General features: G+C 45.1%; 9 protein-coding genes and 1 non-coding gene across 14 annotated transcripts in view; 4 read left to right on the top strand and 6 right to left on the bottom strand.

Annotated features, from left to right (window-relative positions):
* Window positions 1-15711: 15711 nt before the first annotated feature.
* On the top strand, window positions 15712-40868 carry LOC135914576 (zinc finger protein 26-like). 2 transcript variants are annotated; one of them, XM_065447502.1, is made up of 2 exons: window positions 15712-15975; window positions 37642-40868. In XM_065447502.1, the coding sequence occupies exon 2, from the start codon at window positions 37939-37941 to the stop codon at window positions 39778-39780; it is 1842 nt and encodes a 613-aa protein (XP_065303574.1). In that variant the 5' UTR covers window positions 15712-15975; window positions 37642-37938; the 3' UTR covers window positions 39781-40868. The 2 variants fall into 2 exon arrangements, with proteins under 2 accessions (XP_065303574.1, XP_065303565.1); XM_065447493.1 differs by lacking the exon at window positions 15712-15975 and adding an exon at window positions 18350-18489.
* Window positions 40869-77155: 36287 nt separating this feature from the next.
* On the bottom strand, window positions 77156-127953 carry Nhe3 (Na[+]/H[+] hydrogen exchanger 3). Its single transcript, XM_065447481.1, has 16 exons — window positions 127467-127953; window positions 122236-122465; window positions 120058-120135; window positions 119649-119725; window positions 117732-117829; window positions 117170-117275; window positions 116699-116840; window positions 115941-116046; window positions 113214-113302; window positions 109709-109822; window positions 105439-105550; window positions 104521-104674; window positions 100262-100313; window positions 89220-89332; window positions 87422-87530; window positions 77156-78901 (listed from the first exon to the last, which is right to left on the bottom strand). The coding sequence occupies exons 1-16, from the start codon at window positions 127711-127713 to the stop codon at window positions 78653-78655; spliced, it is 2076 nt and encodes a 691-aa protein (XP_065303553.1). The 5' UTR covers window positions 127714-127953; the 3' UTR covers window positions 77156-78652.
* A 143-nt stretch (window positions 127954-128096) lies between these two features.
* On the top strand, window positions 128097-159327 carry stck (LIM zinc finger domain containing stck). Of its 2 annotated transcripts, none has more exons than XM_065447468.1 (10): window positions 128097-128235; window positions 141207-141332; window positions 143813-143858; window positions 145254-145441; window positions 147271-147342; window positions 148109-148186; window positions 149937-150087; window positions 151503-151644; window positions 152230-152305; window positions 155268-159327. In XM_065447468.1, the coding sequence occupies exons 2-10, from the start codon at window positions 141229-141231 to the stop codon at window positions 155401-155403; spliced, it is 993 nt and encodes a 330-aa protein (XP_065303540.1). In that variant the 5' UTR covers window positions 128097-128235; window positions 141207-141228; the 3' UTR covers window positions 155404-159327. The 2 variants fall into 2 exon arrangements, with proteins under 2 accessions (XP_065303540.1, XP_065303537.1); XM_065447465.1 differs by lacking the exon at window positions 128097-128235 and adding an exon at window positions 137717-139318.
* Window positions 130563-130635, top strand: TRNAP-CGG (transfer RNA proline (anticodon CGG)). The gene has a single exon. It is a non-coding gene; the product is annotated as a tRNA-Pro (tRNA).
* Window positions 159328-159389: 62 nt separating the features above from the next.
* LOC135914535 (LIM and senescent cell antigen-like-containing domain protein 1) lies at window positions 159390-189140 on the top strand. 2 transcript variants are annotated; one of them, XM_065447456.1, is made up of 10 exons: window positions 159390-159492; window positions 175978-176109; window positions 178396-178441; window positions 179230-179417; window positions 180573-180644; window positions 180788-180865; window positions 182118-182271; window positions 184522-184660; window positions 187333-187408; window positions 188167-189140. In XM_065447456.1, the coding sequence occupies exons 1-10, from the start codon at window positions 159449-159451 to the stop codon at window positions 188285-188287; spliced, it is 1050 nt and encodes a 349-aa protein (XP_065303528.1). In that variant the 5' UTR covers window positions 159390-159448; the 3' UTR covers window positions 188288-189140. The 2 variants fall into 2 exon arrangements, with proteins under 2 accessions (XP_065303528.1, XP_065303520.1); XM_065447448.1 differs by lacking the exon at window positions 159390-159492 and adding an exon at window positions 168075-168473 and having other exon boundaries at window positions 188167-189136.
* Window positions 189141-200559: 11419 nt separating this feature from the next.
* On the bottom strand, window positions 200560-203202 carry LOC135914528 (neprilysin-2-like). The gene has a single exon (XM_065447437.2). It carries the CDS (start codon window positions 203200-203202, stop codon window positions 200560-200562), a length of 2643 nt encoding a protein of 880 aa, XP_065303509.2.
* Window positions 203203-208602: 5400 nt separating this feature from the next.
* On the bottom strand, window positions 208603-214120 carry LOC139054659 (mucin-22-like). Its single transcript, XM_070532043.1, has 2 exons — window positions 209930-214120; window positions 208603-209778 (listed from the first exon to the last, which is right to left on the bottom strand). Exon 1 carries the CDS (start codon window positions 213723-213725, stop codon window positions 209955-209957), a length of 3771 nt encoding a protein of 1256 aa, XP_070388144.1. The 5' UTR covers window positions 213726-214120; the 3' UTR covers window positions 208603-209778; window positions 209930-209954.
* Window positions 208745-209599, bottom strand: LOC135914516 (anti-sigma-I factor RsgI2-like). The gene has a single exon (XM_065447424.2). It carries the CDS (start codon window positions 209597-209599, stop codon window positions 208745-208747), a length of 855 nt encoding a protein of 284 aa, XP_065303496.2.
* A 21455-nt stretch (window positions 214121-235575) lies between the features above and the next one.
* On the bottom strand, window positions 235576-240442 carry LOC135914511 (uncharacterized). The gene has a single exon (XM_065447402.2). It carries the CDS (start codon window positions 240420-240422, stop codon window positions 239208-239210), a length of 1215 nt encoding a protein of 404 aa, XP_065303474.1. The 5' UTR covers window positions 240423-240442; the 3' UTR covers window positions 235576-239207.
* A 13750-nt stretch (window positions 240443-254192) lies between these two features.
* The window catches only part of yki (Transcriptional coactivator yki), a 179192-nt gene continuing 145026 nt past the window's right edge, over window positions 254193-288358 (bottom strand). The window contains exons 2-8 of one of the 2 annotated variants that reach the window (XM_065447392.1): window positions 275713-275939; window positions 273138-273205; window positions 271688-271873; window positions 269902-269931; window positions 263973-264210; window positions 262875-262981; window positions 254193-257958 (exon numbers count right to left, since the gene is read on the bottom strand). In XM_065447392.1, the coding sequence (XP_065303464.1) occupies window positions 257920-257958; window positions 262875-262981; window positions 263973-264210; window positions 269902-269931; window positions 271688-271873; window positions 273138-273205; window positions 275713-275939 (895 nt within the window). In that variant the 3' untranslated portion in view covers window positions 254193-257919. Of the gene's footprint in view, window positions 258089-262874; window positions 262982-263972; window positions 264211-269901; window positions 269932-271687; window positions 271874-273137; window positions 273206-275712; window positions 275940-288358 lie in introns of both variants that reach the window. The other variant, XM_065447386.1, reaches the window with a different exon arrangement.

The raw sequence follows: 288358 nt of genomic DNA, 5'->3' as shown, positions 1-288358 counted from the left end.
GAAAGGAAACTGAGGAGAGGCCCTACCGCCCCTCCCCCCGCGCGCTAGGAGAAAAGTGAGGAGGAAATGACGTAGTAGGTTCTCCTTTGTTTTGCTGTTTTTTTTATTTCTTTGCTGTAGTGGCCCCGCCTTTCGGGCCACAATGGCGGCTTTGTTATTGTTCTGTGCGCTCACACGTGTTTCTCCGTAGGTTTCGTACCGTGGCAAAGGCGCCGTGCGGGCAGGTTTGCGTTGGTCTCCATGTTTTGTTGCGCTGCGTTATCTGGACCGTGCTCTACCGGATATTGCTGTGGCCAGGTGAGACAGGAGGAACTAAAGTTCGTGAAATGAACTCGTATGCAACGCTGTACGCAGCGTACCGCGCCACGGCAATGGCAACGGACGAAGGAATATCCGCGGGAAATTTTTCCCTCTTTGGCGGAATCATGCTGACGTGCTAACGATTGTTTAGTATTGCTGCGGAGCGCGCGGGTCAGAGCAACATGGTTGCGCGCAGCGCGGCGTGGTTTCGTGAGAGATGTAAACAAGAGAGGAGAGCTGGCCCGATAGGCGGAGCAACGCCATGAACAACGCCAACTTCCGGCTTCACTTTAGCTTCGCAAAGAGTGACGTCAGGGTTTCTCCCCAGTTTCCTTCCTCCGCGGTGCTAATTATGATGTGCTCATCAACATTTAGACGCATGCCCGCATGGCGGCTGCATGGCCGCCATTATCCGCCATGTTTACTCTCTGCTCAGCTGTCGAAAGTTCACGTGCTTTGAAATTTGTGCCGGGAAGCGGGAGTTTTGCAAAATTCAATTTCGCGTTTTCATCAAGATGACGAAACGTTACGTGGAGCTGCAAATTTTATGGACTAATACAATTTTTTGGTCCTTGGCAGCTATATTGCGACGTTAGCGCCTCATAAAGAATGTGAGCGGTAGCGTACAGAAGCCAGTGCAATGCATCTGCAATTTCGCGAATATGTGGTGGTGATCCAAGATATGCGCTATGGGGAACCAGCGCTGGATAGGCGGCGCGTCAAAAAGAGTGCGTTGCACGCCGCCCTGGCGACGAAACGCGGCATATTCCAGCCTCTCGACCAGACGACACAGACGTGCGTGGCCGTATTATAGTTCCTATGTTTTCGTTTTCGCGCCGCCTCAAGTGGACAGTTTTCGTAAAGAAGCTAGCGCGATCAAGTGAAGAAATAACGAAAGAAGCTTTTTAAGCTCTATATATTTTTTACAGTGTGTCGCAGCGAGCACGTGTGTTTCTTTAATTGTTGCACCGTGGTCCGTTGCCATGCTTGCGTAGCAGCCTGCCTCGCAAATCTAGCAGCTATGACTCCGGTCATGCTGCGCTGTGGTTTCGGAAGTATTAGTTGGCCTAAAGACATTCCATATTTCTCTGGCTAGACATAAAAAATTCTGATGTTACTTCGCCATGCAGTCAATGGAGAATAAAGCTTTATCGCATCAGCTGACTCGCGCAAACAAAGGTTTGAGTGCTCCGCTGCTGGATCCGTAATAACGCTGGCTACATTTAGCACTAATTACATAAATTTACCGGATGCATGTCAGCGCCTAGTCCTCATCCGCATGCGCATTTTTAAAAACACATAGGCGGCTTAGTCGCGCGTGCGCCGGCAGTATGCGCACACAACTCGTATTACAAGGCAGCTTCCCTCCCACATAATTCTTGGCAATGAATGGATAATGTTTACCTTTCGTATCGTTCGCTTGGTGCGCTGACGTTGGAAGGGGCTTGGCGGTGGTATTGCGAAGGAAAAATGGTTGTTACATATGCCGGATGGTGCATGCTATTGCTCATTTTGTTTCCGAAGAAATGCCGACTGCAGATTCTGCTGTTTGGTACTGTCTGCCATGGCTGACCGTCTTCACTATCGAATAAACCAAGCAGACACGCGAATATCGATTTGGAAACCAGCCCGACACCGCCTGACAGGGCGACAAGACCGGAACTTACTCCGCTCGCCTGACTGCGTGGATCCAACGCCGCCTCCGTTCTTGTTCTTAGGGTTCAGATGGAAAGACGCAGAAGGATACATCCTCCCTCATCCCGACGTAGTTGTGGCACTGGTATACGCAACAGCATCGTCGGCGTCCTTTTGTTTTCCTTCGACTTTCGGGGCACGCAACGCCACCACCAGTAGCAATTTTCGTCCGATGGAGCGGCTGCATTGTGCAAGTTCTGACCGCCAGGGCGGCGCTGCAGGCGTCGTGAAAATAAAACCCCTGAAACTTCGTAAAGTAGTGCCACTCTCCTCCTCCGCCTTCACTCCTCCTCGTTTCTCCTCTCTTTCACGGTCCCTCCTCGACCATGGCGCCGCCTACGATGCTCGAGCGCAGCAGACGACCTTTCGCAGAGTGAATGCACGCATAGCAAGGCAGTGCTCTTTAGGCTTTCACGTTGGCTTTCCAGCTCCGCGTAACTTCGTGTACAGCATAGAATTTCTAGTCGGATGCTTATACAAATTCGCTAACGGCAGCTTTTGTTTCATTTTTTGATAACTATTTCTTAAAAAAGTACCTAAAGGAGTGTTAACGCTGTGCGTTGACGACTGCGAATGTATCGCGTGCCCTACAATTAGGTACGCAGCATTTGTCAAGGGCATGTCGCAAGATCTTGTTGCGAATGGTTGTAAATAACACGTTTACCATCGAATGACAACCTCTTGGCTTCCAGCAAGCCCTCAGCCTAAAGAATCCGCGCCGCCCTTACCATGTGAATTCGCGGCGCGTATCAGCTATGACGTACAAAGGCTGACAGAGATCACTGCTCTGGAGGTTCGAAAGTGTATTACAAGCTATAGTGCCGCCAACGTGCGTGATTGCCAATCTAAGCGCGCGCAAAGCCTCAGAGGTGGGCGCTGGTGCTATTATGCTTCTCGTGTCTCAACGCCGACAGAAATGCCGCGTGCCGATCATCGAGTCGGGACTGTGCGTACACAAGAAAATAAAATGAGTTTTTAACATTCGTGCGCGAAGCGGGAGCGCGATAACAATGCTTGGCTAAATCTCAAACAAGACCACTGTGGCCTTCAGTAATTTTTCCAGGTTAATGACTTATCACGAATAACACTTCATCGTGCGTTGGTTCGTCCGTTTATTAAGTGACGTACGTGTCGCGAACCGAGTTGCACTGAGGTGCATGCATTGAGAACGGTTGCACTCCCTTCGAAGTAACATTTGCGAGACATGACTTTATTAGTGAAGTCATCATCGCGCAAAAAATCCTCCCGCCATGACGCGGCCGAAATTGCAACAAGTGAAATGATGTTTTATCCATAGGTTAAAATGATATAAAACGGCATTCGAGTTGCAAGTTAACAGTTTATTTTCAGCATAGATGCATTACAGATTTGCCTTTGCAGTCACAAGTCCGTGTGCACCATTTATTGTCTCATTGCGTAAATAAACGCACCAGCCTAAGTCCTACAGCAAGCGCGTCTCAATTAGGCATAGTGACTGTAGAAACTAATAGTGGCATAGACGACCAAGCGAACGACTATATGAGCGCTGTTAGATATGGAGCTGTTTCCTGCGATTACTTCGAGTTCCCCAGACCACATCGGATTGCAGCACAGCTAATTGAGGAATGCAGAAGCAGGAAAGCGCATTCCAGAGGAGCGGCCGAGCAAACAAGTTTAAGGCAACAAGTTCACGTGCCAACAAGTTCGTGCGCCGCCGGGATTAGCAGGTGGGCATCCGACAATGGAGCATGAGCAGCCCTCCCCTTCTCCTCGTTAGAAGTGCATTGCCAGTCTGCGAGGCAAGACCACAGAGGGCCGCCAGGTGTGACACCGCGACACGGGAGCATACCATTGGCTGAAAGTGGCGTCATCGGAGCGGACTCTCCCATTGGTCAAACATGACGTGACTTACAGTGCTCGAAGGGTTTATAAGAAGCCTTCCAGAGAGACCTGAGCATTCTGGGACATTCCCTGATTCCCTGAATGACCTCTCTCGAACTTCTTGCCGCGGGCCGCAGCGTCCGAGTTGCTGCCGGCCCGTAATGACTGTACGAATGTTACTTGTCGCTCACCTCTCTGTAAATAATGTAGAATAAATCCTCCCAAGTTTTGTTTTCATCCCGACGTTCGTCCTCCAACCCCTACATCTGGTTGGCAGCGGTAGGATCGCCTCCGAATGCATCAGCTGGTGGCAGCGCTACGGATGAACCTTCGTCAAGAGAGATCCTAAGGAACCGGGAAGAGCGAAGAAGAGAGAGCCTTCGTCGAAAGAGTTCCGAAGAAACTGGGAGTAGCGAAGAAGGAGCGAGCCTTCGACCCAGCGAGTCCGGAGGAACCGGGAACAGCGGACGAATGAACCGGATGGCAGGGTGCTGCAACCGTAAGTGAGCGCGTGGTTTTTTTCCTTATGATTCGCCAGACTCAAAGGTTGTGTGTTCAATTTTGATAGTTCTGGGAATCGGGAGTTTGATGCATTGTGTGTTTGCACAAATTAATTAAGGAAAACAGTTTTAACCAACTGTCGGGGCAGCTGCCATGGATCTTAGAAGGTTGACGAGGTTGGACTTGTTGTTGGTGTGCGACGATTTGGGAGTTGAGGCGGACGAACGGATGGAAACGCCAGCTATCATAAAGGCGATTGAAGATAGTGGCAATGATGGCAAAAGCATTGAGCTTGCTTGGGAGGTGATACAGGAACCACGAGAGCGTGTGCGTCGTGTACGTTTGCGAGAGCGCCGTGAACTTAGGAGTAAGCGTCAGCGTGAAGAACGCGAGAATGAACGGAAGCAGGAGCTTCAAGAACTTACTCTTAGGTGTCAGCGTCACGAACGTGAGAAGGAACGCGAACGTGTGTATCAGGAACGTAAGCTTGAGCGTGAGCAAAAGTATGAGAGAGAGAAGGCAGCACTGATCAAAGAGATACGGTATTGTGATCAGTTATTGGCACAGAGACAACGGCTGTCTGAGAATTCTGTAGGTAGCACAGAGCGAAAGAATGAGGAAGTGTCTAGCGGACTTTCGCCAGAAGCCGACGAGAAGAGCAGTGCCTGTGAGATTGGCTGCCGATTCATAAGCGAAGGGAAAAGGCTAGCTGCTAACGATGCCTTAGTGGCAATAGAGGCCGTTAAAGGCCAGAGTGAGAGCGACGAGGTGCTGTGCCAACAGATGACTGTGGAGACAGCTAGGCCAGCTGCGAACAAATTGGCACAGTTACCGCGTGTGTGCGTCGCTAGTAAGGTTAGCGAGGTTGCTAGCGAAGGAAAGGGTACTGCTAACCCGAGGGACGCGAGCACCCATGTAGAGCCAGATGTGCGTGCAGAAGTGAAGTGCGAGCTGAGCGGTGCAGTTGAGGGTAATTCTCAGGATTGCGAGCTGCGTAGCTCAAGAGAATACAACTGCATTGTTCAGGGATCGGTGCGGCTCTCCGCCAGTCTAGATGGCCTAGATAGGGATGATTCAGTTGTTAATCATTCGGACTGTGCGCGTGAGACAGCGATCGATACCGACGGGCTGTGTGCCGATGCACAGCGTGAGCTGGGCAATGTAGTAGAGGGCAGTTCGCAAGAGTGCGAGTTGTCTTACTCGAGTAAAGCCTGCTGCATTGTGCCAGAGTCGGTTGAGCTGTCCGCCAGTCGAGGCAGAGAGAGAGTAGATTTAAGTGAGAATCACTCAGACTGTGCGGGTAAGAGACCGATCCGGGCCGACGAAATGTGTACCGGCCAGCACGAGGCACGAGGCGACATGAAAGCGAGTGCAAAGAGAAAGCGCCGTAAAAAGAAGCGCGGTAAAGACCGAAAGTCGGTAAATAATGTAGCGCCGCCAAAAATGGCGAGAAACCCAAATGGGCAGGGCGCGAGGAGAAGAAAGGTGCGGTCGTCACTGACGATGTTGACGCATCCTAAACGTTCGAGCCACAGGTCAAAGGGGGACCGCGAAGAATGTTCTGCACGGACGCGGACAAAGGGCACGAGGCAGTTAAGCTCTTCGTCGTTCCGTAGTTCTTTTCACAGCTCAGCGTGCAGTTCGAAGAAACGCAAGGTGGCAGGACGGGACCAGGTGGGGAGTAGCGACGCGGTCAATCGAGTTCGTGTTGAAAGCGGGGCGCCAGGACGCAAATTGGCAGGAGACCGTAACGTCTTGGGGGAGCTGATAGTGAATCAGCCCTTTTGTTGTCTCTCGGCAGCCAGAGTAGCTTTGAAACTTCGCCCACCGCGGGTCAGGCTGAAAGTATGAGTCAGTCGTAAGCAATCGGGAACGGGAGGCCAAGAGCGCTTCCGTAGAAATGAAGTGTTTTGTTTGTTATTTTGAGCATCGGAATGTTTTCGCGATTTGAGACTAGGATTTCTTTCAATATGTAAGGTTTGAGCTTTGTTTATGTTTTCGTTCGAGAAGCTCGAGATTTGAAAGATGCGTTTTAAGTAAACATATAGTCTCGCGAGATGTTCATTAATAAGTAGATAGGCTTTTTTGTGTGTGTGAGTAACCTGAAGGTCAAGGTTATCGTCGAAAGGCCTATGGTAAAGCGCGTGTGTTATTTAACCTTCTTTCTTTTTAAGCGTTTTTGAATTTTGTAAGGTTAAGCGCGTAGATTTGAGTGAGTGCATGATTTGCGCTGAGAAGCGTTTTTAGTTCCATTAGCGCGTGTCCTGTGTGGACAGAAGGAAGCAGATTTATGACTGGGTTGCTAGTGTGTGTGGAGGGCAGCCGTATTCTGACTTCTATTATAAGTACGCATGGAACGAGTTATTAAAAGACGCATTAGTTTAAGGGTTCTGCGGAGTGTGTAAGTCCCGCAATTTTAATTGTTCGTTTACGTCACGTGTCCTGTAGGACTTTCAGGGAAGAAACGTGAGTAAGCGTAAATGAAAAGTTTGCCTACAACGCAAGTACGCGTTCTGTTTAGTGACCACAAGGCTAGTGCGCTTGTGATTACGTACTTGTGAGGTTGACCAGATTGTTCAGTGGCACCAATACGTGCGATAAGTACGCCACTGCGATAGATTGGAAACATGCTGTTCGTGTAGTTAGGCCACTTAAGTTATGTTCGGCTGTTTTCATTTGTTGTTTGCATCGTCAACGACCCTTTTGTTTTGCAACAACAATAGTACTCTGGTCTTGTCGGCAATCGAGGAGAAATGGATAGCTGTTTGGAGGGGTGGTTACAACTGTTTTGTCGAAATTGGGGAACTAAAAGATCAGGGTTGATTTTGACTCAGTAATAGCCTGGCGAGTCAGGGGTGAAGAGCCTGCGCTTACGCGTGGTGCAGCGCTGTGTTGTTTGGTTTGTTTGACGTATGTTCTCCAGGGCCCAGGATCCCGAGGGTTGTCAAACGAGGCTCGACCCCAGTACCCTGCAGCTTCTTTCAGCGTTCCTCATGGCCAGCGAATTGAGTTCACCGGCCATTCAGAACAACCGGGGCGAGGACGAGCTGTTAGATATGGAGCTGTTTCCTGCGATTACTTCGAGTTCCCCAGACCACATCGGATTGCAGCACAGCTAATTGAGGAATGCAGAAGCAGGAAAGCGCATTCCAGAGGAGCGGCCGAGCAAACAAGTTTAAGGCAACAAGTTCACGTGCCAACAAGTTCGTGCGCCGCCGGGATTAGCAGGTGGGCATCCGACAATGGAGCATGAGCAGCCCTCCCCTTCTCCTCGTTAGAAGTGCATTGCCAGTCTGCGAGGCAAGACCACAGAGGGCCGCCAGGTGTGACACCGCGACACGGGCGCCTACCATTGGCTGAAAGTGGCGTCATCGGAGCGGACTCTCCCATTGGTCAAACATGACGTGACTTACAGTGCTCGAAGGGTTTATAAGAAGCCTTCCAGAGAGACCTGAGCATTCTGGGACATTCCCTGATTCCCTGATTCACCTCTCTCGAACTTCTTGCCGCGGGCCGCAGCGTCCGAGTTGCTGCCGGCCCGTAATGTCTGTACGACTGTTAAATGACTCTCACCTCCTTGTAAATAATGTAGAATAAATCCCTCCCAAGTTTGGTTTTCATCCCGGAGTCCGTCCCCCAACCCCTACAGCGCGCGAACTAAACGAACGCGCGAACGAACGAGCAAACGACTAAGCACGAACGGCAACTAATCCAGCCAGCGAACGGGCGGGCGACCGCACGTTTTCTTTGCGAGTGCTCCACCGCCGCATCTTAAGCTTCGCGCACTTTAAAGCTCCCGCGAATTAGCACATACGTCTCAATTACCTATGATGCGGTCGCTCGACGACGAACGCACCGAGTAACACTGTTTCGGGAAAGCACGCACGCTTTTCATCGGTGCCTCTGTATCGCAAATCCACCGGGCGACCGCCAACGAGGAACACGAACAAATGTGGCAAACAAAGCTAGTCTATCTAAAGAAGGCTAGTAAGTAACCACAAAAGGCAGAGAGTTGTTTTCCTGAGGCACTTTCATGATCGAGACTGAAATTTTATCAAAAGGACTGCGCTGAATCTTAAAAATTTCGTAATCCGTTATCGCACGCAACCTCGCGTCCCCGCGAACTCACGCCGGTTGGCGTTCAAAACGATTAAGCGCACCAAATATGACTAACACGGCCACGTAGTGCGCATATAAGCAAAGCAGACGTTGCATAAAAATCATGTTAAAGCATGCGTACAAATGACAACATGCACAGTGAACTGTGCAACATCTACTACGTTATTGCCCGCAGCACAATACACAAGCCTGGCACATACAATATTCTGAGAGAGCCACAACTTACATCACATATATAGTCGCGCGGAGGAAGTTGGTCGGAAATTCTCCCTCCCGATTTGGTGATGCCATGTCTTTTTTCTTAACCCGTTGCGCTTACCGGACGGTATCGCGAACATATTCTTGCCTTTGCTAAAACTATATTGGCATCCGAATGCGCAGCAGGTCATGGTAACAGAAAATTACGTGAAGCGACGTCGCACTTGCCACAAAACATCCTTCAAGGCGTTCGCAAGATCAAAACAACACAGAATAGGAACGGAAGGAATGCCGCCAACAAGCGCCGCTTCTCGAGCAAAGATGGCACTGAAGCGCGACTGTAAACAAACGAAGCCGGCGCAAGGGGCCACGTGATGCCATTAGGCCAATAGCGACGCGGCGTCGGCTTCGGCCAGAGCGCTGGAGGAGGAGGCGGCATTCTTCAAAGCGTGGCACTACTTTACGAAGTTTAAGGGGTTTTACGTGAAAACTCCAGCGCTGGTTCCCCATGCCAGCTTGCTGATTGGCTGAAGGGATATCCCGTGAGGGGCGTCCCAGGAAGGGCTGTTTCGTAAACGTCATTTTGACGATGCGTGACGTTGCGCTGGGCCGCCATTGCTGAGATTTTCCGCTTTGAGGTGCGACGAGCCGCGCGAATTATACTAATAAGCAGCCATACGCAATGACAGCCGAGAGTAATGCGTATCGTCACATTTTCCCCGTCATTTGGCGTAATGAAAATATTTCGTTCATAACGCGTGCTCATAATATTTGCATCGCTCTCGGGTGGTTTTGGAATTTGTGTTTGGGGCCATAATAAAACGCGTTTATACGAAATAGTATTGCTCGAACATAGCAAACATTCGGCAATGTTGTCTGCTTTTCACTGCTGCATTTGTATTGTAATCAAGATTAATGCCTTTTTGCGCACTCAAAAGTTATGACAACGGCGTCTTTCTAATGTATAAAAAGAAACGTACGCAAGGCGGCGCCTTGAAGTTTCCTCCCGCGGTGCGAGTGAACAGAGATGACAGCGCCGGCGCTTGCCTCACGCTAGTGGTTATCTGTGGCGCGCGCAACGCTATTGGTGATATTCGGCCGTCTCTCAGTCAGCCGAGTCGGGCTGAGTCACTTGCGTTTCACGGGATAGCGATAACGTGGCCTAGGACGTGCGCACATCACCACTGTTACGTCGCTTATGTTGTCTCAAGCAAGAAAACAAGCGCGTTGGCGCCAACATACAATGACTCATTCCATTTCCCGAGAACACGCATCCTAGCTATTGAAGCAGACGACGGAAGCAAGAAGCGTTTTCGACGGAATAATCATGCGCTTTGAGCCAGCTGCTTTATTTCTACAGGGAGGAAAACTGTTTTGCTTTACCGAGAACCTTACGTTTAGCGCCTTTATTTCAGTTCCTTAGGCAAAACGTCAATATGGCGTCACGTTACGAAAGCAAAATGCACGGAGGAAGGAAACTAAGGAGAAGCCCTACCCCCTCCGCGCGCTAGGAGAAAAGTGTGGCGGAAATGACGTATAGGTTCTCTTTTCTTTTGCTGCTTTTTTATTTTTTTGCTGCATGGCCACGCCTTTTGGGCCACAATGGCGGCGTTGTTCTGATTTTTTGAGCGCTCACACGTGTTGCTCTGGTAGGTTTCGTGCCGTGGCAAAGGCGCTGTGTGGGCGGGTTTGCGTTAGTCACCGTGTCTTGTCGCGCTGTGTTACCTGCACCGTGTTCTGCCGGATGTTGCGCGAGCGCGCGCGCTCCGCGCGCGAAACCACGCGCAGCGCGGCGTGGTTTCGCGAAAGATGTAAACAAGAGAGGAGGGTGGCACAAAAGGCGGAGCATCGCCATGAGCAACGCCAACTTCCGGCTTCACTTTTGCTTCACAAAGAGTGACGTCAGGGCCTCTCCTTAGTTTCCTTCCTCCGTGCTCCGTGGCAAAATGGGTCCATCGGCGCCATTTTATTCGCGTCGCGTCTACGTCACGCATCGAAGAAAGTGGCGGTAAGTGCAGAATAGCACCCCGGAAAGCTAGCACCATGGCTACCACTAACAAAAACAGGAGATAAAGAGAGCTCTTATTTGATAACTCGCGGGGCAGCTCACTATTATTCGAAGCTAGGACGGGGGTTTTGAGAACCAAAACATACAGGGCTAAATTTGAAGACGGACCTTTTATGCACTGCTTGCGGAGCCAAAATTGAGACCAGAGAGCACACAGTGCTCAGATGCACAGAACTTCGTCCTACCATGGCTGAGGGAACAGTGACAGATATGGAAGGGGCATTAGGTTTTCCCAACGTTAATAGACTAGGTTCAGTTGTCAAACTCTCCGTAGGCGCCGTACATCGCGGGTGGCCCCTCGTCTTGGTTTGCCGCCAGAGGGCGGGAGCACCGCAAGTAGCTCTACCAGGGCGCAGCTCTGCGTTGGCGAAGGGGCTTGAGTCCTCAGACTTAGCAACTTACGTACTCAGCAAGTGTTTTCACCGATGCGTCTTTAAATGTTTGTATAGTCTCGCGTTTAGGAGATTGATTAAAAAACTTTACGTAGCTGTGAAAATGCTGCTGCACTGCCCCAGAGTGCGCTGTGGAGTCCTTAGTACAGGGCCGCAGCAGCCCCGGCCGTCCACTGCGCTCTATAGGCGGGAATAAGCATAGGTACATTTAAATAGGTTTTCTAATGGCTGAGCCAACGGGCGCCGAAATACGTTTGTTCTAAATCTTCCTTGTCTTTGAGACTGGAGCCCAAGTCCTCTTCTTATAACATTACACGCCGTAGATTATGCTGTAAGTAGCTGATTAGTAGTTGTAATCAGCTGTTGCTGCTTAGTGCTAATTAAATATTGGTGCGAACGCATGAGGCGATGTTAGCGCGACCACACGATGGTCCAAGAAAGTCACGGGAGCCCAAGCGAACCAATCGAGGCAGTTCACGAGGCCAGTCAAGGCACAGTGAATTAGGCGAAGTTAATTAAGGCACACTTAATTAAAATAGAGTTATCTAAATACACGTAAAAGGAGAATTCGTTTTTCTCGGCAACCACTGCACTAAATTTGACTGGGTTTGCTGCATTTAAAGGAAAAACTTAAAATCTAGTGACTGTTGGTTTCGAATTTTTGAGTTAGGCCGTCAATATTTTATAAAAAATTGAAAAAAATTGCAAATTTTCAGAAAACGACACTATCAAGTTTACAACTCTGTAACTCAACAAGAAAAAATGATATCGCAATTCTGTGAATTGTATCTGATAGCACATCTAAAACGGACAAAATTGATATGTTACACATGAACCTCATAAAATGTAATAATATGTAATTACAACTTTTGCAGAACCCTCGTAAACAATGTAACAAATTCACGTAAGATGTAAAATGACATATAATATTTGTCCGCTTTGAATGATCTAATGGATGCCGTTTACAGAACCGCGATATCTCTTCTTGATGCAGAGCTATTAGTTTGTAAACTTCATGCTTCTATTTTTTTCGAACTTCTGAATTTTTGAAAATCTTTCTAACAAAATTCAAGCCCTAAATCAAAATTCTGCTTCCAACAGTCACTAGAATTTATCTTACTCTCTCAAATGCAACAAATGTCATGGAAATCGGTCCGGGGGTTGTCTCAGAAAAACGTTCTTGCGTTTTTACATGTATTTGAATAGGCCGCGTCGGAGTTGGGCCCGAGCTAAAGCTTCCTCTTAAGGCCTGGACCTTTGGTGGTGGCAACGAATTACATAAATAGATGAACTAATTTATTAATTAATGAATTAAGAAGTACACTAACAATTATTGGATAATTTTTAATTAATAATGAATTAACTACGCATTACCTAACTGGGCGGATTTATAATAATTTGAATATCTCAAAGCTACGGCAAACATTACCTTGGTTGTGCCCAGCTACGCGGCATTCGCATATTTTAAAACTCTGGCTGAAGTTAGCTGGGACACACGGTATATACACACTCTCAGCACTTCATTTCGGGATAAAAAAAAATTAAGCTAGCACTATTTCTTTCATCAGAGCACCGCATTCACAAGTGCAATGTTGAAACCTACGTGAGCTTTGCTCCCTTGCGAGCAGACTTGCACATGCAAAGTAAGTTATCGCTGCAGGAACGGAGTATATATATGCATTCGCGTCACTAAATAAAATTGGATGATACGGCCCGTAAACTCTTCAAAACGCACGCGGCATTTAAAACGCATAAGAGTGTCGCAAAAATGCACCGAGACTGCAGCAAAACACGCATATATACAACGCGCCAAAACACATAAACAACGGACAGTGCTTCGTCGCCCTGTCCGCGCGGTGCTGACCGAGCAAAGTTAAAGCCCCTTAACCCTTTCGCTGTCACGGACGTACCGGTACGTCATCGCGCTTCCCCCCCACGGTGTCACTGACGTACCGGTACGTTCTCTATCGTGCGTTCAAAATTTCGCGCCAGAGCGGAAAGCTGGCGCTCCTGGATTGGCCACGCTATCTGTTGACTCTTTCTACAAGTTCGTATATTCGCCCCGACCTGTGTTACTCCATGTACTGAAGAGTACGGCGCGACTGCCACACCCCACTTTCTCTTTGCTGAGTGGCGCGGTGGCTCCGTGTTCGCTGTATCATTAAAACCCCTCAATTTTCCAAAAGTAGCGCCATTCTTAGATCTTTCCGCCACCCCGCTCACCCAGGCGCTTCCTCCTCCACTCCTCCTGTCGCCCCAGCCTCCTCCGCTCCCCCATTGGCCAATCTGTGTCACGTGAAAGCGGGCCCCGCGCTTTTGTATATTTTTTTCTTTCCGGCGCAGAGCAGGCGCCGCGCTTTTGTATATCTTTTCTTTCCAGCGCGCTGCGACCCCCAATCTTGGGCCTGCGACCCCCATTTTTGGGCCTCCGCGACGAAGTACGGCAGGCGGTTTGAAGGAGCGCGGTAGTTTTATACAATGTGTTAGGGCCGAGTGCTTAATTGCGATGCCGTGCTGCTGCGCCTACGGTTGCCACAACAGACCCAGTGACGGCAAAAAGCTTTTTGTTTTACCATCCGCCGGGCGCAACGCAAAACGAAGAAAAGTGTGGATTCACAAGATCGGGCGGGCTGACTTCGAGCAAGTGGCAAAGAACGCGCGGCTTTGTTAAGTGACACGGCTCCTCCAACCTCTTCTTTTGACGCCCGTGTCAAAACGGGCCCGTGTCCAGTGCATTGGGGGTGCGTTAAAGAACCCCAGCTGCAAAAAAAATTAATCCAGAGCCCCCATTATGGCGTGCCTTATGAGATCGTGGTGTTGGGATGTAAAACCCAAGAATCAACTTTTCTTCTGTCTTGTGTGCCTTGACTGTTCCAGTTAACGCAACACTGCTTCCTTGTGAAAACTTACAACGCAAAAGAATACAGACGCACGTAGTATACAAAGATAAAATTAGCACTTCAACAAAAGTGTTGCTGGTGCCAATGAGGGAGGGGGATAATTATTTTCTGAACCTCTTTCCAGTTGTCCCATCAAGTTCCTTCTTTCTTTTCTATCAAATTCTAACCATTTGCACTGTAATAAATAAATAACGATTTCATATGCTGGTAAGTTGTTAAAATTATCTATACCGCCTATGTGTGAAAACGTTGCTCATGGCCACCACAACCTGTGCATGAGCTACGTACATCTGTAAAAGGCGCGGAACAGAAACGGCCCTGCTGCCAGGCATTGCTGACCGCAGACAGTCGGAATCTCTCACGCGCCGGCCGAACAAAAGCATCCTGCAGGTACGTAAATTAACCTACGAAACCACGTGCACATACTTTCGCGCTGTCAAAACCTGAAACTCTGGTAATTACTCGCGTGTCTGAGCACACCGCGTGCTTGTGTCGTGTTTCAGCAACACGAACTTTCAACGTGCGCGCGCTTTACGCCTTAAATACGCCTTGAATAATGGTGCTTTTCTCTATTTCTTCCGCAAATCCGACACGACATTCTTAAGGCCAGTTACCGACTGACAAAGCAAGATCTAGATTGAAAAAACTGCTCCGCAGGACTCGAACGAACTTTTCCGCAGATTTCCTCCCGTAGCGTGTTAGCCGTCGTCTGCTACGGCAGGCCCACTGCCGGCGGCGCCACCGTCGAGGCCGCGCCGAGCGGAGGAGGAGAGAAGTGAATGGCGCTACTTTGGGAGATTGAGGGGCTTTATGTATCATGCGTCGCGCGCGTGTGGTTATGGGTTCAAGGGTTGTTCTGCCATCTCCGTTGGTTTGAAGGTTTTTATTTTTTCTTCTGTTGGTGTGCCTGCTACGGCGCGTCAAGTTCAGGCGCACGTGCCGTTGCCTCTCCGAAAAGAGTGACTCGTTGCTGCTTTCGCTCTCTCGTCTCACCCTCGCTTCCGGCTTGCAGCAGTAAACGTAAAGCCCTTCGAACTTTGTTTAGCCTTTTTCCATCTCCCTCTGTCTTCTTATCACGCAACGTCCCATTGCTCTCCGTTGTGCGGGCGACTGAAAGCGCATCCTCCCTGCCCGCGGTTACTTTCGGATGGCTCAGCGCGCGGGACCTTCGTGTGCTCATTGGAGCGGTGGCTCAATTCCGATTCACAATATGAGCCGAGCTCGGATTCGGACTCTGACAGAGTCGCATGCCAGGAAGAGGGTTCCGCATCGTCAGATTCGGATGTTGAACGGATTTTATAGTCAGGCTGATGATGATGATGATGATGTTTACTAACAACAGCTGCAGAACACTGAAATGTGCATATTTCATTGACTATGTTATTTGTATACCAATCATAATCAAAAATAAATTGCTACGTTCATTCCCTGTTATGCTCGTTCCCTGAAACCAAGCCGACACTGGGGGTGCGTCACGGCCAGAAACGTCCGACAGCGAAAGGGTTAAACTTCGTAAAGTAGTGCCACGCTTTGAAGAATGCCGCCTCCTCCTCCAGCGCTCTGGCCGAAGCCGACACCGCGTCGCTATTGGCCTAATGGCATCACGTGGCCCGTTGCGCCGGCTTTGTTTGTTTACAGTCGCGCTTCAGTACCATCTTTGCTCGAGAAGCGGCGCTTGTTGGCGGCATTCTTTCCGTTCCTATTCTGTGTTGTTTTGATCTTGTGAGCGCCTTGAAGGATGTTTTGTGGCAACTGCGACGTCGCTTCACGTCATTTTCTGTTACCATGACCTGCTGCGCGTTTGGATGCCAATATAGTTTTAGCAAAGGCAAGAATATGTTCGCGATACCGTCCGGTAAGCGCAACGGGTTAAGAAGAAAGACGGCTTCACCGAATCGGGAGGGAGAACTTCCGACCAACTTCCTCCGCGCGACTATGCGATGTAAGTTGTGACTCTCTCAGAGTATTGTATGTGCCAGGCTTGCGTATTGTGCTGCGGGCAATAACGTAGTAGATATTGCACAGTTCACTGTGCATGTTGTCATTTGTACGCACGCTTTAACATGATTTTTACGCAACATCTGCTTTGCTTATATGCGCACTACGTAGTCGTGTTAGTCATATTTGGTGCGCTTGATCGTTTTGAACGCCAACCGGCTTGAGTTCGCGGGCACGCGAGGTTGCGTGCGATAACGTGATTACGAAATTTGTAAGATTCAGCGCAGTCCTTTTGATAAAATTTCAGTCTCGATCATGAAAGCGCCTCAGGAGAGCAACTCTCTGCCTTTTGTGGTTACTTACTAGCCTTCTTTAGACAGACTAGCTTTGTTTGCCACATTTGTTCGTGTTCCTCGTTGGCGGTCGCCCGGTGGATTTGCGATACAGAGGCACCGATGAAAAGCGTGCGTGCTTTCCCGAAACAGTGTTACTCGGTGCGTTCGTCGTCGAGCGACCGCATCATAGGTAATTGAGACGTATGTGCTAATTCGCGTGAGCTTTAAAGTGTGCGAAGCTGAAGATGCGGCGGTGCAGCACTCGCAAAGAAAACGTGCGGTCGCCCGCCCGTTCCCTGGCTGATTTAGTCGTCGTTCGTGCTTAGTTGTTTGCTCGTTCGTTCGCACGCTCGTTTAGTCGTTTGCTCGCTCGTTAGTTCGCGCGCTCATATAGTCGTTCGCTTGCTCGTCTATTCTACTATTAGTTTCTACAGTCACTATGCCTTATTGAGACGCGCTTGCTGTAGGACTCTTAGGCTGGTGCGTTTATTTACGCAATGAGACAATAAATGGTGCACACGGACTTTTGTGACTGCAAAGGCAAATCTGTAATGCATCTATGTGAAAATAAACTGTTAACTTGCAACTCGAATGCCGTTTCATATCATTTTAACCTATGGATAAAACCATTTCACTTGCCGCAATTTCGGCCGCGTCATGGCGGGGGGATTCTTTGCGCGATCATGACTTCACTAATAAAGTCATATCTCGCAAATGTTACTTCGAAGGGAGTTCAACCGTCCTCAATGCATGCACCTCAGTGCAACTCGGTTCGCGACAAGTACGTCACTTAGTAAACGGACGAACCAACGCACGATGAAGTGTTATTCGTGATAAGTCATTAACCTCAAAAAATTACTGAAGGCCACAGTAGTCTTGTTTGAGAATGGGTCAAGCATTGTTATCGCGCTCCCGCTTCGCGCACGAATGCTAAAAACTCATTTTATTTTCGCACAGTCCGCACAGTCGCACAGTTAGTACGCACAGTCCCGACTCGATGATCGGCCGCGGTATTTCTGTCGGCGTTGAGACACAAGAAACATAATAGCACCAGCGCCCACCTCTGAGGCTTTGCGCGCGCTTATAATTGGCAAGCACGCACGTTGGCGGCACTGTCCTTGTAATACACTTTCGAGCCTCCAGAGCAGTGATCTCCGGCAGCCTTTGTACGTCATAGCTGATACGCGCCGCGAATTCACATGGTAAGGGCGGCGCGGATTCTTTAGGCTGAGGGCTTGCTGGAAGCCAAGAGGTTGTCATTCGATGGTAACCGTGTTATTTACAACCATTCGCAACAAGATCTTGCTACACGCCCTTGACAAATGTTGCGTACCTAACTGTAGGGCACGCGATACATTCGCAATCGTCAACGCACAGCGTTAACACTCCGTCAGATAATTTTTAAAGAAATAGTTATCAAAAATAAAACAAAAGCTGCCGTTACCGAATTTGTATAAGCATCCGACTAAAGATTCTATGCTGTACACGAAGTTACGCGGAGCTGGAAAGCCAACGTGAACGCCTAAAGAGCACTACCTTGCTATGCGTGCATTCACTCTGCGAAAGGTCGTCTGCTGCGCTCGAGCAAGTAGGCGGTGCCATGGTCGAGGAGGGAGCGTGAAAGAGAGGAGAAACGAGGAGGAGTGAAGGCGGAGGAGGAGAGTGGCACTACTTTACGAAGTTTCAGGGGCTTTAAGCAAAGTGCGGCAGCAGCGCCACGAGATGCGAGGATCGGTGGTGGGTCCACGCAGTCACGGGAGTTTGAAAACTGAACCTAGTCTAGTAACGTTGAGGTTTTCCCGGGTAACGAGGGCAAATAGACAAGAAAAGCGTGACAGTAACGAAGGGGAGGCTAGAGGATTGATGGAAGAAGTCAAGGGAGAAATGAGATAATACCATAAATCAGAGAGCTAATGTTTTCTATATCACTTTAGCTATTTATTTTGAGGGGAGGGGGAGTGAAAACTAAACTTTAGGGGAAGGGGGATATAAGTAGGGGAATATAAGGGAGAAAATGAGGGGGGAGTGAAAGGCTAGATGGCGCCAGCCGCCGCCCATTACCGCCATCCATCTATCCATCCATCCTCCCGCGCTTGTTTCGACGCTGGATTTCGTGTGTGCTGCTAGTTGTTTCTGCTGTTTCGAAGACCAATGCTCCCTACCTCGTGTGCAAAATGACAAGCGTGAGTATCGGTAGAGGCGGTAGTACTAAACGCTTTGACTAAATGCAACACCCTCTCGCCTGTGAGCAAGGCCAGTTAGCATCGTGCAAGCGATCTCGGTCGGCGCGACATAAAGGACTTCGCCGCTCGTTTCGGGATACTACACAGAGATCGCTCTCCATGACTGAAGTTCAGAGAAGCTGCTCTCGACACGCTGAAGAAAACGACAAATTCCCAGAGAAATAATGTGAAACCTATCAGACGATTTTACTGCAAATATAATGTAACGGGGAAAAGAACTTTCTTAGGCAAGTTGATGGCACGCTGATGTGTTAGGGAAAAGGGGAAACGTGGTCAAATTTAATCGTTACGCCCCTTCCGAGTAAAAAAGATTCGGTTGGTGACAGTACTTAGCGAAAACGTTGAATTTCAATTTAGCTAAATTTTGATCTATCGAAGTGCCGATCTTGCCGACCTTTCTTTATCGAGGTTTGACTATTGTCATCCAATGGCACCTGTTGCGACACCTACTCATCAGCTACTTAAGTTTTGAAGGAAGTGCTAAAAATTATTTTCTGATTTCGTGCGTTCATTGCGGAAACTACGGTGCCAGCAGTTCTGCAGCTTGCAGTGGAGTTTATTTCTCTAGTGACGTGTGCGAAAATTCATCTTAAGCAGGCTGCCCTGTACAAAATGTGAACATGCAAGGAGATATAGAACACTCCTGCTTGTTTTGATCTATAGTGGTGCCTCCGCCTGCCCATCACTATTATCCCAAAATCATTTGCAAGAAAACTACAAAGAGCGAAATGTTCTCATTCTGCTGGAAGGACATTAACTCACAGTCAATAGCTTGGCAGTCTAGAATTGTGCCTCTCAGCCAGTCTGCTCATACATCAGTGGAGAATACTTAGAGAGCAGCTGGGATGGTGCCAGCAGCTGCCATGACTGTCCAACGCCCGCTCAGCACCTGTGGTTTGGATAGAGCTAGCGTCTGTACCTTCATAGTCAAGCATGTAGCATTCCCAGTTGTGGAAGTGGTCCTAAATTATTTTCATCAGCATGTAATGACAATGATTGTAGAGCTCTGCTTGTCCTCATTTCGACTGTATGGTGCTGATATCCTTTTGATTCAAGGTTAGCGTAAGGCCTATAATGGGGCAGCCATAATATAAGTTTTAGAATAGCTGTACGAAGAAGCTGAAGTCTTGTTTTAGTAAAAAGCAGTGGCTCATTCTATCTGCATGTTGTCTACACTGATTTCAGGTACACTTTTAGGCAGGCTTTTTGTAGCTTGAGTAGCATCCATGACACCTTTTGTGCAATTAGTTGTGCAGACTTGCTGTATGGTATGGTATGGTATGGTATGGTAATTCTTTAATTCAATCAGATATTCTGTCATTCTTGAAGAGGGAGAGGGTACAAAATATGATCATGGCCATTGCAAGAACAAATGTTCAAAGAGAGCTCATGGCGGACATTGTCCCTGTTCTTAGTTTTATAGAGCTGATGGTTATGCTTGTGCAAGAAGCAGCAAAACTATTCACTATCCTCTGCCCCTGAAAGGTGTGTAGTTTGAGTCTGCTGAGTCAATAAAAGCTCAATGAAAGTAAAGTCAAAACAAAATACACTATACTGATGGGCGACTTCAATGCCAAGGTAGGCAAGAAGCAGGCTGGAGATAAGTCAGTGGGGGAATATGGCATAGGCACTAGGAATAGCAGGGGAGAGTTATTAGTAGACTTTACAGAACAGAATAATATGCGGATAATGAATACCTTCTTCCGCAAGTGGCATAGTTGAAACTGGATGTGGAGGAGCCCGAATGGTGAGACTAGAAATGAAATAAACCTTATACTCTGCGCTAACCCTGGCATAATACAAGATGTGGACATGCTCGGCAAGGTGCGCTGCAGTGACCATAGGATGGTAAGAACTCGAATTAGCCTAGACTTGAGGAGGGAACAGAAAAAGCTGGTACATAAGAAGCCGATCAATGAGTTAGCGGTAAGAGGGAAAATAGAAGAATTCCAGATCAAGCTACAGAATAGGTCTTCGGCTTTAACACAGGAAGAGGACCTTAGTGTTGAACCAATGAACGACAATCTCATGGGCATCTTTAAGGAGTGTGCAATAGAAGTCGGTGGCAACTCCGTTAGACAGGATACCAGTAAGCTATCGCAGGAGACGAAAGATCTGATCAAGAAATGCCAATGTATGAAAGCCTCTAACCATACAGCTAGAATAGAACTGGCAGAACTTTCCAAGTTAATCAACAAGCGTCAGACAACTGACATAAGGAAGTATAATATGGATAGAATTGAACATGCTATCAGGAACGGAGGTAGCCTAAAAGGAGTGAAGAACAAACTAGAAATAGGCAAGAATCAGATGTATGCGTTAAAAGACAAAGCCGGCAATATCATTACTAATATGGATGAGATCGTTCAAGTGGCTGAGGAGTTCTATACAGATGTATACAGTACCAGTGGCACCCACGACAATAATGGAAGACAGAATAGTCTAGAGGAAGTTGAAATCACACAAGTAACACTGGAAGATGTAAAGAAAGCTTTGGGAGATGTGCAAAGTGGGAAGGCAGCTGGGGAGGATCAGGTAACAGCTGATTTGTTGAAGGATGGTGGGCAAATTATTCTAGGAAAACTGGCCACCCTGTATACGCAATGCCTCATGACTTCGAGTGTACCGGAAATTGGAGAAATGCTAACATAATTCTAATCCATAAGAAAGGGGACGCCAAAGACTTGAAAAATTATAGACCGATCAGCTTACTGTCCGTTGCCTACAAGGTATTTACTAAGGTAATTGCAAATAGAATCAGGAACACCTTAGGCTTCCGTCAACCAAAGGACCAGGCAGGATTCCGTAAAGGCTACTCAACAATAGACCATATTCACACTATCAATCAGGTGATAGAGAAATGTGCGGAATATAACCAACCCTTATATATAGCTTTCATTGATTACAAGAAAGCGTTTGATTCAGTCAAAACCTCAGCAGTCATGGAAACATTGCGGAACCAGGGTGTAGACGAGCCATATGTAAAAATACTGAAAGATATCTATAGCGGCTCCACAGCCACCGTAGTCCTCCATAAAGAAAGCAACAAAATCCCAATAAAGAAAGGCATCAGGCAGGGAGATACGATCTCTCCAATGCTATTCACAGCATGTTTACAAGAGGTATTCAGAGACCTGGATTGGGAAGAATTGGGGAGAAGAGTTAATGGAGAATACCTTAGCAACTTACGATTCGCTGATGATATTGCCTTGCTTAGTAATCCAGGGGACCGACTGCAATGCATGCTCACTGGGTCTAAAAATTAATCTGCAGAAAACTAAAGTAATGTTTAACAGTCTCGGAAGAGAACCGCAGTTTACGATAGGTAGCGAGGCACTGGAAGTGGTAAGTGAATACATTTACTTAGGACAGGTAGCGACTGCGGATCCGGATCATGAGACTGAAATAATCAGAAGAATAAGAATGGGCTGGGGTGCGTTTGGCAGGCATTGTCAGATCATGAACAGCAGGTTGCCATTATCCCTCAAGAGAAAAGTATACAGCAGCTGTGTCTTACCAGTACTCACGTATGGGGCAGAAACCTGGAGGCTTACGAAAAAGGTTCTACTTAAATTAAGGACGACGCAACGAGCTATGGAAAGAAGAATGATAGGTGTAATGTTAAGGGATAAGAAAATAGCAGATTGGGTGAGGGAACAAACGCGAGTTAATGACATCTTAGTTGAAATAAAAAAAAAAGAAATGGGCATGGGCCGGACATGTAATGAGGAGGGAAGATAGCCGATGGTCATTAAGGGTTACGGACTGGATTCCAAGGGAAGGGAAGCGTAGCAGGGGGCGGCAGAAAGTTAGGTGGGCGGATGAGATTAAGGAGTTTGCAGGGACAACATGGCCACAATTAGTACATGACCGTGGTCATTGGAGAAGTATGGGAAAGGCCTTCGCCCTGCAGTGGGCATAACCATGGTGATGATGATGATGAAAGGAAATGCTGGACAGGTCTGTGTGTTACCGAGTTGTATGAAAGCTTAATTCAACAGATTTTTATGTTCTGATCTTGTCCTCAATGTACCTCTGCGATCTGCGCAGTGTCCAATAGCAGTCATGATGCTTAATCTTGATAAACAAGCAGAAGCTCCATCATTTAGATTGTTCAAAGCTTGAGCTTGAACACTTGCATGGTGTGAAGAATGGAGCTCAATCAGGGCTCTCTCTGCCATGTTTTCCGATATTGCTCAACAAACTGTGCCATGACAGCATCTTCTCGTCACTGTGGATTTTGGAACTGAAATGTCTGTCTCATCATTGTGATAGAGAAAGCCTTTTGAGTCGTTTACCATTAGAGGAATGGGCTGGTGTAACTACTTCCATTTTCTCTGGTGATAAGGACATTTAAGTGAGAGGCCTGCATTTCATTACTGCCTCTACTGTATAGAGCACTATCCTAAATTCTTGAGGCATAGGCTTCACCTTGCTGAGAACCTTCTGGAGGCTGGAACTGCAGTTCTTAACATCCTCTCCCAAAAGCCTCCCTACCATGCTGCCTTTTCTGCGATAAGCTTCCACTCAAACCTCCTCCGAGAGCAGTACTGTTGAACAATGCGCTTGTTTTGTGAGAGTACCATTGAATTTCCGACACCCTGCTGGCCAACGAAATGCTACCATTGGAATGGTGATCCTCTGATGCAATGCAGCATGACTGTAGAATTGGTTCAAAAAGGTTAAACCTATTTTATGCATTGAGGGAGCTAATCATGAACTTCACCAACCGGCTCCTAGCAAGAAAGTTGCAGTCTCGGTGGCAGGATCTTCATTATATTTGGTACTCTTGATTTGGCCATTACACAAGCTGCGGACATGCGCTCATGTTCAAAATACCTGAAAAAATGTGCAGGCTCCTTAAGCTTTTTAGTTGGTATTACAAAACATGTGCACTTGAACGGTCTGATTTCCTTGCTCAGCACTCACCCAACAAGGGACAGCATGGGCACGAATACAGTGGAGCTCTGAGCACCAGTTTCCCCACTTTATACAGTTCTCGCGGCTCGCTGTTTCAACCAATCTTTCGTTGTCACGGCTCTTAAAACAGTAGCTTCGCTTAAATACTGAAATGTGCAGTCATTCCAAGGGGGTGAAATATTCTTGATACCGTCTACAGAACACACCTCTTGCATGGTTTGCGTTCTGTCTGGAGAAACCTAAGTGCAGATCTTGAGGCAACTGACAAAACTTGTGTCACAGGGTCCCATATTATTTCGAGCAGGAATGGCGATTACATTGGCTGCAGCAATTAACTCATGGTGAGACTGCGATGACCATTTCCTCAGCCGCACACCCTTCGACTCAATTGGGGCGTTAACTTCTCTGTAGAGTTGTCGTGCTTCTTTCTCTGTTGCAAGTCTAATACGGAGGCCAAGTACATGCAAAGATTGAGCTAATAGCCTGGCTATCGCTTATAGTAGGGCCTTACACTGATACGTACGTGTTCATAAGTGTCTGGATGGGGGGGGCAAGAGGGGGCAGCTGCACCCCCCTGGAAATTTGGACAATAATTTTTTTTCGCTTCAGCTAAAAAGTTGATTAGTACACTGAGAATCCTCATATCCGTAAGAGCGCCATTCAGGATTGTGAGCAAATTTTGCACCCTGCACACTATGACGAAATCTTGCTGGTGATGGCACGGCAGGGAAAGAATGACAGGCTGAAGATAGCGAACAATTCTGAGAGGAACGATTGAGGTTTTCTAGCTTGAACTTCGAGATCTATGCAGTATTATCGCGAGAACTTCCGCTTCTTTATAATTTGCCGGCTACATTTAGGAAAAAGTCTAGACCGCCACATTTAGTAAGAAAAATGTGACACCTTCCCATGGTGTCGCACTTACTTGAAAATACTTCTTGCGGAAATGACGAAATTTTGACCACCGCGCGCCACCCAAACCAAGCCTATATAAATTCGCCCCTCAGAAAGCTTGTACGCTTGTAGTCACTGAAATCCGAGGCCAGTAGTGTCATTATGCGATCCATTTTAGCGAATTAAGATAGGACTACATAACTATTTTGGTCCCAGATAAATGCAACCGGAACTAAATTTTGTGCATGGCTATCTATCAAAATAGGATAGTTAATTAAATAAGCTTTTTTTATTAATGGAAGAGTGTAATTCGTAGGAGTCAATGCTTTGCTTCATTTTCTGGTTATGAAACCGATTGTCAAGCGCTTCGGACGAATTTATACAGTGTAAACACCCAGAGAGCCACACTGCCATGAAAACGGCTGCAGTGCGTCTGCGGTATGATTTGCCAGGGAAAAGGAAAGGAGGCAACGCTTTTTCTCATTTATAAAACATGTTCGAGAGAAACACCAAAAATGGAGGCCCACGTGCTTTTTCCATGCTGTAATAAAAACAGGTATAAAGGAACGCCGCAGCTAGGCTTCGGAGAGAACGGGTAAAAGCATATGAAACGGCAAAATAAGGGCAATGACGGCCATAAAACAGCCGGCACTCTTCGAGAACGGGCACTGGCAAACACCAAGACGCTCTTAATGACCAGTGAGTCAGCTACTTAACAGGGAGCCGAGGGGACCGACAATGAGCAGATCCTGCGACGCGCCTCCTCACTTGAACCGTGAGTGATGGCTATGTCAATGGCGAAAACGTAAGGGAAAGCACTGCACGCCAGGGGCGACGGTGCACTCAAACAAAAGGGTAAAAGCAGCCCTGCTTCTACGCCTTGGGTCACACCTGCAAAGTGCCACGTCCGGGCACGCATCGTTCCGCCGTTTTCAAACGACGCCATCTCTGCTGAAGGGCGACCTGTTGCAGACATACCCCTAAAGTGCGCACTCGGGGACATTGCGACAAGTAAGCCCTTGTGCGTGTGTGCGCCTCCGTGTTTGTGCTTCGGCATTTTTAAGTGGCTGATTGTCAAAGGAGCTGAGAACAACCGAGACAGCGGACGAGAGAGCGGCGAGCAGTGTGTGTGCGGTTGCTCGACTGTGCGGATGCACGAACAAGATCGAGCGAGGTGTATGGAGCTGCAAGCGTGCATTTATCCTGTAAATAAGTTTTTGTTGTATATATAGTCATTTTTCGTTTTCAACATACGCGTTCAATTTTTGACAAGAAGAAGACAATTTATTCTCTTTTTCAATGTTATGTACAGCATCCAAACATACATCGCCACGTCAGGAGGGAGGCTGAAGGCTGTATATGCCTGACGAGGCCTATCCTCCTCGTGGTGACAAACCATGCATTTGAGACAACAAGCTTTCTTCTAAAGTAACATTAAAATTGTATAAAAAAAGAACATCCACAATTCTGTACAGTATATAAATGTTTCGAGATAGTACTTTTTGAAGTTACAGCTGTGAAAAGAAATGGGAAAGAGAGCACACAAAAATCAACAAATAAGTAAACCACCGTTATGTTGTAAATAATTTGCCACGTTAAGACTACAGTAGGTATAAGTTGTGTGTTATGACCTAAGTAACAGATCCATAACTCATTTTTTGTAAAGTATTTTACTTGGGAACTCGTGTATTAGCATTTCGATATCTTTGTTGTCATTCAAGAAAGTTATAATGGTATGTTCAAAGGTCTGAAGCCCACAGTTAGTTCTAACCTCAGGAGCTTTGCGAGAGACATATCGGAGTTCATAAACAGCATCAGCCCGTGTAACTGAACAAAAGCTAAGGTTAGGTTTCCTGTGGATCAGGCGATGAGCCTCTATTGCCTGTCGAAGTGTTATTAACTTATTGACGCCAGTACTCTCGTGTACTCGAAGTGTAGGGAACATTAAGGATTGCTCTAATTGCTTTTTTTTTTATAATATAAATAAGGAATTTGGGTTTGTAGACGTTGTTCTACCCCGTACAAATAAGCATTAGTGGAGAAGTGACTGGATAAGGGTAAAATAGTTGTTTTTTTAGCCAGGTTGGTAGAAAAAGCCTTAATTTATGCATTAGCACGACTGAGCGTGATATCTTGGAACGCAAGTAATTAATATGCTCAGTCCAGGTTAACTGCTCACTGAAGACCACACCAAGAAAACGTGTAGATCTCACACGTTCAATGTTTTCTCCTCTGAAACTGAGGACAGGTTCAAAGGTTAGGATTTTATTTTTAGGTTTAAACACTATACATTTTTTTTTCACATTTAGCTGAAGCTCATTGGCATGTATCCATAATGATAGTTCAGACAAATATTTGTTTGCATTTGCTAAAGTGTTCAAGAAGTCATTACCGGGGAAAAATATGTTAGTGTCATCTGCATACAGAACTATATCAGCTGAACTAGGTACATTGATAATATCCTTAATGTAAAAAAGCAAAAGCAGATGGAACACCATTTACAACTGTGCACTGTATTCTTGACGATAAATAGCTATTAACGAGTTCCTGAGCAATACCTCTTATTCCATAGAATAGTAATTTACGTAATAATATTTCATGTTTAATAGAATTGAACGCTTTTTTGAAGTCTAGGAATAACCCAAGTGTAATAAACTTATTTTCAATATTACTAATAATTTTGTCTTTTATTTTGAAAGCGCCATTTCAGTGCATTTTCCTTTCTGGAAACCATACTGTTCATTTATTATTGCTGATGTTTTAGTGAGGTAAGATGTTAATCGGCTCTTGATATCATTTTCTGCAATTTTGGAAAAAACAGATAGAACTGAGATTGGGCGGTAATAAGATCATCATGACTCCTGCCTTTGTGAATGACACACACCCTTGCCGTTTTTAACTGCTTCGGAAATATCTTTTTTCTAGCATTAGGTTACATATGTGCACCAGAACGGGTGCAACTATATTAGTTATAGTTTTCACTGCTTCCGCTTTAATATCGTTAGTTCCAGTAGAGTTGTGACACGTACTTCTGTATCTCATATGGCGTCACTGGCTCGAGATAGAGTGAACTTGCCGAACAGTTGAGCAGATAGTGAGTAAGGTCTGGACCGGTAGAGGTGACATTGTTATTAGCACATACAGTGAGAAAGTAATCATTAAATTTATTTGATAGAGAGGCACAGCTATAAACTGTTCCGTCGATCTTGACCTCGTTTGGTATCGATGGGTTGCCTTTCGAACACAATTTATTGAAAACTTTCCATATTTGCTCCGGGGTGTTTCTCAAAGAACATCTTGCTATAATATTCTTGCTTAGCTTTCTTCAAATCGGAACTTAGTTTATTTCTCATTACTTTGAAAGTGTGAAGTAAGTTTAAATCTCAACATTGTAAAAACTTGGCAAAAAGTTTGTTTTTGTGAACAATTCTTTTGTATAGCTCCATATTTATCCAGGGCTTTCTCAACCTTTTGTGTTTAGTACGACGAGTCAGTGGAAAAGCAATTTCTTATATCGCTAAAAGTTTTTTCAAGAATATATAACAAATGCTAAGGTTTGTTTCCTTGTATAGGTCAGACCAGTCCAACTGAAGGGCTAATTCGTAAAAACGGCTCAATGTTTTCTCATTATATTTTCTGTAACAAGAATGCTGTATTGAATTATTTGACTCATATTTATGAATAGGTTGGATAGCAAATAGGTTGGTTGGATAGCACCGAGTTCAGAAGCCAGTACACCAGAAATAACATCAGAGCATAGAAAATCCGTAGAACACAAGTCAATACTAGTTTCACTATTTTCAGTTATTCTTGTCGGTGCGGAAATTACATTCTCACAATTATAACTTGACAAAATATAAGATAGGTCTCTAGACGCCACACTATCTGATTTTATGTCAATATTAAAATCACCGAGTACAACAAGCGATTTGTTAGTGTTAGCAATCCACTGGAGTGTATCCCCTAAATACGACAAAAAGTTGCTTATCTTTCCGGAGGGAGGCCTGTAAATTAAAACTACAATTATACCATTTGATTTAACAACCAAAACTTCATAGTCAACATGTACCGTAGAGAACTCAAGATAAGTATAGCCTATACCATTACGAAAGTAAAGTGAATGCCTCCTCCTTTACGATTTTTTCTGCAAAGTGATACGTAGGAATAGCCATCTAGTGATGCAGCGTCGCAGCAATCCGTGAACCACGTCTCTGTAAACGACAGAACATCAAATTTGTAGTCTAAGTTGCTGAGAAAAACACTAATATCATCAGCTTTATTAGTTAAACTTCTTGTATTCAGACAGAATATCCAGAATTTATTGCTCTGTTCACTAAAAGGATATGCTAGTTTTCTTAAATTGTTCAGCACTGTGGTATACATAGGTGTGCGGGTTGTGTTCTTTGTCCATATTTGCATTAGAAACATAGGGACAATTCTTATGCATTGCTCAAAAACCTAGTTTCTGCATGCGTTTCCATTTGTTACAGGGAGAAAGCTATGTGATGAGGGGGCTCTGTGCTTAATTTTTTCAAGGTCAGATTAATTTCTGATATGCAATGCTGCTTCCCTGCTTACTCTACGAACCATAATCTTTCCGTCTTTCTGCCACGTGAATTCGTAGCCCCTCTCCTTACGGTGGTACGTACCAGCCAGAGCAAATGCTTATTGCGAGGTGTCAGGTTGTCATAGAAACGCACATCTGCTTCAGCGTCTCTTAATTGCTGGTCCTTTTCTTGCCACTTTGCCTTTGTTTTACGCGAGAGAAATCGCACTATGATCGGTGGCGTTCCATCATCTTTGGTGGGCAAGCGGTGAATAGCTTCCACATCATCAGTCAGCGGGGCCAATCCAAGGTGCTCAGCGATATTGTTTACCTTAGACTGAATATCCTCTTTCGCTTCATAGGTGACTCCATGGATTTCTAGATTGAGCCTTCTTCCATATTGTTCTAAATCATTTATTTGATCTTTCAATTCTTCAACTTTGCTTCATGCCGCAGAATTCTCTACATGCTCCATGCGATTTTTAATTCCTGTGATTTCACTGTCGTAATCTGACCTAGCAGTTTTTCCAATCAATGTGTATATATATTCTAACACTATCAACCACGAAGAACTCCATAGCCAGCTTTGTCTCGCGCGGTCCCGAATGATGGACATCCGACGCTTTTTCAAGCCTGAATGGTTGTCTGACGAAGCATTATCCAACTGCGCCCCTGAAGATTCTCGTGTGACATGTGACAATGGTGTAGCATATGAACAGAGTGATGCTAGCTTTCATCACCAGACAGTAGCTGATGTCGTCGACTCCATGGAAGGGATACCGCCAACAGTGACCTCCGGTGACGCAGCAGGCCGAGATGATTCCCATTCTCCTTTCTTAGGATTGAAGCCCAGATTTGACCAGAGTGATGCAAGTTTTCATCACCGGACAATAGTCGATGCCGTCGACTCCGTGGAAGGAACTCAACCAACAGCGAGCTCCAGTCACGCAGAAAGCTGAGACGATTCCCTTTCTCCTTGCTTGAAATTGAAGTCTGGAGACAACAACAAGAAAACAACTAACTTGCCTCAAGAATATGACTTAGAAGAGTTTCTAATCAAAGTTAAATTCACTGGCATCCCTGGCTTCTTGAAGTTACGTCTTCTTGCTAAGCCATGGTTGCCAATGAGGATAGCAATAGGGGCTTGTTGGTACGGCATATCTTATTTTGTTATAGCGCAAGCTTGACAAGGACAACAGAAGGCACATCTGACACACACAGCGCTACATTCAACAACAGATTTATTTCTCGTTCTCGTCGCTATATATACACCCTTGACCCGTCATACACCACATGTAACATTTTTGGAAAAATAAACAAAAGATATAATCTGGTAACCACACATAGGCAGTTTCTTGACTCACATATTCAAAGACGCGTACACGTTCAACGCGAACAAAGATAATTCAGACACATAGACACATATCAACATTCGGCGATGCATGCGTCAGTAAACCTTCCATTTCATTATCTTCAAAAGAGCTGAATTATCTTTGTTCACGTTGAACGTGTACATGTCTTTGAATATGTGAGTCAAGAAACTGCCTACGTGTGGTTACCAGTTCATATCTTTTGTTTATTTTTCCAAAAATGTTACACGTGGTGTATGACAGGTCGAGGGTGTATATATAACGACGAGAACGAGAAATAAATCTGTTGTTGAAAGTAACGCTGTGTGTGTCAGATGTGCCTTCTGTTGTCCTTGTCAAGCTTGCACTATAACAAAATAAGACATGGTTGCCAAATGTTACACATGACTTTAAGAAGGATGTAACACCTGGAAAGAAGCCTTTTTGCCACCAATAGCTGGGAGATTACGCCCCTTGGCTTGTGTACTCAGCGACAGCGAGAGGTGCCCTTTGTCGTTTTTGTGTCACTTTTCCTCTGCGTGTTCACCGGGGTACTCAAGGTAGTTTTATCGTGCACGCTTTCAGTAACTACAGAAAAATGCACGAGGCGTGCAGGGATCACGTAAAGTCCCAATGGCACCAGGAAGCAATGACGGCCACACGGAACTTTATGGATGTGATTAAAAACAAGCAGCTACCCGTTGTACAGCAGCTGAATAGAGCACTGCATGAGCAAGCTGAAAGGAATCGTGAGAAACTATTTCCAATAGTTTCCACCATTGTCTTTTGCGCGACGCATGACTTGCCAATTCGCGGCAAGCTGTGCGATAGTGTATTCTTCAATGATCTCCTTGACTTTCGGGTAGAAGCTGGAGATACTCGACTTCAGGAGCACTTCGCTTCTTCTGCTGGCAGTGCTAAGTACACTTCTGTCTGCGTCCAGAATGAGATCATCACAGTTTGTGGCGCCATCCTGAGAGAGCAGATAGTTGTCGAAGCTAACAGAGCGTCTGCTTTTTCCATTCTTGCTGACGAAACTGCAGATATTTCAGGAAAAGAGCAGATTTCTATAGGCATTCGCTTTACTGAGAAGACGGGAGCCGAAGTGTGCGTTCGAGAGCAGTTTTTGGGATTTGTAGAGCTGGAGCAATTAAACTCCGCTTGCATCGTCTCTGCAATCTTGAAGCTTTTGACGAATGCCGGGCTGATTCTTTCGAACCTCGTTGGACAGGGGTACGTAGATGCTCTACAATGGCTGGAAAAGAAGCTGGAGTGAACAAAATAATACAGAAACAGTTCCCGAAGGTACTATTTTTCCACTGTGCAAGTCACAAACTAAATCTCGTCATCAACGATTTGAACGACGTCTCTGAAATTCATAACACAATTGGGATAATCAAATAAATCATAAACTTCTTCCACGAAAGCATGCTCCAGAGAAAATTGGTGCCCAACATTCCGATGCTGTGTGAGACAAGATGGTCTGCAAAATACAAGTCTATTAGGATTTTCTCTCAGCATTATGCGGCCATAGTCGAAGCACTCGAGGAGCTCGCGTCAGCGGAATCATGCCTGAGCACCTCAACTAGACAACAAGCTCATCTTTCGTCTGCTTGCACATTGTAGCGAAGTGCAGCACTCGGCTTGAACCAGTTACGAACATTCTACAAGGTGTATCCATAGACTTCCATTCTGTACATGACCACATCACTGAGCTGCAACATATTTTTTGCGGCCACCAGACAAATGCTGTAGAGGAGTTCTCTGAAATCATGAATGCAGCAAAGGAGGCAGCCAATCACTTAAATGTGGTGATATATGTACCACGAAAAGTCTCTCGTCAGGCCCACCGAAACAACTACGGGACTCAGTCGCCGGACAAATACTACCGTGTGGCAATATATGTGCCGTACTTGAACTCTCTCGCTGCTTCTTTAGCTCGCTGCTTTGATGAAAGCAATGAGAGGAGCTTCAAACTTCTCCAGCTGCATCCATCAAAAATGAAGCACTTGAGCCGTGTTGAGTTCGCTGCCCTTGCCGAAGAACTCCAATGCTTTTACAGCATCGACAACTTCAAAGAAGAGACCATGTCTTGCTACGAGATGTGGTGCAATAGAACTGGGGACTCATCAGAAATAACTTATTGTGAGCTTCTACATCAGGCCAAGACATTCTTCCCCGCTGTTGCAAAAGCCATGGAGGTGGCTCTGGCTTTGCCAGTTACTAACTGTACGGTCAAACGCTCCTTCAGTACAATGAGGAGAGTGAAAACCTGGCTACGCTCAACGGTGACAAACAACAAGCTGGACGGCCTTTGTATGATGAGTGTGCCCCGCGAGCGTATAATGAAGCACAGAAATGGCTTTATCACCCATGTCATCACACGATTTGCCCGGAAAAATCCGAAGCGTCTGCAGTTGCTTTTCAAGGAAGACTGACTGAGTGACTGTAGTTGCGTGTTTGTGAACATATTATGCTGTGTGCTGGTCATCAATTCGGGCGAGTCGAGAGCCCGCATGCAGCAAGACTGAGCACTCTTCTCCACGAAGTGATAGTATCTTTTTGCATTTCTTTATTAATTTTAATTGTTTGTTCGTTAATAAACTCAAATGTATCTCTCCAAGCCTCGCATTAATTTGCTGTTTGTAATTTTTCTTTTGTGTGTGTGTATTTTATTTATTTATAGATAAATAAATAAATTTACTCTGCAAATCGTGCCTTTTTGCTGCGAACATACCGCTGTGCCTCCCCCCCCATCTCCGGCGCCAACAACCAACGGGGCCCCCCCTCCTGCAAGAAATTCTGCGGACGCCCTTGCATGTGTTGCCGCAGAATGACATTTAGCATGAATAAGCTTTTTGCAGTCCCAAAGAGCTGTCCGATTATTCTCAACTCACTGCACAGTATCTCTTTCTTCTTGATATTCAATTGTAGCAAGGCTTTTAAAGTGATAGTTTTCTTTGCCCCTTCCCCCCACTTTGCAGTTTGTCAGTTTCTGGCCATCTATGGTCAGCTTGGCTCACTGGATGTCTTGCTGTCGCTTAAAATAAAATAAACAAAAACGTTTGTTGGTCAAATTAAAACTGTGCCCCCATCCACAGAAGCTCGATGCTCTACCCATTAAATCATGGACGCATGCTTGAAAAGGGGGAAATAAACTCATGCAAGTCAGCATTTGCGTACCACATAGCAACACTTTATAAAACATCAGTGCACATATCTTCCTGGTGGCGATGAAGGAACAAGTTACGAGGTGCAGTCGTGCCTGAAATTACGCTCTAATGTGGCAAGTTAATTTTTTGTATAAATAGTCCTAATAACACTTGTAAACCTGCGTACTTGCTGGCCAATATCCCGTAGTGGGTATAAGCCATTCTTGGGGCAACAAGAAATTTGCTGCACGTCTCTCATTATACTGTTATGCTTTGGCACGTTTCTGCAAAGTCAAGGTTAAGCACTTTGTGTCTTATGATTGAGGAAGCCTTTATGCTGTATAAGTGTACCGCTTTCTGTGTAAGGTCTATTATGGTGGTTGAGGAGTACTTTCGTCACTGAAATTTGCTATCTCTTGTAATGCACAAGCTATCACATTCAAAGATATCAAGCTATGGTTCGATATGCCAAGATCTTTTTTTAAATATCAGCAGTCAAAGCAGTTTGAATAATCCGAAAACGTATGAGAGGAGCAACAAAGTCAGTCGTAAGATTAGGTCCTTTTTCTAAGCATTTGTTCGGTGACCCAAGTGAGGTCTATATGCTGACTCTTCGAAGATCATCCATACTCTTGTAGTTGTTGACTCACTACGTACGACAGCGTGATATGGAATGTAATGAATACAAGACATGGCGCACCACTTCTTTCCGGTCTACATTCAGCAAGGCATGTCCTCATATAAATTTTAATGGTTGAGCAATATTCCGCAGCGAAATCTCTATTAAACTCGCTTTAAAGCTCCTCTTTGATTGCTGTCTGGCTACTCACAATCTTCTTTTCATGAGAAGGCTACCTCATAGCGACTACCATCAAATCCAACTTTGCTTTGAAACAGTTCAAGGACTGATAAAAGCATTGAGTTTTTCTAAACTGCCCTCTTCTGTAAAAATTCCCATGCTCTCAAATTCTCAGAACTTTTTCCATGCCTGGCGTCAGCACCCGGCGCACCCAGGCCATCAGCATCCGTGACACTGCAACCGTCAGTCGTCTTGACCCATCCGCACGACCCCGGCACCTTCTCTAGTAACGGCACCGACAAAGTCAACATCGAAGAATGGCTTGGCATATACGAACATGTTGCTGCACTCAACCGATGGGACCCGACCATGATGCTTGCAAGGCCTGGTCGCCTGTCAGCATGGTAGGACGGCTGAGGACAAGCCCACTGCAGAGTTCCGTCTTTTGCAGTACTCAGCACCTCCACCGAAAATGAAACGGGCAGAGATATAAGGTTAAATGGTACCGTGATTACTCTGCAGAAGATAAGGCCGGTAAAACCAGTATGGCCAAACGTTAGGTTAGCCCCACTACATCGTCTTTACGTCTTGTTGGTGATCGTCGTCTTTGTCCCTCTTGTGGCACCAGGACATAATGTTCCATCGTTTTACAGCATATACACGTCAACAATATCGGTTGGTAGTTTTCAGTCATGTTTTCGTTGACGTCTTTGAAGACTGGTATGACTGGCGGTTTCCAATCTTGTGGTATCTGACCAGTCATTAAAGATTGATGAAAAATATAGAATAAAAACCTGCTCAGAGACAATATTCTTTAGTAATTTAGAGTTAATATTGTCAGTACCTGCTGACAACAAAACTTTCCAATTATTATTAAGTGCTGATCAATACCATCAGTAAACAGCCTTATACTGTGATGTATGCAAAGGGTTGACCATTATTTTGAAAGTTGGGTTCTTTTTATCCCAAACGCCTTATTTATGCACAAAGAGGTGTCAGCTATATTAATTGCCTATTTCAGTTAAAAACACACATATGGTTTTGTGCCGAATTTGCGTTGAATAATCTAAATGAAAGAAAAAAAGATTGACCTAGGTTCAACACTGTGCCACAAGTGCTAGTTGCTGTGCAAAATCAGCTTCTTGCTGGTGCTAAGATCTGCACCAGAAGGTCTAATGGCTGTTTCATCACTGCAAAAGGTACTTTACGTTTTCTTGTCAACGCAGCATAAATTGTGCTCCACTGCCTCGACTATACTCTAGCCCAACTATACCCAAATCTCGACTATACCCTATACTATACCGACTATACCCGACTATACCGGTATAGCTCGACTATACCCAAATGGTGCCCTAAAGGACTGCTTCATGATTTCAATTAAAAGTTGTAGTGAACGGGTGGGTTTCGCAAGCGATAAATGACTCATCGTAAGAACAGTCGGTGCCATTGCGAGAGATGTGTGCCGTATCATCGAATGAATGCTGCTGCAGGCCACTGTGGAGCATTTATTGGCTTGGCCCCTGGTCTTGATTAAGAACATATCCTCCGTGAAACTGCCGGTCAAGTAGTATTCGCAAAGTATATGCTATTGTTGGCCATATAGCATATTGTGTGTCCACCCATTCATTACCAAATACACCTGCTTCCCACACTGTGGGTGCATCTCCTAAACGTGCAAAATCATCGTCCTGTCTCACTCACCCAAATTTGGCACCGTGAACAATACCTAGATCAAAGCAACATGCTGTTTGGAGTCCAGCATGGTTTTATGGAAGGCTTTTTCTGTCACTCAGCTTATTGCCTCATATAACGACTTAGCAGTTAATAACAGGGAACAAATAGAGGTAGTATTTCTTAGATTTTGCCAACGCCTTGATTAAGTGCTTGAACGTAAAGCTCCATGTAAGCTTTACACAGTTGAATAGACACCAAGTCCGTGCATCTTATCATAGCCTATATTGAAAACCGTGCTCAGTACGTCAAAGTAGGCAATCGTAGTTGAGGCATTTTATTTCACGTCAGGTGTAGCATAGGATAGGGGTCATTCTTGGGACCTTTTCTGTTCCTAATAGTCAATGACAGCAAATATGGTTGGATGCATTGTACACAGTAGTTAAATCACAAGCTGATGAAACTAAGATCAGCAATAATCTTGATATGATTTGCCACTGGTGTGAAGGGTAGGAAATGAGCTTGAACATTAATTAGTGCTGTGTTATGAAGATAAGGAGCAAGGAGACACCTTTACACTTTCCCTATTTTATTGGCAACAACACCTAACAATGTTTCTACCTACTAGTACCATGAAGTAATTCTAACAGAACATATAAGGTGGGACGAGCATATTGAAAACATTTGCATGATCGCTCTCAGAAATTTATGGACCTTTGTCGCAATTTCAAAAGAGCCCCTATACATGTAAATGTATAGGGGCGTTTGCTATGCTGTCAGACTTAGCTATGAATATGCATGAACTTTGTGGGATCCATATGCCAATAAAATATGGTTAAATTAGAATTATTACAGCAAATAGAAGTTAGGTTCATCTGCAATTTCTGCAGAAAAACTGATAGTGTGTTGCAGATGCTGAATACTCTCCATCTTGAATAGCCATAGGGAAGACGCACTAGACAGGCTACAACTCTTGCATTTAGTGTACAACAGAGTCCAGCATTATGAAATAATTTTACTTGTGTCCTGCTTCTGGTGCTAGCACTTGTCATTACCACAGTAGAATGATACAGGACCTATGTGCTGTGAATAATGCTTATAGATAGTAATTTTTTTCTAAGACAAAGAATGGAATGAATAGCTTAAGAGCGTTGTTGAAATTAGATATGTTGTCATATTTGGGATTTGTATTGTTTGGCTATAATATTGTTTTCCAGTGTTCGTGTTTTTTGTCCCTTGATTACATTTTCTGTATATTCATTCCTCCTTGAACTCAAGTGAGTCGGCAGCATTTATAAATAAATTTCAGAAATGTAACTATCTACCACAACAGACAATACTGTGAAACCTAGTTCGAGATGAAGTGCTGCTATTCGTAATTTGGTCATCAGGCCCACGATGGTATTACTGAATATTGAAGCTGTCTCACTTGACTGCAGTGGCAGCTTGCACTAATACCATGCTCCTAGTCTTTTCACTATATCTTACAGTTAAAAAATGTTTTAAGCAAAAATTTGTGCAAATTTCATAAACGTGGCCATTGATCAATGATAAAAAAATATTTATATTTTCCAAATCAACGTGGTTGACTTGCTGTGCTCTGATTTGATCTGAAATCACTACTAAGACATTGAATGAAGAAAAGGCTGATCTTTACTACTACTATCTATGTAATTTCATTTCTTCAGTATTTTATAATTACATTCTTATTTTTAAGTGAGGAGCATTACTTCAGTAACCTGCCTTGTTTTCTTGGTGCAGCATTGAAGCACTCCAGCAGTCCAGCAAATGCAGATGGTGCAGTTTCATGAAGGATACCGCTACTGCTGTAACTCCTGTGTCTGGATGGATACACTGTGATTTGAAGTGCTCACCAGGATCCACGCAGGCCATGTGTTTGAATTCCATTTGTGCCCTCGGAGCTTCTCGCAAACCTTCAAGCTGAAGCAACACCTGCACACTAACACAGCCAAAAGGCCATTTCAGTGCCCTTCACGCTCTCAGAGCTTCTCACAAAAAGTTATTCTAAAGCAACGCCTGTGCATCCACAGAGGTGAGATGCGATTTCATTGCCATTTATGCGCTAGGAGCTTCACGGTGAAGTCTACATTGAGGGAACACCTGCGCATTCACACAGGAGAGAAGTCATTTCAGTGCCCTTCGTCTCCTCGAAGATTCCCACGAAAGAGTAATCTCGATCGACACCTGTGCACCCACACAGGTGAGAAGCCATTTCAATGCCCATCATGCCCTCAGAGCTTCTCACAGAAAAGTAATCTGAACCAGCATCTGTGCACCCACACAGGCGAGAAGCCATTTCAATGCCCTTCGTGCCCTCAGAGCTTCTCACGAAAGAGTCATCTGAATCAGCACCTTTGCACCCACACAGGCGAGCGGCCATTTCAATGCCCTGCATGCCCTCGGAGCTTCTCACAGAAAAATACTCTGAACCAACACCTGTACACCCATACAGGCGAGAAGCCATTTCAATGCCCTTTGTGCCCTCAGAGCTTCTCACGAAAGAGTACTCTGAACCAGCATCTCTGCATCCACACAGGCGAGAGGCCATTTCAATGCCCTGCATGCCCTCAGAGCTTCTCACAGAAAAATACTCTGAACCAACACTTGCACACCCATACAGGCGAGAAGCCATTTCAGTGCCCATCGTGCCCTCGGAGCTTCTCACGAAAGAGTAATCTCAATCGACACCTGCACACCCATACAGGCGAGAAGCCATTTCAGTGCCCATCGTGCCCTCGGAGCTTCTCACGAAAGAGTAATCTCAATCGACACCTGTGCACCCACACATGTGAGAAGCTATTTCAATGCCCTGCGTGCCCTCAGAGCTTCTCACAGAAAAGTAATCTGAACCAGCATCTGTGCACCCACACAGGTGAGAAGCCATTTCAATGCCCTTCATGCCCTCAGAGCTTCTCACGAAAGAGTCATCTAAACCAGCACCTGCGCAAACACACAGGCGAGAAGCCATTTCATTGCCCTGTGTGCCCTCAGAGCTTCTCACAAAAGACTCACCTGAACCAGCACCTGTGCACCCACACAGGTGACAAGCCATTTCAATGCCCTTCGTGCCCTCAAAGATTCCCACAAAAGAGAAATCTCAATCGACACCTGCGCACCCACACAGGTGAGAAGCCATTTCAGTGCCCATCATGCCCTCGGAGCTTCTCCGTGAAAAATACTCTGAACCGACACCTGTGTACCCATACAGGCGAGAAGCCATTTCAGTGCCCTTTGTGCCCTCGGAGCTTCTCACAGAAAAATACTCTGAACCAACACCTGCACACTCATACAGGCAAGAAGCCATTTCAGTGCCCTTCGTGCCCTCAGAGCTTCTCACGAAAGAGTCAACTGAATCAGCACCTTTGCACCCACACAGGCGAGAGGCCATTTCAGTGCCCTGCGTGCCCTCAGAGCTTCTCTCAGAAAAGTACCCTGAACCAACACCTGCACACTCATACAGGCGAGAAGCCATTTCAGTGCCCTTCGTGCCCTCAGAGCTTCTCACGAAAGAGTAATCTCAATCGACACCTGTGCACCCACACAGGTGAGAAGCTATTTCAATGCCCTGCGTGCCCTCAGAGCTTCTCACAGAAAAGTACTCTGAACCAACACCTGCACACTCATACAGGCGAGAAGCCATTTCAGTGCCCTTCGTGCCCTCAGAGCTTCTCACGAAAGAGTAATCTCAATCGACACCTGTGCACCCACACAGGTGAGAAGCTATTTCAATGCCCATCGTGCCCTCAGAGATTCTCACAGAAGAATGCTCTGAACCAACACCTGTGCACCCACACTGGAGAGAAGCCATTTCAGTGCCCTTTATGCCCTCAAAGCTTCTCACAAAAATCGACATGGAAAGTTCACCTGCGCTTCCACTAATGTGAGAGGCTGTTTCAGAGCCATTCATGTCCCGAGAACTGAAGTTGCATTAAACCAACAGACATCCACACAGGCGGGTGGCCATTTCAGTGCCCTGCACGCCTTCAGCAATCCTCAAGTCTTTACTGAAGGACCACATGTGCACCCACTCAACGAGAGGCCATGTCAGTGCTCTTCATGTACTCGGATTTACTCATGGGAGATCGCACTGAACGTCACTTCCACTAATGTGAGAGGCTGTTTCAGGGTCCTTCATGTCCTGAGAACTTGTGGAAGTCTGCACTGTACCGACACCCGCTCGTCCACACAAAGTCCGTATCACCTGTGTATCCACTCAGGGAGACGCCATGTCAGGGCTCTTCATGTCCTCAGAGTTACTTGCAGAAGTTCGCACTGAACTGACATATGCACAACCCACATAAGTGAGAGGCCGTTTCAGTGCCATTTCTACTGTCAAACCTTTGGACATAAAAGCCACCTCAATAGGCACCTTGCCACCACAAGTGCACCTGACACATGCGGTGCAGCAGCGCCGAGTTGTGTGTACTCCTCATTGTTCCTTTTGCTTTTCATGTTTTCCTCAGTTTTTTCATGGAAGCTCAGCATATGTGTAGGCCTGTAGCTCTATACTAGAAGGAAACATTGTAAGTGTTCACTTTTCGTTATGATGTTTAAGCTCTTTGTTGCAGACAAGCACTTCTTTCTGCATTGAGGCGTTTAACTGCTCTTTATTAAATCAGTAGTGCGAGTTCGTTTCAGCGCACTAAATAAAATTTGGGATTGGGTTGTTAATGATTGATATTGCAATACTTGCATTAATAGCACGTAATGCTTCAATTCATTTGCATTTGTGCTGAACCCTTCAAGAGAATTTGAGTGGCTATTTACTATTTCTGTGTAATGCAGTTAAAACAACCTTTTCTCAGGAATTGAAATTATGCAGTTATGTGCTTTTGTGATTCCTACTATGATTCAGCTGGTTTCAGTGATACTAAATGCACTGGTATGATTTTTTTTTTTTGCTCGTAAGGATCTGTGCAGACATTGAGACCCTTGAAAATTTCTTCATAATAAAGCATTCCCCTGGATTGAAGGCTCTTTAATTTTTATGCATCCTTAACCCTTTCAATGTCGTTTCTTCCCCCCAGATAATATAAAAGAAACAATGACTTATTTTCGATTATTTCAAAGGGAAGAAATGACATAGATAATGGCACATGCAGTCTTAGTATGGTCCTCACACTTTTGTTTTCGTTTCCTATAACCTACTTAAAAGGGATATCATAAGGAGACAACAAACAAGGGATATGTTAAATGAGAAAGACAGTCATTCTAGATGCACTGATTGACCAAGTGGTCGCTACAATTGGGTGCATAACAATAAAAAAGGCAAGCAATGGAGATAAACAACGGTTTAGTCCTCACCTTAACCGAATGTGTTTGCATGAAAGAGTTAGCTTAACTTTTCTCACCTGTCCAGTCAGACTATTCATTCTGAACTCAAGTAGATGCTTCAAAAGCCAGCGATATGAGCATAGCTCACATTCCTGTCATGGGAAACTTAATGTGCAAAGTGCTGATAACATCAATATAAATTGGAAAACTGTGCGAATGCATTCACAAACTGCCATGACTGTAAAGAAAGGGACAAGGAAATCTAGGTAGAACCTAAAAAAATATTGTGCATAGTTTTCAGTGTAAACTAGGGCGATGCAATTCACTGGTGCTGGTATGCACTATCTCTGGTTGACGGGAGATGTTACTATGGCCTTGCAGTCCCGTCCTCCACCTCCTAGAGCCCTGCTGCAAATGTATGGCTTGGTACAAGGAATATTTCACAAAACCTGACTCTTCCAGTGCTCCACCTGAGCTCATGGAAGTAGGCTTTCTTGACACTGGAGAGCAGTGCCAGCTAAATCCCAAGGCTTTCCTGACCGGTAAGGTCAGGAAAGCCTTGGGATTTAGCTGGCACTGCTAGCATAAGTTCAAAAGTGTCTTGATGGAATCCTCTTCTGAACCAATCTGCCAGCCCCTCCAGCCTGCTTGGCCTTATGGAGGTAGCGGCTAGCCTATCAGCTTTAGTGCCGAGAGCGCAGCATGCTGCTGAGAATGCCAAAAAAGTCTGTCTGTGTGTAACAGCCCCACACAATCCTGCCACTTACTTAGAGTACCACCCAGACTTAAGGAAGGGGGGGGGGCTTTGAAAACCGAAAAATCGTGAAAAAGGCGATTTTTCGAAAACCCCATATTCGGGCAGTATGTCTTATAGGCTACCTTTTCTGTAAATCATCATCAGCCTGGTTACGCCCACTGCAGGGCAAAGGCCTCTTCCATACTTCTCCAGCAACCCCGGTCATGTACTAATTGTGGCCATGTCGTCCCTGCAAACTTCTTAATCTCATCCTCCCACCTAACTTTCTGCCGCCCCCTGCTATGCTTTCCTTCCCTTGGAATCCAGTCCGTAACCCTTAAAGACCATCGGTTATTTTCCCTCCTCATTACATATTCTGCCCACGCCCATTTCTTTTTCTTAATTTCAACTAAGACGTCATTAACTAGCGTTTGTTCCCTCACCCAATCTGCTCTTATCCCTTAACGTTACACCCATCATTCTTCTTTCCATAGCTCGTGTCGTCCTCAATTTAAGTAGAACCCTTTTCGTAAGCCTCCAGGTTTCTGTCCCGTACGTGAGTACTGGTAAGACACAGCTGTTATACACTTTTCTCTTGAGGGATAATGGCAAGCTGCTGTTCATGATCTCAGAATGCCTGCCAAACGCACCCCAGCCCATTCTTATTTCAGTCTCGTGATCCGGATCCGCGGTCACTACCTGCCCTAAGTAGATGTATTCCCTTACCACTTCTAGTTCTTCGCTACCTATCGTAAACTGCTGTTCTCTTCTGAGACTGTTAAACATTACTTTAGTTTTCTGCAGGTTAATTTTTAGACTCACCCTTCTGCTTTGCCTTTCCAGATCAGTGTGCATGCATTGCAAATGGTCCCCTGAGTTACTAAGCAAGGCAATATCATCAGCGAATCGCAAGTTACTAAGGTATTCTCCATTAACTCTTATCAACGTGTAATTCTCGTCTAAATATCAACGTCTAATTCATCGCGAAACTATTTCAAATAAAGTTTATAACGAGCGCGGCAGCCCTCGAGCGGCGAGCGAGTGCTCAAAATACCCCTACTTGGCGCGAACGCCATTTCTCCACCGTTACCCCAAACGCTGCCACTTTGGTGTTCGTGCATTCTTGTACTGTTTCCTGCCACCCGCGGCGGCGGCAGCGCGGGCTTAAAGTCCCTTACTAATTTTAAAGCACAGAAAGGCTTTGACCCAGCCGACGACGCCAGCGATAGGCTGATCAGTGACATGTGACCTTGCTCCGCCCCTTGGCCGCCACGAAAGTCCCTGGCTAGCCGGGCGGAAGGCGCATTGCGTCTAAGCGGACACGCGGATTTTCAAAGCGGCGAGCGCCCGCGCCTGTTCAGACCAGCCGCGTTGTCTGGCTGTCCGCGCCACCGGGAAGGCGGGGCATCTCGCAATATCTTTAGCAATTTCAGCCCGCTGCATGTGTTTCGATCCAAATGGGGTGGTGGCGCACTTCAGAGAACTGCGGATAACCGGCAGCCACGCAGCGAGGGGTCAGCTCAGGGGAGTTCTCGAGGGGAGGTAATTGGCGGAACCTCCCCATGCACTTTTCGAGACACCAGACAATGTGCAGCGGCGGAGGCTGCTGTGCAAGGTCCGCTCTGGAATTTAGAGGTGCCAGCTGAGTTCGGGCGTGACCACCTGACTACGGGGACGCGGGATAATGGATACCACAACGACTGCGCTGCAAAGATCGTCGGCCCTCGGAGAGAGCACCGAAACCTGTGCGCCATGTGTGTGTGCAAAACCCCTTCCCTCTTCTCACAAAGGCGACCATGAGGACTTTCTATGGTGACGTCGAACGATGACGTCGAACGGAGTGGTTATAAGCGGCTGTTGTCGGATGCTAGGGTGTGCTCGTCGTCGTGCTCTGTGATCGTCAATGTACTCGTGAGCTGTGTGCTCGTTTGCTGTATGCGTCGTCTTGCGTGCTCCATTTGGGAGCCACGCTAGACTGCAAATGTATCCTCATGTTCAAATGTGAATAAATCCTGCTCGCCTAGTCCTGTCGCCCCAAGTTCCTCCGATCGTCCTACAAGCCCGAATCCAAATCTTACAAATGGTGGCAGCAGCGCGATCGTCTGCCAAATCTAATAATGCGCACTTTCGATATTTTTTTTCGCCGTGGGTTGGCGCACTCCCATTCGCTATCTACCTCTGCAAAATGATGAGCTCAGACGAAGAAGACGAGATCATTGGCATTTTACTCGCCACTTGTATAGTCGCTTTTCAAGATTTGTTACAGCGCAACACAAGACAAGGACAAAAGAAGTTATAAAGCGACGACACGGCACTGTGTCGTCGTTTTATACCTTCTTTTGTCCTTGTCTTGCGCTGTAACAAACCTTACTATAAATCCCAACCAACTGCCCATTTCGACGCTTTTCAAGAACAGAAGCGAAAAGCCCAGAGAAAGACATTCGTTCACCAGCACTTCCGCTGTGTGGGGTTCCGATTGGCTGCGGCCAAAGCGACCAACTTGTCCACGCGGAAAAAATCAGTCCGTGCGCGATCCGACCAAGCGGCCGCGTATATTTTGCAAAGCGGAAAATCCGCGGCCGCTTGGCCGGATCCACTTGTTCGCTTTGCCTTCGGTGTGAACGTGCCTGAAGAGCGCGCGCAGAAAAAGCCGAATTTGACGATCGGTTTTGCTGTAGATATGGGGGAGTGTGAATATTCAAAAATATCTAATAATAAGAACAGTATCCTTAAATTCGTATTGATCCTGCGGCTGTTGCGTTTTCGATAGTACAGCTGCTCTATTTCATATCTTGATTAATTCAACATAGCATGGACATGATTGACAAATTAGGCGTTATTTCTCTGACGACTCGTGAACCGGTCGACCTCAAAGCCTAATCTAAAGGTTATTGTTCGACACTATTCGAAAACTGATCAATTCAGTGTCATCGCTATTTGATTCGGTTTCAAAAACCACGGGAAAGAGCTCAGGAATGTTATAGCGCAGGCTTCTGGTACATGCTGCTGCAACTACCTCTTCAAGAGTTGAGTAGCTCATTGTTCGTTGCTTGCTTGCTCATTTGTTCGTTCATGCTATCGCTTGTGTTGCAATCATCGTCGACAGTTTCAGTGACAGTGACAAGTACTTTATTGGAGTGTCCTGAAGAACTTGACTGGGGCGAGCCAAAGGCTCCCCAATCAAGTTGGTGGCTCCGCCCACGACGGGATCAGGAGATGGTGACTCTCTGCGACGTCGCGGGCCCTCTGGGCGGCCTGTAGTTGGTGCGTGAATCCCGAGCTCTTCAGCAAGGCGTCCCATTTGGACTTATATTGAAGGTCGGAGCCCACGTTGTGCGGGCACAGCCAGAGCATGTGGTCAAAGGAGCAGCATGCGTGACCGCATTTGGAGCAAGACTGCGGGAAGCTTTCTGGGGGTGAGGTCAAATGGTGAGGTAGGATTTCGTCTGTAGGAGCCTGAATGTAGCGGCCTGAGCCCTGTTCAATTTCGGGCTGGAAGAAGAGAATTTCCTCCTGCAGTGTCTGTAATGCGCCATAATTTTGTGATTGGTGATAAGAGGATCTTTGAAGGGGCAACCCTGTGGTAGAGCTGGACCGTTAGCTCGGGCGCAGTTCGTGAATTCATGCGGCCGGCAGTTCGCCCACTCACTAGGGTTGCAACCCGCTTGGGTAGTTATATCTTTCACGTGGGCCAGAAACCGCGTTATGCTATGACCTCTAGTTTCTTCGCCTGTAATACGAAAGAATCTTGACGATGCCGGCTGCGTACATGTTTAGAAACTAGAGCGGACAAGGAAGCCCTGACTGCCGTGCATGAGTCGTTCGCGAGTTGTTCGCACTGCACACACGCAACGTGTGACGTCATGTGTGCTAGCGGTGAGAATCGCTTCTCCGAGAAAGTCGTGCATGCTTTAGTTTGAATTGTCAGTTATTTTTGCGGCGTACATCGTCAGCGCGATGAGGGGAGGGATTGTAACTTGTTTGCCCACTCATTCGTGCCAGGCACGTAGGTGAGGAAATGCACCAAGGGAAAGGGCGCGTGTTTTCGGGCAATGGGGAGAAGGAGCCTGGGGGGCTGTCGCTCGCTCGGGCTATTCGGTTACATTGACTATCATCGTCGATGGTTTCTACACAATTTTTGATGTGGGTACAATTTTCTTCAGCAAATTGGTCTGGCACTCCAGCCTCACGAAGCCACTCGAACGAAAAAGATTGGCGGCGCATCCATCCTCGGGAGGTGATTTGCGACGTTATGATGCAATTAGCAATCATTCTGGTGATGGGTGGTGGTACATCTTATATGTCAGGATCACTATTGTAATTAGTGATCCTCATGCCACCCATGAATCATGAAACCTTATGGGCATGTCACCAGACACACAAGGTGTCAATATCTCTGGCAAACACAATGCTGAATGTTGCCATGACAGAGTATACCTTGTTGTAGCCACTGCACCCCCAGTTTAAGCTTCATAGCAATCCCCACTGTATCTTGACGGCAACTTCATTGAAATGGCTATCCATAAAGCGGCTGAGCTTGACATGGAGTTGTCTATTAAGGAGGATGGGGCGCTATCGCTTCATTATATTCAAAGCTACATACCCCTTGTGTCACCATGGCAGATCTGTTCTGGGCAATTGGCCAAAAATGGGAATATATCAATATCGAACATGCAGCATCAAAGTTCTCTGCTCGGGCACATACCCATAGACCCAAGTAGTTCACCAGGCCAGACAGCACCAAGTTGCCTATTCGGGCACATACTTAGTGGTACGTCTGCTCGGCGAGGCAGCAGTGGGTACATGCACGGTGGCCCAAGCTAGCAAACAACTTCGGCCACGGGTCACGGATATGCACCACAAACTGGACGATTTTCAAAGAGTGCTTATCGCATTAATAATTGCACACCCATCCTCCGCAAGTTTCACATGTTCAGTGAAATGTTCAAACAATTCTTTTTCCAAATGAATTACTGCAGTAAAATTTGTAAAATAGAGAAGACACCGAAAGTATTATGTAGGATTGTGATTATTCCAGAAAAATTTTGTTCTGTACACGTTTGACAGGATGGCTGCATCTTTTGTTTTATGACTGTCAAAGAACTCACACAACCTAAACTGTACTTCCACGAATTGAAGTCACAGACATGGAAACAATAGTTCTTCACGCAGAGAAATACTTTAATTTGTTTTCACTTCCTGAACGTCACACATAGTATGCCAAAAAGAAAAAAAGAAAAGGGGGAATGAAAATGCCAATGCATTTCATACACTGATACATTATGGCAAGGAATGCAACAAGCTACATAAGCAGTGAAAACAGTCATCCAAGTCGCTGTCTTCTATTTACATCAAAAACGGAGATGAATGAGTCGCCTCATTCGTACATCAATCAGTGGGCCAAGCAGTTAATGCCATATTGAATGTATGATTGCAGCACTCATATTTTACATGTCTGTCGAAGCCAATTCCCCTCCGAGGTACGAACAGTTAGCGTCAATTACAGCTGTAGTTGAAACGTGGCCTAGCACACATAACACACATTTATGCCTCGGCATTGAATTCTGTATTATGCACCACATTACACACTTGAGCAACATTACTTTGCATGTATGTGATTGCACATTTCCGACTAAATAAAGCACACATAAAAAAAAGGCGCAAATGTAGAGACAGATACACTTGGGGAAAGAGAGAAACACTTTCCAATTGTAAAGGTATCGCTCATCAACAACAAAAAAAATGACTGAATGTCCAAGATGGTCCATTGAGAAAAAAAAAAAAGAAAAGAAAGGCTAAATTGATGACTAGACACATTACAAGCTCTCTGAAACTCCATGTAGCTATGACGGCTCTGGAGTTACAAAAATCAGACAAATTTACACTCCAATTATTAAACATAATGGGAATGAATGCCCAAGTGCTATAAGCACCAACTATAAACGTAAGTGTGCACATAAAACAATGGCACACAGAAAACATGGCCACCTATTCTGCCATTGAATATAGAATTAAACTAAAACAGAAGTTCCTGGGACAACCCCGGATCACCTCAGTATACCAAACAATCCTATCCATAAGCACCAGACAAAGCCCTGGAGTACAAAAACAAAACACAGTAAGCACACAGGAGTATATAATATCAATCTACAGGTAAACACTGGGAAATATAATAAAACCATGGAACTGTGCAGACAACCACAAACTGCACAAGAACGAAGGGGCATTTACAACAGTTTCCAGTCGCTTCAGCAAGGCAGACCTAAAGGTAAGCTATATTTTAACAGCTAATCAGACAATGAAATAAGTTGCAACCGAGCATGTAAAAGAGAGGATACTGGACTGACTACATGGATATTTAGACTTGAGACTGGAGAAATGACAACAGGCCAACTGTGAGTACTCTATTGCAGTGTCAAAAAAGCCTCTCATGCTTGCTTCCCCCACCCCATACGGGGTCTGTAAAAGAACACTTGTCCCGCAATACCCATAAGCAAACTTTCAATGACAGCTCTTTTGAGAGATGTCATCATGTTGCATCCAGTAAGAAAGCAAGCGATAAAATAAATGAAATGTTGGATATAGCTGAAGTGAGAAAAACAACTGTGGAATACAGACCGCATTTTACTGGCACTGGCAGAAATATGCCTCAGGCCTTCTTTCTTTCTTTCTTTTTTTTTTTTCAAAGAAACATCAAGCATGAAAGGCAATGTCCATAAATGAGAATTCAGCTTGCACTGACATTACAGTCGAGGTCAGAAAGTGTGGAGAGTGCTTGGCACAGTCTAGAAGCTATTGCAATGCAAAATCCTCTGCATAATCACCCACAAAGCCACAACACTAAGGGAGATCTCATGCCAGCGGTGCCACAAGAGAGTCCTACGCTGGTACAAACAATGCTTTAAAACTAATACAAGCGCCATAAAAGTTCTTGCTATAAACACAAGCTCAATCACACACAGACACCTGCAACCAACACAAGCAGCACTATGGTGCCGAATGAGGAAACACACACCAGAAAAAAAAAAAACTCAAGTGAAGCCCGAGCTCTATATATGAATTACTTTTGGGGGCACCACTTTCAACGGATGATGATTGGCTAAGCCAGAAAGCAGAAGACTTATCTCTAAAGGGAGGCATCGCACTAGGCACAACGTCATGCAAAAGCGAGGGTACCCCCGAAAGCAGAATGGCAGTCCCTGGCTTCGGAATCATATGTCAGTATTCAAAGTGGAATGCACAACAAGTAGCTTTGGAATAGGGGACCCACTAGCTTTGGGCGAGCAAAGAAAAAGCCCCTTGCCACTGCATTTTCCATATGGAAAACTTCTAGGGTTCATGTATGCACCTGATCAAAGATTAAGCACGTAACTCCAATTGACATCTACATAATGCAAACCAAGCTTTTTTTGGCAGAAATTGGTTGTTATGAATCATATAAGTGTTCTGCAGCGAATGGTTACTGTTCTTGCAATGCATGTAATCTATGGGTCTGTCTGCCTATGTATATATACCCTACATATATGTATGCATGAGCACATATCCAGTTGCACATAACCAGTCACACTGGGCATGTGCGTGGCCACGGACAGCCAGATGCCGAGGGCAGACCACACTCGAGCAATTATACATGCTCTTCACAGTATTGTAATTGCAATTTCAGATCTAGAGCAAGGATTGCCCAGCCTTTGATGCAAAGGAACTTCTCAAGAGATGCAATGATATCATGGTTAATAATGCACTTCTATGCACTTTCTTTCTAGACATAAAAATTTTAATTTAATTCGGGCAGAAGTCGTGTACAATGACTATCTATACTGTGGTTTCTTTCTTTTTACTGGCTGACTTTGGACTGCACTATCTTCAGATACACGACAAAATCTGGGTTGGCTCAGAGAAGAATGCTTGGCGTTGGAACTCTAATGTGCAAAAACAACACGCATCAAAAGACAGCCTGGAATGCAAGGCTCTTCCACATTCTTAAATCCAAAGCTGATATCACCAGTGAACATGGCTGTGCCTATAAAAGCCAGGAGCTGCAAGCTTCATTACACGTTTTCTGCTGTTTACGTAACAATAAATGCCACTCTGGGCCTTTGCTCCGTCTTGCAAGTCAATTGTAAGCTTTCAAATGTGTCAACCTTTCTTACTTCTCTCTTGGTCCAGAATAGCTGGAAGTGGACCAGTGCAGTATTGTGTAGTGAGTTATCGCCTGCTGCTGCTTTCTGTCATCGCTTGTTTCTTTTCCTAGCGATTCCTTTCACCTAATTTTCACCTGTTCCAATGTTAAGTCAATGTACATAATGCAACATACACATTTCTTTTAATACTTTGCTTTTTATCTGTTGTCGAACTGCAAGTGGCAAATGTAAAGCCAGATAATTTGCTACATTTTGAAACCCTTCCACCATGGCCCACGCAAAGCTAATTCAGCTAAACCATCAAGTACACCCTGGGTTCCGTGCCCGACAATAAATTGAATTAAGTGCCTCTTGCACTAAGAGGACATCTGTGGTATAAAAAAATTGCTGGTCTATCCAGTAAAAGAACGTAGATGCAAGCATAAAGTGTTTCTTTAAATGTCATCAGTATATAAATCTCCTGCTACGTGATAACACCTGTAATGTGTGCATATGTGCAACATTGCGATTATGCCAAAAACACCTGAAGCATGTTGCATTTCAACAGGTTAGATAACTTACACAATTACGAAAAAGTAATGTTTGTTAGAGGCATTATGACATTTTAAAAAGACATTGGGCTCTGATGGTTACACATGTCTTGTAGTGCTTATTGCCCTTTTTGTAGAACCTGCAGCTTATGTTGTGGCAATTGCATGGTCAATTGTTTTCTTCTTCCTGAACTCTAAACCTTGCATGATTACTTCACTTGTGTGTGTGCAGTGCAGATTTCTGCAGAACTATTATGTCAAACTTGTACACATAGCGCATAAAATTAAAAAAAAATATGTTATCAGCTCCAAATCTCTATGCTAAACAAATCATGCCAATCACATTAGAGAGATTGTTTTACCTTACATCTCACAGCCTAAAATTAGGCAATATCCACTGGCTCATGTGAACCTCCCTTTACCATACCGCTATCAGTCGCTATATAAGCCCATTTAAAATGACTGGTCTAGAAGAAAAAAGGCACAAAAGAGATAATTATATGATGTTAATGCAAAAACTGTAAAAAATTAATACTGTTCTACCAGCTATCACAAACATGAGGAATCATCCCAAATAATGTGACTGAAGAGGACACCAGGGTGTACATAAACAACATTTTGAGCACACTCATGCATTGTTACTAGCACAAAACCTGTGCATGTGCTTGAGCCTTGCAAGTGGTTTTGTTTATGCATCACAAACATACACACCAAGTTGGCAACATAAAGAATAGTTTTTTTTTTTTTTTATCAGCCGAGAAAAACTGGATTGCCAGCTCATATGCCCATGTTTAGGGCATTTCTAAGCTTGCTTGAATCAATGGAGATCGAGCCATGCTGTGCTGTTTTTTATGAAAGCTTGACCTTTATACTTAGTCATGTTTTGTGCTTCAATAGTGCTCAAAAATTTAATACATATTGACTTCAGTGAGGATCAAAACAGTTGGAGTGATATTGGAGATATAGAAATGCAGATTTTTACTTTTAATACACTTTGTGAAATGTTATTTTCCAATGATCTTTTTGCTTTACTTTTTTTATATTCTAGGCAGCGCTTGGCCTCAACCAATCTAGCATCATAGAAATCAGGAACGCAACATTAGGTACGGTGAATCTTTTCGTTTCTTATACAGCACGTTTGGGAGTGCAATATTCTTTATTCAAGGTAGGCTCTGTGTTGACATTATCTTGCTTTTCATGTGCTTGGAGCATTTCATGGCTCATATCATGACTCATATCATGGCTTGCATTTGGTTGCTTTAACCACAGTGGTATCAGTGAACCCTAAATAAATTTATTTTCCTGTCTAACCGTCCTTCCAGCAATACACCTGCGTTAAGACAAAAGGCTGCTGTTATAAACTTAATCCAATTTCTTATCTGAAAGAAATAGCAACAATTTTAATTTCCTTCAAACATTAAACTGGCAGAATGCAGATTCGGTGTGGAAAATGGAGAATGATGGGCTGCGCTAGCACATTCGTAGTCTCAGTACGACCAATATAAATTGATAGCTATGTCGTGTTCTTATTTTTACCAATATTTCCCTCTCAAAATTGTACAAAAAGAAAGGACAAGGCAATGCTCAACCCAAATCAGTACATTATTGTTACGAACAGCATGACAGGCAGGGTCCAAACAAAGAAAGGGAACAAATGAGTCTAGTGTGCTGTCTTTCATGCATTGCATAGCAATAAGTTCATACCAACTCGCTCAGCTGTAAGCTTGTTATGTCAACCCTGTGGAAGACTCTATCAGCAAGAAATTAGAGTTGGGAAGGGCTAACATTTAAGCCAGGCAACAACATGAATTAGTTGCCGATGTGTGGGCTCACATCCATGTTAAACGTAGGTCTAACCGTCTTACTTTCCAAATGAGTATGCTCATGATGAGCAAGAGGAGTTTGCTAGAAGAAACACTGTAAGCCATTGAAGATTGCGCAAAAGTCTAACAAGACAACCAGCAAGTTTGGTAGTCCAGCAGGCTATGTTAAATAAGCTTCCTCCATGACCTCGATTGTAATTCAAGAGCAACTCCAATTTATTGGTGAAAAAAAAAAATCCACCCTACCACATTAACAAAAGTGAGGCATACATGAAATAAAAATGTTAGTTCTTGTAATTGTTCAAAGCTATACCAAAATTCAATAAATACAATTTTTCAAGATTTACTGCACAGTACAAAAAGTGTTATTATCAAAGAAAATTTTGGCCAAACTTCTATTGAAACTTTACACCAAAAACACAATTTATGAAGTCATTGTACAAGGCTGCAGATTTCCTAATATATTTATAAATTTGGGTCCTTTCTTTTGGTGTGCAAGCATGAAAAAGACACAAACATTGCCAGTTTATGCCTCGTTTTGTTTCTGAATGCAGTATAAATTTTAAAAGGATGATAATGACGCTGTTATAAACTACTTTCAGATGAACACTCACATAATTCATAGCATGAGAAAGAGATGCTTTGAGAAACTGCAGGTAGTGTTCCAAACTGTCTTTCACTTTTATGTCTCTTTTGGACACACCAAGCATCTTCCTTTAGCAAAAGATACCATATATGCTTGTTCATAAATGTCATATACCCAATTAAGCTTAGTCATATTACCTCCTTTTTTCTATGTTTAGCATTTACACATTTCACCTTAAACTTCTTATGATATGTTTGCTTGCTTTCCACTAGCCTTATGTAAAACATATCTCGCCATGGAATCAACTGTGGTGTTAGAGCAGAGAAAAAGCACGCAGTACAGCCACTGCCAAAAAAATAAGGACCGTTGGGACAACCACTTAGTACCACAATCGTAAACACTGCAAACCCTAACGTGCAGAGTGCAAAAGTGCCTGAGCCACGCACACACAAACGAGGCTTAAGTCATCAGCCATCTCCCTCAACGACTTTCCTAGCAGGGCCACTGACCATGGTGGGGGTGAGCTCCACAGCTATGCCCACTGTGCGACTTGTAGAACACAAGTACTGAGTAAAATGAAGCCCCTGTGGCCTTAACTTTGCAAATAGACAACACTGCTTTTGCATGGACACTGACTTGCGTGTGCAAAACACTAGGTCGAAGAAAACAGGTATTTGCCAGACTGTGGCCCAATGTGGCTCCACAACAGTAAAAGGTTCTGTGCAGAAAAACCACAGTAGAGTTATGCGACCTCTCGATGCAAGTGCCTCTAGCCTTTCTTAGTAGTGCGGTGATGATTCTCGAATTTACGCGACATTCACCGTAGCTGCTTTTTCTGTGAACTGTGAGGACCACATGCACGCTTCAATAGGCACTAGCACCCTTGCACCAAAGCCTCCAGGAGGCATAACAGCACCCTTAGCAAACGGCACATTCAGACAGCATCTCCCTGCATGCCAACGAGCCGTACTCTCGTTGCCGTTAGTGCAGTCAGGCTGCTTCCAAGTCCGAGGTCCCCTTCCTCGATAGAGTCACACTAAAAGAGTAAAGGGAAAGCAAAACAAGCCATTGTCATCATCGTATTCATCTACCTATTTCAATTCCACTAAAGATCGCAGCTCTCCCCCAGAAATCTACAATATGCTATGTTCTATGAACAAACTCCATCATATGTCTGAAAATTCACTAATTTTATCACTCCACCAAATTCTCTGGCACTATTATATACACTTCTCTTCCTTTGGCACCCCCCAATTACGTTACTCTAACACACCAGTTCTAAGTGCTATACAACCTGCTTACCTTCCTGTTTTCTCTTAATGTCAACTAGAATATAATCTAACTAGGTTTGATCTCTAATTTATGTTGGCATCCTTCTATTATTTAACATTTATTTTATCACTAAACAGGTCCCAGAGAGTTAAGATGTTAAGATTTTGAGTATGCCATTTGTTCTCATTTCATTGATTTTGTGAAACCAATGGCGTTCCATGAATGAGCACACAATCCATCCAATAATAACGATTCCTCTTTCCATTTTTAAATTTGAGCACAAGAAGCAACACTGATATCCATTTGGCTCACTTCCCGATGGCTGCAGCAGTAGCTTCCACAGCAAAACTTGATTCTCAACAAAATTTTCTTTTTGTCAGCATAGTTCATTTAAGGGCTGTTAGCAGGTAGACAATGCTCCAGCCTGTTTTCATAACGAGCATCAATGAGTCCATTCCACAAAATGTACTTATGCTTTCAGTCATCAATAACATGCATGCAGCAATTTCTAGAACTGAGATGGTGCTATGCACCAAACTTCATTGTGCAAAAAATAATAGAAAAAATGTGTGATTTATTTACCAGTGGAACTCATCGAAATAAATTGGACTGAACCTTTGTTTTTAAAGGAAGTCAAAAATGAAAGGTTTGTCAATAGCTTCGGCAGAAATTCCAGAACAATGAGTACTTTATAGCTCCTTGAAAAATTACATCTCAACTGCACAAAGATTCCGTGGAATTCTATAAATCAGCAATTTTAGGTCGAAGAGTTGTGGTAAAGACATGCTGTCGACATTGTCTTGTCTATGTACCTGTCAGCCTTAGGGAATGGTATAGGCACAACTAATGTGCCACAAGTTGTGTCCACATCAAGATCTTGAAATATCTGATGGTAGATTTTACTTGGCTCCATGAACACAGTTGTTCACTGTGTGGTTGTACAGCGATGAGGTGACCTTAATGCATGATAATTCATAATATCCAGTTATAAAGTATCTAACGACGTGAGTCTGACGTTACCACAGAATCACTTGAGTTATTTGATAAGAACAGCTGCTAGCTTTGATAACTTCCCCCTTTTTTCAAGCAGTCTTCTCTAGCAGGTTTTACATATTTACTTAGATGATGATGGTCTAATTGAAGTGCAGTATTAATGCTTCAATTTCAAAGATCACTTGCAGAAGACAAAGGGCTTGCAGAGGCCCTGCCTTTCATAGACTTACTCTGACAGTGTCTATTCTAATGCAGTGCAACAGATCAGCAGAGTACACAGCCTCACAATAAAACAAGCATCTTTGCTTCTATGACAGTCTCAATGTCAATACTACAAAAATGCTCAAGTTGATGTGTAGCCATACAAAGGTAGGAGTTATTACAATATAAAGAAAAAGAGTTCAGATGCTGTAATTACAATTAAACAAGCTGGAACTTTCCCAGCCAAACAAGGTGCCACAAAATAGAGAAACGAAAGAGGCATTAGCTAAGTTAGCGAGAACCTACCTAAGCCAATAGGAAGGCCAGCAAAAAACGTGCTGCTTTTGTCTCACACCAGTCTTGATACACTATTATTATTATACCAGGTGTGGCCAAACTTTTTTGCAATTTGCATGTGGTTATTTGTGAGCATTTGGTGGGCCAGAATGAAATGGAAAGGCTTACTTACACTATGGGCTGCAACATGTTTCTTTTTGCTTTGAAATAAAAAGGGAACACATGACAGTTTCCCTGAACAAAACTACTTGGCATGCAAGAGCCAAGCATGTTCCAACTTATATTTCCCCTGTAATTATTATCAGTTTTATTCCTTCTTCATAATGGCATGCCTTGTGCATTGTACAAATGTAGCTTGCAATAGGCTACTTCATCTACTTGTTAGGAGGCAAGTTTCCGCTTCAATCTTGTGCCCAAACCATGTGTAGCAGCTCACGCTTGATTAGAGACCTTTCATTGCATTTGGTGCACGTGATGCCCAGAAAAAACAGTCTCTCTCAGAAAAAGAAAAAAAAAGAGAAAGAAGGAATAGTCGCGAAGCTCCTCGGTTAAATTTTTAGACGTTCAGCACCTTTCTCTCAAAGGAACTGAAGAGCAGCAGTTCATTTGAGAGAACAAAATAAAAGCCAGCTAAAACTAAATCTAGTATTACAAGCAGATAAACATCTAGAATGTTTTGACTAGAATGTATATGTTTTAAGGTTACAATTTTAGCTTACTAAACCATGACAAACACAAGCAGAAGTCCTGGGAGTAGCATGCGTGACACGTTTTTCACACAAATGTGCAGTGAAAAATGCGGTCTAATCAGTCTTGTATATTGCTTATTCCATATTATAAGTGTAAATAAAGAAACTAAGAGCATGCAGCCATAGAAAGCAATAAGAGGCCTACACAGCTTCGCTGAGCACAGTGTCACAAGATATCACCGTACAAATTTCAGTTCACAGCTGCAGCCTGGTATTCTGGCAAAATGGTAATGCCAAGATGTACATCCAGCATGTAAAACTCGATTAAAACTCAAAGCAATCAATTTATGGTGCAACAATTAGGCAATCTTCTTTTCTATTTTCCGAATAAATCTGGGTGCCCCTGGTAGCCTGGACCTAGACTGCAAACGAGCTCTGACACTACTGCATGACCACACGAAGATATCAGCACAAGAATGCGGTAGTTATCGGGAAAACAAAACAAAACTATAAATAAACTAAAATAAATGGTTCAGCCACTAGAACTGATATCATGCAAACCAATGTTACATGTGTGTGACAACAATGATGTGCACCACACCGAGAGTGCACTGGTCACCTACTTAGTGAAAAGCAATGAGCAAAAGAAACAGAAAAAAAAGATTACACAAACCATGCTTCGATATGTCCATTGCCCTACACTGGCTTTTGCTTTCAGGCTGCCGCCGTCTTGCTTCACATAAAATTAGTCTGCAGCTGTCCAGAATCTCCCGCAACATTGAAATGCGCACTTCCCTTCAGGGAGAAGAAAAAAAAAGGGAAAAAACAAAAGACACGCTCATGCATAGTCAGTGATAAAGTTCACATTCGCAACTTCAATAGATTACGTCACAAAAACAGCACTTGCAAGAAAATTATCCCAGAAGTTCGCATGGCCACAGGAAAGGTGATGCTCGCTGAACAAAAGGGGTAAACAGACGTGCATGCAACATGGAACACAAAGAGGCTGCAGATGTAGCTAAAACTATACATAACGGCCTGGCAGAACAAGTTACTGATTTGGGCGAGCTGGAATTGTGAATCCCTAGCAGGCTTTCCACCCAGAATTACATACAAATCACAGGAACGCAAACACTGAGCGCCGTCTTCCAACTAACGTTCATTTGCAAACACCCGCACACACTAACATTCATGGTATCATCAAGATGATACAAGCATGTACTAATCAGTTACCAATCAACCATGTATTTAATTTTTGATTGGTGGTTTTGAATCAACTTGATGCCATGAATGCATATATGTACACACGCTTGCAAATAAAAATGAGTTGCTATACAGCACTATGTCAATGTTTTTGGTTCCATATTTCTGTCTAATTCTGTGCCGAGAGTCTGTTTGAAACTTGGTAAAACAACTTATTGGTCAAGTCGCAGAACAGACACAGAAATTATGGAAGAAAGCCAAATGGGAACAGTGACTGAATTTTATCTCGTAAGGATACTTGGTACAGAAGGAAGGATGAATGTGTCATACATGATAAATAATGGAAGGCTGTAGAACAGATGCCCCGATTGAAAAAAACTATTTCAGCAGCATACAAGGAAAGCCGAGTGTCACTGATACAATTCTGAACAGGCGCTTAGGGGCTTTCTCTTGAGCCTGTTACTGAATTTCTCTTACTACAGTATGTCTCATTGCACACCACTGAAATTGCACTTTTAGAATTAGTATTATATCACATGGCATCTGTTCCAGTGCCTTCCATCTCTACAATGAACATGTCTCCCACAGCACAAAGTGTATTTCTTTATGAAATGACATTCAGTATGTAATAAACGCTATTCCCACTCAAATGTTATTTGTGCATTTGCATATTTTTGCACTTGTTATTCTATGGCTATACGATGGCCTCACAGTTGCAACAATTGATGAAACCAAATGAGAAAGGACAAAACAGACCCACAGGCACATTCTATATTATCTGGTCGCTGCTATCTACACAGTGAAGTCAGCAGAGCCAATGCTTAGGCAATCGAACTTTTCTACTCTATCTTTCTATTGTTTTTAAAAAATAATTTAAAGCAAACAAAAATTTAAGCAAGGTGGAAAGACCTAAAGACTTGAAGTACTTCTAAATATAAAAGAGAGAGCATGCAATGATCAACACTACATAAGAGATGTAAAACAATGCCAAAAAATTCACGCAGAAACTCCTCTGACAGTTCTCTAAGTATGCGTAAACATTGTGCCACTTGCTCATCTCCATGCAGCCCGGTGCCATTATCAATGTTATGAAACTTGATCCAGCCAGTACAAACAACAGTGCTGTGGCGATATGAAACGGCGCAAGGTGCATAGATGACAAGCAAAGTACTGCAGGCGGTAGATACAGCCAGGTGCGATGATGGTGTTCCAATCACTATAAGCCATTATTGCTCTTTAGTGCCTTATCCATCGCCTTCGAACCATTATGAAACGTGAGCAAACATACTCCAGCGGCAGCTGTGTATAGCATGCCTGCAAGGACCGTATCTTGAAAGCCATCAGCGATGTGTACAGAGTGTGCCAACCACTGATAGCTCCATGCTGTGTTTACCGCTTCGTGTTGAAGAGAGACACGTGGGCCCATATATTGAAAGCGATCAGTGAAAGAGGCATGGTGGGGCATGCCCCAAGAGCTTCGCGAGTACTGTTTTCTCGCCACTTTGATCACACTGAAGCGACAGGTAGCAGGATGATAAAGTTGCTTGCTGCTCTATCTTGAAAGCGATCATCTTACATGATGGACAGAGGATCGGTTTTTCTAGTTGGGTAAGCATAGAAATGCTTACACATTTAATATAACTCAAACAGTGCAACAGCAAGAAAGCTAGCTATATGTGATCATTACTGAACAAACTATTTCACAGCAAGAATTTTTCATCTTGTTAACTTCCAGGGTGCTTAAAAAAACAATACACGCAAGCATTAATGCTTGCGTGTAGCATTAATTGTGCATTAATGCATTACTTGTGCTCCCAAAAATCTCTGCTTGTTCCTACAGAGAGCTGAAACCACTAACGAAAAGTTGCATTTGAAGATGACAAAACCTCATTAATTTTTAATGCCTGCAAGCAGAGAAGTGAGCACATCGTCTATATATTGTGACTTGCTCTTCCCTCAAAAACTTTACAAAAAGACATTGTGCTTACCAGTGCTTTGTTGTTTTTGAAATTTCATATGAAGATTACATTTTGTAGTCATTATTGGTCAACACAACACTTAGCACTGTTACTTGCCTGGTTTGCCAAGAAAAAAAAAATGCAGCTGCCTTTGTCTGTGCCTCTCGTGATTTCCGCACCCCCATGCTTTGCTGTACAGCAGACTACAAAAGCAACCAGCTGACATCATAGCCGCAATGTTTCGTACACCAATTGCAGCAAAAGGATTAGATGAAAGCCAATGAGATTTTTTCTTTATTGCAATTAGATTTTTGGGAACTTCACGCACCTTTAGCAGACTATTTTTCTACCTGTCTTCCTGGGTCTCTAACCGTTTTACCGCCAACTTGGGACACTGAGTAGTAGTAGGTCTGATGGGGACAACATCAGGCTGCTGCACTGAAGGAACATGATTCAAAACCAATTGTTGCACGAACTTGGGTCACTGCGTATGTGCCACTGGGCATGCGCTCCTCAATGAAGTTTTTTCATGCCAACTTGGATAACTGTTATGCGCCACTGAAAATATGCCGATCTTCAATGACAAAAAATAATTTAAAATTTCTCCGGTGCTGGGTGGAGTCAAACCTGGGACATATATAAAGGGCCCTTTATTTTGCGGGTAAAAACCAATATTTCCAGATTTTTGAACCCCAAACAAAATTGAGAAAAATTAGGTTAAACACAATTTCTCCTTGAACTTTGCCCTTTCATAAGGGATAACAAGTGCAGGTGTTGCAAAACTAATGAATGCTGCTCACCTTCTGCAAGCAAGTGTTCACGGATATAACATATTAATAATATCACTAATATATTGTCACGAAAAGACAATTGAAGATGTACCTGGCATCAGCGAGACAGACAGTTATACAAGATGGCGTGCAAATACTCAAGCCAGCGTCCTCAGCCTCCACTTCTTCAGCACCTGCCTCTTGCCGAGCGTGCATTCCAGTCACTTCATTCTCAGTGCTGGCTTGTGACACCTAGCGGCATTATTCCCCCGCCAAAAGAAAAGCATCGACCCGATGCTAACTAACTAGAAAGTGGAAGTGTGGACATCGTATGAGATCGGGTTGGCGCCAGCTTAATGCGCGAAATATGGTTTGAGGCGAATAACATGCACTATCTCTGAGTGGTGCTGTCGACGCTGAGGCGACGCAGCACCATCGGAAATGACCTCACAGTTCACTTCACTAACGTGGCGTATCACTTTGTAGGGTCCAAAGTATCTACTAAGCAGCTTCTCAGACAACCCCTGGCGATGGATTGGAGTCCACACCCAGATTTGGTCACCTGGCTGGTACTCGACTTGCCGATGTCGAAGGTTGTAGCGTCGCATGTCTGTATTCTGCTGCTTTGTGATGTGTATGCACACGAGTTGACGAGCTTCCTCTGTGTGTTGAGCAAGTTGCTCGGCATCGCAAGTAAGTGATGTGTCGGTATCGTGCGGGAGCATAGCGTCTAGCGTGGTCTGGACCTCGCGCCCGTAAACAAGACGGAACGGTGTGAATCGTGTAGTTTCCTGAATGGTGGTGTTGTAAACGAATGTAACGTACGTCAGGACTTGATCCCCTGTTTTAAGCTGGACGTCTACATACATAGACAGCATGTCAGCAATGGTTTTGTTTAGCCTTGCCGTCAGTCTGTTGGTCTGTGGATGATAGGCAGTCGCCTTGCAATGCTGCGTGAAGCTCAGCTCGAATATGTCCTCTATCAGTTGGGCTGTAAAAGCAGTCTTTCTGTCAGTGTCAGTGATGACGTGTGATGGGGCACCATATCTGAGGACTATGAGATCGATAAAGAACTGGACAAATTCGTAGGCCGTGGCACGTTGTACAGCTTTCGTCTCGGCGTATTGTGTTAAACAGTCCATGGTGATTATAATCCACTTGTTTCCGCTGGCTGACAAGGGAAAGGGTCCCAGAAGATCCATGCCGATTCGATCAAACGGCGCGCTAGGCGGTGTGATGGGTTGGAGTAACCCCCCGGGCTTCAAAGACGGCGATTTCCTGCGTTGACACTCCCAGCAGCTTTGCACGAAACGCTTCACCGTGGTTGAAAGTCTAGGCCAGTAGTACGTGAAAATCCCATGTCCAGACGTGGGCTCATCATGGTAGGCTAGGAGAATGTCATCACGGAGGGCGGCAGGTATGACCAATGGATACTCTTTGTCGCTGGCACTCGAGTTTTTCTTGTAGAGGACACCCTTTCGGAGGCAGAAGGTTGAGAGACTGCGAGAAATGTGTTGTTGGATTGTAACATTTTTGCCTTCTAGGTGATCGATGAGAGGGCGTATTTCGGCGTCCTCACACTGCCATATGATCAAGTCAGATGTGGTGAAGGCCCCAAGGAATGTGCTGTCTTCGTCCATGTCCTTATCGCAAGTTTTGACGGAAGCGCACGACAACGTGTCCGCATCTTCGTGTTTGCGGCCCGATTTGTAGACGATGGTAACATCGATCTCCTGCAGACGGAGACTCCATCGAGCAAGTCGCCCGGATTGGTCTCGTAAGTTGGCTAACCAACACAAGGAGTGGTGGTCTGTCACCACATTGAAAGGGCGACCATAGAGATAAGGTCGAAGTTTCATGATGGCCCACACAACCGCTAGACACTCTTTCTCGGAGGTGCAGTAGTTGATTTTGGCGCGTGAAAGGGTGCGACTGGTGTAAGCGATCACTCCCTCAACACCTTTCTGGTGTTGAACAAGTACAGCGCCAAGACCGATGTTACTTGTGTCGGTATGCACCTTGGTGTCAGCGTCCCTGTCAAGGTGAGCGAGGACGGGCGATTCCTGCAGACACTGCCGTAACTTGGTGAAAGCTGCATCCTGTTCATCCGTGCAAACGAAGTGTGTGTCTTCTTGCGTGAGGTGTATGAGTGGTTCGGCGATCCGGGAGAAATTAGCGATGAAGTGACGATAGTACGCACACAGACCAAGAAAGCGGCGTACTGCTTTCTTGTCACGAGAAGTCGGAAAAGCAGCAATAGCAGATGTTTTGTCTGGGTCCAGCTGGACGCCATCGGCGGTCACATGCCCGAGAAACTTCAGCTCTTCGTAACTGAAGTCACACTTTTCTGGCTTCAGTGTTAGATTAGTGGAGCAGAGCGCCTCATGTACCGTCTCTAAACACTTCAGATGTTCTTCGAAGGTCGCAGCAAACACGACAACGTCATTTATGTTTACTAAACAACTGTGCCACTTCAGACCTGTCAGAACAGTGTCCATAATTCTCCGGAATATGGCTGGTGCAGAACACAGGCCGAATGGAAGTATTTTGATTCGTACAGTCCATCCGGGGTAACAAACAGTTTTTTCACGATCCCATTCGTCAACTTCGATTTGCCAATATCCACTCTTCAGATCTATGGATGAAAAATACCTGGTTTGCTGTAGTCAATCTAAAGAATCATCAATCCGCGGAAGCGGATAAACGTTTTTTTTTTGTGACGTTATTCAACCTTCTATAGCACATGCAGAACCGAACCGTTCCGTCTTTCTTTTTGATGAGGACCACCGGCGAAGACCAAGGGCTTTGGGATGGTTGTATGACATCGTCGTCAAGCATTTCTTTCACTTGTGCATTAATCACGTTGCACTCTTTCGCCGATATGCGATAAGGCAGTTGTCTTATGGGGCGAGAATCGTCATACGTGATTATTCAGTGTCTCGTGATGGGCGGCTAGCGTACCTTAGAAGATGCGAAGCACTCCTTGAATCGAAGTAGCAATTCGCGCAGCGCTATCTGCTTTTCCTCCAAAAGGCTTGAAGTGATGTCGATATTGCGGAGTGTCTCAGCTGGGCTGTCCTTTGTCATAGGCGCAAAGCATTCAGCAACGTCTGCTATGGACTTAGCAAAAGCGATAGTAGCACGACGAAATAGGTGCCGATGTTCCTGGCTGAAATTCGTCACGAGGAGTGCAGAACATTCCACCTCGAAGCATAATGAGACTGCGGGCTGCACATACACCATGAGTCAGCATAAGAGAGGAATTGCCCACTGCAACAACTTCGCCGTCACGCAGATCGTCGCATAAGACCGCTACCAGGGCACTTGCATATGGTGGTAAGGCTACACTATTGGCGGAAACCTGAGCACATTACGTCTGCAATTGTCGTGGCTGTTCGCTGCTCTTTCTGTCGAAAAAGTCTCTGTATGCTCCCAGAGGTCTATAATGGCACCATACTCTTGCAGAAAGTCGACGCCCAAGATGAGGTCCTGAGAACAATCGCAGAGTATAAGGCAGCTGGCTGGAAATGTAGACCAAGAATTTGTACTCTGACCAAGCAGATGCCCAACGGTGTTACAATATGCCCGCCAGCAGTACGAATTTGCGTTCCAAACCAAGGCGTGATAACTTTTCTAAGTTCCGTCACTAATTTTCCGCACAAGATTGAGTGGTCAGAACCCGTGTCCAATAACACACTAACGTGGCGGCCGTCGAGCACAACAAGTATGTCTAGCGAGATTCTGTCGCTGAGTTCGGTTGCTGTCGTTGAATCGTGCTGAATAGACCGTGCTTGCGTCGATAGGAGGTCTTCGGAAGGGCAATTATCAGCGGCCTTGCCCCCAAAGGTCGCTGTTCTTAGTTTTCCCGGCGAGGGCTTGGCGATCGTCCTTACGCTGCCACTGGAGGGCTTCTAGGAGCTGGGAAAGATTGCAGACGGTGAGCGTGACTGCCGCCGTGGAAACAGTGGTATACTCCGCTTGTTCAGGTATTCTTCAATCACCCTAGGCCTTTCGCCATATCTAGGTCTTGGTGAATCCACAGCAAAACCGTGTAGTCCGAGGCGGCGGTATGGGCACTTGTGGTATACGTGACCGGCTTCTTCACAGTGATAGCACAGAGGCCTTCTGTCCAGAGTATGCCAGACGTCAGATTTCCTTTGGAGCGGGTGCCGGTCCTCCATACGTTGCACTGATGGAGCGGCGGGACGTATGACGCGGCATAAGACGTGGTGGGGACGAAATCGGTCAGAGCAGGGACAGGGACTCGCCCCAAAACTTCCGCATACGACAGCCGCTGCAACTGCGCTGTCACAGGCGATGCATTGCTGCTTGGAACGGGATCTTGGATCGCTTGCTGCACTCCATTTCGCACAAGGGCAGAAATGGAACCCAGTGTGGGCTGAGGCGGGCATCTGAGCCGTTGAAGCTCATCACACACCACAGAGTGGATAAGGTCTCAGAGAACGTCCACGTTTCCAAAAACAATCGCGTCTGTAAGTGAAGCAGCGTTCGCATGCCTGTAATACGGAGATGAGCGCTGGTCTGAAGGTGAAGTAGTGTTCAGTTGCCTTTCATAGAAAGCGGAGTGCTGGTGTAGCATCTTTTCCATCGTGGTGGCTTCGGTCAAGCATACAGCCATGGTCTTTGGCAGGCTTCAAACAAGGCCAGCAAATAGCTGTTCTTTTAACTCCCCGTATTAGATGGCACAGCTTCTTTTCCTCCGACACGGTTGGGTCCACCCGACGAAAGATACGCGCCATATCCTCGATGTACGACGTCACGCTCTCATTCAGTAGGTGAATGCAGGTTTGGAGTGCCCGTTCGGCTCATTCGCGGTGATCAGAGTTGGTGTATGTCTCCAGCAAGGCACAGCGGAACTCGAGCCACGATTTGATGAGCCCTTCTCAGTTCTCGTACCAAGTGCAAGCACCATCCTCCAAGCTGAAGTAGACATTTCTCAACTTCGCCGCGTCGCTCCATTCATTTATCTCGGCAACGCACTCAAACTGGGCTAACCACTCTTCTACATCCTCGAAGATATCGCCGTGGAACACTTTCGGCGCTCGGAGATTCTGCAGCAGGTACTGAGTTGCCGTTGTGGCCGTACCTTGCATAATGGTCGATAGAGACGTCGACGTTCCTTCCATACCGGTCCACGGGGGCGTCGAGGTTGTTGCGGAGAGGTGTTCAAGCACCGAAGGCAATCCTTGGATTCTCCTGCTGGCCCAGTGAACAGGTGTTCACTAGTATAGGACTAGTACTCCTGCTACCAGGAGGGGTTCGTGGCATCGGATGAACCGTACCCCGCACCTCCACCAGTTTTGTCATGAAAAGACAATTGAAGATGTACCCGGCGTCGGCGAGACAGACAGTTGTACAATATGGCGTGTAAAAACTCAAGCCGGCGTCCTCAGCCTCCACTTCTGCTTCAGCACCCGCCTCTTGCTGAGCGCACGTTCCAGTCAATTCTTTCTCAGCGCTGGCTCGTGACACCTAATGGTAATATGAATATGGTAAATGCCTTGTTTTCACATATTGAGTGAAAACTAGCATGGGCAATATTATAATATGTTCAGCAGCTGCCGGCCTTTCCGAATAAAAGCTTGTTGCTTTTTTAGTAGTTGGATTTACAAGAATACAGCAATGGCACATTGCATTGCATTTCCAACACGCCCCATACATGTAAACAGTAGTAACGCACTGAGAAGCAAATAAACACAGTGCTTACGTTGCTCTACATTGCGGGTGGTAGCTGTGACACTGAGAGGATGTTTACCCAAACACGTTACGTTCAAATAGTGGCAGCTGATTCATTTAGTTGGTATTGAATTATTTTGTTGAAAGTATGTATACTGGGAACCAGCCAAACAGGACAACAGGCAAGGACTGAAGGCCCGAGAGATCTAGGATGGACATAGAAATGTTTCTAATTGCACATAACATATGTCAACAATTTTAAGGCCTTGCAATGGAAAGCACCACACCACTTCCAAAGCATGCCCACGTGCACTTTTTCCCTTCGTTAACAAAATAAAGAGAACAAAAGAAAGAATGGATCACAGGACTAGCTTCTTTTTAACGTTGCTTCTTCTAAACATACTGATAATACCCAACGAGGATTTCTGGACATGAGTTCATCACATGGTTTGTGAGCAGTTCTATATGACATTACATGTTCCTGTGAGTGATTTTGCTTGTTTAAGCAGAACGTTTGTGTCCAAGGGAGACTACTGCTTGTGTTAATTGTTTGTAAAGATCACAAAGAAAAATCACAAACATTGGGCCACCAAACAACAAAACCCCCGATGTTTCTGCGTTTTCCTACCAGACAACAAAGAAAACCCGATTCCTCCATGGTGGTTTTACTCTTTCATAATATCACCCATTTTTACCCACCCCTCTAAATTTCGAAACATATAAAACCCAATAACTATAGACCCTACAGATATACTGAGACAATCTTGTGTGAGCACAGGTGCTATGCATGGATATCGCACCAGCACCTCTAGATGGTGCTGCAAGAGAGGAGCTTGGCTGCATACACACCTCATAACAACAAGTTTCGGTGGCAATGCAGTGTCGCTACATCGCTTCAACCGCATTAACACTGACATTCATTGCGAAATGGGTTCTGCCGGAATTTTTGCTTCATAAACCAGGCAAGTAACCATGCTGAATTATCAGAAGCATAAAATGCGACCTTGTTGCAAGATCTGAGCAAACACAAGGCAGCTACAAGAAGAAATTAAAAGAAAAAAAAAGCTTTTAAGGGAAAAATGCACATCACTGTATGGCAGTGCAGCGAAGGGATAATGCATCACGTTGCTGTTCTTTGAAGTCATGCCCCACTATACTCGGCCATTCTCAGTAAGCCAGAGGATGGCAGAGAGAAAGAGGGGGCTACAGCCATGTGAGCAGGAGGGGGGGGGGGGCAAGGAAAGTGAAAGCTATAACTACTTCCACCAAACCCCGAACCCATTCATCCCATTGAAGAGCCAAAAATTTGCCTCACTATGTGTGATCTTTCGTAGAGCCCACAGACGAGCATGAAAAGACACAATTTGGAACAGTACCACATGCACTGGTGAAGTTAAGGTGTTTGAATAATGAAAGGAAAAGACTGTCCACTCGAGTGGATAACAAAAGAGTTCATTTTCACAAAACTTCCTCCACCTTGGCAGATTTCTGCAGAACTGATCTGCCACATTCAGTTCCCTACACTTCTAAGTTCTCAACTCTGCCTTACTTTACTACCTAAGCCTCTCAGTTAGACCAGATGGTAGAGAAACAGCTCCAGAAAGCATCGGTTCCAGGGTTCAATCTATAGACCAAGACAAATTTTTTAACTGCAAAGCTTTCTTCGAGAGAAATCTATATGGGCTGTTTCCCTTTGTAGTCTCACGCTACTTTTGGATGGATAAGAATTTTTTCGATTCATAAATCTTCGTCCACCTTGGGGATTGCAAGTTAATAATGAGAGCAAGTTTCCTAAGGCTATGGCTTCATTACTGGTGAAGCATTCAACCACTCCATTTGAAACACTTGGAAACTTGGCAGCTAGCTATTGTCCAGCTGTAGCTGTATTCACACGACAGAGAAAAATTGAGATTTGAGCTTGCGAACTGCGTATCACGAAAGTCGGGCATTTCTGCTTCGCAAACTCGGTACTCGTGAACCAGTAAACAAAACGGCCGAAAGTCAGGTCACCATCAGGATATTCATCAAGAAATACTCGGATACTGTGAATGCCTGGCAGCCACTATCTTCACTCCAGTCCCACTCCGTCGAATTGAAATGCATGCAAAGAATGCATAGCTTCCACCACTGGCTTGGCGGTCGTGAGTGAACATGCACAGCGTTCCAGTGAGTTTGCACCATCACCAATGCAATGAAATGGAAGAGTAGGGTTAGGACATACACATTGTCTGCTTTTCTCTGCTGCCATGACTGATTCGTTCATGATCATGTCCCTTACGTTTCTCCAGCTTTGCATGCACTGGTGAAGGCACTAAGAGATGGGATTAGGCTCCGAACTTGACAGGTGTGTCTGTGCACACGTACAATGCAATGATGCAAAGGCGTGTGGTCAAGTTTGACCGATAAACTCTTGCGCAGAAAAATTTAATAAAATGGCAAAAGCAGCATTACCTCCTACATACACCTGTAATGTAATTTCCTTTTAATTATCAGTCACAAACTACTCTTCACAAGTTACCATTGGTATGATGAATGTCAGTGGAAGCAGGCTGCAAACGTTTAAAGCGGTGTGTCGTCTCTCTCTCTCTACATCATTTTCTCACTTACAGAAGATGAACACTAAAAAGCACATAAATCCATCAACAAAACTTAGACCACACTCTGCGCAAATAAATATGATTTTATGCATTAATGTTACATCTATCATAAACAGGCTAATTTCTGAAAACTGGAAACGATTATCCCAAATGTAAATGAAATTTTGTTAGCATTTATCTTGAATTTCAGTGACCAAGCTAAAGGTGCCAGCCACCAGCGGCCTGTATTAACACGAGGTGCAAGTACTAACATGTGGTGCAAGTATTAACACGAGAGATGTGTTAATGTGCAGCCAATCCCTGAGAACTTGAAGCCATCTGTTCTCTATAACTAACATTTTGTTTTAGTTACTGCCAGAGGCAGATAGGAAAGTTTTACTTCTCCTGGTAAATTACTCGAAGAGGCACACATTACTTGCAGAAGCCACAATATTCCATCACATAATTAATGAAAATCTATTATCTTTATAATCAATTACTCTATGGCACATATCGCAAAAGCTAAAGTGAAGATTGTCAAAGTTAAAGGCATGTGCAATTAAACAGAAACAAGAAATTAGCAGCAATGAAGTATAAGCAGTCCCCTACATGTTCTGTGAAAATCACTGGCATTTCACCCTACAATACAGTAAAAAGATAGGGGCCAGGTCATCGACCAAAAAAACTTGAAAGTGTTAACGTTTCGGCTACTCGACGGGAGACAACAAGGCTCCTGTCTAGAGCCAACAAGACTTCAGTCACACGCTAGACTTCACCTTACAATATATATATATATATATATATATATATATATATATATATATATATATATATGACGCTTTTTCAGAAAATTGTATGCAGAAGAAAAATATACTTTGGCACATATTTTGGTGACATATTTCAATTGTAGTGCTAGTCTTAAGAGCAAGAAAATGTACCTGCCTTCAGCATGGATTGGATTAAATTGTGCAATTGCAACAAATGCCCGGAATAAATGAATAATATTGAAGTAATATCAGAAATTAGATTGTGCTTTGCCATGCATGTAATATGTACCTCTTCAATTAATGATGTTTAATACAAAAACTGCGCTATCTGCCTGAGGCACTTTTTTTTTCATAATCTGTGCAAATTGTAATAAAGAATGTATATGCATATTTTATAGAGGCTTGATACTAATGACAGCAATTAATACCTTTACACAGACACACAGGAGCTATGTAAAGCATCAAACCTTCACAGCAGCCAACAATCCCAGCTTCCCTTGAACCGAAGAGGTTCAGATTGTGTAGTATAAGCTAATGATAATTACAAGGCAAATTGTACCTGAGCCAGAAAAGCGTGAACCATCATAGCAAGTTTTTTTTTTTTTTTTGCGTAATGTCGAATGCTGGGCCTTAAAATGTTTTTGAAAGCGCCAACAATATCTCTGTCTGAGCCTTAGCCATGACCTAAAGCAGGCACACAGATGGACAAGAACAAAACAGAAAAGGCAACAACACAGAGCATCACCTGAAAGAAAATTTATTAATACACACACCCCATATGCAAGGGCACATTGTTGCCTAGGGTTGCACAAATGTTCTTATTTTTCAGGAAATAAACATGGTTGTAGGTCACCCTAGAAAAAGCATACAAAGAAAGAAATTAGACACAAATTTACTCATGCACTGAACACTGAAAATACTACGCATTAGGAGCAGACGCCTGCTCTGCCAAATGACCTGAAATATAAACAAAATAGTGAAATGAACAAATGTTTTGTGATGAACATAAACAGTGTCTTGCAGACTGAATGCAGTAATACTACGAGGGTGAATGAGAAGGACTTTGCCCCCTTTTTTTTTATAGCCAAAGTAAGGTACATACAGGTAGTTACAAATATACGTAATATTTTACACATCTTACACTATTTTTCCATGTAGTCCTCACACTGGTTCAGACATTTGTCTCATTGCAGCCCTAAGTTTGAGATGCCCCTGTGGTATACTTTGTACAGCTGACTGTGGAACCACCATCATACTGCTTCACCGGTGCACGAGAATCACTGTCCTGCCAGGAACTTTTTCAATGAACAGAAACACCTTTCCCCATACATGTGCTGCATTTCCCTGTAGCTTCCGATGGGTGTTCGTCCCTTGCTCCGTAGAAAACTAATTACACTTCATTGCTTGTACGCCGCAGACATGTAAAGCACAACTGCCATCTTCAACAAGTGACAGCAGTGCCGCGTTGCAGAGCTACTGGCAGATATTGCCAGGCCAGTTCAAGAAAGATCCACCGCTAGGAATGGATATGTTGACTTCACATTTACAGCCGTAATTTGGCTGAAAAAGAATAGGGGCAAAGATTTTCTAATTCGCCCTCGTACTAAGACCTAACAAACACTTATATATGTTTTTTTCTTTCTTGGCAACAAAGCAAAACAAAAACGCAGTAGTTTGGCATCAACATGAATGCCACTTAGAAAAAAAACATTCCCGCTTGGGCTGGATTACAGTGAAGCAGTCTATGTACAGCCGAGCCCATTTATAGTGAATCTGGTCACAACACAAGATCAGCTCATTTTACACATTGTTCTTAATATGCTAACTTCCAAAAGTAAGCTGAAGATGTGACAAACTGTGGTCTTTAAATGCAAGTAATGCAAGTGGTCTTTTTTCAATAATGGAATCACTTTTCATGGAAGTCGATGCTTAGCTATGCGATACCAAAAATACACTAGAGCCCTGCCCAATGTGCAACGTCCTAATCAATGACCAAATGACAAGAATTGAGGAGGAAATTTGGCAACTGGACAAGCACATCATTGTTGGATGATGACAAGAGGTAGCATCTTCCAACTTAATCATCAGTTAAAACATGCTCACTATATCCAAGATGCCGCATCATAGCAGTTATAAAAATTCAAATCATGATAAGAATTCAGGAACAGCATAAGTGAGCTTAACTGTAGCTGAACATAGAGACTGAGTAAAGCTTCCTACAGCAGACAAGCATTCCAAGAAACTATCTGCAGTATGAAAGTACACCAACACACTAAAAAGTAATAATCAAAAGTACAAGCAAGAGTTGGCACAATACACAGCAGAAAAGGGAATTCCAACCAGTATGCAACACGAATGCTTACCATGTAGTGCACTCAATAGAATGCAAAAATTAGATTTATCAGCAGTCTTAAGCACCATAGCAGTTATAAAGAATACAAAAGATCATCTACTGCAAAAAGTCATTTTCCTCTTAGCAATATAAAATATCTCGCAAGCATCATTGTTACTTTGTAGGCATTTCGCAAAGTTTGGGTACTAAGCGAGTAAAAAACAAATTAAAATGTTGCAGTACTCAAATAAAATGCTGACACGCTTACCACAAGAAAGATGTGTGAGCATTCAAAGGATAGCATGAATATACACTTAGGTATGGGTTTTATACTGCTTCTACAGTCAAAAACATTAGTCATAACATCATGCAACATCCAAGAAAGAAAAACAAGAAACAGAAGACTAGAATAAAAGGTACACAAGAAAATGCAGGTAAAATAAATAAATAAAGGCAATTGTACATATCAAAAGGTAGTATTCGTGACCAGGTATTAGGATTTTTGGGGCAGATAAAATGAACAAAGGGAGGAATTTAACACTGACAACATGGACACCTAATCATGCTTGTCTCTTTGGAATGATTAACATCCCTGTACAAAAAAAAAAAAGAAGTTTGACAGCAAGTTTGACTGCAAAGGCATGCGCACACTTAGAAGGGTGATGGTTTGGGCTAGTTAGTTTTACATTTTAGACTGTGTGGTACAGCATCAAGCGGGACAGGAAACAGTACAAAACTAGGACAAGCACTTACTGCCGACTGCAATTTTACTGCCTGATACAAGGTGTTATATAAAAAAAACAGAGGGCAGATAAAGGTCAGAGGACAGATAAAGCGCTTGTCCTCGTTTTTTCCTGCATCCCATGTCCTGCTTCGCGCTTTACCGCACAGTGTAGCATGCACACATTAAGTGCATACAACAGCGCAAAGAAAATAAGGTCAAAAGGAAAAGGTAAGAGTCAATTATAAGATACATTCTGACCTGCAATACAGAACAGACACCCAAGCTTACCAATCCATAGTGTCCTCATGTACAATCCTCATTTCAGAAATTGTTAACTTGCAAGGTCAGTAAAGAGCAACTAGTGATTAGAGCAAGTTACTCATAAAGTGAGACACTATTGGGGCCCTGCAAAGCATCTTGCTGACTTTGCTGTTTTCTTGCTTCCCTCCAATGCCACCCTTTTTTCACGTTTACAAATGTATTCATGCAAACCACGTGCAGCACATGCAGCGCTCATAATACTTGACCCACTCATGAGCAACCAAACTTTGGCTTTCTTACTTTCTTTTTAATTTCCCCAACAGCAAGCGAGCAAGCTCCACCGAAGCGTTCAAACAAACCAAACGATTGGGGCTTTCATGTTAGATGACAGTGTAGAACCCACAGCAATATCTCGTGACACATGGGATATGTACCAGGAAGTACTGAGACGCCGGCAAGAATGAGGAGGTTTGTTGCAGAGCGTTTTTAAAGAAATTTGCAAATGCATGCAAGAGAAGTATGGTGGCAGAGATGTGCTCCTACCAATACCAAGCACAGATGCTGATCTTTCAACAAATGCTTTCTAGTTTGCTCGAAGGCAGAGATATACAGTGCATTAGACGGCCAGAGATACTATCATTAACAGAGGTCTATGGGCAATTTAAGCCCTTCAGGTGCTGTGCCTGCCTGCCCATGCGCACTCATGGCTGTATCCAAGATAATTCAGGGGCATGAAACATCCATAACTCACTGCACCATCTACTCAGAATTTGGTCAAACTAAAATTTTATAGTGTGTTTTGCTTTTATACGACAAATGGTGTAACAAAGCTTATTGACTGACAGCACTGCTTGCATCTCTCATTTTCCAACACAGCAAACCAGAGCAAAAAGGCCACATATATGTTTGAGCAATGCAGCAGAACTTCTAATGAATGATTCAGAGGACTTGGGTGTTGGTTACGAGGTGTGCGTTCAAGGGTCAATGGAAGCAACGGAGAGGCCATTTTGCTTAAGGAACATTGAACTGAAATATAATTAATTACTATGTCTTAATTTGTGTTTTAATTCCCAGATTAAAATTTGTAAAACATTCAGCAACATACTGTCAATAATTAGCATTTGAATTTAAAGCCTGCGAATGTGTTACATACACTGAAATTGAATTGGTTGCACTTCGGAAAAACACCCAGCACCCTTAATGCAGTCAACAGTTGAGAGGTGAACACTAATGGTTTTACAAAAATGCCAATTGCATTTTTAAATTCCACTGTGCTTAGTTTACAGGCAATGTAGTTTTAATTGCAGTGCTTGGCTAATTATATTTTATAAGTTTTGGGTAGCAATAGTATGACACCACAAAATGCTCAATTAGCTTGTATAAAAGGCCTAAAAAGCATAAAAATGCCATTACAAAGGAAAATTGGTTGCACAAGGATTACACTCCACCAGAAAATTTTTTTTCTTTTTAAAACTGTTTCTTCAAAAACAGTACACAAAACTTGGCTGTTTATTACCCCGTCAGATGAAAATCAAAGGCTTTGGTATCCACTCCCTGTTTCAAAGAAATGCTAACATGGGGGGCTATAACTTTTACAGTGTATCACAAGACAACTTGAGCACCACTATGTTTCATATTTTCACAGATAAGGAAAACTAAAAAAGCCTCCACGATAAGTTTAACACACTACACCACATCTGGAACTCTTAAGTGTAAGCATTACATTAATTTTGGCACCTTCACGGCACAGTTTTTAAAAAATTCAATGTATGTTACATCACAGCTACCACACCATTTCATGACAAGATGTCAAAACCAGGTAATGGTTATGGCAGAAACGGTCAACACTAGCTGTACACATTGGTCTCAAAATTCTTGAGAAAAGGTCTTCATTTATGCTGGTCACCATGTTGCCACAAGTACGTGCAGTGCTGCTAACTATACAGAAGTTTCCATAAATCTAGGCATTTTAGGCACTGTTTAAAAGAATTGTCAAATTTCTCGAAATCTAGGGAAATTTCACACTAAGGCATTGAAACAGTGAAACTGCTGATGTGACAGCGTGTTTTGATTTCAGTCAATTGCAAATTACATTCGCATTAGCATGCACACTACGACTTGATCTTACAGCAGCGCAGTGAATGCATTTCGTCCAGCAAATGACAGTGTATGAATGTGGTGGGCCATTCAATGAAGTGCAGCTGCAGCAATCTTGCTGATTGTGCCTTAAGCTGAGCAGTCAATGTGTGCACTCTAAATGAAATATGTATCTGCAACCACAAAAACAAACATATGCTGGAACACAAAAAAAAGCAGCACGAGCCAATCTTGGCATAAGAGGACACTTATACCCAGTACTGAGCATGACAATGTGGTCATTGCGCTAAGCAGCAGGCTATGCAGACGTATACTATAATTTACCAGGAATCACCCACAGGCAGCGCAAGCATGGACAGAGTCTTAGTGGTCATATGCTTAGGAGAGTTTTGCTTTGGAAGAAAGATTTAAAAATTAGCTGTATATCTTCATGCTTTGCTGCAAATGACACGTGAGCGCATAAGTGTGGTGGCGCTACGTCAGCACACGGCATTACAAAAAGTTATTCACATCTTTCGAGTTCGAGTGGTGAAGTAGCTTATATGTGCAGATGTCTTTTTCTGTGAATTCTGTAAATATGGCTTCAAGCTGGAGGCTGTGTTAGCAGAACAACTGTGACATGTGTTCCACTTGAGTCTAGCGACTTCATTATGTGAACATCTCAAAACAAGCTTAGAAATAAATTTTAGACTAAATTTTCCAGTTTGCTTGCTTAACACAAACTCTATTGACAAACTGAGTTATCACATTTTGCAAGAATGTAGGGAAATCTAGTTAATGTGTTTTTATCTAAGTTAGGGGAAAGCTGGCTTTGGAAGTCGGCAGCACTGAGAATGTGGAACATCATGCTGACCATGCTCGTGTTGCGATAACCTTCACTCACTGCCCTTACTCCACAGCATCACAGTTCTTGCTAGTTCTTCAGTACGAAGAGCACATGCCCATAAGGTAGGGAATTCTTGTCCTGATCAAGTCAAGCTTTGACAATTTTTGTTTTGTATAAACTTATCAACACAGGCAACATTTTCTTTTGATCCCTCAGTTTCTTGATTATTTGCAGCTTCCATTACATGATGTACAAAGTCCTGGCACTTTTGAATACAAAAGCTCAGCATTTAATGTGGCTTCCAAGATTGATGGACGTCTGATGCGGATGTCCGAGGATATGCACCACACACATTACACACTATGCACGAGGTATCACTGCATCTTTTTTGCTTTGGGCAAGCTCAGTGGAATTGTGAACTGCATCTTGGAACCGTTATTGGTGCATTCAAATGAAGATGCCTCCAAAGAATAAAGCTATTCCGCTGCTCGTGTACAGATTGCTTGTGTTGGCTTGTAATGGATACTTTTAGACTTTCAGCAGCAGAGTCTAAATTACCTTCAGTTGTAGGAGAACAAAATCTTTATTTTGTCTGTTGTTTGGTAAATGATTTAGTTCTGTTGAGTTCTAAATAGCCTTCCTTATGTCCCAAGTTGTTTTCTTTGAATTGTAGGTTTACCCCCTAAAAGTGCTTACAAAAGGACAAAAATGCACTTACTGGTTAAATAATATGTTCCCTAAGGCTATACTATACAAGTATCTCGGTAAAAATGGTAATCAAAGCATGCTCAGAAAGCTTACATAAGAGAAATTGTACTGTCCCAGCTATGCAGTATGACCCGAGAGCTAGCCCTTAAGTCTTATCACAGCACAAAGAGCAGAAAATGAGATGCAAATTAGGTTTTAGCACGACTACTAATGTAGCCAGAATGAACACTCTGGGCTTAGAACTCCTTAAAATACCCTGGAATAGAGAAAAATTAGCTGCAGAATCCAAAAACCAATTTTCATAAAATCCATCGCATAGAAAAAAGTGAGTGGTCCAACAAAAGCAATGTTCTGACTTAGCTGTCAAATTTAATTAAAGATTGACGAAAATTGTGAGCTTTCAAAATATTGAGGTATTGCTCTTGCAACTCACTAGCTCACTAATAAGAATTAATTCTTTATAAAGAGCAACAACACTTTCAATTGCAGAGGCTCCATGAATGCAGTTTCTGCGAAACTGACATATGACTAATGACTCGAGAAGATTGCAATTGAAAATTTGAACTTCGTTCTACCTGGAACATTGAAACAGGTTTAGTTCATACACCTTAAATATCTGCTCCAACCATGATCATTTTCCAGCAATCTATCACATGTGTTTGTTGCACTTCTATCAACAGCTCAAGCAACATCACAAAACATCAAAGATTTTATGTATGGCCGCCATGTTGTATGGCCACAATGCAACTCTCACATAGTTGCAATGTTCCCTGCCCACATTTGTGCTCGCTACTGATACAAAATAGCAAGGCTTTATTGCTGCAATACGAAAAATAAAGATGACAAAACATGCACACTTCAAGGCACCAACAACGGCTGACTGAGAGACCTAGATACAATAACACAAAAAACATCTTTAAAATCCTGCTAAGATCAAGCCGGTTAAGACTTGTTTCAAGCATTTCAAATGCAAGCTTCAGGCTCAGTACATACAATCTTAGTCACCTACCTCAAGGTACACAATTTAATGCAATTCGCACTCTTTCGACAACCACAGCATATTAAAAAAAAAGAAAGCTGGGCATAATAAGGACAAACTTCTTGTGTCTGAGAACATGTTGGTTTCTATGGCTTCAGAATTAACATCCCAGGTTGAAATATTGTGCCTACATAATTAATGTAAGTTGCGCCTTTGAAATCTATTGTACTTTAGATGTTCTGTAGACGTCACACGTATAAGGATAGCCGATATTGAATGCACTATGCAAAGTAATGCTAAATGGTGTATACCGATACAAGGTCAGCTAAACCGTATTTGTCTCATTTTGTGCTAGTTGTACTTAGTGAACACTAGAAAAGGCTGCGATATATAGCACAATGGTTCAATAGTGTGCGCAACACAGTACGCTTTATTGAATCTCCATGATAACGCCCCTAACTTTATCACATCACTACCCCAAACAAGTTTTGCACAGGTTCAGATGCATTAACAAGGAGGAATGGTTCAACTGTTTTGATAACTCCTTTCAGGCTCAATTAAAAATGAACACTTTTGTCTGAAACCGAGTCCACAACCCATCATTCGAGAGAAAAATGCAGCTCTGCTTCCTGCAACAAGATGTGCTTACGATGCAAGAAAAAATTGAGGTATGCAATAATTATCACAGTTTCATGAAAGGACAGGCAGGGACTATTAGTCAAACAACCTCATCATAAGTGGAAACTAGATCTTCTAAATACCAGTATTTCAACATTCACTACAGAAAACTATCACTTAGATGAATGTAATCGAAATTCAGCTGTACTTTAATACTGTTGTGAAAGTTCTAAATTACCAGGTGAATAAGGTTCTCTTTCGTTGTGTCTAGATAAAAAGCCTCCTCAAAGCCAAAATAGGGCTCGTTTGCAGATTTTAAATGAGCAGCTACACTTTGAACTTTTAATTAAGAAACATGGTAGTATGTCTCAGAAGGAAGGTAAAAAGAGATCGTAAGAAAAAAAAGTGCTCAAAGCAACAGGCCCCCAAGCCAGGATGTAAAATGAGCCAACAGCAACACAGTGATCTAGTTGCAACAGCATTGGCTGGAAATAGGGCTGCTGTATGGGAAGGCAAGCAAACACATGACTGAGCACACAGTCTATTCTAAGAGCTGCCAAAACTTTGCAGCAGGAACTTCTGCGCCTGCGGATGCATTGAGACCTGCGATGACGTCGACTGGTACAACACAGGGTGTGCTTTGTGGAGGGGGTAGGGCATCAGCAAGAAGCATCACATCAAGACACTTTTCTATCACAGAGACCCAAGCGACAGAGATGAGAAAAACTGGGGAGCAGTGGGAGGGTCGGCCCTACAGGCTTCAGCTGGGATGGGCTGCTGTGAGGGTTGTTTCTCAATGACAAACACTTGGGGAGCAAGAGCTGAGTTTACCCGGGACAGGGATCCCCGAAAGGAGGCGCTGTTGCGTTCGGGCAAGTGAAAGTCGCTCTCGTCCAGGCACAGGTCTGTGTCTGAGTCGTCGTCTCGGGGTCGAATGTCCTCCTAAGGAGGAGTGAAGGGGTGAGGGATGAAAGCGCCTCAACATAAGCTGGCAATGCTCGCCAAGCACACAAAGGCTCAATGCAGCTAATGACGAAAGGTCAAAGGGAAAGCAGTGGGAGTGGGATAAGACTGCAACTTTGCAATATTGCAACACTCTCTTGAGCACCACATATCCTGGCATAAGGTGGCATAATGTGTTGAGCTATATTGTGTTGAATGCATGAATATCTATGCCATGAGTGTGGCACTGCTGGGAAAACTGATGGAGATGCAAGGTGTATGTGCGTGGAAATAATGAATAGGCCAAATATTCGATTGGTTAATTGACTGAGTTGTGTAGATGCCCTGAAGGAATGCCATGGCTATGAGAGACACTGCAGTGGGAGGCTCTGGATTAATTCTGACTACCTTAATTTTTTTTATTGTGCACCCAATCTAAGCAATCTAAGCACACAAGCATGTTGCATTTCCCCCCCGTTAAAGAGTTGTGCCATAGTTTGGAATTAAACCAACAAGCAAATGAGCACCAAAGCTACCAAACCACAACAACAGGTTAAAAAAAGGCTTTACTATAATCACGTTTTGAATTGGACGACTAAAACACAAGCTGTATATACCCCCTTATGTGCTGGCCATGTTTTACACTAGCAATGTTACTGACAAGTCTAAAATTTCATATTCAGCTTAACACAGAAAATGAAATTTGTGAACAATCAATATAAAGATGGAGAACCAATATAACTCCTTGATATGGAGCTACAGACGCAGCCTCAAGATGAGATTATGGCCGAATTTCCTGGTCCTCAAGTTCAAAGTGCTCTTGTTCATTTCCCGATTGATAAGATTCTTCCATAACCGCCATGGTGAGCAAAATGCACTGATGTTTCGTTTCATGTCCACAGTGTTTTCATGCTCAGGTGCACTGACTGGTAATGTCAGAGGGTAGGCACATCCTGCAATAGTGAAGTGGCTATTCTCTTCAGTGATTTAATGCTTTACAAGTAGGATGAATGAATTAAAGAGCAATAAGTGCTTGTTAAATGGTGGTTGAGCTGACTGTAGATGAATTACCTTGAATAATTAGGCCCAATTGTTGAATCTAAATGCAGAAACTGGACTTGTACTCAACCAGCTCCCTACATTAAATAACTGTGGGAAGAAAATGAAAAAAAAAAAAAAATTGGAAGTTGTTGGCTAACTTTAGTGTATTAGATTTAGCTAAGCCTAACTAAGCCTCCAGTGCATGGAGGAAGGAAAAAACTGAGGAGAGGTCCCAACGTCACTCTTGAAGCCTCCGTGACACCGAAAGTTGGCTTTACTCTGCCATCTTTTAAATGGTAGATTCTTTGTTTACATTTCTTACCTCCGACAAACAACGACGAGCATACCTGCCAGGCTGCACAAACGCGTATGCGCCATAGCGATCCGATGAACTAATCTAATCGCGATAGTACTGAAAGAAGTTCATAGTGAACTCTGCAAATTAGACTATGAGGCTGGTCCCCGCTACTTTTGCCTGCTTTTGTTAAAACAAATCTGCATATCCTCATTGTACTGCAAGAATACACAGGCAATGACTGGCAGCATACTTTACACATCACAGACATCAACTTATAGTAGCTCATCTACAGTTTACGAGCAAAAATATGTATGCTGGGCATGGCTTGAGGTATTGCTTTGGTTTAGTAAACAAGTTTCGGATGTGACAAGTCACAACGCACCGACGAGGAAGTCAGCAGAATAGAACATGTTTAGATACCCGACCGCGGCTTACGGTGCATTCTTCTCGCGGTAAGCTAACCTTCATGAAAAAGTTCTGTGGTAGTTGCTGCGCAGTGCTGAACAGCTCATATATATGCATGCGGCTAGCACGTTGACTGGGCCCTCTACATGTGACCATCAGCCATTTGATGGGCGCACAGGTGCACATTCGTCTGTCAAGCCTTGTTCACTCACGCACCACGACCGCCAAGCTTCCCTTCCCTGCGCCCCTTGAGTGCACAGATAAGACGTGTGTGGTAAGCAGGGTTCATCCCTTAATTACTCACAGCAGCCACTCCTTTCTCAGCCTTTCGCATGGCTATTTTGTGCGACACAAATGCATCGTCCGCTACCAAAAGCAGGAACACTGCACAACTTTAACTGACATGCAGGGCATTTATCATACAGATTCTGAAGCATAGTGGTTTCAGTCTGATGGCCCGTTAGGATGAATCCACTGAAGACAGCACAAATACTCTCCGACCAACCTTCGTCCGCGCCATGGTACTTGTGTATGGCGATGTGTGTGTGCTTGTTTCACACTTTTTACTCCTTCCGGTACTGACTGGCCACAACAGCCAGGAGAGCATGGCCTAGCTAACATGATGGCACGAAACATGGAGACTAATGCAAACCTGCACACATGACGCTTTTGCCATGGTATGAGACTAAAGGAGTAGAAGACATAAGTACACATCTTCGTAACAATACTGCCATTGCGCCAAACAACATGGCCCTTACAGGGGAAAATGCCACGCGACTTCCTACAAACTTTTAGCACACAGACTGGGTAGGGCCTCCCCTCAGTTTTTTCCATCCTCCATGCCCTAGTGTCAAATAGCTTGTTGCATAATGGAGAACAAATAAGAATCAGCTAGAAATTAATTGGTTTACAAATATAAGTTATGCTTTGTCTTTGAACTTTATTGTCAGCATTGGCGGTATATTCCCAAACTATGTAAGCTTGTGCTGCCTAATAGGAAACAATCACTCATGGAAATGGCTCTTCTTTTAAGCGTACTATATACAAGCTGTGCAACAGCAACATGCCATCTCTCTTGCACTTGAGTGCACTGCTGCACTTACAGCATGCCTGTAGGTAGAGTATACATATTATGCCAAAACTTAGCTCAAGCACTGAAGAATGCAAATTATGTGCCATCACCTAATCTTGGAAGCAGGAAAGATGATAGAGAAATGGCAATAAACTGAATGAAATTACCACTGCACAATATGTTTAGGGAAAATACACTGCAAAATACCGTAGTTGACAGTTCTGTCTCAATAGGCCTCTACATGTGAAACACAACACGAGTGCTCAGATATGTTGTGGTTCACGGGGCATCGCAATATAAGAAGAGCAATGTGGCAAAACCACCTCAAAATGCATCAGTTTAGCTTGTACATACCACGATGCAAAAATTCCCAGTGCAAACATACCTGTGCATACTGCGTGCCAAATCAGTCACTCTACTATCAGTCGCTCTATACCCATGGAATTAAGAGAGGCAACTTCAGAAAACAGGCAAACTACACTGAAAAACACTGAAATTTTAATATTGTTGCACTTTGGGCAATTTTACCTAATGAACTGTGATCAGTGGTTATGTAAGCAGTATTGTAAAATAAGGTGACAAAATTTTGAATTCTCCGTTTTTTTAAGTGCTGCTTTCATGGCTTCATCCACAACTACATGCATGTGATTTTCGAGCGATGGTGACAAGCAACCTGTTTGGCTGTCGCGGAGAGCACTCTGCCAACGTCGCTTGTCAGGTCGCTGGCTTCTGGCCAGCCAGAAAATTTCGCTTGTAGCGACAAGTAGCAATATGGCAGCACCCATCACTCACTTCCATCTGAATTTGCTCTTGCTGCTTGCACTCCAATGTGACAGAAAGAAATACAGTGGAACCTTTTTGATACAATTCTGAATAATACTTTTTTTTTTCTTTTCCCGGCTAGTGTGCCACAGGAGCAATGTATTTTCATATAGTTATTGCACTTGCGTTTTAACCTGAAACTGAATACGACTGCAGAAATGGGCTTTTACTAGTGTTTCTAGAACACGTAGCTCTGTATTCCAGTGTACTAGCCTAAATAACATTCCAACAGCTAAAATAACAATGTGTTAAAGGGCCACTAAAGCCACATACTAAGTCGACATGGACTGTTTAAATACCTTTCCAGAAACTTCGCAACGCTTGTTTCGTGCCAAGAAAAGACTTAGTTTTCAAGAAAATTGTACCTGAAGGGTCTGAATACTTTTTTCAAAATTTAAATCTACCGCCACCCAACCGGGGGAGTGGTGATGCCGCATGCGCCATCAACGCCCTTTGCTGCCGTCCATGCTGCTGTTGGTGAGTAAAACGGCACCCGACAGATGGCGGCATTGAGCCAAGACAGAGCGGCGGATTCACCGCTGCAGCTGCTTTTTGGTCAAGTGGAGTACTGTTCGGGCTTCCCGCGACATCATGTGGAAGTTCAATTCTCTGCTACTTGTAGTTTTAGCGAGTTTCACAAGCCAGCAAAACCAGCGCAGCACTATGCGATCAGGAAAGCACTCAAACGTGAAAGCGTGGGCGGCACAGAGTCGAGTGAAAACGAAACCTTTCGACCACCCGCATCATTGTCAACGATAATTTCAATGAGTTCTTTTTTCTAAACATCAAATGGAACTGAACAAGTAGCATTTTGTTTCATCTTATAATACGAGGATGTTTTTTGTAACGAGTACTTGAGTACTAGTGTCAGAATTTGACTGAGGAGTGCTTTCGTCATCGGACAACTGCTTGAATGGCCCGGGGGAGTCTCTAATCATGTCGTGCATTTAGCTTGATTCCTCGTTTACTATAAGGCTTTGTTCGTGATAATATTGACGCCTTAGAGATTCTCGGGCACTAATTTATCACTTTAGCTTGACTTAGTATTTTTCTTTAGTGTCCCTTTCAGCCACACTGGAGAAAAAATGCATGCTTTGCATAACGCGTTATGCAGAGCAGTATCACTAGGCACCACACAGACATTTGCTATTGAGTTTGTCACCGTGTACACCTGTTTTCATACTTTTTGGAGCTTGCTTTGTATAATACAATTTTCAGATGATGCATTTCATATTGCGGTTCCCGTGAAGATTGTATCAATGAGATTACACAGTAAATGGTAAAAGCAGCCTTTGCTTAGTCTCACCTCCCGCTTAGTACAAAAGATCTGCAATTTCTGGGTTAGTTTTTCTTTTCTTTTTTTTTTTTATTAGAACAGATGTTTCAAGTCAAGAGTATGACGGAAGCTTGTCTGGTCGTGATGATGCGTACTTAAAAGGAAGAGGTGTGGACACCGACCAAAATGGTTTAAAATAGTTATATACATTTTGCCTCTTTCATTGTGAACAAGGCTCCCGTGGGGGAGCCGAAACGTCAATAACTATTTTAAACCATTTTGGTCGGTGTCCTGACCTCTTCCTTTTAAGTAAGAACAGATGTACGTTTCGAAGCTGTAGGCCTAAGACGACAAGGAAAGCCACCCAAATGTTTTGATTCCTACCTACCAGATGGTGCCACAGAACCTAGCACTGGCGACGTGGAACATTTTTTTACTCGCAATGATGGCATATTCAAATAGGTATACAGTACTAGTACACTCTGGTTAAAATGTCTGCGCTGCGGTACATTTGAAATCTTTAATGGGTGCACGATTGCATTTGACTCGGTAACAATGAAAATTTGTCGCTACTTATTTTCACAAAGTTGTGTCCGTGTGGTTGCACCACATTTTGACATGACACACTACAGGGTCTTCCTGTCATGTCACATGTTGCTGTCGCTTAAAAATTGCATGCCTGTGGCTGCCTCTTAGAAGTTTCATGACAGTGCAAGAAGTTACCTTTCCCATATCAGCAGAAGACTGACAACAGAGTTACGTGGCAGCAGCACCATTGCTAAGAAACAGCATGCTGCCTTCTTCACACCAATCAATATCGCACGAATCTTCAAACAAGTCACGCCCTTCACACCAATCACACCAATCAATCCTTTACACCAATTAACCTACACCAATCAATATCGCACGAATCTTCAAACAAGTCACGCCCTTCACACCAATCACACCAATCAATCCTTTACACCAATTAACCTATGTGGCTTAGCACATGAAATTTCAGTTTGTGAACTTAAACTGAATTAAACAATAGACAGCCAAACATCCTACAACTGCAGCACCAATTATGGCTTCGTGGAAGATGGCAATACAGAATGAAAGCAAGGATGAACAGAGAAGATACAGAACAGCAGTACTGATTAGCGATCTGGTAACTTTCATAATACCATGCTATTACTACACTGTCACAACAAACACTGCCATTTGCTAGCCAGTTCAGTCATTGTGTGCCTTCTCTGCCTGTACCCATTCCAGCCATATGAGGCTGTGCTTCGTAGCCAAGAGGCATGTAACTATAAGAAATGATCACATATTTCCTGAACTCCATGGCAGGCACCACCAAGAATGGACAAACTGCAACACATTAAATATTAAACATCACTGTTCTGCCTTTAATTTATTTAATGAATGTAATGAAAGAGAGATCCCAAGCATGACTAGAAGACATGCAAACAATGCATGTTTTTTTTTTTCACAATGATAGCGACTTCCTTACAAGCAAATATATACCTTTATACATTTCAGATCCCTCAAATTGTGCTCTGGAGGTGTATGCAAGTTATCAAAACAAGGAACTTTCTGGGTGTTAAACTGACAGAGTTGTACAACCACCTTTCCAACCCCGTTGCAGCACTAACATCTAAAGGAAGTGATGAATATCAAAGAGCTTTAAACCTTTTAAAGACAACCATCTTTCCGTGCAACATGATTTTTCTAAGGGCATGAGTGGTCGCCAAGGCAGCATGGCACTTAGCACGAAAGTGAAACTTGATGCATTGTGCAGCTTACTTCACTAAGTTCACTAAACTCTATTGTTGAAGCACAAGCCACACCCTCATGGCAGTATAACTATGCTTCATTGTAGCGAATCTTTTTTTTTTTAAGCTTTGGATGAAATTTTTCCTGATACACAACACCACTAGTGACTGCTCAGAGGAAAATCGTGCAAAGCAGAAATAGACAAGCATTCAAGCAAATCTTTAAGGCTTAACAGTAAGTCATATACAACATAAAAATGAGCAGAACGAAAATAAAATGTTGGCAATGAAGCGGTTACAAGGGCAAATGCACTAGTCTCAGATATGCTGATGTACCTTTACATGCATGTGCATTTAACAAGCAAGCAGCAGACAAGTGCAGATTAGGCAGCATCTTTTCCAATTGAAGCAAAGAGAAAGCAGAACAGTTAACAAGCAAACACCCTAAAAAAATATAGCAATGTCTAACAACAGCTCAGATATAGAGGTCCAGAAGAACAGGTGGCCTATCATCCCATGTTCACAGAACAAGACAAATCACACGGGAGTGTCTCCAACAATATACAACTGTGGCATGGCTACATAAACAAATTCTGACAACAGAATCAGGAAAACAGTATTTCCTTCATAACAACATAAATTGCTGATTTTCAGTTCTGGTGTGCTGTCCACCGTTGATATGCTGATATGCTACAGGCATTATGCTTTAAAAAATTCCTAGATAAGCCCAGATAAAGGCATTGTGCAAAATTTCTACTCAAGTAAGACCAACGTAGCCACCACACCTATTAAAAACATGTACATGCCAGTAACTGTAAATGCCAGAGGAACTATTACAAGGCCCAAACTTAATTACTGGGATTATTTCAGTCATGTCCATAGTGACTAAACATTAACTCATGTATCTTTACAACAATACTAACAGTGATTGAAATGCTGATACAAAACATTTCTGTAAGTTACCAGTACAGTAAAGCCATTACCACAATGCCAGTGGTTGTTTGGCCCGCCTTCTTAAGCCTTTCTCCAAACACTGATTGTTTTCAAAACAACCATAAGCCTTTAAACCTGAAACTTGCTTTACATACAGCACACAGAGCAAACATTATGCTGCAATACAGAGGTTATCACCATCACAGTGGCAGCCCATGTGAGCACCAAGAGCCCAAACAGAAAAAACACAGATAAGTAGCAAGGCACAGTTCTGAGAGGAGCTGTGCAAGGATTTCGTTCCAGTCGTGCCAGCAGTAACTGAGAACATTACTAACAGGGACAGCAAACACAACACTGAAAGGAGTAGATGACAAGGACAAGCGCGTGCTTGCTCTGTCCACTTCTTCTAGCATGCCTTTGCTGTTCCTTGCACAAACGTGCAGAAGTTCGCACTAGCATTGTGCTATAGATAAGGCACGTAGTGTGAAACGGTGATGCTGCGAGAACCTGCACAAATGCCACAATAGCAACTGGGCAATAGAGGTAAGTAGCAAGGCACAGTCACAGGGGCCATGCAAGGAGGCAGGCAGGCAGGAAGAGCAGCTTGCACCAGAGACGGCAGCAGGCAAAGGAGGAGGACAGCGAGGAATGCAGGAGAGAAAGACATCAGCAGTCACTGTGATGTGCGTGGTGGGAGGCCCGCAGGGACATTGACGAGTCAGTGGAAGGGTCAGGCGAATGGGTGCCGAGCTTGAGCGAGCCAGTCGGTGGCTCATCGCCACGCATGCCCTCGTCCTCCTCAAAGCCGCAAGTGGAGCTCGTGCCCCGCGGAGGACGGCGGTTGTTCATCTGCCAGAGAGTGGCGCAGGGGGCAGAACTCTTGCGAAAGGGGTGACACCGGCGAGCGAGGCAGCCTCACCTGCATCAGCTGCTCCGTAGAGGTGAGCACATGGGCCAAGGGTAGGCAGCACTGGGGCAGCGTGTCCAGCAGCGTCGGACGGCTGTGCGTCAGCAGGGGCTTCATGAATCTAGGGGGCCACACGAGTCAAGGACACAAACCTCAGAGCTTGCAACCTACACAGTCTCACTCAAGGACATATTCTCCATGTTGAAGAAAGCACGAATGGACAAAGATGACTAAAGAACATGAAACGAGCGCTTACGCTTTTTCAATCTACGGGAAATGGTTTTATTAGCAACATTTACATATACCAAGTGATCATCTTTAGGTTTTACGGAATTTTTAAAAATCACCTGTATCACCAATAATTCCATTCCTTGAGCTGGTACATTCAAAGAGGCAGACATTACTCACAGAAGAAAACCAAATACATGTTCAACTAATTAATGGAAATTCACTAAATTAAGCTTATTAATTACATTAGAGCACATATTGCAACTTACAAATTGTAGCAGGTAAGTTTACAAGGCGCATCCACTTTACATAAATTTTCAGGATGACACCAGTTTTGAAATATTTATTGCCAAAGTGTACAATGAAATATATGGCCATTCCAGTTATTATTGTGCTTCAATGCATAAAAGAACACTTTGTTAAAAAAGTAAGTGGAACAGCAGTGCATATTTACCGTGACTTTGATGATACATATCTCAAAACCTATTCCATACTGAGAACTTGTTTCTAGTGGATATGCTTTGCAAAGTAATAGGCTACAATTGGTAAACTGCAAGTTGATCATGTGTTTCGATTTCTTGTGCAGGTAATGTCCACCTCTGAATATTCCAGCTCAAGGAATGAAATTATGCTGTCACACGTGATTTTAAAAATTCTTGTAAAACTTAAGAGTGATCACTTCTTATATGAACCACAGTGCACAAGCAGGCCTAAAGAATAGCTAATTAGCAGCAGGAACAAAGGTGAGACTACAGCCCCAAAATATCTGCCACTACAAACAAGAGGCCTCCGGAAATTTATCCAGGAAAATGATCTTACTCATCTTTATCCACACTGCTGACAAGCTGGTAGTGACCATGACTATGCAGGTTTGATTCCCAGATGCTGCAGCTGCATTACTGTGCAAGTGGAATGCAAAAATGCTTGTATAGTGATATCTCAGTGTGCAGTGAAGCACCTAAAGTGGTGAAAATTAATCCAGAACACTCTGCTCCAGTGTCACTGATAGCCAGACTATGGTTTTAGGGTGTTAAATCTCACAGATTATGATCTTTTTCTAGATCTGAAATGGGTTGACAGTAAGTTTAGGGCAAAAATAAAATCCTTACGTAAAGGATGCAGGCTAATCCATCTATGTAGCCTAATCCATGAACAATTACAAGTCAACTTTTGAAAACACACATAATGGCAAATAATGTTGCAGGTGGTGACCAATAATATGATTCTACCATGGGTACACCTGGGTCTTGCCTCCCATTTTACAACAGTTTGAGCCTATCTAGCTGTCTGAACCTGCTTGGACAATACTGATTCTAGAAGGTGCTCAAAATACAAAAGTCTACAATCTCTCTGCAGTCATATGCAGAATGTACCAGCCAATGTAGCAAATCTATGGTTTGCTATGTGGTTTAACAATATGCATAAAAGGTGAAGCTCACTCTGGGTGAACTTCTACAAACATCCTCCACAAGTAAAACTTCATTAGCTCATCAGACATATGCTCTCTCCAACTGTGCTAGTAAAACTTTTACACAGTCAAAACAGGGAGCCTCTGCAAACATGGCCATACAACAAAGGATACTTGACATCAAAGTTGTACCACTTGCGCACTAGCCAAGCCTTTTCATAGGGAGTCCTTGATTCTGGCTGTGGTGGTGGGCTCTGCAATTCTGGTGGTGTTTGCACCTGGCCAGCCTGAGTACAAGAAAATAATGCAGCAAAGGCGTCATGTTTACAGCTGCCATAAAACAGCGCCAGCAAGAAGAAACATTTCATAACAGGTCCAGATCTGCTAGTAATAACAATATAAAATTTTTTAAGACAATAAGTTAGGGCTTCATGATATCATCATTAGGCTTGAAAAACTGTGCACAGATAAGACAAAGACAGCTTAAGAATATTAGTAGTATACAAGGCCTCTAAAGTACTCCAGCCAATAAAGTAAAGCAGATGTTGAGCTGTGTAATATTAAATCAAAACTATACTTTATCCCACAAAAGGCTCATCTCTACAACACGTTTGTGCAAATATTAGTTATCTTTGCAAAAGAGTGTAACATTGAATGCACACACCAACAATGACAAAGCTCAAACAGAGCTAGCCATGAAAATATTTGGTTATATGCAGCAGAAATAAGCATATGGCACTAATACTAATGCTTAACATATTTTAAATGCATCAAAATTCTTTTAGTCAATTTCAGCAGCTTGTTTGTCCTACACACAGCTTACCAACATGCATGGTGCCATTTTCGCCTCACAAGCAGCTCCACAAAATCATCCGACTCTGATATTAGTCAACAATTTCAAGCATTGCATGGTTAATATCATGCAGACAATTGTCAGTGAGCTGACTATGCAGGCATTAGCGCAAAAATAGCAAGCCACTTTGTATACCATTCACATGCTACGTAAGCCATGCGGAGGGAATGAAGGCACTAGCATGCGCATCAACTAATTCAAGTTTTGTAACTTATCCACCCCTCTAATAACAAAACATGACATTTTTTAATTGTTCTGTAACTGAAGAAGTTAAAACACAGGCATGCAATAACTAGCCTTTCATACATACCTTCTTGCAAAAGCGAAAATAATTAAATTTCTGCCTGGCAATGTCTGACACCAAGGCAAATTAATACAATCTCACAAGTCCTTTGCAGCCACATGCTTATCAAACCATGGCTGAAGAGCGAGATTCAAGCTCAAGATACAAAAGCATGATTATGAAACATGCAACTTCAACACACCCAGCAAATGAAGTATTGTTTTCATGCTCCATGAGTCTGAGCTCAAATGCCTCAATGACAGAGATTTAACTTAGAAATGTGGTAGCATGGAAACCTAAGACAGAGCTACACCACAAAGCAGGGTGCTTTGACATAATGTGCACAAAACAAACTGAATCACAATCATATGTACAGCATACTTCCATTAATATGAATGTGCGGGAACCAGCCAAAGCAGAAACAGCGAATCTGTTATTTTTTTAAACGACAATTCTTATCCTCTCGCTTACAAACCACGGTCCCACAAAAGCTGTACCTTCTTGCAGCAAACACAAGGTAAAAAGATACTATGCAAAACAGACAAGAAGGGAGCCTGCATGCTTCTCGTTTTTCGTGCTCGTCTGTTTTGAGCAGCATCTTTTTCCTAAGCATCATGAATCAACTAGGCCCAGCATAAAGTTTTAACAAGATGGTAAGTTACGTATGTTGATGGTGCAGCAGCATTTTATGCTCACACCTGCTTTGAGGTGTGGTGTAGGCGGTTATCTTTCCTGACACCTTGGCAAGAATTTCTGGCCACTGACACAGGCTCAGATAAGTTAGCACACAAAAAAAAACAACCATGGTAGATTACTTTGAATAAAATAAATGTAACTTGAATTACATCAGTCTTCACATGGGCCCCATGCAGGCAGGTGAAGTCAGATAGCAACATTAACGACAAAACCTTTATTTAGTCTTTACCATCCTGTCTATTAATGACAAAACTTTTCTTTAGACTATACCATGCTGTCCGTCAGTTTGGCGGCAAACAAAAACACATTTGCTATAAAGGTAAACAAAACCTGCAGCAAAAAAAAAAAATCTATGAGAAAAGCAGCGATGCAGTTCACAGTCAACATATATATTAAAGGGGTCCTGAACCACCCCTCAAGTTTGGTGAAAAAAACAGTCCGCAAATAGCATACACTGCTGTAAAATCTCAGCCAAATTTTGCAGTCGCGTGCGGCACATGGAGCTCTGGAACTCACAAGCTCAGCGCGAAGTCGCCTTTCTCACAAATACTCTCTTTTCAACAGAAGCCTGTTCCTCACTCTATTCTGGATGCTTTATTTCGTAGCAGATTCCCATATGCAGCTGCTTTTGGCCAATAGCCAACATTCATCAAGAGGGGTATCTGGATTAGTGCACTTCTTCCTACTGTTACTGTGTGTTATTATTAATGCAGTTTAAGGAACAGCCTGAAGTAAGCGAAAATCTGTTTTCGAATTTCAATAATAATTACATACTTTTGGAACAAGCCAATTATTGTCTGCTGATGCTTTGTTGCGGCCGCCTGCATAGAAATTACACTTTGGCCACCCTGCTTATCAGTGTCGTAGCCTTCAGGTCTCGCTAATTTCGTCTAGTTTTGAATACCCGACTAGCCTTGAACCATGTGTAACTTAAGGTCAGACCATACGCACTCTTGTTAGCGCGCACTCACTCCTGGCCACTCCTGCCTTGGTAGACTTCGCTTTGTATTGAGCTAATGATTGTGCTTCAAGATGTGCAAGTTTGATGTGGCTGCTGATTGCCAGTCAAGCTGATTGCAGGACAATACGGTCCACACCATGCAGCATAGCCATATGAATGCAAGCATGCATTCAAGCACTGCTGTACACAAGGCAAATGCTGCACATGCACGCTATAGTTGCATGAAGCTGCGGTCTGCTACACAGCGTAGATACCGTGGCCGCCGCGGGATACCGCAACGAGTCTGCTGACTGAGCACACTGCAGCTTGCCGAGGACAACCACATTTGGCGTGTCGTAGGCGCCAAAATCGTAGTGGGATCAATCAAATTTGAACTGTGTACCACAGTGATGTTCAGTAAGCGGAACATTGTGGGCACGCCCCCCTCCAATGTAGCCTTCACACTGCAAGGCACTGAAGAAGGAGCGGAAGCACCACAAAGGTGGTGCTTGATTACCAATAAGTCTGCTTCTGCTGAATGCGTTGAAGTAATTTTTACAGCATAGTATTTCTGATATAGCCTATTTAACCTTCAAATCCATTTCTCCACTTCAACAACAAGTGGTTCAGGGCCCCTTAAAAAAAAAGACGTTTAGTAAGAGTTTAGGGTAGTTGCTATTCTAATGCAAATTCATCACCAAACCAACAACGAAAACAGAATAGAGGGGGAAATGTTTTCATTTGAAAGTCTGTTTAGACGTCTTCCATAATATTCCAGCAAGCTTTTCACATCTTGAGCACATGATGGGGCTATGGAGCTTGAAAAATCAATTCGTAAAATTTTTTATGCTAGTTAGTAGCATTTTACACTGAACAATCCACCTCAATTCATGCAGTAATAAAGTAGCAGACACACCCATACTCAAAGAAAAAAAATGCAACAGTCCTTAGACAATTTTGCTGGCATTCAATTTGTTCCAGGGTGTCTACCAGGTTGACATCTCCAAATTCCCCGAGCTTTCCAGGTTTTCCCCAAGTGCCTTTGCAGAATTCTCTGAGTGATGCAGAACTATGTTTTATGTCAAGACGGGCTGAAACCATATCGCCTGATGCTAAGGATACGAAAAAAATTAAAAAATGACTTAATCCAATTTGAATACTAAGTAGTAATGTTCATGTTATTTAAAAAGAGAATAGAAGAGATGGGTTTGCAAAATGCACAGCGAATAAAATGTTTTCGAAAAAAAATTGCAAATCGAGTCTGACATTCTCAAATACGAATAAAAAGGAGATGCATACAGATGCAAATATTTTCGAATATGAGCTATTTCTATCAACTAATAGCAAGCTCAGTGGCATGAGGCCTGAATTTTGTCACAATTGAGATTCTTTCTCAACAGCTTGTAAGTCAACCTCCACTGTCCTGACATACTCTCAGCCTACGCACAATGCCTCAATGTTGTGTTCCACTACTTTAAGTTGTTTATTTTGGTTTGGATCAAGGGGGACAACTGCATCTCGGCTTCGGGCAACACTCCGCTTTTTGAGCTCAAGCTCCTTCAAAACGGCGGCAGCATGCTTCCTTTCCCGTTCATTCCTCAATGCATAGGCCCTTTCTGTTCTTGTCCTCCTTCCGCCACTCGTTCGTCCCACGGACCATTTGAAGCATCTTGGTCAATTGCACAGTCCACGTCCGATTTTTCAAACTCCCTAGAGGCCACGAAAACGTACGAAAAATTGGCCAGTTGGGAAAAATAAATGCAGCGTGTCATTTACTGCCCTTAAGGGCTCAAACTGCCACAGGCACATTCGAAAATGCTCTGAAGGCGTATCGATACCCGTATTAGGCATATTGGTTCTCGTACTATGACAGGAGATACCGGGTGCACGCGTGTATAATTAATTAATACATATTGTGTCCCGTGGCAATAGCCCCTACCCACGCTTGTCATGCTTGACTGCAATACTTTTGAGTGTGCTTCACCAAGCAACATTTCTGTAGAAAGGAGAAGCTGACATTCGGGAACCAGCATTATGTAACGCACCATGCTTTCCAAGCTTTGAAGCCAATTGCGAGGACCACAAAGTCGGTGCCATTGCTGACAGCAGCGAATTCTTTCAAAGAAAAACATGGCAACCAACGGCAAGAAGCTCAATAGCAAACGTCAAAGCAACTAGGTCTAGCGTTGCCGCAGTGGTGGCTACGGCTGCCAGCGGATCTGCGTGAGAGAGCGCCGGTTCGAGCAGGCGAGGTAATCAAAACGGCAGCGGTGGTGGCTTTTATTAATGCCGTTTCAGACCCATGGTCGCGGCCAAAAGTGCAGAAAATCAGACGGTGAAAGGTTCTTGCGTCCGAAGTTTAAGGCGTTCTGATACATTGACTCTACGGGGTTCGTGGTGGTGATGCGGAAGCCGTCCAAATTATTGGGCATCCGAAAAGTCGATCCTTCACCGTACACTGGCAACAACTCCTCCAGCCGAAGACGGGGCGTCAAAGACGATTCATTATGATTCCTGTCTGTTACTCGAGCCAGCATTACCACGACTTTCGACCCTTTCAATGATATTACAGCTACTTTTCTCTGATAGAGGCACAAATTCCTTGAGTTTTCCCCGAGTTTTTCCAGACTACTCAAAATCTCTGAGAATTCCCGGTTTTCCCGGTTGGTAGACACCCTGTGTACGTAGATATTTACTATGTAGGTATAATGTTGCTATTGCCAAAGGTCTACTGTGGACGCATTTCCACTCCAAGCCATTCCATTTCTGTGCTCAGAATTGTTTTTGTCTGATAACAGTACATCCACAAAGCAAAGAATGATTTCCTAATGATGAAAAATTTTCATTATCCATATCGAATATCTAAAGCCACAGTGGCCATGTTGAAAATGCACTGCCATTACCATTTACATCATGGTCACCATATGTCAAAAAAGTCACTATATAATGCTTCTGATCTCTCTACGTATCATAGCACCTGCTTCATGAAAGGTCATCTCAATGATGCCTAGCAGGAAGTATAGTAGTCAGTCACGTCATAAAAAAAATATTTGCGAGAACTGAAATCATCATACTGAATATTGGTCATAAATTCACTACAAACAAAACATTTGCTCTTCCAGGTGAACAGACTCACCACACTCGCCTTAAGTAACAATTCACCTTGCTTGTCACTGAAGCTAAGTGTGTGGTGCATTGTATAAGTAAATTTAGAAGAGACCTTAAATTATGCCATTTTGTGTAGTTAAAAGGAATCTAATCACCTTTCGGTAAGCTAAATATGTCACTAGGAAGCAATACTGGCACTACTAGATAAGCTTGGTGCTAATGCATAAACTTGGCACTAATGCCCAAGCTGTCCACTAATAGGGAGCAGAGTTTGCATAGCCATAGACAACACCAAGTAAAGGTTACATCATCAACAGCCTAGCAACTTCAAAATAGTACCTACAAGAACTCAATTTCACAATAGTGAGTAACATCAGCGACAATGAACACTGACGAGATGACATATCACCGAGCGCCAGTTAGCCGGCTGCAGTGTGGTAGTATCAGCAGTAGCCTGCCTGCCTTCGTGTATGACTCAGCAACAGTGCAGTGCATGCCACTGACCTGCGAGTGCAAAGCACATCAGTGCGCTAACTTAGGCCCATCGATATTGCATGATATGCAGAAGCCATTCCAGAAGCTAAAGCTACCAGCATAGGCAGTGCAAAGAGAAGCTCCTTACCACCCCGTTTTGAGTGGCCTGATAACCCTGAAAGGTGCAAGAGAACATTGTGCACCGCTTTATATGCAGCAGTGGAAATCTCTAAAATATTCACGTACACAAAGCATGGCAGAAATTAAAGCAGTTTAAAAAGCCTTACACCAACAACTGCAAACAGAGGAACATCACAGTGAAACCTTCAAAGCTTGCAGCAGTAATAGACATAAATCAACTTGCTTTACTGACAGAGACAGCCAGTCTTGTCAACTACATGCAAACCAGTGCACTAGTTACCAAAACAACTGTCAAATGTCCTATGCAGCTAATACTGGTGACCGCATTGCCTTTGCATTTGATTTTTATTCTCAATAAGTAAACTTATGTACTGCAGGGCTCAGCACTATCAGTGAGATATGTAATTTCAATATCATTTTCAGCACATACATATTTTTTTTAATATATTTGCACCGAATAGGCCATCTGCAATTATAATTTTTTTTTTTCATGTGTGATTCAATGACACGGTAACTGGCCAGAAGCAGGCCTCTAAGCTATAATTTTCCATTACTGCAGTACCTTTTGTTGAGTTGCAATGCTAGCAGACAAAATATGCACAACTGAAGTGATATTAAAGAAACAACTGTCTGTCCGCCAACAGGATTCATGGAAAGCAAATTGTGCTGTGTAAACACAATCCTGTGAATTTTGAACATGCTCAGATGATCAGTGCCATGATGATGCTAGTGATGTATAGGGTTTTGTGGTACAAGGGACAGTAATGGCCAAAGAACGCCAAGAATCTCGGGAGTTCACAGCCATGATGGTTCTGCACTTTTTATTATGGCACAGGTGCACCTCATCCTGTAGCTGATTTTGAAGCCATATACGTTGCATTCAGATCCAAGTTTGTTTCATTAGTGGTACATATATACAGATGTTCAGAAAGGGCTCCCTTATTTCTAGCTACTCTTAGTTACATAATCACATATAACTAAAGAGGTGCCAATTGCACCATTGCTAGTGCTCTTTGAAAGCAACCCTGGTCAAGAAAGGGCAAGAGCTGCAAAAGCACCAGCTGGCTGAGCAACACTAGTTTGGTGCTACAGATATTTGCACCACAAATGTTACTACTAAATGAGCTTGGCAAGACAAAGAAAAATTATCCTTGTTTGTGCATTTTGTGACGGTTGTAGCACAAATATAGGTGGTTATAACACATTGACCCACTCCAGGTGCAGCTCTGTTGGACTAGCTCACTGCTCTTTAATCAAATGTCCGTGCTTCCTAAAATTAAGGTTTTTTCTTAGAGTGTGGGCATGACATTTTCAACTTGTCTTTGCTTTTGTGTGTGTAAAAGGAAGGCCAAAACCTAAAGATCAGCTAGAACACTGGCAAGCATTAGGGCACATTAAATAATTTATTATAATACCTGTTCCTGCAAACCGGTTAGGTAACCATGAGGCGGACCATCATGATGTACTGGCTTGCTCCTTTCGTGCTATATGTAAGCGCAACCAGACAAATATCTGCACAGCAGTATCGTTTATATTTTTTATGGGCAACCTTGTTATACCTAGCCGTATTGTTTTGCAACATCAGCAAATTTTGCTCCGTGTCATAACATCACGGCAATTTCGATGACACCAGGTCTGGCATTTCAAGATCAACTTTAGTGTCAAATTTAAGTACTGTATGTTTCTCAGCCTTCACAATTCCTAAATGTCTTCGTTTTAGCGCAATAAACATGTGCTAGCCTGTGCAGCTCCAAAAATATATGTCAGTACACCTTAAAGCCTGTTCTTCAGTTTCTGCTCTGCCTGCCCTGCAATTAGGCCACAACCACCCAGCCATAGGCTGCTACTGTTCGATGTAGATATAGAAAAACGAACAATCGAGTCTTGGTTTTCCACAAATTACCAATATTTCCCGACTCCCAACTTGCCACCCAAATGCCACTAGATGATACAGTTAACTAATGAAGCTTTACTTGCTGCCTGAATTTATTAACTGGAAGGTTAGTCAATAAAAGAAACCTTAAAGAGCAACTTTGGCGATTTTTCCTATGTCCACTGACTAATAAAATATTAAATATACCTTCTCCTTTCCACTCCGATTATTTGTACCAAACGATATGACTGCAAATCATTCAGATTTCCCGAAAACGAATTTTAAACAATGGTTACCTGTTCTTGACCCAAGCCCACAAATGCATGACTTTTTAATGGCCACCATGTGTTTGTGACACCAGAGTCTACACCACTACTTCGCCCAGAAATGACAAGGCTGACTTTTTATTCTACAAGACGACAGCCAACAATTATCGTTTTGACAGACGTGATCACTGGTGCTTCTCCTTCTCTTGCCACAGCACAATGAGTTGAGCTTAGAGCTCATCAGCTGCCTCGCATGGTGACGACTGGTCAAAAGTAAATGGCGCTCATACTGTCGCTGAAATTGCCGCTGTCTAGTTCAACAGAACTGGAAAAGCTCTCCATGTCGTCAGAAGACATAGTCAGCTTCACTTTTTTAGCATCAGCACACGTACTGCGTGTCTAAATTATGGTAGTGTAGGTTCAATGTCACTGACTCATTGTATAGGTCCCACGAAGCAGCTACATGTCTTGGTTTCTGTACCTTGTTTATTGGTTATTTAAATCTATTGTCAAGTTTCTAAGCAAATCGAACCACCCTACAGGTGACAGGACTGCCAATGCCATTTGAAAATGACAATATGCTAATAATGACGATATGCTAATATTGTTTTAAAAAAATGCCAGAGCTGTCCTTTAACTATTCTAATACTATATTTATGAACTGGGTACAGTATTTTTCAATGATGTCACACCCAGTTATAATGAACTTCACTTCCTTAAGGGATTTCGCCATTATATTTGAGCATTTGTAATAGATTGACCATCTATAAAGAAAAAGAAAAATGAGACAGAAAAGTTTACTGTGAAAGAGCCAATAATAAGCTTGTTTTCCTTTGTTTGCCCCCCTTTCTTTTTTCTGCCTTATTTTTTGGAAACGTTTGGCACCGAGGCCTTTTGTGAGGACCTGCCAATTCAAGGACAACGTGTAAGCAGTTGAAGAACTCGGAATCTGTGGCACTGCCTCCCCATTTTCATAATGAGGTGAATAAGTGCATTTAAAAATGTTATGTTCAACTATAACAAACAAACATGAGGAAGCGTGCAAATGCTTTAAGAAAATGAGAATGAAGCATGCATGAAACTTCCATTCTCATGGCTGAGCAATCGGCATGACTCCTGAATATGTAACTCTGGAAGGTTCCCAGTGTGTCGCACACAGTGAAATGAGCACAGAATGTAGCAACAAGACAGGAGTGAAGCAGACTGTGGCAAGTGAGGTCTTTACAAAGACCTTCAGGTCCTCGTAAGCTTGTTGTGGTACGGAAAGGCAAGCGTACAAAACTTGAACACAGGAAGAATAACTCAAGCACCATATCATTTGTGCACGTTTTGCGCACCGTTTTTTTCCTACCCGGAATCCCTGCCAACTTTGTCACATTTCTGTCGTTCCCGTTATGTCGTCCATGTTCGTTATACCTGTCACAAGGAGCCATTGTCCACCTAAATATTACAACAGTGAAGGTGCCTTCGTTCCTAACGAATGCACATTCATACAACTGGAATTGTTATAAGTGGGCTCAAAAGTATTTACTTTGTCACCAAATGCCAGAAGTTAGCCTGCCTCATATTTTGTTTTCATTTTTTTTTATATCGCGAAATTTTATAGCCTTTAAGTCTTTCCTCATGCTCTATGTCCATCTTTAAATTCCATTAGATGTGACAGCACCAGACCCCAGGATCAAAAATGCAATGTTGCCCGGCCCTGTATGCCTTCATCAGTTTCAAAGAAGACAAGCGTGTAGACAACCGACGTTTTGAAGCACCACTCAGAAACGGGGCTTTTATCTTTTAATACAGTGAAAACTCGTGAAGTCAGCACTCAATTACAATATCCATATATTTCATACACATAGAATGGTCCCACCAAACATATATGCTGATATATATGATGCTATAAGGTGTAAGAAGCTCATCCATTAATTCAACACCAATTTGACATGCACTGATCAATTTGACAACATGTCACACCGCAAGTGCCTTGCAGGGTATTTCAGCGATGAGGAGAGCTGGAGGAGTGCACACACAATGCTGCAGTCAGCATGATTGTGACGCTATCAGATCAGAGCATTGCCAGCACAATCCAAAGCAATGTAATCCAGGGCGTTTCGCACTACAACACTAACGCATGTGAAGTAGGATGTAAGTCCTCGAATAATTGCTTTTCCACATGGCGGATGAATCCTCCAATGCACGAACTCAAGGATGACGTAGCACTTGTAGGCCGCCCACCCTGTTAGCTGCACCAATTCGTTCCCCTGCCACCAAATCAAGCCAGCTCATGCAAAAGCCACTATTCATACCCTAAGAGGAACATGGCCCAAAAACAAGCACTAATTTTTTGCAGCAAATGTTCATACCCAGACAGTGAGGATGGTACAGTTGGCTATGTACTCGTGCGTTGCTCAATCAGAGTTCATCACCAAGCGTTCTCGCAGTGGCCTTACATTAGATGCTTAATAATTTGATGTTTTTTTGCAAGTCTTGTGAAATACAAACTAATGAATTTCTACCATAATTTCTCCATCTTTGGACGCAGCAAGACAAAGAGCAAGAAGGAGAAAAGAAAGAAGGGCAGCACTTACAGGCCTGATACCAGTGAACTGAAGCATTTCATGCTCCTCTTCGATTCCCACCCTAAAGCAAGACAGAAAAGAGACATGGTAATTTCACAGAGTGTTCATCAGGGACTAAAGTTGCTGACTCAAAAGTGTGACAACAGAATATGAATTTCGCTGCAGCCTGGCACAAAAGCATAAAATTGATCATTGTGCTGCTGTGTTTGCACATCAAAGTTCATGCTGTATCTCTTTATTCCCTGTTGAGTGCTTAATTGAAAGGGGGTTGTCGGTTTTTCTGTTTTTGCACAATCCACAGTCAAGAAAACTTATCTAAAAATTTTAATTAATTTCCCACGAGTATTCTGCATGACATTATTGCAAGTATAACGTCACTGCCAATACAAAGTAGCAATTCACAAGAAAAGCAGATGATTGCATGCACATTATTTGTATTATATAGAGCACAACTTGCACCAACCATAGTGCTGCAGTATAATTCAATTTCTGTGTCCCTTTGATTCTTTTTATGTTACACGCTATTTCTGATTTGGTGACCCTGCTCCCCAAAACTTCTTACAAAATTTCTAAGAGTTAACAAGGCTCATGTTAGCTGCAGTCACTTAATATTTATTTACCAACAAACAAAATGACAAACTCAATCCAACAAAACACCCTATGACCTAAACGCTTGGCCCAACGTCACAGGCTTACTACGCAAGTAAATGAATATTGACACAAAGATGTGGGGCTCCCGCACTGCAGAACAGCGCGTGCAAAGGTTGGCGCCATGAAAGACGAAGTGCGTAAGCTGCACGCTGTTCTTCTGGCCCACCATCAAAGAGAAACGTCCATTTTGTAACACTCCGTCTCCACTCTACGTTACATTTTTTCTGGTGGAGGTGCGGGGTACATGCTACCACTTCCAGATCGAACACCGTCTACAAGCCCAGTACGAAGTACGGTCGAGCTGACTTCTGTGCACGTACGAACAATCCACCGACTTCAAGGACTGCCACCTGAGCACAAGCCGCTACCCAACTAAGTCAGAAGGATGAGTACATCGGTTCCATCATCTTCCTCGACCGCGCCAACCGAGGTCGTCCTCAACCAGCCGCGAATCCCCACGTCCTTCCATGGGGACACCTTCAAGGATGTAGAGGACTGGCTCGATCACTTTGAGCGTGTCGCAGAATACAACGGCTGGACTCCAGAGCACAAGCTACGCAACGCCTACTTTGCCCTCGAGGACTATGCGCGGGCATGGTTTGAGAACCGTGAGGAGGCCTTATCGACATGGGATGAATTCTGACAGCAGCTAATGGGCACATACGCCAGCCTCGAACGCAAGGAGCGAGCTGAATCTGCAATTCAGGCAAGAGTACAGTGGCTGAACGAAAGCGTCGCAATGTTTGTTGAAGATATGTGCCGACTTTTTCGACGCGCGGATCCATCCATGCTGGAAGAAAAGAAGCTCAGGAACTTGATGCGTGGTGTCAAACAAGAGTTATTCGGTGGCCTAATACGCAACCCACCAAAGACCGTTGCAGAGTTTCTCGCGGAAGCCATATCAATGGAAAAGGTACTGCAGCAGCGAACACAGCAGTACAACCGCGACGCGTCAACCCTATCGCGTCGTGACCCTCTCGCTATGCCCGTGGACAATACCGACGCCTTGCGGGAGCTCATTAGGATGGTTGTTCGAGAAGAACTCCAAAAGCTTCAGGTGGCTCCGGCATCGGCACAGCGACTCGCTCTGGCTGAGGTTGTCCGGGAGGAAATCAGGCAGGCAGTCCAAGTCCCAGAGCGAAGCGAGACACCCCAGTACGAGGTACGGCAGCCACAACCTCGCATGTCGTTTGCAGAAGCAGCGCGAAGTTTGTTGTCCCCGATTTTTCGCGATGTGAGCGACGTCCCGGACTTTCATGGTGTGCGCACCGTTCTGCAGTGCGGGAGCCCCACATCTTTGTGTCAATATAAAGTCCCTACTATACAAAGCTAATCATAAACGCGTGGCTATGCATCGCACATCTGCAAAGCCATGTGTGCTTGCTCTACGCACAGGGTGTCTACCAAGCTGACATTTCCAAATTCCTAGAGTTTTCCAGGTTTTCCCTGAGTGCTTTTGCAAGATTCCTTAAGTGACGCAGAATATGTTTTATGTCAAAACGGGCGGAAACCATTCCGCCCAATGCTGTCACTCTCAAGTATGTGAAACAAATTTTTAAAGAAAACGACTTAATCCAGTTTGAATACTAATGAGTAGTAAAAAGAATAGAAGGGAGGGGTTAGTAAAATGCACAGCAAATAAAATGCCCTTGAATAATATTGCAAATTGAGCCGGACATTCTCAAATGCGAACAACAAGGAGATGCATACAGAAGCAAATATTTTTGAATAAGCTATTTCTATCAACTGATAGCAAGCTCAGTGGTATGGGGCCCGAGCTTTGTCACAATTGAGATTCTCTCTAAACAGCTCGGAAGTCAACCTCAACTGTCCTGACATACTCTGAGCCCGTGCACGACACCTCACTGTTGTGTTTCACTGCTTTAAAGAGTTTATATTGGTTTGGATGAGGGACACCTGCATGTCGGCATCAGCCAACACTTTGTTTTTTGAGCTCAAGCTCCTTCAAAACGGCGGCAGCATGCATCCTTTCCTGTTCATTCCTCAATGCGTAGGTCCTTTCTGTTCTCGTCTTCCTTCCGCAACTTGTTTGCCCAACAGACCATTTGAAGCATCTTCTTGGTCCACTGCACTGTTCATGTCTGATTTTTCAAACTGCCCATGGGCCGCGAAAACGTCCAAAAAATCGGCCAGTTGGAAAAAATGAATGGATGACTTTTAGTGCCCATAAGGGCTCAAACCGCCACAGGCACATTCGAAAAAGCTCTGAAGGCCTGTCAGTACACGTATTAGGCATAACGGTGCTCGTATTGTGACAGGAGATACTGGGTGCACATGAGTATTATTAAGGAATACATGCTGTGTCTTTTGGCAATAGCCCCTTCCCATGCTTGTCATGCTTCAACGCAATACTTTTGTGCATGCTTCACAAAGTAACATTCTTGTACAAAGGTGAAGCTGACTTTTGGGAACCGGCATTATGCAATGCACCGTGCTTTCTGAGCTTCAAAGCCAATCGCGAGCACCACGAAGGCGGAATTGGTGCTAGTGCTGACAGCAGCGAATTCTTTCAATGAAAAACACGGCACCCAATGACAAGAAGCTTAATGGCGAACGCTGAAGCAGCTAGGCCTAGCATTGTCACATTGGTGGCTACGGCTGCCAGCGGACCTGCGTGCGAGAGCGCCGGTTTGAGGCGGCGAGGTAATCAAAATGGTAGCGGTGGTGGTTTTGATTAATGCTGTTTCAGACCTGCGGTCACGGCAAAAAGCCCTGAAAATCGGACAGTGAAGGGTTCTTGCATCCGAAATTTCAGACGTTCTGATACACTGACTCTATGGGGTACGTGACGGAGCCACGAAGCCGCCCTAATTATCGGGCATCAGGAAAGTCGGTCATTGAGCGTACACTTGAAACTCCTCCAGTGGACGACAGGGCGTCAAAGACGATTCATTACGATTCCTGTCTGTTGCTCGAACCAGCATTACGACGACTTTCGTTTCCTCTCAATAAAACTACAGCTAATTTTCCCTAACAGAAGTACAAATTCCCTGAGTTTTCCCTGAGTTTTACCAGAGTACTCAAAATCCCTGAGAATTCCCAGTTTTCCCGGTTGGTAGACACCCTGTGTAACATACATAGCAACGGGACGTGCGCAGGCAACACAGTTGTCAAGCAATGCACGATTTTGAGCATACGCGATTTTGAGCTCATACATATGGCGACATCTCGTGGCAGGCATTCAAACTTCCGACTAGGTTTAATGATGTGTGCATAGAAATGCTGTGTTTCTCAATTTGGAAACAATGTAGTAACGCTAACATTGTTAAATTGGATAGAAATAAAGTGGCATAATGAAGTTAACATTTTCTCAAATGCAGACAGAATCATTTCCGTTGAAGGTGATCTAGCTGCAAGCGGCGCAGCAGACAAACAGATCAGTGCAGCCGTACAAGATGGCTACAAATCACGGCTTGCCGTCATATGCTCATATGCTCTTTTTATTTGTTATGACTAGGCATCAATACTGTCATATGATCCTACCCTCCTAGTCATTTGTTTTTTATAAGTTCAGAACGAAGGTTTGCCTCGCCAGCCCCTTTGCCCCTCATGCCATACCTTGTAATGCTCTGTACATCAGCAAAGCAAGCACTCACGGTATGCTCAGCCATGCCAGGAGCTGTGTAGTGAAGCCACCGCAGACTATCACTGTCACAATGGCTATGAGCGAGGTGGCTGTGAGCATCAAGTGCCTCTGTTCAGAGAGAGTGTTTCGAATGGCCAGTGCAAATGCCATTGCACCACGCAGACCTGCAGACGAGGAAGAACGCCAGTTTCACACAAAGCCACAAACAGGAAACTTGAAATGACCAAAAAGCCAGGCGATGAATGTTCAGTGTTGCATAGTAGTTTAACCTGGATGTACCACATTCCAAATAACGAGAGAAAAAAAACAAAGAAAGAGAAAGAAAAGTTTGATATGTTGATAATGCAGTATACAATGGGTAGGTCATGATACATGCCAAAACCACAATCTGATTATGAGGCATGCCATAGTGGGGAACTCCAGAAATTTGGACCACCTGGGGTTCTTTCTTTAACATGCACCTAAATCTAAGTACATGGGTGCTTTCGCGTTTCAGCCCCATCGAAATGCGGCCGCCACGGCAGAGATCCGATCCCGCGACCTCGTGCTTAGCAGCCCAACACCACAGCCACTAAGCAACCACGGCGGGTCAAAACACTGATAGCATGCCACCAATGTTAGCTATGCATTGTTATCTTTTTTGAACAAAGAGAAGTGCCAGAAAGGGCAGCTGATAAAGCTAAGCCACACAAAGGGCAGCCATGTCGACTGGGTAGTAGCCTTGTCTAGGCTAATAAAAAATCCACATTTCAAGCATCTTGGGCAACTTGCAAAAAGACTGTTGAGATAGGCTTTTCTTATGTTCTTTCTTTTTTGGCACATCTGCTAGGCTTTGGAAAACTGCAGCTGCAGGCAATAGCACATTTCTTTTTTCCGTTGTCAATTATACTGCTTTATGGCTCAACAAATGAGGCACAACAAGACGCACCTGAAAAGAAAAGCACATGCTGAAAAGAACCAGGGATCTTGTGCGTTCTCCCCAGGTTCAGCAGGAACGTCAGTGGGTAGATGTACAGTGCTCTCCCAGCTGCTATTGCTAGCTGTGACATTTTCAGTTAACGAAGCAGACATGATGAAGGACGTAAACGCCATCCGAACAGCGACAAGGTTTTGTGCACACAGAACACCTGTCAGCTTTTATGCTCGGGAAAGTAAAACTGCTTAATGAGTGCTAAATGATAGCCACAAGAAGGAGTTAAAAACAGCAGGAAAAACAACCCAGTATTTAGTCCTGCAAAATATAGATACAGTTCTTTCATGCCACCGTTAAGCTTACCATTTTTTCTTACATGATACCTTTATTTTACTCAATGGTTTTAAAGTTACAAAGCAACTGGCCCAACTAGAGGAGCTTTGGATTCATTTAGACAACTTAAGGTTGTTTTTTTTATATGCACCTAAATTTCAATATGCCGGCATTTTTAAATTCTGCCCCCATCACAATGCAGTCACTGCTGCCAGTAATTGAACATACCCAGTAGCCCATCACCATAGTCTTCAGCTAGCTATGACTGATGCTGCAAAAACATGTGCATCGCAAGAGAAATTACTGGCTGGTCTAGCACAAGTATGGACCTCCAGAATAAATGACAAAAAAGAAATGAAAGAAGAGAGTTATAAGTTATCAGTGGAAATGAGGTACAGTGCTGTAACCTGAAAGTTTAAAAAAAAAGAAGAGCTTTTAAGTTGTTTTTAGACAAGGCAGGTCTGCTCCCGGTTATCATTCAAAAAATATGGTTCTCGCTCTTCGCATTTGAATTTTGGAAAATATAGAATTTCATTACGAGTATTATGTATATAACTAGCCTGTAATAAGCATGCAATGACATTAGTGCTTCAGCCAACATAAGTAAAGGTGCCATTCGCTTAGCCACATTTTCCTCCATCACAAATAATTAATAGATTATGGTGGCTACTACCTTAAGTACTGTAAAAACCTGCATATCCCCTTCGGGCGCCGTGTCCCCGCGCGGGGACGTGAACTTCGCGTGCCCAGTCGCGTAAAAGTGCAAAGAAAAACGTCGTTGTCAATGCGCCGGAACACGCCCCCAGAGTCACTTTAATGGACAAGTGGCGCCATCCCTCGCCAAGTGAACAAAACGCTGCCGGAGAAGCGCGGGAAAAATGGATGCGACTGTCTTCTACGGAGCGAACTGTAAGTGCTTCTTGCTTTCTTTTATTTTTTACTGTTAAGAGCGTACGCTGAGGGACGCATTGACATTTATTTATTATGATAAGGTCCCAGGAATGCGATATAACCGTTGTCATTCTTATCGTCAACATATTCAGCCTTGCATGTGCTTCCGAATATTGGCGTCCTCCCCCGGGGACATGGCGCCTCAAACCCGCCTTTGCGAACACGCTCCTTTTCTCAGTGCGCGGCGTCGCTTCCTCATTGACATGAAGAAAACGTCTCATTTTTCCAGGTATTTCCAAGCATGGTTTGGAAAGAAAGAAGCTGGATGATGACACAGCTGAAAAATTATTTCGAAGAATTGAAAACGGCGATATTTCTGACGCAGATCTCTCTGATGACGAGCACAGCGAGCAAGAGACATGGCATACGGTAATGGTGCATGTTTTGTGATCCCAGGTTTAGAAATAATTTTGTGCTTCTTTTCAGACTTCTGCTACAGATAGTACTGTGCAGCGTGCAGGAGCATCGCCTGGAGCACCTTGCACGCAGGACAAGCAAGTGCCAGATGCATCATCGAAGAAGATGAATGCGTTGAATTGGGTGGCCCAAGCTTTTCAGCCTAAGAACACCGATTGCACCTACAAGCCTCAAGGTGGATCAGTACCTGAAGAGCCCATGGCATACTTCACTCGGTATTTTTCACCCACGCTTTTTAGTGATCTAGCAACATTCACTAACATGTACGTGCTCCAGACAGATGGAAATGTGCTAGGAACTTCTGCAGAAGAAATCAAAGTTTTTTGTGGAATTCTCATGCTGATGGGAATTCTAAAATTCCCGAGAATTCGCATGTATTGGCAAGCCTCGACAAGAATTCCAGCAATAGCGGAATCTATGACGGCAAAGCGATTTTTTAGAATTAGAGCCGCACTGCACATTACGGACTCAAACGCTCCTCGTGACCCAGCCAGCCAGGACAAGTTCTGGAAAGTGCGCCCTGTCATAGAAGCCATCAGGTCACGATGCTTGCAGCTGGAACCCTTGGAGCACAATAGTATAGATGAGCAAATGATTCCTTTCACAGGCCGTGTCCCTGCAAAACAGTTTGTAAAGGGAAAGCCAAATCCAGAAGGGGTGAAGGTGTTCCTCCGCTGCAGCGCCGATGGCTTAGCTCATGACCTTGAGCTGTACCAGGGTAAGGGAACAGGAGTCAGTGCGCAACATGCACATCTCGGACTTGGCGGGTCAGTCGTCATGCGTCTTGTCGAGGCAATGCCTAAGGGAAAGAACCTGAAGTGCTTCATGGACAACTATTTCACCTCAGTGCCACTCATCCTGCAGCTGAAGGAAATGGGCATTCTTGCCAGCGGTACGATACGAGCCAACCGCCTGCTGAAGTGCTGCTTAAAAAGCGAGAAAGAACTGAAGAAAGAAGGTCGGGGAAGCATGGATGAGAAGGTTTCCACGAAAGGAGACATTGCTATTGTGAGATGGCAAGATAACGGAGTCGTAAACATCGCATCCACACAAATTGGAATTGGTAATGTTGGAAAAGTGAAACGATGGAGCGAGGCAACAAAGCAGCATATAGAAATTGACTGCCCAGAAGTGATTTTAAAGTACAACTTGTACATGGGAGGGGTCGATAAACTCGACTTCCTAATGTCGCTGTACCCCCTTACGGCAAGAACCAGAAAGTGGCCAGTGAGGGTCATGTCTCACTTTCTGTCTTTTGCGTTGTGCAACAGCTGGATAGAATACCTGAGAGACGCAAGTGCCGAGAACCTTGCACAGAAAAGTACTTTGGACATGATGGCCTTCCAAACAGACATTGCTAACAGCCTAATCGCATGCAGCAGAGCTCCTCCAAAAAAGCGTGGTCGGCCAAGCACTGAATACCCCGAGCCTGTTGCGAAGAAGGCAAGACCGCATTTGCTACCGACCGTAACCATCAGGTATGATGGCTACAATCACTGGCCGGAGTATGTCAGCACACCGAACTCGCAACGCTGTCGCCGTGAGGGATGCAAAGCGAAGTGCCGGATTCGCTGTCAAAAATGTCACGTGTTTTTGTGCGTGTCGGCACAGAACAATTGTTTTTACCTTTTTCACGCCAAGTAGGCTTTGCTTTAATTTACCAATCAAATCATAATCCATTATTGGCATTCTGTTCCAAATATCTTGCTAACAACACTACCGTACGTTCTGTTATTGCTGTGCTTTATTTTTTCTGTATTGAGGCGCCCTGTCCCCGAACGGGGACAGTGCAATATACAATGAAAGAATAAAATGTTTGTTGTAGTTTCTTCAAGACTCGTTATTTGAAGCGTGAAGGGCACAAAATGATGCTCATATATTTTCCTTATTACAAAGATTTTATTCGCGCCTGAAGGGGATATAATAACCAGAACATGACCCGAGGGGGCAATTTCAGAGCAATAGATATGAAATTTATCACTGTATAATACAACTAAAGCAAACTTTGTATATTGGTCAAATGAAAACTAACAAAAATACTAAAATGCCGATATGCCAAAATCCACCGGAAAGAAAAACCTAATTGTTAGTGATATTTTATTGTGACAACTTGTTCACTAGCAACCTTTGTTATTTAGGGCTAGCAAAATGAAGCATTATTTATTTATTTGTTCTTTCCGGAAGGGAGCAGTGGGAGACTTGGCTTGCCAGCGAGGATCAGGAGATGCAACTAGCGCTCCTCGACCAGGCACGGCGGACCGCTCAAGCCAGTGGGGCCCTGGACTAGGGGCTCCACCCACTCGCTTTCTGCACTTTGTTTTTCTTTTTTAATAAACGTTTTAGTATATGTTCATTTATTTATTTATTTTATCCTTATTTTATTACATTTAACATAGCAGTTCAAGCTTTGAGCACGAAATGCACCTCCCAAAATCACAAGAAGTAACAATCAGGCATGCTTTCCCAATTTTTTAGAACACTACCACAACCAACTAAAAATAAACAATGCACAATAAACTGTATTCACGGCAGATGCAGGTAGACGACATAGCATTTTCAACATCTGTGACAGAGCAAAGGATACGAAGGCAACCATGATGAAGCCGGCGTCCCATCTGTGTTTCTTGTATGTGAACATGGAGACACCAATGTAGCTGAATATAAAATTTTCTGCTAGAAAATTTAGTAATTCAAAGAGCTGGAAAATGCAAGAACAGAAAAAAATTATACTCCAAGTCAATGAAAAGAGACATTTCTACTCTAGCTAGGCCTGGCCATGAAAAGCTATTCCTTAAAAGGATCCTGAACCACGAACACCTCAGCCAAATTTTGCAGTCGTGTGCAGCACGTGGAGCTCGCAAGCAGAGGACAAAGTCACCTATTTTTCTAACACTCTTTTCAACAAAAGCCTCCTACTCACTCTTTTGAGGGCTGCCATATTTCGTCACATATAGCAGATTCCCACATGCGGCTGCCACTGGTCAATAGCAGGCATCAATCAAGAAGGGTGTTTGGATAAGTGCCCTTCTTTCTACTGTTACTGTGTATATTTATGAACACAGTTTAGTAAACAGCCTGAAATAAGTGAAAGCCTACATTTCGAATTTCGATAAGAATTCCATACTTCCGGAAATATGACTATCATACTATCAGCGACTATCGTCTCAGCCGCGTCCACCCGCCGTAGGATTAAAACTTCAGTCACTCTGCTTACCAGTGTGACAGCCATCAACTCTCGCTAATTTAGATTAGTTTTGAACACTCAACTAGCCTCAAACCACGTGAAACTTAAGTTCAAACCCCACATATGCTTGTCAGCATACGCTCACTCCTGGCAGCTCCTGCCTAGACGTCTTAGCAGACATCGCTAGTTCGCACCACATAGCACGGCCAGACTGGAGCACATAAGCATGAGCGCACACTCCAGCCCTGTTATGCGCATACTTAACCACTACAGTTGCATGTAGATACATCTACAGTGCAGCGTAGATACCGCGGCTGCCACAGGGTACCGTGGCAAGTCCACTCGCTGAGAACAACAACGTGTCCCGATTGGTATCTGTGATGACGTTACTCAAGGCGCAAGTGCCAACATCTGACGAACAGGTCATCGCTTCCCAAGTTGCACACCCTTGAGGTCTGTTGCCATCATGGTCGAAGCTTGTTACGTTAGGAATTCTTTCAATGCGAGTCTGGAATGTGGCATCCATTGCTTAGCCAATATACTTGCACAAGTGAACATGCAGAGGAAGTTTGTTCAACCCGTGGAAATTGTGTGATTGCTGTAGAGACAAGTTTGAAAAGAAATGTGCTACTCATGTCACCCGGAGTCAGAATAGCCATGTGTAGCTATCTAGTCCACTGTAGCACAACCAAGGGATGAGACACCGTAAAAACAACGCTAAGCTGAGACAGCCTCCGAGTTTTGCACATCGTACGTGCCAAAATTAAAGGTAGCGGAGTCTACGTGAATATCCAAAATTGAATTTTAACTGCATGCTACAGTGACGTTCAGGAGGTGGAGTGTTGCGAGCACCACCCTACTCCACCATAGCCTTTACAGTGCAAGGCATTTTAGAAGGACTGAAAGTACCTCGAAAAGGATCAAAGGCATCTTTGACTGCCAATAACTCCGCTTTTGCGTAATGCATTGAAATACATTTTGATTAATGTATTTCTGAAATGGAGTATTTTAACATCAAATGCATTTCTTGCCTTCAATAAAAAGTGGTTCAGGATCTCTTTAAATGTTTTCTACTTTAGCTTAACATGATGAAATGTGCTATAGACAGTGAATGAATGAACCTATGTTCTCCAATGTTATCAGCTGTTACATGCAGACTCCAGCGTAACTTGGACAAAAAGCGCATCATTGATAGCAAACAAGTTCATGAATGCACCAATTTCAGTTTGACTACACCACAATAACTTTAACCTTTTAAGGGTTGATTTATTTCGCCATATGCAAGTGCCTAGAGTCGATTTTTTTTATTGCAGATTCCAATTCTTCTGAGGGACCTATTTCGAAGAAAAAAAATTACTGTAATTTTTCTAGGGTGACCATAAAGTGAGAAAACAATATTCTGTGTTGGTATATGTGTACTGTTTATTAATGAATAACAACAATAAAGAAAGGAAATAAACTTATAAGAATAAAAAATTTGATACATTGTTTACACATAGGTCAAGGCTTAGAAGATGTGCACACAAGAATATTTTGCAACTCTCAATTGTTCCTGCTCTTACACTAATATTTACGTCTATAGCATAATCGAACTGCGTGAGTTAGTGCACTCAAGAAAACTGTGTAATTGTGTGCCCGTCAAAAAAAACAAGACGTGTGACAAACTTCTGCTAATCTTCATCTTATCGCCAACCAGAGGCAATTAGTTTTCACATGTCTTCAAAAAAGAAAAAAAAAGAAAAGAAAAGGAAACGCATACATGGCGGCATCCATCCTAAGCACAACCCTGTGAGCACTAAACGAGCGAGAAACAGGCGGTCACCCTTTGAGCGATTAGTAACGAGATAGCCATCAGTTTTGTGAGCGCAAGAAGCCAAAACCGCCTGTGGAACAAAACCCAAACCGCCGACCGCCCATGCAAACGTGGGAGCGGTAGTATATAGATGTGCCGGAGCAAACTAGCTCTAAAACAAACCATGCAACGAAAACCAAGAGAGGGAGGCGCGAGAAAAAAATTCCCTGTATTCCCACATAGTGGCAACACATGGCAGAAAAGAAAAAGTTAGGAAATAGGTGCATTTTTTAAACATACAGACGGCACCGTAAATGTACGGCATTGACCATTTTGGGCATGTACACGGGGCCATATACTTATGTCACTGACACTCAAAGGGTTAATGGGTTTAGCCAATATCCCTATAACAACGCCACAGTCAACAAGTATATGTGCCTAAACATATATATATGCAAGCTACATAGTTTCAAGCACTGAGCCCAGGATTCTTTTTCATGAGTTAGCAAGCACACTAAACCAAGCTGATAAAAGGATGAACGCATACTTGAACGCTACATATCATAAAGGGCTTCCCCTTATCTGAAAGCTGGGTTAATTTGCAAAGCGCCGTTTCGACACATTATCTATAAATGCTATGCCATAGACACAGACTCTTAACAGTGAACAGCCTTTCATTCCTGCTCTGTGCTATCACTGACTTTGGCCTACAAACCCATCCCAATAGATGGCCACCATGTTCACCTATGCACAAATTACACACATCAAGCAGGACATCATATGTTATGATGTTCATTATATTGTACCAGATGTATACCATTCACACAGATAAGTGTCATTAATCTAAGTACAATGATCAGTTCAAATATATGTTGGTCTCGATGGCACACAGTACACTAGCTCACTGAGCACCACTTTTAGCACATTTTCAGTATTAGTTCAATACAAGGCCAGCCCAAGAAAACAAAGGATGTCTAAAGAATGATTCAAGGTGAAGTCAGCCACATACATAAACAGGGCCTGAGTGAACCTATTTAGAAGGTAGAATGACCGGCTATAGCAAGCATATGAAAATGCAAAAAAAAAATTGCAAAAAGCAAAGCCCCAACAAACCTGTTTTGTCCGCAACCGAGATTCTACTGATAGGTTGTTGTAGGTATAGTGGGCTTGACAGATTCCGCAAAACAATACAGCCACAATACCTAAAAAACACGAAAGAACTTCAGTAAACAGGAATGGTCACAAGAATATAAGGTTGTTTTTTTAAAAAAAAAAACATGGAATCCACTTTTTAAATATGGACCCTTTTCCTGAAGCAGTTTGTTGTGGGAGATGTGATGCTACTTTGAGCTGCGCACCGTACGTTGCCTCAGCGAACGCATGAATATGAAACCATAACCTCTTCTGCCCTGCTTCTGTGCGATCAGCTGTCGGAAATGCAACTGGGTTCTCACTAAAGCACTCTCCTCCATTCATGCTGCAAAATATGGAGTGAAGTGAAGAAGTGTGCAGTAGTTGGCTGCAAAAATAATGACTCGCATATTGAGGAATGGAATGAATATGTGTTTTCAAGTTCACGGACGCTGCTACATCGGGCCTGCCGGCGTTGCTGGCTCTTTGCGATGCATGGCTTCCCTCGAAGATAAAAAAAAAATTCTCTCATCCACCAGCGTTGTAGTGCTAACCTCCAAGGAAAGGACTTCAACCCTGGAACATCTGCACGAGCCAGTACCGCTACGTATATGGTGACAAAGGGAGTAGCGCCGTTTCTTGGCATATAGTTAAGCTTCTCGCATGTCTTGTACACGCATGTCTTGTACACACACAAGAGCTGAACACACTGATACTGATTCAATTCATAATCAGGAAGTTAGGATAACTTGGAACACATTTTTAGCCCCACTTTTATTACAAGCACTGTACTATATGCTGCTCATGCCGTTTGGACAAAGTGTAATGAGCTTCACACGCGCTTACATGTCCTTTGAACCTGTCCTGTAACCAAAGTTCGCGTGTCGTCCACCCAGTCACCGGCTACAATATCCTCTGAAACTGAAGTTTGCGGAGCCACACCAGTGTCACGTACATCCATGATAAACACAGAAGCAACGGAGGCAGCTAAGGCAAGCAATGGATGCGTCACCACGGGATAAGCATGGCAGCACCCACGGAACCGCCATGAAAAGGGTCAATACTGGGGACTCAACAAGAAAACGCTCATTTGAGAGAGTCTTTACGACATTATACCACAAAGACACTTCATAAAGAAATATAAAGAAGGTAACAAGCCAGCCCCATCCTGCTAGCACTAAAATATAAAAAAAAGGAGGAATATAAGAGAAGAGCCCTACTGTGATGCTGTGAGCACTAGATCGCAGCAGCAAAATATTCTGAGCCACACAAAGGGTAGGAGTAACACAGTTACTTTTGTTCTCGCCTGGTGAACAAAGAATGATTAACTCAACAATCGCCAAGTTATTCCACAGGGAAGTCCTGTAGTATAATAGAGGTTAAAAGCGCAGACTGGCATTGTGAACACTGAACACGTACATTTGCCACGGCCTAGGTTAGTTAAGACAGCTGTTTAACATTGTAACATGATTATGTGCTACTCACTTACGATACCACCGTATATATAATCGCAGCAATAACTGGTCATGGCAATGTGCATTGGCAGCTACACTGTAGTATATTGTAGATATGTAAAATCAGCCCAGGCACAAGAACATATTATTCACAACGATCAGATTTTTCTATTTAACAGTGTTTTAAAGTGGTCTTCCCTGTAACAGAACAACATTCAAACAGATAACTAATTGAGCATTAAGGTGCTCCTTTGCAAACCATTTCCTGGAACTCCTATGCACAAGTTAGGTGACGATGAATAGTTACAAGAAAAAGCCAAAACCCTCCCCAGTACAAAATTTATAAAGAAAATATTTTCCATAGTGAGATTGAGGACGCACAGTTATATATGCTACAATGAGCACGAAAGCTGCTCAAGCAGCAGCACAAATGGAAACTTGGTCAAATGACCGTGCTAGTCAATGACTACAAAGTACAATGATTACTTTTCTTTCTTACATTTAAAAGAACCTTGGACTGCAAGTAAGCTTCTGCATAATACTAAGACATTTCTCCTGTGATAATTGTAACACACTATTTGCTTTTAATATAAATGCATACCTTCGCTTTCCTCCCTATGGAAGTGAAAAAGAATGGAGTACTTGACCTAAGAAAAACACTATTTGCAAGAGTGATGACCCACCTGATTACCTGGTCGCTAGTGCACAATTGCCCAAAGTGGAAAGAACACAAAAGGAAAAGTTAAAGATCATTTTAATTTTACTTCAGTCAGAGGATATACCCTGAAAGTGGGCTTTGTACCACCGAGTGGATACCTTAATTACACCTTTTTAAGTTTCAACATAGTCCTTCAGAGTACATAATTTCAGTTCTTGCATGGCCACTATAAATTTCAGACCGTCACTTTCGACAGTATATGATGTGTAAAATGACCTACCACGAAATGGGACAGACATGATACGTAACAATGGTAATATGTAGAACAAAAGTACAAAGGAATGACAGGATTTTTAATTTTTGAATAGGAAATCGGCCTTTTGCTTTACAAATGGTACTACCCAACTCCTTACAGCTTTTCTTATTCATTTTTTGCGCATTTCATTTAAACATGTCACAAGCCTTATTTTTCAGATCATCTCTACACAGTAATGTGCACTGTGTGTCTGTTCTTCTGTACATTTTATTATGTGTGTACATCGCACTACAGAATGCAGCTACTACAGCCAAATCGAAGTTCTTCCAACGTGCACATACCTGTAAGGTCAAGCGCTTCAGCAATGAGGAAAGAAGTGTAGGACATGAGTACGAACAGGCAGCTCTCCAGCAGTGGGAAGTCGCACAGTTTTGTGAACTTGGTGATGTGAGGCACAGTCAAGGAATCACGGGCTTGGAGAGAGCAACCACCCACACACTGCTGCGAGTGCCTAACGCTAAATTTACCGTGTGGCGAGTTCCACTGACAACAAGATATACCAACAGGCTGCCAAGAATGTGCCCAACGCTAATACGCATTACCCAAAATGCAAGCTGACGGCATTCAGTCATGGTGCATAAGCCAGCCATTGCATGGCAACTTTACAAAATTTTACAGCTTTCTATTACATTCAGAAGGAACTACATAAGCTAGCATGGTGTGGATATCTGGATCTGACATTCTGAATAACAGACAGTTTGCAGTTTTGTGAACCAAACATAATAGACCCTGAATTTGAAAGCTGATCATCAATCTTTTAGGTTCGGAACCATTACATCTATTGCACAAGAGTAATAGCCAATGCTGCATAAGTAATTCACAAGAAATGCAGAAACACATTTAGAAACCCGCCACAGGATATGTGGCACAGCAAACAATGCACCATGTGTGCAAAAAAAAAAAAAGTCCATATGCTAAGCAAATGCCGTTGAACCAGCAAATTACATCACAAGTGTACCTGCAATTTAAGAAGATCCTTAAAACAGATAAAAAAATTTTGCATAATTGTAAATGAAAAACACGGCCAAGAAAAGGATATGAGTGCTGTGACACATCCAGTCACAGAGCCGATCATGAATGAGCAGAGGAAAATGTAGACAAAATTCCCAAATGCCTTGAATGCTGCAGCCACTTCAAACTCCTTTCCTTCGTTATTGTTCTCTTCATAGCTAGAAATTGCTCTAAAAGCAAGGCACAGAACACATTTAATTGTTACAATGCCACAGTAACATGTTGAATTTCTGAACACACAAGCTCAAGAACACACAATCAGTTCATAGCATGCAGGAAAACTTGGAATACACTAAGCTACTGAGATGTTATTTAATATGCTATTTAGCTATTCCATAATGCTGAGCTATCTGTGTAGCTAAATTGCTGGTTGCTCTTCAATGTTGCTTAAATACCATTCTTTTATTAATATATTAACAACATTTTTAAATGAGTTGCATAAGACACCTAATTGTGACTGTAGATATATATACATGGAGCAAAAAATAAAATGACTTACGAAACTAAGCCAATGGCCACAGCATCATTTAAAATGCTCTCCCCAAAAACTAGAGCATAGAGGTTCACATCAACGTGAAGGTCATGGAAAATGGCTAATACTGTCACTGCAAAGAGAGAGACCACAAAAGTTGAGCGCCTTCTGAACAGATGAAAAAAAAGATAGAAAGACCATGTCAGATATTCCTACACCAAACACACATCAAAACTACTGCAAAAATAGATGCAGCTAGCTCAAACAAAACTCCTTGCATATACTTATTACAAATTGAGGTTTTCTAATCTTATGAGAGCTAGTCAGTCAGGTACTGTCACTAAAGGACTCAGTGCACCAGAGAACCCTCTACTAATTGTTAAGTGCAAAATTTCTGAAACCTCAGCAGCTGCACAAATAGAAACAAAAGGAAGAGCAAGATTGCCACATCCACAGAGGCTGCACGCGGCATCAGTAGACAACATGGCGCTATATGCTCCGACAATGTAATTTTTCCAGATATCCTTAACATCACTGACATATGCCAATATAAAACATTTTATCTACTGGTTCAGAGAATTTTACATACCAGGGTCAGTAGCAGAGATGATGGCACCAAAATAGAGACAGTTGTTGAAAGTGAACTCCAAATGTGGCATGAACATTAGGAATGCGTACATGATCACCCTGAAAAGCATCAGAAGGAGATTGAGAAAGCCACAGCATGGCAACTAAAACTCGCCGAGCACAGCGATCACGTGTAAGAATAGGGTGAAGCTGTGGAAAAGGAGGAAAACAAAGGTTGCTCTCCTTGCAAATACAATGCGGCCCTGTAATGCACACTGCTTTCATCAGACAGAAACAAGGCATAGAGCTGCTACAATGTGAGGAGTAGGGTTTAGTCGAGCACACTACATTCCATGGTTGTCAATGGCATCTGGGAAGCAACCACTTCATTTTTTGCCAACCTTTGTGAATCATACCTTTAAGTATTATAGTGACTCCAAGGGTGTGAAACTTCAGAAAATCACCCTTTACATGGATGAAGGATCATAATCACTTTATTTTAAGGCAATAATATTTACTAGTGCCAAAGAACTGAGTTATATGTACACACATTTGTAAGCAGGAATGAGAAGTTGTTTTTGTTAGTATCTGTGTACCGCTGAATTCAGTGGCAAAACATACTTTTGATTCCTGAAACTTCTCTATTATTCGAAAAACAGAGATTAATTCATGAAGTTTACTGCATCAAAAATGCAGGCGATAGGTGCATGAGCACCCCATCGACTGCCTTGATCGAGAAAGAATGTAACTGCCTTAGTCAGCAGCATGCCACCATTTCTCATACGCATGTGTGAGGAATGGTGGCACGCATGTGCAATGATTTAAACCTTCTCTCTGTTCTTGCATAACCTGTGGGCATAATTTTGAAGTAGTAGAATTAGTTGAATTTCAGTGCTCTTCCGGTCCTTTTGTTCATTTTTCCTCCTTAAGTTATTTCCTTTTCCTACAAGCACTTTCTGGAAATCTCATGAATGTGCAACTTCCAAATAGCGAAGCCTTCAGTTTTACTTAAATATTGCAGGTATCCCTTAACTCATCAAAGGAACAGACCAAACACTCAACACAAGGAGATTATATTCACTTTTTCCTCATGTAGTTCGTGTGCACATGCATTCTCAATGGGGAGTGAAAGCTGCATGGCTACTAAATCAGATGCAAGTTGTCGATAGCTGGCATCTCAACAAGCAAGCCTTACATCATGGGAGCTTTTGACTATGTTGTAACTGCAAACAGTTGCACATGCAATCACTCCGCAAACATGCAGACAGTAGAATGCCCACAATAGAAGTGTGTCACTCATTCAGTCAGACTTGTCATTAAGTGCCTGATTGCAAATGGATCATATTCACATTTCGCGCCAGTAAAATATCAGCAGAGCTTGTGTAGTCTACGATCTAAGGTTCCTTAGCATAAAAAGAGTGAGTGTAAATGCTCGCCACATGTCAGGAATTCTTGCTTTCTTGTTCCTATGTATTTGCCTAAGATCAACGTCTTGCTAAAGCTAAGTGTGCAGTGATAAATGTTGCACTGCTTGTGGAATTTAATGGAGCTCAGTAAAAGCTATAAGCAATGGTTGTCTAGTGTAAGCGATAGGTTACATTAGATCATGTAAAATGTCTACACACTCCAGTTTTGGGCAGCATGAATGACTGTGCAAAAGTGACAAATGTAAGCCACTGTCCTACTAGGGGGTAAAGAAATGAGGAGAGTTGTCATTTCACTGCAGAAAATTATGTGACCAAGCTAGATTCACGATGCAACCTCCCAGCGCGGGAACTGGACAAGACAAGCCAAATGTAAAGGAGGGCATAAACGAGGACAGCACTTGTCTGTCCTCTTCGTTTACATTTTTCATGTCCTTATCCAACGTCTGCACTGTGAACTTGAAGAATTTCATTCCAACTAGGAAGAAAAAAAAATTAATGTAATGGTCACTCACCCAACAACAAAGCAGGATATTGTTGTTCCTACAAAGGCATAGGTCATGATCGTGCCTAAGTTCCTGAAGAAGAATTTCTAAAGGAAGAAAGAAAAGCGCATATATATCCTTACACTATGCTACCAGCAACACTCTCAGGTAAATCGTAGGTATAGTACCACACTACTGGTGTTAGTAGAAATTAAATTTACACCAACGTCAAGAATCAACTCAAAACAAGCTCTGCAGCTCCCTTGAATGTAGTCAATGAAGAACATGTGGTCACCATAGCTTTATACAACTGTTCATTTCGAGATCTCAGCACTACATACCCAATTTCACATTTTAACCAAAGACAATATATAATAATGTCTCTTTAAATTCACAACAGCTTGGAAGTCTAAAAAATGTTCAAAGTACTGGAACTCACCCTCTTCAAGCTGTACCCAGCATTAAATATAATAGGTGGTAGGATAATGTTGAAAAATATCTCTGGATCAAAGGTTGCCTGCAACAAGACAGCAAATTAACAAACAAGAACCAATCACAGCACAAACAATTAGGCCCTTCGATGCCCAATATGAAATATGCGGCATGAGTGCCACAAAGCCACATACATACTGCAGCCCTGACCCAAGCTGAAAGCACAGGTTTTTGAACACAGTGCAAGGAATGCTAAAGACACACACAAAAAAAAATAATGAGTAGCACAACACAACACTAATTAACACTGGTAGAACAGGGAATGTCGCTGAAGCCAACATTTTAACAAAAGCACTTGCCTTTGTCAGTCCCCTTGTAAACAAATTGGCTTCAGTGACGTTGTTTTTTTCTACCACTATTAATCACTTCAAGCCTCTGCCTTCCTGTGAACCTCCCTCTTGTTTTGGAAAATACAACACTGCTTTACAACATAAGCTGTACTAAAGGATTGTTGTTTGAACATCACTAGAATTGTAGGATTAATCAGTCGTTTGTACTGGTTTATCAATGGTTGGCTTGAATAAATGGACGCTACTCCCGACACAAATTGCAGCATTGTGTTAGCTAAATAAAAATCGTTAATTGTATTTGTAGTTAATCAATTTAGGGCACATGATGACCACAGTGATGAAGCAATATCTATTCATCAGAAATCCTGTGCTTAGCCCAACTTCTCAGAAGTAAGTCTTGAAAAATTTGTAGCAACATGCATAGATGTTTCAGCCCCTGTCAGCACTCCCATTTTCCAATGGTATCAACAACATAGGAACAATTTAAGAAAATAGGGAACAGTGAAAGTGCACAGACTTTCAACTCAAGCTGGAAATTAGCACTTATATTATTTTCAGTCACTTCTAAAAATCACTGCTGCATTGTAGCAGTGACACCATCGCTACTAAACAGTTGTCAGAATGATAGGTGTATACACAATGGATGACAAGGGCATAACGAATAAGGTTTAGATAGAATGCATACAGCACTTCTAAAGTAAACAATACACAAGGCACTAATACGAAAACACTGCCTACAGGATCTGACATGCAAAATTTTGCCATCTTGACAGCCAGTGTAATTGTAACTGCTTGTGCATAATCATAAGTAAATAAGTAGCATAAAAATGAGATATCTGTTCATCTATTCTTCAGACAACTCTCAGAAAAATGTATTTTCCTTTACCAATATGCAAAGGGTGAGGTCTTTTGTATGTGGAAAAAGACGTGTCTATATGTACTGCAACTGTCACAAAGAACCGTAAGTCCACCATGTCATCAAAGTGACATGGCTGTGCAATTTTTCTAGTATGTAGCTGAACCACCTACGACCCAAATTCCCTATACAAAAATATTTCAACTGACCCCAGAAACACCTGTATGTGATGTTAGCAAAGTTCAGAACCATGCCACCTCCTGTCCCAGGGAGAAAATTATGGGCTTGTCACAAAAAAAACTATTGCTAGCACAAAAACATGATTTTACATCCTTAATTTCTTTCACTGTGTGCCTTTTCACTATGGAATAAAACAATTTCACATTTTATGACATCTTAAAGATTGCTGGTGTTATGTAGGCAAATTTCATAATTGCTGCTGCTGAACAGAGGTGGTCCTGCAGGTTTCTTGAAATGTACAGCCTCACTGAAATTATATGTGTGGAGACACATTAAGTCATTGTAAGCCAACTAGATATGCTTTCAGAATCCAGCACTGCGTCACCAGAGCTTTTCGTCCCAATTTAGGGTCATGCCCAGGTGATTGGTGTCTGAGCTACAAGGCACAGTTATAAAATATGCGACTTTATTTCAGCAGTCATAAGGCCTAACAGTAAACTGAGCTCACAGCACTATTTCCTCTTTTTTCAAGCTGCTCGTAGCTGTTGGCCCAAGCTGAGAGAGCCAACAGGTAAGTTTGGAAAAAGAAGGAAAGATGCGGAATGGTAATGTAGCAAAATCACTAGAACTGGCTAGCAGAAATTAACTGCACTTCACTATGACAGTCCCCACCAAACTCAATCAGCGTAAGGACGAGCTAAATGAAGTTTCCTACTCAGCATTTTTGGCCCAAGTTATATGCATACGTGCACCCATACACCCATGCAAACTTGGCTGAGTCACACACAAGCCGACTTACTTTCTGGTTCAGTTTTTTACTCTCAACATCGGTGACCTCGCCTTGGAAGGTGTACGCATAGGTCTTGTTCTCCTTGTGCCCTATGTCACTCTTGGCAACCTCCAACAAAACAAACACATTGTCTGGCGGGACGGCATCGCTGTAGTTGCTGCCCTGAACGGGCACCACACGCACATGTGACATTTCAGTCTCCTCACTTGCATATCGCACTATTGCTCCGACCATGAGACCTGCAATCAGGCAAGACAAATATTATTACTTGGGAGGGAGAGATTAGATCTTATGACAGTCAAGAGTAGACAGTAATATCTGGGAGGCAAGGCAATGATTCAACAGCACACTTTAAAGAAAGATACACACAGTCTGCCACCAGTTGTACGTACAAACAAGATATCAGTGCAGATGGACTGACAGTTGATGTCAATGTGCGGGAAATGAAAACATGGCGTCAAAAAAAAAAATTTTTAACCTTTTGTATGAGAAATACGGAAAGCACATAGAGTCATGCTTCTATGTGCCATAAAGTGAAGATGACAATAGTGACATAAACATACATTACAGCAATGGCCCTTTGGGAAACTAGCAGTTGCTGCTTTTAAACGTTGCAACAGAGAAATTAAAATGCCAAAGCCTATAGATGAAGAGACAAGCCTCAGAAGTTATTATGAATGGTAGCTTGGAAGCAAGAGTGATCACTGCCACACAATTGAAAGGGAAAGCGCCACAATGCTGAGGAAACCAATACACTCACTTCCTCAGTCTAGCACATTCTCTCTCTCTAATGTTTGGCAAGAAAGATGGCATGGCAAGAGTACACATTAAACGATATTCAGGCATAGAAAGAGCCAACAGCAAACAATTTGTAGCCGATCCCACTAAACCAGTACACTGACAGAAAAAGTAATAAAACGCACTAGAGGTGCAACACACTGGTGACTTGTGCCAGTTTACAGGACTTATTAGGTTCCCGCATGCCAAGGGTGTGTGTTCACAAACCTCCATAAAGCTTAAACTAGGGGTTCAACACAAAAGAAGTGGTTCCAAGATCAGTACAATTGATCTTTTTTTTCGTTTTTTTTTTAGGTTCTTTTCTGTGGTGTGCCATGTCTGTGGAATTTAAATGTTGGGAGTCAACTAGCATGTATGTCTTGCAGCATCAGCTTTGCTACAGTCTAAGATGAGTTGCATACATCTTCAAGAGACCCTTTTTCAAATTTGCAAGGGCACTTCATTGCATGGCTCATTTGCCTAATGGTGTCAACGGTCACATTTCAAAGGAGGACAAAGTGCTAGCTACACATGCTGAGGCTTTTGTACATAGTTTCACCAGAAGGGCCCCACCTACATCTTCCATGTAATAAATAAAAAAATTGTGCTCATATGTGCACATTGTAAAAATGACTACACTGCCATCAGCTTGACAAACTACCTAGCAGGAAAACTAGCTTTACAATTATGAAAAGGATATATTGCACGTTTCTAGGAAGCAGTTTCTGTTTGCATAGAGGTACATCATTCAAATTTTAATGTGACAGCATTGAGGACCCCGTGTCACAGAAAATCCAATGTCTGCATCCAGCATCCCTGTGAGCGAGAATTTCTGTATATATTTAGTTACATGTATATGCCCCGCCATGCTATATGACATATGGCATATGTGGGTTATATTTCCATGCCATTCTATCACTAAATTGATCATACCTTGTCTTACATTCTTCACAAAGTTATTCCTTGGAATTTTGAGAATGACAGCCCACAAACGTCATGAAACAAAACACCAACAGTGCATGCCTTTTATGTTTAATCTTCTCAAACTAATATTAAAAGTGTAGAACCATAACGGAAACCTGAAAATTACGTAAATTTTTTGGCACCGTTGTGCACTACCACCGAGATCAGTCCATGCAAGAGGCCGCATTTCTACCAGGAAAGTTGCCTTCGTGCGTAGCGTTCACCACCAGCGTTTCCCGGCAAACATTACTGTTACATAAGCTGCAGTTGCTGGGAAGCGTGAGAAGCAGTTAGAGATTTTTTAATGCTGCAATGTTCCGCACTTAAAGGCAAAACTTAAGAGTCCTCCAAATTTTTGTCTTGTATGACATTACAAAGAAAATTATGTGTACGGCAACAAAAATAATAGTGTCATACATGGCTCTTGTCATTTAATGTGAGCCAGAAAGCAAGAAAAAAAAAACATTTTCCAGCACAATAACACGGAAATTTTTGTGGTACTGACAGTGCTTGCAAGGTTTAATCTCTGGGCTCATGCAAGACAGTGTATTCCACTTGCAACATATTCAGAGGACCTACGCCCATTGCTGTAAAATGCTGCTGTTCTGAACATATGCACAACTTTAGGTAAACAGAACAACAAATTTATCCAGTCACCTTACAGGCAGCTTTACAAGCAGGCAAGCAGGGCTGGCGAGAACAGTCCAAATAAAAAGTGCAAATCAAGTCGCACAATCCGAAGCTGTAAAAATAATGTTGAAACATTCCCACAGAAGATTAAAAGCCAAGGCAAACAGCTACACTCAGCCTATTGATCCAGCTTTCTTAAGAGACAATGCTTTTGAGAGTTGCTCAGAGTACCAGCACTGCAGTTGCTACTTCCTTGATATTACATAAACGACCAAGCTGTTGAAAAGCATTTATGATGAACATCTTCATCATCACTATATTACAATGAATGTGAGGACAGTTACATTCACCTTTAGAGAGAGAAAAGCGAAAATCGTAAGAAGTCTGTATGTTTACATTTCATATCAGCCAAAGTTATGTCCCATGCATTTGTCTAATTCCAACAGACTTGCAAAACAAAAAGGCAGGCAATTAACCAGACCCTGGCATTTGAGAGTCGCCATAATTGAGAAGTCTCAACTATAGAAGCCATAATTGAGGAGCACCAAAATACCCAGCCACCAGATAACTTCTCCTGGAATAAACACTCCTGGAGAGGTATTCTGTAAGAGCCCACCTACTGGACATGTCCATTTCGTCTGCTGTTAAAGTTCTGATTGGCTGGGTTGTGCAGCACGTCTGCAGCAGCCAGTCAGAACTTCAACAGCGGACGGATTGGACATGTCCACCAAGTGGACTCTTACAACATACCTCCCCTAGTCAAAAACCATAGAATCAGAAGGAGAGCTGGCTACATAACCAAATGCTGCAGCCAGCAGGTAAAAGATTCAACATTGAAGGACATTTATATCACTTCACACATATTAACTAATTATTAATTGAATAGCTCATCAGAAGCCTTTAAAGCATATGCAGCATATATTAAGTGTTATTTTGATTAGTGTTTACAATCCTGAGGCATTAAGCTGGTGTGTACGACTTGCAGATGCACTGACTGAATGCATTCATTATGACTACATGGGTTTCTTCAGAGTGGACATAAAAAGGACTTTATGCAATCTAAGCAATCTGAGCACTTTGCCCATGTTGTAATGCAAGTGCCGCAGCCAGAAATTGCACCTGCAATCCTGTGCTTAGCCGCAAAACATCATAGCCACCACAGTAGGTTTCCCTATATTCAACTCATAAGTCAACATAACATTTGTTATACAAGACGTGTAGTGCCATTTCATGCATGCAAATTTCAAGGGCCAGATTGTGTTTGTTTAAGGTAACAAACAGCAACGTGGGCTTGAGTGTATAAAGATCAGCAACAAAATTTAATATTCTTAATTATTTTGAACACCACAGAACTTTACTTTCTTAAATGGGAAACTTTGTATCACAGGTAGACCGCTAGACCTGAACTCCAGAGCATGTTAGCATAAGTGGTATAGAATTCACTGCTGCTATGACTGCCCTGTTCTTTATGTGTCCACTTATCGTACTATGATCTGCTAAAATCTAAAGTGCATACCTCTATGAAAAATGTGGCACACAGAATTCAGACAAAGATACAGCTTTGTAAGGAAAATAACTCTGGTGAAGGGACGTGGACAATAGGCAGGCAATATTTTATCCTGCCCTCGCTACGCTTGCCTATGTATTTTTTTTTTCGCTAACACAATTAGCAACAAAAACAAAGATAAAAACACAAAATGTGTGCCGGCATGTAACCAAGGGATTTATGGAAGCTTTCACAATACTTTGGTTGGCTCAGCTTTCAAAAGTCACATTCACATATTAACTAGACTTCTATGCTTCTGCAACAAACAAAAAATTGCATACTTCCAGAGAAAGTGTGAGACAAGAAGATTTAATTCCGTAAGCACATTTCTAATGTAGACATAACATACACCCCTGCAGTCGATGCAGGAGCCCAAACGTAAACGACGTTGCAAGAGTAGCTGTATCTGCAGGGGCTGTCGAGGCCTGCGTAAGAGTTTACATACACCTCGTATGCGCATACATCCTGTACGCCTCACCCCTTCCGCACCCAGCATTGGATTGGCTGTGGCGAGGCGCGATCGCGGCCAGTGGTTTGACTCCTAGTAGTAACAGGCACCGAATGCCGCTGCCGAGTGACAGGCTGCCACTTGCCGGCTTATATCGCTCAGCTTACAAGTCAAGGAGACGGCGTTGAAAGCCGCCAGCTGCCGACGCGCCGCCGCCGCAAGGTGATCAACGAAACGAATGGTTGCCGGAAAGGCGCGCCGTTATTTACGTTGCTTCCAAATTTTACAGCCATCTGCAATCGCTGAACCGCCATGCTACAGACGTTGCCAATCCCAGTTCGCAAACAATTGCTGTAGCAAATGACATCGTGAAAAAGCTGCCCAGACGAACGCAAATGAGGGAAATGAGAGAGGGAAGGGGGGCGTAAAATCGCGCGGTATCCAAGCTTAGCGGCACCTGAGGACACGACGCAGAGATTCCAGTCAAATTGCTATTTTTTATATCGAAAAGAGCAAATGTCGTGCGCTTTGTAATGCAGCGCGTCTGCAACGGCACAGATGCGGCGCAAGCTCGTTTATCTTGAGGAGCAGCCTGATCCAGATGCGACACGAGTAATAACTAAGAAATAGCTGCACAATATGTAGTTAGGAAAATGCATGGGTACAGACAACGGGAAATCAAAGTGGCTGTACAATCTTTATGTCATTAGGTATACGCATGCAAACTAGACGAATGCGAACGGCTGAATTCGCTGGTTGGTCGCGGTCATTAATGTAGTCGGTTTACACAAAGTATTACAAATTTATTACTCTGCGGTCAGTCGGTTATGAAGCAAGGCAACAACTTAATGAATGGACAAACAGACAAACACTCACCAAATATGATCGCTAGTCCAGTTTCATGGAGAAACCGGGCACGGCGTCGCTTGAACAGCCAAATGATGCACACCGTGAGGATGAGTAGAAAAGTGTAGACCAGGATGTTCACCGTATCAACCCTGTGAATGCTGTGGGCCTTCTCGTCCATTTTGATGTCCATCGGAGCGCTGGCTCGACAAACGGCAACCAGAAACGCCAGAAATGCGGCGGCGAGCGTGCATATTTTCTCTTCTCTGACGGCCATGTTTGTATTTTACTTTGCTGCGGCGTATTTGCCCGTTGACAAATTTTGACGTGATCACAGAAACTTCAGCGACTCCGTTGGTTTCAGCCGCGCACTTGCTCACTCCGATGTTCCGCGGCGTTTTTCGTTTCCCAGTGGCAAAGCACCGACCGCATTCTCGTCGTGGCACCGACGCGCTACAAACAGATCAATGACGAATGGAATCCTTCCCCACGCAACCGCCCATTGCCGAATGGCCGAAGCGCAATCATATGTGTGCAGCTCCGCACAAAAATAATAAGCTTTTATTACTTCAAAAAGTAACTAAATAAATTAAAATAGGCATAAATATGTGTATTTATTTTTAAGATGAAAGTATTATTATTTGTAAATTAGTTTTTATGAATTTGCTGCGGGCTGGTATTATGGCCCATGCCCAAATTTGTAGCCGATTGCATGGGAAGCGACAACTGCTGTATGTATAGGCGTTGAAGTCCCTCAGTAGCGTTGTCGAGACATCCAAATTCTTCTATTCTACATCAGGTAAGTGGAACACTTGATTGAACAATAATTATCTCGAGCGATTTGTTGAACGCCGTCATTTCGCATGAGTGTCTTCTGCTACCTCAGGAGAAGTTGCGCGGCTTCTCAGCAGAGCGATTGTGATTCTGGTTTCGGTGTCACTGAAAACAGTGTATCGGTGCATCGTTATCATTTAGATTGTGTTCCTGAACGTTAAACGGCAAACCTGTGTGTTCCGTGTCGTTTCCGGTGGTTAAAATGAACTGAAATTTCGCAAAGCCATCCTCTCCTCTCTTCTGGGTGTGTCAAGTGGGCGACTCATCGCGTACGCGGTAACACGAGCGGTCTGCTGCGCGTAGACGATTATCGTGCCCTTCAAGGGATTCGTCGCGTTGTATTTGGACACGTGAGACAGCGTGCGTGTCTTGTCCTGACGTTAAATTCCAGTGTTTTTATTTGAGTGGTGCTAAGAAAGACTGCTTGCAAACAGCTAGCGCACTTCGAGTAAGTTTTCGTTGTTTTGTTCTAGGTGTTTGGTTTGTTATGATCGCGATTATTATTATTCACGTTTCGTTTCTCATTTGAATCTATCAGGCACTCTTGTTGCGGGTAAACAACGTCAGTAATTGTAATATGCGAGTCATATTGCCACTGTTACATGCAGGCCTCGCAAGCCGAAGCAGCGGCGCGCGCTTGAGTTGACCTTCTACGGCCGGACGTCCTACACACACTTCGCTCTCCTCTCAGCGTCCTCTCGCGCTTATATACATAGCTCTGCAAAGGCTGCTGTTCTCATTTCACTTTGAAACTCCGCATGCGACTCACTCCCACGCAAGCTCGCGGAGCTAGACCACGATCGATAAGTTAAAGAAAAAAAGATGCAGTTGAGGAGGCACGCGCGCGGTTTGGTCGACGTATTTGAACGCAATATTGCGTGTGCACGTCTGCTTTCAGTTAGATACTTGCTCAATAAATTTAATCGCGTTTTTCCCGCATATAAACTGGCTTGGAGAATCGCGCGCCGTTATATGTTTATATATGGGCCACGCGCTTAATTATATGCACGATATGCGGACGCGTTGCCCTGGGTCGGCCAATAGACCGCGTAAACGCGAACGCCAACTATAACGCTCGTAGGAAACAGAAATGTCGCTCGGAAGAGCGAGCGCATGCGAGCAGGAGTCGCTGCTCCACTTTTCAGATGGTGCTCTCAACGACCTTCTCTGATCATGCAGAGGCTTCTCGTACAGTGGCTCATATTGGTCCTTCAAATCTATCGTAAGCTGCATTCGTGTAGAGTCAGTCGACTTCTTCCTTCGCTCCTGCCCTCCCGCGTCGCCGGGGTTTGGACTTTGTTCAAGAACGTATAAATAGAGCGCGCGAGTCGCTGTTCTCGACACAGTTTTGCACTTCTTCCGGTTGTGTTCTCTCTCTATAGGGTCACACGTCACTTTTCTTCAACAATAATAGCGTGCTTCTTGCGATGACATCCATACGCATTAAAAGGGCACTATAACGAGCGAGAGATATGTAAAGTAAATCTGGATTTGTAAATATATATGTGTGCTCTTCTGAGGCAAGCCGCAAATGTCATTCTAACCTAGCGCCGCGGGGACTCGGTGAAACAGCAAAAACAGACATAAAGAGGGGTGGCGACGCCACCGTGAAATTTCCGCACTATGGCTAATGGCCATGACGTCATGAACTTTGACAGCATCTCCTGCGGGTTACATTGCGTTTTAAATGAATGAAAGGCTCAACCTAGCGAGCTTTAAGAAATTCCTGCGCACAAGATTTGCACAAACACGCGTAAAAAAAACTTCGGAATTAATGACATTGCACGGATCTACATGCTACTTAAAGTGAATTAGACGCGCAGCGTCAGAGGAAGAAAGAAAAGAAAAACGACGATAGGACGTATTCATAGGACGTTTTCTTCTTCTGATGCTGTGCGTCTTAAGTAACTTTAATGAACGAGAAGAAAGGGGGTTAAACGAGGGGCCCGATTTTATTAGTCATATCACAAGAAGCCAACAAACACTGACACCAAGGACAACATAGGGGAAATTACATGTGTTTAATAAACGAAATAAAGAAACGATAAATTAATGGAAGTGGATGAAAAGTCAACTTGCCGCAGACGGGGAACGATCTCACAACGTTCGCATTTCGCTTCGACCGGTTGCCTTCACCCAAAAAAGATCACGTTGGCGTGACGCCTGCAGCAGAAAGGATGTTCTACATCCGCCGCCAAGGTCTGTGGGTCGTGGCGCTGGCTACACTCCCATGGTTCTACTAGGAAACATCCGGGAAACATGAATACCCAAGAAAGTGGATGGGGAAACTGTGCCGCGGGAGCTCAATTGGTAGAGCATCGCACGCGGAATGCGAAGGTTGTGGGATCGTTCCCCACCTGCGGCAAGTGTCCCTCGGTTAACCCCCTTTTTTCTCGTTTATTACATAACGAGGGTCTCGAATCCGGCAACATTGATGCCTTCAGGTAGCATGTGTGAGCTCATCTAAGCGATTCAGACTCTCTTATGCTTGAATATATATCTTTTTTTTTTTCTAAGCGAGCTGTTGCTTGTCATGGGGACCTCTGTCATGGGATGTGGCTATATTTAGTGCATCATGTGTCTTCCACAACAACCTTTTTATTCCGGGAGCACATTGTCAAATTCGCGCGCGAGAGCGGCCCGCCAAGTCAGCGTTTTCTTGAGTCTTTCCACAAGGTGGAATTTCTCTGAAAGCAATACTAGAGTTACTGTATATGCTACCAAAGGTAGCATATACAGTAACTCTAAGCAGTACGATAGGCGCATAATTTTCTTTCTCTCTCTCTCTCCTATGGCATTGAGGAAGGGTGCAGTTGCCGCTGTCCGGGATCACATCAGCGATGGGCTGACGACTAACTGGAGTATAGAGTAGCGTGTACAGTCTATACATAAATGATATATGCTGCCAACTCTCTCGTCTGTCGCGGCGTGACAGCCGTGAAATTGACCACCTGCACTTTCGGCATACTGCGGCGGCGCCGCCTTGACCCGTGCGGTATCGACGGGCCCTGTGCTCCGGTCACGCTCCGCTTCTCGCGTGCGACACAGGCAATCAATTCTCCGGCGCACTGGCAGCCGGTCCCGGTAACTCAATCGACCACATGGGTGCTGCTTGCGGGCGATGCACGGATCGTGTACGTACCGGAACGGGAGCAGAAGTACACGGTCGTCGTTTGCACACCACAAGCTTGCAAAAACGCAGATAACGCTATAGGGCGTATCTTGCAGACGTGAATGCGTTATCGCACTCAACATCACTTGCAACACGGGAGCCAGTATAGACCACGAAACTCCGAGGTCGCATGGTCAAGACGACATACGAAAAATGTGTGTCCGTTTACAAGAATAATGGCAGGATACTCGCACCACCATCTCTTTCTTCGTGAAGGACAAATGGCAGATGCAGGTCCGTAACCGCGGGGAGCGTTACGGCCCTGCATCTCCCGAAATTAATGCAGCGGCGATAGCACTACTCACATCATTGCGTGTATACGTCAACATATATATTCTGGTTACACGGTTAATTTTGTTTAATTTAACCCTTGTGCGACCGCAACATGTGGTCGAATAATCCGAAAAGTCGAATAAACAAACCGCGCCAAAATGAACGAATCCAAATGTTGTTTTTTTTTATTTATTGCTTGAACTATAGTTTGTCGACTACTTCAATGCAGTATTACGATAGCTATACATGTCAGCGTCGGTCGGTGGTGGCTGACATGACTACACCCTGTCGTCGGCTCTGACTCAATCCTAAAACAGACATCACTCAGGGCACAGCCCAAGTCGTTATCATCACTGCAGGACAGGTTCCTGCCGCCACCGTCGTCGCCAGTGGCCGCATGCAGGAGCGCCGTCTGCTGAATTTATTGTGTTTAAAAGTTTTTGGCACGTACCTGCTGCACACATGAGGAGGCGCCAGTGGAGGTCGAATTAATCAAAGCGACGTGCTTTCGCATTCGAACTAAACGGGTTTTCCTTCCGTAGCAATGTATGGTTTCTTGTCGGGATATTTCCGCCCGTTCGATTCAAGCGAAAATCCGAATTAACCGAGATGAAATAATAGGGAGTCGACTGTACTATTACACGTCAGCGATGTGCTTGATTCACGTGAAATATGCGCCGCTGTATCCCTGTGATATGGCGTTGCAATGCGCTGCTTCCAGGATAACGTAAAAACTACTACAATCTGTTTTTATTACAAATCGGCGGCGTCCACATGGCCACGGCGTGCGCAGAGGGAAGCGCGAGAAAGCAGTCCGGCGGTCTCGCGTTGCGGCGGTTGCGATGCGGTGTTTCGATACATTGTCTCAATGCTAATCGCACTAACGTCGACATTCATCGTGAGATAGGTTCTGCCGGACTTTTTTAAGAGTAAAGTGAACGCACTCATGCTACGCCCTTATATTGTCAGAGGATTTATAAAGGGTACATGCACGTCATACCTCGTGAAGATGATGAGGTGTAAGGGGGCTTTCCTTTCGTAATGAAGTAACGATATATCGAGTGGGGACAGTCTTACCGCCATTGTTTTAGAATTGAGAGGTATTTAATATTCACCTGGCTCTTATTTTTTTTTTTTCGAATCGTGGCACGTTATAAAGGGAACCCGCAATATATCGTATACGAACGCCACGGTTAACGAAATCCAGTGAACTGTGAACGGTCGACGACATCTCATGAGGTACTACAGATCCAAAGCCAAGTATATTTCTATCCTAAAGAAAATTCTTGCAGGGATTACTGGATATCAAATGTTCGCAACGCTGCCGGAACGGCGTCCTAAATGAGGCTCCGAGCTGCCTTTTGTGCTTTTATGCGGTTAGGCTGCGAATCATTGCCATTCGAGCCCCGATTTTTCGTTTTCCACCCTCACACGTCAAGTTTGCATGACAGGATGTCAAAAAATTGTCTGTGTCGGTCACGTGGCTTGCAATTTAGTAAGCTGCCGCAAAGCTATATGCATGCTGATGACTAATAATGTTTAAGTATTAAGCAGGCGTGTGCGAATAGTGATTTTTGAGACCGAATCGAATACGAATCGAATAGTGCTAGAAGCGAATCGAATAATTGAATAATGAAGAGCCTGTATCAGAATCATTATATATCGATGTTCACATCCTAGTATTCTTAATGTTAGCAAGCTTGTGCCATTACATAGTACATTATGAAGTGTTGCTTATTAAAGCTCAAGTGAAGCGTTAGGAGCAAACAGGCAGTTTCTTCGCATGCACACAACTCTTCAGGGAGCGCGAGTGTTCACTGTACATTCCGCAAAGTATGGCTACCTAAGTAACGCAGCCTGCTCCACTACGCAATATCTTATATGTTATGTCTATACTAGGCCCGCAGGGGTGAAAATTTACCGCGCTTTTGCTTCAGCTTTATGTTTAATTCGGCGCAGTTGACGTTTTGAAATATACGGAAAGTATTCGAAAAACATTCGCATTTACGAGTAGTGGCTATTCGATTCGATGAACGAATGGAATAGGGCGCTGTTCGATTCGTTATTCGAGAGTTTCGGATATTCGCACGCCCTCAGACTATTAAGCATTCGAGGTTTCGACAGCATACTGGCGCTCAGTTTGCGCGTAGAGAGCTCTTTTTTAAACTCTACTGCAGGCTCCGAGTCCTGAAAAGTCAGAAATAAGAGGCGCACACGCATGCTTGGTTCGAGCTAAGCCGCATGCCTTGGATGCAGCGCGCTGTTTGATTTAATGAGGGCGGACTTCTCCGTCATTTGTATGCTTGTAAACAAATCACATTTGCGCAACAGTTGGACAGTATTCGCATGTCGCAGTGCATGCCGGAGGTTTGCAAGGCCTTGTCCTTGCTTCCTGTTCGTCTCTCTCTCTCTCTCTCTCTCTCTTATACTTTACACCTCGGCACAAGCGTTTATTATAAAGTCTGTCATAGCCCCTTTAGATGGTGTGTGCACAATTGCGCACGTCAAAGTACTACATCAAAAGCAAACGCAATAATGTGAATAATATTTAGAACATGTCGCATGCATATTGAAACACTTCTAATTGAACTTGTGCTGAAAGTTAGAATAATAAATGTAAAGTGTTTTAGTGAAACGAGTATGGAGCTAGACGGCTGGGTGTCTGCTATCCAGTATCAGCATCGCTTTTCAGAGTGTTTTACGACAGGCATACTTTTCAAGTAGCTGGATAGATTATTTACAAGCTAGACAAGAAATAGTTGTTCTCTTATCCGACTTTCTTGTGGATAATTATCGCGTAAAGTCCACGTTGTGTTAAGTTGACGAAACTCCCTGAGGTACTCAAAATTCTTAATCCGTTCTGCAGCTGTACGCTTTTCGTGATTCTGAAGATGCCGGAAATGGGGTCAAACTAAATTGTCAATAGACGGAATTAATTGGCGCCTGAAGCAAATGAAGCATACCGCACCTACATCAACCCGCGAACAATTCCCTTACGCGTGCAGTTCAGCTGCTCAGTATATATATATATATATATAGTATATAGTATATATATATATATATATACTATATACTATATATATATATATATATATATATATAGTATATAGTATAGTATATATATAGTATATAGTATATAGTATATATATATATATATATATATATATATATATATATATATATATATATATATATATATATATATATATATATATATATATATATATATATATACGGTTGTTCTTGAACACTCTTGCGATATTTCGATAACTTCTGGATGCAGGAATGCGCGTGTCGACATTACAATGGCTGGAAGCAACTCCGGCGGCCCATCGCGCCACTACACTATGTAACTCGCACTCCGAAACGGCTCCAGTCCTCTTCAAACAGGCCGGCTGACAAAGCTATCTCCGCCGTTCGATGGCCTCACTGTGCTTTCTGCGTGACAGTCCGACTACGGCAGTGGGTGGTTGACGAATGCACGGCAGGCACAAACACCCCCGACGTTATCGTCACTGGCGGCTGTTTCGCGAGGAACGTTCTTTGTAGCGTTCCTGAATGGGGGGAACGTTTGCTTTCTTTCTTTCTTCCTTGCCTGTCTTTTTTTATTCTAACTTTGTCAAAGTTTTTTTTCTCTCTACTGCTTTTCACTTCCTCTCTGTTTTTGAAATCAAGATATCTTGTTTCGCTGGTTGTTTACGCGGGAAGACCATTTTTCTTTCTTGCTTTCTTTGGATCTTCTCCCCTTCGCGTGGACATCTGCCTCGTTAGTGAACTTGGCTGATCCCGGAGCCAGTACAATCAAAGGTGGGGTGGACTGATTGATACCAGGACACGATGTGCGTCCTCTGAAGCAGTGGCCTCACTAGGGGGGGGGGGGTGGGGGGGTGGGGGGGGGCGTTGGCCCGCTCCGATTGCAGCGCTCAGTGGGGTACAGCTGGGCAGTAAAGGGCTGGGGGGGGGGGGGTTAAAAGGCAAAAAAAAAATTATTCTTCAGTGAAGCGAAAAGGCACCGGGCGCCTTTATCTGAGTGGAACAGTGGCACCATGCGCTGACCACAGAGACTACGTTCACAATGTACGTGAAACAGGAATTCGGCATGGACATACCGAATCCTTCGTTATACAGGTCGTTTCGTTGTAGGGGAAATCGTTGTAGATACGTTCGACTTCCCTACCGGGGCCGCCTGCGCTTGCGGATGGTGTGAGATTAGCATAAATTTCTCCTTCAATTTTCCTACAAAGGCTTCTTTAAAATGTCACACGTTCTACGGAGCCTGCATTCTAGTTTGCGTAGTTACCTGCTATTTCTGGCTTATCTTCATTTTTCCTCTCCTTTCAAGTCTCCTCCTCCTCCTTCCGATGTCCTCCTTTCTACTACACTTTAAAAATTGGGATAATCTATCCTTGTATATATCGACGCTTCTGCGTATGCAATGTGTTCCGCACGTGGCTGTGCATATACGTGTCGCTACAGGTCTTGCTTGCATTTTCGACGCGTTTTCGATATGACATCGTGCTGAATTAGGAGTTGTGTGGTGCGCTTGTTACTTTGACCGTTTAAGAAAAACAATTAGTCGTTAGCTACAGAACCAACTCCGCGCTTAAGCTAGCCATGAGGTTAAACTGTTGCTTCGTTGCTTGAAACGTGGGAGAGGGGTTGTCGCGGTGGGCCAGAGCCACCGCGTGCCACTCTAAAAGCAGTTGCCCCCTTTGGGGTGTATATTTGCCACACAATGATAATCGTCATCTGTCTTGCCCGCGTTTCCTTTCTTTAACGCTGCGAGCCCGGTACTTCCAAGTCACGAACGGCATGCGCGCTATCAGCATGACAGAGCATTCCCGACAGGAAAGTAACGAGCGCAGTGTTCTCAAGAGAGGAAACGCAAGCAAGGCAGATGACGATATTATCGTTGCGTGGCAAGTATATACATCCCAAAGGGCGCAACTGTTTTTAGAGTGTAGTGACACCACTGCCTCAGAAAGGTTTTAGTGTGTTTAACGCGGGCCGATGCTTGAGGCAGTGCAATGGCAGACGGCAAACATGCTTTATAGTATACTTCTTAAACAATAGAGCCAACCAGCAGGTGTATGCAGCGGCATATCTATACAAGTCGTGCTGCCTTTCTCTTTTTATTTTTTGAAATTGTCACGAATGGTCGTGTGTAATAGCTGTTCTATTCACTTTCCAGTTCTATTCTTTCTTTTTCTTTTGTCAGATCACAGCCAGACGGCACCATCGCATACATTTTTACTGTCTTGCAAAAAAGAAAAGTTGCATAGGCCGATATAGTGTATATTATATAGACTGCTCGTGGCTCTTCAGGTGCTTTGGAAGTACGTTTAACATTATATATATATATATATATATATATATATATATATATATATATATATATATATATATATATATATATATATATATATATATATATATATATATATATATATATATATATATATATATATATATATATATATAAACTCTGGCCCACAGACGCATCTGTGGTTTGAATCTGTAGGAGACCTACCTTTGCACATTCGTAAAACGCAGCAGCTGCGTACTGGGCGCGCTCGGAAACGCTAAAGAGGCGTCATTCGATCACTTCCAGCAAGTTTGGAGCTTCGTTACTCGGCATCTGTGTTCACGGAAGAAAACGATAGGCATTCTTTTGTGGAGTACAGACTGCGACTACTTGCGATTTATTTCATGGGCTTTTTTTTTTTTTGTACACTCAAAGAAAGTTGTCTTTCCTCTTCTTCTTGTATGCTTGTTTATGTGCAGAGTACTGGGTGCATGGCTCTAGTTTTATGAACTGCTTTCATTTTTGGCCTCGCACAACTACCGCAAAGCCGAAACGTCGCCATCGCCGCTACATATGTATATATCTGTGCGCGCTCGTGCGCGCGTCGCTTTGTTCGGTTTCGCTTTCGCTTTCACAAACAGGAAAATGAACCGACGTTTCCGGCGATTGCAATGCACCACGGGAATGAATACTTTTGTGGAGAGCGTGAGATGAGCGGCGGAGTGAGGAGGTGACGCGAGCGTCTGGTAGGTCTGGCTAGCCGTCCGTTGCTGGGCCGATTTTTGCGAGCGGTGCAAGCGGGCAGCGCGGCGGGCTGGACATCATGACGACACTCTGCGAGGATCGATCTGCCTGAACGCGCAGCGCGGACCCCCGCATCCTCAACACGTGCTGTTCACCGCGCACGTGCTATTTTGAGTGTCTTTCGGTTGCAAGCCCCGCTATCATCTGGCGTCGGGGCGGAGGAGGAGCAATCATCAACCCCGTGTGACTCAGCCTCGGAGCAACGCCTTCCTTCCTTTGTGCCGCCAAGTCTTCGCACAGATCGGGTGCGCCGGCGAGATACTGCAGTGTCGTCGTTTATCGCTGTTATTCTGCGGAATCTGTGCACGCAACTGAAGCCCTTTGGTGGCTCCGCCCGCATCGTTCCGTTGTCGCCGCGACGCCGAGTGTCCGTGGAGAGGCCTCCTCCTGTTTTCCTTTCCGTTGATCACCGCGGTGTGCGTTTTTGTTGTCCCTCTACTTTCTTTCCGTCGAGGCGTCGGCGTGACGCCCCGCGTTTTGCTGTTATAGCTGTGCCGTTGTGTGCGCCCCTACTCCGAAACATATGTCGACTTCGCCCGTGCCGCGACGTGCGTGATCCGTGCCACATTTGCGCGAGAGCCTCCCAAGCCACGTCGGGGAACGTCTGCCGCACTATTTCGCCAGAATTCACCCGCTTGGTTTCGTGAATAGAGTTCTTCGTAATAGGTGGAGTGCGCGCGAAACGATCGGGATCATTGAAAGAAACGATCAGGTGCGCGGGAAGGACTTCCGAGAGAAATCGAGGAACGAGTCTGTTCCGGCGAGTGGGCCCAAGCGTCGAGTTTGAAAACGCTCTAAAGACGGAACACGGCAGACGGCAGCTGCTGCGCATCACAAATCGGCACGAGCGAGCGGAGAAACGAGGAAACCTGTATTGGCCAGCGCAGACGGCACTTAGGCATGGCCTTGAAGCCGCTGGCCTTCTAAGGAGAAGCGACGGTGATAGCGGAAACAAAAACAAAGCACGAAGTTACGAGCTTGTGGACGAATAATAAAAGAAACTACTACCGCCGCCATGTCGGTTAACCGCTACAAGGCAGGTTCCGATAGCTTGCGGCAGAATCCCCGGCGCCACGAAATTCCGTGGCAGATGGACTCCAGTCCGCTTTACATAAGGAGGCAGGATCATCTCAACGACCGAATGCGCGCTTTGTACGTGAGCGAACCGACGACGCCTCCGCCGCCGCCCCCCGTGACGTTCACGAGCCCGACAACGCGGCAGACTCCGCTGGCGGGAAGAAACCACCACTACCCCCAAAGACAGGACCCGCGGAACTCGTCCGATTACGACAACACACCGCCCGAACCACCCAAGAGGACGAGCTCAGCGTCCATGACCGCTTCGTACGACTCTGCGTCCACCTCCTCATCGTCGCTGCAGTACAGGAATGGAGGAGGCGGCGTTGGCTATGGCGCTGGCAGTTCATCCAGATTGAATGATGGCCTCTATGCATCGCCTGGAGCACCGGCACTTGCTCCCTTGGCAGTGGAGGAGTATGTTTACCTCTTGATAGTCTACCACTCCCAACTGCATAATTCCTATGATGAACCTTGGCTACACTGTATCAACTCAGTCATCACGTATGCTAGCTTGTCTCCAAAAGAATAAGGTTGTTTGTGTGCTTCTTGAGAAGCAGTAAAGTTCATCATGGGTATTAGAAAACCATAAGTGGACTAAGGGCGCTGGTAACGCTGGAGGTGTCGCAGCTTAGAACAACATAGTTGCAAAGAAATCACAACTGTGGGAACAGTAAGAATGCCTAACAACATACCACAGAGCTTTGGAATTGCACATGTGTTGAAGCAACCATTGGCTGTGATATTATTGGAAAACATTTAAGTTATGGCTTTAGGCAGTTCACTGTAAACTTGGATTGAGCATTTTCACCACTGGAAGCCATACATATATACAGAGCTGCCCAGGAGTCGGTGACCCCATAATGGCCTGTGCCTTGGCACGGGGCCAATTCATAGATAAGATTACGCTAGGAGCAAGGGCAGGGAGAGAGGAGTGGCCTTTTGAGTCGCTGCTTGCTTCCCTTTGATGCTTCATTTAGGAGTCTGCCTGGCAGTTTCTTAGATGTCTGTAGACCATGTTAAGGAATGAGAACTGTTGCTTGTGGATCTGGTACAAATATTTAATAGTTTATATTTAGCAGATTCACAACATTTGGCGAATTCTAGTGGAAAATTATCGTTATACTTATGTTTACATTATTTACAGTGCAGACATCATAATGAAGCGACTGCTGTGGAGAAAAAATGCATTGGTCGTCTTTCTGAGTATCCTGCCTTAATGTCGATTTTTGTTCCTCAGTCTTCCTTACATGTCCCATCCTGTCTCCCTAAGACTATTTATACAACTGGCACCATGTAAACATAGCAGCATTTGTCAGGAGGTAGTCAACAAGCAGTTTGCTATGATCATAAACAACTGTCTTACATCTGCCTTTCTTGTATATGCAGCATTGCTACCATAATAATTATGCTTGCAGACCTTAAAATTTTTTGTTTACTTTGCTTGGTATTCTTTCAAATTAAAAGTTTTCATTGCAGACCTTTAGCAGACTGACAATATATTGTTTTCGCTGAATCTTTGGTGTCATCATTGTCAACAACTTTATTTTTAGAGAAAAATACTCCAGCGGTTTTTTGTGTTAGCAAGGAAAACAGTGCTAACTTTAGGGTGGGAGGGGCTTAGTAATCTCCATGTGCTTCAGATATGTTGAAAACTTTTTGGGGCATCAGGTTTTACTTAAATGATGAGCATGTGCTGGAATGTCAAGTGGTTTCTTTTGTTAGGTGTGTTCGATTTGCCTAGTTGTGTACTGAAATGCTGCTCTTAATATTAGACATTCACTCATATGTTAAACTTTGATTATACCGATCAAGGGCGCGCTTTCTTCTAGTATTGCTGCTGGAGGTACAGGGGACATTTAGGTGGATACGCCAGGAGAGAATTCTATTATTTTACAACACAGCAATAAATTTTTTTACTACCGATGATCTCGTAGTTGCTTTTTATATACGTACAATTTTTTTTTTGTGTGTGTGAAGTGTTTTATTTGCAGGAAGCATTTTTCACTTGAGATTGTGAATGAATAGCTGTCAGAACCTCTGTGGTGTCATTACGTGTGTCACAAGTGTCGTAATTTCTGTGCAGAAGTTCTGGCAGGATCCCTGCGTGGTATTAACACATGCCTAGTCCAATGACATAGTTGGAGCAATTTTCAAAGAAATCATAGTAGCAGAAAGGTGAAATCATTACACTCATGCTGCTGTTGCAGTAAAAACTCTTGGACCAAGTTTTGTAATGTCATGATGTGTACAGTAGATCTGTATGACATTTTACTTATTATTATTATTATTTTTCATGATGCAGGGACTGCGAGGCAAACTTCCTGATGTCCCTTGAAAATATGGCGTGTACCCGTTGTGGGGACGGGTTCGAGCCCCACGAGAAGATCGTGAACTCCCATGGCGAAGTCTGGCACCAGGCTTGCTTTGTGTAAGGCTGAAATATCAGTAGCGTGCATTTGTGGCAAAGCACATTAGTGCAAAAGTTGCTAGTGTATTTGGTGCTCGTCAACATCTATGCCTTTGTCCACACCACACTGTCGATGCATAGGGTTAAGGGCCCAATGCACAGTCATAATGTTATGCATCACTGTTTACCACACTAAAAATAACAATGAAAACAATGTGCATTCAATGAGAAAAAGTGCAGCTGCTTTCTCTTAATGACAGAGTGCCTCAATGATATTAAAGGCCAGTTTCAATTTGATCGATACCTGCAGTTAGCAAAATGTCCTTAAGGACTAGCTGAGGAAAAGTTGAATTTTTAGGGTGTGTGAATCCTTAGAACATTCAAATAATGTATCAGATATTGCCCTGTTTGGCTATGTTCTCAAATCGAATACTCACTATTTGAAAATATTAACATTCTTCTAATGGTTTTTGAATACTTTAAGTCACGGAATGTAAACGAGCAAACAGAAGCAATGATGCAATAACTTTCAGTGGACTGCATGCTGTGTCGCTTTGACAACCAGACTTTTTTGAGCTAAGCACGATCACTCGCAGTAAAATGTTGTTAGAAATGCCATTTGGCATGGTATTGTTAAATACTATTTATAAAGGCAGCATCCATGTCCTATCATAGGATTAAAGATGAATACCTTTAATCGCGACACGCTTCATACTACAATGACACCATCTGCCATGAAAAGTGCCTTTTTTTTCACTCTCTTGCTACCTCAGCTGGAATACATTTCTGATTCAGTCGTGGGCATACATAAAGGTATTAAATGTCCAATGAGACCGCCTTTCCACACTTTATAGGATAATGCATGACCTCACATGCTCCGTAGAGCCCCGAATTTGAAACCGAACTGCTTAGTTAATTGTTCCTAATGCTCCCTTTGTGCTTTTAATAAAGCATGCTTTATAATGTGTAGTGTAATGGCAGAAGCTTAATTCTATGAGTATGAGGATGTCAAAGTTATTTGCATTATGGTGAGAAGGCTCTACATTATCTGCAAAGTATTAAAAAAATATGTGATCTTCGATTCACTTCTGGCACTATTGCACATGTATCTCATTCGGTCTCAAGAAATTCTATTGGCACACCCTTACTGAATTTCCTAGCAGTTTGTAGCAGTAGCGAGTTAAGCCTTACACTATTATACTCTTCACATATGTTATTACTACACACTGAAAATGCAAATACTGGGCTGTGTGCCCAGGCTGCAGAAGATGTATGGACTACAGCATAGATTCCAGCTAGACTTCATTGAAGACAATAAACTATTTGTGCACATATTAGATCCTTCACCTGTTTTATGTGGCAGGGCAAACTTTCAAACAAATAAAAAAAAAGATATTCAGCTTTTTCTCAGATCCCATAGTCCGTAAATTTTTTAGGTGACTGCACAATGCGTAGTCATGGTTTTCCTGGTTGTCAAATTTGTCTCCGTGAGCTGCTTTGCTAATCAGGTAATTCCTTATTTAATGAGACTGACAGATCATTAGTGCTTGCTTTACCAATTGCGCTGTATGCATCTATTCCCTGCTTATTCTCTTGCGCAGGTGTGTAAAGAGTATAGCCTTTTTTAAAGTGGGACTTGCTGTATTGCATTTCATGCGATCATCTGCCAGGTTTCCTGACTTATTCGTTTCTGTTAATGTGCATTTTCGTGCTTTCAGAGCCTGTGGTTCACACAACATTCTTGTCTGATCTATGCATGCTTTTCTGCATTTTAAGTGAACCTTGCAAACATGCGCAGTTCACGAGCATCACAGTGCAATGACATCATGCCCCATAATGCACTTTTGCACCCCTTTGATATTTTTTCTGACTCTGCTAGTCGTTTAAGACAGTAGAAGATACTGAACAACCTCTGTTTCATCAGCTGCATTTTTTTATCCTTCTTTATTGGCTGAAATTTTATAATAAATGCAGACAGTCAACTACATGCAACATGGATGAAATCTCTAGCTTCATTTGCATGAAAGTGTGAAATGCTTGTGGGGCTACCTTTGTTTTAACTGCAACTAATATGCAATAATTATTTTCCAGAGAAAATTATCAGTAAACTAGTATCTATTAGTTGTGTGCTTTCTTCTGTATTTCCTTCCCTTTGTGTCTTACACGCTTCATAACCTATGCAGCACAAATTTCGTCATGGGGACTCTCAGCTGGTTCTAGTGTTTACTTTTTGTATAGGCTGGGTTTAGTGTGCGCTCCTCATGGGCATGTATGGCAGCAAAGGGAAGTTCCGTGTGCACTACTTTTCAAAAAAAAAAAAAATGTACAAGTGTGGAAACGGAGCTGGGTTGTGTGGGCACGTGCCGATTAATTTGAGTGCTTCCAGAAGCGAGAAAAATGCTGCGCACAGTAGCTGTTCAGTTTTCCCAGAAGCCACTTTACATGCACTGCCGAGCTGTGAACTTGTCTAACATGCCATTCTTCTTCACATCTTCTGCCAGCTGTTGCCAGTGCTTCAGGCCATTTCCTGAAGGCATCTTCTATGAGGTCAGTAAGATCTTTCCCAATTAAAAAAAAAATCTGATTTTGGTTAGCAGGACTGTAATTTCTGTTCAGTGCAACATAGGAGAGGGAGGTTCTTCATTACCCAATTTTGTTTGTATAATGTATGCACTGAAACTTTGGCTGAATGAACTCCAGGGATCTGCAAAATAGATTTTAAGTGAAACGTCTAGGGAAGCATGGGGGGGGGGAGGGGCATACAAGAGCTTCCTGCAGCGGAGCATAGTAAAATAATGTTAAGATCTCCTGTAGGTATTTATTTTCCATTCATCAGACAACATAGCCATTGAGAGCCTTGCAACTATTTTGTTATCTTTGCTTCCACACTGCCCATATCAGATTTTTATACCTGTTCATTGTGCCGCAATAATCGCTTGTCTATTGGATGCACTTGTTTGTGGAGCAACAGTCAGTAGCTCTGAATGGCCACATTCACTGTACATTTGGCGTCAAAAGTTTACTGATCGTGGAATCTGTGAAAATTTAGAATATTTGTGCAGTTTGTGATATGTAACTGGTGAAACCATGCAACACCTATGTTTGCATATATTTTAGTGCAAGCTGGAAACCTGAATGTCAGGCTGCCTACGCAGGCTGTGGAAGCATTCAACGCATTCTCACATCCTGTGGGCCATAAATTTTTTATGCCAGCTGTACATTATTGCTTTCTGGCTGCAGATGTGGCTGCGACACAAGTTTAATCCACTGGGGCAATTGAACTTAGCTCTGGCTGCAGATAGAAAGGGAGGCATGTGGCTATATCAGTTCAGAGCCAACATAATAGCTACCTGAAAGATGTTATGGTATGCCTATTTCCAAAAAGTGTACATGCAGTTACAAAAGAAAGTGCAATATGACTCAAGCAGTAGGGAAAGATAAAAAGCTGCATTAAAAAAAAAGGTTCACATGACAGAAATTTCCACTGACTGTTTGTTGAACTGAGCTTTATTTCATTAGGTTAGAAACGCTTGTTTATCTGAATAGTTCAATTGATGTTTTCTGAACTGGTGCTTTACTCATAAGTCTCAGATTTCTATCATCGTTTGTTTTCCTGTTTGTTGGCTCGCACTAGCTCAGATATTTTTTTGAAGCTTTGTTGTCTGAGCGCATAATGTACATGTCACTCTACATGTCCATGCTGGTAGTAATTTGTTGCAGGCAGCTTGCCAGTTGTTGGCGGCCATATTTTATCATGTACCAGTCGCACTTTATTGAAGCTTGCACTTTATTATGAATAAGTTTATTTTGCAAGAGTAATCATGGTGCATGTTATTCAGCACGAGTCAGTCATGCTTATATTGCTGCTCGTTTCTTTTGAGTTGCAATATCAGTGCTAAGTTGCCGATTCACTCTTCCCATGTGTGTTTCTTCTTCTTGCAGTTTGAGGGACGCAAGTACTGTGAGCATGACTTTCACGTTCTCTTCGCACCCTGCTGTGGCAAGTGTGGCGAATTCATCATTGGCCGTGTCATCAAGGCCATGAACAACAACTGGCACCCACAGTGTTTCCGTTGCGAGATCTGCACTATCCCACTTGCCGACCAAGGCTTCATCAAGAATGCTGGGAGGTGGGTAGCATCAGCAGCTGGTGGAATTTCTTTCTGTTTTGTAAATGTTCGAAAATCTGTCTGATAGCTTTGGCATGGTAGTTTTTGTGCAGTGATATGCCTAATTTGAGAGCCTTAGTTTGTCTTTATGTGTATTGCCCTTCATAAAGTATTGGCTTACTGGATACATAGATGGCAGCAACAATGTGGTCATGATATTTAATGACATTTTGACCCACAATATGATAAACATGTTCTTGTTAATGGGCATTCTTGTCTAAGGAAAATTTTATAATGTAACTGCATGTTTACAGGTACATAACTTCACATCAGCCAAAGCTTCACATCAGCAGCTACTACAGTATTATGTCTGTCCTTGGTTGAAGGAGTACTGACACGACAATTTTGGATCTTGTCCTTTCTGTTGTAATAAGTAGCCAATGACCCTGTAATTATGGCCTGGAACCTTGTTTGCTTTAGCGCGTGATAAGTAATTATTTGAGCCTTGTTTGTGTGACCAGACCCAAGTTTTGGTTTCAAAGAGCAACGAGAAGGCCGTAACTTATGTAAGATGTCTCGTAAAGAGAGCTGGCCACGTGATCGCACAAACCTGTCGCACACTCGTTTGCCATGCGAGCTTAGTGTTGCTAGTTCATCTGCTAGTTGTTTTGCTCCATCTACGTACACTACACATGCTGCCTGATGTCCTCGCCGTTGTCCAGTGGCGGCAATATTCTGCAGATGGGATTTGCCACTATACTTAGACCTGGCAAGTCACTTTCAGGCATAGGCATCATCAAATCAACTGCCTTTTCCATGCGGAAACCCTGCCAGAACAGCTGCTTTCCGCAACTGCTGACAGGTGCCGACACAAGTTTGTGCTAGCACCACCTTGGTAGCAGTTAGCTTCCCCACAGATGAAGGCAACTGTCATTTTTTTTCCTTAAAACCCAGCAAGTAAGAGTGACAAGTGCGATATTGAATGATCTGGGCCACAAAATACCATTCTCTACAAAAATTCATTAAGAAGACCGCAAAGGTGAGCGTACAAAATGTTAAATTTAATTTAAATATGTTTCAAGCCACACTTGCTGCTGATATTTCGGGCATCTAGTGTGTTTGTTCACAGAAATGAGTCTCGCAAATTATTTCAGCTTTGAAATTTTGTGCCAATACTTTTTTAAACTGTATGCGACACAATGGCCTCCAATGCGGCAGTTTGCATATGTGTCTCTGGTAACTCGGTACACCGTGTAAGTGATAACACAACAATAACTCATCTACAGACAAGCTAAAACTCTATATTATTCAAAAAACATTAAGAGAAGATTTTGCTCTTATTGTTGCTTTTGTTTATATTTGAATCTTGCAACAAGAATGCATGTCTAGGTCCGCATCATTTAATAAAAGACTTCGCATCATTCTTTATCCAGACCTTCAGTTGCCAACAGGTGACAAAACCACTCCATAACCCCAGTCACATCTCTAATGGCAAGGTGCAGATACAATAGTGGTTTTCATTTTCTTCTGAATGAACCAAGTAGGCAAAGATGTCAAGTATAATTATTGAGCTGTGTTAACCAGGAAATGTCATTCTGCTGTAAGATGTGAGTGAAAACAAAGCAGTAAGTCTATATTATAGTCTATATTAACAGAAAATCTATATTTCTTAATATGAGAATGTAACTTCTTGTGTGTGTTCACTATAAATTTACACATTTCTTCTGCAGTTTACTTGCTGGACAGGTAGCCCTTCGTTACTGATTTTGACTTCATGCATAAAAGTTCTCTTGTGAGATAATCTTATTGTTTGTTTGTACACTTTGCGCCTTTTTTTCATATTTATGCAGGGCTCTGTGCCACGAGTGCAACGCAAAGGAGAAGGCTGCAGCCTGTGGCAAATACATCTGCTACAAGTGCCAGTAAGTCTCGCTCATCTGAAAGTGCTGTGATAGCTCATGCTGGCATGTTTATAGCAAAGTGAGAGTGTAGTTGCAAGTTATACTGCCGTGCTATAGGCTAATTCTACATTTGCCGGTAGGATTCGAGTGCTCTAAAGTGTTCTGGTGGCACGCTTTACATTAAGCTGCTCGAAATTGAGCACTTGGAATGCGTTCGCCTGGTTCACTCAGAATTCCCCACTCCATTTCGAGGCGCTATCACATTTGTCCTGGAAGCGTGACCAAGATCCAATACAATTCTGGTCACGAGGTGCCCGTTTGCTCTGGGAGCAGTTGAATGTTCAGCTCGGGCAGACTTTCTCAGAGTCAAATCAAAACCGGGCTTCATATAGGTGCAATCTGAATCTGAGCATGGTAGGAAACACCCAACGTACCATGAGAGATTTGACATCTGAAGTAGGAGATTGATACTTGTGTGATCAGCATCTGGTTGTTGCTGTTTGTGAAACTTCCTTTCTTTCTGAGGTGCCTGCATTGTATTGCCAGGCTGTCACACTATTATGGCAGACCTGTGCAGACTTATAGACTTATGTAATTTAGTGTAGCAAAATTCTCTTCCTTTTACCAAGTCTCTTCCTTTTGGCAACTCTGTAAGTGTTGCAGTGTGATCCCAATTCACTGTTTGCCTGCTTCACCATAACTGAAACGTTCAGAGTATTCTCACTCCCTTGTCAGACTTTTTGACCACATTGTTAATAAATGTTTGCATCTACATTTTGTTTTTTAGCGGCATCATTGATGACATGCCACTCAAGTTCCGCAGTGAGCCTTATCACCCATACCATTTCAATTGCACTGCTTGTGGGTAAGTATATTTCTGCACTTGAAAAAATGCCTTTCGTTGAATTTCTTTAATGTTTTATGCTGTCATTTGAATAGGAGTCAGTATGCTTGTAAGATTGGACATCTTTTGGGTGGAGTAGTTTTGGATGCATTTGTATCTGTACAGTTTCTTTAGCAAAAGCTGATTGGGATGTTAAATAGATGTGATGTAAATTTGTCTGCTTACTGTACACTCTCTGCCTAGTTTATTCAAAAAATCCAAGGAGCCTGTAATCTGGGATTATCTTTGAAATTACAAAGGCAACTTGCCAAGTGAGAATGCAAATTGACTTGAGTAATGGGGTGCATAAATGCAACATAGATTGTACTTTCTGCGCCAGGTTTCATACATGTTAAAAAATTGACTTCATTATACAAAACCTGCTCTGTTTCTTAGCTGATGCTGGGCTACTGGTAAGAATTTGTGCTGCATGCTCTCATCCTGTAGTAATTGCTTCTAGTTTTTCAATCTGATATTTTAAGCACTACCATATCTGCCTGTAGTGTAAGGATCAGTGCGAGTAACACATGTTCATGCCACCTGGTAGATTTAGTTGTGGCTTCTCGTGCAACTCTGTAGGATCAATCACTCAGTCAATCACTCTCCCTCTGATATGCACTGTAGTCCTCATTCAAAGCCATAGCGGAGTGGCAGTGTAATGTTTTTGCTCAAACCACAGCTATAGGCATATATCTAAACCAAACAGAAATGCAAGTGAGAAGCAAGCCAGAAATGGTGATTTGGCAGATGGTGCAGAAGATGGTGCAGATGGTGCATTTCACCATCTGGCAGAAGCAAGCCAGATGGTGAAATGGCAATCTGTTCTTCGCCCGAAAGGTGAAGAATAGATTGTGATAGCAGATCAGTAGACAGTTATACGAAGTAAGGGTATTTGTTTTATCGGCCGTATAAACTCGGAAACATTCGCTTACTAACTCAGTTAACAAGCATGGCGTCGGTGCGCACAAGCAAACATGAGCACATCACACTCAATGAGCGCGGACACTCGCTGTCAAAACGCTGGTGTGAGCAAGTTTGACAGCAACAGTGAGCAAAGTGACCTTCATGCGGTCTATCACTTCGACACAGGAGTGGCGAGAACACTCCACACTCAAAGGTATGAACCACCCACAGATCCCTTTCAACATACGGTGCACACGGCCGTGCAAAATATGCACTTGTTGGCAGAGATGGCACATTTGCTCTCCGATGCCTTCCTCCGTGTGTGCCAGATTGAGCCACAATCACTGGCTCCCCCTCGCGCGGCGATCAGTTTATCATCTTTAGACTTTATACGGAATCTCATGGTGATATTGATGCCGATGGCAGTAATACGCCTTGATTGTCCATATAATTGCTATTGCATTAATACAATATGCTACTACTCATTGATGCATGTTTTTCATGTTTTGATGGTCTAATCATTTAGCTCCATGTAAATAGTTGTCCAGTGTGCAAGTCATTAAAAGTTTTTCTCTTTATTTCTCCAGGATTTTCTCATAGGCTTGACTTCATTTAGATTTTATTAAACTTCCACTAAAACCTTGTTGGCCAGGTTTTAAAGGTTCGGAGCTTGAACAGATGAAAAGTACGACCAACGGTACATAAACATGAGGAATATTGAAGTTTTACAGCTAGACATTTGATTCAAGGTGCATAGATGGAGCCTTTACTTGTGTCACATGAGTTGTGCTTCAAACCTTGCTGGCCCGGCACCGTCTTTTCTGTGCAGTGTGGAGCTAACTGCCGAGGCACGCGAGGTCAAAGGGGACCTGTACTGCCTCCGCTGCCATGACAAGATGGGCATCCCCATCTGCGGCGCTTGCCGACGGCCAATTGAGGAGCGAGTGGTTACTGCTCTTGGCAAGAACTGGCACGTCGAGGTAGAAAAAGTGTACTCCATCACTTTCATTTGTGAATTCATTGAAGCATGGCGACGTGGCAAATTGCCGTTGCTGTTGCTATTTATGATATGAATTTCTTGGCTTTTCTGTCGTAACTGAGAAGTGAGAGGAATGCAGATGGGAAACTTGTTTTTGAATTTTTCTGAAAGTTCACGAATACCTGCTTCTTAGAATGTCTGATTGGGTCATCAGCTTCCTATATCTTAGAGCTAAACATGGGAAATGAGCATGCCGCACAAAGTTGACATTTTAAAATTGTACCAGTTGTGTAGGGTTGTAAGGATTTATAGCTCACTATCTGAATTGTCGACTCGGATAGGTCAAGCCCCCTCCCACTATACCTTAGCACAGGTTTAGCCAATTTGGCATGTGATATTTAGGGTTGCTTTTAGTTTTTCTTTACCTCCTAATTTTAACCTGCTTGCCACATTTACGTTCACGTTTTATTGAATTCCACCTCTAGATATTACAGGAGGTTCATCACATTTTATTATGTACAAGATTCAGCTAGCAAATGTGGTATTAGTTGGATTTGATGATCACGTGTCATTTATTTGTTCGAACCTTCACAAAAGGGGTGTGACATGACCTTTACTTGGGAGGTTACTAATACAATTATATAGGGATATCAGAGGCAAACACTGCATCATTCTGAATTGGTAGATTTAGAATAATGCACCTTTAAGTTAAACTATAGCATGAGTCAGCAGAAGGTCCAGTCCATGGCAGTGGCAAATGAAATGTGAACTGGAAGAGGTGTATCAGAACAATTCTTTCATGTTTCCTTAAAATGCACGATCTGTAATAGACCTGTGTGTGCTTTCTCAACGTACTGTAATTCCAAAACTATACGAAAGCCTGAATCATGCCAATATAGCAAGCACTACATAATGTGAAAATACTTATAGTACAGCTGAACCTCATCATAACTAAGTCGAATCCAGCACAAATTTGTCTTCATTAAATTCGATATTCATTATAAGCATGTATTATTGCATGCTCACATTGCCAAGAAACATTTTAGATTGACTTTGTGTACATTCATGTTCGTTATGTCGGGTTTTGACTATATATATGCCTACATAACTAAAACATAGACAGCCACAAAGATGGTAAAGAACAGCACTCAACCTGTGCATGTTGTGAATTTAATGCCCTCCAGTGATGCTTTGTCATTTTTTTTCATAATCTTTTTTTGCTTTAATTCAATCCAGATAGTGGAATTGATGTCTTCTTATAATAAAGACCAGTTTGTAACAACCATACTTACTCGCTTTTAACAAAGTTGTCCTTTGCTGTAGTTGCGTTAATTTTTGGCTCTGAGATTACTAGTGCTTCTGATGATGTGCAATGCATTGTTTCACAGCACCCTTGTGTCCTTTTTTTCTGTGCAGCACTTTGTTTGTGCCAAGTGTGAGAAGCCGTTCCTTGGCCACCGGCACTATGAGAAGAAAGGCCTAGCCTACTGTGAGACCCACTACCACCAGCTGTTTGGAAACCTGTGCTACATTTGCAACAATGTCATTGGTGGGGATGGTGTGTATTGTGCTTTTATTATTGGCCTCGTTTTAGCCATGTCACAGGGCCCGTATCGTTTTTACTTTATGAAGGGTTTCGTCTGATTTGTTCCTTCAACTACTGTTTAACACGCATGGGTGCAAAATGACAAGCAAGTGTGTAACCTGTGCACACAGGGCAATGAAAGCTAGAAATGGGAACTAAGTGACATTGTAAACTAAGTGAGATAAATTTTCTACCTTGCAGACTTTCTCATAAATAATTTAGGTAATTTAGGTGTTCATGTGCTACTGTCTGCCGCCCTGGGTAGCGCAGCTGCTGCAGTGACTGCCCTGAAGAGGAAGTGATGCCAGGACATTTTTTTTTTTTCCAGCTTTAATACTTGCTTTCTGAAGGACCTGCACAGGTTTCCTTTGTAGCTATGTGCTACTTTAAAGTGTACGCCAACTTTCACCTTCAGCTAAAGATGCCATGTGTGAAACTAATACGTTTTATAAAGCGCACAGAAAAGTTACTCTGCGCTGATCACTTTCAGTTGTTTAGTCGAGGCATGCACTGGCTGAACCTTATGACTGAAGCCTCGTGTTCTTGTTCCCCTCTCAGTGTTCACTGCACTAAACAAGGCCTGGTGCGTCCACCACTTCGCCTGCTCCGTGTGCGACCAGAAAATGAGTCAGAAGTGAGTCGGACGTAGCTTCCATTTTTGTTATTACACTTTCTATTTACGGCTTTGCTGGTCTCCTAAAGGCATGGATTGTCAATGTTCAGTAAAGATCATCAGTTTTGCCTTGCCTTTTTTTGTGTGTGAAATGTGCTGTGCTTCTCATTGTAAGTTGTCTCGGGTGGGCAACAGGAGCTTTTCTTTGATGACAGAGGTTCTGAGTGCATCTGCAGTGTGTTCTCTGTTGCTGTGCATTTTCATATTGTTCTTTTTCAGCTTTAGGCCATCAAATTTTTTTACAAAAGAAAGAAGGCGTCAGGTTTACAACTTGAACTCATAATTAAAAACAGTATCATGATTCTTTAAACTGCTTCTATTGGGACACCTGAAGCAGACAAAGTTCATATATGGTACACTGCTCCGAATACAGTCGCCGACCGATTTTCCGGACTCCAAAAATTCCGACATGCCCGATTATTCGGTCAGCTTCGCGGCACCGCCATTCTCCCCATAGAGCATAATGTATAACAGCTGCCGAAAGTTCGGACACCTTGCAACCTCTCGTCTGATTTTTCGGACACTCCTTTAACCAGCTCGGTCGAGAGCACCACTCACCGACTCTGACCGGTGCATGGTTTGACTTGCTGAACACCATTTTTTTTTTGAACGGAGCTTCCTTGCTGCCCCACGAAGTGGCGCTACTGGAAATCCCCGCTCATCATCATCGTTTCTGTCTGGTTAGATAGAGCGGCTCTGCAGCAGTTCAGCTTAGTAAGCCACGTAAAGACAATCCAGCAGCCGGTTTGTTTCTTTGTGCAAGACGCTGCGAACAGGCCGCGTTTTTCGTTTGTGTGACTGGTGTCGGCACGGTGGTGTTTGCTTTGTGTGCTGTGTCGAGGTTTCGGTGATCCAACACAGCATAAGTAAACGTCGCGTTAAGGGTCTAATGGCGCCGACAGTGCCCGCGCAGACTGCGCTGGGGAATGCCGGCAAGCGGGTGCCGGGGAGCCTAAGATTTGTCGCCTTCCGATGAGGTCCCTACTGCGCAGTGGTTGCATTGCGATTCCGGACACCGTCTCATTTGACAGTTCCATAGGTGCCGACACTGCTGTATTGACATGCGCAGAACTCGACGACGGCAAGATCATTCGTCAGGTTTCTGCTGCACCGCCGGACGATGACTCTGAGTCGGAAGATGACGCACCATGTGCTACGCTGCCGTCGCATGCGGAGCGTGTACAAGCAGTGGCTGTGCTTTCAGCCCCCAATAGTTACCGTACGACCCTCTCCGAGATTCAGGCTTATCTGATTGCGCGTAAACGGAACAGCGTGCAACAGCGCATTCACGATTTCTTCCAAGCCTACTGCCGAGCCCGAATAAGTGCGTGGAAATAAAGGATTTCATTTTTTTTACATTTTCGCAGTCCCCGTGAGGTCCGAATAAACGGTCGGCAACTGTAATACCATTAATTTGTGAACATGACAATTGCAAAACTCTAGTAAGCAATCTGATGATTTAACATTTAATTGTACCCTAATAATATGTTGCATTTGTCTGCTTTAGGTGATGTAACGGATGAAGTTTGCTGAATTGTAATATCTGCTTTTTGTCAGACCTCCAGAGTTTTAAAACTCTCTGCTTTAATACTTTTTTTATATTACTGAGCTTCTGAAATCATTGCAAAAATATTTGAGGCCGCAAATAAATATTCTGCTTTCAAACGTCAGTAGAATCGAACTTCACTAAATGCCTCAAATTCAGTTCAAATTGGTTAAGCGGATGTGTAACGAGAGCATATTTACATTTACCATTTATTTTAATTACGAAGTTATAGTTGGCTCCAGGCTAGAGCTTCTTCTTAACAGCAATTAAGCTTTGGTATTTTAGCCCTGAATGTAGAACTTTTAAACTCATCTTGAACTGCATGGAAAGGATAACTGTCTATCTTTTCAGATCTCTGTTCAATTCACCACTGACAACGTGACAGGAGTAGCAAACTGACAAGTTGTCCTTTAATCTCTTTGTTGACATTTTATGACTCCAGTTTCAATATACACTGCCATCTGCATTTGTGCATTGAAATATACTCGCCAACAACTTTCTGTGGCAACAAGGCGAAAGCTGCAGGAGCTGAATTTTGGCAAATGGGTTGCTGCGCCAAGTATTCTGGTGTCGTTTTGCCGTGCTTTTGGTTTCTTGGAACAGATATTGAATCAGCATAGCTTTGATGTGCGACGGTTTCATGTTCGCCCAGACGTGGAAGGGAAGAGCATGAAAATAAGTCAGCTTTAACATTCATATTTAATATTCTTATTTTGCTGTTGTAAATAAGGCGTTTACATTTTCCCCTTCCATAGCTTAAACTAGCAGTTGAGAACGTGCAACTTTTTTCAGGTGCACTCTTACTTGCGCACGCTTTGCCTTTGTAAGTTGCCTTAGATTGCCACTGAAAGTTGTCTGCAAGTATAATTGGCCTTTGCTTGTCAGTTTCTTGCATGCGCTATGAAGCTAGCTCACTGAAGATGCATCACATACACCTTTGACCATGTGTGAGCTGTTGCTGTACTCACATCAGCAGTAGCTCAGTGGTAAATGGTTCAGGCTGTCAGTTACACATAGTCACAATGGTCCAGGGCTTCATTGGCTTCGCTGCATATTCAGATGCCTTGCAGTGGATTCACATTGGATCTGCAATGAGTTTTGCTCAAGTTCCTCCGAACGTCTGGGTTGGGGATCTTCTCTCTGAAAGAGTTCACTATAGAACTGACAATCATTTTGTCCCTTGAAAACACTCTGTGTGCACTAAGGTATTCTGTGCACTGGATACGATGGGATTGACCATACAGAATTTGTTGCTTATAACTGTCAAGAAAACCGTACTAATTTTATCTGAAGCAATAGTTGCAGTACCATTTTCTTTATTCTTTCCTTTTACGTTTGTCTTTTCAACACGACATGCCTTGCAATTTCTCTTTGCAGGACAAAGTTTTTTGAAGTCGACCTGAAGCCTGTCTGCAAGCGATGCTTTGAAAAGTTTCCAAGTGATCTGAAGAAACGACTGAAGAAATCTTACGAAGTCAATTCAAAGACTAACACCTGGCAACCCTGCGCGTAAGAAGAGCAAGGCAGCTTCCCTTTGCTCTGGGCAGGCTTTTAATCAACTAGTGTGCCAAGCTTACAAGAGTAATATATTTACTATATTACGCACAGTTCTCTAGTTGTCACATAGCCAGGGTTTTAAATTGTGCAACAATTCTGCATATATTTGTTGATGTTGTTTACATGTTAACAATGCTGCTGTTACTGTTGATGTCAGTGCATTTGGAATCGCCCTTTGCAAGAGGAAAAAGCTTAAAAATATAAGTGGTGTTGCCATCATGAGCATCCTAGCATTAATAAATCTGTGAATTTATTTGCTAGATCGAGAACCAAGGAATCAGTAATGTGAAAACTTAAATGGAAATTTCATGCCTTCTTGAAGTTATGGCTTTCGCAGTAAACCAGAAGAAAAGTTGAGCCAATGATGTACTTCGGAGAACTTCAAATTTTAAAAATGTTTGTCACTGCCACAGCACTTTCCTCTGATTTTCTTATTATAATGTTTACTGGCATCATAATGTCCTGTAAATTAAGAAACATCAGCGTAATGCTGGTCATCCGCTGAGAGGAATGTTCGTAAGAGAATTCTACAACTCCAGTTGTCGCATTATTAGTGCTGCATTATTAATGACATGCACTCTTCTGGAATTCAGACATGGCAGCATGATTACTTTGTTTTAATGTGTTTTTTGCATGTGAGATAACTGGTGCAGAAATCATCTGAAGAACATCACTGTTCTCGGAAATTCAGTCAGATACTGAGTTATACCATCTCATTGTACCATTCAGTTGTGAAGAATTTCATTTTGGAATCTCATTTTTTGCACAAATTCTGTGAACCATTTTGCATTCGTGAGTGGTCATGTTTTGCTGCTGGAACACTTCGATTGCACAAGCTTCTTGTGACTTAAACATTTTTTAAATGTTAGCTCGTACAATTCCTACTGCCTTTTGGCTTGAATTTCAGCAACATGTTTATTTGATAATTATAATTTTTGTTTTTTTAGAGCCCCTTTATATGAGGCTAGTAAGGTATACATGACTGTTTTGTTCTTTGTCTCAATTTAAGCTTCTACATATTTTGCAGAATGCTTGAGACAGGTTTAAGCCACTATCTAGTCCTTTACGCAAAGAACAACTTGACCAATTCATTCTGATATACACTAAGGTCTTATGCCCCTCAAATTCATGCATCAAGGTTGCTTGGTGTTTGTCAAGAGGCCAGCATGACTTTGTCTTAAAGTGGCCAGTGTTTTAAAAGGTGCATTTTACACGTCCTGCTGCGAGGGCAGTTGTGTTTTCTAGCTTGTCACGCACAAATCCGACTTGTGACTCAGCAGCAAATCTTAGCAGTTTATATATTTATCTTCGTGTAGATCATTTGTTCTTACTGTGTAATCGCTACCACCTCTTTTTCCATAACTTCGAGCATTTTCCATCATTATCCACTCAAGCTTACCTCTGAGAGATGTTACTGCTGCTGACAGTGAATTGTTGCACTTCTTTCCTGCCTCATTCTGGCTTTCACAGCTGCATTCTTTGTAGAAAGTCGTGTAGTGTGAAGAGGCTTCTGCAATGTACTGCCACCACAAACTGTTTCTTGTGTGCAGACTCAACATTATGTCAAGAGTTCTACTAATATTATTATCATCGCTTGTAAATGGTTGTAAGCTGCTGTTTGCATGACCTGACCATGACATTTTAACCTCTATACTGCACATTTTTGTCTTTCCATTATGATACTGATGTATGCTTTGCTAATCTCATGCGAAACAGTCATATGCCTTCTTGCATTCACTGTTCAAGCTTTTCTTCTACAGCCACGCATTGAGAAGATGTATACATTATATATTCGCATAATGAATGCACTTTGTTTAAAAAAAAAGAGAGATAAAAAGTTCAAGGATGCATTGGTTGAGCAAATTTTTTTCCCAGCAACCACTAAGTCTAACCTTTGGTGCACTAAGGTTGTGTCCGAAAACCAGCTACCAACAAATCATAGACGGAAGTTACGGGAATGGGCCATATTTATGTTCTCACTTTGAAAACACGCATTCGGAATCAGAATTTATGCACAAAGAGTTTGCATTTCTGGCCGTCTCTTCAGCAGCTTCAACTTCAATAGCAGCTGGTTCTCGGTGGCGTCAGGCAAGTTTACAATGCCAGTTCACTTTATACTTTTGATGACGATGTAGTCAGAAATAATCCTCCACAACGCTAGGGCACATGCGCACAACCGTTCCAACGGGCCCACTTAATCTTGCCTGCTGGCCTCGGAGGATAATCACCCTCGGCCGCATGAAGCGCAGCGTCATGCGTTCCCGCTGCTCAGTTCCCACTGCTTACCTTGGAAGTCCACACTTCCTCGCAAATCGGTGCGCTTCGTTCTGTATCGTTTCAATGGATACCAATGGATACCACGATGTACGTTGCTGGTAGCCTTTAGCTTTTCGTGCTGCCATCTCCAGCAGCAGATGCCTACTCCAGCAACGCTGAAGTGCCTTCCCAAGTTGCAGTTGCCATTCTACAAAGCATATTAAACAGCTTTGCGCTTGAAGCCAGCGGTGTAGCTTGCCTTAATGTGACGCGTACCAGCACTCCAATCACTCTACAGATGTGTCAACACGACCAACGACTGCACTGAACTGACAAAGAAAACATTGAGAAATACAGGCTTTTTGCGGACAATGCTAGGGAACATTCGGCATCATTGCCATCGTCATCAGTTGAAATTGAAACCATGCCTCCCGGTGCTGAGTTGCAGACGCAATCATTATGCAGGGGAAAAAGTCTGTGAATATTAAAAATGACCAATTGGGAAGATGCATTCATTATGCGAGTAATATGGTAGTTTTATTTTTCTGTGAAGTTATTATAATTATTGATTCAGTTTAGAAGTGGTGGAGCAGAAGGTTCTGTAAGAACTCTGCAAACTGCCTTTCAGCTTTTTATCTGCCTCACAAATTCCAGTTTACTATGTTGCAACCCTTCCTAGTGGTCACAACCTGCAGAGCATGACTATTGAAGTGAGTTAGTTTTATTGATTTGCTTATTGTCATCACTGATTGCACATGTGCTTGCTTATTCCATGCACACAAACAACGAAATAGATGCTCGAATTGTTTATTTATGATAGCTAACAAAATTTACATGGTAATAAGTTCATATAGCTACAAAGGCATAAGAAGCGTTGATAGTTTCCATGAGGGTACCTATAAATATAACGCACAATGTATATTGTTATCACCTGTGCCTTATTAGATAACAGGTCTATTTATACCACTGTTATCGTTTACACTGTGCATTTTGTTGAAGCATTTAACTTGATGCTGCACATTGTTACACTAAAATCAAAATGCTGGTATGCATCCTCTGTCTAGGAGTCGGGACAGTTCCCGACTCTTAGTTTCTGGAATGGGTTGGCTTTTAGCTTTTCCCTCATCTTAACGCACTTCGAGTGTGTTAATAATATCACCCACAATTGTCCATCAGATACTTTATCTATACTGAACACAGCCTTAAATAGCTGGCTTTGAAGAAAGCCAATGCTTGTCTCCGCAGCATTAGTCACCTCGCATATTTTAGAAGTGACTGTCTTGTGTGAAGCTTGGTAAGCACAAATATCCTACTAGGAATATACCACCATGTAAGAACAAACATTTAGCACTGTTGTCACTGATATTGTCTCACATTTTTATTCTAATGGAAAAGCTTGTAATGCCATGATTATTCATTGTGCCTGTCAAGATTTATCACACTGCGATTCATATTGCAATAGGTGCCCTTGTTATATGTGTCCATGTGTACTAACTTGTCGTAGACAGTGCTGTTTAACATACTGTTAGAACATGTTTTATGTCTGTTGTCAATGCTTGTGTAGATCTGCAGCAACTAAGTGCCACTTTGTTTTGCGAGGATAATAAAGCTACTCTGTTTTAAACTGATGTGTATTCCTTGATGTGAGATGAGCACAATTTTTTCGTACTGTATGGTTGCAGGTGCACATTCTTCTTGATTTGCAAGATATTGTGTGACAGCCTACAGTTAATCTGCATGCCAAGATGATGGCTACCGCTTGCTCATTGTGCCTGTCTATTGTATATCGGTAAGTTCAGTGGCTTCCCATGAACAAAAATAATTTGTCATGGTTTCTACCATCACATCAAATTGAAATGCAAACACTGCTACATGCGGCTTTGAACACATAATGTGCAGTATAACCACATCTTTGAATAGCTGCTGCACATTTGCAATTTAATTAAGGGGCTTGTATCATCTTCCTTGTTCTCGACCACTTACTATATGGTGTTTTGTGATGCGCTCAGACAAGCCCTTAAAACTGACACGTGCTCCTCTCTGGGCTTTTCCGTCTCTTCTTCACATATGACGCCTAAAGTTACTGTTTAATTAAGAGAAGTCCATTTGTCGCAACATTGGCTCCTGCTTTTACCTTGCTGTCGTTTTGCTCATTGTATGTGCAAAGGTAGCATATATATAGTAACTTTAGGCGACGTGGAAGAGCGAGAGGCTGCTCCTTGCTTGTGTGTCTTGCCAACACCACCTCCCGCTCAGTCAAACTATTTCACCTCGTAAAGCATGTTATGTACTGCACATACGGCGGCAGTGGCTAGTTGCCAAAAAAGGGAGGCGGTCTAGTCGATGTTTTGAAGCAAGAGCGCCAACATGACGTTCGCTACTCCCGAAGAGGAATACGCGGCGAAGAGGGACGATCGCCTGTGGACAAGGAGAAAGAAGCACATGGTACTTGACTCCACCGTCACTGCCGGAGGATCGCTTGTGCCAACCAGTCGGCACGCGCTACAGCGTACGTTCCCTAGCCCTTATTATATGGGCACTCACTCCAGGCGCATTTCTGCCGTTGCCGTGGTGTCCCATATAGCCCGAGACACATGGTACGATTTTGGGTGCGATCCGTCGTACGACCATTCGCATCGGCAGCTGCACTCAACAGAATCGCATGCGGCGCCGAGTCGCACGCCGCGCATGCGACCACTTGCTGAATATTGTGCGGCTGTCGCGTCGGTCGGACGACCGTTGCCAACGACAGCGCCGGTAGCGTGAACGTAATGGCCCCGTGGTGGACCCGGCGGGGCGGGGCGGGGCCGGCGAGCGAGCACCTTTTTTTTCTACTGCTTTCAACGGAGCTTCCTCACTTTTTGGTCCTAGTTCATTAAAAGCCTAACGGGAACCTCATCTAGCCCTGTGGCTGTGCGCTTAGGAATTTTCTCTTCGGCTTTCTTCCAGTTGAAATTTGTCAGCACCAGCTCCTTTTCCATCTGATTCTCTTTCATGCACTTCTTTTCTTTAAATACAACCATACAACCTTGTCATTGCCGTGGAAACATTCGGCTATTTTTCGGATGTAATTTAATACCGCTTCCCCTTCCAGTTTGTTTCCATCTTCGTCTAGGATATGTTGTTGTATTGTTCTTGACTTTCTGCCTAATAATTTTATGTGGTTCCAAATATTCTAGGTGCGGCCTTCTTTTTCTCACGTATTTCTGACAACCAAAGTTCACTTTCACCTTTTATCTTTGCTTGCACCACTATTTGAACCACACACTTTTTCTCCCGGCATATTTCCCATTTACTGGCTATACTTCATCCTGTGGCAATTGCGTCTTCTTTGCCTGCCTGTGCTCTCGGGTGCTTTCTGTCGTTCGGCGATCGCTTCTCGTATCGGTTTCTTTCTTCCTTTCCAATAAACATGTTGTTTCTGTTTCCGTATTTTCGTCGTTATTACACTTAGATGCTCGCTATATTCCCACTTTTTACTTAGCCAAGTTCTTCGTCGACTCTTGTGACTGTATTTGTTATTTGTTCAGCGTTCAAATTTGGACTGGCCATTTTGCACCCTTTGCTCTTTCCCTACTACCTATGCCATTTTCAAAATGATGCGTTTATGGTCACTCCCTATGCTGCTCGTCAATGACCATTTCTCTCAACTTATCATGAATTCCTTCTGTCATCAGACAGCAATCAATGGTTGGTTGCCGGTTTCCCGCTTCCCGCGTGATCTGCCCTTCACAATTGGGCCCTGTATTCACAATAACGAGGTTATGTTGCTCACAAAGGTCTAGCATTGACTTCTCGTTGTGGTCGGTATAGCCATCTAGACCCTGTATGTGGGCATTCATGTCACCCAATAGGATAATTTCGGCATCATTCCTGAAGCCCTTAATATCAGCACTTATGCATTCCACTAACTCTTTATTCTTGTTTATGGCTGTGGTATTGGGGTGCTAGTATTGGGGTGCTAAGCACGAGGTCGCGAGACCGAATCCCAGCCACGGCGGCCGCATCTCGATGGGGGCAAAATGCGAAAACACCGGTGTACTTAGATTTAGGTGCACGTTAAAGAACCCCAGGTGGTCGAAATTTCCGGAGTCCCCCACTACGGCGTGCCTCATAATCAGAAAGTGCTTTTGGCACGTAAAACCCCACAATTTAATTTAATTTGATTCTTCTCTGTGGAATTATTTCCGGTCCCCAAATACGTTACGCCAAGCCAAGTTTTTTCCCACTCATTGTACCTGATAACCAAAGATGCTCTTGACATTTTGAATTTACTCTTTTCCATTTGGCTCACTGATGGATGAGCGATTTCCGACTCCCCCTCCCTTTGTTTGCGACTTATATATGTTGCACCCTTCCCAAACATAATCCTCAATCAGTGGCGGCTCTTCCGAGTCTCCTAAGATGCGTTTCTGTAACCGCATACACCCCTATTTGTTCTCTATTTAACTGCTCCTCAATTTCTGCCCACTTTTCCTTCCTTCTGCCGCGCTGTATGTTGATGTAGCCTATTGCATGGCGAGCTCTTTTTCTTGTTTTCTTCCTTTTTCTGTTAGTGACGGCGATGCTATTCCGAGGTTCCCCTACAGGGGACCTTCTTCATTACTACCTACTCTGGCCTCCTGAGTGCCCGTGGGCCCCCTAAAAAGCAACAGCGCGACCAGCAAGTCGCCGGCCCACTTCTCGTCCAAGCCTATAATTGAAGTGGATCCCGTCTCTTTCAAAACCACCACACCTTCACTGTTTACTTCGACAATCTGAAAACTTTTTTCTCGGCTCATTTTCCATATCGCCTCATTAGCAGCCACTACATACGGATGTTTGTACGTGACTGTCACGTACACACCACGATCTGCACCTGAGCGGACAGCTTGTGCAAGTCGTCCACCCCCTTTGCCAAGCGCTGGGCTAGTCCTTCCTGTCCCTTTTCCGTTCAGGACGTCATTTAGCCCACCTGCTACTATGACAAGGTCCGCACGCGGGCATTTTCCGCAAGCTTTGCTTTTGCTCACTCTATGACATAAACCAGTGTCCGCCCTGGAAATGTCCTTGCCGCCACTATTTTATCATCTTTCATCCTCTCCACAATTGCTTCTGAGCACTTAGCCAGGTTTGAGTCGCCGGCGATAATCACAATTTCACTATCTCCTACCTCTCCCTGCTTCCCTTTGTCCTTTTCCGCGTGATTCGGGCTTGACAAGGGGCATTGATCCCTGCGCTCCTGCTCTTTGTGTGTGGCGGCCTCAAGGTAGGTGCCACTCTTTCCAGCTACCTCCTCCCCACGTTGCACGCATTCCACGTGCTTTGCTGACACTCCCTTTCCTGTCACGTCGGGGGACGGCGTTCCATTGTCACGACCATCCTCGTTCACAATGGCGGCCCTGTTCAGCTTTTCCTGGGCTGTTTAAGTCTTTTTTTACTACCTTCGGTGCATCACGCTCCATATTTAGCTCATTTTTGAGCTCTTCGACCTTTTCGACAAGCTCATCCTGGAAAGCCTCCATTTTCTTCAGCCTAGCATCGACATCACAGTGTGCGCCGATTGTTTCGATTCCCTCTACATTCTCATCCGTCCCCTCGTCTGCCTTGAGGGACCCCCCGCTCACTGCCCGCTTTCCCGGCTTTCTTGCCATGTATTGCACGGCTTTTTCTAATCCAAATACTATAATAACGCAGAGCACATGCCTTCTGGCAAAAACCGATACGCACAGGATCTAAATCCTTAACATGCCACAAAGTAATTCTCACCAATGTTTTAAAAGCAATCAATGCCGCACAGACTTAAGGTATGACACGCTTTCGCACGTGTTCAACCTCGCGGCCACGTTCTCACTTTCCTACCAAATCAATATTCCTGATACCAAAGCACACACAGTAAAACCAATAATTGCTATAGTCTTGATGCTTCCAAACTACTATTTAAAGGCTATAAAGACTTAGGGTCCCACCCGGTGGGGCGTGTTGGTGTGAAAGGATGCGCTGACTACCCTTCAAAACCAAATATACACGAAACACATCCGCGCACACGAAAAAAAAAGAGAGAAATAAAGAAAACTGAAAACTACCCAATTATTATTTAAAGGCTGAAAAAAAAAACGCAAATCGAATACAGAAGCAAGCTCAAAGCATGCAAAAAAAACTTATGATTACGTCGCCGCCACGGAGCCCTGAAAAGCACGTCCATCGGCCAAACAGGAAACACAAGTGAAAATTAACAAATTTAACTGTTTGTGAAAATATTTATGGATCAACATCTTTAAAAAAAGGAAGTAGAGAAAACGCAGCAGGAAGTGGAGAATGACTCTGTGTGTTTTGAACGACGCTTCTACAGTTATCAGTAGAGCCGCCTGACAGAGCCATTTCTCTGCTGTGCTAATGTGGGTGTTTTTCTAATCTTCCAGCGATGGGCGCAATGTACAGTCGCGGGCAGAATAAAATGGACCACGGGATCTCCGAAAACGTTCAAGTCCCGAGCAGCCTGTAGCAGTAACCAGTAAAACTGTCCACGACAACGTTGTTAGCATATTCTAGTCGAGGTCCAAAATGCAAATACCAGATTGCGTTGTGAGGTTGCGGAGATATTCAGCTTTTTCTTAGATTTCATGGTCCATAATATTCTGTCCGCGACTGAACGTCTTGTTAGATACGGACCCTTTTCCTGGCATCACTCGAGTTCACCAGACCACATCCAATCGCCGTCGCACCCAATTAAGGTGCGCAGTTACGCATCTAACACGTTCCCGGACCTGTCGGACAAGTTGGCGAACCCCACCTCGTGCGCCGCACGTGGAGCTATTGTCACACTGCTTGACTCTTCCCGAAAGCGCAACGGGAGCCTGGCGCGGTTTCAGGTAATCTGCGTCTCTAGCGAAGTTAGTTGTTTTGCAGCTCTGAAAGGTCGCTCGAAAACAACCCGTCTCCCCCCGCTGAGCGCTTGCAAACCCGGAGACAACGCCATGGCAAGTCACCCCTCGGACATTGGAGCCCTTGGAGCGACGCCCCTGAGTAGATTGTGACGGCACTTGCACGAGCGCCTACCAATGGAGGAAAATGACGACACCTGAGCTGGCTCGACGATTGGCCGAAAATGACGTGACCCCGAGAGACCGAAGGGGTTAAAATTGGGAGACAGAGAGCAGAGAAAAGGATTCATTCATTCATTCATTTCTTTCGTGCTTCTTGCTACGGGCCGCAGCGTCCGATATATATATATATATATATATATATATATATATATATATATATATATATATATATATATATATATATATATATATATATATATGTTACACCCACTGCAGGGCAAAGACCTCTCCCATACTTTTCCAACTACCCCGGTCATGTAGTAATTGTGGCCATGTTGTCCCTGCAAACTTCTTAATGTCATCCGCCCACCTAACTTTCTGCCACCCCCTGCTACGCTTCCCTTCCCCTGGAATCCAGTCCGTAACCCTTAATGACCATCGGTTATCTTCCCTCCTCATTACATGTCCTGCCCATGCCCATTTCTTTTTCTTGATTTTAACTAAGATGTCATTAACTCGCGTTTGTTCCCTCACCCAATCTGTTCTTTTCTTATCCCTTAACGTTACACCTATCATTGTTCTTTCCATAGCTCGTTGCGTCGTCCTTAATTTAAGCAGAACCCTTTTCGTAAGCCTCCAGGTTTCTGCTCCATACGTGAGTACTGGTAAGACACAGCTGTCGTACACTTTTCTCTTGAGGGATAGTGGCAACCTGCTGTTCATGATTTGAGAATGCCTGCCAAACGCACCCCAGCCCATTCTTATTCTTCTGGTTATTTCAGTCTCATGATCCGGATCCGTGGTCACTACCTGAAGTATATGTATTCCCTTACCACTTCCAGTGCCTCGCTACCTATCGTAAACTGCTGTTCTCTTCCGAGACTGTTTACCATAACTTTAGTTTTCTGCAGATTAATTTTCAGACCCACCCTTCTGCTTTGCCTCTCCAGGTCAGTGAGCATGCATTGCAATTGTTCTCCTGAGTTACTAAGCAAGGCAATATCATCAGCGAATCGCAAGTTACTAAGGTATTCTCCATCAACTTTTATCCCCAATTCTTCCCACTCCTGATCTCGGAATACCTCCTGCAAACACGCTGTGAACAGCGTTGGAGAGATCGTATCTCCCTGTCTGACGCCTTTCTTTATTGGGTTTTTGTTGTTTTCTTTATGGAGGAGTACGGTGCCTGTGGAGCCGCTATAGCTATCTTTCAGTGTTTTTACGTATGACTCATCTACCCCCTGATTCCGTAATGCCTCCATGACTGCTGAGGTTTCGACTGAATCAAACGCTTTTTCATAATCAATGAAAGCTACATATAAGGGTTGGTTATATTCCGCACATTTCTCTATCACCTGATTGATGGTGTGAATATGGTCTATTGTTCAGTAGCCTTTACGGAATCCTGCCTGGTCCTTTGGTTGACAGATGTCTAAGTTGTTCCTGATCCTATTAGCGATTACCTTAGTAAATACTTTGTAGGCAACGGACAGTAAGCTGATAGGTCTATCATTTTTCAAGTCTTTGGCGTCCCCTTTCTTATGGATTAGGATTATGTTAGCGTTCTTCCAAGATTCCGGTATGCTCGAGGTCATGAGGCACTGTGTATATAGGGTGGCCAGTCTTTCTAGAACAATGTACCCACCATCCTTCAACAAACCTGTTGTTACCTGATTCTCTCCAGCTGCCTTTCCCCTTTGCATAGCTCCCAAGGCGTTCTTTACTTCTTCCGGCGTTACTTGTGGGATTTCAAATTCCTCTAGACTATTCTCCCTCACATTATCGTCGTGGGTGCCACTGGTACTGTGTAAATCTCTATAGAATTCCTCAGCCACTTGAACTATCTCATCCATATTAGTAGCGATATTGCCGGCTTTGTCTCTTAACGCATACATCTGATTCTTGCCTATTCCTAGTTTCTTCTTCACTGCTTTTAGGCTTCCTCTGTTCCTGAGAGCATGTTCAATTCTATCCATATTATAGTTGCTTATGTCAGCTGTCTTACGCTTGTTGATTAACTTCATATATATATATATATATATATATATATATATATATATATATATATATATATATATATATATATGTCACAGGCGTACCTGTGAGGTACACCTTATTTCATTTCTCTTTTGCGGGTTCACGCGTCTCTATTGCGAATGGTGGGCATTATTCACATTTGTACTAGTAAAGGTACCTCCGCCCCATCCCTTCCCACTCCCTCATTTTCATAGAAAAGTTACCTTGGGTAGGGGGCCCCCGCCAAAAAAAATCCTGGGTACGTGCCTGCAATATGGGTATGAATGTGGTAGCGCCTAACTGACCAGTTAACCGTAAGATGTGTGTACAAGAACGCGGCTTCCAAAGCAATTTGTGTGGTTGATAATTATTTATTTAGTTGGATGTTTTCAACTAATAGGCTTTTCCAGAAACAAATTGTTACAATAAATACAGGAACAGCGCTACACAGGACGAGCGAGTAAAGAGCACAGGACAGAGCGCTCTGTCCTCTGCTCTTTTCTCGCTTGTCCTGTGTTGCGCTGTTCCTGTATTTATCCTGAAGATGAACCAACCAGCCCTTTTCAACACAATGTTAAAGTGTTAAATAATTGAAGGATAATAACACGGGGTGATACGAGGCAATTCCGACTATGAATCATTCTCCACGTGTGTGTCGGCATGCAGTCAGAAGCATGCATACTAACAAAATGGCCCCTTCTGCAGTTTCTGCTATTGGACACCAGTCAATAAAGTTACAATAGAAGTTCCACTCCCTTAAAATGTACTTGTGCTGAACGAGTTGATTTCACTGGAGGAGTGGCCCTCTTGTCGGGTTGTGCCCAAAGGAGAGGGGGAGGGGGGGCTGATGACAGTTGGTTAATGACCCGGTTTTATCCTTCCGCGACAACATCCCAAACAACCGGATTACACGGAACGAACGGTGCCGAAATTTTGCAAATAACAGTACATTTTTCAAGTTGCATATCTTTCGAACCGATTTCGTCAATGCCACCAGACCTCGTGGGGCAGCTATCTGGTACCTAAAATTGTGCTATACAGGGTCGCATGATTAAATCGTACAAGGCATGTATTCGCTTTGCAGTCTTCGACACCAGCACACCAACTATCTCGGAGGCTGAAGGCGATGCATATCGACCATAAGTGGTCCAAACAAATCATGCAACATCAGGTGTACTAATTCATTCTGTGTAAAGCGCACCTTTCACATCACGACGTGGAGTCAAGAGAGCGTCGCGTGAGTGATGCGGAGGGAAAGAGAACCCGCGCCTTTCCGAGGCGGACGTACGCGCCTCTCTCGTTCGTTATCGTATGACAAGGCGCCAGGAAAGGGTCTGTTTACCGTATCTCGGCCGTCTGCCCTACGAGATTGTGGCGTCTTTGCGACAAGCCTCGAAGCCTCACCGGTGCGCTCTACTTAACCGGAGTTCCGCGTGTCCGCGGCCGTCGCGTGTTCCTTCGCCACGATGAACCTGTCACTGGACTCGTCCGAGCTGTACCAGCGAAGGTCCGAGCAGCTTCGCAGGGCCGTGCAGGGTCTCTCGCTGTCAGATTCAACGTCCGACACGAAGTCGGACACGAGCGGGGACTACGCAAACGTGACGCCAACATCGAAAGGCGTCAAGGCAAATGGCGGCGCCCCGCGAAAGAGCACCGGCAGCGAAGAGGAACCACCACCGTTGCCGCCGCCGCCCGCACACTTGACACTCAAGAACGCCGTGCCTTCAGCGTGAGTCTTCCGCAGTAACTCGTGCATAGTTCAGGCAACATTGCGGGTCGCCTTGTGATGTGTACATGCTATTGCGCACATCTGTCAGCGCACTTTGAGGCTATCTCTGCTGTTATGTCGGCACCTCCGCAAACAGCCGGGGATCCAGGGGAGAAATCTCCGCATGTCCTGGTCAAACGAAGCTCGCTGGCTATGTGAGGTGGAGTTAACGTATACGTGACAGCGTGTTGTACATATATTCTACGAAACACAACCTGTAGCTGTAGAGTAAGGAACATAACAGAGTCAGGCTAAATTCATGCATAGCCAGGGGCATACGTTACTGCATGAAGGACTCTATTGTGCGTAGCCTTTGTCATTGTTGAAACACCAGTTAACGACCGACATGAAGAAAAAAGGAGAGCTCGCGCCCGAGATAGATAGATAGATAGATAGATAGATAGATAGATAGATAGATAGATAGATAGATAGATAGATAGATAGATAGATAGATAGATAGATAGATAGATAGATAGATAGATAGATAGATAGATAGATAGATAGATAGATAGATAGATAGATAGATAGATAGATAGATAGATAGATAGATAGATAGATAGATAGATAGATAGATAGATAGATAGATAGATAGATATCCGATGAGACAGCGCCTATCTAATTTTCTCAAGATTAATTTCAACTTACCGTATAGCCACCTATCAATCTTGCTGCAAAAGCCGAAGCTCGCGAGCGCGAACAGTCAGAACTAATAATCTCAAGGATAGAATTGATGTCTTCACGCTATATAGGATGATGTGTAAAATCAGCAATTTGTGCAAGGCTACGCGGTACGCCTACAACGACCACCACGCATAATTAATTATGCAGCTTTAACCGGCTCCTAGCTTCAAGGTCTAAAGGTTTGTAAGATGTCGAGCATTCCTGATGCTTGTCGAGAGACCTCCAGCGCCTCTCCCATTTACAACTATCTGTATTAGTTACATTAATGGAGTTCTTTCTGACGCATACTCAAAGCATTTCATGTAACAGTTGCGGATTATGGTCTATTCAAGAGCAACGTGGCGTGGCGGAATATTGTCGTTGACTGCTTTCAAATATATATATATATATATATATATATATATATATATATATATATATATATATATATATATATATATATATATATATATATATATATATATATATATATATATATGTAAACGAGAAGAAAGGGGGTTAACCGAGGGACCCGATAATTATTAGTCATATAATGAGAAGCCAACAAACACTGACACCAAGTACAACATAGGGGAAATTGCATGTGCTTAATAAATGAAATAAATTAATGATAAATTAATGGAAATTAAAGTGGATGAAAAAACAACTTGCCGCAGGTGGGAACCGAACCCACAACCTTCGCATGTCGCGTGCGATGCTCTACCAATTGAGCTACCACGGCGGCGTTTCCCCATCCACTTTCTTGGGTATTTATGTGTACTAGTAGAACCCTGGGAGTGTTAGCCAGCGCCCCCACTCACAGACCTTGGCGGCGGACGTGGAACGTCGTTTTTGCCGCAGGCGTCACGAGAACGTGATCTTTTCGGGTGAAGGCAACTGGTCAATAAACCCACATATGCTACCTGAAGGCATCAATGTTGCCGGATTCGAGACCCTCGTTATGTAATAAACGAGAAGAAAGGGGGTTAACCGAGGGACCCGATAATTATTAGTCATATAATGAGAAGCCAACAAACACTGACACCAAGTACAACATAGGGGAAATTGCATGTGCTTAATAAATGAAATAAATTAATGATAAATTAATGGAAATTAAAGTGGATGAAAAAACAACTTGCCGCAGGTGGGAACCGAACCCACAACCTTCGCATGTCGCGTGCGATGCTCTACCGATTGACAACCCATACAACCCATCTCTACAACCCATCAACCCATCTCTTAGTCAATGGTAAAGACCACGGCAACGGCATATATATATATATATATATATATATATATATATATATATATATATATATATATATATATATATATATATATATATATATATATGAGACGATTTGTTTTCAACAAGTGAGCACTACAGCCGCAACGGCACCTCGGATGCCTCGACTGTTCCATCGGATCTCACCGCGTCATTGTATAGCATGTATGTGGACATTGCACAACACCTCCCCTCCCCCATCCCAAGTGGCTCTGCGATATAGTTCATGTCAAACAAACCACGAAGGCGCTGTCGTATGCGTTTGCCGCGTTTCCATGGCTGTTAGTTTAGCCTACCGTGAGACGCATTTAGGATATCGCAAGGCAAAGTGGGCGGAAACACTGCGCTATGCAACATTCAATATGACATTCCGGCGTTCGACTAGGTAGGCGTTCTTGGACGATGATTTAGCGTACTGTCATCGCGCGAAGACAGCATCTTACTCTCCCTTGGGGCGAGTTTTTTCTTGTCCGTGTTTGCATCCAGGAATTTTATCATGTACGTTAGCCAGAAAGCTACGCAATTCAATACAACCCATCTCTTAGTCAATGGTAAAGACCACGGCAACGGCATACTGGGAAGAATGCACAATGAGAATTACGAGTGACACAGTAGTGATGGTTCTTCAACGTGTACCTATAGCACGGCACACGAGCGTTTTTCGCACTCAGCCCTCATCGGCATGCGGTCGCCACGGCCAGGAATCGAGCCCGCGACCTTGTGCTCAGCAGGACAGCGCCATATCCACCGAGCCATCACGGTGGTTCTCGCAAGAGAGTTCGACCCTTGCTTCAAGCGAACGTCTTGACGATGTTACGTCCTTTGCTATCTGTCCAGCTGCAGTCATTCAGAAGGACAAGATGTTGAGTCGGGATAACTTGTTCTTGGGCTAGTTGGTTGACACTTGATGTCATTATTGTAGCGACATAAAAACAGACGCAATAAACACAAGACCGGACACCCCGGGCGCCCAAGGTGTCCTATCCTGTGTTTTTTGTGTTCGTTTTCATTTGCGCTACAATGGGTTCATGAAGTTGAGTTAGCTGTTGGTATTCATGAAGGAGGAACATGCGCGGGCAAGTGAACAAAGCAAGAAAGGTATAAGGCAGCCTCTTGAGTTGTCGTTTCCTTCCCTGTTCTGCCATTATGAAGTCCTTATTCATATTCTAGCTCTACATCACCTCGAGACAGACAGAGAAACAAACACTAGTAAACTAACCAACTAAATTGGAAGCCAAATAACTCTCACTCACTCACTCACTCACTCACTCACTCACTCACTCACTCACTCACTCACTCACTCACTCACTCACTCACTCACTCACTCACTCACTCACTCACTCACTCACTCACTCACTCACTCACTCACTCACTCACTCACTCACTCACTCACTCACTCACTCACTCACTCACTCACTCACTCACTCACTCACTCACTCACTCACTCACTCACTCACTCACTCAATACTGCGACGAGAAATATACCAATGTGTGGTATTGTGATTTGTCCGCCATATAGCTTCGATTGTTTTATTTGATGTACTCGATAATTTTACTAAAATTATCTAGCCAATGTTTCAAATAATCACAGAAGTTTCAGTTAGAAATAATACCAGGCACGTTGAGAAAATTGCAAATGATGTGTTCCCAATCAGACAAGGCAGGTTATGTCTGTCCCAGAAAATCAACGTCTGGAAAAGGCAGCTCATCGGCCATATTTCACCCTATATATATATATAGTGTCTGTCAACATTAAAATCAGCTATGTTACTGGAATTTACATCACAATGTGAGAAACTACTGAGCTTCCCAATTCCTTTAAAGAAACTCTAATTAGGCTCAATGAAAGAAAGACAGAACACCACGAGAGACAGATATGGTCGCCTATAGCCTGTTATTACCTTATACTTGAAAGCCTTGAAATACTTTTTGTGACAGCATGGTACATATGTACACCGTATACGCTGTCCTTGATAAATGAACGAAGAAGTTCGTGCTCCGATCGGGCGTCACATCAGTGCACAATGCAGTAAGTTTCGTTAGCGGAAGATTCAGAGGTGATAATCACCGCTTTCTCCTCGACTCTCGTAACGCTCGTATATATACATATATATGACCTACATAGCTGTGCCGATCGTATAAGCTTATAGCGCCGGTCCTTCTTACGAAATGAGTATGTCGGCGTGCGAGGCGCATAAAGACGCTGCTATCTATTACGCGACATTCCCGCTTCCTCCGCTGGGGACTGTCCGCAAGGTTATACTGGTGGCGGCCGCCAGGAGCCCTTAAGACAGACAGACATGCACTGCGCTCCTTGCACGTACGTTGCACACAACGACGAAGATATGCGAATATGTTGCAGTTAATCGCTTAACTCGCGTGGCCGCTTGCTCACAAAGGCTCACCTAGATTCCGCCTAATGATCAATGAGTGAATGCAGATCAGTTGCCCAGCTTTTTTTCCCTGTCCCACCATGCGTGATTTCTAACATTAGGCGACGATCATTTCTCACCTACCCAGTTCTTATTGATAATTTATCGAGCTGTGCCATTCCAACTCGGCAACAGCCGATTTAATATACCTCTACTCATAAACGTGCGTGTATAGGCGCGGCCGAATATTCCGACAGCGTTGCTCCCCCATTACGTGTGCTCCGTTACGGCGTTAATGAGTGCGTTCCGATTCGGCTGATATACACGCCCCGCTTTTGCGGCCATGGTCTCACCGTGCGTCGTAGGTATATGAGGTTCATATGGTGAGAATGGAAGCGGCATGCTTCCTGCTACTCCGTCGCACTCGCGTAATAGTATTCGGCGGGAAAAAATATCAGCGTACAACTAAACGGCACATTATAGTGTGCCAACGATGACATGTGCAGTGAAAAAGACAAAAAAAAAGAAAAACGAACTGATTAAAGTTCAGAAAACAAACGCAAGCAGCTGTTCAACAGGGTCTTTCAAGGTTGATCGGGATTCCAACCTATAATGTACATGAACCGCAGTAACGATGAGAAAATTTTCGGACTATATATGTAACGGCGTTCTTATTTAGCGTTGTCCGCACGGGCGACGCGCATAACGCATGTGCAACAGTTTCAGGTATCGCGTCCACGAGCCACGTATTGGAGATTGTGGAAGAGCGATCTGCTACCACATATATAAAGTAATAAAACGCCATTTCATATGAAATCCCAGGCACAGTGCGGAGAGCAGACTATGTGACAGACACGACATGGCCTCGACAGTTGCTGAAAGGCGAAAGGCAGTGATCCCGATCACTGCCGCTGCTTTCTATCACTGTGGCAGCAACCTCTACTTCTGAGCGGTCACGATGCGGCCAAAACAATCACAGTAGCGCCAAAAGTTACAGAGGGGTTACTTTGGAAAACAGTATTAGTACCATAACTGTATACATAATTTTTAAGTTTTACTGCGAAATTAATGTCCCACTCGATTGTATTTGCAGCGCGGGAACACAATACGGACAAGGGAAAAACAACACAGCGTCATCTGCAGTCGTCTAATCATGTCCAATTCACTGAGTCGAATTATGCATAACATAGCCCAACTACTTTCTTAGTTGCGATCGACCTTGAAAGACCCTTGCACTGAGCTCACTTTACAATAAAACAAACGTCATGCGGATGTTCCCACAGATAAAGAAAAAAAATTACAACAATGAAAGCTTTGCTTTCAAGGCTTAAAGTCGACCGGCCATTGTCCAGTGCAAGACACTGGACAATGGCCGGCGTAGTGCATACATGTAGTGCACACAGGCACACAGCTGTGCTTTGACCTGCTTTCCCGACCTCCGCCGGCACAGATGTCCGCAGCTTAGAGGCGACAGGGCAGGCCTGCAGCAATCACATAAAATGTCGTGAAACATGGGGATGCACAGGTCATTTAAATTACCAAAATATACGCGCTGAAGGATTGAGTTGGCGTGCTAATTTTCCAGCTGAGCTTGCTCACGCGATCAGAGTTCGAAGGTATTATATTGGATTCTTTTTAAGAGTCGCGTATACTTGAAGGATTAGGAAAAATAAGCACATGGCTTATCAGACTGAAAGCTATGAGCATTGACTTATGATTATTAGCTTTGTAGATCACTACTAGAACTTTTACGCATGTGCAAGGACTGCATCGGTTCAGTTGGCTGCCCTCATATGATACGTGGCCACCTGCCCTAATTAATTCGAAAAAAAAAAGAACCAATCTACCTGCTTTATACACTTAATACATCTACCTGCGATAGACACATTATGAATAGGAGATGCAACCTGCATTCCCTATTGTCCCTTTTGTGCCACCCGCAGATCACATCGACCATTATTTGTTGAGTGTCCTTAACTTGACGCAGAAAGTAAATTATTTATGAATATACTGAATCACAAGATGGTCCTACACTCAAGCCCGAGGGACATTTTGCTTCCACGAGGGCACTGGATATTTAGGAGCGACGGTCTTCGGCTCCTTCTAAAGCTCCTCCACGTTACGGGGTTGGAACGTGAACGGCGATGTCCCGTGGGTCGACGTGGAATGGGTAACGCTCACACTGCTGCGCTGCGGGTGCAAGTTCCTCGTGTTACCGGGTACCGCTGTTAGGGCCTGTTTACGCTCGAGCGGCCCATCACCGCAAGCCGCACCGCACGCTTGCGGTCGCGCGAAAGATTGCAAGTATCAAACACTTGTGCACAAATTTTGATTTACAATGTGCAAGGTACACACTGTGTACACAGTGTAAACGGCAATTTGTGCACAAGTGCTGGATACGTGCAATTTTTCGCGCAACCCCAAGCGTGCGGTGCGGCTCGCGGTGATGGGCGGCTCGAGCGTAAACAGGCCTTTACCAGATGGAATGTACGAAGGGCTTGAAACCCTACCGCGTTTGAAAGGTGGCGTCCTGGCGGAGCTATTGCCGGCAGCTCTTGCAAGGCTAGACCCGCCTGCAGTAAATAACACTCCTCCTCCTTTCTCAACTTCCCCCACCCTCGCCCCTCCCGATTATATAGTAAAGATGTTGGCCTGTCCCCCATCCTTCTGCTCCCACGTTTTGCGCACGCCTATTTTCGGTCCATGTTATTTCGGCACGTGCGTCGATGCTGTATATACAGCTTGTGGAAAAGTATGCTGCTTACGTTCCTTCCTCGGGCGTAATGTGGGCCGAAAAACCTTGCGTTCTGCCCCAGTCCCGTTTACCTTTGCCAATCGTCTTGCGACAACCATTATGGCAGGAAACACATGTCACGACGGTGTGTACCCGATACGGCGTACGGGGTATACGACGCCTCTGAAAGATGCCCAGTCTGACTGCACGCCGATTTCAATGGAGCGTGATGGAAACATGTACAGTTATTGTACGTCGAATCTAACGCGAAATTGTACCGTGTATCTTCTGCTTCTTGCAGCATTCCTGGGATGTCGTCAGGAAAACAAAAAGTGAAGTCAGTCCTGCTAGGCAGGCTAAAATACGTAGTATGCGAGTTTCATCTTATTACTCCCATATATATATCCTCTGCAGGGACCGAGCCTCCAGAGTCACCGTGCTGCCCATGCTTGACGTGATGGCGTGCTGCAAGTGCGGCCACGGGTTCGGCCCTTCGGAGCAGATCGTCAACTCCTGCGGCCAGGTCTGGCACCCTGAATGTTTTGTGTACGTCACTCCAGGTACATTCGTCAGTAATGCATGATGTGCTGCACAGATCGCAATAATGCATTCCGCGCTACATCCATACCCGCAGCGGTTGCTTAGCGGCAATGGTGTTGGTCCACTGAGCACCAGGTAGCGGGGTCGAATCCCGGCCACCGCGGCCGCATTTCGATGGGGGCGAAATGCGAAAACACCCGTGTACCTATAGATTTAGGTACTCGTTAAAAAACCCCAGGTGGTCCAAATTTGTGGAGCCCCCGACGACTGTGTGCCTATTAATCAGATCGTAGTTTTGGCACGTAAAACCTCATAATTAAAAAAGAAAAACGCGCTAGCCTGAAAGAGCTCCGGGACGGACTTCTAAGCTCTCTCTCTCTCTCTCTCTCTCTCTCTCTATATATATATATATATATATATATATATATATATATATATATATATATATATATATATATATATATATATCAGAAGGAATGTGAACGATGTACGTTGTGTTTTTCTTCCCCTTCCCAGGGGGCGCCAAACTCTTTAGCACTCTTGACCGCCCCGTTGCTTATTACGACTCTGTTTATCACTATAGTATAGCGTTCATTCGGATGCAGTCTAGTTACATTTCATAGAACTTTATTTAGGTCAGCACGTATAAAACCAGTGTGCGTTGAACAAAAGAAAGCGCTCGATCCTTTGCTGAATTAACAGCATTAACGCTAAAAGGAAATAACGCTTATCAGAACACAGGCACTTGGCAGCAGCGGAGGTGCCCTGTGTCGGAATATCGTTTCCAAATGCATAAGAGACTCCGGACGACAAACGTCAGTGGTATTTCTTTCTCTCTTAGCATTTCTTTTCCTTCTTAGATAAAAGTATTCCAGACCAAGAAGGGATCATAAATTTGCAGCGTACACTGTAAAATAATTTACACCCTTAAAAGTGAGAAATGTTTCTATAACTAACACCCTCAGGGTGTCAGTTGTATAAATTGTGTCTAAATATGTTTATAGTATAAATTATAGTGTACTATACCATAGTATAGAATATAGTATAAATAGTGTCTAAGTGTGTATGTGTATAAATGTGTCGATAACTCACTCCCTAAGGGTGTGAGTTATAGACACAATTACACCATTTTTCACTTTTAAGGGCGTAAATTATTTTACAGTGTAGCCAGATCCTCCCTTCGTGCTCACAGCGCATGCGCGCGTTCGGTGACTGACTCAAACACGACGGGAAACGGATCCCCGCATTCACTGCAGTGGAAAACAAGTTGTTGCTTGCGGTTCGTCCCAGAGTTACGGAATATCCCAGCGTACTGATAGCTTGGCCCAAGCTGGCGGTATACCACGTCAGCTCATTGTGGAATATTCGGGTGTCACAACTTCTGCTTCCGTTCAGCAAACCGCGAGCGGAAAAGAAAACAAAAAAAAGTGACAAGCCACACGCGTTATCGCTGCAGTGCAATAACTGCAATACCGTATCAACGGAGACTGCGAAGCCTGTGGAACACACCGCAGGACGGTGTCTACCGTGTGCACAGAAAATCCATAAAATCATATACCTATTCCGTTTACACATTTCTGACGGGCGGAGAAAATGCGATCACAGGCACACATATGATTTCGACTTTCTATCTATCTCATCCTCAATACTTCCGTCTTGATGTCAACTTAATATGGACCCTTTTCGCGGAATAGTTTGCTCCAGATGAACGAGATGGCGCTGTCGGTGCCGCACGTTGCCTGAGCGAAAGCGCACGAGTACAAAACAATTACAACTTCTGCCCCGCTTCTGTCCCGTTTCAGAGGACCGAAGCTGTAGCCAAAGTTTCGTGTCGTTCACCCAGTCACCGTCCGCGATATCTGCCGAAACAGAGGTTCGCTGAGCCGCACCGGGACGTCATGCACAACCATTGTAAACACGGAGGAAGCGGAGAAAGCTGACGCAAGCAATGGACGCGTTACCACGTGATCAAACATGGCGGCGCCAACGAGATCACCGCGAAAAGGGTGTATATTGCACGCGTTCACAACGGTTAGATGTATTTCTGCGCGCCTGCAAGAACCGTTACTCAATATCGCACATAACGGATCAGGAAAGCAATGTTGCCTCTCCGTCTTTAGTGTAGATTATGCAACTTACATTCCGTAACATTTCCTACAACTTTACGCACGTAATGAGACTTAATGTATGTGTTTTCGCATGTGCTTCAAAACGCTTTGAGGTTGATATTCGGAGACCGTGCATGATTTGTCTATCTGCTTCGATGATAACTCAAACCACGTTGTTTTGCAGATGCGCGCAATGTTTCCGGCGGTTCCCCGGCGACGTCTACTACGAGGTAACGTGGCCTATCCTCGTCACCTAGCCGTTTTTATTTTCTTTCCATCACCATTTACAACAATAGAAACAAAGAGACGTAGACGGGCAGAGAACACAGAGAACAATGTTCATTCTGACGGAAACTATATAAGTGGTTGACATCCTAAAAATGCAAGTACGCCACTGTTCAACTCAGAGGATTTCTGAACAGCTGAGACAGCACATTACGTTCGCTCGTTTCTGTGACGTCACGGTGTAGCGAACTTTCAACGCGAGCCTCGCCTCGTGAACTATACTTTGGAACGCGTAAGCACAGATGGCACAGAGGGGATTTTGCGGGTGTAGCTCGTACTAAATTCTTAGGTGGTCACCAAGTGCAAGTGGCTCTGATGTAATACTGCAAACGCCATACACGAAAGTATACGTGAGGGGGAGGCGCGTGCTCCCATCCCCTGCTTTCTCGTTTATATTCGTTTCTTTAAATCGCTCAGTCCACCGGCGTATCCAGAGCATCGTTGTTGTCTCCCGCATAGTGTTCCGCATACTGTGATACGTTTGCGGACGGGCTGCTATAAAGCTTTAGTTTAGGGGACGCAAGCGGCTTGCGTACGCAAGAAGTAGGGGGCGACGGTAGTGCGCATGCGCAGACACATACGTAGAGGTCTACGCATGCGCAGTACAGGGCCCCTATTTCTTGCGTACGCAAGCCGCTTGCGTCCCCTGAACTAAAACTCCCTGATGTCGTAAAACATTGCGTGCACGTGAACACGATGTGGAGCCCTGTCGGGTGCGCTCTCTCGCACGCAGTTCGAGGGCCGCAACTACTGCGAGCACGACTTCCGCGTGCTGTTCATGCCGACGTGCGCCCAGTGCAACGAGGGAATCACGGGCCGCCTCATCAGGGCCCTGGGAAGGGACTGGCACGCGCACTGTCTCTGCTGCCGACGATGCGGCGAGTGCCTCTCGGACCAAGGGCTGCTGAGCATACACCGCAGGTATGACACGGATTCGCGCATGCAGCGTGCAAATGCAAATGCAAATGCAAATGCAAATGACCGGGGTCGTTCGGTATGGTGGAACAGTTTCGGTATTCGTTTCGTTATAGCGAGGATATGGATGCCTCTGCACGTACGTCACCACTCATTTCGCACGGTGCAGACATCGCGCACGTTGAGTTTATCCTGCGTTACAGGAAAGATGTGGTTCAGAGAGATAAGAAGATTTAGTGAGAGTAACCACATGAACGTTTTATTAAATGACGACTCTAGTCGGAGTCGTCTTTGTTCGCGGTGGTGGCGCTGCCCGATACCTGAAGTGAACTCGTGGATACGTGCATGCATACACATGCCATCACCCTCCTCCCACTCCCTGCATTTAAGAGGAAAGGCGGAGAGGTGGTTGCAAGGCTTTCCACGTGCGCCGTCAGCCGAGCTCGTTAGCGTGAAGCTGAAATCAACTTCACGGAACTTATTGCTCGTATGTGCTAACATTTGTTCTTACAAACAATCATAGCGTAAGTATTCTTTTTGTGTGTGTGAATACGGGCACTGATGTTTTACTCCTACGTGTTTTAGGCAGCGGTGTTTTCAAACATTATAAGGCGCTCAGAGCTGAGATTATAGGTCAGTGAGCAAAGCTGCATTTGGGCAGAGCTATAGCGAAAGTAGCTTTACGCCGCAGCCCTTCCGGAACAACGACGACGACGAATATTAAGGTCACCTTAAAAAAAAAAAGTAGAGAGAGAATAGCAGTAGGGGAAGCTTCAAGAACGTTTTCGTGCTACTGGTGACTTCTTGTTCGCTGTTACCAGCTAGACGACGCCTCCTCTTATGAACCATCCTTACTTCGTGAAAAACGGCCTCGATTTTCTCAGCAATTTGTTGGACTGCCCCTTCATGATTCTTGTTTCCTAACGAAGCGCTTGTGTTTTGTTAGTTGTAAAGCTCAGTGGCTCGAAAGGCGAAAGAAAGTGTTCGTAACTGCATTTTAAACTTGGTTAACCGTCCTGATATTTTTCAACCTCATATCACAGACCCGTTGGAGCCACTCTGTCAATACAAACGCCGCCTTCTAGACTTGTGTACCGCAGCAATTAAGCGCATGGAGTCGCTGCTCTACTTTGTGTGCAGTTCGTGTTCTCTATCCCGCAGGCCTTACTGCAGAAAGTGTTACAACGTCATGCAAGCGGAATACATTGGCAAGCTGATATGCGCCAAGTGCGAGTAAGTAGCCCTCCTATGAATAAATAACAATAAACCTCAATCTGTTTGGCATATTCAGTACTACCTACAGAATACTTGTATTCTTAGCAGTAGATAATACTACAGCTAAGCTGTGAAAATGTCGTCTTACTTTTTTTTTTCAGTGAGGTGATCGACGAGAACCCACTCAGACGAAGAGGCGAAGTGTACCACCCTTACCACTTTAACTGCGTTAAATGCAGGTGAGTGAGATTACCTCTCTAGGTGAGGACGCATTCATAGAGCGGATACATTAAAAGTTCATTGCTTCATTTTCAAACACTTGTCGTCAGTTATTGTCAAATAGTCAAACATTGAATCACTGTCGTGACAGTCTAGAAATACATTGACTAACGTCGCTCTTCATTCGCGCTGACAATGGAAATAACCGTATATATATATATATATATATATATATATATATATATATATATATATATATATATATATATATATATATATATATATATATATATATATATATATATATATATATGTTTCTATTCCATTTTATTTTATCACGTTTTTTTTTCTTCGCTCGAAAGTGCCTTTTGCAGGCGGTACAGATGGCCATTTTTTGTTTAATGAAAAGTAAACTAATAGTATACTTCCAACATTCGGATGGTCGTTTATATAGTTGTGGCTGTGCTACAAAAGCAGCTAAGACAGCTTTAAAGTTGTATTACTAGAATAAGCGACTACATTAACGATAATCAAGCTGTCTTATCACTTAGCCCGCTTATGCTTGCACTAAAGCTTGGTTGCTGTGTTGCACGATGCTTGTATAACGCTGTTGGAGCTATCTTAATTAAACGACCATTCCGGCGTGCCACAAGCTATGATTTATGTGTCACGTTAAATTATTACGAAGCAAGTGATCTAATAAATTAAAGAAAGAAAAGTCAATTGGCTCGGTCTTGCGCAGCATTTCTGACCAAAATTCAGCAGCTCTTTAACAAAATGATTAGAGAAGTCTATCGGAGTCCAACAGGAATTCTTTCGAGTGTCGGCGATGGATGGATGGATGGATGCGAAACTTTAATAAGGTCCTGAGGTACGCGACTCAGCGCGCTGCGGGCCGCTCCCACGTTGGGACAGTCAGGCCTTGCCCGACCGCCGCATCGTGGGCCCTCTGGACAGCCCATAGTTGCGCCCCGGCATCGGGGCTCTTGATAGCGGAGAGCCACTTGTCTGCATTGATTTCTTCTGTGCCTCGTAACGAGGGGCAACGCCAGAGCATATGATCTAGGCTAGCGATGTCATTGCAATGCCTGCAAGAACTAGTGGCATAGGTGTCGGGATAAATTTTGTGGAATAAAGCCGGGCTGGGATATGAGCCTGTTTGCAGTAATCTGAGGGTCAATGCCTGCGCTCTATTTAACTTCTTGTGTGGAAGGGGAAACTCTCTCCTGCCGAGAGAATTTCTTTTTTTAAGTTCTGCTTCGCTCATCGCAGCGTGGAGCTCACGAGCGACGGGCGCGAGATCAACGGCGAGATGCACTGCCTCAAGTGTCACGACAAGATGGTCACCTCGGTGTGCGCGGCGTGCCGGAGACCCATCGAGGACGCGCGCGTGGCCTGCGCGCTGGGAAAGAAGTGGCACGTCGAGGTACACATACGCGGCCCGTTCGCTGCCGTCGACGGTCGCGAACGCTTCTCGCCGGCATTGTACATTGTCGGAATTACACGGTTTGGACGCCCTCGGCACGTCAGACAGAGCAACGCTGACGAAGCAGAAAGACAAATACGCGAAGACAGGGCAATAATTAATTAAATAATTGATTATGCAATTAATTAATACTGCTCTTGCACTCATTCGTGCCCTCATCTCTCTCTTGCTTCGAGATGAGTGCACCAATGGAAATAAACACAGGGTCAATGAAAAAGAGTTACGAGGATGAGGTCGCAAAAGTACGCAGGCCCTTTTAGTGTGAGAGAGTTTTATGGGTCACAGTCTAAATGTTTTCTCTGAAGCCACCGCACCGATTTTGATAAGTTTGTTGGCTCGAAAACCCTCGTACACATTGTAACAGTATCGCGTAAGCTGTAAATTCATAGAAGCACATTTGTCCGCTTTAAGTGCTCCAACGTGTGGAGTTTACAGAACTGCGATATCTCTCTTTGTGAAGCGTTACGTGGTGCTTCTATTCTTTATCTTAGGCTACCAACTTTGCACAATATTTGTTAAACGTTTGAGGTTCTCTATCGAAATCTCATACCTTCCTACCTGTGAACTTTGCCATTCGTTAACTCTGGCGGGAAACCAAGGGGAGGGGGAGAGAGAGAGCATGCATCTTATTTTTTTAGAGCTTGCCCTAAGCGCACGTCTTTCTTTCTTTTTCTTCTTTTTTTCCCCAGGGATACGCACACTATTGAGTAACGAAGGTCGAAGTTCAGACGCATCAGCATCAGACTTCGAACATATACGGACATGCAACAAATTGTTTTTGGGTCATAGTGACTTTTTCAGACTTAGCCTTTGTCAATTTCACCTGTTTTAAAAACTTATTTGTACAGACTTGGTAAAAACAAGTAGCGCCTATCGAAAGATTTGCTACGGAAAATAATTTTTGCCAAAAGAAATATTTTTTTCGTAGAACTTGACGCAGCACTCGTAAAATTGTAAAACGGGCCCAAATTCGTAATCTGCATGAAAAATTCGGGAGAGTTGGCAGGTATGAAATCTTGCTGCTTATAGCTGCTGTGGTTTAACTTTCTCTCCCAAAATGCAGCAAATTTCATTGAAATTGTAGCAATTGTCTCGTGAAAGCATTTCTGCGTTTTATGTGTATTTGAATGGCCAAATCGGGGTATATACGCCCCGAGCCAGAACTTCCTCGTAACGTTGTTAAAATTTGGGCGCACTGGAACAGCTAATTCTCGGAACACAACCAACGCAGAAAGGACACTAAACACAAGAACACTGCGCTGCATCTACATCCCATAACGTGCTCTTGTGGTTATTTTCTTCAGTGCCGCATGGCAGATATACTTCTCATGTACATTTCATCCACTTGATTTTGCTTTATTCTTTTCTCACTTTCTATGCGTGCTTGTTTGTCCTACTTATTTTTGAGGTCGAGTTCACTATGACGTGCTGGCTAAAGTTGCTCGCCGCGTAAATGACTTAGCTCAAACGGCCGGCTTCACGCTGAATGACCCACAATTCGGTCACACGCCAGTAGTTATGTGCAGTGCAGGGTGTTGCGTTCTCGACGGGACGCATGTCCACCAGGGTGTGTTCAACTTAACGCGATATCTGTGGGACTTCTTCCCTCAACGATTGGCATTACCCGTGCTATACAGAGGCGTTACTGCCACCTTGGTTACTGGCACCTTGCACATTGATTTTACGAGTTTTCTTAAGCTTGACTTTTCAATAGACTAAAAAAGAACTGAAAAATTGTTGTATATACCATCGACGATGATCGTCAACGTAAGTGAATAGCCGAACGCTTCCGGAAAGTTATTCGCGTCATTAAACCAATGCTCCGCTTAAACGTGTATGCACTCATTGCAGTACGGACATTCAGGCGTTCGCCGTTAGCCAGCATACCTATAGCGGTAGTACCCGTAGTGGATATATATATATATATATATATATATATATATATATATATATATATACACACACACTCATGTGAGTGCTAGCACAGGCTTGCGGTGCGTCGGCGGCGTACAACTCCGACAACCACCGACCGCGAGAACGGACGAAAGAGCCAAATAAAGCTACCTATATTCGCTTTCTAAAATAAAGGGGGAAAAAATAACCGTAGTGGCGCGAATGGTATAATCAAGGGGCACAGCGGGGTGTCTCCCTTCCTATCGGCCCACGAAGCCTGTTTTTCTCCCGTTCCAGCACTTCGTGTGCGCGCACTGCGAGAAGCCGTTCCTCGGCCGCAAGCACTACGAGAAGAACGGGCACGCTTACTGCGAGACGCACTTCGAGCAGCTCTTCGGGTTCGTCTGCTTCGTGTGCAACCTGCCGTCGGCACAAGGTATGCATTGTATGCAACGCGTGCGTCGGCGTAATTCCGTGTCTGCGCGCCTGCCTGCGCGCCTGCCTGCGTCGAGATGTGGGCGTCGCCGTCCGTGCGCGCTCGACACGCAGCTTCCGCCGTATAGCCCGCTGCCCGCGTAATTACTATCTGCATAAATTATGCCCCGAGCTACATTTCGTTGTTCACAAACATAGGCCCCGGACGGCTTCCGGTATTGCTCATTATATAGCCCGCTAAATTAAGCGAGCAAGAAATGCATTGGCTCCGATGTCGAGTACAGTGCGTTAAAATCTAAGCCCGCCGACTTTCAACACTTTTCCTCTGTTCATAACGACAATTTTACAAGTGAATGCTGCCCTAAGTTATACGAAAATTTGATGTGTTAGTCTTGAGGCGCAAAGCGCATGTATTTTATCTCAAAACTTTAAAATAGACTTTCCGCACAGCGAAACAACTTAGAAATGCGCCTTGTGTTCCCGCGCAGCAGACCGGTATAGAGCCCGTACCCGCCGTGGTTTCTTAGGGGCTATGGTGTTGGGCCGCTAAGCACGAGGCCGCGGGATCTTATCCCGGCTACGGCGGCCGCATTTCGATAGGGCCGAAATGCGAAAACACCCGTGTATTTAGATTTAGGTGCACGCTAAAGAACCCCAGGTGGTCTAAATTTCCGGAGTCCCCGACTATACGGCGTGCCTCATAATCAGAAAGTGGTTTTGGCATGCAAAACCGTAATTAATTAATTAATTACTTGATTGGTTATCTAATGATTAATTATCACGTCCGTGACCGGACGTTTCTTGGGGCCGCACTCTTGCTGCTGTTATCGCGCAAGTGAAATCGTCTATATACAAAGTCTCCTTACGCCCACTCGAACAAAAAAGTAATATTACTACGATAACGCGTACTAACCCCGAGTTAGGATGTTTCAGCTAACTCATGCCAAGCCTTATAAAATCCGTATGCTACCAATCAATGATCGATACTGCACGCTTGACCACATGAGTATAAGCCGCAGGCAAAAGTGATACGTGACGGCCACACCTGTCGCCTCCACTGCATCGCCTTCCGCCGTCAAGACCTTCTCGACCTTCGCACAGTGTCAACAGCAAGAACGCTGATAGAGATGCAAGAATTGTCATGCGTTATTTATCGCATATCCCATGTCTCCATTTGCCTCATTTCTTTGACAGACGAGATATACCTGCCGAGACGAGATGCTGCGGCGCCATCTGTCGCGGCAGCATCGACCGTTCGTTGATAGCATGTTTGAGGGCACTAATGTCGCTCCGCGCTAGTGTCCAGTCACGTGGTCATCATCATCATCAGCAGCAGCAGCCGTAGCAGCAGCGTATTTTATGTCCACTGCAGGACGAAGGCCTCTCCCTGCGATCTCCACTTAAGCCTGTCCTGCGCCAACCGATTCAACTGGTACATTTTTTTCAAATCTCGCACACTTTCCTTGCGGCCTTGAAAAATTATAACCACAGCAGCTATCATCAAGGAAAGAAATTATTTAGATATTTGTCAATAGCTTCAACATCTCCATTGAATATTTTGTGTTTGAAGCAATACTTTAGAAGGTGGGTAATTAATTATTGTTAATTAATTCCCTAAGCTCATAGTAAAGAACATACTCTGAGCTGTTCAAGGCGACAGTGAACAATACTAAATTGCTTGCATTTTTGTAACGCACGCGTGAATTTGGCATCAGTTAGTTAAAACTCCTTGTATATGTATGGTGTTGCCAAGATAGAGTATAAATAACCGCTGGTAGAAGCTTTAAGAAACGCTGAAACCCGAAATACATGCAGTGCTCTCATTGTTGCTAAATAACCTCGCCGGACTCAGGCTTCGATCATAAACACAGCATACAAATTTATTTGCGCCTGCATAGGCATACCACGAAGGAAACATGGCACTGGAAATAAAGCCGCCTTCGTACGTGACGTTTGACAGCGCGAGCTTGGACAAAGGACGGCGAAAGAGGCGACAAACGCTCCGTTCTTTCGCACTGTCAAATGTTATGGATCAAAGCATACTGACCCAGTCGCATGCCTTCGTACGGAGGGCAGGACGCACATGAGTGACGCGACAGTGATAGTGTGACGTGAGCGCTGGCGCCTCACCGTCGGGCGACCATGAAGCGATCGTGGCTTGGTGAGGAGGCCAGCTTGATGCTCGTCCCAACTGTGAGGCACAATCAATCACGTGACCGTCACATCACTCGTGGGCGTCTACTATGAACGGGAAAGTTGCGCTCTTCGACGGTGCAGTTTCGCTTGACTGCGTGAAATTGGCCGAGTTTCATCAGGCTGTAAAAAAATATTAGCCTCAACTCCTCGCATTTCTGGAAACGGTTATGAGCACCTCGGAGGGCGCGCTTCAAGTATTCCTTTGGGATCAATCGCGCGGCTATATTTGGTTAAAAAGTTAATTAGTCTGATTTGCATAATTATTTATCTAGTTGCTATACATTGAATCATTTTCAAGTGTGACTCTGTCGTAGAGGCATTTCCAGGGGAAATCATTTCGCTATCTCATGTTCCCTATATTAAACGAATTGCGAACGCATTTTGTGAGACACCCGATATACGTGGGTAACTAAACGAAGCGAACGTTACAAGCGCTCATCAAATTTACACTGACCACGTCCTCTGTTCCTTGTACAGGCTACAAGTCTCTGAACAAAATGTGGTGCCCGCCGCACTTCAACTGCTCGTATTGTGACAGGCCTCTTGCTACGAAGTAAGTTGCATCGCTTAATTCCATATTCATTCATCTGCAATTGCAGCACTATTGAGCTTTGTTTTCCTGTTTTCTTTATGGCAGTATTTTCTTATTGCACTTTCTTGCTTTCTTGTGCTTTCTTTTCGTATAGCCGAGTCGATAACACTGCAAACGTTAATTCTTTGATTTTATTCTTCAAAGAAACGTTATGCAACGTTATGATGTTGTGACCAGAATGTATAGGACAGTTTCGGTGTGAAGCTATATCGTTAAAGGGACCCTAAAGAATAACGCAAACTCAAGCTCCGCTGGTAAATGAAGCGTCTCGTGTAGTAGAAACGGCCGCTATTACCGTCAACGAACACTATTAGTAAGCAAAAAAAAAAAATCATGGAACAATTCAAAACGTGTCGACGTGAAGCTCCTGCAATTGATCGCTAGGACGCCATGAATTTTGAGCATCTATATATACTCTGGTCGAGTTAGTTGTTTTTCGCTAAGGAAGCACTGTGCATTCCAAAAGAGCCAAATAGCCAACATAGCAAGTTTCGCGAGCATTTCCTGCGCCATGGCAGCCCTAATGCGAGGAAGTACTTTGAAATGTATGACACGACACTGACCATTTGTGCTGCAATTGAAGCAACAAATTCGAGTTTTAAAAACTTCCAAGCGTGCTATATTGCGGTGTGCTGGAGTGAAATCTCTCTCTCTCTCTCTCCTTTACCAATACGACAATTAACAGAATAAAAGATTGGTTCGTCGTTCGTTTCACGCAGGTCAAGGTTTCTCGACGTTGACCTGAGGCCCGTATGCAAGAAATGCTTCGAGAAGTTTCCCAGCAAGCTGAAAAAGCGCCTTCTCAAGACGACGGAGAAAAGCAGCCTTCCGAACAAGTAGAAACATGTGTCTAAAGAAAATTGTCTTTTTTAACGTAGAAAAACAAGAGATTTAAAGTTATCGTGTTCTTACAACTGAGATTGGAAGAAAGGCCGTTATGTTTTAAAGGCTCACTAAAATTATCAGCAAGATGTAATATTATATTGAATCAGAATTAGTGCTAAGACTCATGCGCAGACTTGTAGGTATCTAACGGTGGTGCTGTCGGATCAACAATGACGACGAATATCTATAGCGTTATGGGTTAGACGCAAATTAAGTGTTTCGATAGAAGAAGAAGAAATGGTAGGGAGGGGGGGTGTAAAAATAAACAGAGCGTTTTCTCTACGCTTACACTGTTGTTTCGTTGCACTCGTGTGTTAAACACGATCGCGCTTAGTTACTTAATTATCATTTACTGTCAATTCATCTCAGTTACTGTAAGCAGAATAGTGACCAGAATGTCTCCGATTGCGCTAACGCTGATCAACGCAGTGTGTACGTGACATCGAATATTCCCTCCCGCAGAAGATAAGGCCACAAAAATAATTAAATAACAATAAAATAATTAACGTTGTACCACTGACGTGGAAAGTTTAGGTGCATGTACCAAGAAAGAGCCATGGTTCAAAAGAGCCCCGTGAACAGGTTACCCGTTTCAATGCCCACATGTATGCCGGCGAGGATCACATTCAAAGCACGTGCACGATGTGATTCACGCTTTAGCATTTCCGCGTCTCCTTGAGACACGAGGAATGCCAGAACCTCAAGACGCTGACCGGCGATACCGGGCTTCTCTGAGAAATGCTTACACAGCAGCCGCGAACGTTTCGCATGAGACCCGCTCTTTGGACTTCTATCAGCAGACGTCAGCTACCTGGCTCGAGATGCGACATCAGTATTACATATTCGCTTTCTCTTTACGATGGCCCCGAGAAAGGAGGCCCGTAATGAGGTCACGAACATGAGACGACACCCACAAGCAATGCCTGTGTGTCTACCCGGCTTCCGGGAGTACGTGCGAGCGCAAAATGTTTATAGGCATGAGAATAAGCAGATGCACTGTTGGCGCAGACTTGCCACCAAGCCCTTGACTCAGAGTATAGATACGCCCTTGACACGCATCGTGTACCTTTCATGCAAACCGCGTTCCCGTGGCACACATCGGTAAGCATAGTCTAGCTGCTTCACGGACGCCATGTCTAAACGTATGTCTCCTTGCGAACTATCACGCGATTTTCTTGTACTTTTGGTGATCGTTTTCCTTTGTGTGTGTGTGTGTGTGTGTGTGTGTGTGTGTGTGTGTGTGTGTGTGTGTGTTTTGCCGTTTCATGTTGGTGAGCACGTCATTAGCGAATAGGAATAAAAGCTTCTACGAGAATGAGGTGCTGTGATTTTGGTAAAACGTGCACCAAGGATATAAAAGTATATGCATGTAGCTAAATCCACCGGCGAAAAAAAAAAGGCAAGTGACCTTGAGAACACAACAAAAACGAGGTGACTCATTTATTGTTACCTTGCTCATGGCATCAATGTCGGCTTCGAGCTCGTTTTCCACTCCACTTCATGGCTTTGCTTTCGTGAGCGATTGCGACCTCACCTCGACAGCGTCGTGCGAACGCGAAAGTTTCAGGCATTGTCAAGCTGTCGTGTTACATCTCTGTGTCGTTTTTGCGATGGACAGAAATTGTTTCTCCCATTTCACCTGCGCTCCTTCATTAAGGGCACTTCCGCTCTCCCCTTTCCTTGCAGAGTAACATGCAGGTGAATGCTTTGTACACAGGAGAACCTCTCTGCGTTCAACAAAGAGTATCTCTCTCTCGCTCGCTCGCTCGCTCGCTCGCTTTGCGACGAACACGTTGTTGTTGTTTCAAAACATGGTTCGATTGAGCATCGTCTTCAAGAGGAGGATAATAATAATAATAATAATAATAATAATAATAATTTGCTTGCGATAAGATGGTTTAGAAGGCTTCATATATTAATCCATGTGGGTTAAGATATAGCTAGGCAGAAAAATGACAAACGAAGGAAACTACGCCAAGAAACTCTGGCAGACCTGTGTGATCTTGCACCGCGATAGGCCAAACTCCGGCAACGCAATTTTCGGCGACACACTGGCCGCTGCGCGGTGCGTGCTCCTTGTTGTAACCGCGGAACGTTTTCCCAGCACGAAGGCGTTTAGTATTTCAGCGAAAATTTTCACCTGTCTCGCCGGCGCCGGCGACCTTGAATGCCTGCATGATTAGTGAAGCCCTCGCGATAACACTTCTGTACCTACAGACACACTTCCAACGGCTTATATTGTAAACACAAAGGGTCCTCATCCAAATAGAGCATACCATACATACATAGGGGGACCGAAAGAAAAAAAGAAACCCGACTGTATAAAATATATATATTATTTAGGACAAAGAGTAGTAAGCACCTTCGAAATAATCTCTAACGAAGCCAATACTCTTGTTCAACCTTTTCCTCCACTTTTGGAAGCGACTCTGGAGCTCCTCAAGCACAGTGCTGTCGAGCGGCCCTAGCCTGCGAAGTTGTCTTCATCTCGTGCACAGAGGCAAATCTCCTAATCGCATTTTCTTAAAAATAAAGAAAAATAATCACAGGGAGCTCGGTCTGATGAATAGGGTACGTGGGGAACGCCAGCCCATCCCTCAGAGGCTGAATACCACGTCATTACACTAAAGCAGTGTGAACTGCGACGCATGTGCCGTCGTGATGGAGAAAGCCAATCGCCCGTATTTCACGAATTTGCGCGTCTACCTAGCGCATTCTTTCTTAATTTCTTAGCGCATTCTTTCTTTCTTCTTCATTCTTCTTCATTCATTCTTTCTTCTCTCTTAGCGCATTCTTTCTTTCTTACCTAGCGCCTTAATACCTCCTAGTAAAATTTCTGATTGACACTCCCCCTGCCTGGGAGAAACAAATTCCCGTTGCACTATTCCAAAAGAGAGATGGAGAAACGATGATCACCGGCTTTACACGAGCGCGCTTGCCACATTTCTTGCGCTCTTGCTGAATTAGTGTTCAACTGACTCCAAACTAACTACAGCGAAGCTGTATGTGGTGTAAGGATTGGGGGGCTCAATCCTACCGTTCGTAACCTGTTCTCAAGATTGGAGTCGGGCATGAATTAGATGGTAGCTGGCCCATGCCGTCGTCCAACTTATCCACGCTGAGGACGTTGTCGAAGGGAAGGACTGCTTCTCATCGAGAATGAGGAATATGGGTTTATTCACAGTATCTACATAAGGACGTTGCAGTTCATCAGTCTAGCATGGCTGCGAGAGAAAGTACACTGAGCAGCCGCACATTAGCAGTTTATAAACACTTGGTCCTCAATCGATCCCAAGGTGAGGGAAACGTTCGACAAGGCACCGTATACGAGACTCCTCTCTGCGGGTGGGACACACGCACACACACACACTCACACACACACACACACACACACACACACACACACACACACACACACACACACACACACACACACACACACACACTTCTTTGCTCGAGGTTCACGGTCCCCAACCGAGGCCAGACGGCCTTCCCAGAACTCGGGGCTTACGTCAGGAAAGGTGCCTTTTATTCCCCGAGCTGACTCCCGCAGCGCGGCCGCCGCTTCCCCATTGTCTTGCGTCTTGAACGGCGCGTGGGAAGGGGCCTCGAACTACGTTCCCTCGGGGACTCCCTCGTTCACAGCAGACCAGGTCGGCGGAGGCGGGTTCAGGCACAAAGCTTGCTTCGTCGAACTCATCTTGGCTCCAGCGACGGAGAGTCGAGGACGCGCGTATTGTTATCCGCACACAGTCTACTTAGTGACGCCGTGGCTAGAGGTTTGCGGTGGCGTTCCAAGAAAAGTTGACGCCGCTGTCGCAACCGGCTGACAAAACTTGCATCTCAGCGGGCCGTTCTTAACACTGGCTAGGGTTCCGTGCATTTTTTGTTCTCCGTAAACAAAAACTATCATCATCAATGGCACATACCTACGTAAGCAAGCAAAAGATGTAATGGATCATAGCCCCGTAAAGCAGAGGGTATACAAGCACTTAGCCAAGTGAAGCGAACAGTGCTTACATTCGTTTTAGTCACGCATACAACATACAGAATAGCATGTCGAAAAATATCGTGATAAACGCTCATATCCCCTAAGCAAGGAAAAAATTCAATGGTTCATACCCCCTTAAACAAAAAAAAATGCAATGGCTCATAGGCTTCATGGCTACTCACTTTGCGTGGGTTAGTTGCGACGGCACTACTCCTATGATCGTGGTCGGTTATTTCGATGTGGATGAGTCGGGACCGAAAAGGGAGTGGTTTATGTGTTTCGTGTTGCAGACATAACGCTTGCGATGCCGCACCGATCCGGCCCAACCAACCACCCAGCGGCGTACGTGCATCGATTTGGCATTATCAAAGAATGTGCTTGCAGTGGCGAGTGAAATAATGACCACCGATCAAGACAGTAAATGTGCGTGCGTACCTTTCGTCACGATGACCACACATTAAAACAATAAACGAGTTCGTACCTTTGTTCAAAACTCTGTGTCACCTCCGTGTGCTATGCTAAACAGCTTCGCTGGTCATCCCCCTTCACAAAGTGGTATGGATAGTTTTTTTTCCCTGGGATCATACCTGTAGCACCAGCTCACGCACGGAACAAGCATCGCGACATCGAGTCGTAAGTAAAATTCCACTCTCAAAATCCACTCTCAAGAGCTTCAACGCATGCCAGAAGCTTGAGAAATATCGTCAATTGTTTACAGCAGTGAATGTCGTTGGTTCTTTGCCGAACCCCTTCGATAATATCGTAGCTATCCCACATTTACAAACGAAGCGCCGTTACAATGACAAAACGTTAGTAGTACGACTACATTATTGTATCAACACACCTTTGAACTTTTGCATACACAACGCCCTTTGTACATAGTGTCAAGAATGGCGAGTTGCGCAACAAGATTGCCACCTTGCCACCCGATTACGACAAGGGGTGCAAGACGCGCACCTCTCCCTCTCCGTCGCTGCAGCTGGGAGGCGTTCAAAGAAGCGGCCTTTGCGCTGGAATCCGCCGCCTTCCTCCAGCCCCTTCGACATTGTGACGGGACGAGTTCGGTGCGTGGACAATGATTCCAGAGTTCCCCAACGCGGAGCTGATTTGACACGCCTGGACAAGCCGCCGTGGGGACGACGTATTTTTGTGCTTCTCACGGTTCGGAGTGGCGCGGAACAACGAGCGACGCTCGATCGGCAACGATAGTTTCCCGGAACGGCACCCCGCGCGGTTGCCTCTGTGTACAGAGCGCGGTTGCCTTTGTGTACGTAAACTGATCTTCAGAGCAGCTGCGAGTTGGTGATGTGTAAACGAACAGTCGCCGCGTCGTAGGAACGGCGGATCGAGTGTATAAAAACTGTGGTTGTGCGAATGCTGAGGACACACTTCTCTTGAGCAGTCATGTTAGACTGGTTCACTTCTCTCATGCAGTCCTGTTGGACTAATACTCTTTTTCTCAAGCAGTCATGTTAGACTGAGTTAATTTCTGTAAATAAACCCTTTTCCTCGTTCTCGATGAGAAGCAGTTCTTCACTTCATCAACGATCTCAGCGTAAATAAGTTGGACGACGGCATGGGCCAGCTACCTTCGAATTCATGCCGTACTCCAATCTTGGCAAAGGACCACGGACGATGGGATTGAGCCCCCAATCCTGACAACTGGCTGACAGCGGTGAGATGGACTTTGCGACATGGTGCTGTATCTGCGGTGAGTGCTTGGTTTTTGCTTTGACTCTCTAGGCTTCATTTTGTGGTTGTTCTGTTTAGAACAGTAGGGAAGCTAGATTGCTGTGTGTTAGCTAGGTTGTGTTTACCTAGCTTGATTTAGAGAGCAGAATCAAGGCAGTAAAACAGCAGTCATGGAGTTAAGGGCACTGCTGAGAGACGAGTTGTTGATTGTTGGTGAGGAACTGGGCCTAGATGTACGCAAGGAAATGCTCAAATCGGAATTATTGGAGCTAATTTCCAATCAGGCCAGTGAGCAAGATATTGAAATGGGATTGGAACTTCTCAAAAAGAGAGAGAAACGGGAAAGAGAAAGAGAAGAACGGGACCGAGAAAGAGAAGAAAGGGACAGAGAAAAGCAAGAGAGAGAGGAACGCGATAAAGATCGCGAGTTTCAGTTAAGGAAAATGCAACTTGAACTTGAAAGCAAACGTTTGGAGTTGTCTCAAGGAAGTGAAGGCGCTCTGGGACGATCAAGTGAGGCAGAATCGTACCGCATGGACAGGCTATTAAAGCCATTTGAGGTCGGGACCGACATAGGCTTGTTCCTATGCAATTTTGAAAGGACTTGCGAAAAGATGAACTTCGGCCCGAGTACATGGCCACAGCGGTTGCTGTCTATGTTGCCGTGTGAGGCAGCGGAAGTAATCGCCAGATTGAGTGTGCAGGATGCATATGATTATGCAAAAGTTAAGGCTAGTCTCCTGAAGAAATACCGCCTTTCAGCCGAAGCTTTTCGGCAAAGGTTTAGGAGCACAGGCAAGAAAGATAGCGAGGGCTATCCGGAGTTTGCATATAGCTTAAAGGCCAACCTAGTCGAGTGGCTTAAAAGCGCGGAAGCGTACGACAGCAGAGACATGATCATTGAATGCATGTGTCTAGAGCAGTTTTACAAAACCATCCCCCAAGCTGTGAAACTGTGGGTGCAAGACAGAGGTAATGTAAACACTGTGGAAAGGGCGGCTGAATTAGCCGAAGAGTACGCAACCCGTAGAAAGTTGAACGCCGAGGAGGGAAACTGGGACGGTCGAAATGGACCGCGGAAACCATTTCCGTTCAAAAAGGGTGCGCAAACTAGACGATCAGAGCCTGTAGACATGGCGGAAAAGCCCGCAGAAAAGAGCGAGGAGAAACTTAACGGAGAAACCGCACAAAAGGAACAGAAAAGAAAATTCGAATCTGTTAGACCAATTCGCTGTTACAAATGCCACAAACTGGGACATATAGCTGTAAACTGCGAGAAGTCTAGCGTAGTTTTTTCCTACGTGGAGGAAAAAGATGAGAATATGGAACTTTTAAGTCCATATCTCCACGACCTGCAAGTTAATGGAAAACCATGCCGAGTGCTAAGAGACAGTGCCGCCACGCTGGACATTGTCCATCCGTCTTACGTGATGGTAGATGACTTCACCGGAGAAGTAGCATGGATAAAACAGGTTGTAGAAGAACACAGCGTGTGTCTGCCCATGGCCAAAGTCAAAATCAGTGGACCATTCGGGGAGCTAGAGACTGAGGCTGCAGTTTCCAAATTTTTGTCACTGCAGTATCCCTACATCTTTTCGAATCGTTCGAATCAGTTACTGCGTGACAGAGGGCTCAAACTGGGAGAGGGCATAGTACAGGCATTGACCCGAGGCCAAGCTCGTAAGATCGCGGCGCTTTCGGCTGAAAATGCTCAAGCTCCTCCAGCTGAAGCAGAAAAGGGGATAGCTTCAATACCCGAATCCGAGCTAGGCCCGAGGGACAAAAGAACAGTTGAGGAGAGCCTGCCAGTTGACCAGCTCAATGAGAGCGTAGCACTAGAGTGTCAGAGTTCTAGCCTGCAGGAAGAGCATGCAGACGCGCTCACAAGCGAGACAGGGTCGTTATTATCACCGGCCTCAAAGAACTTTGATCAACTCTTACGCGTGGATAGAGAGTCACTGGCAGCTGAGCAAAATAATGATGAGAGCTTAGCTAAATTACGTGACACAGCTAAAGAAGGCATTGCTAGGCGCAACGTAACGATACATGAGAAAGGAGGATTGTTGTATCGGCATTACAGAGATCGAAAGGGTAGGATTTTAGATCAGTTAGTCATACCTACTAAGTATAGGGAGGACCTTTTGAGTCTTTGTCATGGAAATGGGTGGTCCGGCCACCTAGGCATAAACAAATCAAAGGAAAGATTGCTTATGGAATACTACTGGCCTGGCTGTTTCAAAGATGTAGAAAACTTTGTAAGATCATGCGACGCCTGCCAGCGTTCTGGTAAACCAGGAGAGACTTGGAAAGCTCCACTGAAGGTAGTGCCCTTAATAACAGAGCCTTTCAGACGACTTGTAATAGACACGGTAGGGCCTCTTCCAAAAACAAAATCAGGCTACAGGTACTTGTTTACCATGCTGTGTCCGGCTACAAAGTTTCCAGAAGCAATCCCTTTGAAAGAGCTCAGCTCCACCGAAGTAGTAGACGCGCTTTTGACAGTGTTTGCACGAGTTGGGTTTCCAGCCGAAATTCAGGCAGATCAAGGGTCAGTATTCACGAGCGCACTGACTTCCACATTCTTGCAAAAGTGCGGGGTAAAGTTAATTCACAGTTCTGTCTATCACCCTCAGTCAAACAGTGTAGAGAGGTGGCATTCGGTGCTTAAGCGAGTTTTGCGTGCGCTCTGTTACGAGCACAAGGAGGACTGGGAGAACTGTCTGCCGGCAACTTTGTTTGCTTTGCGAACGGTTCCACATGAAGCGACAGGGTTCTCACCAGCAGAACTAGTGTATGGGAGGACACTCCGTTCTCCACTGAGAATGTTAAGAGAGATGTGGGAGGAAAGAGGGGAGAGTCCAACCGTGGTTGAATACGTGCTAAATTTACTGGAACGGCTAAGCGCAACCCAAGAACTAGTCGGAAAGAACATGGCACTAGCTCAAAAGAACGCCAAATTCTATTACGACAGGAATGCGAGGCTTCGTACGTTTAACGCCGGAGACCAGGTAATGATCCTCAAACCTTCAAGAAAGAACAAGCTTGAAGTTCACTGGGACGGGCCCGTTAAAGTGTTGCACAAACTTTCAGAAACTAACTATGCTTTGAGAATGCCCGGTCGCAGGAAGGAAGTGAGGATATATCACTGTAATTTGATGAAGCCGTATGTAGAGCGGAGCGGAGTCGTTAACTATACTGTCAAAGAGCCGGATGGCATTGGTACCAAGTTTAAGGAGTATAGGGCAACCTCCAACTCTGAAATCGGCCTAGAAGAAGTAGTAGAACACTCGGTAAGCTCTCATGCTCTAAGACCCGAGCAGCTAGATGAGCTAAAAGGGGTGTTAGGGGAATATCTCGACAGATTCAGCGATCGGCCGGGTAGAACCGAACTGATAACGCATGAAATTGAGCTGACCTCTACCGAACCAGTAAGATCAAAACCTTACAGGGTGTCTCCAAGACAGAGAGAGATTATGGAGGCAGAGATACAGCGCATGCTAGAGTTGGGAGTTATTGAGCCCGCTGAGAGTGACTACACGTCACCGCTAATACTCGTAGAAACCCCTAACAAGGACCCTCGTCCGTGTGTTGACTACAGGAAGTTAAATGCCATCACTAGGGATCAGCTGTACCCGATACCCAACATTGAGGAACGAATTGAAAAAGTTAGCGCTGCTAAATACATTTCAACTATAGATCTCGTGCGGGGGTACTGGCAAGTTCCCCTTTCAGAAAGTGCCAGCCGCTATGCCGCATTCATCTCGCCTGTAGGCACTTTTCGCCCTCTCGCACTCAGCTTCGGGCTGAAGAACGCGCCGTTTAGCTTCTCTAAGTTAATGGATATTGTCCTAAAAGACTTACAGGAGTTCGCCTTACCTTATCTTGATGATGTAGCCATTTTTTCGGACAGCTGGGAACAACACGTATCGCACCTCAAACAGGTGTTCTCACGGCTGAGGGAAGCCGGCTTAACGATGAAAGCGGAAAAGTGTAGGTTTGGTTGTTCGCAGGTTACTTATCTGGGCCATGTTGTTGGTCAGGGCATGAGACGGCCGGCTGAGCTGAAAATAGCGACGATTGGAGATTTTTCTCAGCCGCGCACGAAAACGGACGTTCGTTCATTTTTGGGACTTGTGGGGTACTATCAACGGTACATTCCGAATTACTCGCAATTGGCAAGTCCATTAACAGACGCCCTCCGAAAGGGAGCACCGAGTAACGTACACTGGGATAAGGACAAAGAGAACGCTTTCCAAAGTTTGAAAACGCTATTGGTTTCTCGCCCTGTGCTTCGCGCGCCAGACTACACAAAGGAATTCATAGTTCAATGCGACGCAAGCGACAGAGGTATGGGCGTGGTACTTAGTCAGGTCGGCGACGATAACGAGGAGCATCCTATCCTCTATGCCAGCCGTAAACTAAATGTAAGGGAGGAAGCCTACAGCGCTTCAGAGAAGGAATGCGCTTGTTTGGTTTGGGCCGCCCAGAAGTTGTCGTGTTACTTGTACGGAGCGAAGTTCATCTTCGAGACCGACCACTGTCCTCTGACGTGGCTCAATCAAATGTCACACAAAAACGGCCGCTTGCTCCGATGGAGCCTCACTCTCCAAGAGTACAACTTCTCCGTTAGATATAAGAAGGGAAAGTTGCATAGCAATGCGGATGGTTTGAGCAGGCTAATTTGAATTCTGCGTTTGAGGGTCCCGCCTAAATTTTGGGGTTACTAGTGTTAGCTTTTCTTTGGGCGAAGAAAATCCCCTCTCATTCAGCAGAATTCCCTCCATTAATTGCTGAATTTGTCAGCAGGAATTTGCTTCAGAAATTGGCATAGTGAAATGCAGCATTTTCTTTGTTTCTGCACTTATGTTGTTGTTGTTTTTTTGAAGCCTAGCGAGTCTAAAGTGAGAGCCAATGCACGTCATCTCGGCGCAGAGCCGTGTTGTGGGGTTCATTTTGCAGTTGCCTGTCCTTGTTGAATGTTTTGGGGCGGTGACATCAATGCACCAGTGGTCGCTGCGAGCCAAGACATCAATCCCCCCCCTGACCAACAGCCGTTCTCTTCCTGCCTAGCGGTTGTCAGCGCTAGACAGTCGAGACTTTTCGGGCCATGGAGGCGCTGTCAAGAATGGCGAGTTGCGCAACAAGATTGCCACCTTGCCACCCGATTACGACAAGGGGTGCAAGACGCGCACCTCTCCCTCTCCGTCGCTGCAGCTGGGAGGCGTTCAAAGAAGCGGCCTTTGCGCTGGAATCCGCCGCCTTCCTCCAGCCCCTTCGACATTGTGACGGGACGAGTTCGGTGCGTGGACAATGATTCCAGAGTTCCCCAACGCGGAGCTGATTTGACACGCCTGGACAAGCCGCCGTGGGGACGACGTATTTTTGTGCTTCTCACGGTTCGGAGTGGCGCGGAACAACGAGCGACGCTCGATCGGCAACGATAGTTTCCCGGAACGGCACCCCGCGCGGTTGCCTCTGTGTACAGAGCGCGGTTGCCTTTGTGTACGTAAACTGATCTTCAGAGCAGCTGCGAGTTGGTGATGTGTAAACGAACAGTCGCCGCGTCGTAGGAACGGCGGATCGAGTGTATAAAAACTGTGGTTGTGCGAATGCTGAGGACACACTTCTCTTGAGCAGTCATGTTAGACTGGTTCACTTCTCTCATGCAGTCCTGTTGGACTAATACTCTTTTTCTCAAGCAGTCATGTTAGACTGAGTTAATTTCTGTAAATAAACCCTTTTCCTCGTTCTCGATGAGAAGCAGTTCTTCACTTCATCAACGATCTCAGCGTAAATAAGTTGGACGACGGCATGGGCCAGCTACCTTCGAATTCATGCCGTACTCCAATCTTGGCAAAGGACCACGGACGATGGGATTGAGCCCCCAATCCTGACAATAGCCAGACCTCTCCAACTTCATGGAACGACCTCTACTGGTTCCTTCAAGGAATTTTCGTCAACGTGTCGCGCGGACGTCCTTAAGTGCACGTCACCCTCCGCATTCAGTCGCAGGACAGCTAGCTTCGCTGAAAAAAAAAAAACCTTTCAGATCAGAGCACCTAAATCGGCTTGCGTATCTTAAAAGCCAAAGCTTGCTCGACCTATGCTGACAGCAGACGTTGACGCCACAAGAGCAATATAACACCGACACTATACATTGCACTTTATCGAGTCTATGCAGCCCGTTATGAGCACGTTCGTTGTACATACCTGCGCATTTCTATATATCTAAATTTTTGCAGATAACCGAGTACGAACGGTATTACAGAGCTCCTTCGCGCAGTTACTGACTCTGGGCTGCGGCGTTTGTATGTTTTTTTTTTATTTCGTTTGGAGCACCTGGCAGCACAGCGAGTGGACGGCTCGTTCCATGCTACAGGGTAAGGCACTAAATCGCGTCGAGGGCAGAGCACACTCTGAATGACTGCTAGTGAACACTTCTGCCACGCAGAGGAAACTGCCCTCTTGCCGTGCTATAAGATGGTGCAACAAGCGCGGGTGCACCTGCTTTAAACGGCAGGTTGGACAAAAGGACGCGGAAAAGCTACCAAAAGGAGCATGCCTTCGCTGGGTTCATCTCTGACCCTACGGGGCACTTGAATACCGCCGAGAACGGCGCAAATCTCGACACGGCAACGTTCAGCCGAGTCCTGGGTGGCACCGATATCTTAAAATGAAGGCGGTCTCTCGCCACGCCTTGCGGCTGCTCCGGCTCGCAGAACGTGGTAGCCCAATTGATGAAGAACAGCTTGCTGGTATTGAGGCCCTTGGGTTGGCCAGGAATGGGAGCGCTTTTTCCGCTGTTCTTGACCAACCAGCGATGGATGTTGTACAAAGGGCGCACAACAGCTCCGTCCTGGACGTTCTCTTCCATGAAGACGAACTTGTCGCGCAGTTCCTCCTGGATGTACAGCCTCGTTTCCTCGGCGAAGCTGTTCTGGAGGCACTTCGCCCTCTCGACGAAACGGTCCTCCGTCGTGGAAGTCCACCAGTGGCGAAGGTCACCGTCAGCGTCGATGGTCGAACCACGAATGCTCATCGCCGAGAACATGCCGCGCAGCAGCTCGCCCAGAAAGTACGGCACGGACGCTGTGTCTGGGCGTGGCGAGATCCCCAGGATGAAGTTGACGGTGGCCGGAGACACGGACAGTTCGTTGAGGTCAGGTTCGTAAACGAATCCGGGAACGAATGCGCTGTCCATCGCTGTCACCGGTTCGTGGAAGAGGCTGAGGTTGTCGCTGCGCCAGTACAACGCGCGCAGGTTCCGCTGCCAGTTGTAGACAGCTTCGATGAAGCTCACGTTGTCTTGAAGATGTGAATCGACGTCAACTTGACGGAGGGCGTCGTCTAGGTTCCTGGGTGCTAGAACCAGCTTCATGCGTTCTATCTTAAGAACAGCCACAGATGCCTCTTCCTGCGTCAACCAGGACGTGTGGGTGGCAGCCTGCTTCATTTCGTTGCGCGCCAGGTGCTCCATGTTTTGTAACTCATCGGCGAGGTCGCCGGACAAAAGAGAAGGGGCTTTCTTCAGAATGTGAGACCACACCAGTGCTCTAGTGGCGAGAGGGTAGAGTCGCTCCAGGAGGAACATGCATGCCTGGAGTCGCTTGGAGACGCCACTGGCTAGATGATGGTCGTAGCTGAGAGAGACCATGAAGTCAGCCTTGTTGGTAGGAAGAAGTGGAGAAAGGAAGACGACCAGCTTGTAACCCACATAGTTTAGCACAGTGCGGGCCGCCACGTGGGACAGGAGGCTGGTCAAGTGGTTGAAGTACACTGGGTCGAGGAGAGCAATTTTTCCCTTGGAATGGTGGCCCAGGTTTCCGTCGAGGAAGTGTTGGAAGTAGGATTGCCAATTCCAGTGAGGATATGACCTTATCTTAGCTACGGGGAGCGTCACGTGCAACACTGGAACACTGCGAGCGGAGTGAGAGGCCGCGATGCTCATTCTTTCTTCCAAGTCCATGATCGCCAGAACGCTTGGCAATATGTCGTGGCCGGTAGGGTTCCACAAGGACAAGACTTCGTACATGAATTCGCCGTATGCTTTAATGTCTTTTCCGGGAAAAGCGTCCTTGTACAGCCTGAGCAGTATTGGCGGCGAGTTGACATGAAGCATGATTTCGTGAGTTGTTGGCCGCTCTCTGAGAGACATGCTTACCAAAGTTGAAAAACCAAGCAGCTTCTCAGCTTTAGCTGCTACCTTGTGGGCCTCGTAAACCGAGACGGAGTCACCGTGCGGCCACTCGCCCAATCCCATGTCAGCCAGTATTCTGCGAAATACTTTCCAGTCGGTGTCTCTTTTAGAACCGGGCTCACAGCGCTGCATGAACAGTGATGCCTCGCTTACGAACGATGTTCGAGTTTTTCCAGAGTCCACCGGATGATTCTTCAACATGTCCCAGAAACCCAACATGGTAGAGGTGGACGCTGCGTACGCGTACGGCTGCAAGCTGACGTCAGCGTTCCGAAACCATTTGTTCGAACAGACATGTGAGTAGAAATCTTTACACGGCGAGACGGAGTAGTTGAGTTTGTCATGCAGGTACCGGCTTTGCCATTGGCACGACTCCGATGTGCACTCGCTGCGTGGCGTCGTAGACCGCCGAGATCGCAAAATGGCGTTTGCAGGAGTGGGGACTGGGAGGCGGTTGACGATGGCCCCTCCCGGGGGAAACTCTTCGGATATGACCTTGAGCACTTTGCCCGCGGAGCCAAAAACGACGACGATCACCAGGACCACTAGGAGCGCCAAGGGATAGAGGGACCAGCTCCTCGAGGCACGCTTTGGCGGCGGCGGCTCCTCGTAGGGCTCGCTGCTCTGAGACTCTACCGCCCACCGCGTCGACTGTGCGCTGTGACGGGCATTCCGGAGTCTCCTAGGGCTGACAGAAGGGGCGCTGCTGCAGTTTCCGTCGTCGTCCTGTGGCGCTAGAAGCTGGCCGACCGACTCGCTCCTGTGGTTTCGGTTGCGACGGCGTTTCTTTTGCTTGGCGTCGGGTTGCGGAGACGACGGAAGCTGCTCAGTTGGGTGTAAGGTGGTCGTGGGCCACTGCTCCGGAATTACTTGAGGCACGGGACTTTCCTGAAAGAAGCGCACCGAAGGTGCGGGGAAGGCTTGTTGGTTACCGAATTGCGGAGGCGCGAATGCCAAATGGACGGGGTAGGACGCGTAGGGAGCCGCCATGCCTTGCGTATGGACGTGGGCCGAAGAGGGCGCGGGGAACCAGGCAGTGCTACGCGGCGAGAACGGCGCCACCGGTGAAGCGGAGAGCGAAGACAGCGGTGCCATCGAGAAACCTCTCCGAGGACTCCCGAACTGCCGCCGGCGTTTGGGACGCGGCGAAGGACTCATAAACGCTGTCTGACCGAAAGCGTCCATGGGGCAAAGGCTTAGGAGATTTTGGGATATGCGAGACACAATGCACGGCTGGGCACGAGGGCGGGCCGCTCTTTATCCTCTTTGCCTCGAGGCGTGAGACCCGTGCTCACGGGCCAATGTTTCTCGGTGCGAGGGTAAACATTTAATTTGCCCGATTATGCAGGAGTGATTTTGCTTCTGGGCGATTAGTCGGCTGTCCTTTCTTTTGAGAAACTACCGCTGTACTCAAGGTTAATCACAGCAATAAAACACGATCAGAAGTAGAGGGGGCCCATTACGTTCTGATAAAATTACCCTATTGCGAGCACACTTTGCGAACACACGCAAAGTGCCTCGAGCGGCCAGTCGCACGGCAATTTCGCGTGTATTTTCGGGCTTCTTTCACACTCGGAAAAACACTCTTATGTTGCACATATATTGAGCAACAGAAAGCTGTATCGGGAGTTTTTCATGTTGCTCTACAATTTTCTCATTGATAGGTTTTATGTTACTATAATATTTGAAAAGTTGATTAATTAATTGAGACTAATTATCTAAGTATAGGCGGAATAAAAGATAATAGTGTCTCCAAGCGACGGCAAACAACATTACCTTGAATTTGTCAAGCTACGCGGCATTTGCATATTTTGAATGTTTGGCTCAAGTTACGTAGGGCACCCTGCATATTGCGTGGGCTGCTGGCACCATGCGCACAAAATGCACAAAAGCCTAAAATCGTTGGGAGTTGTATTTCTTTTTCTGCAGGAGGTTAGACAATTGATGAAAAGATGAATGACTGATTATTCGATCATATGGTAAAATGTTTTATCCGCTCATCTTGATACGGGTGCCATGTTAATTTTATGGGTCTGAGTGCTTAATCATTTAGCACTCATTTGAATAATTTCCACGCCTATGGGTGTGGCGTGGCACGATGCCTTCGCCTCTTTTACTGAAGATAAATAACTGCAACGTCCATAGCTTGTGTTCCTCAAAAAAAATTGCTAGCAGTTTTTCCATTGCCTGATTCATGGCCGATCCCCTAAAATTGGTTGCGCCATTTCACTAAGAAGCAAGAACAAGGTTTCCATGGAAAAATCAGTTGTGCCAATGAAGACAGCTTGGGGTTATGATTACCAGTCTAGACTAATGTATATTCCTCCGCTAAACCTACATATACGCAGGTCTGGTCTGGCGATATCGAAACTATTGACCATTATTTTTCTTTCTCTTGACGGTTTATTATACAAAGAAAAATACTTCTTAAAGCGCCGCTTCGTAAACTTGGTTTAAATTTAAGTGTTGGGTTATTAACTCGCTTTCGGCGCCTCGATACTGGGCTTTAGTTACAAGGACGCGTTTCACGAGTGGTGATTTCATTCAAGCAAGAAAACGCATATACCACGCTAATTCCTACTTTTCTTACTATTCTTGTTGTAATTCTAAATTCCTCTCAATTAACATTTTTGCGATATATGTTCTTATGCTTTATTTTAAGTTTAACCGTGCATTCATCTGGCTGTACTGGCCAATTACACAATACGCTTTTATAAGAAGTGCACTTTTTTCATGTTTTCTTTTTTGAAAACATCAACTGAGCGCACAAACACCCGATTCTTGGCCAATAACCCATTGTGGGTACATGTCATGTTTCAAAGGAACATCATCGTCATCATCCCATCGCCCGATCGGCAGTGTACAAAGTGGTGCACGAAGCAGTCGTAAACCATGCCGCCAGGTAAAGGAGGCCTCCTTCGTGTAGTTGCTGCTGTTCACTGCTTATGATGTGTAGCGGCTGAAGGTCACGAATATGTCCCCGAATATTCACCAAGCCACTCCTATAGCCATCGTGATGTGCTTATCATCGTCCTAGTGATTCTTGAATCACAGTTCCTTTAATTTTTCTATACAATCATAAGTCAGCCTGTGGCGGGTTAGGAAAAGAACACAAGGCGTGGACGAATAGAAACTAGGTGAAAAAAAAATGCCGGAAGATTCTACGCCCTGTGGGAATCGATGTCATGTGCAGGTAGCTTATCAAGTTAACGAAACGACCATGAGAACACCAAGACGTAGGCGGCTGTTTCATGACCTAATCACACGCATATCATGACATTCATGTCTTGACCGACCGTTTATGTTTGTCATGCACTCTTGTCATATTATGCCAATTTTAGTGCGTAAAGGGGCTCCTTTTCGCCAGCTGTGTCTCACACACACAGACGCGTGCAAGAATATACCGAATGCAAACATTTCACCACCGTAAACTTAAGCGACCAGCATGTTATGAATATGGTTTTTGTTGTCCCTCTCACTGGAGGCACCTACGTGCAATCCACAAAAGAACGACTACGAACCAAGATGATTAGGGCATTTGGCTCAACCCTTCAGTGGCCAAACGGAAAGTTCAGCAGGACATCTTTGATTTGAGTCTCAGTGCGATATAAATTTTGCACAGCATTCATTCGTGGCTCACGAGAACATCGTAGAGCAATGTTTAAGAGAGACAGGCACAACAAGGAGTCGAAATGAAAGAAGAAGAAGATATGTATACCGGTTCGCATCGGGTTCAATGTGCTTCTAATTGGTTCCGGTTGAGAGCCGGTTTGAGCCAATAAAGAAGTTTAAATGTTCGCGAAACGGTTACCAACGTCGAACCGCGGTTTGTGAACCCATTTACATCAAGTGCGCTCCATCCTACAGGTATCAGGTGTTGTCCTGCCAGGCGACACGGTGCACAGAGTCTCCAAATGACAGGACCTTGTTTGAAGTTTTTATTGAGATGAATCAGAAATGATGACGCTGGCACGTGTGAGACAGGACTGGGTGTTTTAGATGGTTTCAAGCATAGGATTTTAAGCTTACATAGCTACAGCAAGCATATAGGATTGTTAATTTTTTTCAGACTGTGACTCAAAAATGCGAGGCTAGATGAATTAATCTTGAAGACGTGCACATATTGACGAAGGTAACTAAGAGGACTAACATTTTATTGAATGGCGATTAATGCACACCACGCAAGCAGTTCTATGGTAAAGCACGCACAGTTTAATGATTGGTATTGTAATCATTATCAATTACTAAATGTTTGTTTCTTAACATTATTAATATGACGTATAATAGATGCGTGAAATTACGTACATACCAAGGCGGTTAAAGAAAAACCGCTAGAGTGCAAACTATTCCCCGAAGGTGAAGCCGCACAGCAGGGGCACGATAAAACTATAAACGATAAAAACGATGAAGAAGCGCTTTTCGCACCCTTCCCACGAGTTAAATCAACCTCCGTTAATCATGGCTTATTTTACCAGACAGATACTTATCTATGTGTATCGCTGTATTACTGGTTTTAGCGTGAAAACTGAACATCCTGACCCATCGTATTGGGGAAAATGTCATCAGTATTCAGAAGAAATGACTTTTTTCGTTGGAAACAACCAGCTTTTATTTTCTTATTAGCCTAGCATTACAAAAGTCAAATCACTTAATCTGCAAGCGGACATCTTGCGATAAGGCTCTATTTCAGGTGGAGTAAGAGCAAGCATTGGTTTCACTTTTCATCGTAAAAAGTTACGGGAGCTTTAACTTCCTTGGTATATACGGTGTGATCATTCTTAAGCTTGATGAATTTTTTAAAAATTGCCTGTGGCAGATAACATAATTATTGTCTTTGAGCTGCATTATTCCAAGAGGCGGACATTATTAGCCCGAAAAATCGAAACACATTTTCAACGAATTAACAAAAATTCATCCATTGAGTTCTTAATTACTTTACGGCACAAATTGTAATTTACGAGTGGCAGCTGGTGAGATTGCAAGACGCATCCACTTGAAATGAATTTCCAGGATTACACCAGTTTCGCGATATTATTTCCCAAGTGTGGGATGAGATACATGGGCGTTCCAGTTACTTTTGTGCTTCAATGCATAAAATAGTGTTTTGTTGAAAAAGTAAAGGGAACAACAGTGCAATATTACGGTGAGTTTGATGGCGCATCTCTCCAAACTGATGTCATTTGGGAAATTCATTCAAAGTGGATATGCCTTGCATTCCCACCGACAATTCATAAATTGGCATATGTGTCGCAAGGTAATTAAGATAGTTAGTCACCTTCTGCCATTTAGTTGAATATGTGTTTGTTTCTCATGCAGGTGATGTCCACCTCTCAGAACAATCTGGGTAAAGGACTAAAATTATGTTATCTGCAACGGGCGATCTTTAGAAATTCCCTAAGGCTTAATTAAATATGATCACCCCGTATAGGTCAGTGATGCCGATTCAAAAATTTCGACTTACTCTTTCCTTTTCTTTTTTCTCATAAATGGTCAATCTCACTTTATTGGCAAAACAATGCAGACAATAGTTAAGCGATTTCGCTGTCATACATGGACAAACTAAAGGATGAAATAAACATGTAGCTAACACCAGACATAATGCATGTACAGAGGCTACAAGCACACACACATCTCGAGAAAAGCCCTACAGACAATTTGATGTGAATTCTTCGGTGACGGCTTATACATTCAAAAGCAAAAACGAAATGAAGGCGACGTAAAGCAGCCACTTAACATGAGTGTAGAGGTGAACTCCCGTTCATGCAAATTAAGCTACTAGATTTACAGATTAACAGCAGACTAAATGTTGATGTTGTTCACGTTTGTTGGTAGCGGAGGCCTCGCGTTCCATAGCTGCTTCCTGCGTTCGCTCGTATATGCAGCAGGCCGCGCTTTCCCTGTCAAGCCATTGTTTACACGAACGCGATAGGAAGCAGCTCCGCTTCAGTTTACGAAACAGGAACTCCTGTCACAAAGCTTTTCCTGGTGTGCCACTTTCACTGACTCATTGTTGGCTGAAGTTGAACTGCGTGCGCCCTCTTCTCGCCACCTGTCCGATGGTGATCACCACAACTTGGTCAGAAATATGCGAAAAGTTCCTATTGTTGGAGTGAACAGGGTGTCGTCGCTACAGCAATGCACATAATTCTGTTTTGCGGGCATACATATATGTGCGCCAAAGGATTTGGCACACCCGGATATATAGAGTAACAAACCACTCATGTGTTGAACGAGACGATTAACTGAATCGTCTCCTGAATAACAGGAGCGAAATTATTAAGACTTGCCTTACTTACGTGCGGTTTATGGTTCGCCAGGTTAGTCACGGCGCTGTTAAACCAGATGAAATAATTATTATTTAGGGTCCAAGTCAAGAATACTGAAACGGTGCAATGTTACAGCTTTTTTTTATTATCATTGTGAACAGTGCGCAAAGAATGAAAGATATGATGCGGAGGTCGAGGAAGGGCGGTGTGTGGGCTTGTGTGTGTGAGAGTGTGTGTGATGGAGGACGGGGGTTGCTCGCTTGAGGTCATAGCAAGGGCATTGGGCTCATAGGCCGCGACAAAGAAGGAAGGTTCACGGGTTGTTTTGAAGTTTTGGTTACGCCGATCCTGCCCATGAACTCGTCGAGCCCCATGGGCAGCAGCATAGGATTAGGCATGTACGGCAGGTTCGGAAACTGTGACGAAGGCCTCCGAGTCGGATACGATGTAGGCCTCTGAGTTGACGGTAACGGAGGACTCTCAGTCGGTATTTTACTGGGTCGCTGAGTGGACAGTGTCGTAGGGCTTTGAGTTGACGGTAACGGAGGACTCTCAGTCGGTATTGTACTGGGTAGCTGAGTTGACGGTGTCGTAGGGCTCTGAGTCGGTAGTGTAGGAGGATTCACGGTCGGTGGCGTCGTGGGGCTCGAAGTAGGTGGCATCGTGGCGATTGGAGTAGGCGGCGTCGCGGGGATCTCAGTCAACGGAGACGATGAACTGACAGGCATTTGTGGAGTAGTCTCGCCAAAGGTAGTTTGAGCGGCCGTGTCAGTCATGGATGGAGTTTTCGTTTCTGGTTTTGCTGTTGTCTCCATGCCGGTTGTGAAGGTATTTTCTTGCACTGGTGTTGGTGTTGTGCCTGCCGGCGTTTCCACCGCCTGCGTTGTCGAGATTTCACCGATCGATGCGACTTCCACAGGCGTCCCTGTGGTTACTAACGTTGAGCCTGTTGGTTCTGGGGTTTCGGAAGGCGTTCCCGAAATATCCGATGAGGTTTTGGTAACGTCCGACGTCACTTCCGTCTCAACTGAGGGTGTCTGCGTGGCTTCTGGTTCCGTGCCTTCAATCATTGTTGTGCCTTGTTCTACCGTTGAATCCGTGTTACCGTCCGTAGGACTCATGGTTGCAGCTGTGCCTGACTCCGCCATCGGAACTTCGGTGGATTCTTCTGCGTTTGTCTTTTCTTCTGCTGTCGGTACGGCGGATACGGTTGATGCGGGGGGCAAAGGCACAGCTCGTTTTCCAAGGTTGTGCCTGATTGGAGCGCCCACCGAAGGTCCTCCAGCAGCCAAGCTGTTACCTACGTAAAGAAATGGCAGTGCCTAGTTCATGAAAAACTGCAAACTTCTTTGCACCCAAATCCTAAGTGTTCGCTTGATAAATGAAAAATTCTGGTTCCTAAGAATGCCGTGATGCAAGTGCGAATAAGTAAATACATTATCCATACGTACCTAGTGCACAGTGCTTCGTAGCGACTCAACCCTGCAACTGCAATATAATACTGGAGCCTACTAGACCGCCTTGAATACCTTCATCTGTGTAAGTCAAGCTTTCGGGAGGCAATGTTGGTGATGCTGCAGGATAGCCAAGCAAACTGCCCCCAATCCCAACGTGAGTGAAGGGCGGTAGGCTTGGGGTGCTGCCTCGACGGTCAATCAAGTGGCCGCTTATACCTTCGTCAGTGAACGGAATATTTCCCGAAGTTGAAGCTGTTGTCAAGTTGCTTCCTGGACCTGCTGTTGTGGACGTCGTTTCTAAATTTCTGCTTGTTTCCTCAACTTCTGTAACCATTGTGCTGAAATGTCCTCCGTGCGTGGTAGTGCTCAGCTCGTTCTGATGTGGAGACGTCGTATCTGCACTGGCGGTGGTCATTTCGGTTTGCTTCTCTGTCGCCCTACTTGCCCCGGTGGAATAACTTTCTGTTTGTTCTTCATAATTACTGGTGGCTGTGAAATGTGCAAGTGTAGTAAGATTTAAAGAGCTATGAGTTGCCGACGGCTCAGTAGATGATTCGAAGGGTACCGGTGAGACGCTCGTACCCTCATGTTGTTCAGTTTCTGTCGTGCTCTCTGTCTCGGCGTTTGTCACAGCAGACGAGTAAGGGAATGAAGATACTTCTGGCGGTGAATATGTGACCTCGCCCACTGTGGATGTAATGCTGTTACCCTCGCCTTCCGTTGACGAGCTTTCTTGTGTTGTGAAGGTGATGTCACGTGTGGTTACCTCACCATCAGTGACATGCCATGTAGCGTGCCTTTCAGTTGTGGGCAGTGCACTCGATTCCGTAAATTCCATCGTATTTTCCTGTTGCTTTGAAGTTTCAACCTTATCAGTGTTAGTGACGCTCACGGAGGAATATGTTGTAACCTCTGTAAGTAACTCAACCGACGTATCAGTTGAAACATCTGATTCTGTCGAAACAGTTTCCTTATTAGTGTAACTGGCTGTGCTGGTCTCCATCAGGTTGCCTTCTGTAGGTGTAAATTTCGTGAAGTATGTTGTGAAATCTACAATCGTACTGTACTGCCCCCATGTATGGGCTGGCGTGGATTCTGTGCTAGAATCTTCAGTAGTAAATGTTGCAGCATGACTTTCTGTACTTGTGTCGTAATACTCCGTTGCACTACCTACGGTTGTGGATACTGTCCTTGAACCTTCTGTAGTGATTGCTGTTGCGTGGCTTTCTGTATTTGTGTGGTAAGTCACCGTTGCACTACCTTCTGTTGTTGAGTCGTAAGTATCTGTTGCACTAACTTCTGTTGTTGGGCCATCGGTAACTTCTACATTTTCGCTAGTAATCTCGGTCACAATCAGTTCCGTCGTTGATTCTGCCCCTGCATTTGCAGTTGTCAAAGTCATCTCTGTACTGCTCAACGAAGACGTAGTCTCTGGTTCGTTCGTACCAGTCATGCTCCACAAATATTGCGTTGTCGATTGAACCGGTGTTTCTGTAAGCGGGCTATCCGTATCGGACTCGGTGAAAACGGCGGACGTCGACGATGTCGTCTCAGGGTCAGTCGTACTCGTCACCTGTTCTGTGGTCGATTGAACCGGTGTTTCTGTAAGCGGGCCATCCGTATCGGACTCGGTGAAAACGGCGGACGTCGACGATGTCGTCTCAGGGTCAGTCGTACTCGTCACCTGTTCTGTGGTCGATTGAACCGGTGTTTCTGTAAGCGAGCTATCCGTATCGGACTCGGTGAAAACGTCGGACGTCGACGATGTCGTCTCAGGGTCAGTCGTACTCGTCACGTGTTCTGTGGTCGATTGAACCGGTGTTTCTGTAAGCGAGCTATCCGTATCGGACTCGGTGAAAACGGAGGACGTCGACGACGTCGTCTCAGGGTCAGCCGTACTCCCCACCTGTTCTGTGGTCGATTGAACCGGTGTTTCTGTAAGCGGGCTATCCGTATCGGACTCGGTGAAAACGGCGGACGTCGACGATGTCGTCTCAGGGTCAGTCGTACTCGTCACCTGTTCTGTGGTCGATTGAACCGGTGTTTCTGTAAGCGGGCCATCCGTATCGGACTCGGTGAAAACGGCGGACGTCGACGATGTCGTCTCAGGGTCAGTCGTACTCGTCACCTGTTCTGTGGTCGATTGAACCGGTGTTTCTGTAAGCGAGCTATCCGTATCGGACTCGGTGAAAACGTCGGACGTCGACGATGTCGTCTCAGGGTCAGTCGTACTCGTCACGTGTTCTGTGGTCGATTGAACCGGTGTTTCTGTAAGCGAGCTATCCGTATCGGACTCGGTGAAAACGGAGGACGTCGACGACGTCGTCTCAGGGTCAGCCGTACTCCCCACCTGTTCTGTGGTCGATTGAACCGGTGTTTCTGTAAGCGGGCTATCCGTATCGGACTCGGTGAAAACGTCGGACGTCGACGATGTCGTCTCAGGGTCAGTCGTACTCGTCACCTGTTCTGTGGTCGATTGAACCGGTGTTTCTGTAAGCGAGCTATCCGTATCGGACTCGGTGAAAACGGAGGACGTCGACGACGTCGTCTCAGGGTCAGCCGTACTCCCCACCTGTTCTGTGGTCGATTGAACCGGTGTTTCTGTAAGCGGGCTATCCGTATCGGACTCGGTGAAAACGTCGGACGTCGACGATGTCGTCTCAGGGTCAGTCGTACTCCCCACCTGCTCTGTGGTCGATTGAACTGTCGTTTCAGTTAGCGTGACATCCGTAACGGATTCAGCAGTGAAGATGGTGGAAAACGACGGCGTTGACTCTGGTTCATTTGTACTATCTGTGCCCCACATCCGTTCTGTTGTCGATCGCAACGTTGTTTCCGCAGCTGGACTACCAGTGCCAGCCTCGTCAGAGGTGGAGGGCAATGGTGTTGTGTCAGCTTCATTGGTACTAGCCGTGCTCCACGAGTGCTCAGCTGTGGAGTGAATCGTCGTCTCTGTAAGCAGGTTACCTGTGACTGCCTCCAAAGTTGTGTCCGTATTTCCTGTTTCCGTAACCACGGTCGTCTCCTGCATGTTATGTGCTGTGATAGAGGGAGACGTCTGGCCCGTGTCAGTAGTCACGTCATTCCACGAAATCAATTCTGTTGTAATTGTAGATTGCGGTTCAGCAGAGTTCTCGCGCGTGCTCACGGTGGTCGAATCGGTATCAAATACTCCTGAAATGTTTTCCGTGACAACCGTACTTTGCTCTTTACTGGTTAGGGTGGTGCCTTCGCTGAGGGCTACGGTCGGGGTCCGTTCTTGCTCTGACTCGGTGGTGCGCTGTGGCTCCGTCGTTAAGCTTTCCGTGGCTATAGTGTGTGTGCTTTCTCCCGCCGTCGTGGCGTACAGAGACCAGTCTTCAGTCTCGTGGCTGGTCGACGTTTGCCTTCCATCGGTTACGAAAGTAACTGCTGTCTGGTTTTCTGTTGAAGTGGCCGTTACTGAAACAGCTGTGTACGTAGTTTGCGACACTGCAGGCATCTGAATAGTCGTCGTCTCAGCTGTGTCCGTACCTGCAACAGTTGCACCAGATTCCGATTGCGTCGATGCCATTTCGTGAGGAGTTTCTGCTGTCATTGTGAGCGTGCTAGATCTACTAACGACTTCAGAAGAGCCGTCCATTTCCGTAGTCTCCTGTGACGGGTTCGTAATCGCAGAAGGGGGCGTCCTAGTGGTAGAAGGGGTAGAACTGGTAGTGGTCATCGGCGACGTCGTTGATGAGCCAATTGTCACGGTCGTCGCAGGTTTGGTGGGAGTTGTTGGCTGTTGCTGGAACACCGGGATGGACATGAGCGCGTAGAGGCGCGCCACCTGCTGCACTGAGTTGGCATTTCCGTACACGAAGTTGTACACTTTCTCTGAGGACGTGTTTCCCTGGGTATCGCGCACGACTCCGCCCAGGAAGCCGAACGACCTGGCGGTGCCGCGACCGTTGCTGCCGGTACTGCTCTGGCCGTCCTGGCGACCTACAGAAGCGGACGAGCGGGCAAGGTGCGGTTTAAGTTCCGGAAATGCAGCTGACAATATTGCGAGAGCAAGTGCGCGTGCAGGCGCAGCCGTGCGGGTGCAGGTTTCACGTGAACTACCGAAGTGATGTGGCAGTGCCCCAATGTGCAGTGGCGCGAGGCAGCAGCGGTGCGTGCGACGAAGCGTTCGGACACCTAAAGGGCTGCAGAAGCGCGATAAAGCTGATATTTCCTGCGCGGACCCCCCGTGTAGATTTCTGAAGATCTAGTTTCATTAATCATTCATAAAGAATACTTTCATAACGAGTCACCATACGAACATTTAACAAAATCTTGAAAGTCAACTTGTTTAATCAAGCTACACTACATACGTTCCTACGCTATTGCCTTTTTCGCAAAAAGGCAATAGCGCAAAAGCTTTCGTAGGCCGAATCACAGCCGACGTCATTTACTACCCTGGAAATTTGGCGTCTACAGAGAGCGTTCTCCTGCTCTTCCATTAGCTGTCATATAAGCAAGGACAATGAATAATTGCTGCGTGCGACTGTAATAGCGTTGTTTTGGTAATACTGAGTGTCTATGCTGAAATCTTGTACTTCATAAAAATATTTTGCGAAGATTACATAATAAATAATACACCTCTGCACTTCTCTATACAGTTTTCGAGATTGGAGCATCACTAAAGGTGCAAATTTTTGTCGTGCCTGCTGACTACTCGAAGCGGCAGGAACATTTAAAATACGTCGTTCCACTCAGTTCAGTGGCAAACAGCTACTGTTTGAGTCATAATGCATGTTCTAACTTGTGACGCACAGATTATATGCGTTGTAAGACAACTGAGCAAATTAAAAATTAAATTATGGGGTGTTACGTGGCAAAACCACTTTCTGATTATCAGGCACGCCGTAGTGGGGGACTCCGCAAAGTTTGACCCTCTGGGGTTCTTTAACGTGCACCTAAATCTAAGTACACGGGTGTTTTCGCATTTCGCTCTCATCGAAATGCGGCCGCCGTGGCTGGGATTCGATGCTGTGACCTCGTGCTCAGCAGCCCAACATTACTGACAACTGCTCAACGGCAGCTGTTTAATGTGAGATATACAATGCGAATATTCGAAGGGCAAAAGCACACTTGCGCATGCATTTAATAAAGAGACAGGAAAGCGTTTATTGTGTCCTCCATGACTTGCTTGCTTGCAAACATTCGCACCTGGATAATGGTACCGCACACTTCATTATTTCGTCTTATGATGCGTGCCTTGCTTGGCAGTTGAAGAGCTACCTGTTGTGATTACTTAGTGGCTTCGGTGTTGCGCTGCTAAGCACAAGGTCGCGGGATCGAATCCCGGCCACGGCGGCCGCATTTCGATGGGGGCGAAATGCTAAATTACCCATTCACTTAGATTTAGGTACACTTTAAAGAACCCCAGATGGTCAAAATTAATCTGAAGCCCGCCACTACGGCGTGCCTCATAATCAGATCGCGCTTTTGGTGCATAAAAACTGCATAACCTTCTTTTTTCTTCTTTTTGCAGCTGAAGGAAAAGGTAAAAACTTTAAGGAAGAGCGATTAACGAGGTGCACGTTAGATTCAGCATGAAGCATACTTAAAGGGACTCTAACGGAAAATATCAAGACGAGTTAGATCAACAAATCATTTGTCTAGAACTACAGCACCGTTTTTCTAAGTGCCAATATGTCACTTTGTTGCGTAAAAGACTACCCCTCAGCTACGACTCAATTTTAGTCGCCCGCGCCAAAGTGCACGAGTTAACGTAATATCACATGCACGTGACCTCGTTCTCTGCCGCTCTCTGTGTATCAGCCAGCGCTCACTTCACTCGAGAGGTACCATAGCTCGAAATAAGTATCGCTACATCAATTTTCCATTTTCACCATTTTCTCGCTCGCAAAAGCACTGTTAATTCTGACTAGGATCGAATGACGAATTCGTTATTACATAATGTCGTTGTTCCAACCCAGCTCGACTTAATATTTTGCTTTAGTGCACCTTAGAAGGGACGCTAGAGAGGAATATTGTAGGATAAGCAGTATTAGCCAGTTATAGGTGCGCTATAACAAACGGCTACTCTCGTTAGACCGCGTCGGGATCGCCGAGGTGCCGCCGAGGTGCCGTTGATGACTAGTCGGAATTACGAAGCATCAGCTGCCGCGCCACCACGTGATGATGGTGCCAGATAAGACGGTAACGCGCTCCATGGCGCAAGCGTGAGCGTCGCTTCATAAACCGACGACAAGGACGATCAGCGCAGCAAGCGCGAGTGCACGAGGCGTGTGCCGCGCAGAGGTGTATAGGAGATAGGGGCCTGCGTGCTTTGTACTAAGTTTCTTTTTACAGCGAAGCTGTATATGGCTATAGCCGATTCGTCCGTCCGTCTGTCGCCTGTACGCCGAAAATTTCTCCGGCGCAACGCCATGCGTAGAAAAGAGAGAGAGAGAGAGAAAGGCGCGCGATTGGCTGCGCCAGACGTCGTTGCTCTCCGTCGCAGCCGAGCGTGCCCGCAGCAGTTTCTCTCCGGCTCCGAAATGGGGTAGGCCACGCGTCACACGTACTCCTGAGGAGAAGGCAGCTTTCGATCAGCAACGCCGCGAGCAGAACCGATAACGAGCTCGTCTATTCCATGCTGATGCTCCAGCCCGGGCACAAGAGGCCCGTGCAGTCGAGCGCAAGCAGCAACTGCGTATCGAGGATCCGGTACGGTCGGGATTAAGGGCAGTGATGAACACCGGGGCCGCACCTTTCAGCTTCGCTGGTTAACCATCTGTAGTGAGTGCTTGGGCGGCGATTTTTTTTTTAAATATCGTTTCGTTGTGGCTAGGCGTCTTATTTCTGGTGCTTTATTTTTGCGTCTGACGAAGTACCGCTCCAGGTACCCGAGCGGTAGCGAGAACACTTCAACCGGTAAAGAGGCCAAAACTAGAAACACGTGGCGGCGCACCGCCCTGATGTGGCCCCGCCAGCTTGCCCTGACGTCATGAACCGATCTTGAGTGTCCGCTCAGGTGTAGTTGATCATATATCGATAAAAATAAAAGCCTACCTTGAATTCTACAGGACGCAGAGGCTCAACCTAGCAAGTTTCGATAACTTTAAAAAACTCTGCCGAAATGTCCCAAATTAGAGAAAAATGTAAATCTTGAAGTTTGTGAAGTCACACTCTACGTACCAGCGCTGAGCTATCGACGCGAAATTCACTAAGTTTGGCATGAATTTTGTCCATTCTAGTAACCACTTTCTCGAACGAACGAATGAAACTAAGGTTCCGGAAGAATAATTTATCAGCCTAAACCGATTTAATGGTGGTCTTTTGAAGAAATGACAGAGGAAAAAAAGATGCATGTGATGCATGCATGCATGCATTACAGTGCCCACTACACTGCTAAAGGTGGTCAGTCAGGACTAAAGATGTAAGCGGTCGAAGAAGAAAAAAAAACTTCGGGGGAAAAAAATGTTTCTCTTCTCGTTTTTTTTTTAACCAGGATAAAGTTGAAAAGAAAAAAAAATAGAGCTTCCCCTCAGAAGTTCCTGTTTGTAGTCGCCTCCAAGTAACGGACTCAGCTCTGTTCAGTTTAGTGTGAGGCGGTGGTAATACGAGTCCCGTGCAGCTAAAAACTTTCTACCCCGATATATACGAGAGCGATATGTGCAAGCTATGCAAGTCTGTTAGAGCCACCCTTCAACACATGTTGTGGGGATGTGAAATATACCAAAATAAAATGGCAGCCTCCCCAGACAATCTACGGGCGCGGTGGTCGGCCGTGCTGCTCAGCTCAGAACTCCAAGACCAACTTTGGGCCGTCCAGCGAGCCAAGGAAGCCGCACGGGAGCAGCAGCTCCCAGTGGCCATCTAGGCGGCCCCAGGCCCGGGCCTCCCAATCGCCGGATTCCAAATAAAGTTATCACATCATCACATCCCCTCAGAAGTCTTCTGTTGCGATGAGACACCTTTCGACGTATCTAAATGTTTGGTCAAAAGGAGGAGTTCGGGAGTCTGTGAAGCCCCTGGATCCACGTGGTGGCGAGGACTTTGCGGCAACCAACCCTTGAGCCCCCTCGCCTGTAGCGTACTCCAGATAGCCACTGCACTGCAGATTCGCACTTCTTCTGCAGCCTAAGAAAGAGACTGGTCCGTGTTTGGAAATGTGCACATCAAGCTACGTAACAGGCTCGCAGAGAATCGCGTGCAAGAACTTGTGCGCGGCACTCGAACCTCAATGTCCGGAAGGCTTCGTCCGCTGCACAGCAAAGCGTTGACGCGTCAAGCGGAAATGAAGCGGACGCAAGATTGATACAAATGTCGGTCTTGGCGCTTTGATGTGGAATTAATGCCTGACATGGAAATCGTGCCTAGAATTTGAACCCGGAAGCTCTGCTGGGACTTTTGTGATGCAATAATGTAACAATTTACAATTATATTCTTTTCAGTGTTATCGATATAAATGCGTGGGGTTTTTCACAGCTCTGTGCGCAATCATTCTTTTTTGTTTCAATTTTTCGTATTTTTCTAAAAAAAGAAAGAAAGAAGCCAGTTCTTTTTTTTTTTTTCACGCGCCTCAAAATTTTATGAAATTTCACATCTCTAGTCAGGACTGCGGATATTACAAATATAACCGAAGCACTTTTGTACGCCCCTGCACCGGTAACGCCTAAGGCTGTGCATGAGTACTGCTGCAGAGAACACACCAGAAGGGATAGAATAAAGAAGAATCTAACGGGCTCTGTCCTTCAATTTGAACTGAGAAGGCAGCGTGAGTGCATGGGTGCCATATCGCTACGACATACCACACGAAAGAAGTGAATGTAAATGGCTCAACACTTTCACGAGAATTCGAGTCATAAGAGCCGCAACGACTCAGTTATTAATTAGTAAGAGGAAGCTTTGGTACATGCATTTGGAAATGGCGAGCAGAAATCTGTTTCCGCATGCACCACGCATAAACATCATACTAATCGCTCCTTCTCTACGCATCCCGAGTGCACCTTTGCGAGGCTGACTATTGATAATACTTGCGCAAGTGTGTGGCAATTTGTCTTCTTCGCTTATTTTTTATTTACCTTATGGCGTATAGGTGTGTAGGTATACGGCATTAGATTGAACTGATGTGAGCGGGAAGCTTTAGCGCAGTCAGCTGCAGGTAAGATGAAGCAGCCTATAGCGGCAAGCATAGGCAAATGTGGCCGGCGAATGGAAGATGGGAAGCGTGCGGAGCTCATGTATCGAAGGAGAACTTCATAGCGAAAGGAAAGGAGTGTGCGACAGTTCAATGCTGCTTCGGCATGCAGATGCGTTTGTCACTTGCGCATGCAACTATGTCTCACAGATAGGTAACTGTGCACACATGATCAGCGCATCAAAGTCGTGGTCAGCACCCACCTCGTTCATTCGGCATGACGGCAGCTTCTGCATAACTGCTCGTTCCAGAAGCGACCAGGACAGCCAGAGCAACGGCGAGGCGTTCGAGAGATCCCATGCTCGACGCCCGGTTCCCCGATGTCAGCTCCGGGCTGACGCTGTGTCGCAGTAGCGTTCCAGGCCGGTCGAGGTCTTTGGGAGTCGGAGCGAGCGTAAAACCAGCCCCTGGTTGGCTTTACCCAATGCTTTTGTTGCAACCGGCGCCGCGCGACGCTTGCAGCGAGCAGCGGCTCTGGGCATGGAAAGCACGTGTTGTGGGCGAGCGCGCTCCAGTTTCCGGCGCAGCCAGTTGAAGCGTGAATCCGGGTAGCCCGAGCGCCGATCGAGGCTCGATCGTTGCGTGCAACACTACAGAAGCGAGGGCGTGCGGCTGATCGGGACAGGCTGAGTTCCGCGACTGCATGCAGTGGGGGGGAGGCGAAAAGGGCTACGTGGTATTCGAACGCACCCTTTCGTTATCTCGTATAACCGCCTCTGTAAGGGCCAAGAACATCCGCGCCATTCTCTTTGTCAACCGTATCCGTGAAAAACGAAATTAGGGTGGCGCAACGATCCCGGCGCACGAAGCTTTCGACTTTCGTATACTCGCAGATCCCTCCCCGTTCGTCGATGCAATGCGCGTGGCCGCAGCTTTCGTGACGCTGCGCGGTACTCCCCGTGCGGATAGCGTTTACCAGATATCGCGTTTTCACTGGCGAAAGCGCGGTCGTGTCGCTCAATGCAGGGACAGCGTTGTTCCCAAGAGATGGGAAGCGCGCCTATAGCTGCGTGTGAGCTGCACGCCGCCCCGTATGCGTGATGCGCGCGAGATAAATCAAAGGCATGATCGAACCTCCTCTGTCGAACGCGTTGCGGTCGATTCGGAAAGCGGAACGTCAACAACACTTTGGCAGCAGTCACTGAAATGGCGATGGGCGTCCTCTCCTCTTCCGGTTTTGAGCGCTCCGCTTCGACACAAATGGGATCGACACGCACGGTCGATGGCACCATCGTTTTCTTTTTTGAGCCAACCATTGTGGCGTGCGGTAAAGTTGATGTTTTGTCATCCGCCGGATGGGTTGGAGTTGCACGGTCTAATAATGACGACTTCTATGCAGTTGAGAGCGGAAGAAAGAAAAGGAAAAGAAAAACCATGCAAAACCTGAAAAGCATCGAGCGAACTGAGTGCTGTGTGTGATGCCCAACATAGGTATATAAAGGGCAAATCGTAAATGCATCGCCATGGGGGACACAGAATGGAGGAGGGGATAGCGAACGTTCAGGCATATTGGCCAATGCATAAATGGAATCGCAGGTGGTCAGACAAGACATCAGAGCGTTCTATTACTGACAAAGGCCACCGCTTGTACGAAACAGCACGCTATTAGCAGTTAATCATCCTGGAAAGTAGGACCGGCGAATGCGGGCTGTATGACAGAGGCCTTCGAGCAAGAGAATGTTTCGTAGCCTTACTTTCCGCTGAATACGTCAGGCTAAAAATGTCTCTGATTGGCGTCAGATAAGAGCTCGTTAAAGTATGTTCTGGAGACAATATAGTCAGAACAGATCAACTTATTATGCAAATTGGTTAACTAACTGTCGAGAGAGCTTAATTTCCTTTTTGGTATCGCAGAACGCTGGAAAGGTGAGTCATTGCTTCCATTAAATTTTTTTTTCAGGAGTATTTTTATGTTTTGCGGTTACCATTGTATCAAAAATTTGATCCAGTAGGATGTGGCCGAGTTGGTGAGGGCGGGGGGAGTCGAGTACGTTTACAGAACGTGTTTCGAAGACTTTGAACCGTAATTGATCTAGAAAGCTTCATTCATTTAGTTCGGGTAATCGAAATTTCCGGAGTCCTCCACTACACGGCGTCCCTCATAATCAGAAAGTGGTTTTGCCACGTAAAACCCCATAATTTAACTTTTTAATTTATTTAGTTGGCAGATTCGCGCTTGACTGACGGCTTTAGAAAAGACGTTTTGTCGTACAAGTTTACGGCCAGCATAAATTCAAACGCGGAACCGGAAAGAACTGATCAGAACGGGAAATGTAGTCGGTTTATTAGGTATAGAGCAGTTCCAAGGTGTACATTTAGGAACCTGAAATAAGCCGCTGTTACAAATGCAGGTTAGCTTGGAAACGAAACAACGCATTGCAGTAGTCCTCGAAATTGTTTACGTTCGAATTTGCGCTGACAGTACTATCGCACTCAGTATAGAGCTAAATGCTCGCGCGCTCGGGGAAAAGCCCTCTCCCTCCGTACGACCATTTTCATCCATGCGAATAAACCGCCGCAGTACCCCGTGTACGCCGTCAGATTTAAGGGAACGGCCGCCTTAAGCTAAGCCAATTATATATATATATATATATATATATATATATATATATATATATATATATATATATATATATATATATATATATATATATATATATATATATATATATATATATATATATATATAGTAGTCGCGCCAATGGGCGTCGTGTTCGCAATTTAAAGTGTGAAGGTTCTGATATTCTTGCTTCGAACATCGCCCGTTCATGTTTGGTTTCGCCCTTTCCCCAAGTTTCATGCGCAATATTTTGCTCTCGCGAAAACAACAGGGACAGACGGTATCATATATAAGAAGCCAATTAACAAAGACACCAAGGGAAACATAGGGAAATTACTTGTATTTACTAACTGAATTAAGAAATGATAAATTAATGTAAATAATAGCGCATGAAAAAGCAACTGACCGCAGGTGGGACACGAATCCACGTCTTCATACTACGCGTGCGATGCTCTTACCAACTGGCCGGGCTACCGCGGCCCCGTTGCCCTATCCATTTTCTGAGGTATTTATGTTTTTACTAGAACCCTGGGAGTGTTAGCCAGCACCACCACTCACAAACCTAGGCGGCGAATGAGGAACATTTATACGGTGGCCACTTTAAGTGGGATCTACACTCTCAGACAAAGGTACACGCTTTGGGGTGTATATTTGCCACACAACAATAATCGCCATCTGCCTTGCTTGCGTTTCCTTTCTTGAAGTATCAGCGCTCGCTACTTTCTTCTCGAGAGTGCTGTATCACGCTGATAACATGCAGGCTGTTAAAGGAAATCCGGCAAGATAGATGACGATTATTGTTGTGGGACAATTAAGGTACGACCGAAAGAGTGCAAACTTTTTTAAGAGTGTATAATCTTTAAAAAAATGGTCCGCCAGTTATCCACCCTACGAATTACATGACCTGTCCAGCTCCATTTTGTTCTCTTAATGTCAATTAGAATATTGGCTATCCCCGTTTGCTCTCTTTCAGTGGAAATGATCAAGCAGACAAAGCTGCAGGAGAGGCACATCAATAACAACTGAGAGTAATCATTCCTCTTTCCAGGACAGACGCTGCAAGGCAGGCTCGTCACCTGGCACGCAAGCTCACTTTGAGTGGAACAATCCAAATATAAGGCGCACCAGGTATGCGACTCTTTGCTCCAGCTCCGACCTCCACCCTGGCTTCAGCGACGTGAGGCATCGCTTCTATACCGGCTATGGTTGGGAGTGGCTTTCACGAAAGCGTACACTACTTTGATTGGAATGACCGACAGTGCTGCGTGCGACGTCTGCGGTGGCGAAGAGAACATCGAACACTTATTGCGCCACTGTCGTCGATCTAAGTCGGACAGGCAAACATTGTATCTCGCATTGCGACGACTGGACGATCGGCCGTTGTCCGTGCAGGTGCTGCTTGAAGACGCGTCCCCATCGCTCGTCGGCCCGCAAAGCTGTGAAGGCACTTTTGTCTTTCTTGCCTTTGACTTGCTCAGGCCCTCCGCGTGCGTGCGCGAGCTCACCGCGGCTTTCCTCCACTCCCTCTCTTTGTTTCATCTTTCGATTCCCTCTTTCCCGTCCCCCGAGTATAGAGTAGCCGAACAGACGCATTTCTGGTTAACATCTCTGCCTTCTATCTTTATTTCTTCCTACTCCTCCCTTTTGCTCTCTGGTACACACCGCTCTCTTCTCGTTTTTTAGCGTTACGCCTAATATTTTCCGTTCCATACATGTAAAAGGAGAATCCATTTTTCTCGGAAACCACTGCACCAAATTTGGCGAGGTTCGTTGCATTTAAAAGAAAACGTAATCTCTAGGGACTGTTAGTTCCGAATTTTTTATTTATGTCTATTAAGGGCCTAAAATTTGTAACAATATTTTTTTCAAAAATTCGAAAGTTTGAAAAAAATAGAAGCACGAAGTTTACAAATTAATAGCTTTGCATCAAAAACAGATATCGCGGTTCTGCAAACGGCATCCGTCAGATCATTGAAAACGGACAAATTCGTTTGTCATTTTACATCTTACGTGAATTTGTTACGTTATATGCAAGGGTTCTGCAAAAACCGTGTTTCCATATTACTAAATTTTTTTGACATTCATGTGTAACATATAAATTTTGTCCGCTTTAGATGCACGATTAGGTGAAATTCACAGAATTTCGGTATCATTTTTCATTGCCGAGTTACAGAGTTGTAAACTTGATAGTTTCGTTTTCTGAAAGTATTCGATGTTTGCCATTTTTTAATAAAAGAATTGACGACATAAATGAATGAATGAATAAAGCCTTTATTTTAAGAAAGGGGACGGCTCTTGTACACCTTTCTTTTCGATAATAGTGGTAAGCTCCCAGTCAGGACGTGGCAATGGCTGCCGTATGCACTCCAACCCTTTTTTATTCATGTGTACATTTCCTTCTCTCGATCAGGGTCCCCTGTGAGTAATTGACTTAGATAATCGTACTCCTTCAGCGACTCTAGAGGAAGACTGGCGATCCTGAACTCTTGTTCCCTTGCTAGGTTATTGATCATTATCTTTATCTTCTGAATATTAATCTTCAACCCAACTCTTGACACTTTCTCCGTTAAGGTCATTTGTTGTAATACGTCCCCAGTGTTGTTGAACAGGATAATTTCATCTACGAACCGAAGGCTGCATAGATATTCGCCGTTGATCCTCACTAAGCCTTCCCAGTTTAATAACTTGAATACTTCTTCCAAGCATGCAGTGAATAGCACTGGAAAAATTGTATCTTCTTGCTTGAATCCTTTCTTTATATGGATCTTTCTACTTTTCGTGTGGAGAACCAAGGTAGTGGTGGAATCTTTGTAGATATTTCCCAAGATATTATAAAGGAGATTTATTTATGTTCGTTGCGACCGCCGGTTCTAGGATGCACCGAGCACAGTACCCTAGCTCGAGCATCTGCTGCGCGCTTGATGCTGCCGATGCTGCTGACTCTGCGCTTATGTTCGTTATCTTCCTTACAATATTCACGTATATACGCCTTCTGTATTCCTTGGTTACGTAATGCATCTGATCTACGAAAGCCATATAGAGACGTTGATTGTACTTTGCCGATTCCTCGATTACCTGATTGATGACATGGATGTGATCCATTGTAGAGTATCCCTTCCTGAAGCCAGCCACTTATCTTGGTTGACTGAAGTCAAGTGTTTCCCTTATTCTATTGGAAATTATATTGGTGAATATTTTATACAGTGCTGCAAGGGAGCTAATGGGCCTATAATTTTTAAATTCTTTACTATCTTTACTGTCTCCCTTTTCGTGGATTATTATAATGTTGACATGCTTCCAGTTCATTAGAACACTTGAAGTTGTGAGATGCCGGATATCCAACTGGAAACCCTTCAGAAACAATGCCTTCATAACGTCACAGGTAAGCTCAGAAGAGGGTACGCAGCCGGGAGGAAGAGGGTTCCTGCGGAAGCCCTCCATTCCCACTTCGCATGCAAGCGGGATGTGTTGGTGCTCTCTTGCAGGACCGATGGCCATTCGGCGACGTCGGCCTGATCGCGGAGCAGGACCCGTTGAAGTGCCCGTGTTTACGAAGCCCTCCGTTCCCCCCCCCCCTTTTTTTTCCTCCTTTTTTGCCACGGTTACCTTCCAAGCTTCTGTCCATCTTTTAAAGCACCGAGATATCACCGTGCACAGCTGCTGTGCACGAGTGATGTCTCGGTGCTTTAAAAGATGTACATCAACAAGCAACTATAGTGAGAAGCAACTATAGTGAGAAATATTCGTATAGAAAACCATCGTTAACTACCAATATTCGCTGTTAAAACATTACATTTCGGAATTTCGTGAAAGTAATCGCATTGAATTTCCTAGTTTGTGGTTAAGTTTAAGGCTGCAGTTCAACTATAGTCCAGAGATAAAGCGGGGACTTGCATAAAGAAAATAACTTCCTGGCACCATCATTCGTTAATTATTTCTTTTTCGTGAGTTGTGAAGTGGATCAACTAAAGATGGCCGATTTCTCAGTCAGCCAAAACTCAACACAAGTAAACGTTTTTGTTTTTATTCACACATTCCGTACTGGAAAAAGACTGACCTCCACTCCACGCGAGAGTTTCAATCTGCAGAAAAATAAAGAGAAATTAGACCGCTTAAACTTCTTCAGTACGATTGGGTGCATCAAAACGCAACAAGGAATTACGTGCGTGTATCGTTTCGCTGTCATTGCTCTTGAAATTTGATAAACATCAACGCTGTGTGTCCGTTTTTTTTACTTTACTTTAGCCTTGGCTGTTCATGTCGACAAAGAGTGGACAAAATGCATAGCCACTATGCCCATAGCCACGCACTCAAAAGCCCTTCATTAGAAATATTTCGCTGGCAGCAGATGGGCTGCCGTCATGACGAATGAGTCGAGAAGCACTGCTCTTACGTCAGCCCACTCAAGGCTGCACGGAACTGGTTTACTCACGCGAAATGAAAACCTGCTCAGAAAATAGAGTGAAATACTTGTGCTTACCTGTTGTCATTAGGAAACCTGAAAAACTTCCCAGCAGAACTGGAAATCCCGCTGTAAGAACGCCTCAGAGCCGCACAAGACGTGTGATAACCCGATTTGGTCAAATTCTTGGTAGACTTGGGCCGCCATCTTGTACGCGTGGGAAAAACCGATGTTCGGTTTCGCCTATTGACCTAGATTGACTTAGGCCGCGATATCGGCGTGGCCTGGACAATCGCGATCCTTGGCACGCTTGATCGCGCTTCGCTGTCTTATCTTTCCCATCTTCATACTTGGCTAGACAGCCGAAGCTGATGACCGAGCGCGATACGATTGCGATATCGCTGAGCGAGTGGCAAGTGTGAACGGAGGGAAGCCGGACGGACGAACGAAGACAACCACTTCCCGCGCTTCGCCCGATTTCAAATTCACAGAAAAAGAAATAAAGAGATAACTAAAGAGAAAGAAGAGTTGTTTGTCGTTCATCAATATTTCTTTATTTCTAAATACTTGTGAGTGACAAAGAATGTGAACATTGACATCTACTTTATTTCGTTCCACGAGGTTTAAGAATGTCCAGCAACCGCTATAGGAGCGCGCACGTTCCTCGAGACCGAAACTAGCACTTGTCTTCTGGGGGCTATTAGAGTTTTAGGTTAGGGGACGAAGCGGCTTGCGTACGCAAGAACTAGGGGCGATGGTGCTGCGCATGCGCTCACCCTGACGTAGGGGCCTGCCCATGCGCAGTATCGTCGCCCCTCGTCCTCGCGTACGCAAGCCGCTTGCGCCCACTAATCTAAAACTCTCTATCCAACCTGCAAGTGTGCTTGGCCACGCGCTCGCGCGTTGTAGCTCATACTGTGCGCGATGAGCAGTCTGGTCATCTTACCCGTCATCCTTCTGCGTTATTTTACAGCGGTAAAGCAGCTAGAAACGAAGAAAGAAATCTCAGTGCCCTTCCAAGGCCCTTCTACTCTGTGAAGAAGGATGACCAGTGAAGCTGTGTGTGTGGGCCACTTAATGGCGGACTGCACCACCGCCGCAGGTCGGCCTGGCATTGCACTATCTTCGTGATCGACCCACGTATGGGGAGTGCTTAACGCCTGCTTCACCCCTGCCGCGTTTTTTTTTTAAATTTTTTGCTTACAACGACACGAAATTTTCCTTGGAGGGTAGAGGTATACAGCTTCGCTGTAAAGGACCACCACCGCCACTGCATTTCTAGCCGCTGCATTCGACGCTCCAACCGCCAGCTAGCCGGCTTACACCGTGTGTCCCACCTAACGTCATCCAAGCTGTTCGACCAGAAAAAAGAAACTAAAAGAAAAAATAAACAAGATACAAGAAGACCTACGGTGTTCGATTAGCTTGGCTACCGTTAGCTGGAACACCCTATATATTAGATACAAGGTCGGCTCCCGTCGGACGACGGCGAAAATGCATGCTGCTGGTCGAGCGCTGCCAATGAGATACAGAACGCCCTGCTGCTTCCCCGTCGCCAGTCACGCAGCCGACCTTGTTCACCGAACGCACGCTTTACAGCAGCACAATACCACTGCGCAAACGCTCCGGCACGTGGCTTTTTTTTTTCATATTTCGCGCGCTTTCTTTGCAACCAGAAAAAATGCACTACGTGATACGTATCGTAAAAGAAACACCTCGATCGGTGGTTTCTGATGGTGCTCTACAAATCTGCGTATCATACTTGCGGTCCTCAGCCTATAATGAAAAAATTGGGTAATTAAACTTAATTAATTAGTGAGTTGTGGGGAAAACAAAAAGATGTCTGAGTCACTGCAGGCTATTGCGAATAATATGCGTTCGGTTCAATTCGCTTCCGACGCGCCTTTCATTTTTGAATTCTTGGCTCAAGTTATGCGGGACACCCAGTGTAACACGGCAGTTTGACTTACAAGGCAGTCCTGTGTAACACGGCAGTTTGACTTACAAGGCAGTGCCAGTGAGTGCGTCCCTGCCCTGCGTAATAAAACAAAAAAGTGACTATCACAATAAAATACCTGCGTGCACACAGCAGACTCGTGGGAATCCTAAAGGCACACAGAGCGGCTAGTATGTTGCGACAGGTGTTACGTACGAACGTTGGCAAAACTCGTTGCGTAGTGAAATAGGCGCTTGCGCGAATAGAAGTTTCCCCACCCGCGCCAATGCGATTCGAACTCGTGCCTCTGCGGCAATGTGCACTTGGGAACCGGATGCGCTAACCGCAGGGTTATCGCATAAAACATCGGCGATTGTGTGATCTTGTGATCTGTGCTACGTTCCGCACGGGCGCCACGAAGGTTTCCGTTTGCTGGTGTCTGCGCATATATTTCGGCGGCCACAGCGAGCACTACTATGGTGCATACAGAAGCGATGGTGTGTGTATTGAGAATAAGTTCTTGGAAAACAGTTTCGCCAGTGAGAGCCTATTGCTGTCGCAGTGAGCCCAGAGGAATCACTGAATTCTGATGATTTATTGACTTCCATTTGGCCCTTTCTGATCCAAAGCGGCCGCGGCTGGAGCACTCTGGACACAGACCAAATATCTCGGCCTTTCTTGTTAGTAAATTCTTTTTCTTTCACTTTAGCAGACTGAGCCCTTTGTTTTACCACAACCGGAAGACCCGTTCCATGTAGTCTCGGAAATCCCGTCTGGCGACACAGCGAACGCGATCGACCTTCTGGGCCATACATCCTGTCGGCGCACCCGTATGGCTAGTCCTTTCACTTGGGCCTCCATCTTTTTTCCGGCATAACTCACTCGCCCCGTCAGTGTTACCAAATGTACGGGTTCGAGTATCTGCAAACAGTTTGTTAGGCGCCATAGACGTACATATAATGTTCAAAATCACTGCGTGTTTTTCATGTCTTACGTCGGGAGCCGCGTTTCTCCTTCTAATTTTGCGAACGAAACGTACGTAGATACGTCGTACCTTTATACTGTTTCCATTGTGGTGCCCGACGGGTTTATACGCTATGGTCGGTGGTGGTGGGTAGGTGTAGGTGGTTGCAAAAAACGAGGGAAACCGCGGAAATTGTAACATACCGGTGGACACCTCAACCACTGGCTAGAATGTGGAGAAGAGAGTGCGAGGGGCGAATATGCTTTGCCGACAGGAAGGAGGGAGGGGTGGTGGCGACACGCGCGCCATTTGGCAGGGGCAAACGATGACGTGTGTGGCTACCGACTTCTACAGTGCGTGAAATCTGCATGTTATTGATGTGTTTGCATTAGGAGTGTCAAAGTGAAAGAAAAAACGATGTATGTATGTATGTATGTATGTATGTATGTATGTATGTATGTATGTATGTATGTATGTATGTATGTATGTATGTATGTATGTATGTATGTATGTATGTATGTATGTATGTATGTATGTATGTATGTATGTATGTATGTGTGCGTGTGTGTATGCATGCATGCATGCATGCATGCATGCATGTATGTATGTATGTATGTATGTAAAACCTTCAGGAGTTGTACTTCATTTTCTCGAAGAGGCAGTACAGGCTGTCAGGATTGGGGCTCAATCCCATCGTCCGTGGTCCTTTGCCAAGAATGGAGTACGGCATGAATTCGAAGGTAGCTGGCCCAAGCCGTCGTCCAACTTATTTACGCCGAGATCGTTGATGAAGTGAAGAACTGTTTCTCATCGAGAACGAGGAAAAAGGGGTTTATTTACAGAAATTAACTCAGTCTAACATGACTGCTTGAGAAAAAGAGTATCAGTCCAACATGACTGCATGAGAGAAGTGACTCAGTCTAACATGACTGCTCAAGAGAAGTGTTCTCAGCATTCGTACAACCACAGTTTTTATACACACGATCCGCCGGTCCTACGACGCGGCGACTGTTCGTTTACTCATCACCAACGCGCCGCTGCTCTGCAGACCAGTTTACGTACACAAAGGCAACCGCGCTCTGATGTCCGACGACGACGTTGTCAGGGTGCCGTTCCGGGAACTATCGACGCCGATCGAGGGTCGCTCGTTGTTCCGTGCCACGCCAAAACGTGAGACGCACCAAAATACGTCGTCCCCACGGCAGTTTGTCCGTGCGTGTCAAATCAGCTTCGCGTTGGGGAACTCCGGAATCATTGTTCACGCACCGAACCAGTTCCGTCACAATGTCGAAGGGGCTGGAGGAAGGCGGCGGATTCCAGCGCAAAGGCCGCTTCTTTGAACGCCTCGCAGCTGCAGCGACGGAGAGGGAGAGGTGCGCGTCTTGAACCCCTTGTCGTAATCGGGTGGCAAGGTGGCAATCCTGCTCAGCGGCTCGCCATTCTTGACAGCGCCTCCATGGCCCGAAAAATCTCGACTGTCTAGCGCTGACAACCGCTAGGCAGGAAGAGAACGGCTGCTGGTCAGGGGGGGATTGATGTCTTGGCTCGCAGCGACCACTTGTGCATTGATGTCACCGCCCCAAAACATCCAACAAGGACAGGCAACTGCAAAATGAACCCCACAACACGGCTCTGCGCCGAGATGGCGTGCATTGGCTATCACTTTAGACTCGCTAGGCTTCAAAAAAAAACAACAACAACATAAGTGCAGAAACAAAAAAAAATGCTACATTTCACTATGCCAATTTCTGAAGCAAATTCCTGCTGACAAATTCAGCAATTAATGGAGGGAATTCTGCTGAATGAGAGGGGATTTTCTTCGCCCAAAGAAAAGCTAACACTAGTAACCCCAAAATTTAGGCGGGACCCTCAAACGCAGAATTCAAATTAGCCTGCTCAAACCATCCGCATTGCTATGCAACTTTCCCTTCTTATATCTAACGGAGAAGTTGTACTCTTGGAGAGTGAGGCTCCATCGGAGCAAGCGGCCGTTTTTGTGTGACATTTGATTGAGCCACGTCAGAGGACAGTGGTCGGTCTCGAAGATGAACTTCGCTCCGTACAAGTAACACGACAACTTCTGGGCGGCCCAAACCAAACAAGCGCATTCCTTCTCTGAAGCGCTGTAGGCTTCCTCCCTTACATTTAGTTTACGGCTGGCATAGAGGATAGGATGCTCCTCGTTATCGTCGCCGACCTGACTAAGTACCACGCCCATACCTCTGTCGCTTGCGTCGCATTGAACTATGAATTCCTTTGTGTAGTCTGGCGCGCGAAGCACAGGGCGAGAAACCAATAGCGTTTTCAAACTTTGGAAAGCGTTCTCTTTGTCCTTATCCCAGTGTACGTTACTCGGTGCTCCCTTTCGGAGGGCGTCTGTTAATGGACTTGCCAATTGCGAGTAATTCGGAATGTACCGTTGATAGTACCCCACAAGTCCCAAAAATGAACGAAGGTCCGTTTTTGGGCGCGGCTGAGAAAATTCTCCAATCGTAGCTATTTTCAGCTCAGCCGGCCGTCTCATGTCCTGACCGACAACATGGCCCAGATAAGTAACCTGCGAACAACCAAACCTACACTTTTCCGCTTTCATCGTTAAGTCGACTTTAAACGTACGAAGCCTCGCATTCTTGTCGTAATAGAATTTGGCGTTCCTTTGAGCTATTTCCATGTCCTTTCCGACTAGTTCTCGGGTTGCGCTTAGCCGTTCCAGTAAATTTAGCACGTATTCAACCACGGTTGGACTCTCCCCTCTTTCCTCCCACATCTCTCTTAAGATTCTCAGTGGAGACCGGAGTGTCCTCCCATACACTAGTTCTGCTGGTGAGAACCCTGTCGCCTCATGTGGAACCGTTCGCAAAGCAAACAAAGTTGCCGGCAGACAGTTCTCCCAGTCCTCCTTGTGCTCGTAACAGAGCGCACGCAAAACTCGCTTAAGCACCGAATGCCACCTCTCTACACTGTTTGACTGAGGGTGATAGACAGAACTGTGTATTAACTTTACCCCGCACTTTTGCAAGAATGTGGAAGTCAGTGCGCTCGTGAATACTGACCCTTGATCTGCCTGAATTTCGGCTGGAAACCCAACTCGTGCAAACACTGTCAAAAGCGCGTCTACTACTTCGGTGGAGCTGAGCTCTTTCAAAGGGATTGCTTCTGGAAACTTGGTAGCCGGACACAGCATGGTAAACAAGTACCTGTAGCCTGATTTTGTTTTTGGAAGAGGCCCTACCGTGTCTATTACAAGTCGTCTGAAAGGCTCTGTTATTAAGGGGACTACCTTCAGTGGAGCTTTCCATGTCTCTCCTGGTTTACCAGAACGCTGGCAGGCGTCGCATGATCTTACAAAGTTTTCTACATCTTTGAAACAGCCAGGCCAGTAGTATTCCATAAGCAATCTTTCCTTTGATTTGTTTATGCCTAGGTGGCCGGACCACCCATTTCCATGACAAAGACTCAAAAGGTCCTCCCTATACTTAGTAGGTATGACTAACTGATCTAAAATCCTACCCTTTCGATCTCTGTAATGCCGATACAACAATCCTCCTCTCTCATGTATCGTTACGTTGCGCCTAGCAATGCCTTCTTTAGCTGTGTCACGTAATTTAGCTAAGCTCTCATCATTCTTTTGCTCAGCTGCCAGTGACTCTCTATCCACGCGTAAGAGTTGATCAAAGTTCTTTGAGGCCGGTGATAATAACGACGCTGTCTCGCTTGTGAGCGCGTCTGCTTGCTCTTCCTGCAGGCTAGAACTCTGACACTCTAGTGCTACGCTCTCATTGAGCTGGTCAACTGGCAGGCTCTCCTCAACTGTTCTTTTGTCCCTCGGGCCTAGCTCGGATTTGGGTATTGAAGCTATCCCCTTTTCTGCTTCAGCTGGAGGAGCTTGAGCATTTTCAGCCGAAAGCGCCGCGATCTTACGAGCTTGGCCTCGGGTCAATGCCTGTACTATGCCCTCTCCCAGTTTGAGCCCTCTGTCACGCAGTAACTGATTCGAACGATTCAAAAAGATGTAGGGATACTGCAGTGACAAAAATTTGGAAACTGCAGCCTCAGTCTCTAGCTCCCCGAATGGTCCACTGATTTTGACTTTGGCCATGGGCAGACACACGCTGTGTTCTTCTACAACCTGTTTTATCCATGCTACTTCTCCGGTGAAGTCATCTACCATCACGTAAGACGGATGGACAATGTCCAGCGTGGCGGCACTGTCTCTTAGCACTCGGCATGGTTTTCCATTAACTTGCAGGTCGTGGAGATATGGACTTAAAAGTTCCATATTCTCATCTTTTTCCTTCACGTAGGAAAAAACTACGCTAGACTTCTCGCAGTTTACAGCTATATGTCCCAGTTTGTGGCATTTGTAACAGCGAATTGGTCTAAAAGATTTGAATTTTCTTTTCTGTTCTTTTTGTGCGGTTTCTCCGTTAAGTTTCTGCTCGCTCTTTTCTGCGGGCTTTTCCGCCATGTCTACAGGCTCGGATCGTCTAGTTTGCGCACCCTTTTTGAACGGAAATGGTTTCCGCGGTCCATTTCGACCGTCCCAGTTTCCCTCCTCGGCGTTCAATTTTCTACGGGTTGCGTACTCTTCGGCTAATTCAGCCGCCCTCTCCACAGTGTTTACATTACCTCTGTCTTGCACCCACAGTTTCACAGCTTGGGGGATGGTTTTGTAAAACTGCTCTAGACACATGCATTCAATGATCATGTCTCTGCTGTCGTACGCTTCCGCACTTTTAAGCCACTCGACTAGGTTGGCCTTTAAGCTATATGCAAACTCCGGATAGCCCTCGCTATCTTTCTTGCCTGTGCTCCTAAACCTTTGCCGAAAAGCTTCGGCTGAAAGGCGGTATTTCTTCAGGAGACTAGCCTTAACTTTTGCATAATCATATGCATCCTGCACACTCAATCTGGCGATTACTTCCGCCGCCTCACACGGCAACATAGACAGCAACCGCTGTGGCCATGTACTCGGGCCGAAGTTCATCTTCTCGCAAGTCCTTTCAAAATTGCTTAGGAACAAGCCTATGTCGGTCCCGACCTCAAATGGCTTTAATAGCCTGTCCATGCGGTACGATTCTGCCTCACTTGATCGACCCAGAGCGCCTTCACTTCCTTGAGACAACTCCAAACGTTTGCTTTCAAGTTCAAGTTGCATTTTTCTTAACTCGCGATCTTTATCGCGTTCCTCCCTTTCTTTTCTCTCTCGTTCTTCTCTCTTTTTCAGAAGTTCAAACCCCAGTTCAACTTCTTCCTCACTGGCCTGTTCGGAAATGATATGCAATAATTCTGATTTTAGCATTTCCTTACGTACATCTAGGCCCAGTTCCTCACCAACAATCAACAACTCGTCTCTCAGCAGTGTCCTTAACTCCATGACTGCTGCTTTACTGCCTTGATTCTGCTCTCTAAATCTAGCTAGGAAAACACAACCTAGCTAACACACAACAATCTAGCTTCCCTACTGTTCTAAACAGAATAACCACAAAATGAAGCCTAGAGAGTCAAAGCAAAAACCAAGCACTCACCGCAGATACAGCACCATGTCGCAAAGTCCATCTCACCGCTGTCAGCCAGTTGTCAGGATTGGGGCTCAATCCCATCGTCCGTGGTCCTTTGCCAAGAATGGAGTACGGCATGAATTCGAAGGTAGCTGGCCCATGCCGTCGTCCAACTTATTTACGCCGAGATCGTTGATGAAGTGAAGAACTGTTTCTCATCGAGAACGAGGAAAAAGGGGTTTATTTACAGAAATTAACTCAGTCTAACATGACTGCTTGAGAAAAAGAGTATCAGTCCAACATGACTGCATGAGAGAAGTGTTCTCAGCATTCGTACAACCACAGTTTTTATACACACGATCCGCCGGTCCTACGACGCGGCGACTGTTCGTTTACTCATCACCAACGCGCCGCTGCTCTGCAGACCAGTTTACGTACACAAAGGCAACCGCGCTCTGATGTCCGACGACGACGTTGTCAGGGTGCCGTTCCGGGAACTATCGACGCCGATCGAGGGTCGCTCGTTGTTCCGTGCCACGCCAAAACGTGAGACGCACCAAAATACGTCGTCCCCACGGCAGTTTGTCCGTGCGTGTCAAATCAGCTTCGCGTTGGGGAACTCCGGAATCATTGTTCACGCACCGAACCAGTTCCGTCACAATGTCGAAGGGGCTGGAGGAAGGCGGCGGATTCCAGCGCAAAGGCCGCTTCTTTGAACGCCTCGCAGCTGCAGCGACGGAGAGGGAGAGGTGCGCGTCTTGAACCCCTTGTCGTAATCGGGTGGCAAGGTGGCAATCCTGCTCAGCGGCTCGCCATTCTTGACAAGGCGTCGAGCGAGCTCTGAACTCTGCGCAATGCGGTGAGCGTGGTTCAAATCGTGCATATGAGACCTCAAAGGGGTGCTTCATTTATCCCGCATTCACCGATGTCGCTTTTCGTGTCGCAGAAAAGCCGGTGTCGTCGGCGTCGACGTCGGTGTCGGCGTCGTCGGCGTTGGCCGTGAGCGATAAATCCCAGCAGGCACTTCATAAATAAAAAACAACTTGCAAGATGGGCTGGGTGGGAATCGAACCAGGGCCTTCGGAGTGTGAGACGGAGGCGCTACCACTCAGCCACGAGCTCGATTTTTTTTTCTTTATTTCCAGACAATCAACAAATACATCAATACAGACTGCTCCCACCATTTGACAATATTCACTTTCCCACCGCTGCGCTTGAAGCTTGCGGTTTAGATTACAAAACTTTCATTTTGGCAAGGCCATCCATCAATGACAACAGATCATCGTCATACGCTAACTTCTGAAAAACTTCCCGCAGTTTACTGATATTCTCAGCAAAATATGAGTTTACTGTTCTCACATTTATATCGCAATTCCTTACAGCCATGCGGTTTCTCCAGATACTGTGAAGGCCGAGAAGAAAGAACATGTCATAAGGTATACTGTCTTGCTCTGTGGATAGATAACGGATACCATGAGCTGTTAACGGCAATTCTTTTTTAATAGTTCTTTGCATAATATCCCAAAAGAAGACCGCACTCCAACAGTCCAGAAAAACGTGTTCTATAGTTTCTGGTTTCTTGCAAATCAAACAGTTAGTCCCCCATGGTAAATAGTCCCCTCTTTCTTCTAGCCATGTTTTAACAGGCAAGGTATTAGTATGTAGTTTAAAAAAGAATGTTTTCACTCCCCCTGGTACAATCATTCGCTTCACACGTTTTAGGACATCTTTCCCTTGGCCTTCGCGGTACATTAATCGATATAATGGTTCTGGGAACATAATATCTATTAAATCCGAGCTTATCCGCTTACGACTGACTGCAGCCAAATATTCTATGGAAAAGTGGTGGTGTAAAAATCTAAATGCTACGACCACCTCACGTAAAAATTTACTCGTTGCGTAACACCCACCCTCCCTCATCGAGACAACAAAGTTAGGTAAGGCATTGCTCAATCGGACTTGAATAACTGTTCGTAAGAAAGGATTTGTCGTGTCTCGTAAGAACAAAAATCTAGAAATCAGTTGCTTTAAGTATAAATTTGGTAATGACAAGCCCCCCTGACCCAACTTGCGAAACAAGTTGTTCCTGGTTGTTCTTTCATATTCAGACTGCCACACAAAAACAGCAAAAACTCTATGGAATTTCTTGAGGTTGAATCGGGAACAACTCAGGACTTGCATGAGATACCACAGCTTGCTCACCAAGAAGATTCTGCAGATAGCCGCACGTGCAAATATAGAGAGATCACGTCCAGCCCACTTATCAGTTGGAGCTTTTAATTCCTGCACTTTGCCATTCCACAAGTCTTTAGTGTCTCGATGTGTGCCTAATGGTACACCAAGATAAATCCCAGGCGTGAGCTTCCACTGCATACCTTCAAAAACACGCGGCGTTGTTTGCCACTGGCCGTGCCACAAGCCGACACACTTATTCAAGTTTATATTGCTGTCCGTCATGTCACAAAACTCACGCATAATTGTCATGGTAGCTCGAACACTCTCCTTATCTTCACAGAAAACAACAACATCATCAGCGTAAGCTAATAAACGTACCTCACATCCTTCTAGGCTGAATCCTCGCACATCCGGACTATCAATAATTCTTTTACAGAGAGCCTCTAGATATATTGCGAACAAAAGAGGTGACAGGGGACACCCCTGACGAACAGAGGAACGCACTTCAATCCTTTCAGTTAGCTTATGGTTGACAATGAGGTTAGTTGTACAATTACTGTATGCCATTTTAACTCCCTCTGTTATCCGTGATCCAACACCGACATAGCCAAGAATTGTAAACAGGAGATTGTGACATACTCTGTCAAACGCCTTTTCTAGATCAATTTGTAACATAGCGACTTTCCTAAAATCTGCATCACAAGTTTCAAGAATGCTGCGAGCCACATGGATATTAGTAAATATAGACCTCCCTCTTATCCCGCAGGTCTGATGTGGTCCTACTAAAGCACCAATAACCCCTTGTAGTCTCCGCGCAAATATCTTCATTAAAACTTTATAATCTACGTTTGTCAGCGTAATTGGCCTGTAGCCTGTTACTTTGTTAAGTTTATTTGCGTCATCGCTTTTTGGTATCAAGACTGTATACGCCCTTTTAAAGGACGGTGGCAAACGACCTTTTTGATACGCCTCCATAAAAACACGCTCTAATAAGATGGCTATCTTCGAGCAAAAGGCTTTGTAAAAAACTGCTGTTAGGCCATCAGGTCCTGGCGATTTTCCAGGGTTAAGGTCTTCAATGGCCGTTTCGATCTCCTTTGCTGTGATATCTTCGGATAATCTATCTGTTTCTTCGGCGTCTAACCTAGGTAGAGTGGTTAGAAAATGGCTTTCATACCCAGCCTTGCTCGGTATTCTACACTTGAAGAGCTCCCTGTAATATTCTGTAAACGCATAATTAATTTCTTCGGCATCTCTAGATATTTTCCCTTTGTATTCAATCTCAACTATTTCGTTTCTCCTCGCATACTTTTTCTCAGTTCCCAATGCACGCTTTGTTGGCATTTCATCAGCCAAGATCTTTCCCATTCGTGCGCGAATAAGTGCGCCACGGTATTTTTCCGTGTCGATAGCCTCAATTTTATTCTTTGTTTCCCTTATTTCTTCCATAAAGGTGCCTGGCGCTGCAGTTTCGGCATCCACAAATTCCTGAAGCATTTTTTTAAGGTTATTTTCCTCTTGGCGCTCTTTAAAACGTATTTCTACTGCTCGCTCTATGGCATTCATTTTTACGACTTCTTTAAATCGCTCCCATCGCTCACCCCATCCTTTTTCACAGTCATTATTTGCTTTGGCAATTTCTGTGCGTACACTCTCTAGAAATTGGTCGTCCTTTAAGAGTTTCGCGTTTAATTTCCATGTTTCCCATTTCATTCCAGGTTTTGCGGTAATCTTTTTCCCTATCGTGAAGGCTACTAAACAATGGTCGCTAAATGTTATGTTCAGCACCTTGTAGTCATCGCACATGGTGGCGATTTCTTGCGAAAGATAAGCTCTGTCTAACCTTGCATGGCTATTGCCTTGAAAATGAGTATAATGCCGATTATTGCCTCCTTTCGCGTAATGTGCAATGTCTTCCAACAGAGCTCTTCCAATGGCCCCCCTCAGAAAGACAACGCTCTTATCAGCCCAGTATCCATCACTCGAACGATCATCCGAGCTCAAAACGCAATTGAAATCTCCTAACACTATCAAACATCTGTCTGTATTCAGATAATGCGATATTTCTTGAAAGAAACTTAGCCGGTCATTCACTTTCGTTGGTGCATACACACATAATATTCGGTATTTTACGTTGCAGTATACAAAATTGCACAGCACAAATCGACCACTCTGACAACTTAGAACTGTTTCCTCAACTATACCCAAACCTTTCTTAATAAACATGCAGCATCCGGCCGTTGTGCCAACAGCATGACTAACGCATACAGTATAGCGGTCACTAAACTGTGCAACCATACTATCAGTCTGACTCTCACTCTCTATTTTAGTCTCTTGAATCGCCAATATATCTAAATCTTCTTCCAACATTACGCGTCGGAGCTGACGCTGCCGCCGTCTCGCCCTAAAACCTCTAACGTTGAGTGTTCCCACGCGTAATGGAGCTAACGACATAGCCATTTCAGAGAGCAAGAGCGAAACAACAGTAAGGCGCCCAGCAAATAGCAACGCTCACAAACTGAGCGTCCCTGTCGGCACGATAGCTTCCACGGGCACCCGCGACACCAGTCGCGTTGGTCACTGCGTCGCCTGCCCTTCTCGGGTGAGCGACGCTGACCGTTGCGGTGGGGCGGACTTCCCTTTCTTGGCCCGGGTCGACCGGACCACCATCCACTGCGGCTCCAAGCGCTGAACACTGTCAGCCGGCGTCTCCTCTTCTGGAGCATCGCTTCGGTGCCTCTTGGAAGGCACGGCTGGCTCCTCAGTGGCCAACTCATCCGGCGTCTCATATGGCGTCTCTGGCTCCGCGTCCATCTCCACGTTAAACGCGTCACACCCGGGCTCCGTTTCTGCGGGCGCAGGCGGTGTCTTCTCTTCTTCATTCCTTCTTCTTTCTTTCTGCTTTCTTCCTGCTGTGGCGTCCTGTGTCGACGCGGATGGCGTTGCCACCTTTTTTGCGACACTTGCCACCTGCTGAACCGGCGTTTCCGCGGACGCTGTCAGTTTCTCCGTTACCTCTTCTTCCATCAATTCCAGACCTTCGTCGTCGGGTTGCGTGCTGCCAGTAACTCTTGCATACGTACGTACGCAATCATGTGCTTCATGGCCGAATTCCCGGCACTCAGAACACCTTGGCACTCTGCAGTCTCTTCTAATGTGTCCTTTGCGTCGACACCGCAGGCAAATCGGAGCTCTCCCGGGAACGACAACCAGCACAGAGCCACCAAAGATCTTGAACAAATGGGGCAGAGCGTCCGGTGTTAAGTTCTCTCGGAGCGTCATCCGCACAATACGCGTGGTAGACTCAGCTTGCTCGAAGCCCCTCACCTTCCAATCTTCTTGTCTTACTTCTTTCACTTCGCCATAGTGGTCGAAAGCCTTCTTCAATGCTTCCCCGGTAACGTGGAATGGAACCCAGTGTACTTTGAGTGTGATGTCTTGTTGCACTGGGTCAATGACGGCGCAAAAGCGCCCTCTTACCTCCAGGCCTCCCGCTCTAACCAGCACTTCCTTCACCTCTGGAGTTCGTAGCTTGATGAGCCACACATGCGTCATTTGGAAGGGGCCAATACCGGTCACGTCTTTCAATACACCGAGTTCTTGCAGCGGGTCACGGAAGTCTTCGAGGCGGTATGGTCTCCCGGCAACGTCACAATGTAAGAACAGACATTCCTTCATAGTTTCGCCTGATGGCAAAGTCGGTAGTAGATACCGATAGCCCGGTGGGGCGACAGAAGACCTGTTACCACGGCCAGACGCGGCCGCTGAAACCGCTCTTGCAGAGCTCGACATCTTGCGTCCGAACGCGTCCGTGTCCAGAGGCAGAGTGTCAGCCACGAGCTCGATGCTTCAAAGCGGTACAAAAGCGTCTCTAGTGAATGCGGTGTTGCCTTAGAAACGAGCTGTTTCTAAGACTCAGGCGTCCGTCGCTTGCTCAGGCGCACATTTCGTTGCCGCGCCGAACGCGGCGCTGCTCGACGCTTACCGCGTCCGATGCGGGGCGCGTAGTCGCTGCGCCGTAGCCCACTGTCTTACACCCCTTGGCGGGTCGACGGGAACGCTGTCGCGTTCCACTCTTGAAGGCGAAGCTTAAGCGTCCTCCATTTTTTTTTTTGTTGTTGTTGTTGTTGTTGTTGTTGTTGGTGGTGGTGGTGGTGGTGGTGGTGAAGCTTTCTTCCCGAACCCTGCCGGACTTCCCTGACCGTATGCTGGCTTCCCGAATAGCGCACACTAAAATTAAAATTTAAAAAAAATGAATTACGTGGCCGATGGTCGGGTTCGAATCTATGCCCCAGCACAGCAGTCCGATGCTCTAGCCACCATTAGACCTCGATCGCACGCATATCGTGCCGTCGTCAACCAGCGCTCTCGACACGACCGCCGCGCGTGTCGCATTGCGTAGTGTACCCGCCGTGGTTGCTCAGTGGCTATGGTGTTAGGCTGCTGAGCACGATCGAGGTAGCGGAATCGAATCCCGGCCACGGCGGCCGCGTTTCGATGGGGGCGAAATGCGAAAACACCAGTGTACTTAGATTTAGGTGCACGTTCAAGAACCCCAGCTGGTCAAAATTTTCGGAGTCCTCCACTACGGCGTGCCTCATAATCAGAAAGTGGTTTTGGCACGTAAAACCCCATAATTTTTTTTATTACATAGCGCGGGTGCGTCGAGAGCAAGTGCGACCGCGCCACAGTTTCACACTTTCCGCTGCGCCAAAGATGCAGGAATGAAATGGGCAGATTTATAGCATTTGATTAGCCGCTTCACGAAAGCTTTGTTTCTCAAATATTCCAAGATGCGCGTTGGATCTGCGTAATATTCTTCAGCGGCACAAGTCATGCTGGAGGTCGCAAAGAAAACGGAACTCGCAAGAAATACGCAAGAAGCTCTTAAAAAAAACTAAATAGCAAGAACAGCTCATTTGTTCGAGCGACTACCTCGTTTCCTTTCGACCGGTCACCGAAGTGTCAGTACCCGAATTAGAAGAGGAAGCTTCACATCGGGCCACACCACGATTGTTTCCTTATTCCAATAGATGCGACGCACAGAAACTTTCCGAATAAATAACCACCGAACCGATGTCAATGAAATTTATAGCAAAGAGAAAAAAAAAGGTAAATTCTACCTACTGTTTAGGTGAGTTTTGTTTGCGAAAGTTATATTCACAAATTATTAGACCAGTCTGGTCCGCTTCAACTTAAAAGTTTCCATATATGTAGTTTGCAAAGTCGTGATAACGTGTTTTATTGCTAAGTTAGAGCTGACAACTTGGTGCATTTGTTTTTCTTCAATACGTAAGAATAACAATAGTTTAAATTTTTTAAAAATCAGCTCCCTACCGATGGCAGATTCTAACTTTTTCGTTCCCATGTATTTCGATCGGAATTCCTAAGGTAAAGGCTCCGCTCAAGCTGCTAATGCTGCAAAGCACCTTTATTTTTTTACGAACTTGTACGAATTTTGTTTGTAGCTTAGTTTTGGCTCTCAAGTAGATGCCGACCATCCCATTTGCAAATCTTATCAATATTACGAATTTACGTAGAAGCTGATTTCGTTAACAAAGTTACACCTTACATAAATACAATATGCCCACTCATGTGTGAGGGAAAACACGGGGAAGGCGGGAGATGGAAATTAGTAGTACGTAATGTTCTATTATTTAGCCTATGTTTAGCCTACGTATTATTTAGCCTATTTAGCCTATGTTTAGCCTATGCTCTAGTATTATGTCGCCTTGAAAAAGACAAGTCCACTTGTCGAAACGTTGACTCCTATTTTTATCTTGTTCTCATTTTGCTCACACTCATGTGTAAATTATATAAAAAGAAAGCTTCATTTGTCTAGCAGCTCAAAAACACGTACTTCAGAAGGGAAATGAAGGTTACAGATGTGAGGTCAACAAATTAGTACCCAAATGAAGTGCAGACACCGCGGAATCCAAAGTACGAAAAAAAGAATAAGTAAGAAAGCTTACGCAGCATGCTTTCTTTCAAAACGGAAGCTCAACAAAAGCCCGAAGCGCTGCGCGTACAGCTTATAGGGGGCGCCTAACTCTATTTAAAAGAGAAACAACTGCAACCCCAGGGCCTGCCTCTATCAACAATGACATCTGGGACAACAGATGCTACATAATCATGTACATAATACATAGCTTGTACCATACGGATAACATGCTGCAAGTACAGGCAACTGCTTTCTAGCCATATACGTCTACTCAAAAGAGGAGGAAGGAGTCGCATCGAAAGTATACAAAAGCCCATTCACCCGCCGAAATAAATGTTGGAGTTCAATATATGCTGCAGCAAGTCTATCGTTTATTTAATTTATTTTTCTTGTTCCTTTCTGGACGGAATGGAAGCATCTTCAATGTTTCAACGTCTGCGTCACACTGTGCACGTACCACGAGCGGATGCCCTATTGAAAAAAAAAGATAAAAGAAAATGTATGTTCCTTGCGTTTCCTATATGAAAACCCGTTTGTTAATTCCCATATAAACCAATATGGCCATTCAGGATTATCGTACGGGGCGCGGAGCGTATGGGCCTTTTAATAGGGCTAGGCTCAAGCAAGGGGAGGGTGCAGTCAAGCTCCCCCCCCCCCTCTGGATCAATAAAGAGGCTAATTAATAGAACATTATGTACTACAGCACCACAGAGAGAGAGAGAGTGAACTTTAATAAGCACCAGCAGTTTTGTCGGCTGGGCCTAGGCCTCCCACGATGGGACGTCGAGGTCTTGCCTCTTCGCCGCTTCGTAGGCCTGCTGGGTCGCCCAGAGTTGGTCGTCGAGGTGGGAGCTGCGCAGGGCGGCGTGCCATCTCGACGAGAGGGTCACGGGATTAAGGTCTTGGTATTGGTGTTTGCACTCCCACAGCATGTGGGGGAGTGTTGCCGATTCAATTTTACAGACTACAGCACCACAGAGAAACTTTATTTTTAACCGGCGAGTTTGCAATTTGTACAGCGACCAGCAAACCTGTCATCCGTATTAAGATGCGTATACAGACACGTGGACTGGTAATTACAGGCAAAAGAACTGATAAATGGATTATTCAGTAACTATACTTACGGCCGCATACTGTTGTTCCCATAGAGTTGCTCACTATAATGTAGTGAGAAACTCTATGGTTGTTCCCATAGAGTTTTTCAATATAACACCTAGAGGGTAATCTGGCGCCACCGTCTATGGGAGTTTCTTAAGGGGCCACCGTGCCGTCATGGCACTGATGGTATATGTGGCTGCAAGGCTCGTGTTGGCTGGTGTTGTAAAGGGCTTCGTCTAAAACGTGGATATGGCTACGCAAATAACGCGTTTTCAAAGTAATATCTTCATAAAATGTTTCCATTCACGCATATTACATCTTTACTCACCCACAACGCATGACCAAGCGAAGAAAAGCAAGAACGCTAGCGCGAACCTTGTCGTCTGTCCTCCAACTTTAGCGGCCCGCTGATACATCTTACGTAACATGTAGTCGTACACACAATAACAAGTTCTCATAGTTAAACAAAACATGTTTTCGCGTAATAATAAAGCTAAAACAGCTTTTTACGTGCTGCTTTAGTAGAAAATTAATCAGTGTGACAGACGGAACGGTACTTGCCAAGTGCGTCTTCAAGGTGTCCTGTCTCTACGAGAACGATGCCAATCCGAAGTCACAATATACCGGCATTCCCATGCATACCACAGCACTGCAGCGCCAGAATTCCCTCTAGGTAATGTTATGTAATGTAGTGAGAAACTCTATGGTTGTTCCCTTTCTTGCCCGTGATTGGTCTGGATAGATGGATGGATGGATGGATGGATGGATGGATGGATGGATGGATGGATGGATGGATGGATGGGTGGATGGATGATTGAGGCTCAACCCTTTGAATCGGGCGGTTGCGGCGCGCGCCACCTAGCCTTGAATAGTACTATATGCATGCATACCTATGTATTTACTTCTTTACTTTTGAGTTGATATTATACACCACTCAGATAGCCTCGGTTTAGTTAGTTCTACATGTTAAAAGTCTATTTTACTTTCACTGTCTTTAAAACCCAAAACTTCGAATAGTACCCCGTTACAAACAACTGCAGGGTGAAGCTGTTTACAAGCTAGTATCAGTTGTTCAGCCGTTTCCTCCTCCTCTCCACACGCCCCGCACAACAAATCTGTCTCCTGGTATCTGGCTCGGTACGTTTTAGTCCGCAGTGCACTTAACGGGGACCCTCCTTAAAAAAGAAAAAAAATAAGAATCTTCCCCATTATGTATGGCCACACATGTGCAGGTCATAAATACCAGGTTCTCTAGTTGAGTGCCATCCGTGCGGTATAACCGAGCTCAGATTGGTCCACCTTGACTGATCAAATAAGGCACCGTGCACTATAGGTTAAATGAGGCGTACAACTTCTGCGGGGGCGGTAGAGTACCCGCCTCGCGTGCAAGAGGACCGTGGTTCGAATCCCGGAGCCGCGCAATTCTCCACCGGAAAAAAAAAACCCGTGTGTTGAGAAAATTGCACAAACAGGCGGCCTGATCCCGGTGACCAGAAACGGTAACGCACTCTCTCACCAGAGCAGGATTGGCCACCCTAGTGCAGTACTTGGCCACAACCTCCTATATGAATACAACAATCAAACCCCGGCCATCAGTCCCCAGCAGCCGCGAAGCAACTGACCACGGCGGCGGTCAGATCTGTGACGCAGCAGGGGGTGCTAAGAATCACTGGCTCCGGACAAGCCGCCATTGGAACCTGAACCTGGCAACGTTTAACGTTAGAGCGTTATCTAGTGAGGCAAGTCTAACAGAGGGTAGTAAATGGGATATAATAGGGCTCAGTGAGGTTAGGAGGACAAAAGAAGCATATACAGTGCTAAAAACCGGGCACGTACTGTGCTACCGGGGCTCAGCGGAGAGACGAGAACTAGGAATCGGATTCCTGATTAATAAGGATATAGCTGGTAACATACAGGAATTCTGTAGCATTAATGAGAGGGCGGCAGGTCTTGTTGTGAAATTAATAACAGGTACAAATTGAAGGTAGTGCAGGTCTACGCCCCTACATCCAGTCATGATGACCAGGAACTCGAAAGCTTTTATGAAGACGTGGAATCGGCGATGGGTAAAGTCAAAACAAAATACACTATACTGGGCGACTTCAATGCCAGGGTAGGCAAGAAGCAGGATGGATACAAGTCAGTTGGAGAGTATGGCATAGGCTCTAGGAATAGCAGGGGAGAGTTATCAGTAGACTTTACAGAACAGAATAATATGCGGATAATGAATACCTTCTTCCGCAAGTGGCATAGTTGAAACTGGATGTGGAGGAGCCCGAATGGTGAGACTAGAAATGAAACAAACCTTATACTCTCTTGTACTGGCATAATAAATAAACCTACATCTTGTACTGGCATAATACAAGATGTAGACATGCTCGGCAAGGTGCGCTGCAGTGACCATAAGATGGTAAGAACTCGAATTAGCCTAGACTTGAGGAGGGAACAGAAAAAGCTGGTACATAAGAAGCAGATCAATGAGTTAGCGGTAAGAGGGAAAATAGAAGAATTCCAGATCAAGCTACAGAATAGGTATTCGGCTTTAACACAGGAAGGGGACCTTAGTGTTGAAGCAATGAACGACAATCTTATGGGCATCATTAAGGAGTGCGCAATAGAAGTCGGTGGTAACTCCGTTAGACAGGAGACCAGTAAGCTATCGCAGGAGACGGAAGATCTGATCAAGAAACGCCAATGTATGAAAGCCTCTAACCCTACAGCTAGAATAGAACTGGCAGAACTTTCGAAGTTAATCAGCAAGCGTAAGACAGCTGACATAAGGAAGTATAGTATGGATAGAATTGAACATGCTCTCAGGAACGGAGGATGCCTAAAAGCAGTGAAGAAGAAACTAAGAATAGGCAAGAATCAGATGTATGCGTTAAGAGACAAAGCCGGCAATATCGTTACTAATATGGATGAGATAGTTCAAGTGGCTGAGGAGTTCTATAGAGATTGATACAGTACTCACGTATGGGGCAGAAACCTGGAGGCTTACGAAAAGGGTTCTGCTGAAATTGAGGACGACGCAACGAGCTATGGAAAGAAGAATGATTGGTGTAACGTTAAGGGATAAGAAAAGAGCAGATTGGGTTAGGGAACAAACGCGGGTAAATGACATCTTAGTTGAAATGAAGAAAAAGAAATGGGGGGGGGGGGGCATGGGCCGGACATGTAATGAGGAGGGAAGATAACCGATGGTCATTAAGGGTTACGGACTGGATTCCAAGGGAAGGGAAGCGTAGCAGGGGGCGGCAGGAAGTTAGGTGGGCGGATGACATTAAGACGTTTGCAGGGACAACATGTCCACAATTAGTACTGTCAGGATTGGGGGCTCAATCCCATCGTCCGTGGTCCTTTGCCAAGATCGGAATACGGCATGAATTCGAAGGTAGCTGGCCCATGCCGTCGTCCAACTTATTTACGCTGAGATCGTTGATGAAGTGAAGAACTGTTTCTCATCGAGAACGAGGAAAAGGGGTTTATTTACAGAAATTAACTCAGTCTAACATGACTGCTTGAGAAAAAGAGTATCAGTCCAACATGACTGCATGAGAGAAGTGACTCAGTCTAACATGACTGCTCAAGAGAAGTGTGTCCAGCATGCGCACAACCACAGTTTTTATACACTCGATCCGCCGGTCCTACGACGCGGCGACTGTTCGTTTACTCATCACCAACGCGCCGCTGCTCTGCAGAACAGTTTACGTACACAAAGGCAACCGCGCTCTGATGCCCGACGACGGCGTTGGCGGGTGCCGTTCCGGGAACTATCGTTGCCGATCGAGGGTCGCTCGTTGTTCCGTGCCACTCCGAACCGTGAGAAGCACAAAAATACGTCGTTCCCGCGGCAGCTTGTCCAGGCGTGTCAAATCAGCTCCGCGTTGGGGAACTCTGGAATCATTGTCCACACACCGAACTCGTCCCGTCACAATGTCGATGGGGCTGGAGGAAGGAAGCGGGTTTTCAGCACAAAGGCCGCTTCTTCGAACGCCTCCTAGCTGCAGTGACGGAGAGGGAGCGGAATGCGCGTCTTGCACCCCTTGTCGTAATCGGGTGGCAAGGTGGCAATCTTGCTTAGCGGCTCGTCATTCTTAACAGTACATGACCGGGGTAGTTGGAGAAGTATGGGAGAGGCCTTTGCCCTGCAGTTGGCGTAACCAGGCTGATGATGATGATGACACGTATCCTGGCTTCAAACAACAATGAGCTTCCCTTAGAGTTATCGTAAATATTTTCTTTGGCTGTTTCTTGCTTAAACGTTCTGTATGTCTCTAATGGTGATTTGGTTTGCATCTCTTGTTTTTCACATACCCCTTTCGTCTCCTTAACCTTTTTCTTGACGGATGATTCCTTACCTGTCCCCCCACTACTGCCCAAGTATTTGCTTGTCAATTTTCTAGTTCGCTTCCTCCACCTCGTGTCAACATTCCTCGTGTATAAATAACTGAAAACCTTCCTAGTCCACCGCATTTCTCCCATTTCTCTCAATCGCTCCTCAAATGCTACCTTGCTACTAGCCTCTCTGCCCCCGAGAGAAGACCATCCCAGATCCCCCTGCACCCCAAGATTTGCTGTCTTGCCATGTGCTCCCAGAGCGAGCCTACCCACACCACGTTGCCTAGTTTCCAACTGTTGCCGGGTCTCTGCTCTCGTACATAGAATTGCATTGGTAAAAGTCAGGCCTGGAACCATTACACCCCCTTCCATATCCCTCGTACCTATTGTAGTTCCACAGTGCCCTACTCTTCATAATCGCTGCACTCCTGTTACCTTTAGTCGTTAGATATTTTTCGTACTCTGTCAGAGACTCAATGCCATTATTTATCCACACCGCAAGGTACTTGTATTTATCGACTATCTCCAGCGTGGCCTCCTGTATCTTATGCTCGCCGTAAATGTTATCATTAAAAATCATGACTGCTGATTTTTCTTTGCTAAACTTCAAGCTGTCTCCTCCTGTACCACATATGTCCATCAATCCCTGCAGATCTTCTGCATTGTCAGCCATTAATACAATATCATGCGCGTACATCAGTCCTGGTAATGACTGTTCAATCAATTTTCCTTGTTTGAAAAATGATAGGTTGAAGCCGTGTCCGCTTTGCTGTATTTTGGCCTCTAAACCTTGTAGGTACCGTTAAAGCCCCTACATCCACGGCGGTGGCGCGCGGATGGAGGGGCTTTAGGTACAGCATAAACATCAGAGGTGACAATGGGCACCCCTGCCTAAGCCCCCGCCGAATCATTACAGGCTCCGAAACCTGCTTTTCCCGGTTACATTTATAGATATCTTTTAAGAAATTGGTTACTGCATCTTGCACTCTGCAATCGTGTCGCGCCGCCATCTACCGCTACTATTCGTGCTATTGTTTGCCGCCTCCCGGCAGATGGCAGCACCAACCTACATGTTGCTCTATCTACACACACACACACACACACACAAAAAAAAAGAGTACGAAAGAGTCTCGGCGCCGCAAAATGCAGCTCTATTCACTTTCGCTCGTATTCTCCAGTATAATTAAGCCAAATAAGAATAACTCAACGGCCAAACCCTGGCCGTACAGAGTGCCCGCGATTGAGCCGTCAAGCTCGGCTTGGCGGTCCCTACGTGGGAGGGAATAGCCGGGTGGCGCGGGGTCTCCCCTGCGTCTTCTCTGGACCACAATAAAGTTACTTCACTCACTCACTCATTCACTTCGCCCACTCGGTCGTCATAAGTTATTTTCATGGTTATGTCATGCCGTGCACGCGTCATGAATTTAACTCACTCTTGCCATACTTGTCACGACATTCATAGGAATCATGCCATGGCTTTACATACAGACCATGTCATTCATAACAATTTTATGACATGCGTGACATGTTATGCCATGCATGTGTGCATTAACTGCACACATGCATGGCATAATACGCATATCCAGAACATTATCCAGTAAAAGAAATGCACGTCATGTAATTAATTAGTCATCTCATTTATGACATTCGTGTCATATGGCATGATTGTTATTCATGTCATCTTCATTTTCTAACAAGCTATATATCAGGATAGTCACGACATGAATGACTTGACGTGATTGTGATGAATGACGTAACTAACATGTGTCCGTCATGGTCATTTCTTTAGCTGGATACATATCAGAATATGTGTGACGAGACGTGAAAAGAATTCATGGAATGACATGCTCATGCACGTATGTCTTGTCATGAATGTCATGTCATGCGATTCATGACACGCATGTCATTTTTGAAATGACATTTATGTCCTGCCACTCATATCAGGACGAAAAGACTTATGTCACTTGATGTAATCCTTGTCAGGTCATATACCGACATATGGGGTGATCATTTTTAACTTTTCTCGAATTTTTAAAAAGCGCCTGTTGCAGATAATTTAATTGTAGTCCCTAAACTGCATTATTTAGAGAGGTGGACATCACTTGCATTAGAGATCCAAACACATGCTCAACTAATTTTTAAAATATCCCTAGTTGACTGCTTAGTTAAATATGCTCCATCAAACTCGCAGTAAAAATGCACTGTTGTTCACTTACATTTTTTTAACAGAACACTTTTTTATGCATTGAAGCACAAAAGTAACTGGAACACTCATGGGGTAACACGGGGAAGGCGGGAGGTGGAAATTCCAAGGCGATTAGCAAAACGAGAACAAGGTAGAAGTGGGAGCCAACGTTTCGCTAAGTGGACTTCTCTTTTTCAAGGCGACATATGCTTTCCTCGGGACACTAAAAGAGCTGGCACTGCCATTAGCATGACGTGGTATGAAGGATCACGTGAACACAGCGGCCACGTCGGCTGCTTCAGAACTGCCCAAGCAAGCTGAAAACGAAAGTTTAAAGCCCCACCTGCGTTGCGTTTCTGATTAAGTGGGGAGGTTTTCCCCCTTCGGGTGTCTGCTTGACAGCACTCGAAAGCACTACAATAGGTAGTGGCTGCCTTTGAATGCGTCCAATTGCGACATGGTATGCTACTGCTCGGTGCCGTAGTGCTGGACGTACGCAGCGGAACCCGGTGTCAGCCATCGCACGTCCTCAGAGGACGGAAGCTGCATGAAGCTTTGATCGCGGAACTTAGAATCGGCAAGCAGCCATCGGCTCTAACTCGGGTGTGCAGCAAGCACTTCCGCGAGGAAGATTTCTGCTACGGCGTCATGAATGCGATGTTCAGGGAGTAGTAGAAAGTGCGCACCGAGACGCACACTGTTAGGATCGGCCTGCAGCTATTTCAGCCCGCTGGACGTGTTCCGATCCAACCGGGACGGTGGCGCACTTCAGAGAACTGCGGATAACCGGCAGCCACGTGACGAGGGGTCAGCTCAGGGGAGTTCTGGAGGAGAGGTAATTGGCAGAACCTCCCCATGCGCTTTTCGAGACACCAGACAATGTGCTACCCGGGCGCGCCACCCGGGACGGCTCCGAGTTCGACGAAGCAGGCTTTGTGCGCAACACGACAACGCCATCCTGTTCTGCTATGAGTGGGGAGTTGCCGCGGGAACGCCGACGAAGGCTCCTTCCCACGCGCCGACCAAGACGCAAGACAATGTGCTACTCGGGCGCGCTTACCCGAGACGGCTCAGAGTTCTATGAGGCCCCTCTGACGTCGGCTCCGAACCATTACACCTGTGTGTGTGTGCGGCACGTGTATGTGAGCCCTCCTCCTCCAAAAGGGCGGGTCATCTTCAATGACGTCGAGCAGAGTGCTTATAAGCAGCGATTGTTGGCTGCTAGTGGGTGCTCGTTGTCGTGCTCGAAATGTACTCGTGAGCTGTGTTCTTGTAAGCTGTTTGCTGTATGCTCGTCTTGCGGGCTCCATTTGGGAGTCACGCTAGACTGTCGATGTATCTCATGTTCAAGTGCAAATAACATGTAAATAAATCCTGCTCTCCTAAGTCCCGACGAAGAGTCAAGCTCTTTCCTACAGCTACGACTGCCAAATCTTACATCTGAATGGCAGCGGTGAGATCGACCTACAGCTTGTAGATCGTCTGACAACTCTAACAAATGGTGGCAGCGGCGAGATCGTCCGACGAATTTTACAACACTCGCGTGCGCTACCTGACAAATGTTATGAAGCTCTTGTCTTTGAACTTGTTGGTGCTAGCCACTAGCAAGTTCACTGGAATGGAAAGGGAATGGTAAGATGCACACCACGAAAAGGCGTGGTATATGCTAATGTTTGTGTTAGCACCAAACAATTAATGAATGTCCTTGACTAAGAAAAAAAAGAAAAGCAGCAGCGGGAAATTGCTCGCTGAGAAGACGAATAAACATACAGTGTGATGCAACCTGAGAAATAATGATACTGAAACGTCTAAAAATTTAGAAGATAAAAATATATTGAATCATTCCAACGACATATCAAAAGTCGCTGTAGGTGTCGAAGTCCTTATAAATATAACGAAATTATTTTTGAACAGCTCTGATAGTGTACACGCAACAATGGTTGTTTGCGTACGGTCAAATGCTCATATGCTGCGGCCTAAAGCTCACGGCACGGTTCGAAAATGTGCTCACAGCGAAAGCGAAACACTGTGCGCAGATATGCATGTAGAAATGCAGTCGGTCGTTGCATTGAGGCCTTGTTCTCTTATGTTCCATTTCATTATTCAGGCAAACCACTACAAGAACATGTATCTTGCAGCAATTGCCTACCTTTCATGCAAGAAACCGGTTTGAGGGATTCCATCGCGGCGACCGCGTGGAGTGGGCGTTCACTGTACGTATTCATAAAGAGATAGCGTCTGTAAACCATTCTTTGCTTTCTGTTTGCCCAAGATTATTATTTTGACAGTAAAATCTTCTGTGATTTTGAGAGTGCTTACAGAAATGTCCAGGAGGGCTCCCGCATGGCGTTCTTATTGAGCGCCAACAGCCAAACCTACGAGGAACGCGCCCCGTTATCCATCGTACTACACAAGTGAGGCGCTTCCGACAGAGGGCGACTCCGTAAATCCCCGCCGCCAATATGTAGGTAGGGTTCTTCTAAAAGGGTGAGCGACTAATCCGGGTGAGCAAGGCAACAATGAGGGGGGGGGCATCATCTGCCCCGCTGGAGGTCAAGATAATCCCCCTCACTGCAGTGTGGGATTTGTGGCATTCACCCAAATAATTCACATACGCTACTATGGTACTACGGGACCACGCCCCCAACACTTCCTAATGGCTCCACCCTCACCCTAACCTGCACCATCAAGCGCCTGACTGCAGCCACCACACACAAGACGACCAAGGGATCTTGGTCCAGTAGTGTGGAAAGTTGGGCTAGGTGGCAAAAGACGACACTCGCCTACATGGTCGCCTACATCTATTCTGCATTCGGGGAGGCCGCCAGCGGGCTTCTGGACCGAGGTACCCCAATACATTGCACACTTTCTAAAAACTAAAGCTTACTTCTACTACTATAGTAGAATAGCGGTTCACAGCCACCCCTTGAAAAAATATGAAAAGTACTACAAGAACGTATAACTGTTGGCGTACTTCACCGCAATATGTGTCAATGTATTAGAGAGTTTTAGAATAGGGGCCCCAATATTTTGGGGCCCCAAAGAGCTTTACGGGTGTTAGCATTGGGGCACGCAGGAGTGAAGAGTTTTAGAATGGGGCTTTGCGTTTGTGGATAGCGTCTTGCGCTGACAGCGCCACTACAGCGTCTAAGAAAAACTATTGGAAATAATTAAATAAAATATACCATATTATGATAGGAATAGTAATTTTGACTTGCATGTATTCGCATTTAATTACAATTTAGAGGTTATTCTTCAAGCAGCAAACAATTAGTTGCGCTTAGTTTTGAGCAACAAAACCAACTTTACGTGCCTTCACCAGCCAAGCTTAGCCGTGTTAGGCCTACGAGCCATAATATTCACACTCGCATTTGGAATCAGCGGCGTCTAATGAATCAATCTTCATAACACACGCTAGTTGAGAGAAACCGATAACCGCAGTCACTTCTTCTGGCTTGTGAACTTCACGCGTTACCGTGAATCAAACCCAGTTTGGTGCTAGGTTAGAGCCGTCGCTTCGATGGGTGCCGCCATGTTCGTTGACGCAAAGGTTTTGGGACCGCTATTTGGGCTCCCGCTAAATCGGTGAAATAGCGTTCCCAATGCAAAACCCAAGCGCAGTTTGCCTCTCGCCCATGCGCAGTGACTTCGACGCTATTTCTTTGGGGCCCCAAAACGTTTGGGATCCCTATTCTAAAACTCTCTATTAAAGAAGAAGCAAAAAGCCAAAGTGTCCCAATGTAGCGATGGTTTCTGTATACACTTAGGAATATGTAGGAAGACAAGGGGAAATTGTCATCATTTCATAACAACCAGTTTCAAATGAAACTGACACCAGCTCTGGTTTCTCTCATTAACTTTGAGCATCATAAAGAGCAACAACAAAGTGCACAAGCAACAGAAATATGGCTTATCTGTATAAGGTTCTCATGTAAGCCAACTTGTTCATTCTTTAAATTTTATTTTTTTGCTATGAGCATGCAATAAAAGTAGGCAAAGGTTCTTTGAACATTAATTATTTATTTACATGGTTCACAGCCAACATAAGGAAAAAAATACAAACAATGACAAATATTGGAGCAATTAAGTAAGCCTTTTTTTATATACATCATTCACTTAAAAAGATACACGTTAAAATTTTGACTGCGAGCACATTTCTGATCACCTTTTCTTTTTCCTTTCCCAAAAACCAGCGAGATTTAAAATACACATAATATACATAAAAAAAGGGAGGGATGGGCATATCACAACAAGTCTCCTGCAATGCGGTTAACAACAAGCTGTCGTACAGTGAAACTTCAAGCCAGCATTGACAAAACACTTTGCAATTCATGTCTGCTTCCAGATTCAGAGGTAGCTGCTCTGTACTGTGGCTTCACAATGCTGCCAAGTTCAGAAGATCAATTGCACTTGTCGGATAAGGCACGCCTCGAGTGACATCTAAAAACAATCAACAATTCCATTTCTCTTCTGGTCACAATAAAGTCAGTAAAAAGCAGAAGGGGGAAAAAAAATAGCTGCACAAACTTGAGACTGCACCAAACATTCTTGTCGGCATGGTGTTTGCCAGCAAAAGGCCTTGAAGCTGCACTGCATGCCTTGCGACAAGAATGGGCAGTCTAAGATAAAAGGGGACAAGGGAAAAAAATGCAATAACAAAAGCTACGTCACTGTGCTATGCGAGGAAGGAAATGCCACTCCAACTTCTTGCTGCAGTCAAAATGCAGACTTTTGCATAATACTGGTTCTTTGGCGACTCACATTTTTTCTAGCTTTATTATTATTTTTCTCTTTTTCCTTAGGTTGCTCCTTAGAACATAGCAGCAGTCCTTTCTTTTTTTTGTACTTCTTCAGTCACAACCATAAATGAGATGACATGTCAATCCGAAATGTGACAAGTCTCAGTGAATCACCAAAACCACAAAAGCGCTAATACTGATGGAGGACCCTTTCATTCCTCGTCATTTCACACAAGTTAACAATTCGCTGACAAAAAAAAAAGAACAAGATTAACACATTGCTTTAGTCTGTTTGCTCGCCAAAAAGCAAATCATGCAAGGCATGATTGTTGGAGCAAAAACAGCACCTCATATGCAGCACTAGTATCCTTTTAGGCATTAAGTTGCACTGTAAACAAACACAAAAAAAGGCAAGCTTCATGGTTGCAGCTTTGCATTGTCATCTCACCTATTGCTTTGCATTTGGGATCACCCTAACATGTCACAGAATATGTAAAAAGTGAACAAGAGCAGATAAGCATGTTAATTTCAGCACTTGTAGTTTTCAGGAGTTTATGCATAGCTAGAAGGCACGTAAGAAGTAAAAATATACTTGGATAATGCTTGTGGAGCTTGAACAGGACATGGACATTTGTGCCTGAAATTGCCTATTTCATCTTTTATGCCCTCTTTTTTAGTCTTTCTCCCGTTTTGTGGCTTCCATCACGGAAGTGCCACAAGCGATTAAGGCACTTAGGTTGTTTTCGTTTCTCGTACTTAGCAAAGGTCCATCGTGGCTGTGTAAATGCAGCTACAACATCTGTACAAGGGTGAAAAAAGGGGACGAAAGAGATGTGTACAAGAAGAAAACAACGAAACAATGCGTCTCATGACGATGCGTCACATTGCACGTGCTTCAAACACGTTTGGCACTCAAAAGCATCTTTTACATGACATTCACAAAAAGAAAAAAAAAATGGTTTTCAGGTCTTCAGGAGTCTGTGATGTCTCCTTTTTTTTTTCTGTCGCTTACAACCCTCATCTCAGTTTCCACATCGGTAAGCGAAGTATAAAAGAAACAATAGAGGTGGTAACGTATGCAAGGCTCCAAGACGTCAGCCCTGAGGCTTCTGATGCTCTTGCATGTGTTGCCGCATGGTGGATGAACTCAATGTAACAAAAGAAAAGACGATTCTCATACACACATGAAAAAATAACATTTTCTCCCAGCACACAAAAGCACATTCGCTGGACTGGTAACAAGACTGTTGGCAGAACCATGGTTAGCAGTTTTTCCACCAGCTTCAAGGGTTACAATTGACAAAATGAAAATAAGCTGAATTCAAAGCAAGTAAAGTACGTATTACTTTTCTGGTATAATAAGCGCTTATAAGTGCTACTAAAAACATGTACCAAATAAACCACATCCTCTGCTAAAGACCGATAAAAAGTATAGAAAAAAGAAGCTACTAATAAGGCATGACTTCATACGTTTGTCGCACCTCAGCTCAAAGAACAAGAACAAGAAAAAGGATAGATAATATGCGTACTAAGCTGAATAATCAAAAGATTAAAAAAAAGAAAAAAAATACGATGGGCACTATGCCGGTTAACCTCAAACAACGTCTGTGCTCGACGTCAAAAGCAGACTGAAAAGCTGCTGCCATTATGTGAGCTTTGAAGTCAGTGCAATGCACAAAGAAGCTGCTGTGTTAACCATAGGTTCTGGCAACAAGCCTTGCCCCTCCTCAGTCACAGACAGCTTCACAAGGGGAGAGGAGCTCTATTTATGGATGGAATGGACGCTGACAACCTCAGTCATGCAGCTAACTCAAATATACAAGTTCCTCTTTCAAAAAAGAGAACAGAGAAAGGAGCAGGGAGAAAACAAGGATAAACAACATAGGAACAAATAGGTGCAATATGTGCGCCCCATGGGACAAGACGCAGCAAGTGGGTGCAGCACAAGGCCTTGTTATTGCTCGACATCAATGGTACTTCCTAATACAGCAATAGACAACAGTTTGTTAAAACCCTCAAAAGATGATGCAGGTCACTTGTGGCTCCTAGCAACACTGCCCCATCATGCAAGGTATGTGCAAGAATAACAGTGCCACACAATAAGTGGACTGCAAGCCTTGCACTCAGCTTTTCAAGCTGAGTGAAGGCTGCACAAGGCACACTCCATGTAGACAAACACTTTGAGCAAGCCTTGCCTCTATCTCGAGAAGGGGCATTGGAGCGCAGTACTTTTGCTGCCTTTTGCCGATTGCAGAACACCCTCCCGAAACCTCCCTTTGCACCAAGTCACAACACTAAGGGACAAAGCGTAAAATCGGGCATTAAAGTTAAAGGCTTTAAAAATCACCATGCAAGAGCAGACACGGTTCTCATGCATGAAAACATTTAGTAGTTATGGTAATATACGGCAGCCTTACTGCCACAGAAAGCAAATTTTCACACACTATAGTGTCACCACAACGGCAAAAGCTGTGTATAGTATACGTTACTTCGATAAGGCACACAAGCATGCACGTCTGCAAAGACAATACACACACAGTGTTGATAAGGCACACGGGTCTAAAGTAAGTTCAGCTCACGTGACACAATACACTTGATGATACAGTGACTGTGCACTTTCTCCAGACTAAGTTATCATCAAGAATGGACGGTACTTGTCCCTGTCAATATGCTTAAAGGTATCAGTAAATTCAACCTCCGATAAACTGTTCATCAATAACGGGCGCATCTAAAATTCATTAATGTAAGGCACTTTAGTAGACAGCAGTGGCTCACATGGAATCCTGCACATAATTGGAACAGGGAGTGACTGCTTGCTGCCCAAACTTGGGCGTTAAAACGCGAAAACTGCACAGCCTACGAGTGTTCCCGATAGGAACACACGGTACAGGAAGGCATGGAGAGGGTGTTCATGCTTCTTGGCCTACTTGACTTGGGCTTGTCCCAATGGAATCCCAGTTCAATGGCAGTGCACCAGTCTGCTTTTTCTCAGAAGGGAGACAGTCCGAGGAAGAAGTTGGTGGAAAGCTGGCAGAAAAAGAAGGGAGGCAAAGGAGAGTGGTTGTCAGGCACTGTCCTAAAGCCATGTGAGCACGCTGTCCTTGCTGGACGTTAACAATGCCTCCATGTCTGACAGAAGGTCTCCCTGCAGCTCCTCCTAGGGAAGCAAAGAAGAGAACACACAGTGCACAGTGAGCACAGACTACTGGGTTTTGTGGCACGGGGTGCAAAATAGCACAGTGTGGCTGCAGTAATTTAAAATGCTCTTCATGGCTCAAACAACAGATGTCACGTGAACTGTAGTCAGTGACAGGTCAAGAATGCAGTGACAAACGCACCTCAGCGTGAGTCTGTACACATGTGCCAGCAAATCCTTGTCGCTCATTTGTCCCCTTGTAGCGTGTGCATGTGTGCGTTTGTGTTCGCTTCTCCCATGGCAGCAAATTACTGTCACTCAGTAGCCTACTATGTGCATGGATGCATTTGTGTTGACTTATGATCACAGTGCTTCGTGCACTTCGTCTCTGCGGGCTCAGGTACACAATGAGCTTCTGGGCAAAGACTGTGCCCCCTTTCAATGCACAGAGCCCTTCACCGTGCGCCACCAACATTTCTGTGTGCATTTATGAGGCCTACTACTCGATGCAAAAGTTTGCGTTGTTTCAGCAACATGTCCAAGTGAGCATCTTATTTCCTGCTTGACTCACCACTGCGACAATTCTTTGTGCTTTGTGTATGAATTTGTACAGTAAGTGCCAGCAGCGCTAGCCTTTCTTGATTATAGGTGCCCGACAGCCTGACTGCAACATGTTTATTTATGATTGGGGTACAATAGCGGCTTCCCTTCTATGTCTCTGCGAGATGCAAGGAAACTTCCATTTCCAATGTGGAGGCATGGAAAGCGGGTGCATCACATTTTGGAGAGGAGCTTCTTCTCATTCTTGAGTTGTCATTGACTGCAGAATTTTGCGAAATGGGGCATGTTGCACTGTCCTGCTTTCAAACACTTGGTAGATTTGCCCATTATAGCTGGTACACTTCACATGATGTGAAGATCAAATGGCATTATGCCATGGTGTATACAAGCAAGCACTAATGAATAGCATGGTTCCTTTCCTTGGGCACTGCTGCCTTGTTTGCCAGTTTTAGAATGGCGCGGCAAAGTTCTCAATTTTTACCGGTGCCCGATTCTAATGCAAGTGGCCTAAGTATAAATCCCATCTGTGAAATTGTCTTCTTGATATGGACCACAGGGTCATGTTTGCTTTAGTTCGTTGCTTTTGATCCAAAGCTGCATTGCAACAAACATGTAGTACAGTGTCAAGCTCTTATTTTAATAAATGTATGCAAGTGAATGAGGTTTTTGGCACTCTTGGAGGCACCAGCTGCTTCTGTTTGCTGACGTGTCAGAATGATAGAGAGCAGTAAAATGAGGCAAGCCTTGACGACTTCAGAAGAGTTGATGTTGACTGGTCAAAAAAGATTCACATATCGAAAAAGCTGCAATTAAACAGACTTTATTTATCACTTTTAATATCTTTACCAATATTTACATGTTTTCATTGGTAACACCGTTATTTTGACAGCATAAATAACCATGCCACATAGTTCAGCACATGCATCCAACTACGAGCAACTTGGACTAAAGCCTAGTTCTTTACACATTGTACTGGTAAGCTACACATATGTCCAAAACACAGTCGCATTACTTATCATGAACTGGCCATTTGCGACCAATTTAAGGGGAAATGCGGGTCTTAGACCAAAAATTGTTAATAACCTATCCTTTGAGGTATAGTGCTGAAAACTTCAACATATATGTAATGTTATGTGCTTATTTCAAATACAATGTTCATTTTCATTTATCTCCTTTGGTTCAAATTTTATGGAAGCTCCCTTTAATTGTCTTCCACAATGATTTGCGAAATATCTGTTCCTTAGATACTGCTAAAAAGGAATCAATGGCTTCTGCGTGATTTAAGGAATGCAATAAGACCAACCTTATTGCTCTGCCTTACCTAGAACACGAGTCACGAGGTATTGAATTAGGCACTCATAAAAGTGTTTTTCCAGTAACTAACTTAAAAGTCTCTAACTCCTCTACATCCTGCCACTTGACCTCCAACTTTCCCTCACGTTTCCATCGCCTGGCCCGCACCTCTACGACAAGCTATTACAGGCCTTGCTGAACTTCTAAGCCTTCTTGCCGAGGCTGACCACATGGTATGCGATTCAGCCCTGCCAACACCCTCACGGTCAGCATCAAGTGCACCTCCTCCTGTGCCCCTATGTTATCATCATTAGTCATCAGGCCAGCCTCCTTCCATCGACGAGCCACGATACTGTCTCATCAATTGACAGATGCACTACCATGCAGACCCTAGCAGGAGTCTCTTTCGTGCAAGTACATGTACAATCTTCTTGTCCAGGGTATCAGTAAACAATGATACCAGCCACTTTCTCGCCTTTCTCGCCACCGACGACGGAGTGTAACAGTGGCAATGTTGCCGACCCAACACCGGCTCTCGAACAGCATGCTATTGGATGTCTCAAACAACATCGCACCTGCCACTTGGCCCCTGACCAACCCTCCGCACGATCCATCCAGGCTGTCTGCTGAGCCAGCCTTCAAGTAGGCACGGGAGCTCTGCACCTTGGAGACTCCACTGCCTCAGACCATGCCAACTGTTGCTACCGTGGATACAAGCCACGATCTTCTGTGTCCACCAAGCTCGAATAAGCCATAACTCCAGCGGTCAGTACAATCCTGAGCGCTGTTGGCACAGGTCACCCAACCTGCCGACCCCTTCCAAATCTTCACCTGTGTCATCCCGCAGTTGTTCATGCCTCGTCTATGTATGCCTCACAGACTCATCTCACCAGCTATGCTGCATCCCATGTTAAACGTCCTCGCCAAGCGACCAGACACGCCTATGAGCTTTATCTCCACTTTGCACGGCCAGTCAGTAGCTCACTAATGATGCACCCTGTCGCCAGCTGCGCTGCATCGTTTTCACCTCCCAACAAAGTGCGCCGCTTCCACCTGCAACGCATTCATCGTGGCTTGTTCAGCACTTCGACTGAATTGCTCGTGCGCCGTGCAACGGTGACGTCAGCAGCGCACCGCCCACAACACCTACAGAAGCACCGCCAATGCACCATTTTCCTAGCAAGCTTCGCCATTCCTCCATCCTCAAAATGCATACGCCAACCATCATCTCGTCAATTTGACACGTTCCTCCCAACAGCGTCTGTTCATTGAGTACCTCACCTGTTTTGTAGCACCCAGTGCAGCCCGCCTGAGCTCTGTGGCAGTGACTCAATGCCCTTCACGCCGACTACTCAGACTGACCACAGACCCTTTCATAACGCGGTTATACTAACTTGGCATATCGCCGTTCTGTCTGGCTGGACGGCCCTGTAGCGCCCACCAACACCACAACACGAGTACACTAAGGTTAGCGCTCTCAGCCGGCACCTTGGTGCCAGATGCAAAAGACAAGAAATATAAAGATGGACAGCACATGCTTGATGCACAAGTACGGTATGCGCAGTTTGGTTCTAGAAGCCTGCTACACTGGTCCTCTTGTTCAGGTGCTCAGCTGCGACCCCTCACTTCCCGACGTTATCAGCGGCTGGTGTTAAGAAAGGCCTGCTAAGGTGCCAACATGCAAAGTTTTGCCAGCCAAATGCGACAGCGGCGTCGACATTTCCTGGAAAGGCATCGTCATCCTCTAGCCAAACGGTGCCACTAAGTCTACTGTGTGCAGAGGACAATACGCCGCATCCGCAACTTTTTGTCGAGGGATTGCCGAGATGAGTTTGACGAATCAGGCTTTGTTATGGAACACGCCACCGCCGACCTGGTCTGCCGTGAGCGGGGGAGCTCCCAAGGGAATGAATCTGGCAGCAACGTCCCACGCGCCTTTCAGGACGCAAGACAATGGAGAACCGGTGGCCACGCTGCGGGGGTTAGCTTGGGGAATAAGAGGCGCCTCCTTTGGTCAAGACTTAAGCCCCCGATTTCTGCAAAGCCCGTCCCACCTCGGTGGGGCAGTGAAACCAGTGCGTACGTGAGTGTGTAAGCCCTCTCGCTCAAAGACGGCTCGGCTATGATGATTGGTCGAACATTTCCCTCACCTAGGGATCTAGGGAGCACGGAGTGTTTATAAGCAGCTGTTTGTCGCTGCTAGAGTGTGCTCGTGATAGTGCTCGTCATCGTGCTCATGAGCTGTGTGCTCGTGCTCGAGAGGCAGTGTGTTTGGAGCTTCGTGCTCGCATGCTGTATGCTTCGTTTTGCGTGCTCCGTTTGGTAGTCACGCTAGACTGTCAAATGTATCTCTTGCTCAAATGTAAAAATATGTAAATAAATCCTGTAGGCATAGTTCCTCCCAAGTTCCTCCCTACGACCTACAACCCCTACAACTGGTAGCAGCGGTGAGCTTGTCCGACAACCCTTACACCTGGTGATGGTGCACGGGATTATAGCGCCACCTAATGGCAGGTCACCGCCATAGAGCACATTTTGTGTGACACTCCACTTTCCTCGACACCCTTTTGCCATACCCTCCTTGTCCGATTTCCTCTTCATGCTTCCTTGTACCCTCCTCCTTCGTTTTCCTCCTCACGCTCTCTTCGCTATAACCATCTTTCATCCTCTGCTGCATGGCACTCATTCATCCTGTCGACTGCGCTGACGTTAAGACAGACTTTCAATGCATGAACGGGCCCCTAAGATCTGCGCTCTCAAAGTTTCTGGCCTGCCTTTGTAGTGCGGCACAGCCTTCACAAAAGCAATCCAGTTTGACGTTTTAGGTGAGAGATAACTGTGCCACATTACATATGCAACAGCTGTGCTGTGTTATTGGATATTCTTATCATGGTAGGAGGCAAAATGTATAAATTCACAGTCTTAATACACTAAATAAATGATTATTACTCACCTGTAAACTGGGCACAAGATCATCTGAGTCCATGTTCTCCGTCCCCAGGTCAATGCCCGTGCCTTGTAGGCCATCTAAACTCAGTTCACTGTTCTGGTGATTGGGGTCTGTGGAAATGAAAAATAAAGTAAGAAGAAAAGGCTAAGTTCCGGATATTAATACAGATGTACCGCTTAATTATGAAACTTGGATGAAAATAACCTGTAGTCGCTTGTCTGAATGATTCCCATAACAACAACCAACCCCAATATTTCAACATTGATGTGGGTTTTCTTCCACACAATGCCATTTGGATGAAGTACCTTATACAAACTGCTTTCTGTTTTTACTTGAAACAGCTGATGTGATGATTCCCTGCAACTTTCTAATAAATACATGTGGCAGGTGCATTCTTCACAGATTGTACACTAGCTAGCAGCAATGTTAGTCTTCATTTCTAATGGTATACAGTCGACTTCTGCCTAGAGAGAGCTACTCCTTGTTGTTCCGCAAGATCTCCATAGTTCTTACAGAACCTCATGATACCCCAAACGCCGGACACCCGAGTGTCTCTCATACTTTTGACCATGTGCAATAGCGGTTCGCCTGGCCCAGCTTATATTGATCCGTCTGATGCTATGTTGCATCTTGTGAACTTTGCCAACATCACAAAAAGCCTTTCTTGCTCCCAGCCAGTCTCCTTAAGCCCACTGCTGCCCCTAGTGACCTGTTTTCTAGCATTAGACTGGCCTTGCTGGGACCTTTCCCCATGTAGAATTCCACAGGCAGTTTTAGTGACAGTGACAGGTGTATGTGGATGACCAGCCAGAGTTGTCTTTTGGAGCTCCATGAGTACTTAAAGGCTGAGAAACATGTTGTGCATATTGATAGATGATGCTACAAATATTGAAATCATCACACTAGTCCAACTACCAATTGTGAGGAGTGTGCATTGAAGGATGATTAAGCATGCCGCCATTACAGCACAGTGAACATGCCCCCGTACAGCCACCTACAAACTAAGGATGTTCCAAACAGCAACACTGCCAAGTAAGTTCATGTTTTGGTGAATAAAAGGCAGGCAGCAACAAGGGAAGCACATGGCCTTTAATGACGTACCATCATTGAGTCCAGCGTCAATGCTGTCGTCCATACTGGAGAGGAAATCCTCTGGGGTATGTGGTAGCGAGTAGTTTGGGCCCAGTCCAAGGCCACTGTCAGCACTTTCCTGGCGTGAGTGGAAGTCTCCACCTAGGAAAGGGTCGGTCGTAGGGCCCACCCCTACAACATCGCTCGCGGTAGGGGACGTTGGGCTTGGGAGGATCTCCTCTGTCAGCGTACGTCGCAGCATCATCTCCTACACACAATATACAGAAAAGATGCACAGTAAAAGAACTGGCCAAAGTAAGGTCGACACCTTAATGCAACAATCAAATTATGCCTTTTCAATCTCACTTCTTTTTTCCTAAGCTTTGGCCAACTTTGGCACTTGTAGCTGAAACAATGCCCCATTAAATGGCATGAAAGCTTCCTAAGGTTCCTTGCCATTGTATGACAACATGTACTGCTGGTCACTAGAAACTTAAAGTAATAAGGAAATTGCTTTAACTGCGACTATGTTCTCAGTGGTTATGGTGTTCCACTCCTGAGCACAATGAGAATGGAAAGCCAATAAGCTCATGCACCAAAATTTTGAAGCAGACAAAGAAAACTACATGCATTCAAAATTCATTCAAACTGCAACAGTACAGTATCTCAACCCCATATGTAGCTCTGAGATTCAATAACTATATAAAAAAAATCACTTTAGTCTGCATTTATTTTATGAAAAAATTACACCTAATATTTCGCTTTGCTGCCATGTTGCTTTGGGATCAAAAAGATGCATATCTAGTTCCACTATAGATTACCAGTCTAGTCATGTCATGCATGCTACGTGGTTTGATGCATCAATGTGACCATTTCTGATGTCATTATTTGCATCTCTGATTATGGCACGTATTTTCTGCAGTGCTGAATAATAAATATTACGTGACACCATTCTCTCGTCTGGTCTGGTCTACTCGTTTATGCCATTTTTGAGCTGGAAATAGCACAATGCCCAATCAACTCACCCAATCCTAAATTTACACTTTTGTTTCTGTTATTGAACATTTTGAACCTGGAAAATAATGATGCGTACCAGTGCTAGTGAATGGGACACAAGACAAAGGTGACACAACGCACTAACAACCGAAGCTTAATTGTGATACGTGTCTGAAGAAGTATTAACAGTATCAAAAAAAGGCAGGAAAAGGTGAAATAAATTTTTTCTAAAAATCACGACAGGACATGTTGATTGTTGGAGTGATAGCAGACACACTTCTGCTTTTCTGATGATAACAGACGTACTGCCTACGCATTTATCATTCAGCCTATGAATCTTGTGGGCTTCTATGATCTCCCTTGTTATATAGTCGCCATTGGTGGCCTCGTCGCCACTGGTTTCCTCCACTTCGTTTTTTTTTAAAGAGGGCTAGCATTCACATTTTTTACAGTGCATACACAGGCAACCAGAAACAAGTTTATTCACACACGTGATTGTGTTCTTCGAGCCTAACATTTAGGCAACACCTATGACTGACGTAGGGCTGGTCACATGACAAGGGAATGACATACACGGCATCCTTTTTACATTCAGCGAAACGGTTTGCATCATAAGAAACCAAGAAGCCCAATGCGATGCTTTATGGATACTTCATGTATAAGTGCAAACTTCGAAAGGAATGGAGCTGTGAATAAAATTTCACCAGAAAAACCACAAGAACTAGCAGGATGTTCGCACCAAAACTTGGGAAAAAAGAAGACTGCGCTTCAACATTCAGCATAAGCAATGCAGTGCATTTATGGTACCAAACAACCACTCCACCCCTAAGACTACAGGTAGCCTAGCTTATTATTCTGCATACAATGGAAGGGACAAAAAGACAAACATTGAATAACAAGAGCTATGAACACTAGTACTCCCATAAAGCGTATAGTTAATGCCCTCTATTAAACGTTATAGCACTGTTATGCGCTATAATAAATCATTACGCTGAAACCGATTGGTGACAGTCTTGGCCAATGCTACTGCCACAATTTTAATGCGATTAGCATTCTTTGCCTACTTCAGAAGTTTCTAGTGAGCGAGTCTCTGTGTCCGTCCGTCCGTCCGTCCGTCCGTCCATCCGACCTCTTGTGCCAGCACATTAACCCAACTTGTCTACAAGCTTGGGCCACTGGTTTGTGCTCGTGGTGGTGATGCCTTCGTGGTAATTCCATCGTCGTAATTCCAGCTCCGTGATCCGACTCCTGTCATGCTGTCGTTGCCATGCCTTCTACGCCGGCCCAGTGACCTAAGTTGTCTAATAGCTTGGGCTACTAGGTATGTCCTTGTAGTCTTGATGCCATCGTGTTCATTGCATCATCATCATTCCAGCTTTGTCATCCAATTCTCCTAAAGGGACCTTCATCAGGTCTGGCAATTTCGAGCTGACAAGCGCAGAGCATGCATTGCGTGATAACAATCGTGTCTGCAAAGTACGACATTGCTATGCGCCACAGAAAGTTCTGAAATTTCATACTGAAAGCTGTTTTTCCTTCTCCTCGCGGCCGCCGTGCTCCAAGCCGGAGGATGACGTAGTCACGTCCCTGTGCCTACGTATTCGAGTCTGCAGTGTGACGTTGCTCGTGGTGACACTTGACTGAGAATTATTCAAGTCACCATCAGTTATTTGTGTGATCTGTTGCTTGAATTGACGAATTGAAGCTTAGAGAAATAATAAAACCCACAAACGGAATGTCTATGTGTTTTTTGCTTTACTTCGCACTGAAGCAAGAGAGATCTACTTCCACTTCGTCTGCTTGCTCCCACAATCGTGCGGTCACATGCTGTTACGATTAGCATGTAACACCCCAGGCAAAAAGGATGCTCAAAGACCATGCCTAATCGAAACAGAGGATGGATCCCTAATTTACTATGGTTGTCTCGAGTGGTTGCTGCTCTGGCAGGCACCGTGCAGTGATTACAGGTCCCTTTGTGTGTGTGCGACTCTAGGGGAGAACCCTTTTCACAAACTGTGTGATTCTAAGGGAGAACCCTTTTCACGAACTGTTCGACTCTAGAGGAGAACCCTTTTCACGAACTGTGCGATTCTAAGGGAGAACCCTTTTCACGAACTGTACGACTCTAGGGGAGAACCCTTTTCACAAACTGTGCAATTCTAAGGGAGAACCCTTTTCACGAACTGTGCGACTCTAGGGGAGAACCCTTTTCATGAACTGTGCGACTCTAGGGGAGCACCCTTTCCCTGAACTGTCCGACTCTAGGGGAGACCCTTTCCGCAAACCAAACAGGAGCCGCGGGTTGCCGCCAGAGTAGGCAAGCACATGCAACCTCACCTAGTAGAAAGGATCAGCCGCCCACCCCCGACCAAACTCGGTACACGTCATGTGACGTTGACGTGAGCAAGATCCCGCCTACAATTTTAGCAGGCCTATTTAAGCAGTCCCGCAATGTATTATTCATTAATTCTCTTCTTCTATATCCTTCACCCACCATTAAATAAACAGTGCGAGTTTTGCACTAGAAATCGTCTCGTCCCTGCCTGGTCGTCATGGTCTACCAGTGCCTGCAGCCTGCCGACAATGCCACGCTAGGCAATAGTAACACCGGTCGAGGTTCGAGAAGCAGGCATCGCAACAGTGCGTAGCTATCGAAACTATGCCCTTTTTTACCGTGGTCCAGCGCGTGATCATGCTCTGCGATCTGCTTGTTCTGCCTCAGTATTCGTGTAGTACTGAATAATACCGCTAGTCATGTTTCCTTGTGCACAGCGCACAAAATTGTGTGCTGCACGAACGAGACAGCAGCTCGTGCGCAACACCGTCAGCGGAAATGTGTAGTGCCAAGGAAAAAAAGAAAGCAAGGAGAAAAGTGAAGGCGTATGTGTCACGTATGTGTCACGCGATCCTCAAGGTCCGGCATGTGAGAACGCAGGGAAAGAATTCCGCTTGCGAAGGCTAGACGGGGTGAGTGGAGAGGGAGACTCGCTATGCAGTGGAGCCCGCCTGCTGAAATCATGGGTTTGCGGCATTGAAATATTTCTATCTCGGCTATTAATGAGCCGACTTGAAAAATTTTTGTGGCAGAATGCTCCCTAGAGGACACGTAACAACTTCCAGCATATAACCAAATTTGCTGTGGGGCCTGTGAGGAGCACTCTAATGCATCATGTTCGCGCCCTTGCAGTCATTCCACTGTCGCCGTACCATCATGAATTCATTGTTAGACCACCATCGGGATGTCGTGGTCATTCCTCTGTCGGCACTCCAGCTTTGTCATCCGGCTCTCGTCATGCCGTTGTCATTACACCATCGTCATCATACAGGCTTTGTGATGCAGTCTTCATCCTGCTGTAGTCGTCATACACTCGTCATACCATTGTTGTGATGCCATTGTGGTTCTTCCATCATCATCACTATAAATTCGTATCCGGAACTTGTCATGTCGTCACTGACACGCCATCGTCATCACACAGCTGTCATACCATTGCCATCATGCTATTATCGTCCTATTGCCTTTGTTGTCCTACCAACATCAATCCTTCTTCGCCATTCTATTGTAACCAAGCTGCCGCCATTCAACTGTGATTATGCCGCCACTATCATGCGATCACTGTCATTGCATCATCATCAGACTGTTTGTATTATGCACCCGTTGTCATACTGTTGTGATTATGCTGTTGTGGTTGTGCCATCGTCATCATTTCAGCTTCATCATTTGTTTGTCATCATGCCGTCATTATCTTGCCATCACTGTCATACACTCATTATCACCTCATTGTCCTCATGTTGTCATCATGCCGTCGTCGTCATCCTGCCATGCTCATAGGTGGTCTCGGCAAGTGAGTGCCATAGCAAAGTGGGATGATAGTGGAGTATACTGCATACAGCCAAAGACACGGAAGTCTCAGAATGACCCCTACAGATGTAAATAAATGTGGCATCAGAAATAAAGTGTGTTGCTACATAGCTTGAATGCGAATCACATTACCGTTGACAATCGTCATGAGATAAGTACTGCTGTAATTTTTTTGTGGGTTAACATATAGATTATCTCAGTCACACTGCTAGTGCAACCAAATGTGTGTTAGTTCTGCACTTTCACCAAGTAAGGCGGGGTTTTCTAAACTCAACATTAGGCTCCAGAAGACAAGTGGAAAAAAATTCACCTATGATTACGCTATTTCCCAATATGAAATTTGAGCGCAGCTTTACAGGTGTGTTCATATCACAATATGGCACAAACAATCTGTCTCGTGTGGCACATTGCAAACCGAGTGAAGAGCGACGATACTCCTTGCTAATCGGGAGATCGTGAGAGGCAGCACATGGGTGACACGTGGGTGTGATTCACAACAGCAGCCGCAGAGAGATATCCACACATGCAATGCTTTGTTTTCATATATGGTATGGGGCGACGCATTTGCTGCATGCCATTGGTGAACCGACTACGACACACTACTCTGGTGCCATCTCGTAGCGGTTGTCGCTGCTGAGCCCAGCTGCGTGGCACTACGCCCTCCTCCTCACCCTTTTGCCATACTCTGCTCCTCCACTTTCCTCCTCGCACACTCTTCACTATCGCTGTCTTTCATCACCTGCTACGCTCCCCGTTCACCGATCCTTTGCTGTGCTCATTCACTCAGTTACGCTGAGGGAGGGTGAGGCATGCAGACACTCAACGCGGGAACGGGCACCTAGGAGCAGCGCTCTAAATCTCACTGGGCAGCACATGCCCCCTGCAATGAACATATGGCTGCAAAAGAATGACACATTTCGTGAACTTCTTTTCTTGGAAATGACATTAGCTTTTCCTTTGCTACGGGGTATTAGTGCCACACAGAAGCATCTGCACAATAAAGGCACACTGATTGCAGGGCAGCAGGGGGGGTTCACGAGCACAACAAACAGATCAGTCACACGACGCAATAGACAAATGGGCCAAAACTTTGCATCCACTCACATTACGTGCGGAGTTTCCAAGGAATGCCGTCTGCAAAAAGCAACAAGAACAGGCCAATTTTGAGTTATAGCATGCCCCATTTTCAGTTAGCGAACCAGCCTACACAGCAACACAGCATTCTCACAACAAACAAGCAGGCACATCAAGCAGAAATACTAGGCAATGGAGTAACACAGGGTAAGGGAGGGTCACGTAAATGTGACGGGACTGAACATCACGCCAGGCATTTATGCTCATTTTTTGTTTCGTTCTGCCTTTGTGGCCCTCACTACCGGTAAGAAGCTAGCTGCGCAGGCAACACCTAAGAAATACATGGTAATAGCAACCCTGTAGTCAAATAAGGTGATGCAAAATGTATAACACTACATGAAGTTTTGCAGAATGTTAGAAGCCACTGCTCTGTAAAAATGATTAGCATGGTGGTATGGCCAATAGGCAAAAGTCTGACAATATGTGAAAAGCTACAAGGAACAAATTTGCTGTGAATACCACAGTAATCTTGTGAAACAGTGTGATAAACTGAAATAAATAAAAAACAAAAAGCAATAACAAAACATGGTGTTAATTGTTAACAAGCAGTACTACTACGTAAAACTAAGCATGAATGTGTGATATACGCATGCAACTTTAGTTTCATTGTTCAAGTACAGTGATGAGCTAATTGTAGCGTTCAACACTTGCACGTACATAAACCAAACTTGGCAGCTAGGTGGCAGAGCTGGATTAAGTTGGGTGAAAAGAAAGGCTTGAACTCTACTAGCAATGTAGTGCTGCCACCTTTTAGAGTGCTTAAAGTGCTTTCAATTGCTATTTATTGATTTCCATCATGCAGCACATGGACAATGGCAATACACAGAAGAAAATTAATGCCCACCAGGTCATTTCAACATTTCTTTAAAACCGTCTGCTCCTCTATACATGAATACATCTGATCATATTCTCATAATCAATGAGTGCAAGAATATTATATTAAGCTTTAACAAGCGGAACCCTATGGCCAATGCATAAATAGCAAAGGCTCAGCTCGACTTAAACTTGTGTAACATCACAACTTCTAAACCTAAAAAACCTAATAAAAATTTACATCTAGAAGCGTTTACACCCTCTGGGATGTATCCTATCCCCCAAACAATAATTGTAATCTGTCTGGTTTGTACATACGCACCTGCTCTCACTTTTTAATGCAAATTGTTGCAATACAACATGACACATGCACCAATTATTTCAAAGCATTTGTTGGCATTGGCAAAAGAGAAGTGTGCATGCGTATGTGGCTGCAATGAGTCGAACATCAAGCTATATTTCTGGAGGATCAAGGTTTCTAGGCAGATGATGGTCATCATGAAATCGGTATGGAGACTAGACAGGAGCAAAGTGTATAAGCATCAAAGCACAACAGATAAATCCCCAAATGTGGAAGCTATGACACCGTACATGTCGATGAAGAATGAGCGAAGGGCACGAGCATCGTAGTGTAAGGTGAATGTGAGGTCAGCTTGCTGCCAGTTTCCAAATGTTGTCTAGTTCCAGCGGAAGTGACGATCACTCAAGGAATCGCAAGTTTGTAGCAAGGAAAGCTGTCAACAAAAGAGGAGTGAAAATGGGCAAGGGGGGGGGGGGTGCGCTGGAATGAAAGTGCAGCAGCACTTGCTGCTGGCCCTCATATGCCGCGGCTGTAAAGCAAGTGACCATGCAGGTTCGGTAGTGTGTCTAGTGAACACGCTGCTTGATTTGCCTAGCTACAACGTGCACAAAAGAAGAAAATAACCATGCCGTAGTTACACACCTGGCGTAGGATCTCCTGCTGCCGAAGCTTGAGGCGCTCCCGTTCCAACTGCAGTTGTTGCAAGCGCATCTTTTGCTGGCGCTGCTGCTGGAGGGTCAGAGAACTGGTTGCAGCCACTACAGCCGAGATGGAGTTCATTGTGTCGGGAGAGGTAGGCCCTGCACTGTTCACTGCATTGCCGGAGCCCTGCATCGGCCACAAGTGACAACATCACTACGGCTGCATCATAGGATTATCTGCTCTCTAAATCTGCTAGCTTGGCACAATGACCAATAAAAGTAGCCAGCTTTACTTAACATTAACACAAAAGGACATCTTGTTGATTTGGAGCAAAGAATGTGAGAATGTGCAGCAAGAACTGGCAAAAGACTGCATAACGACTCATACAGGTGAGGCCCCCCCATTGTAGTTCAATATTCGTTAAACTTGGAATTCGCAGTGTAAGCATTTTGTTTGCTATTTAAAAGAAGCAATTACGTAGTTATATAAACAGGGAAAAACAAAAACATTTTGAAGTTCTGCACATCAAGAACATGCCTTTGTTCAGTAAAGTCTATATCCTGTGACAAAGGGACAGCCTGAGGACACATTTATGCATGGAGAGCTCAGCCTATCTGTCTATGAAATAGCTGCCATCAAAGGACATAAAAAGGTGTAGTGTAGCATGGTGAAGAATCACTAAATTGTTAAGGATAGAGATTTAAATGAGATAAAAGAATGAGAAAGTATCTCTCACATTTCATCACAATTTTGATACTCAAGGTTCTTCAACATGCACAGGTATCTACAGTCTTGGCAACACTACATTGCAAGATTTGTATTAACAACTACTTTCATCTCCTTCAGGGCGCAACCTTGGAAAACCGTAATTAGTATATTCCCAAGTGATTGCATCGGTCAAGCAGAGCACCAGATGGTACAATAGTAAGGCAGATCTAACCAATCCTATTCTGCACCATAACATACCAGTCATAAGATGTTGCAAATGACCAGCCAAATGAGTCAAAACAGAAGTACATCACAAAGTACAGCCTCTCCGCATTGAGCTTTTAAATGAGTCAGCAAATGCTGCAAAATATTTTAGCATATATTTTTCTCCATAAATTATCAAACAGCAGCACACTGCTAAGCACACATTGCTGCCTAGCAACCATTACGTGTAAGAAAACAAACCGGGCAAAAAATTGCATCAGTAACAATTGAATTATTCAATGCACATAGTGATAACAAAATGATTTTTAATATGTAGTGTGTACATATACAATGCAGCAATGATATTCTCACTGCCATTGCAAGTCAAACATTCTATGAGATGCTGACACTAAAATTTCTCAAGGCGTCACAAAAAGGAAAGCAAATTTTATCAACTCAAATGCTGCTCAAGTTTAAAGCCAAGGATCACAATAATTAGCAAGAATACCTAGGGTTGCTTATAACTGAACTGTCATACCTGACTCTGTGGGTGGCAAGGAAGCTGAGAGGCTTGGCTCTGCAGAAGAGGTTTCTGAGCATGGGCAGCTGTATGGACATAAGGAAAGGAACACAAAACGATGATACATTAAAAAATTTATTTTCATACATCTGTATTAAAACTTGTTTTCAGCTCTGGTTTTCACCTGTTTAAAATCTGTCTCGAAAAAAAAATGAAAAGATGTCAAAGACATCTGGTCACATGAACTTGCAACTTCAATGCTGCTCAAGGCAGACTTATGCAACGAAGCCAACCAAGTCTGCACACAGATCATGACATAGCAAAGTTCTGCTGAGTTGTGCCACAAGCGGGTAATGTGCAACACCACTTAAAGTGGCCCTCGAACACTTTTTAAGCCGCCGTCTTTTTGTTGCAGGTGGCACAGACTGTCAGTTGGAGATGCTTTTCATCATCAGCCTATTTTTATATCCACTGCAGGACAAAGGCCTCTCCCTGCAATCTCAAATTACTCCTGCTGTCTTGCGCTAGCTGATCCTAACTTGCACTTGCAAATTTCCTAATTTCATCACCCTGCCTAGTTCTCTGCTATCCTCGACTGCGTTTCCCTTCCCTTGGCACCAATTCTGTAACTCTAATAGCCCCCCGATTATCTACGCTACGCATCACCTACGCAGCTCCTTATTTGTCACTTAACGTCAACTAGAATGCCAAACATTTATCATTCCATCGCTCTTTACACGGTCAAAGCACTAATGTGAACATATTTAATATTAATATATATATTAATCACACAAACAAATCACTACATTGCTGCCAACCACATCACCGCCCAGTGGTGCTCACCAGAAGCTTAGAAGTCACCATTCGCTCCTTCATGATTAGTTAAAAACGAAGTTGCAGATAACCAGTGCATTGCAGCATAAATGTGATCAACAAAAATTTTGTTCTTCATTTCCGGTACTTTATATATTAACATAAAAAAACAAAGTAGTAAGAAACAAAAGAAAGAAACGAGCACTACAACTGTAAAAACAGGGTAGGGGTGCTGGCTGCCCTTTCACCTCTGCCCCGTGTGATAACGAAATGTGCCCACGATTAGTGTATCTATTTTGAAAGCTTCTTGCTTGTGCACACTTGCAAGCAGCAGCCTTGTTGCCTTGTTCTGCATGCGCATTACGCTCGTGAGCATCGTTTAGGTGAGGAAAGTTTCTCACGTCAGTGCATCATTGTTGCTGCACCCTTCTTCTAGTTCGCATCATTATGAAACAAGAAGAGGGAGATTGCACAATCCTAGAATGCTTGACCGGGAGTGTCAACCATGCCTAGGGAGTCTACATGGACTGGTTACAAACTGAGTACCATGCCTCTCAACAGCGTGGTGCGGCTCTACGTGTTTCTATAGTAATGAAGTGATCATCACACTAGAGTTCACAAACATGAAACAGGCAACCATGGTGAGCTAACTTCCACTATGCAGGTGCCTTGAACACTCGACACATTGTACATTGGCAGCGAGGGGTTATGCCAGTGGCTGAGAGAAATAGGGATGGGAAACAGCGTAAAATTAACCATGTGATTAACTTTGGACTGCGTACCCTAATTGCTGCTGTTCTTGTTGCATTTATCTCTTTAACTGTCAATCTACGCGACACATGACCAGAACACTGTCTTTTGAAAAGTACTCTAGGGCCCCTTTAACATGTCCCAAATCACCACCTAATATAGTTACATCATGCTCAGTCCATGGCTTGAATCGACAGTTGGGCACATGGCGCGAGCCAACATTGGGACGGGCATACAGCAATCTTTGAAAATCCCGTCAAAGCGACAAAACCAGACTTGAAGCCTATTAGACACTAACTGCATATTGCCACGTGCGTGCAAGTCAGCATATTCAGTCAGTCAGCATGTGCGTGCGTGCATATTGCCACGTGCAAGTCAGCAGTCAATAGAAATAAGTTTTCGAGCATTATAAACAGAAGGAGCAGAACCCACAGAGATTACTTTTCATTTACAAAGTTTTGCACTTACACATGACTGACTGCTCAAATAAACACATACCAAACATACCACACAACCACAAACTGGACAGGATGAGTGAATCCTGTTTATGTGTGGTTTGTGCTTGTTGTGTAATCAGTCTTATTAACATAAATGCACCAACTAGCCCACCAAAATGTGTTAGTGAATTTCGAACACATTAGCTAGCTACTACTGATGCAGCTGCAGGAATGATCATGCTTGTCGAAAGCACTTAAAGTCATTAAAGGACGAGGAACACAAGATGGGTACCAACTACCCACTCACCGCATATTAGTGCTGTTAATGCTTCTGCTACATATGACCAATCAGCTCCTTTCAAGACTGATCATGGCAAGTCGAGATATGCCTGGCCCTCTGTTTTTGTTCTTTGCATTTTATTCTTCCTGTCATGTTGAATTAGGTTCTTAAGCAGAACCTTAGCATTTCAAAAAGCAGCACTCTAAGTTGACCAGACACTTGAGCACAAGGCCTTGTGTAAAAAGCTGTGTCAGAAAGGCTCCTGGCAAAAACAAAGACATGGAGCACATTCGCAGGTAGAAAGGCAACTTACGTATCCTTGGGTCGAACCAGCTTGTTGTGCGTTCAATGTGGTTGATAAAATACACCTCTCCCTCAGCTGTAGTGGCCTGCTCCCAACCATCTGGAAGAGGGCCCAGGTTCTTGAATGGCCCTAGTGGGGGTGCAGCTGTGTGTGGTGGTGGTGGAGGTGTCGCATGGTGCTTTGTGCTTGGAGACTTCTTGCGAGGGTCATCCCAGGTTGTTGTTTGTGTCAGGTGGCTGCACAGAAAAAAAAAAGAATTTAACATTAATTAATTCACAGAATGCCGGCTCAAGAACACATAGGCACACAGTTATGCATACCATCATTACACAAGTATCAGCAAAAGTACAAGGGTCAGCTTTACTCATGACAATGCTGACTTCACTACACCTAGCCTGCTAGCATTCATCTTAACTTAGAAACCAGTTCTTAACCTGGTGAAGTAACTTCATTCAATAAAGTTTGTGTAAAATGGCATTGAAGCTCTACTGCCCCTTGTCTCTTTTTAAACAGAAACATGAAAACAAAAATGTAATCTTATGTGTAAACTTATTAGAATGCAGGACACTTCCATTAAGATTTCTTAATATGGAAGAGCTATTTATATGTGTGTATATAGTGCTCCATGTCCTGAATGATTACTTATGAAATGATTAGTTATCAGTCTGTAAAACTCATGATCTTATTTTATTATTATTCAAGGTGCTAGCTGAACAAATCATGGTTACGACTGCATCAAAATCAATCGGACAGTAAACGTTATACGTGGTGTGATGACCTATGCAGATAACAATGTTGCATATGTAAGTGTCCATTCAGTATTCATTCCATAAGCATCTTTATTACTTTCTACAAATAATATGTCCGCACGCACACACATCTCTGTCCGTTCGCTCTGGTGACCTTTCTTTGTCGAAGATAAACTACAATGTTATGTGGACGATATAGCCCAACACAACACAACAAAATAAAGAGGTCAATTTGCCTTTGAGTGGCAGGTATGTTATTAATTTGAACGAAAAAACCAGTCAAAAACACAAAGGACAAGAGGAGAGGTTCACACCACAACGACTGGAAGAGCGAGAAATCTTGGAAGCGTACTACATCAGTTTAGTAGGTGATGACTGCGTTAGTACAACCTCGGTGCACTTACATGAAAAAGAATTTGAATTTCTAAGTCGGTCCCGATAGGAACGTTTCTTGTCTTTTCATGCTATGATTAGCGATGATGCAGTTGCGCATGCTCTGCTGGCCTTGCTGGGACTACACCGATTCTAATAAACCTCAGTTGATAGTCCAGTCGTTGTGGTGTGAACCTCTCCTCTTGTCCTTTGTGTTTTTGACTGGTTTTTTTGTTCAAGTATGTACCAACTGGCCCAGATTTCAACCCTTCTGCAAAGTATGTTATTACTCAAGCGCAGAAATAGATTTCTATTGCGTACACATCGATTATTCGCGTCAGAATCCACCGTTGGCATTAGTTCCCTGGTCAGAACTCTTCCCAGCCAGGGAGCAGCGGGCGGGGGTGCTTCGTATCAAGGAGCCCCCTGGGCGTGCCGCTGATGACGACGAGCGTGCAGCAAAAGCGCCGAGTCGGGCCGTAGGGCTGCGCGGTTCGCGCGCTGGGGCGCGTAGCTTCTCGGCGTCCCAAAATAAGTCAATGCCCCTCGGCAGTCCAACAATAACAACATCGGCCGCTCCGCGGCGCTGCCTTTTTTAGGCAGCCTTCTTTCGCAGCCCGTGACCCTAACCATGCGAAGAAGCAGCACAAAGATGTTTAGAATGGGCTACCCGAACCGCCTGCGCGTACCCCGGAGTGACGCCGTGCTTCTCGCGCAGGCAGCGCCGCTAAATCTTGACTCGCGACCGGCAAGAAAATGGTCGCGAACGCACTGCTCCCTTCACGGCGCGCGTTGCGGCTGCACGATACTTAAAGGGACACTAAAGGGAAACAATAAATCAGTTTAAACTAATAAAGCATTGTTTGAGAAACCTGCAGGCAGTCATTTCAAGAAAATAGTTTGAATATTAGATGAGAAAATGAAGGTCCAAGTATCAGTATTTGAATTTCGCGCCGAAACGCCAGCGCCGGTACGTCAGCGTGACGTCAGGGATTCCAAAGTTTGTTTTCGCATTTGGGCCGCGTTGGCTGAATAAAGGTTCGCGAAACTTGGCATGTTCATTATTTGGTTCCTTTAGAACACAATGCAGTCAATCTGTACTGCTATATACAATTAGTAGGCCCTAGAAGATGCCATCAAAATCCAAGACGTCACAGCCCCCAGGTGCGGGAACTCAAGTAGGCGTCGCCACCCGCATTTCGTTCTTGCGCTTTTTCTGGCTTACCAAACGTCTTATCGTTGTAAGAGTGGTGTTTTTGGTGTTGTAGAACGGCGATTTACTGATGCAGAAGAAATCACTTTTCACTTTAGTGTCCCTTTAATTCAGACGAGCTGGCAACGTCAACAAGTTCCGGCGGCGACTGCCCTTGCCCGTTTCGACTGGGCGACGTCGCTGTCAGCTTTGTTGTAGGAAGAGAGGCGAACGAGCTTACGGAAGTATTTGGTGAAATCGCGAGAAAACCTAACTTCCCGTGAGTTAATTTTGCCGAAACACTAGATGAGTACTTTTAAATCAAGCATTGAATTCAAAAGTTTACTGGCGAAGAACGTCATCCAAAGTGGCTGATATATCTATAGAGAAAACGCGAGTCCATCAATGTAATCTACTTACACCCCTGTTACGCCATATACACTAAGTTTACACCCTTTGAGCCGTATCTTGCCACACAACGATGAACGTCATCTGTCTTGTCCGCATTTCCTTCCTTTAACGCTGCGAGCCCGGTACTTCCCAGTCACGAACGGCATGCGCGTTATCAGCGTGACGCATCATTCTCGACAGGAGTACACTCTTAAAACGGTTGCACCCTTTGGGGTGTATATTCGTCCCACAACGATAATCGTCATCTACCTTGCTTGCGTTTCCTTTCCTAAAAACTCGGCGCTCGCTGCTTTCCTGTCGAGAATGCTGCGTCACACTGATAACGCGCATGCCGTTCGTGACTGTAAAGTGCTGGGCTCGCAGCGATAAAAAAAGGAAACGCGGGCAACACGGATGGCGATTATTGTTGTGGGACAAGATACGCCCCAGAGGGTGTAATTTTTTTCTAAGAGAGTATATAATCGTTCACGGCTTTGCGTGTACACCTTTGGTACACCTCAATGAATTTTTTTTCTTCAGCATAATGCGGCATGATCACCCATTTTGTTTACAAACATGCAACACGTCAAGACGGAGTGGTGTTTGAACGATTACAGCAAAACCGCCAAAAGTGGGAGCCGCGCTCGTTCTGTCGCACGATGCGCGTGCCCTCGCCCCAGCTGCATTCAAAGCTGCGCCGCCATTACCGCAGGGCAGGTGAGCGAAGCGAGTGCGTGAGGCCTTGCATGAGCCTCGGCAATTTCCCTAGTCTGAGGGACTGGACAATAGTTTTTATCGTGTTCCGGGCGAAAATATTAGATAAAGGAAACGCTTCAGCAGTTCGTGGGAAATGCTGCAAGCAGTTTTGTCGACGAAAGTGACTGCGTGAACTAACGCTCGAGCGATAGGCTCAGCGTTAGCGACAAATCTCATGCCGGACAGTTGCTGTACTGCGGATTGCACAAACCGCCTTGGAATGTTGAACGCATGTAATGCTACGGCGCGCACAGTCAATTTACAAAAAAGAAAGCGCCATGTTACCAGTGGGTCCTCACGCGATTCTTGTTGAACGAGGCTAGCCGGCGTTCTGGCAAAGGCACGACACCAGCGCTGTGAACATTCGAACCGCACTCGCCGCTCTACGACTGTGATTCGGAAGTCTCGGCAATGTTTTAACCTATCAGTACTTATATAGCAGGGCTTTTACCATTGGCTGAAGAACGCGTTAGCACATGCAGGCGGACCAAAGCGACACACTCGCGGTGCCGCATTACACACAACTCGCGAGTCTATTTTTTTGCAGGCAAATTAAGTTTTACGCGCTTGAGGAAACAACGTGTTGCATTAACCACGGCGGGTCCTTCGCCGATGACGGGCATCGGAAGTGGCGTTGCCGATTAATTCCGATCCCTCGCAGAGCCAATTTTCTACACCGTCCTCGAACAAAATTTGCTATCTCGCTAAAAGTTAACTACAGGAGCGTTTTCGCATTCAAAGGTGGTGCGTGGGTGGTGCCCTCAGGCACCACCCACGCACCACGTTTGATGCGGTCGCAGATGGTAAGGCAGGTTAATGCCGACCGACAAGGCGTGGCGTGGCGTTCGTTCCTGAAGCTGGCGCAGGCACGAGTGACAAATTTATAAACCCACGTAATACGAAGGAAGAAGAGCTTGTCTTTCCTACAGAATATTATATATATATATATATATATATATATATATATATATATACACAATGCTTGCTTCACTCGCGTTTTCCGAGCTGCTGCCGAAACGAGATTCCAATCGCGTCCCCCCCCCCCCCCCCCCCCCCCCGCTCGCTTGACCGAGCCGCGCGCGCGTCTCCAGCGGCGGCGCGCGGGTCGGATTATCGCATGGAAAATCCAGCGCACCTCTCTCGTACACACGGCGAGCCCGAATCGCGGATTGCAGCTGGCTGCACCGTGCTTCCGCGTTTCTGCGTTAATTCTACACGACCCAGACGCCTGCTTTTATTTTATATCCATTGTTTCTGCGGCGCGCTAATGCCGCTTCCGCCTCGTGTGATCTCTCTCTCTCTCTCTCTCTCTCCGCCGTTCGCTCTCGCTCCTCGGGTTCCACTTGCTTGGCTTCAGACCGCGCTCGTTCGTTCCGTTCGGGACGGCTGCAAATTCATTAGCCGGTTCCACTGGAATCAGCCGGGCTTGACGTCAAAGGCAAGGGCCGGAGGAGTGTTCGTGCACAAAGATGTCAACGGTGCTCTCCTAGGGGCAGTTTTGGAATGGAGTTGTTGCACGACGTTGCAACGCTAGCGCGGGTAGTATGAAATAAATAAATAAAAGAAAGAAATCCCACGGGACTGCGACTGAAAGACTTCGGTAGCAAGGTGCGCTCTCTCTGGCACATGGTGCCGTACGTGTTATTGCTCACCAATTGCGCTAGCAAGGCCCAGATACGCGCCTTGACGGAGCTATGTGGTGTTTCCCATATAATTGTGCGTTTCTTTTTATGTATTTATTTGTGCGCAATTAGACATAACAAACAAGAGGCTTCAGAAGTGCATGACCGGGCCTCTCGGAGGCACATAGGACACACAACGTGCTTCAGACAACAGACTTCACGAACCAGCGCAAACACAAAGCATAAATTGCTATCGCAAGTTTAAAGAGAGAGAGAGAGAAAGAGAAAACCGCCGTAACATCCATGGTATCCATCTAGAATGCCGACAGAGGATACCAATAAAATTAGAGCGGTAACCGTCACCCGATTCCAGCGACAAGTTGCGGCTTGTGAAGACCGAAGACGTAGCACTACTACACGCCAACCTAAACGCGGTAAAGACGGTATCCGTGTTTTCTTTTTTCCTTATGTTCTCATCAGTCGTTGGCTCAACGCGGGTGAACCTCGCGGAGAAAGCTCGTCCGCCTCAAGGCGTGACGCGCTGTAACGTAGCGACCTCAACTCCGTTCGTTCAATATTCTATCCAGAACCAACTGTATATCGACAGGTAGCCGTTCAGATTCTTTTTATACAAACACGAACAGAGAAATTTTTTTTTCCCACCCGCCGTGGTTGCTCAGTGGCTATGGTGTTAGGCTGCTGAGCACGAGGTCGCGGGATCAAATCCCGGCCACGGCGGCCGCATTTCGATGGGGGCGAAATGCGAAAACACCCGTGTACTTAGATTTAGGTGCACGTTAAAGAACCCCAGGTGGTCGAAATTTCCGGAGTCCCCCACTACGGCGTGCCTCATAATCAGAAAGTGGTTTTGGCACGTAAAAACCCAAATATTATTATTATATTATTAGAAATCGTTTTCCGCCACTGCCGCTCTCGCTTCGCGCTGGTAGAGACCGCGCCTTCCTCGCGCAGTGAAGGCCATGTGACACGTCTTCTCCGCGCATGACGTGTGGGGCGGAGGTGTATGCCTGCAGCAACCCTGCATAGCTTGTATGCCCGGCAGGAGCTAACAAAACCACAGGTCTGCGCCTACCATCTGATTTGTGACCGGTTCAAGCAAACACAGAAGTGCTTCCGAGCTGAGGAAGTGCCCAGGGCGTTGTGCGTCACCCCTGTTGTAAGACCAAAGCACACTAAACTCCTCGCACTTGCGAGCCAAGGAAGTGCTGAACGTTTGTACCCGCACTTCGTGTCACTCGTTACTCCTCATCGCACGAAGCTACAGTGACTACTTGAGTATATGCCAACGTAAACTTCACTGACATCGCCAATGGATTCATCACGCTGGGGATTAAACGTGCCACTATCTTCACTCGCGCGGGTCCCACGAGTGGCGAAGCAGTGTGTATACGGTGGTACTTCCGAGTCTCTTATTTGAGCTTCTCTTTCTGTATGTAGACTTCATTCGGCGCTTGGTGGCACTATAAGAAAAGGGGGGGGGGGGGGAGGGGGCAGGGCTGCCCCACCCAGCAACGGCGGCGACTGGCACGCAGGACGGGTCCAAGCCGATTTCCCGCCCAGCTGCAATGACGGCTGCGCACGGCGACTAGCCGTTACGGTAACAGCCGGCCCTTCCTGGGCACACCGCGCTGATTCACTATCGGGTCCACTTCGGCGCCCGTCCGACCCCGAGTGGCCGGCTCTGCGGTGCTAATGGACGCAAACAAACCGGGGCGGGCCACAGCCTCTGCTGTCGTATCAGCGATGGGACCACCGTGGCCCGGCTGCAAACAGGGCGCAGTTCCAGACACGCAAGGCAGATTCGTAGCCCGAGGGCAGGCCAGTAGCGATCGCGCGTGTGTGCGGCGAACTGTGCACTACATATAGCGATGGGAACAGTCCTCGTAACGCCTTAATGCTAAGCTTGCGACATAATATGATTATACACAAACACCTTCCTTTTTTTTTTTGCGGCTGCTGTTGTCTTCGTGCATGTACAAAGGCTATACTAGCTCTGACCCAACACCACGGAACGTGAGAATACAACAAACTGATTTCCTCGGGTTTAGCTACCATGAACAGCATGTGGCATCGAGTAATCGCTTGCGAAATGAGACGTCGGCTTCCAAAATCAATGGTTTCCCAGAGCTCCGCCGCGTTTGCCGCGGTTCTCTGTTCTCTGTAGAGCGTCCCATAGCTGAAAGTTGTCGTGGACGAAACACGGAACCCTTACCAAGTCCAGGCGCGACCCATCACCGCCAAACGAAACCTCCACTGCTCTGAGAGTGGAGGTTTTGCTCGGTTTTGCTCTGAAAGTATAAATGTACAACTGCATGCACGCCCGCCACATTGCAAGAAGCAGTCTTGCCACTTTTCTTTCCTCATTTTCGCCTCCGCTCAGGGTTCATGGCTGGCCGACCTGCCAGCGGGTATCCTTTAAATTCGCAGGCGAACCGCGGCATACCGAACAGAGCCAACACCGAGGCGGCGCCCGGGGCGCTGGGCGACGTGACGTCGTCGCCAGAGGCCGACGCATGCGGGGCGAGAGAGGGGCGCCCCTCGGGACGGAGATTTCCTTTACGGCTTCCGGGGGAACACCCGCGTCGGTCGGCCCAGCTCTGAGGCCGCACACGGCAGCCGCAGAAACAAACGGTGCGATAGACGGAGGGGGCCCGTTTTTATCCGCGCCGTCACAGAGGCGGCCGCTTGTTTCTTGCCATCCCTCTACTGGCCGTTATCTTTGTTTACGATCGCACGCCAGATCACTGACGACCCGGCAGGCTCAGCGCGACGGCCGAATTAACGGGAGCGACCTCGGAGCTCTCCCCTCTCCTCCTCGTTGGGACCCCCAGTGCATCTCAGTGAGGAGTCCGTTCGCAACCCTCGGGCGACGCGGTTGAATTGGCCGGTGGCGAGCTCGCCCGATGCCGTCCGCTTCGTGAGGAAGACTGGGTCGCCCCGCAGTCGAGAACATGGCGGAGGGGAGGAGAAAAGATGTTGATCGTTTTGTTTTCTTCTTTCCTTCATTTTTTTTTTCTCGTCCGATCCGAAGCGGCGTGATGCCACCGGCGTGAGTTACAGTGCAGCTTCCGATACACGTAAGCGATGCTCGGTCGGGCTTCGAAAGCGCGCCTGTTGCTCTGTGAAGAGAGACGCCATACCCCAGACAAGAGAAAATGCCGCTGCTATAGCACCCAGGCAGAAGAAACATGCCGATGCCTGAGGAAGCGACAAGCCCTTCGCGGCCATGTCTGCAAGGGGCACTGATGGAAATAAGAAGGAGATGAAGACAACGCACTAGACCGGTTTCAAGTGTAACAACAACAACAACCGGTTCGCCAGAAAGTCAGTCAGCCATTAAGCCGCGTTGACTCCATCGAATTAGTCATCGCCACCGCAGACTGCGCGGCCACTTCCCACGTCCGAGCAGACAAGAGAATCGGCGAGCACCAGCAACTGACCAGGAGGAAGATGAGCCGCGGCATGAAGCCATTCAGCACTAAAAGAACCGCACCGCCAGCCTCGCCGCTGCAGCCAGCCCCTGCGTGCGCACATCCAACGGACGCGGCCAGCGAAGCGGGCCGGGCCAAAGCGCGCGTCCATTTGCATGTTGTTCCGCTCGACCACTATTTACGTCCCGGCGCCGCGCACGCACAGACGCGGCCCGCGCAAAGGCGGCCGGCCACTCGAAAAAGTTGCGCGGCGGGGAGAGGCGGTGCACCGCTGCCTGAGGAAGGAGCCCGCGGAGGAATCCGTTCCCACGGTTTCCAATCGGCACGCTCCACTGGCCGTGCATGAGGTGAGCCCCGAAGCGCGCTTGCAAAGGCCCGTTTCGTGGCGCTGTCCACGGGAGCTCCATCATAGAAAACCGCAACACCAGCGCCCGCTGCTACTCGGCCTCGCTCTTATACATATTCCGGGACTGGGAGCTGTTTGCAAGTGCCCATAGAGTCCGCCACAAAATAACGCGTTCCGCTGCTCACATATACCGTTGCACACATGTGCTGAAGGCAGAGGCGCTGTACCATTCCTCGAGCTTTCGAGCAGGCGTTCACGACCGCCCAAGCGCAGAATACGGCGCCACCCAGGAAAGGTCTATAGGGAAATCGGTGCCACATTCTCGCACAACGCAGTAGTCCCTGGCTTCGCAGAAGGTTACAAAATCAAACTCGCGTTGTCGTAACGCGCCGCAACGAAGCTGAATGTATACTGCGGCGTCTACACTTGATTGTATTGCGCACCAGCAAACAATACGACGGTACTGACAAATAGTGCGGCTGCGAATCGGCCATATAGACGAACAATAACACTGCGCAAAGCAGCGTTTACTCTAACTGCGGCTACAGAAGTTTTAGACAGAGAGAGAGAGAGAGAGAGAGAAACTTTATTGTAGACAGATGTATGCAATGTGTCAGCTTAAAAGGTGTCGAAGTGTCGGCGCTCGCAGCTTGGAATTGAGAGGTATACACCGGACGCGACGCCAGCGATGCATGTCTATAGGCTGCCTGCCTTTGTCGCGAATAAATCGATTTTTTGCTTCGTTTTGTTCTCGTATCTCGACCTGCGCGCCCGGAGAGCCCACACGAGGTCGCGTGAGCTGCGTGACGCTGCGGACCGCCCCGCTCCATCCACATTGCCCCTTCGTGCACTCTGCGCGTAATTACCCCTACAAAATTATTGGCCGCTGTCTTTGCTCGCCCAACAATGGGAGAGAAAAGACCCGCTTTGTCGCAGTTCGCACGACATGCCGCGGAAATAGAAAGGTCCGACTTTGCAGGTCCCTCCAAGACACGCGTTTACCGAACACGCCAAAAACGAAGTCCATCATGTAGACAGAACAAACTCCGGATTGCCGAGCGAAGCGACAGCAGTGGAGATATATACTGGACGCGGGCGAGAGAAGTTTTGAATACGCGTGCATCGCTTTATTTGCACGCTACAGGTCAACTTGCTCGGCGCTTTCCGAGAAAAGCGGCGGCCATTTCGTTCACTGCTTCCCTTGTTATGCCCCTGTGCCCCCCTACGCTTCCCGCCGACAGACAACGCTTGCGTGCCCCCGTTTACTCGAGACCACGGTGTGCTCAAGACGAAGCCGAGCATTGGGGTTTGCTCGCACACATCGCATGCGCGCGTACGCAGGGGACAAAGGCCACGCAATAACGACAACCTTGTGCGGCCGCTCCGTTTAGCTAATTCTGCGCACCATCGCGAGAACGCGTGCTCTGGCACCGTGCGCTAGACAGCGGCGCCATTAAATGTCGTGCGTGCTAGTTCAAGAAAAAAGAAATGTCTCGCTTCTGGATGCTGCGCGGTAGAGCCTGACAAAAATCATTCACGCGTCACGGTGTGCCAAAAAAACGCGTGGAAACAGTCACAATAGCGCAGAAGGTATCAGCAGAAAATAGGCAATGCGTGCTCCAGTCCTCCTGTTTGTTTTCTTTTAATTATTTATAGCATGAATGATGGTGCAATACAGTGACTACACTCGAATTTACGCTGACGAATCGTCAGCCGTAGTAGCATACGGGCACCCTCGACTATGTTTCTTTTCAAACAAGAGCTGCAGCCGCAGGATTTCGTCTAATTTAACTGAGCCGGTAGACATTCGGGTTGCACTGCAATATGCACGTGAATGAACAGCCTGGCCGAAAGCAGACAATTTTCCAAAACCCGCACTCGGCTCTGCTCATCGCTAAGAGAAGCTCGAACGAGTGGCTTAAATGCAAGATCAAAGATATATACATACGCAAGTGATGTGGTAGGGTTGCAAGATAACTCTGAAGTGGTTAACTGCATGGGGACTCCAGGATTAAGTCGTTACAGCAAGTCGCTCTCCTTTTGAAATATGCGCGATGCAGGTCACCTTTCCTCGGTTCAGCCTTCGTGAGTCCTAGACCAGATCTTTAATATTTGACAAGTTAGCTGATCATAGTGTCCCGCATGAGTACACGCTCCACGAGCCAAATGCTATCGCATTGCTGACCCTATACGTATCACCGCACTCTCAGGGAAACTAAATTCAGGCATAATGCAATCTAAAAGTATAACCGTTGGTTAACGGACAACTCAGCGAAGACGATTGTTGCAGTAGCTGCATCACAAAGCACTGCAGGCTGATGATGGTTTTTATAATTTTCCTATTACATGCCTGGAGTTCTCCACGGTCGAGGCTACCGGCATTCCGTTCACGGGCCCGTTCGCCGCTTACACTAAGTCGCGACTAGACGCATGGTGTATATGCCTACCACAGCTCTCACTGCATAAGAGCAAACCGATGAATACTACAGCACGGTGTCGCAACATCGAAGGCTATCATACACTTTCCGTTGCGGAAGGAGGAGCGAATGTATCCGAACCGTCCCCTCTCCTTCGGTCCGTGAGAATTTAGACGCAATCACATTAATGAAGGCGCTGCGTGGCGCAAGACAAAGGAAGCAGTGCGCGCGGGCCCCACCACCACCACAGGGCGGCAAGAGACGCTGTGACAAAGAGTGATACAAAGTTCCCGCGTCCCCCCGCCTAACTTCACCCCTCCCGACTGCGCACTGAGCGCGTTTGACTGGGTCTAGCTCCCGCGGCCGTCCCGAGGCGTTCGCGCGCGAACGACCCAGAGTTGCCGCGGGCGCCGCTAAGTGCCACGCGCGGACCTGTCCATCTTGCATCAGCGTCGTCGCCGGTTGAGCAAGCGCCGGGGGGAAGGGGGGGGGGGGGCGAACCGCCGCCGGAAGGGAACGGGGTCAGGGTAGCCGGGTCAGCCACGCGAACCGCCCCCCTCCCGCGGGCGCCGCTCGCGTGCGACCGCCGCGGCAAGGTGCGGTATCGATGGCCTCATCGACGACGACGACGAAGCCGGCAACCCGCCACGACGGAATCGGGACGACGGCAACGATTAACACGTTAATTTCCCGAGTGTGAAGACCACCTATTGCTCGAGTCGCGCGCCGGGAGGATCGTCGGGGCAAATGATTTCCCGCGGCTCGCCTTCCCGAAGGCTTACTTGCACATGCGCCCATCTGTTGCTGCCAGAGTTACGGTAGACGCAGAATATACTATGCCGCGGTGCTCACAAATTCGCGGTCTTCGAGGAATACACACACACGCATGCTGCGGAGGAATAGACAAAGCGGATCGCTGATTCGTAGAAGCTGACGAGGAAACGCCACTCGAAAATAATAGTAACCGCTATAACGTGCAAGCTCGAATGACTTAAGAAGTCGACGCACACATATTGCAGTGCAAGAGCCGCTGCTCAGCATGTGCACTAAGATGAAACACTGTACAAAAGGTAACGATGAAAGAAGTTTATTGCCTCTTCACAATGAGATATAAGCTGCGCAGGTTGCAAAGCCTGATCACAGGCCTAAACCGACCGAAAAATCGGGCTGCGCTTAGTACGTTTCGCCATCGGTGCCCGGAGGAAACACGCTCGTTCCTAGAGAGCTCATTTCGCCTCCCGCCTGCCTCCGACAGGTCGAACAACTGGTTTGGAGAAAGAAGTCGCTCGCCAGCAAGTTCAAGGAGTTTGGTTGTGAGGGAAGGCAGAGAATACAAACGTGCTTTTCGATATACAGCTC

Source organism: Dermacentor albipictus, chromosome 1, assembly GCF_038994185.2.
Source record: "Dermacentor albipictus isolate Rhodes 1998 colony chromosome 1, USDA_Dalb.pri_finalv2, whole genome shotgun sequence".
NCBI classification, from domain to species: Eukaryota; Metazoa; Arthropoda; class Arachnida; order Ixodida; family Ixodidae; genus Dermacentor; species Dermacentor albipictus.
Note: the sequence above shows the minus strand (reverse complement) of the source record. Positions and strands in the feature narration are given on the sequence as shown.

Bases quoted from the DNA above. Each gene is read 5' to 3' on its own strand.
- LOC135914576 (XM_065447502.1), top strand. From the start codon at position 37,939: ATGCGATTTCATTGCCATTTATGCGCTAGGAGCTTCACGGTGAAGTCT.
- Nhe3 (XM_065447481.1), bottom strand. From the start codon at position 127,713: ATGGCCGTCAGAGAAGAGAAAATATGCACGCTCGCCGCCGCATTTCTG. The intron at 116,841-117,169 runs GTAAGTCATTTT...CCTTGCTTTTAG, and splicing joins GTGGCCATTGGCTTAGTTTC to AGCAATTTCTAGCTATGAAG. The intron at 113,303-115,940 runs GTATGTGCACGT...CGTGTTTTTTAG, and splicing joins TGAAGCGCTTGACCTTACAG to GTATTGTGGCTGTATTGTTT.
- stck (XM_065447465.1), top strand. From the start codon at position 138,840: ATGTCGGTTAACCGCTACAAGGCAGGTTCCGATAGCTTGCGGCAGAAT. The intron at 143,859-145,253 runs GTCAGTAAGATC...TTCTTCTTGCAG, and splicing joins CTGAAGGCATCTTCTATGAG to TTTGAGGGACGCAAGTACTG. The intron at 145,442-147,270 runs GTGGGTAGCATC...ATATTTATGCAG, and splicing joins TTCATCAAGAATGCTGGGAG to GGCTCTGTGCCACGAGTGCA.
- LOC135914535 (XM_065447448.1), top strand. From the start codon at position 168,211: ATGAACCTGTCACTGGACTCGTCCGAGCTGTACCAGCGAAGGTCCGAG. The intron at 168,474-175,977 runs GTGAGTCTTCCG...TATCCTCTGCAG, and splicing joins AAGAACGCCGTGCCTTCAGC to GGACCGAGCCTCCAGAGTCA. The intron at 176,110-178,395 runs GTACGTCACTCC...GTTGTTTTGCAG, and splicing joins TGGCACCCTGAATGTTTTGT to ATGCGCGCAATGTTTCCGGC.
- LOC135914528 (XM_065447437.2), bottom strand. From the start codon at position 203,202: ATGGCGGCTCCCTACGCGTCCTACCCCGTCCATTTGGCATTCGCGCCT.
- LOC135914516 (XM_065447424.2), bottom strand. From the start codon at position 209,599: ATGAGTCCTACGGACGGTAACACGGATTCAACGGTAGAACAAGGCACA.
- LOC139054659 (XM_070532043.1), bottom strand. From the start codon at position 213,725: ATGTCCATCCCGGTGTTCCAGCAACAGCCAACAACTCCCACCAAACCT.
- LOC135914511 (XM_065447402.2), bottom strand. From the start codon at position 240,422: ATGTCGAGCTCTGCAAGAGCGGTTTCAGCGGCCGCGTCTGGCCGTGGT.